At 41.5% G+C, this 288,358-nt stretch overlaps 3 protein-coding genes, 1 long non-coding RNA gene and 1 pseudogene across 4 annotated transcripts in view; all 5 read left to right on the forward strand.

Annotated features, from left to right (window-relative positions):
- Positions 1 to 1,471: 1,471 nt before the first annotated feature.
- On the forward strand, positions 1,472 to 144,367 carry Lrrk2 (leucine rich repeat kinase 2). Its single transcript, XM_052160189.1, has 51 exons — positions 1,472 to 1,873; positions 2,048 to 2,133; positions 8,050 to 8,159; positions 10,250 to 10,338; positions 13,147 to 13,281; positions 15,741 to 15,875; positions 24,823 to 24,954; positions 28,293 to 28,412; positions 28,787 to 28,929; positions 29,018 to 29,097; positions 30,717 to 30,823; positions 33,148 to 33,277; positions 36,749 to 36,873; positions 40,564 to 40,670; positions 50,974 to 51,118; positions 51,637 to 51,776; positions 53,798 to 53,926; positions 53,999 to 54,169; positions 60,852 to 61,110; positions 65,239 to 65,427; positions 67,605 to 67,723; positions 69,895 to 69,964; positions 70,404 to 70,621; positions 72,038 to 72,288; positions 72,573 to 72,721; positions 75,774 to 75,867; positions 78,091 to 78,277; positions 79,470 to 79,651; positions 81,583 to 81,812; positions 82,139 to 82,266; positions 84,108 to 84,326; positions 87,563 to 87,764; positions 89,397 to 89,485; positions 96,750 to 96,937; positions 97,817 to 97,971; positions 99,241 to 99,387; positions 104,287 to 104,478; positions 105,372 to 105,518; positions 108,843 to 108,943; positions 110,526 to 110,716; positions 116,349 to 116,509; positions 125,294 to 125,464; positions 126,745 to 126,845; positions 130,524 to 130,718; positions 131,922 to 132,115; positions 133,516 to 133,588; positions 134,634 to 134,818; positions 138,943 to 139,095; positions 140,219 to 140,431; positions 142,952 to 143,019; positions 143,730 to 144,367. Exons 1-51 carry the CDS (start codon positions 1,717 to 1,719, stop codon positions 143,849 to 143,851), a joined length of 7,584 nt encoding a protein of 2,527 aa, XP_052016149.1. The 5' UTR covers positions 1,472 to 1,716; the 3' UTR covers positions 143,852 to 144,367.
- LOC127667250 (uncharacterized) lies at positions 88,897 to 89,384 on the forward strand. The gene is made up of 3 exons (XR_007973863.1): positions 88,897 to 88,918; positions 89,180 to 89,220; positions 89,279 to 89,384. It is a non-coding gene; the product is annotated as an uncharacterized LOC127667250 (long non-coding RNA).
- Positions 144,368 to 154,176: 9,809 nt separating the features above from the next.
- Positions 154,177 to 154,690, forward strand: LOC127667370 (ras-related protein Rap-1b-like; annotated as a pseudogene).
- A 20,583-nt stretch (positions 154,691 to 175,273) lies between these two features.
- On the forward strand, positions 175,274 to 201,554 carry LOC127667371 (submandibular gland protein C-like). The gene is made up of 16 exons (XM_052160361.1): positions 175,274 to 175,325; positions 179,094 to 179,216; positions 179,631 to 179,813; positions 180,184 to 180,246; positions 182,074 to 182,229; positions 183,151 to 183,237; positions 185,326 to 185,412; positions 186,178 to 186,348; positions 187,283 to 187,369; positions 189,410 to 189,496; positions 190,267 to 190,437; positions 196,446 to 196,616; positions 199,616 to 199,738; positions 200,529 to 200,687; positions 201,140 to 201,307; positions 201,397 to 201,554. Exons 1-16 carry the CDS (start codon positions 175,274 to 175,276, stop codon positions 201,552 to 201,554), a joined length of 2,046 nt encoding a protein of 681 aa, XP_052016321.1.
- A 4,092-nt stretch (positions 201,555 to 205,646) lies between these two features.
- Muc19 (mucin 19, oligomeric) overlaps positions 205,647 to 288,358 on the forward strand; it is a 101,240-nt gene continuing 18,528 nt past the window's right edge. Inside the window, exons 1-65 of the mRNA XM_052160363.1 lie at positions 205,647 to 205,734; positions 209,813 to 209,863; positions 210,889 to 210,948; positions 211,557 to 211,785; positions 212,271 to 212,385; positions 213,171 to 213,231; positions 213,971 to 214,068; positions 217,328 to 217,541; positions 218,173 to 218,295; positions 218,712 to 218,835; positions 220,223 to 220,358; positions 222,471 to 222,563; positions 223,949 to 224,033; positions 224,136 to 224,273; positions 225,035 to 225,184; positions 227,206 to 227,300; positions 227,716 to 227,842; positions 229,038 to 229,284; positions 231,267 to 231,319; positions 232,263 to 232,363; positions 232,599 to 232,750; positions 233,734 to 233,872; positions 234,749 to 234,853; positions 234,945 to 235,139; positions 239,669 to 239,908; positions 240,183 to 240,339; positions 241,903 to 242,028; positions 242,784 to 242,925; positions 243,383 to 243,414; positions 244,049 to 244,075; positions 244,970 to 245,056; positions 246,006 to 246,035; positions 248,861 to 249,298; positions 249,356 to 249,811; positions 249,869 to 250,034; positions 250,110 to 250,894; positions 250,949 to 252,772; positions 252,866 to 253,234; positions 253,277 to 253,780; positions 253,838 to 254,827; positions 254,870 to 255,022; positions 255,116 to 255,499; positions 255,557 to 256,015; positions 256,058 to 256,687; positions 256,844 to 257,203; positions 257,273 to 258,280; positions 258,338 to 258,460; positions 258,554 to 258,922; positions 258,965 to 260,110; positions 260,150 to 261,172; positions 261,215 to 261,328; positions 261,440 to 261,829; positions 261,872 to 262,360; positions 262,403 to 262,879; positions 262,931 to 263,953; positions 263,996 to 264,394; positions 264,449 to 264,997; positions 265,040 to 265,669; positions 265,817 to 266,185; positions 266,228 to 266,857; positions 267,005 to 267,373; positions 267,416 to 267,919; positions 267,977 to 269,092; positions 269,174 to 269,578; positions 284,801 to 284,866. Coding sequence (XP_052016323.1) covers positions 205,647 to 205,734; positions 209,813 to 209,863; positions 210,889 to 210,948; positions 211,557 to 211,785; positions 212,271 to 212,385; positions 213,171 to 213,231; positions 213,971 to 214,068; positions 217,328 to 217,541; positions 218,173 to 218,295; positions 218,712 to 218,835; positions 220,223 to 220,358; positions 222,471 to 222,563; positions 223,949 to 224,033; positions 224,136 to 224,273; positions 225,035 to 225,184; positions 227,206 to 227,300; positions 227,716 to 227,842; positions 229,038 to 229,284; positions 231,267 to 231,319; positions 232,263 to 232,363; positions 232,599 to 232,750; positions 233,734 to 233,872; positions 234,749 to 234,853; positions 234,945 to 235,139; positions 239,669 to 239,908; positions 240,183 to 240,339; positions 241,903 to 242,028; positions 242,784 to 242,925; positions 243,383 to 243,414; positions 244,049 to 244,075; positions 244,970 to 245,056; positions 246,006 to 246,035; positions 248,861 to 249,298; positions 249,356 to 249,811; positions 249,869 to 250,034; positions 250,110 to 250,894; positions 250,949 to 252,772; positions 252,866 to 253,234; positions 253,277 to 253,780; positions 253,838 to 254,827; positions 254,870 to 255,022; positions 255,116 to 255,499; positions 255,557 to 256,015; positions 256,058 to 256,687; positions 256,844 to 257,203; positions 257,273 to 258,280; positions 258,338 to 258,460; positions 258,554 to 258,922; positions 258,965 to 260,110; positions 260,150 to 261,172; positions 261,215 to 261,328; positions 261,440 to 261,829; positions 261,872 to 262,360; positions 262,403 to 262,879; positions 262,931 to 263,953; positions 263,996 to 264,394; positions 264,449 to 264,997; positions 265,040 to 265,669; positions 265,817 to 266,185; positions 266,228 to 266,857; positions 267,005 to 267,373; positions 267,416 to 267,919; positions 267,977 to 269,092; positions 269,174 to 269,578; positions 284,801 to 284,866 — 22,537 coding nt within the window. The remainder of the gene's footprint in view (positions 205,735 to 209,812; positions 209,864 to 210,888; positions 210,949 to 211,556; positions 211,786 to 212,270; positions 212,386 to 213,170; positions 213,232 to 213,970; positions 214,069 to 217,327; positions 217,542 to 218,172; positions 218,296 to 218,711; positions 218,836 to 220,222; positions 220,359 to 222,470; positions 222,564 to 223,948; positions 224,034 to 224,135; positions 224,274 to 225,034; positions 225,185 to 227,205; positions 227,301 to 227,715; positions 227,843 to 229,037; positions 229,285 to 231,266; positions 231,320 to 232,262; positions 232,364 to 232,598; positions 232,751 to 233,733; positions 233,873 to 234,748; positions 234,854 to 234,944; positions 235,140 to 239,668; positions 239,909 to 240,182; positions 240,340 to 241,902; positions 242,029 to 242,783; positions 242,926 to 243,382; positions 243,415 to 244,048; positions 244,076 to 244,969; positions 245,057 to 246,005; positions 246,036 to 248,860; positions 249,299 to 249,355; positions 249,812 to 249,868; positions 250,035 to 250,109; positions 250,895 to 250,948; positions 252,773 to 252,865; positions 253,235 to 253,276; positions 253,781 to 253,837; positions 254,828 to 254,869; positions 255,023 to 255,115; positions 255,500 to 255,556; positions 256,016 to 256,057; positions 256,688 to 256,843; positions 257,204 to 257,272; positions 258,281 to 258,337; positions 258,461 to 258,553; positions 258,923 to 258,964; positions 260,111 to 260,149; positions 261,173 to 261,214; positions 261,329 to 261,439; positions 261,830 to 261,871; positions 262,361 to 262,402; positions 262,880 to 262,930; positions 263,954 to 263,995; positions 264,395 to 264,448; positions 264,998 to 265,039; positions 265,670 to 265,816; positions 266,186 to 266,227; positions 266,858 to 267,004; positions 267,374 to 267,415; positions 267,920 to 267,976; positions 269,093 to 269,173; positions 269,579 to 284,800; positions 284,867 to 288,358) is intronic.

Here is a 288,358-nt window from a genome sequence, read left to right on the forward strand (position 1 = left end):
AGAAAGAAAATATAAGGTATTTAATCCCCTGAAGTTGAATCATGTCAAGAAAGCACACAGAAGAGGTAATAGGTCTCATAAAGGTCATCAGTTGGGAGTTTTGTTTCATTATGGAAAATTGCACACAGAGAGATGCAATACCACAGGAATTTATCTCTTACCTGTCCATAATTCCCAGTTCCGAAGTTGTTATCTCCTGTCCAATTCTTCCTATTGTGACCCCGCCCTTCAATCACGGGTTACTTGGAAGCAAATCCTCACTATCTATCCTTGCAAATATAAACATTTTAGTACGTACACAAAGGTGAAAACCCTTGGCAACAAAAAGCACTCAGTACCCAGGCTGATGGAAACTTGCATTCTTATTCTGCTGAAAGTGCAGAGTGTGGACAGACCTTCAACCTGGACTTAAGTTGGCTCTTGGCTCTCAACCTGCCCCACCCCCACCCCTCCCCCGCAACCCCTCAACCTCTGGGGTTACTGCAAGCCTCCCACTTACCCATCCCAAAGTCATCGCCTCAGTAAGGAAAGAAATCCTCGTCCTTTTGGAATTGTCATCAGGATGTAAACGAACTAGAAGTCATGAACCGCTTACTTGGTCTAATTCTCCTCCTGTGTAAACAACCTCGAGGTTGGGTCATCTGAGACCATAGATCATCCAAGCCCTGACTACAGCACTGTACCAGAGACTGCTCTTCTTGACCTTAATACTTGAGCATTTTCTTTTTGGAATGCAACACCTTCTTCACAGGAATGCTTTAGCACTATGCCCTCCAAGTCTGTCCCCTGACCCCTCCTCCTCCTCCTCCTCCTCCTCCTCCTCCTCCTCCTCAACCTCTCCTCCCTCTTCCCCCTCTCCCCTCCTCTCTCCCTCTCTCTGTCCCCCTGTCCTTCCTTCCCCTTCCTTCTCCCTCTCTCTTCTCCCTCTACTTCTTCCTCCTTCACTTTTTCCTTCCCCTTGCCCCCTCCCATTCCTTCTTTCTAGGTAGGCTCATGTAGCCCAGGCTGGCCTTGAACTTGAATGAGCCAAGGATGGCCTCCGACTTCTTGGGTTTCTGTCTTCACCTCCCAAGCGCTGGAATTAGAAGCTGCTCCGGCTTTCAGAATATCCCTTTTAACTTTAGAGGTCCGGACATCAGTACTAATAACTATTTCGGACCAGGAAGGCCTTTTAAGGGCTGCTTCTTCCAACCTTTGTTTCACTGACTGTGCTGAGTTCCATCCTTCAGAGCAGAGCTGAATCAGAGCTCCCAGATCCCTGCCTGCAAACTCAAAACAGCCGAGAGGCCTTTTGGCAACCAGAGCTCCAGATACCCAGCAAGCAAACAACTCTTACTCCTAAAGCCCTTGTAGCTGGCCGATTTTGATTGTTAAACGCTGCGTTCTTTGGGGAGAAAATTACTCCTCTCCCTATAGGGGGAACTCTTAAAAGAAACCGCTTTCCTGAAAGGGGCCAACTGGGCGGTGTCCTCCTTTCCCAACGCCCCGTTGCTATTCTTAGATCGCGGGGTGACAGTGGCTTTCGCTTTTCCCCCGGCGGAGTTCCCAGCGGCTCGATGCGGCTGGGCAGGCCGGGCTGAGACTGGGCAGGGGCGGTCGCTGTCGCCGTCTGGGCGCGGCCGAGGACCGAGGGCTGGGCCTGCAGCAGAGGCGGCCGAGCAGATCGGCGGAGAGCAGGAGCCTTCCCAGCTCACCGCAGTCCTGGCCGGCCTCACCATGGCCAGTGGAGCCTGTCAGGGCTGCGACGAGGAAGAGGAGGAGGAGGCTCTGAAGAAGTTGATAGTCAGGCTGAATAATGTCCAGGAAGGCAAGCAGATCGAGACATTGCTTCAGCTACTGGAGGACATGCTGGTGTTCACCTACTCCGATCGCGGTAAAGCCTGCAACCCCTCCCTCCTCTGCAAACTTTATCCTGCACTTGTGTGTTAATCTTGGGCAGCCCACTCCTTTCCTTCAGGGAGGAAGGAGCTGAGATCCTGGGAAGATGGAGAGGATGCTGTGGGCTGTGACTTTGTTTTCATTCCCCATTTGCACCCTTCTTTTTCAGCCTCCAAGTTATTTGAAGGTAAAAGTTTCCACGTGCCTCTGTTGATTGTCCTGGACTCCTACATGAGAGTCGCCAGCGTTCAGCAGGTAAACGGGGCTTCCCTTCTGTTCCGAAGACTCTTCTATGATAGGCCTTATGTCGCGGGTCCTTGAGATTTCTTTAAGAGGGGGAAATCCCAATTGTTAGCAGAGTAGAAGCAACTTTATTAACTGACATAGTCTGGGTGGCAGTAATAGCAATATGAAAACAGTTCTCTTATTGGCAAGGTGAGCTCATTAACCTTCCAAGCTATTCTAAGAATGCTCCTTAATATACAGTGATCTTCTGATAGAGCGGTGCAGGGAATATTTACAGCAAGGGAGGGTAATTAAAAACTGTAGTAAAACAGTCAAGTAAACAGCAAACTTTTAGAGGGTCAGCTTGCTTTTATACTTTTAAATTAGAAGGCACAGTTCTAGGATTCTTCCTAAAGTGTATCCCCCCAGTATCTAAAGAAAGGATGTTTCCAGAATGCCTCCTCCTCTGCCATGTTTACATTTCTACTTTGCAGCTGTCGTCATTCGGAGTGGATGCAAAAGTATAACTTCTGGATCTGTGTCACAGGAAGTCCAGAAGTAGGCTATGTAATTAAATGTGATTTTAAAGCAGACGCAGATAAGTAAGAATGACTTTCAGTCAGAACAGAATTACTTCTGAAGGTGCTACCTTCCTTTAGAGTTTTGTGATTTGGGGAACTGAAATCAGTTTTGTCATCCAAATACCGAGACTTACTTACTTGTAAGTAATACCTACTTACTTGTAGGGAAAGAGCTGGAGGCATAGGGAGAATATTCCTTCATATCATATTCATTCTAGTGGCTAGACATCTCTCAGTCTCCAAATTCTCTCCTCCTCCTCCTCCTCCTCCTCCTCCTCCTCCTCCTCCTCCTCCTCCTCCTCCTCCTCCTCCTCTTCCTCCCAACATTCCCAACCCTCCCAGGTTCTCACAGTATAGCCCAGACTACTTGGAACTTGCCATCTTCCTGCCACTGGGTCCCCAGTGCTATAATTGCAGGTATATGCCACCATACCTGGCTCTAATTTTCTTTTACAAAAGTGCACTTTTATCTGCAGTAAATATTTTTATTTTTCCAAATGTGAAGTTTTCCTATCTGACTATCAGGTTATTATCAAACGAAAGCAAGAGGAAGATGGAGGTATGATAAAGATGCTGTTCTTTTTTAGCACTGAGAGTCTGAATTTTACCCCCCCCCACCCCCTGACTATGAATCATTTTGAAGGTGCTTTCTGCTCCCCACCTACATCATCCTTCTTGCTTCCTATTCAAACATATCTAATTCTGGCCGCCTGCACTGCCAAGACCCATACTTGGTAGACTCGCGCCTGCTTGGTACCACTGGGGAAAACTGGACCTTGATTTTCAGTCAACTGAACACAGAAGGGAGTTGTGGACCTGAGATCTCAGGGGAATCTGGAGCATATATCCATTGCTTAATTCTTTCTCCTTTCTTTTCTTCCCTATGTGCCCCATGTCTGTCTTTGCACTTTCTCCGTCTCTCTCCTCCTTCTTTCTCTGTGCTGAGAATCAAGATCCACGACTTTATATGTGCTAATGGTATTATTTTGATTACTGATCTATATCCCCAAATCCTTTAATATTCTCTTCCCTGCCTCCACCCCGACTTTCCCTGTTTCATCCCCCTTGATCATTTCTACTGCACTCTTTTTTCTTCTTCATTCTCTCTTCCTCCTCCTCCTTCTCTTCTTCTTCTTCTTCCTCCTCCTCCATTTTGTCCTTCGTTCTTCCCTCTCCATCCCCCTCTACATTTTTGGTGCTGGCAATTAAACACACGGCTTTGCATGTACCGGACATACTCTCTACCAGTAAGCTACCCAGTCAACCAAGACATTCTAGTTCTTGATTTTAGAAAATGGCCAAGTGCGGCCACACTTACCTGCAGCAGTTCAACTGCTGTTGCCACCTTCTTGTGGGGTGGTCAGCTGTAAAGTCTACTGGAAAGCAGCTCCCTTTGGTTTGATAATTTAGCAGAATAAAGTCAGAACTTTCCGTGTTTGTGTCTATTTGCAAGGGCTTTATGCATATGCACAGTTGGTTCTTACTGGAATTTCATTGCCCTTGAAGAAAGTTGACCAAAGTCTTAGTTTCATATTGATTTTGTTGGACTACTCAGTCCCTGTGGGTGCTTTGTAATAAAGCAAGAGTTCAAATATGATCGTGCCTTCAAAATCTCTATCAGTTAGTTCTGGACTTACTAAGATTTTTGTGTGAGCAAGCAGAAGTCCAATGGTTTGCTACAAAGACTGAGCAGATACAGTGACTAGATTGCCATTGGTCTTATCAAAGGGTTATAGAACCAGTTCTTTCTCTACTGAGATTTTCAACACTCTACTTGAAAGTAGTATCTTCTTTTAAATCTCTTCACATAATTGGTGTGAGTAGTATGCGTATCCTTTCTTATTTCTTGCAATCCAGTTAGCTAGAAACACCAAATGAGAATGTCTTGGTGAAGGTAAGGAGCTTGGTGAGTTTCTCTCCAGACGTATATGTTAAGGTTTCTTGTTAGAGTCATCCAACATGACATCCTGTACTCTGGATTTTTACACTTTGCTTTATCAGTACGTCTTTACAAAGGCGGATCTTGTAGGGCTGCTCTCAAGTTCGCCCTGTGCACGTCTCCTCGTGTTAGTCATGTTATTTTGCTACTCGATTTTACTTCTCCTTTTCCAGTCTTTGAAAAAGGAGAGCAAAATAAACTATAAACTAAGTGACATAAATGTTCTCCAACCCCTTGACTTTTCCACACCATTTGTGAATGCGATGCTTGGGTTTATAGCGCCATTATAGAGAATAACAGCCTTGCCTATAATAGCTGTACAGGGTTAAACTTTCTCCCTGTGAAAGGTAACTTCCTAATTGAGAGAGTAATGCTCTGGCTGCTAGGCCGGCTTTGCTGCCAGACGTTTCCCTTAGTCACTAAAGTTCCGCTCATCGATTACAGGCTTAGCAGCTCGAATGCATCTTTTATTTTTGGCAAGCAGTTATTGATGCTGTAGCTTCAGCAATCCGAGCAAAGCAGGTTTTCTCAGTGAGTCAGCCGCGCAGGTACGGACATGAGTTTAGCATCTTATAATAACGTTTCTCCACTGGAAGCTCATCAGAATGCAAAACTTTCTTTTAAATGCCTGGGGAAAAGGCTTCAGGTAGCCTTTTAAAATTGTAGGAAGAGTTGCTTTCTATGACAGTTTCGTTATTAATGTCGGTTCTGCTGACATGGAGGAGGGTATCCAACTTAAATATCAATAAAAAGTGACTGCTAGATATTTCTGTCTTCTTCTTTAAGAAAATAATTATTATTTGAGCAGAAGTAGTGGCCATAGGAGACGATTCATGCTTGATTAAAATATCCTCATAGTACGGAGACCTTAGAGTGAAGAATGCTATAAAGAGGTAAAACTGTGGAGAGATCATACAGATTTTTATCTTTGTGAGATGCCCCCTGTCTGCTCATGGAAACATGCAAATGTGTCCCAATGTCAAATGAATATAAATCTCCCACCTCGACACTGACTCTTTGCATCATTTTTCTTCAGTCCTCTCTCCAACCTCATTCCGCCTCCATCTTCTCCCCTGCACGGGGTCTCAGGCATTAGTGCCTGGCTCATCTGCAGACCACGCAGTTTGAAATGTGGCTGCATTCTCACCACTCTGCCACGTTTTCTCTCTCCTTGAGTAGTTCTGTCTCACGGTTACTCTTACTTCCAGGATTTTTATCACTTTAATACTTGTCATGAGTCTTTCACTCACCCTTTCATTAATTGTGCAGGCTACCTTGATAGCAGTTTTCTGTTTGGAGTCCTGGCCTTGTCAACTATGGTTCCTTAACCCATAGGGAGAATGGGAGGGAATTTAGATTTACAGAGGCAGTGAGAAGCATGGGTTAATCTTTGAGTTAGAATGAGAAGTTAGTATTTTCCCCTCAGAGGTAAAGAATGGTTTGTCGATGTTGAGATCATGTCTAATGGTCTGAGGTGAAGAGTTTTTTAAACGGGGGCTGAAGTGATAGCTCAGTGATTAAGAACACGTGCTGCTCTTTCAGAAGATCCTGGCTTGGTTCCCAGTGCCCATATGGTGGTTTTCATCCATATTATTTCTCTTACCAGTTCATACTTGTTAGTCTTTGTCATCTTGACACAAACTAGAGTCCCTGGGAAGAGGGAACCTTAACTGAGGAATTCCCTCCATCAAACTGGCCCGTGGACAAGTCTAGAAGGATTAGTGTTTGTGGGAGGGCCTAGTGCACTGTGAGCAGTGCCTTCCCTGGAGAAGGTTGTTATCAACCGTATGAGAAGACAAACTGAGCAAGCTTGTAGGACACATTTCTCCACAGTCTCCGGTTCAGTTCCTGCCTCCAGGCTCTTTCTTTTTTTTTAACTTTATATTTACATTTCAAATCTTATCCCCTCTCCTGGTTTCCCCTCTAGAAAGCCCCTCTCCAACCCCCTGTGCTTCTATAGGAGTGATCCCCACTCACCCACCCACTCCTGCCTCAACGCCCTAGCATTCCTCTACACTGGGACATCCAGCCTTCACAGGACCAAGGGCCTCCCCTCCCATTGATGCCAGATAAGGACATCCTCTGCTACATATGCAGCTGGAGCCATGAATTCCTCCCTCCATGTGTATTCTTTGGTTGGTGGTTTAGTCCCTGGGAGCTCTGGTTGGTTGATATTGTTGATCTTCCTATGGGGTTGCAAAACCCTTCAGCTCCTTCAGTCTTTCCCCTAACTTCTCCATTGGGTCCCGGTGCTCAGTCCGATGGTTGGCTGTGAGAATCCACATCTGTCTCTGTCAGGCTCTGGCAAAGCAATGGCTTCCCTGACGGCAGACTGTAAGCTGTAAGGTAAAGCCTTCCTTTCCTTCCTGAGTTGCCCTTTACTCTGTTTTTCACAGCCTCAGAGAAGCAAACTAAAGTAAGGGAGATCTGACATCATCTGGCCTTCAGGCATCAGGCACAAAGGCAGCATGTATACACGGATGCAGGCAGAACTTCCAAACACATAAAACCAACAAGTATTTCTTAAAAAACATGTATATAAACTGCATTGATAACTCATATATGTCATGTATATATTTGGAGAGTTTTTAGGGTACTTGTGACCATTAGAACTCACAGTTCACAGACGTTGAGGGGAATGAAAGGGGCCCTGAGGTGTTCTGCCTATTATAGCTCCTTTTCTTTCCCAGTAATGGATGTAGGTTCAGTCATAGGACATTGCTACTTACAGGTCTCTATGACCCATGGCCAGTCGTTTCCCAAGGCCACAGAAGTCTCCAGCTTCCTCCAGCTTGCCGTTCCAAGACCCCTCTCTTTCCATAATCAAAATCTTGAATTCATAGGAAAGATTATGTCAGATATTTATGCCAAAAAAGTAACACAGTATGAATATAGCCATTCATGCTTAATTATTTTAGTGCGTCATCTAAAACTGTTCTTTATTTTGTTTGATTTAGATGGGAAGGATATGTATTTTGTATTCATTCAAAAATGCCAGAGTGGTTTTGTGTTCCGCTTGAGTGTGCTTTTACAGCGATGTGTAGTCAAAGTGCACACCTCACTCTCATTTCTGAGAAAGCATTTTAGGGCTTTGTCCTGTCTTAAAGCGATTATTTAAAATGATATGATTGGCATATCTATTGGCATCCTTTTAAAATGTGGGTATAGGGCTGGTGACATGTCTCCTTTGGTAGAGTGCTCGTGCACCGCGCCCTGGATTCAATCCCACTCACTGACATCACAGAAACTGGGTGTGGAAGTATAGAATTGTAATTTCAGTATTTTACTTGTGGAGAAAGGAGAATCAGAAGGCCAAGCTCATCCTTAGCTACCAAGTTTAAGGCTAGCCTGAGGCATGTGAACATTGTCTTTTAAACGAAAATATTTAAACTTTTAAAAGCAAATATTTACCTTTCTTATTTCCAGGCGGGGTGGTCACTTCTGTGCAAATTAATAGAAGTCTGTCCAGGGACATTGCAAAGCTTAATAGGACCCCAGGATATTGGAAATGATTGGGAAGTCCTTGGTATTCACCGGTATGTATGACAGATACGTGAAGATAAGCTGCACTGGAAAATTATATGTAGTATCATTGGCCATCCAAAACCATTCTGGAAAATTCCTTCAAGGCAGATTTTTTTCCTTAAATCAATGATTTATATTTATAGAGATCTATAAACTTCATTTGTGAGCTAGAAAACTACAATTGATAGTAAAAGACCAGGTGAGATGATTTTAGTAACATAGATATACAGTTACACAAATGCCTAAGTTATAAATTTTTGAGTACCACTTAAGACAAAGCCAAACAAGCTTTTTACTACTAATAGTGGAACTGCTATAATCTTTTAAAATTGTGGCAACCAAGAAGTTAGTTCTGTAACCACTCATTTCAGAGTTCTGCTCTACCGTTTTCTTGTGTAATTTGCATGTATCTGTGTATGCTAATGTCAGTGAACTGAGACTGTGGCTTTCAGGAGGAATAGGAAAGAGGAAATTTATTCTCTCTCAGCCACTGAACCCTAGTCTAGGTGATGATTGGCCAGTCATATGGTTGCAGCTCTCAGCATAATATCTTTAATAAGACCACATTTATAGCCATAATTCGGTAAGACATTTGAACAAAAAAAATGTTTCTAAGAAAATTCTTAAAAATGAAAATAGTTTCTGGATATTTATCAAAGTATCTTCTGCCATTAGGTAATTTCATACCCAGAATTACAGTTATGAGAATACCTTACCCCCAGTGCTACTTTCCTTGAGAAAAATATGTTTTATTAAAAACTGAATTCTATGCTATTTATGATAAAAATGTGTATTTTGTACAAAGGTGGGTCTGTTCTGAAGTGAGTTATTGTAGGGCCCAGTGTCTACAAGTTTCTCTACTTCTAATATGTAGGTGTTGCTAGTTTTTTCATTTCTACCATCTCAAGAGTATGGTTTGAGGAAAAAAACCAAACCAAACCAAACAAAAAAAGCCATTTTCAAACTGGTGTTTGAAATTTCCCCCGTCAGTTCTGTAATATTTAGTGAGGATTTACTCACTGTAGACTTGTAATTAGTCATTCTGATTTTCTCAAATTTAGTGAATCCTCAATACCAGAGAGTGCTGAAAAACTCACTTCCTTGTGTTCCACAACAGTTCAAGTGTTTGGGAGTGATTATGAAACTGTTTCTACAGGAAACACGATTCAGAGTCACTCATGCATCCCCCCACCTCCATTTGTTGTCTTTATTCCTGTTCTAAGTCAGATCTGGGTCGTGACCATGGGAGAAACCCTGGCCTCTACAGCAGGCACTGGCAAAATTTGTGTAAGACATTTTCCTCTGTTGTCAAACTTTTTCCCTCCAAAGATGATAGATACCAAAGAGAGAAGCAATGAGAAGGACTCAGAATGTGCTTACTGCTTTAGTTGGCACTGGAGAGTGGAGGCACTGACTAAAATCTCATGCAATAGCCAACTTTATTCAGAGCATCAGACAGTTTTTATCCTAGCGGTTAGGCAGAGTCACATGAGTAAAGTGACAGTCGACCACAAGGATGAGCTGCATGCGGCCAAAAGAAGTTTTTCCACAGAGGCATATAAACAAATGGCAATAGCCAGCTGCGATGAATAATTTGAAGAGAACTCGCTCCTATCTGATACACTCCTATCCAATACAAAAGCACATTCCAAGACTGATTCCATGTTTTTGAAGACATTGAGGCTGCAAGACTCTTGTCCTGTTTTCTTCGAGTGTTCTCAGAAGCACTCAGAATGTCCCCTTCCACGACTCCATTCTTGGACTGTGTCCTGACAGAATGGAACAGTGAGGATTAGAGTCAGAGTAGGAAGGTGACTAGGAGGGAGGATATCAACAGTCCTTGGCTTGGCTAGGATGCCAAAGGACTTGTTTCTTGAGTATGAAAGAGACTGTGGATGGCAACAGCTCCGTCTTCTTCCAACAATACAAAGCCAAACACCTCTAGGCAGGAAATGGTCAGATTTCCCTAAGCTGTCCTCTGAGCTCCAGGGGCTTGACCTCAGGTTGGTCAGGCAAGGCAGCAAGTGCCTTCCTCACTGGGACATCTCCTTTACTTTGCTGTATACCTTTCATTGTCATGCGATTTTGTTTTTTATTCCAGGCTGATTCTTAAAATGTTAACCGTTCATCATGCCAATGTAAACCTGTCAATAGTTGGACTAAAAGCCTTAGATCTCCTACTAGATTCAGGTAGGTGATGACTGGAAATGCATCCTAACAACAGTTGTCAGGGTCAGAGTGCAAACTCAGCACCAGTGATGTCTAGAGCATCTATGTCTGCCTTTGCCATGCCTCTTGTTTCTCTCAGATCTCATCCAGCATCTTGATTCTAAGTGTTGCTTGTGTATTTCTCCACTGTACTTATTTCTGTTTCCTTCATAGTTTCTAAAAATCTGCTCCCATAATTCACATCCCTGGTAGCTTTCTCTGTACAAACCCTCAAAGTCCTTTCTGTAGTTTGTCTGTCGTAAAGCATGTAGTGTTACTTCTTGAGTGCTTGCTAGATTCATGTGTAACATCCTTTATTTGCTTCTAAAATCCCCTTTACCCTGGATAGGCATTTTCCTATCTTTCTGGGTGAGACAGACGAGCAGATTTCTGAGTGATGAGCAGAGAGGGGGGCTCAACTACCTAGTGACACAATCTGGGTCTCATCCCACACATCAGGCTCTCTGCCTAAGGTGACTTCTACCAAGAGGCTAATAGACCAAAGCAGAGATTTTTGAGATGGTGTAATAGTTACAGTCATGGCCGTGACAGACAGCTGTGGTTGTCAGTAAGACATAACCCCAAATGACTGTGAGTTTTACTCAATGAAGGGGAGGTCATTTTGAGGTCAAGAGAATTTTGTGTGCAGAGCTATGGAAGCCTGAGAAGGGATGCTGCACAGGTGGGTGGGAGACATTTATGTTCTAATCGTTCCTGAGAATGAAGACCCTCAGGAGAGAAAAGCAGCATGAAAGAGAGTAAGACCCAGGGCACAGAGGCCAGAAAGCAGGAGATTCCCAGGGAGCATTTAATTCAATTATTTAATGGCACATACTGACTAGTTTCAGCTCTCATCCTTGGGAACCTTACAGTTTTCCTTGGTTCATTTCTCTTCTGTTACCGTTGTGCACTCATTCCAGTGGCCCTTCTGCTATGGTGGAAATCCTGTTGCCCATTATCAAAGCAAGTAGCTCTAAGTGACTCTTGATCATTTGAAACATGAAAAGCTGGACTTTGATTTTATTTACTTTTTTTTTTACAGATTTAAATTTGAATCTAAATTAGGCACATTGTGGTGGCTAGGGAATGGGGCTGCCCAGGCAGATGGGCTAATGCATTTAGAGAAATGATTGAAGTTTAGTGAGAGAAGTACTATACTACAAACAGAATGGTAACTCACCCCAAAGAGATAGCAGCCCAATTCCCCTGTGGGAGTTGCAAGTGTTTGTGAGCTGTGTAAAGTTGTTTGCATGTCCTTTTATTTCTGAGACAGGGTCGCTCTTCAGAGTGCAGACTGGCCTTGAATTCTCTATGTGACCCGGACTTGTTAAAATTCAGCCACTTCATCTCGGCACCCTATACCTCAAGTGCGGGGATCACTCTACCTGACTGATCTGCATAGCTTTAATCCAGCTTGGCTCCTGTTAATTACTAGAGCACTAGACAAAGTCATTGGTGTTACTTAACCTCTCTGTTTCTCATTATTTATCTTTAAAGTGGGGTTTGAACCTGTGTTATGAGGTTCTATTGTTGATTAAATGTGTTATAATAAAGTGAATTAACCAGTGATGGACACATTTGTACTACAGAAACAATCACTATGAGGGTAGGAGTTTAGCTTAGGTAGTAGAGCTCCTACTTAAGATGTATGAGATTCTGGGTTTGGTCTCCAATATCATACAAACACACACACACACACACACACACACACACACCTGGCTAAATCTGTTTACTGTCACCATCCTTATTCCATGACAGTTACTTTTGTTGACGGAATGGGTGTTACTGGTGGAACATCTTAAGTGTGGTAAGCAAGTTCACAGAGGAATTGGAGGAAGGCTTTAAGAGGAGCAACAGATGTCACTAGCATATCTAGACTTGAGTCAGCCTTGGGCTCAGGACACTGGGCATAGTTGGTTTTCTAAAGGACCTTGTTTAGTGTACTTAGGAGTGACAGAAGGGCTTAGAAGATTCCATCAAGGGACAAGTGACAAGGGATGTCCAGAATCACAGTTTGGTTTTAGAAATACATGACAAGGAGTGAACTATCAAGAGTTGGATAGAAATTTTGAATAAGCAGAGCAATTAAGCAAATAATTTCTGCATTCTTGGAGAGGGAAGAGGCCCTGATTAGGATAAGGATTATACTCTGCATAAGAATTAAGTTATTCAGAGAGAGCTTTGGAATATTTAAGAGCTAACACTTGAACGGCCAGTCTCTTAATGAAATGAGTTGGCTCATTGGTTAGACAAAATGGAGGAGGGGGAGCTTGGAATGATGACAGCTGAGAAATTTCTCTTGGGTGATTGTCAGACCAGACGATGGTCTCATTGATGAAGAACAGGAGCAAGGGTAGGCTCAGAACCCACAGTCAGGGTAGCCACAGAATATTTAAATGGTAGTGCTCAAGAGGGAGATAGGAATTCATTTTAAGAGCATAAGATAAGAGGTCTAGATTTTATGAGTGGTGTGTGTGTGTGAATGGTGTGTGTGTGTGTGTATGTGTGTGTGTGTGTTCATGCACATGTGAGTGATATGTATATGTGTATACATGCATTTGTACAAGCATGGGTGCCTGTGTGTGTGTGTGTGTGTGTGTGTGTGTGTGAACTGACTGGTGATTTATCTCCCTTGGAGAGAATTTTATAGGAAATACATTTGGGACACCAAAGTACTCTATCAAAAATAAAAGTCTGCAAAACATTCATAACCTTCATGCAAAACTAACGTGTCATAATAGCTGCTGAAAACAACTATTCACTTATGGTACATTGTTTTCTTCAAATTAGGTAAAATCACCTTGCTGATATTGGATGAAGAATGTGATGTGTTCTTGTTGGTTTTTGATGCCATGCACAGATATTCAACCAACGATGAAGTCCAGAAACTTGGATGCAAGGCTTTACACGTGCTGTTTGAGAGAGGTATTTAAAGTTGTAAATTCTCTATTCTGAGGTCTACCTAGGAAGAATGGCTTCTACTGGGAAATGTTGTGTATAGTTGATAAGAAAAAAACTATGCTATTTACAAAGCGAGACAACGTTTGATAGTTTGGTAATGTTGTTTCCTTCTGTGCTGTGAATTTCACTCACAGGTTATAAGTCATGTGGTTGCAGTAAATTTCCTTCCATTGCATAACAGGGCATGAGTTCACTTTGCAAAGTGAATTGTATGGGTGTCAAAAAGGAAAAAGGAAGCTATGAAGCCACGTACTTAAATTGGGGTTATGATTTTGAATCTTGTCAAACTTGAAATTGTTACATGCTCTGTGCAGAGACTGGTCTGTCACACAGTGGTGTCCTTGAGAAATAAGACTGACGGCCATTTCACATCAGGCTGAGAAACTGATAACAAATTATTGCACTGGTTTGAGCTGGTTTTGTCTAGCCCCTTCACTGACTCGATGAAGAAATGGGTCAGAGGATTGAGCAAGTTGTCCAAGGTTAGCAGCTGGTTAGCACACAGTGGTTGCCCCTGGTTTGGAGACTCGGGTCTTTGATGATTATATGATCAGGCTTTGTGGGGAATGACAGGGAGGAGAGAGAGCTTCACCTCTCCCAGGCTGTCTTCTCTGTGTTAAGAAAAGGATAAAATTTGAAACCTTTTGTCTCACAGGATCTGTAACTATGTTTTTTGATTTGGATAAATTCTTACTCATGAATGAACACAATCAGTATGCTCTGGACAGTGCTGTCCTTCCAGGACAGACTGACATAGATTAGCAATTATTAAACAAGAGAATCTAATTTAAAGATCATCAATGCTTAGGGCATATTATGTATTATATAGACATAAGAAGAAAGCAATTTATGATTTTTTTCCGGAGTATCAAGTTTCCTGAGACATTTATTTCCTTAATAAAGTTAATCTTGAAAAATAATGGTTATCAAAAATTAAAAAGATATTGCAGACAAGTAATACTATATTATTAAGTATAAAGGTTCCATGGCATCTATATTAATTAAAGGAATCTAACCAGTTTCACATCTTACCTGGACATGCTGGTACACATTTGAAAACAATTAAGACTTGTTACAAAGAGCTGTATTTTCTAATATTTTCATTGGTGCCATTTTCAACCTAACAGCACGGGGTTTTAAATAGTTTTTCAAGTTCTTAATTTAAAAAAAAATGACTCCAAATGTAGCTTAACCTACTCTGAGAATAAAGCGAATGACAGTTTTTGATCTCTGTTGGAAAGCTGTGAAGACAGAGTCTTTCAAAGTCCAGCCCCTGGCCACTTGCTACAGTTAACAGCTTTTGAACTGACATGCTTAGATGACTTTCCTTTCAGTGGTCTACCCTAAGTCCCCAGCTTTTCAATATCAAAGCCACATCTGTAGCAGATGTGTAGCTTGGTCTTCATGTGGGTTCCCTGTTAGAGCGGTGTTGCCTGCCATTGGAGCCCCTTCTCCTAGCTGGACTGACTGCTTGGGCCTCAGTGGGAGAGGACACTTAGTCCTGCCCTAACTTGATGTCTCAGGGCAGGCAGGTACCCAAGGGAGGGCTGCCTCTTCTATAGGGAGAGGGGAGAAGGTAATGGGGGGAGGAACTCGTGAGGGTAGGACTGGGAGGAAAGGAAGGAGAAGGGTCATGATCAGGATGTAACATGAATTTAAAAAAAATTAATGAGAAAATAAAATAGGAGCTGGAGAGTTGGCCCTCGCTGCTCATACAGAGGATCCGCGTTCAATTCTAGTACCGCACTGTGTTTCTTACCAACACCTGTGACTCCAGTTCCAGGGGATCTGACCACCTCTTTGTCTCTCCTTGGGTTCTTTGGGCTGTGCTATAATACTGACAAGCAGGTACACATAATACACATAAATTAAACAACAATAAAATAGAAATACTAGTCATAATCAGCAGGTCAGTACTGTAGACTATTCTTCTCTAATGAGTCATCTTTATAATCAGTAGCCAAAATCATAGTAGCTCATCCCAGCAGGTAATCTTTATTATCAGTGGTGAGACTCTTAGGGCGTTCATCCCAATGGGTCATCTCTGTTATCAAAGATCAGAATCATACAATATTCCATCCAGTGCAACATCTTTAATGTGCTGGTTAGGTTGTTATAGACTCCCCCACAACTAAGTTATAAATACTTCCTTTTATCCTTAAGAATGGTTGGGCTCCTAATACTTTTTCCTTTCAAAAGATGACATAACCTGTTGAGCACAAAACTATTTTAACGTTTTAAACAAATCTAATGTTTCAAATTCCTACGTCTTTTTTTTTTTTTTGCAGAAACATTTTCATTTAATGTACAGCGCATCTGCGAATTGTTGTGCTTATGAATATATTTTGCATGAATTGAATTTTCATGTCACTTAAAAGCATTTTCCTGTTTTGTTTTGTTTTTTCTTTTCCTTCCTGGTTCAGTTTCCGAGGAACAACTGACTGAGTTTGTTGAGAACAAAGATTACGTGATACTGCTGAGCACCTTCGGCAGCTTCAGAAGGGACGAGGAGATCGTGCACCACGTACTTTGCTGCTTGCATTCCCTGGCGGTTACCTGTGAGTACCCTCTTGGCACGGTTTCCGCTTTGTGTGAGGAGACCTGCGATGCGACACTTTTCTAAACTTATTATTTTTTTTAAACTTTTTTTTTTTTATTTCTGTGGAGTCCAGTGGATGTTAGACATCTTGACTCATGGATTCACTCTGATTCATTCGGATTTGTTTGGACTACACTGTACCCATTTCCAGGATCAGTGCAGGTGAAACAGTAGCAGGAAGCATACATGCGCACCTTGCAGATTCTGAGTTCATGCTGCAATAGGAAAGACAGGATCCAAGATGGCGGCACCATAGACAGAAATCCCGTGGCCATGAGAGCAAATAGAGAGCAAGGCCAGAGCGCTTGAATGATCTTCAGTGCTGGGAACATGGTATGCAGGGACGTATGCAGTACCATTGAATACAGGGACGTGGTTAGGAGCTGGATATTGGGAACATAATGGTGCGGTGCAGCTGGGCCCCTAGCTTAAGCCTGAAATCTCACCAGCTTGGGAGGCTGCATTCAATGCCCGCCTTGAACATATCTCACAATAAATAAAATGGGATGTACAGCTTATTGGCCAAGGTGTTTGCCTTGCATGATGCCTTAAGCTCAGTCCACACTACTAAAACAATAAATCAAAACACAGAAAGATGGGGAGCAGATGATTGGCAAGCTACTCAGCAAATTTTGGTTTTGTGAATGTGTGTGGTAGGCATGTTTAATGTGTGTGTGTGTGTGTGTGCATGCATGTTTGCCAGTGTGTGTGTGTATGTGTGTGTGTGTGTGTGAATGTGTGTGTGCAGGTTTGCCAGTGTAGACTCTGTATACATGCATCTGTGCATCTGTATACATGTATCTGTGCATGTTTATGCATATGAACTAGCATGTGAGTGTGAGTGGTGCATGAATGTGTTCATTTTGTGAGTGCATGTGTATACCTGTATGTATAAATGTGAATTTGTGTGAGTTGGTACATGCATGATTGCGTGAGTATGAGTGATTACTGTGTGTACATGAATGTGTGTGTAAATGTGCATGTGTTTGTCCACAGATGCTAGTGTGTGCATATATAGGTGTCTGTGTGTGTGTGAGTGTGTGTGTGTGTGTGTGTGTGTGTGTGTGTGTGTGTGTGTTTGTGCAGAGGTATGCATATCTCCAAGAACCTGCAGGAATTTCTCTTATGGGGAAAGGCACAAGAGGGGTAAGTACACACATGCTATGAGGTTTTGAGTGACCCGAAAAGCCATACAGAAGGCTTTGCACCTTGCTTGATTCTTGGTTAACATTTATTGATTTGATATTTAGCCATGTATGTCATCAAAAAGCAGAGATCAGGATAAATAGCTTGCTGTACACACTAGCAGTGACTCCTCACAGGGTGAATTATGTTTCAGATTTTGTTGTATAAGTGCACACTATCATTTCACATTTCTTTGTGTGGCTGAGCAGGATATAAGCACACATGTAATTGTAGTGTTTTCATCTTTACATGTGTAAAGTTCTTTTGGGTTACATTAGTAATTTAGGGTGAAAAAGATAAACTGATACTTGGTATGTAAAATGAATTACAAAAACATTAATACTGCGATACAATAAGAATGTTTATACATGTTTATAATATATGTATTATGCTACATATAATACTCATACAATATACAGACAATATGACATACATGTGTGGCTTTGGTTACAACAGCCTGAGACTTCATTACAGCAAGATCAAAAAAAAAAAAAAAAAAAGCCAAATGTGCCTGGGAAACAGCTCCTCTTTAATATGATCATAAAAACACAGCATTTTATAATCTACCGGAAATCGCACAGTTGACGGGGATGAAACTCAATAATAGCCTGAAGCAGAGTGTCGTGGTGCTTTATACTTCTGAGTCATCAATGCCAGCAAGGAGGGAGGCTGCAGTCTGCCTTGTGCTTTTTCTGGGCTCTGCTCATGATTCATTTATTTTAGGCCGATCGCTTTTTGGAATCCATTGTCTTCCACCCACTTCTGACATAATCCAGTTAAAATGTGGCGATTCATAACCCAGAGGTCAAAGCAAGCAGCAGAGAACAGTGAAACAATGAGGAATTGGGAGTCTGTAACCCCAGCTCTGCTGCAAACATCTGCCAGAATCAAGAAACATTTTTGTGCTTGACAACCTTATTTAAGCATTAAAATGTGTTTTTATATAAATAGTTGGTTAGTCTTAGCTGTGCATTCAGAAATGGGAGTGTTTCCCCCCCCACCAAGTTCAGAGTCATTTCCACTCACGATTTCTTCCCTTCCTCTTTGCCTGACTCTGACTGCGTGGGGTCAGTGTCTTGCTATTTTGCCATAGCAGCCGTCTCCAGGAAGTTCAAGATTTCTGCCTCTCTTACTGGCTGTTCTTCCAGGATGGAGGAAATAGATCCAAGTATATTTTCACAGTTCTAATAATGTGTCATGTCATTTTCCTGGGGTGAAAGCATGATACTGCAAATATCATCATTAATAGCCTAACAGAGTATCCACACTTTGTTCTTCCTTCCTCTTGGGCATCATTTGATATATGAATTGTGCCTTGGGTATTCCAAGCTTCTGGGCTAATATCCACTTATCAGTGAGTGCATACCATGTGTGTTCTTTTGTGATTGGGTAACCTCACTCAGGATGATATTTTATGCTCTGGTCCTTCTTAGAAGGGGGAACAAAACACCACAGAAAGAGATACAGAGACAAAGTGTGGAGCATAGTCTGAAGGAAAGACCATCCAGAGACTATCCCACCTAAAGATCCATCCCATATACAGTTACAAAACCCAGACACTATTATTGATGCCCACAAGTGATTACTGACCTGAACCAGATATAGTTGTCACCTGGGAGGCTCTGCTAGTACATGACAAATACAGAGGGGGACACTCTCAGCCAGCCATTGAACTGAGCACAAGGTCCCCAATGGAGGAGCTAGAGAAAGGACCCAAGGAACTGAAGGGGTTTGCAGCCCCATAGGAGGAACAACAGTATGAGTCACCCAGTACTCCCAGAGCTCCCAGGGACAAAACCATCAACCAAAGAGTAGACATGGAGTTATCCATAGCTCCAGACTCATAGGCAGCAGAGGATGGCCTTGTTGGACACCAAAGGGAGGAAAGGCCCTTGGTCCTGGAAAGGCTCGATGCTGCAGTGTAGGGGAATACCAGGACAGGGAAGTAGAAGAGGGTTAATTGGGAAACAGGGGGAGGGGAGATGGCTTATGGGATTTTTCGGGGGTGGGGTGGGGAACCAGGAAAGGAGACAACATTTGAAATGAAAAAAAAGAATATATCTAATAAAAAAAGTTTTAAAAAATAGCCTAGCCTAACAGAAGGGTAGACCTCTAAGTCCATTTATTTGAAATCTTACTTGACTCTTTTTAGACTTGTACAAAGCTCTCAATATTTACATACAATATAGTTTGGTCAGATTTCCTACCCCCAATTCCTACTAGGACTCCCCCCCATTCCTACTCACTCAACTTTATATTGTTTTTCTCCCTCTTAAAAATAAATATAAAAACAAAAACCAAGAATCAAAACAAAAGAGAAAAAGACTAATAAGACCAAAAATTACTTAACAAAACAAAATAAAAAGTCCACAACAAAACAACAACAAAAACAAACAAACAAACAAAAAACCCCAAAACACGTAGAGTTTGATTTTTGTTGGCTAACTACAACTGGGAATGATGCTGGCCCTCAAGTGTTCTCCATATACCCAGTGACACTGCACTGGAGAAAACTGATTCTCTTTGCCAGATGATAGCAAATGTAGATGACTTCTTGGTTTGGGGAGGAACCTATGTCTAATTCCCCTTCTCAGTGCTGGGGCCCCGTCTGACAAGAACATGTGTAGACCTTGCACATGTTGCATTAGTCTCTGTGCGGTCAGATGTAGATCAGTTCTGTTGCATCCGAAATACACAACACCCTTTCCTTAAAATTCTCCATCACTCCTGGCTCTTACAGTCTTCCTTCCTCCTCTTCCACTTAGCTGCCTGACCCCTGATGGAAGACATTTGATGAAGACATCCCATTTCGGACCACGTGCTGGCTAATTTTAAGTCAACTTGATACAAGTTAGAGTTATCTCAAAGGAGGGAACTTCAATTGAGAAAATGATTCCATAAAATCTGGCTCTGGGACAGTTTCTTAATTAGTGATTAATGTGGAAGGGCTCAAGCTATTGTGGGTGGGGCCACCCCTGGGCTGGTGGTCCAGTGCAAACAGCATGCCTGCCTCCAGGTTCTTACCTTTCTTGAGTTCTTGTCCTGACTTCCTACAGTGATGGACTATGGTATGGAAGTGTAAGCCAAATGAATCAGTTCATCCTCAATTTGTATATAGTGTTTCATCATTGAAATAGTAACCCTGGCTAAGACAGAAGTTGGTGCCAGAATTATTGGTATTGCTGTGACAGACATGACTGTGTTGTTTTGGGAAGGATTGTGGAAGGAGTGTAGAGCTTTGGTCTAGAAAACCAGTAAGTGTTCAGAACTTGGCGAGCTGCTCTGTGGGAGTTTGGAAGATAAGAGTGTTGAGAGAAATGCAGATGATGGAAGCCTGGTGAAGTTTCAGAGGGAAGTTCGAGAGTACTTATAAGACTCTACAAGGGCCATTGCAAATTTTAAGTTAAGAATGTGTGGTTCTGATGAGCTGGGGCTGAATAATCAGCTGTGGTAACAAGCTACTAGAACCACTGAAGTAAAACCTTTGCTTGACTGGGACAATCAATGCTGGTCAGCCGGAGTTAAGAAATTAGGGGTGGGTAAGAAGAGACCAGCATCACTGAGGTAAAATCTTCTAGAAATGATTTCCTCAGAGACTTGTGTTTCAGAGGTGACAAAGGTAGTATAACTGTGGTAGTTGAACTAGGCATGTAAGTGTCACCCAGGTGACTTTGGTTCTGAAGGCATGAAGCAGTCATGAAAAGCAACTGAAGATGGCCATTGGAAAAGATGTAGCCCCAGTAGCAGTTTAAGGTCCAGCATTGAAGTGGTAATGGAAAGACATTGAGTCTTGGCACCACAAAGAAAGCCCTGGAGAAGCCATTGATGAAATGTACGAAGCCTAGTTGCAGCAGAGAACCCCAGACCATTTGAAGATATCAGTACTATGGGATGACCACCAAGAACAGCAGCAATAGTGGAGTGGAGTCGGCTGGAGCCAAGAAGATGATTTGTGTATGCCTCAGAGGGTAGAGAGAGAGACAAGTAACCCAAGGCCCTTGGAGGAGCTCAGATGATAGTGAGAGGATCCCAGACATTAGACATCGAGTTATTTACACAGTTGGAGTTTGGCTTTGCTTTTATTTGATTATCACAATGCCTTGGGTCTTCCCAGTTGAAGTAAGGAAACATTTAAGTGAATTTTTTTTTTTATTTTACACGAACTCACACTTGAGAGACTGAACTTTAAAAGAGATTTTGGATTTTTTACAAAGACTTTAGATTTTAAAAGGAACTGAAGCTTTAAGTGATTTTTATTTATTATTTATTTATTTATTTATTATATGAAAGTACACTGTAGCTGTCTTCAGACACACCAGAAGAGGGCATCAGATCTCATTACAGATGGCAGTGAGCCACCATGTGGTTGCTGGGAATTGAACTCAGGACCTCAGGAAGAGCAGTCAGTGCTCTTAACCTCTGAGCCATCTCTCCAGTCCCCGTGTTTTAGGTTTTTAAAGACAGGGAACTTTAAAATTTGAAATATTCATATTCATTTGTTATCATGGGGGATAAACAAGAAAGGAAACTTGTGGCTTAACAATGTTTGTACGTCAAGTTGACAAGGGTTCAGTTTGTGTTGGTTGGTTTTGTGTCAACTTGATACAAACAACAGTCATCTGGAAGGAGGGAACTTCCATAGAGAGAGTGACTGTAAATTTTTTAAAATTAGTGATTGATGGTGGGGGAGGGCCAAGCCTATTGTGGTTGGTGTCACCTCTAGACTGATGATCCCAGCTTGTATAAGTGAGCAGCCTGAAAAAGCCATGGGTAGCAAGCTAGGAAGCAGCACCCCTTCATGGCCTCTGCACCAGCTCCTGCTTCCAGATTCCAGCCCTTCTGGCGCTCCCATTCTGACTTCCGGCAGTGATGGACAACATTGTGAAAGTATAAGCCACACAAATCATTTCCTTCCCAACTTGCCTTTGCTCATGGTGCTTTATCATAGCAGTAGTAACCATAACAAGGACAGACTGAGTTCTCCAAAGTCTTTCACAATCCGTACATTGTTGAGTTGTAGGTCTCTTTGTTCTTTGCCTTCTACCGAAAAAAGGGCTTTCTCTGATAAGAGTTGAATGATATATTGATCTGTGGATATAGCAGTGTGTCACCAGGAGTCATTTGGTTGTTGTGTTCCTTAGCAGAGTAATAGTATTAAATTTTCCCTTAGATCCATGACCTATTTAATTTTAGAATTTTGTCCACTGTAGCAGTGTCAGTTCTATTTTATGGGGTGGGCCTTAAATCCAGTTGTTAAAATGTGACTGGTTACTCCCATAATATTTCTGCCACTCATATACTAGTATGTCTTACAGATCAGTCACTAATGTAGGTTGTAGGTTTTGTAACTGGATGATATTGGTGGATACTTTTCTACTCTGGTAGTATGCAGAGTACCTTCTAGTACCATGAACCGTAATCAGTAGGGGTGAAGCTTCTATTTAGGAACCTGTTCAACTTCTCCATGTTTGATGACATTAAGTCTTGACTCCAGCAATAGAAACTTACTACCAGGCTTTAGAGAACAACCAACAACCCTGACATGGGAGAGCCTGGGCTATGTGGAGAGAGATTTAGGCTAGCCGTGATTACATGGAGAGACATGTAGTGTAGCCTTGGGTACAAGGAGGTAGATGTTGGCCGTCCTAGTCTATGTATAGACACACTGGATAGCCTGGGCTACATGGAGCCTATGATGTTTGTGGTAAGTATGTCCCATGAGCCCCCTTTGGTTATATAGACTCAACTATTTGCAATCTATCTGTTCCTAGTACTGGAGGTTTTATTTGGTAGCCACAAGATACATAGTTGAGGAATTGTCTCACCTAACATTTGGTGACTCCACCTAGATTCTTTTCATATATGTAGATATTTTAGAAAGATTCTACAGTAGTGGGTTTCCATATGGTTTTTAAGATGTTCTTTTAATGTAAATTGTACCCCCTTATTCTCCCCTTTACCCTTCTCTTCCCCATTCAATCCTCCATTTTACTTCCTGCTTTATTACTACCTCACTCCATATTATGTTTTCCCTTGCTTGATAGATCCTCTTCTCCACACTAGACCCTTACTAGCTACCTAGCCTCTTATTGCAATTGCAGCACACATCTAAAGCTTGAACGTCATCAGCTACATAGAAAACATGCAGTTACCTCACTCAGGATGATTTATTCTAGCTCCATCCATTTGCCTTACACTTTGATAATTTGAATTTCTAAACAGCTGAAGAGTATTCCACTGTGTAAGTGTACCTACCACCTTTTCATCATCTGTTCACAAGCTGATGGATTTCTAGGGTATTTTTAGTTTCTGGTTATTATGAATACAGCAGCATGAACACGGACGAGCAAGTGTCTCTTTAGTAGGATGCAAAATCATATGGGTATATTGCCAAGAGTGGTATAGCTGGATGTTTGTGGTAGGTTTATTTTTTAGCTTTTTCAGGAACTACAGCACTGATTTCCACAGTGCCTATACATGTTTGCACTCCCACAAACAATGTGTACATTTTTCCTGTACGTGCTAGCATGAGCTTTGACTTGCTTTTATTGATCTTAGCCATTCTGACAGACGTAGAATGACATCTCAGAGTAGTTTTAATCTGCTTTTCCATGATGACTAAGGGCGTTGAACAGTTCTTTAAGTGTTTCTCTGCCATCTGTGTGTCATGGTTGGAGAACTCTCTGCTTAGCTCTCTGCCCAGTTCTGTGTCCCATCTTTAAACTGGTTTGTTTCCTAGATGATTATGGTTTTTTTTTAAGTTTTTTATGTATTTTAGATATAAATTGTGATCAATAAATATAGATATTGAATGTGATGGTGTCATTTGCCATACAGAAGCTTTTCAGTTTCCTGAGTTATTATTTATTAATTGTTGTTCTTGGTACATGTGCTACTGGTGTGCTCTTCATGAAGACCTTTCCTGTATCAAAGAGTTCAAGACTCCTTCTAATTTTTTATCTTTTACCAGATTCAAGGTGTCTTGTCTTATGTTGATTTTTTTATCCATTTTGAGTTGAGTTTTGGACAGGGTGATAAGTACAATACGGATATATTTTAATTCTTCTTTAGTCAGCCATCCAGTTTGATCTTCACTATTTGTTGAAAATGATGTGTTTTTCTCCAGTGTGCATTTGTTTGTTAAGTATCAGCTATCTGTAGTTGTGTGGACTTAGGACTGGGTCTTCAGTTTAATTTCACTGCGTCAGTTGTTATGATAATACCAGTACATGCTGGTTTTGTTACTATAGTTCTATAATGGAACTTGAAATCTGGGATGGTGGTATTGCTGAAAGTTCTTTTATTATTAAAGATTTCTAGCTCTTCTGCCTCTCTCTCTGTGTTTCCATATGAAGCTGAAGATCCTTCTTTCAATTTTTGTGAATAATTTTGTTGGAGTTTTGATGGGGATTTCATTGAATCTGTCAACTGCTTTGGGCAGGATAATTTCTACAATATTAATCCTACAGATGTGTAAAATTTTTAAATCAAGGAATCTGATGAAACTAATTTATTGTCATGCCAAAGAAAAGTTCTACATCCTGTAGTATCAGCAACTAACAATGTAGGTTGTTTATAGTTATTTGATAGAGTGTGCTGTTTGCATATGGATCTGTATCCATCACATTGCCCTGTATTTGCATGACTCATTTGAATGTACATTTGAAAGAAGAAACATTTTCCCTTTTAGATAATTATGATTATTAATTTTTTTAATTCAGGCAGCAATGTGGAGGTTCTCATGAGTGGGAACGTCAGGTGTTACAATATCGTGGTGGAAGCCATGAAAGCATTCCCCACGAGTGAAAAAATTCAAGAGGTGAGCTGCTCCTTGCTCCACAAGCTTACATTAGGTGAGTTATACTATTTCATTTCTTATCACAAGCTATCATATGCATATGTGTAGCTTCCATGTGGTCTAGGCTATGAGTAAGTAGCTTCTTGATAAAAACTGGGTATAAATACTGTGACGTAGCAAATGGTTGTAAAAGAAACACAAAAAAATAGAGAGGTGGTATTAATGAGACATCTGCATTTTATTGTCTGGAGTGATCTCTAGGAATGTTTGTTGTTGGGTGGTATTTAAACTGTGGTTGCTAACTCTGAAGTGTAGTTACACCTTATGTGAACAACATGAAGCAGAAATCAGAAAGGGATTTGCTCACCAAACTTAAGAGTTAGTATATATGACTGTACTGCTCTAGGCTAAGGTATACACTCCAAAGAATCCAAACAGTGTACTCTAGAGACCTTGTGTACCTGTATTTATAGTGATTCTGTCATAGAAGCCAGATTATCTAATCAGTGTGGGAGCCCATTAGGACATATGAAGAGTATGTGAGTTTCTGTATGGTTTTAGGTCACTTTGGTTCATTGATTTCTCTGGATAAGTATTCAATTGATTTAAATTACTATTGCTGAGATACGATATCTGAAACACCAATAGGTCATGTGCTTACACATTTTCTTCCTGCGTCTTATATCTTGGCTTTTTGTTGGTCATTTACTACTCTATACAAACTTGAGAATTAAGTTTCCCAGTTTAAAAGTCTTTTGAAGTTTATATAAGAATGAGAAAGAATTAGATGGAGCATGCTATAAAGAACTGACGTCTCTGCACTATCGTTTCCTCCCTACAGTCTATACAGGTTTTCTGCATCTTCATTATTTATTTTTAGCTGCTTTATTTTCATTATAATTGTAATTGGCATCTGTTTTGAAATTATGTCTCTGAGATGTGCCTGCATGAAGAAATGAAAATGATTTTTATCTGTTTGCCTTTCTTTCTATTTGTTTCTGACAACTCTTTTGGACAAACATGCAGATTATCTAAGTTAATGGTTTGTGCACTGTGGCTGTCTGAGCCTACTCTTCCTGCTCATTATGTCGGTGACTCCTCTGCCTGTCGACTTGTGTGACCCAGAATCATGGGCATAATGCTGAATGGAAGCAGTGTTTGGCACCATCCTTGTCCTCTTCCTGATTTTAGAGACAAAGTCTTCAAATACTCTTTCAACCAGAATAATGTGTGTCATATGATTTTTATAGTTTCGAAATCTGGCTTGTTTTTATTGAGAAACTATCTTCTGTTTCTTGCTTATTTCTACTTTTGTAATTGTCCCCTTTTAAAGAAACTAAAACCACAAATGACTATTGAATTTTATTAAATCCCAAACAATCCATGTAAAGATTTTCTCCTTGTCTTTTGATGCTATGGAATTAAATCTAGAGATTTTCAAACAATAAGCCATGATTCCAAGGTCAATTTTAAGTTGATGATTTTTAAAAAGGCTATTTCTGATAAATTTCTTAATTTTGTATCTCCTAGGTAACCTTAATTTCTTTGTTTTGACTTCATCGCTTCCTTATTAAAGCATGTCTATTTAATCACCAGTGCAGTTATTTTGTATTCTATATCTGATATCTAACATGTGAGGTCTGCGCACATTGCACATCTCGTTTTTCATTAATAACAGTCACTGAAGTTCATTTCCTTGTGTTTTGGTGAGTTTCAGTCCAGTGGAACTCAAGATCTGGCATTCCGAAGCTTTACATAGCAGATGCCTCTCTAGTGACATTTGGAGTCAGAGCACAGGAGGGACAGAGGGCTCTTTAAGAAGTGGAGGTTCAGACCTTCTCCTTTGGAGACAGTGCAGCTGCCATGTTTTCCCACAGGCTGTAAGCAGCTTCCTTTGTTCTCACATCAGAGCTCTTGTGTGACTTCCTGGAGATATCATCTGATCTCTAAGATACACACCTTGGGGATTTCTCTCTGTGAACAGAACGATGAACTACAGAGCAGAGCGAGTAACTAATGAGGCATATAACTGTCCTTTCTCCTAAAGAATCACCAGCAACATTTTATGCAAATTTAGGTTACTGTAATAGACATTAGCTTTATATCATTTTCACTTTGAGAAGGATCAGTCAGCCTTTTGGAAAAAAAAAAAACCTTATTGTTGTGATTTGGTTGTGTTTTCATGTCCACATCCCTTGTATAATTAAAAATATCAGTTAAACTTTTAGGAGAACTCCTTGGTAGATTCTGTTAAAAAGTTTCTAAATATCTGAGTTATCACTATTATTATTATTATTATTATTATTATTATTATTATACAGAACTTTAGTTAATTTCTTTCGTCTTTGGCCAATTATTTAAATGTATTAAGACTGTTAGACCTGATTATGTAATCATATCACACCTTCCTTTCCTAGATCCCAAAGTAAGTACATAGACACTTTATATACAAAAGTTTATTTGTTGACACACATAAGCTTTTGATTCGAGGCTTGATCCGGAGTGTTAGCATATTGTAGTCTTCTCCACATTGTCGTGAGGGCTGTAGCTCAATGATATGTGTCTCATCCTGGGTCATGTAACCTATGGAAGAGAAACTCTGGCTTTGAATGCAGATTTCTGCATATCTCTGTGCTCCTCAGAGGCTGTGAGGAGGAGAGGAGAGAGGAGGAGTCAGTCAATGAGTGGATACTAAGCTCTACTTAGATAGGAGTAAGAACTGTACCAGGCTGTTGCACAGTGGAGTGAGTTAGACAGGGATAGTGTACTGTGTGTATCAAGAAACCAGAAGAAAGGAGTGTGGAGTTTCCACTGCCAGAAGATCCTAAATGTGAGGAGATGCAGATAGATATTTGTTAATTTCAACATTGTATTACATCGAAACAGTAGATAGTACCCAAGAGGTGGATGCAAATTTTTGCCTTTAGTTTCAGTTGAAAATATACGTAAAATAATGTATCTTGAATTACAGTTAAAACAATAACAAAGCTACAAAGTATTTCCCGTGACATGTAGTGGTCACAAGATGGTCTGTGCCTTTATAGGGTGGGATGTTTGCAGGCTGCATTTCAAGAAGGACACAGCTGTGTATGAGGCTGACCCTGAGACCACTGTGATAACTAGGAATACTATAGTGCCATGTATAGGAGATGCTCCGTTGTTTTCGCGTGGTGATTTGAGAAGTTCTAGGTCTCACTGAACCAGCATAGTCTAATAAGACAGACAACAGTCAGAGTCAGAGTTTTAATAAGTCTTTTTGATTTAATGTACACCGCTATGTTGTAAAGATCGATTTACTTATTTAATATATACTCTCACGCCATTAGATAGATTTAGTAAGTGCATTTTAGGTTGTATGGATAAGAGTTTATGTAATGTCTCGCTTTACTTTAGGTAATTTTTTCAACATCCTGGTGTTGAATGAAGTACACGTCTTTGTAGTGAAAGCTGTCCGGCAGTATCCTGAGAACGCAGCCTTACAGATCTCGGCACTCAGCTGTTTAGCGCTTCTCAGTGAGTCCCCTTACTAACAAGGAACTCCATTTCCCCTTTTAAGTGCTGAGGGCTAAAGGGCCTCCTTCCAGCCAGGAAGATGCTCTCAGAACACCAAACGTTGGCATCCCCCCCCCCCCCCGTTCATGTGATGTATCAAGAACCAGGCAATAACTTCAGATGATCCTTCTCTAGATCATCTAAGGTGGTAAGCGGCCAGCTCCTCACGGGACAGGTGTTATGCATGTTAAAATATTAAAAATTGCTTCATGATTAGTGAAGGTAGTTAGTCAAGAACATTGGGTTGAGAGCATTCAAACCCTGCACTCAGGCTTGGCTATTCAAGCTGTTGGTGGTAATATGCATGGAAAAGACATATCTACTTTTTGTTCTAGCTGAGACTATTTTCTTAAACCAAGACTTGGAGGAAAGAAGTGAGACTCAGGAGCACAGCGATGAGGAGGACAATGAGAAACTTTTCTGGTTGGAACCCTGCTATAAAGCCCTGATGCGCCATCGAAAGAACAAACACGTGCAGGTCGGACACATAGTTACTACACTGATTTAGGATCAGGCTTTCTCCTCATTGCTTTTTGATACATTTTTCTTCTTCCTTCCTGATCTAGGAAGCCGCCTGCTGGGCCCTAAATAATCTCCTGATGTACCAGAACAGTTTGCATGAGAAGATAGGAGACGAAGATGGCCAGTAAGTATCTCTATGGGTCGTGATAGAAAACCCGATTGTGTTCAGCCAGTGCACAGAAACTCCCACCGCTAGATTTTCTTGTCGAATTTAGGCTTTTGCATTGTATGTTATTGGTGGGTCTATAATTTTGTCTAGTTTTCCCACAAGACAGGCTTTTAAGGTGTGGCCCATGCTGGAACCACAAGTCTGAGCTTCCACGCCTGATGTGGTGTAGAGTGTTTTAATCCCTACTGAGATACAGACAGCATTTCTACTGCTGGATTTTGGCATCATGAATCATTCGATTGTTTGGGAATACTGGAGAACCAGTCCCTCAGTTTTCTGGCTGGCCAGGTACAGATGCACAGTGAGTTCACTCCAGCCAGGCACATTCATGGAGCCACTGGAGACCTGGGCCACCAGCCAGCCTGTGTCAGTTAGAAACCCTCTCTGGCAGGTCCTATCCTACAGCACTATGGACCTATATTCCGGGAGGCCTATTTGCATAATGTCCCACTTCTGGAAAAGAGGGACTTTTTTTGTGAAACAGATGCTACTTAAAAAACTTCTATTTGGAGAAGATATACTGATTCTTGAAAACTAAGGTAAACCAGGAACCAAATTATTCCAAGTTAGCAACCTATCAGGAGCTTGTGTTAGGGCAGATTCAGGCTACAATTTATACATCCTAGTTCCCAGTATACACAGTCCTCAATATCCAGAGATTTCCCAGTAAATATGCTATTAAAGGGAAGGCACGTTTATTTCCTCTGTCTCTTTAGTCTGCTCTGTTTCTTTTTCACAAAGAAATGGCCTTTTCATTCCATTTTTCCTATTCCCTCCTCTTATATTTTTCTTCCTGGTGCCCCCCCCCCCTTTTTAAAGATTGTCTTCTGCATGTTTTTAGCTCATTTGTTGATGCCTTTCATCCTGCTTTGTGATTGACAACCCCTATTATCCATTTTAATTATTTCCTTTATGATTTGTGCACCTAGTATGTTAATATTTGTATGGCATTTATAAGGCTTGCAAGAATCACGGTTTGGTTGTAGCAGTCTATGACAGCTTCTTAGGTACAATTTCTTGTTGTATATTTTCATTTACTCACAGTTAAATGTAGTTCAAAATACTAAACGGAAAACTCCAGAAGCGAGCAATGCATATATTTTACTTTGTCTCTTGCTCTGAGAAGCGGGGAGAATATATCCTGTGCTGTTTGGCCTATCCCTCCCAGCCTGGATATAACTTGTCTCTGTTTTTATGTCCATCCTGTGTGATTCGCATGATAGCAACTTTGTAGCTGTCCATCTATGTTTACAAAGCCATGTGTCCTCCATAAGGGTTCCAAGCTTCTGAAGGAACAGAAGTGTTAGTGGTGGACACACTCGAATCTAACATCTGCCTATAGTGTTGCTCAGCGTAAGCTTCTATTGTGAGTGGAGGTGGCATATAGCTCAGCTTCCAGGGGGAGCTCGGCTTCCGGGGGCAGCGCGGCTTCCGGGGGCAGCGCGGCTTCCGGGGGCAGCTCGGCTTCCAGGGGCAGCTCAGCTTCCGTGGCTGCGCTTTTAGAGTTCATAGGGTGTGTGAGCAGGCGTTGGCGTGAGAGGCTGCAAACTGAGATGTGGTTGGTTTTTTGAAAGGTTCCCCGCACACCGGGAAGTGATGTTGTCTATGCTGATGCACTCTTCTTCCAAAGATGTCTTCCAAGCAGCTGCGCATGCTCTGTCCACTCTCTTGGAACAAAATGGTAAGGGGAATCATAAAAGCTATAAATTCTGAGAAATTCAGATGTGTAGATGGAGCTAGCTAAAGGGTATATGTATATAAAGGATATATATATGTATATATATATAAGGTATATGTATATAAAGGGTATATGTATATAAAGGATAGAAAATAAACAAAACTTTTAGGTATATGTACTCCAGGACTCATTTATGACACCTAAGATACATACTTGCAGAAATTGAAACATTGTATCCACTTTAAATGTATGTTGTATTTCCCCCCTTATATTAATAAATGTATTTTTATTGTCATTATTACAATTTTAATAACTGTGTAGCTTTCCAATATATATCTATAACCTATTTTAGAAACCAGTTTCTGTTGATTGACTTTTAGCTTACATACCAAGGGAACTTTTAGAGTCCTCATAGGGCCTTTTTTCCTCTTAAAAGGATTGCCAGCATTTTCCTTTACATATTTATTCATTTTCCCTTAAATAAACTTTACAGTAGTGCCACTGTTTGATGAGCTATTCACAGTCACAAAAACTGATAAAATTGTCCAGAATGAAATGTTTTATATTTATGATTTTTTGAAAATGATCTTTTATGAATAAACCCTCTTATACCTCGGAAGGTCCATTAAGCTTCAGGGTCCTGACTCAAACTGCTTCAGATTCCTGACCCCATAAACAGGAAATTTTGTCAGGAAAACTTGTCTGGCACCAGGCAGGGGGACTTGGCAGCTCTTATGGGATATTTTTAGGCAGTGGAAAAAAAAAAAAGCACAGCCAGATTTTAGTGTCAAGGCCAGGCTAGTGACGAAGACACACACACACACACACACACACACACACACGCACACACACACCCCCTGCAGGCTGCTCCTTCTATCCGGAGGCATTTTAATAAAAGGAAAGCAATTTAGGGTTGCTTTCCTTATGGCCTCTGAGGGACAATGACCTCATGAGTCAGCTTGGCATCTGTTTGGGATCAGTTCCTGCCCTCCCTTAATAAAAGGAGAGCCTAATCAAGTGTATTGCATACATGTGTGAAATTGTTAAAGAACAAAGCTAATGAGCTAACAATGAATCAGGCCCATCACACGAAGGCTTGGAATAGCCAGGCCTTGAGTGATGACAGGGCCCGTCCCAGGCCTGAGTCATCTCAGGGTACGCCATGTAGATATGGAGGTCTGTGCAGGGCTTGCACTGCAGTCATGGTTCATTGTGTACGGCTCCCCAGAGGACATGAAACCTGTTGCCAAGCAGCAGTAGCGTGCGGGGCTGTGGGTCTTAACCATTGGAAGCTGTTAGGTCCCGCAATCGGTCATTAAGATTTTGTGACTTAGGGTTGCTTTCCTTATGGCCTCTGAGAGACAATGACCTCGTGAGTCAGCTTGGCATCTGTTTGGGATCAGTTCCTGCCCTCCCTTCATGCTCCTACGCCTTTGTTCCTGGCGATCTGCTAGACGTCCTTAGATGCCCTTGCACATCCTGGCCTTCCTGCCTCCTTATTTAGCTCCACCACCAAATGCAAACAAGAATGAGCATCCACAGAAGGCGGCTACTGCAGGAGTTTGCATTCTGTGATTTGTCTTTGAATGCAGATCAGCGTCTGCTAAAATAGAGCTGATAAATGCAATACACGTCTTCTGTATACTCAGAAGTGACTTCGTGATGACTGCCCTTCCCCCATCGTGTTTCCCATTATTGAGAAATGCCACTTTTGCATAGTAGATAGTGATGGGATCCATGAGGAAAGTACGCAGCCCACTGAGATGGACAAAGTTGTTCAGAGCATCCCAGACTAGGCCATTCCATTATCCTGTTACCAGTGAGCAAAATGCCTTCACACGCCTGTGGCCCTTCTCCGGGGGCCTGCCAATGGAGGAAGGGCTTGCATCTCTGCACACAGACTGTCTTCAGTCCATGCACTGACGTCTTCCTCCTAGCTCAGTGTAAGTCTGGCCATTTTGTGAAGTTCAAAGATTAGATGTTCATTTAATTTCTATCCACTTTGTGAAGTGTGCTGTTTGCATACATTGTTCTACACAGCACAGCTTTCTTGTGGGATTTAATGTATTAATCACATTAATGCCCATGCAATTAAAAGTGTAACTAATGCCCATGCAATTAAAACTCTGTAAATAAAAAAATAAAGTGGAAACTTCAATAAAGAATTAATAAATATGAATAGCAGAGATTGTCATATATATATGTGTGTATATTTATTTGTAAGATATAGGCAGCTATTGATGATTTTAAGTAGCTAATGAAATGTTATATGTGTTCTTGTAGTTGTGAGCTTTTATTACTGTAAGTAACTTGAAAACACCTTATAGTTAATTTCAGGAAAATCCTGCTGGCAAAAGGAGTGTACCTGAATGTCTTGGAGTTGATGCAGAGGCATGCCCATGCTCCTGAGGTGGCAGAGAGTGGCTGCAAGATGCTGAATCATCTGTTTGAAGGAAGGTACTGCACATTCATGAGCATATATATATATGTATATATGTGGGGGGTTATATGTGTATATGTGCATATATATATATATATATATATATATATATATACATTTATGCATACACATACATATACACACATACATATACCAAACCATATACCTCTATGCTTACATACACACATGTATATATGTATGTATGTATGTATATGTGTGTATGTATATGCATATATGCAGGGCATGGAGCCAGATGGAATGTCACTCAAAGCCCATGTTGGAATGTGAAGCTAAACATGGCACTTGAGAATATACCTCCTGTCATCTTCCCCTGATATTCTGGGACTATTTTATCCAAGCATTTAAAAATGTGGCAGAAGCTGAAGAGGTATTGTGAAGTTTTGCTTCTGTGCTTTAAGCATTGTGTTGCCTAGTTTAGAAAGGATAAATATGTGCCAGAACTGATAATAGCTTTTCGGATCACCATATATGTGGATATACAAAACTATAAATATATGCATTTTGCAACTATTGCTTTTAAGAATTAAAGCACTATTTATTATAATGCATTGCTTATTACTATCCTTTCTTTTAAATTAAATTTGGCCCCTCTTCTTCCTCTCATTCCTTTCCCAGTGACACTTTATTCCAAAGCACTTCATGGCCAACCTTAGTGACACTGTGTGTCTGGTTTGTGGCACAAAAGAGGCCAAACATTATTATATGTGGTTGAAATGGAGAGAGGTAACCAGAGGCTTACAAAACCTGTCAAAAACTGAAATTCAGGCACGTGTGCCCTCTAGCAATATATATTTAGTATATTTTCTCAATCTATTAAGCAAAAAATGTATGGTAATGGTGGCATTGTTTGATATCAAATGGAAATCAGCCACACGGGAAACAGGTATGAGTGTTAACGATCATCTAGGGTGCAGGTGCTACAGGAGAGATGGATCTTGTGTCTTGGCTTGTTGTTGGTCACTCTTCCTAGGGAGTTCACACTCACCACCCCAGTCCCCAGCACGGCTTTAATTGGCACTTTGCCAATCTCTGGGAATCCTCCATTCCTTTCTGCTTCTCTACACAGCGTCCTCTAGTTATTCGGGGGTTTTCTGAATACTGAGCAGAGCCTGCAATAGCTCATAAGGGCTTCTGGAACAGCAACAAAAAAGGCATGTCTCCATTTAGCAACCTCAAGATCATTCAATTTCTTTTTCTCTTGAAAAATGGTCAATAAAACCTCTTTGGCAGAACCTTCCCGAACCAGGGGAATCTTCTCCACACCCAGAGTTCGGACTCTCACCCCAGGCCAGCATCTAGCCTCTACCACTGCAGTCCTTTTGTACCGTGACTGTTTGACGGACATCTGATATATGACTGACTGACCTTCCCGTATAGATTTGTCCCTCAAGTAGATTTCTCAGTTAACAGTGGTTTGGGAGTCAAGAGAGTTGGACCTTGTTTTTTGATATATTTCAGATAGAAGGGCTGTCCGCTGTGGAGGCAGAGAGCTTCAAGGCCTTTACTCGTGCCTTGTGTACGTTTAGGCACCTTACTACCATATGCAGTGGCCCCAAGTCACAGAGAACAACCTTTGAGTAGCCCCAGAAGTGCTCTGGCCCTTGATCAGCAGTCATCTCCCTCGATTTGCCAGAGGATAGAAGAATGATAAGGGTGTTCCTCCCTGCCCTCCCATGTAGCCAAGAACATTTCCAGGAAGGTAAAACTATCACTGACACAGGTCTGGCTGGGTCCTAGAGGCAGATAAAAAAGATCTTCACCACATTGCTGCTGGCTATGGGAAGTCCCAGGCACTAGCCTGAAACAGTTGCTATTTGGGGCTGTCACAGACAATATGGCTACCACTGGGTCTTTATGCATGAAGATTATGTAAAGATGTGTGTGTGTGTGTGTGTGTGTGTGTATTAAATCTAGATTATTTTCCTCTTTTTGAAGTACTTTCTTTTAAAAAATAAAATGAAATGTTTATAGTTAAAAATAAAGGTGAGCTGGTCTAGTCTGAGAGTCTTCTGGAAAGCTCTCAGTGTCTGCTGAGGTCTCTCCTTTTCAGGCCTGGGCTGCTCTGAGAGAGTCATTCAGCAGTCCTTACATCACACACAGGCTCAGGAGGGAGAAGTTTAGTGAATCTTGTCAGTTTCAGGGTTCCTGAAGCATCTGAGTAGTTTACTCCCTGAGTTTAATGAGCTTTCCTTCAGGGTGAGATGTTTCTGCCTCTTCCTAGAACATACAGAGTCTTAATGTGCATCCTCCTTCGTGGAGGTTTTGTCCCAGAGGAAGCTGAATGGTTTTATTGCTGATATGAGCTGACTATCCAATGGTTGGGCTTCAGGATTCTTCCAAAAAGAAGAAAATAGAAGGGTCAGAAAACAGCTTCAGAAGAGATGAGTTTGGGACATAACGATTAAATAAATTCATTTTCATGAAGGATTGGGATAAACTTGGTGCATTTTAACTTGTCAATAAATCTAGCTGTTAGCAATATGGTCATTATATGTGAATAATGTAAGTTGTGGGCAGCATACCTACGGACTTGTAAAGAATGGAGTTACTTGTCTTTCACACTAGCCCAGCTAATCTATCCTTAGGTAGCGAATCTCTGTCACATTTCTCCTTTTACAAATGCTGTTTTTGAAAACTCAATTTGCAATATTTAAGTTTCGGTTTTGATGGCGCTGGAACTGTGTGGGCAGGCTTCAGTTAAGAAGGGTACTGTGTGGGGCAAATAGCCACACTGCCTTCCAAAGAAGAGAGGGTCTTGTGATGGCTCAATGCCCCAGTGCAGGGGAATTAGAGGGCAGAGAGGCAGGAGTGTATGGGTGTGTGGGGGAACACCCTCATAGAAGCAGGAGGAAGGGGAATGGGATAGGGAGATTATTTGGGGGAAGGGACTGGGAAAGGGGATAACATTTGAAATGTAAATAAAGAAAATATCCAATAAAAAAAAGAGAGGTTCAGATGTCTTGGAGAAACCAAGAGTTTGATGTGAACTAATTAATTCTGTATAAAAAGTCTGGTGATGCTAATCTGGAAGACGAAACTTGATGTGAAGCAGGAGTCCTGGCATTGAGTCTTTCTAGTTAAAGGATTTTGGTATTTTCTCATCCAAACAACAAGTTTTTTATCTGGATAATGGGGATGTGAACATTTTTCTGGGCTGCTGCTGGTGATCCACATAGCGGTCAGAAGGAAGGTGCTACATTCATAGCATACATACATATCATCAAAAAGATGTCCAGGTGACTGTAGATCTAATGCTTGAGGTCAGAATTTAAAGTCTTCAAGTTTTGGTTGTGCTCAAATGCATTTTCTTGAAGTTTTGGTTGGGTTCAAATGCATTTCCTTATAGCTTTTCCTGTTAAAATACATTGATTGGCTCTGATGACCCATATTTTTTTCAGTTCAGTGTTTATACAAATAAACCAGGTTGTACTGTTCTTTTTCCAATAAACAATCAATTTCCATCTTAGTAACCCTTCTCTGGATACTATGGCTGCAGTGGTCCCTAAAATCCTCACAGTGATGATCGCCCACGGGACATCTCTGTCAGTCCAGCTGGAGGCGCTGCGAGCTATATTGCATTTTGTGGTACCAGGTGAGTCATGGAACTGATCGCACTCAGAGGCCGCCATTAAAATGGAATTTTGCATTTTCACGAAACATTGATTTCTAGGGCAAGCTTAAACAGCCAGATTCTGAGGACCGCATGCAGGTCTTTCTGCCAAACCCGAAATAAAATTCATGAGAAAGGATGACATAGATGAGTTCATAAGAATAGTTAGCACTTCATTTACATAAGAAATAAACACAGGGTAAAGAGGGACAGTGGTGGTGCACGCCTTTAATCCCAGCACTTGGGAGGCTGAGGAAGGCGGATCTCTGAGTTCGAGGCCAGCCTGGTCTACAGAGTGAGTTCCAGGACAGCCAGGGCTATACAGAGAAACACTGTCTCAAAAAAACAAAAAATAAAAAATAAACAAACAAACAAACACAGGGTAAAAAGTGGACCTTGTGTCTCTGATTCTTTGCTATTTTCCTGGCCGTCTTCAGCCGTGTCAAAGCTCGGGCTAATACAGAACACGCTCTTTCAGCCCTCCTCTGTTGCTTCGGCTCCACCCTTCTGGTCCCGCGGTTAAGTTAGCTATTTGGCAGAGCCACACGGCCCCTCCCTCACTGACTTTAATGACCTTCTCTCTGGCTTTCCCCAGCTGTCACCTTGCCTGCTCTCTCTAAGCCACCTGCCCCACTCTCTTTCAGCACGTATTATTAAAAACCTCCGGTTCTGTTCTGAACACCGCAGTGCTTTAATGGGGTGAAGGGCTCAGGGAATGAGGGCAAAGCAGGATGTCGGGAGCTCAGGAGACAGATGAAGAGCCGAGAGCACGGTGAGCAGCTCGGCTGCAGAGAAAGGTCGGCATGTCTGAGCATGCTGGTGCACCTAGTGTCTTCAGAGGAGCACATAGGTCAGGGAGTAGACATCTGTGACTCAAGGACAAGTCAGACGGCAAGAACAGCTTTCAGGTCGAAGGAACGTGAGCGCAGAGCATGATGGGAGTGAGGACAACCCGGGGAGGGTATGGGGATAAGTCTGGGAGGACAGATAGACCCCTTAATGCAATGCAGAGCGATTGTGATTTCACATGGAGAACTATTAAATTTTATTAATGGCTCGAACATGTTCTGAAAACTTAATAATGGCCTGACTGAATTTTTTGTATTGTTTCTCTTATCTTATTTACAAACATTGGAAGGACCCCTTTTAAACTTTTTAAGAAAAAAAAAAGTGTCCTTCCCGGGCTAATGGAATTATAGAATTGATGTTTCTGAAGTATTCTGGGAAGGAAACTGAAGTAGTACCATCAAAAGTAATCAAGTATTTAACATCCGTTGGCGTTTAGAACGCTATATTACTAAGGACTGGAGGACGGTTTTCAGACTATTAATTTAGATTTGATCTATTGTGTCCTTTTTGATAGAAGAAAGTGTGCCATGTGTGTTTGAGTCAGATACCCTGTTCTTTAAAATATTTTCATGTATATGAGCATTTCCCCCTTTGGATTATTTGTATCTCTACGGATGTAAAAACAAGTTTAGATTTCTGAACAGTCAATGTTTAAACTCTTATTCTTGTTTTTAATAGGTCTAAAATACATGCATATGTATACACGTACATATATATATATGTATATATATATACACACACATACGTATATGTGTGCATGCACATGTGTATGTGTGTGTTTGTGTATGTGTGTATACCATTAGGGTGTCTATAGCTTGTTACATACAACTCTGATATCAAACAATAATATGAATAACTTTTTGAATTATATAAAATATGCTTAATAATATGCATTAATAATTGGGGCCACTACCCTGTAGTGGGACCACATTTACAATTCTCATCAATGGTGAGGATATATGGGGTGATTGACTGGGGACTCAATGTAGGACAGTTGGTTAGGAGCTGATGGCCGTCTAGTAAGATGATGAAGTAGATGATCAGATGTAGTCGATGAGGCAGATGCAGAGAGAATAGATTTAAGAGATAAGCAGGGGATTGCTATTTTGTTGTTGCTCTTCTATAAAGTTCCAACTTTTTTGAAATCCGTATTTATTCCCCACAAAAGTTTACTAAGCCAACTATTTTCCATAGTGTCTAGGTGTTTTCTGTTTCAGAATTAAGAGGATTTCCATTGTGTGACAAGTGTTTTAAAAGAAGAAACGCTTACTAATTTTATTTTTTAAATCTGATACTTTGATCAGTTTGTCATTTCCCATTCATCACTGGCAACTAAGGCATAAGTTTTCTTAAAAAGTTTTTATTAATTTTTGAATTGTGTAGATTTAGTTAAATGGAAGAACAACAATTCTCACCCGACTCCCCACTTAGTTTTTTAAGGTAAAGTCTCACTATGTAGCCCAGGCTAGCCTTGAACTCACAGATCTCTACCTGCCTCTCCCTCCAGAGTCCTAGGCTTAAAGGCATGTGTCGCCATGCTCAGATTAATACATTATTTTTGTAGTCTTCAGTACTCAAAGTTTATTCCTTTTAGGTGGATGGATTCTTTTTGTTTGTTTGTTTTTGTTTTTGTTTTTGTTTTTTCTTTTCTTTTTTGGATTTGGTTTTTTCGAGACAGGGTTTCTCTATATAGCTCCGGCTGTCCTGGAATTCACTCTGTAGACCAGGCTGGCCTCGAACTCATAAATCCACCTGCCTCTGCCTCCCAGAGTGATGGGATTACAGGTGTCGCCACCACTGCCCAGCAGGTGGATGGATCCTTAAAGAGCAGCAAAAAACGCGCCAGAACCATGCCTGTTTGTTAATCTCCTTTATTAAAAAAAAATGCTTTGAATATGGACTTATTTCGTTAAAGATTCTCTGTGTATGTACATGTCCCCAAGTTTGTATAACTATACCATATGCACACGATGCGCATGGGCACATGGGCAAGCAGTTGTGAACTGCGTCGCATAGGGCCCAGGCATAAGGCTGGGTCCTCTGGAAGAACAGCAAATGCCCTTAACCTCTCAGCTGTCTCTCTAGCCCTGTACTTCCCCTTGGCAGGATTGTAAACCGACCCTGAAGCACTGTAGCTCGTTAATAGTCAGTTAGATGATTCTTGATGTTTTTTTTTTAAATGGTGAATTTAAGGCTACACTGTATGTATGCAAATAGGCATTAGTAACCACCGCATTGGTGTGTGCACATCAGTAGGCACACATCTACTCCACGCAGCAACTTCCATCCTTCTTTACCAAACTAAGATACACAGACTCAGAGATCTTTGCAGACTTCAACTGAGGCTACCTGACTCTACCCCACGTTGGTGTAATGCTGTCTCCCAAGCCACTGTCACACGGTCCCTGGAGATAGGGGGAGATGAGGTTGTGGGCCTGCCACTAAAACACTGACAGTGCACACAACCTGAAGTGTTGTTACCTGGAAAGGAAAGGATTTCCATTCTGGGAAGCAGGGATGTTCAGAAGCAGCAGGATGCCGATGGCAACTCATTGCACGAGGCCGGAAGTTTCACTACTGAGCGTGACTGCTTGGCACACATGCTTGCGGACCAGTGAGAGAAGCTTCCGGCATCTGTGCAGACACAGTCACCGGAAATGCGGCAGGGATATGAATGCTTTAAATGAGGATGGAAAGTTCCACAAGGGCGGGAACCCGGTCCAACCCAAATCATCCCAGCTTTTAGCAAGTGGCAGTGCGTTCAGCCTAAATGCATTTGACAAGAGTAAGTCTGTATTCGTCACTGTCTGTTCTTGGATTTAGGGATATCAGAAGAATCCAGGGATGACTCTCAGTGCAAACTGAACGTGCTCAGAAAACAGTGCTTCAGGACTGACATCCACAAGCTGGTTCTAGCCGCTCTGAACAGGGTATGTGCAACAAGGGTTTTCTGTCTTTATACCATATAAGACTTAATTCTGGGGGTCCTGGGCTTTGAGTTTTACTTTACTTTCTTGTTGGTTACTATCATAATTAGAAGTCATCATTAGAACTCAGGGTGATAGTAGGAACGTTGGGGTGGAAAAATATATATTCAAAGAAAAATAAGTACACAACTAACTAATGCAAGTTTCTACCTGAGTTTGCTCCAATTGGTTAATCAGTGAGCCAGGTCTGGATGTCAGGCTCGGCTTCTGTTCTCTCCCTGGTAAGCCATTGTTCTTTTATGATCCTATGGAAAAAGATTCAACTAATAGAGACACACCAGACAGAACATGGCTGTCTTCTCTGATGCCTCTGTATATTTTTATAGTTCTCCTAAGATGAATCATTAGGGTGACATCAACAGAGTTATCGATAATTATGACTAGAGATTCAGCTATTATTGGTCTAAGCAAAAACTAAAAAAAAGTATTTATTCAAGTGAGCCAAGGCTTTGGTATATAAAACAGGAGTGTTATAATTCAAGCTGAGGGTAACCTCTTTTTGGGTCATCGACCGTTGACTTACGCTGAACCTGGAGAGTTCACACATCACAGAGTTCAGGCATCTGTGCCATAGGTTTGTCTACTATCATTTCTGGGGAACAAAGTAGACTCTCAGTGTCTTGGCTTTGTCTATGTGTATGTGTCTTCGGAGCCACACCTCTTTCTTTGGTCAGGGAACCCTCAGAAATAAAAGCCGGTTTTCTGATGAGATAAATGGTTTCAGGTAAAGATTTTCTGATTTGCAAAAGCTTAGAGCAAAATATTGAAAGTTTAAATTTAAGATATGTATTTTATGCCAGGTGGTGGTGGTACCTGCCCTTAACCCAAGTACTTGCTTGGCGCAGAGGCAGGAGGATCTCTGTGAGTTTGAGGTCATTCTGGTCTATAGAGTGAGTTCCAGGACACCCAGGACTCTATAGAGAAACCCTGTCTCAGAAAACAAACAAAAATATATTTTATTTTTAAATAAAGGGTGGTCTAAGAGAGCACACACACACACACACACATGTACTTACATATAAATGGCATAAAAAGGTTTGTAGAAAGTGTAAAACTCATAGGTAGGAGAAGAGTTGAACACACAAAAATATTGATCTTCTTCAGGGAAGACTTTAAAATCAAAGCTGAGCTACATTTATATCCTTTATAAAAATTGCAGTAGTACTTACTTAAATAGGTAAGCAAATTTAAAATTTACATGAAACAGTCAATTTGCATAAATATTTGCATGAGAACTTGACATAGTCTAATTCCAATGGGATAACCAAATGTTTTATAAGACGTCAGAACACACACTGGTGTGATGTTGGCACTGGGGGACGTGCAGTCCATTCCACGTGATGCTGGCTTAGAAATTAGACACAAGGGAATTATGCAGCTGGCTCCTGATATTCCTCAACACTGAAAGAAACATGGTTCACACAGGGATTTCTGTTATCAAGCTTATGGCCAGTTATTTAAAACTGAAGCTGAATATTTTATTATTTTTGGCAAAAGTATATACCAAGATTGAATGGAAGGGCAAAAATAAATAAATTTTTCTGTATACATATGTAAATGTTATCAATTTAATCACATATATAGATTATAATCATAATGCAGGTTCAAAAAGGAAAAAAGGTATTTCCAGGAAATTTGGTAACTAGCTGCGATGTCTCTTGCCTATAATATCAGCACTTGGGAGGCTGAGGCAGGAGAATTGCTACAAATTTAAGCCAAACTTGGGTTGCAAGTGAGTTGTAGGCCAACCTGAGCTATGGAGTAAAGCAAAACAAAAACAAAACACAACAACAAGAAAGACAACAAAATGGCAATACCCATTGCAATTAAAATGGACATACCTGGTCAATGATTGCATTTTAATAATTTATGATATACATCTATTAGACATGTACATTAATATTTTAAGTAAGAATGGTCATTATTGCATTATTTGTAATAGAAAAAGATGCCAATGAGCTAAGGCTTTGCCTGGTGGTAACCCCATTACAATGGCAGGGACTTGCAACTCTGCAGATGTATGGATATTGGATTGGTATTTTGTTGGATAATAGTTTGGAGTAATGATTAATTTGTATTAGATATTTTTTCTATTTACATTTCAAATGTTATTATCCCCTTTCTGGGTTAACCCTTGGAAGCCCCCTATCCCATCCCCCCGGCTTCTATGATAGTGCTCCCCCACTCTTCCACCCACTCCCACCTCCCCACCCTGCATTCCCCTACACTGAGACTTCAAGCCTTCACAGCACCAAGGGTCTCTTCTTCCATTGATGCCCCACAAGGCCATCCTCTGCTACATATGTGGCTGGAGCCATGGGTTCCTCTATGTGTACTCTTTGGTTGGTAGTTTAGTCCCTGGGAGCTCTGAGGGATCTGGTTAGTTGATATTGTTCTTCCTATGGGGTTGAAAACCCCTTCAGCTCCTTCTGTCTTTTTTCTAGCTCCTCCATTGGGGATCCTCTGATCAGTTCAATGGTTGGCTGAAAGCATCCACCTCTGTACTTGTCAGGCACTGGCAGATCCTCTCAGGAGACAGCTCTATCGGGGTCCTTTCATCAAGCACTTCTTAGCATCCACAATAGTGTCAGAGTTTGGTGACTGTATATGGGATGGAGCCCCAGGTGAGACAGTCTCCGGATGGCCTTTCCTTCAGTCTCTGCTCCACATCTCCATATTTGCTCCCATCTCTCCAGCCCCAGTAATGATTAATTTTAACAAGGAGTTGAAGACAGGTTACATTTATGAGTTCTGGACAGAACAGTGAACAATGGAAGCGTAAGGCAGCATAAGGACATTCTATCAGGAACTCTGTCCTGCACTGTTTGCTAGCAAAGGTTCTATGGCAGTACGCAAGTGCTGGTGATGAGCAGAGCCCCCCTCCCCCGACCCCTACCCCCACCCCAGCATGGAACATGTGTATTGTAGGCAAGAATTGAACCTATTGTTCTTTAGCCTATGACATTTAAGGAGTTTTACTGCAGCTTAATTTAATCTGTGCTGTTAACTTAAGAGCCATTGATAAATGACAAACAACGGAACTATACTACTTCCAGTGAGATAATTCTGTGTAGAGGTTCAAAGGCAGCAAGGTGGCATTTTAAATGTACTGATAGGTCAAAATTACAGATTTTCCATAAGCATGTTATTCCCTGGGTGTAAGTTTCATCGTTCATTTCATGTTTACATTGTATGCATACTAAGTCTTGCTAGAATTGGTATTTTTGCTGTTCTTGTCTTCTCCCTTTTATTCCTTGATTACTGTAGACTATACACTTTGTTCTTGTTTCTTTCACTGTGCAAGACTTTCTGATCTGAATCCAACTCTATTCATTAGGCACCAGTTAACCCTTGGAGTTTAGATAGCAAGCAGATAGAGTGAACAGCTTGTCACCCAGGTGAACTCACTGTTGGCACTGTCACCCTCAGATATTAAAGTACCTTTTGACTTTTGGCTATAAAGGACGAGGGACAGGAGCAGTCACTTTTATACACTCTACTTTTTTCCTATCGTCTCTGGCGAGATAATTTAATTCTGCATTGAAAGACCAGATAGTGTTTACAGTCAGCTTTAGACCCATACTTTATAAAATTATTTAATTTTATTCCGTCAGTTCTCTTGGTTCTCACTGTTCTCCTCAAGTCTTTTGTTCTAGGTTGAATCCATCACTCATCTTTCCACAGAACTTCTCTTAAAGTTACATGCCCTAATATGTTAATGTTTTGAATCTTTTTCTTTGTAAGTTTATTGTGAACTCTTAAAATGTATGCATTTTAATTTTTTAACTTATTCATAGTCATGTGTGTCTGTGCCTATGGGCAGGGGACTTGGAGACCAGAAGAAAGTGTGAGATGCCCGTAGGGCTGGAACAAACCAAGTGAAGCCGGATGGTGCTAGAACTAAACTCTGGTCCTCTGCAAGAGCAGCGAGTGGTCTCAGTCACTGAGACATCTCTCCAGTATTTGAACTCTTAAAAAGACTAATTCGGTTGGCTGTAAAATACTGAGGGCTTCTTTTCTTTGACTGGCTGTCTGTAGGCATTGCTCTAGTGTTGAGTGTCTTAGTGGAGAAGTCTGAGACAGGCTTATTTTTTTCCTTACTTTTCTGTGAGTTGATAGTGTCTCCCGGATGCCAGAAGTATTCTTTCTCTTGAAGTCCAGCCAATCTTATTATTGAGGTGTATTTTGATGCTAGTTTTGATGCCAGCTAAATGAACAGCCAGCTTATTTTTCCTGGGAACTTTTCTTGAATCGCATTTTCATGAACATAGGTCTTCTTCCATCAGTTCAGCTTTCTTCCTAGACATTATAGAGTGTTGGATGTCTTCTGCCTTCATCTGCTATTTAAGAGAACATTGAGGCACAATCTGCTCATCAGCATGCTCTTGCCTTCTTTGGATAGGGGGCACAAATCCATATATGTATCTTTTTCTATCATGAGCAAAGATGAGATATAGGTGAGAATATGGAGAATGAGAGAACCATGCATGATCCCTTAAGGAATTGCATTCCCTTTCCTGTGGAGTCTGCTTGGCTGGCAGTGAGAAGAGCCTGGTGTAGGCTCAGCTTGAGCAGGCTGACACATTAGAGAAGCCATTCCAGTGACTTACTTGTAAGTTCTCTGAAGGGACTTAACGGTTGTAGATGGTAAGTAAGAGGGTGTTTCTAATTAATGTCTGTTGGCATCCTTCTAGTGATACATCCAAAGCTTACACTTGGATAATATTTGCTAGATTGGAACTAATAAGTTAATCTTGATTCATATTTGAACAGTAATGCAATAAGGACTGTTTTAAAGATGCAATATTAGGTAAATGAGTACAAAACTATAGTGGGCTTGTAAAATATACATAGATGATATGGATATATATATATATATGACATATCATAAGCATATTACATATTACTTCTTTTCACATTTACTTGAGTGTTTAAAACATGCTCTTATTTTTAGTTTTTTAGATACTTTAGGTTCTGTCACTTGTGATCCCACAAGAATAATTCTTTAGTTAGGGAGACAGACACAGACTTCCTGTTACAACTTATTAGTCAATTGCTAGACCTATAAAGGTTAGAGGTTAAGGGACGTCAACAGGGCAAGGACCAATAAATAAGTAAAAATTCTGTAGAGGTGAAGATATTAAACATGAGGAGATGTCTATCTAAGACAGTGAAGCTCCGGTCACCAAGTCCATGATCATCTTGGTGCAATCTCTGGAACGAACCGGGCTAGTTGAAGGAGAGTACTCACCAACACAAGTGGGGCACTGACCTCTGTGTGGGAGGTGTGTACCCATACACACACACAAATGCACTCATGCATGCACATGCACATAAATAAACCATGCAGTAAGTTAAAAAAAGGATACTAAGCACAAGGAGAGTTGCATTATGCCTGCCTTATGGTACATTCTTTAGAAGCAGAACTGAATACATGGTTTGTGAAGTTCAGCAACAAAGGAAATTAAAGTTTCCCTGGCTTGAAAAATATCAAATATTTCAAGACAGTGTCAGCAGAATGTAAAACCACATTCTTGAAGTATTTCAAGACGAAGACAGCAGAATGGAAAAACCACTGCAAGTCCACATTTTTCCTTCCTTGACCCAGTTTAAACATGATTTTACATTATCTGCTCAAAAGTGTATACCTCACTTTTTCCACTGATGCATATATATATATACATATATATATATACATATATATATATATACATATATATGCATATATATGTAGTGTGTCTACACCATAAGAGTTGTGATACTTAAATGTTGATATTTGTAAATTCATTTTTTGTTTTTACCTAATTACTTCTTATTTAGAAATTTTAATATAATATATAATTTTAAATTATTTCTTAAGATTATCATATAATTACATCACTTTCCCTTCTTTTCCTCCTTTCAGATCTTTCCGCATACCCCTCTTTGTTCTATCCCAAATTCATGGCTCCTTTTACAATTAGTTGTTATTAAATGCATATGTATACACACACACACACATATATATTCCTAAATATATATCTATATAATATATAATATATATTAGAATAGAATATATTATATATAGAATAGAATATATATAATATAATACATAATATATTAGAATAGAATATTTTATATATATAATAGTATATATATATATATATATTATATATATATATATTCCTAAATAGAGCCTACTCTGTGTGATGTTTCTTGTATGCTCTCAGGGTTGATCCTGTGGTAGTGAATGACCATTTGGTGGGCTCTTCCATGGGGAAGACCACCTCTCCAGCTCTTAGCCTTTCTCAGTTATTTGCAAAATTCTGAGAGGCAAGTGCCTGCAGCTTTTGTCCTTCCATGCGATGGCTGCTGCTGTGTGATGCAGCTGTGCTAATGCACTGACCTCACCTGCGAAGGTAACTTGCAGAAAGGACTTTGTGTAGTTTGGAGTTGCAGGAGGTGATGAAGAAGATGGGCAAAGGAATGGCTTTTGAGTCTGAGACATTCCTTTTAAGATTCATTCCTTCTTCCTTAAGAAGAAATCAAGGAGTGGGAAGGCAGCAATTAAGTCGTTAGGGAACTTTTTGTCTTTGAGTGCTTTTAATTCAGAGTCATTAAGAGAGAAGTCTGATTATATAAAATTAAAGGGTAGCGAGAATATGGAGGTAGCAGGTGTAGGAGTTCCTAATAATAAATTCAGAAGGGAAGGAAAATGGGTACTTGCTTTGCCTTAGCCCATATTTTCCTTCTGAGGAGAATTTCAGCCTGGCTCTCGCCATTAGTCTGTGTTGACTGCATGGACAGATCCTAATAGCACAGCATCATGAGGGCTGTGTCAGAGAATGGGATACTGAGATGACACCAAAAATCCTGCCACCTTCACATGGTGAAACCATGTACCTATATCTGCACATATCCCTTACCACTTTCCAGTTGATATTATTCTATTCTTTATTTGTGGTCTTCAGATGCACGGAATGTGGAATATCTACTTGGCTGCAAAATAATGTGACATTATTACTCATAGAAAGAGAATTAGATGCTAATTATGTTGACAAACAGAATTCCCAAGAAGGGGAAGATAAGAGTGTCTAGATTAAATGATATGGGACACAATGACAAACTGAGAAGCTAGAGACAGAGGACAAGGCACAGAAAAAGAAGCTAATTACATCCCCATACCCTGTGGGAAACAAAATGCTAAAATCATGGAGATCATGGAGGAGCAGATGACAGCCAAACCGAGGCTGGAGGTAGGGAGCTGTGGGCATGTAGGCTCATCAGAGCTTGTGATCTAGCTTGAAGTTATCTCAGCATTGTCCTATAGTAGTGATAGGGCAGGGGATCAGATTTGGGGAGGTAGATACTATGAAATAAGTGTTTGCATGATGTGTCTGTGTGAAATTAATTCCCAAGAAAGATGTCATGGTAATCTTTGAAAGAAATACTGCAAGTTGAATGTTACATTGTTGTAGAGGTCGGAGAGTATGGTCTAAATATATGTGTATGTGTATATATGTGTATGTGTGTGCGCGCGCGCGCGCGCGTGTGTGTGTGTGTGTGGTGTGTGTGTGTGTGTGTGTGTGTGTATGCACCAGTACCATTGAAAGAGGAAGTGTAGGGATATGGTTGTCAGTGTATGTGCTTCCCATTTCTTCTCAAACAGTAGCTTGTCCTTGAAAAAGAACTTTATTCCATCAGGATACCCATATATCCCAAATTACTAGAGGAAACCCTGATTAAAGAACAGATGTGGTAATTAGAATCTAGATCTCTAAGACATTCAAGGCCTGGGCCTGCTACACAAGCTGTGAGATTTAAGCTTATCTGCACATCTTGGAAGCTCAGCAAACCTATGACCTGACAAACTTTGGCAGGAAGAAATGACACTTGGGGTCAAGCTCACTTAGAGCTTCCTGTGGTGAGAGACAGGACTGCAAACTTGTTAAGTTTATTGATGGCTTTGCAACAAAATATCCCTGGTTTGGTTTTATTTCTTATTCTTTTTTTTTTTTAATTTTCCATTTTGGGAAATTTCTACATTTTAAAATGCCTTTTATTTGCTTTTTGTGAATTTCACAACATGCACTCAACCCCACTCATTTCCCCTGCCCTTGTACATGCCCTCCACCACTCCCCCACAACAGAGATAAAAATGCTCACTGTGGAAACTTTGTGTGTCCCACAATGTACACACCCCTCTGTCTACACTTCTTTGCTTGCAAATGTTTTTTATTTCCTTTCTGTGAGATGCCATCTGTAGTGCTCAATCTTTCTAGCCCTACTGAACTCCGTTTCTATTAGAAATGATCCATTGTGCAGAGAATAAGATACAAGTGCCAACTTCCTATCTTATGTATATCTACAGCACATTTTCTATACCAGCATGGACTGAAGAAGATGTCATTTCGCCAATCCATCTTTTACAATGCTGTTTGCATGAATTTAATTAGATTATTGTGCTGTGTGTGTATTCAGTGCAATACTTGACCCAGAACAAGCACTTGAAAGAATGTTTGCTCTTGTTACATACAATCAATTAGTAATATAGAAGGCAGAAATAAGGATAGTAATTTGTCCTTCTGCCTCGTCCTTTGTCACCAATGGCAGGCAGGAAAGCTGGCCCTACCCCTCACCTACTGCAGCCCTAGGGAAAACAGGCCCTGCACCTCACCTGGGTAGCATAGTAGAGCTTGCCCTGTATGTAAGGGTTGTGGATGAGCCAGCTCCAAGGGAGAATGTGGGAGAATTGGCCCTGCCTCCTTGTTCTCCCTTTTGGCCTCTCCACTGGCAGCTGGTGAGAGAGTTGGCTCCAATAGAGGTCATGAGAGCAGAAGAGCTATCCCTATTCCTCACCTGCTGCAGCACTCAGGAGAGCAGGCCTAGAGCATCATCTAGCAGCATAGTAGAGCTCTCCCTGTGTAGTAGGGGTGTGGATGAGCAGGCCCGAAGGGTATGAGCATGAAAGAGCTGCCCCCAACGCTGCTACTTGTCTTTCATACAGTGATTTGAGCAGGGGAGAGATGTCCCTACATCCCATGCTCATGGGCACCAATGGCAGGCAGAAGAGATATCCCCAAGGATATTAGAGCAAGAGAAGTGGCCCTGTCCCTTACCTGCTGCAGCACTAGAGAGAGCAGGCCCTGCACCTTACCTGGGCAGCACAATAGATGTGTCCCTGGATATGGGGAGTGGAGATGAGCTGGCCTAAAGATGACAGTGTGGGAGAGCTGGCCTTGCCTCTTGTCTGCGTGGTGGTGGCACAGACAAGAGAGAGACACCGTCCTTCCATTCCTTGTCCCTTGCCATCAATGGCAAGCAGGAGAGCTGGCCCCAGGGTCATGAGAATAGGAGGACTGGCCATGGTCCCTAACCTGCTACAACATTTGAAAGAGAAGGCCATGGCCTTTGCCTGGGCAGATGAGTAGAGCTGGCTCTGGTAGCAGGGATTTTTGGTGAGCTGGCCCCAAGGGAAGGAGAATGGGAGAGCCCGCAGGCTGACCAGCTCAGATATTTCTTAGGCCCAATCAAGGGCTTGGAATTAGTCCATCCCAACATCTACCCAATGGATGAACTTCAGGACTACATGAAAGGGAAAGTCCTACAGATCCAAAACTACAAGATCTCCAAGACATAGGGCAGCAACGGGATATCTAAGAGGAGTCCCTGAGGTTCCAGTATTGATAGAGTAGCAGAAGCTAGAGTCTTCATACCAGACTAACAAGTTGTTGCAATGAACATTTGCAAGCCAAGAAGTCTGTACAGAAAGGTAGACTGTGGAACACACTGTGACACACTACATCTTCTACAATGAGATTCTCTTTCTCTGTTGGTGGAAAGGTTGCAAGGGTGGGTGGCAGATGTGAGAGGAGGGAGAGATGAGTGTGATTGGGATACGTGATATGAAATTCACAAAGAACCAATAAAAAGTAAAAAAAAAAAAAAAAAAAAAAAAAAAAGATAGTAATTTGTATTTGACCACATCATTTGTTTTGAGGCTGAGTCTCGTATATTCCAGACTACCTATATGCTATCTAACTGAGGGTGATCATGAAGTTTTGGTCCTCCTGCCTCTATGGGTGTACCACATGCCTTGCTTTTTGATTCCTTAATCAAATTTAGGGATTTTCATGGTATTCAACCACTGTACTGTCTAACCTGCATCCCCAGATGTTGAATTATGCTTTACCATTCTGCAACTGGTTTTTATAGATTCAAACCTTACCCACAACAGTAAATACTCTTAAACTTCTTTTAATTTTAGTTCATTGGAAATCCTGGGATTCAGAAATGTGGATTGAAAGTAATCGCTTCTCTCGTGCATCTTCCTGATGCCATAGAGACGTTATCCATGCATGGTGCAGTTGACACAGTCCTCCACACCTTACAGATGTATCCAGATGACCAAGGTTGGTACAGATAGAGCTTGGGACCATTGCTTATTATCTTCGTCAGGGTTTCTATTCCTGCACAAACATCATGACAAGGAAGCAAGTTGGGGAGGAAAGGGTTTATTTAGTTTAAACTTCCATATTGCTGTTCATCACTAAAGGAAGTCAAGACTGGAACTCAAGCAGGCCAGGAAGCAGGAGCTGTTGCAGAGGCCATGGAGGGATGTTCCTTACTGGCTTGCTTCCCCTGACTTGCTCAGCCTACTTTCTTATAGAACCCAAGACTACCAGTCCAGGGATGGCACCACCCACAATGGGTCCACCCCTCTTGATCACTAATTGAGAAAATGCCTTACTGCTGGATCTCATGGAGGCGTTTCCTCAACTGAAGTTACTTTCTCTGTGATAACTCCAGGCTGTGTCAAATTGACACACAAAACCAGCCAGTACACTTACTAACTGGATTTTTTTGTTATTCCTTCCTTCAGTTTTGAGGTTATAAGAATTACCGTTGTTACTTTTCTCTTTTATTTTAGAAATTCAGTGTCTGGGCTTACACCTTATGGGATGCTTGATGACAAAGAAGAATTTCTGCATAGGGACAGGACACCTCCTGGCGAAAATTCTGGTTTCCACTTTGCAGCGATTTAAAGATGTTGGTGAAGTGCAGACTACAGTGAGTACACTCAAGAGAACTGGGAGCTTACACAATCTCCCACGCGTACTCTCACAACTCTCATTGTTGTCAACAAGATATTCTAGTTTATTAAAATCATTTATCATTTTGTAATATTTTAATTATAGAAGGTGCAGAAAATTGCATTGCCTCTAAAGATCCAGCGTTTCATTATTAGATCTGAAAAATCAGTATGTTTACTTGCCTTCTAGCCTTCACATAAAAGTGCTAAAGACATTCCAGTAGCTGATTTTTTGGTTTGTGCTTAGATTTTGGACAAATACAAGTTATTATTATTCTAAAGATGGTGGTCATCTGTGGTTTCTCATGAACCGATTTTGCCTGTAGGGATTTTTGTGTCTTGGTGTTTTCTTCCTAACACCAATTTGGTTTATTTCACCAAGCTTTATTGAAAGCAGACATATAATAATTGTCTTTCTGAGAACTGTAAGATGTTTTAAGGTTGATTCAGCAGGGAATAAGAAAAACAGTTTCTTGGTGTGTAGATACACATCGCTCTAGCTATTCTGGAAGCTGAGGAGGGAAAATTACTTCAGCCTAGGAGTTTGAGACTTGTAAAGTAGTGGGACTGTTATCCACTGCAAAAATTAAATGCTTCATTTCTTTTGTGAATGTTAGCCAAATGAATAGTTCAAAACTTCTGTATTGGGTTTGGATTTTTGACAATCAAGTTTGTATCTTTAATGAACCCTATGCATTTTTTTTAATTGTCAAAATTGACCGAACCAAGTTAACCAATAAAAATACCTAGGCTATAACCACTGCATAAATGTTCTCAGTAAATCACATATGCAGGTAAAGTGTTTTATTGTAAAGTACTGAAGACACTGCCTTCTTAGCTCAGAGCAGGAGTGCATTTTATAATCGGTGTTTTGGAAAGTGCTTTACTCTAAACCGATTAAAGCCATAGCAGAACTGATTAAAAGCCACCTAAGGGAAGGAAATAACTGTGTGGTCTGGGGCTTCAGTTACTATGGATTAATTTGTTGCATGTGAATTTTCAAATCTCTATGGCAGAAGCTACAGAAGCCCAACTGGGAGCTCACTAAGCCTCCCAACCTATTTCATCGGGACAGTGCAGAGCTGAAAATGCTTCCTTCAAATGTCCAGTCCCAGCTTTGCTGCCACACTCGCATGTCTAGAATTACTTGTGAGGCTTTAGGCAACATACTTCTCAGAACCTCACAAATGAAATGTTTTTTTTTTCCTCATGGAGTGTCTGTGTTTGTAGAACTCAGCATCTTAAGAGAGCAAAACCATCCATCTTGATGCATAGAAAGATGGTTCTGATGTTACTGTAGAGGTTAGGCCTATCTTTTGGGAGTTAATTCATGGTCTTCAACACTGAAGCTGCTTGTGGAAAGGACCCTTCCTTGAGGCATTGCATAGATCAAGAGGCCTGGTTAACCTTGGCAAGCTTGAGGCCCGAAGAAGAAATGTGGCTGTTTGTAGGAAACCCGACACGAGAACCCACCCTTTGCTTTGACATTGGAGCCTCAAACAGTTGCTTAAAACAGAAGCGAGATCAAGAGAACTTGCGTGGCTCTGAGGTAAAAGTGTATGGAGGAGCTAGCATTAAAAGGTGGGAGACGTGCTGGACTCCATGACTACCGTGACGTCTTGAAGGCAAGATTGGTCACTTTGGATCCAGATGCCGCCAACTGTTCTAATCCTGAGCAACATCTAGCTTTCCTCCTGCAGGTCTGGTTTCCCAAAGGAACCTTTAATGGCCAAATTTGAGAGGATTAAGTTTTTGTGGATGGTTTACCAGCTACTGTTTGTTTTCCTTGTCCTTAATAATATTTCTTAGTGCCAAAAGAGGGAGACACTTATGATTATTTCAAGGTTTACAGCTGTCAAGTTCATGTTCAAGCCTCTCTGTTTAGTTAAAAGTGCAAATGGGATCTTAAATATCATATATGTACTGTTGTATATCACATTGAGCTATTTTTGCCATAACTGATTATATCATTCACCATTATTTTTGCTTGCACTTTCAGGGATTACAGACAATCTTGTCAATACTCGAACTGTCAGTATCTTTCTCCAAGCTGCTAGTGCACTATTCATTTGATGTGGTCATATTTCATCAGATGTCTTCCAGTGTTGTGGAACAAAAGGATGAGCAGGTATGGGATTGCTGCCTGTGGGCTAAACCTTATCCCTCAGCTGCCTCTCATCCCCATTCCTGTTCTTTCTAGTTCCTCAACTTATGTTGCAAATGCTTTGCAAAAGTGGCTGTGGATGATGCGCTGAAAAGCACGATGCTAGAGAGAGCCTGCGATCAGAATAACAGCATCATGGTTGAGTGCTTGCTCCTCTTGGGAGCTGATGCCAATCAAGTGAAGGGGACAACTTCTTTAATCTATCAGGTAAATATCCCGGTCCTCACTTTTGTTTGTCTCCATTCTTCTTCTTCTCCTTCCTCTTTGACATTGTTCCCTCATTAAAAGATTTATTGAAACATGATATACCATACAATTTTCATGGTTAAAGTATGTAATTCAATCATGAAAGACTGAGACAGGAGGATCACCAGTGAGTTTGAAGTCAGCTAGAGCAATACAACGACACAGCGAGAGCCCATCTCTGAATGGAAGTACAAGGCTATGTGCTTGTGTTTGTGTAGAGTTGAATTGGTATTGCCAGAGTCAATGCTAGAACGCGTGCATCAGTGCACCGTTAAATCTCATAAGCAGCAGTCCAGTTCCCATTTCTTTCCCCCTGGACGGCTGTAAACTTCTCTCTTTGGTGCCAGGTAACCACTTGCTTTTTTTGTGTTTATGGATCCATTTATTTGAAACATTTAAAAATCATGATCTCATGGTCATGTATCTGTGACTGGCAATTTCCCATCACTTTCCATGCTATGCACACCTCCAACCTGCACCATTCTATTCTCAGATCTACTGTATCAACTTTGCATGCTAGGGTATGTGATATGACGTGCCATTGTCTGTCTTTGCTTGACTTACTCCCCTTACTTGTTGGTCTGGAGTTTCATCCGTGCTGTGATTCAGTGATGAGGTTATGGCCAATGAGACCGAGTAAACCTTCCATTTTGTAAATATGTCATCTTCCTCGGCTCATGTCGTAGTGGGCGCCTAAATGGATTGCATTTATTTATTAGAGTGAATGTTGCTGAACATGGGATTGTAAATGTTTTCCAACATTTCGTTACCTTTGCACATATATTTAGTAATGAGTTTACTGAATCATATGATAATTCTGTTAAGTTTAGGGGTTGTCTGTTTACTTGTTGATTTGTGAGTCTTACTAGGTCTGACTGGTCTGGAACTTACTATGAAGACCAGGGTAGGCTCAAATTCACAGAGATTTGCCGGCCTCTACTTCCCGATGCTGCCTTAAAAACACTCACCACCACAACACCTGGATCCTACTTTTAGGTTTTATTTTTTGACACTTCTATATGGTTTTCCACAGGGCTAAACTAACTTACATTCTCACACACAGTTGTAAGTGTTTCCTTTTTTCCACACTCTTGAGAGCAGTTTTTGCTTTTGCCTTTTTGATAACCATTCTTACCAGCTAAGGTGACTTCTCACTGTGGTTCCCATTGAACTGTTCTACTGATCGCTCATGTGAGCCCCTTTTCTCCTCTCTCCTAGGCAGCCTCTGGGGAAACGTCAGAGCCAACCGGATGCTGTGGGTGTTTCCAGTCTAATGCTTCATTTGCTTGTTTATCTTCTTGTTAGGGTGTGAGGAACTCTAAATAGTGCCTCTCGCTTTGCATCTTCACAGACTTTGCTCTCCAATTGTCCTCCACACTACATGCAGGTCTATTGTTGGAACCCATCTCTCTCATGTTTTTATTTTCTTTGCTGTTGTGTTAACTTTGTATGGGAAATAAGGCCGCTATGAACATAGTGGAGCATGTGTCTTTATTACATGTTGGAGGATCTTCTGGGTATATACCCAGGAGTGGTATAGCTGGGTCCTCAGGTAGTGCTATGTCCAATTTTCTGAGGAACTGCCAAACTGATTTTCAGAGTGGTTTTACCAGTTTGCAATCCCACCAGCAATGAAGGAGTATTCCTCTTTCTCCACATCCTCTCCAGCATTTGCTGTCCCTGAGTTTTTAATCTTGGCCATTCTGACTGGTATAAGGTGGAATCTCAGGGTTGTTTGGATTTGCATTTTCCTGATGATTAAGGATGTTGAATATTTCTTTAGGTGTTTCCTTTGTTTAGCTCTATACCCCATTTTTAATAGGGTTATTTGGTTCTCTGAAGTCTAACTTCTTGAGTTTTTTGTTTATGTTAGATATTAACCCTCTATCAGATGTAGGATTGCTAAAGATCTTTTCCCAACCTATTGGTTGCCATTTTGTCCTATTGACAGTGTCCTTTGCCTTAAAGAAGCTTTGCAATTTTATGAGATCTCATTTGTCAATTCGTGATCTTAGAACATAAGCAACTGGTGTTCTATTCACGAAAATTTCCTTTGTGCCTATGTGCTCCATGTTCTTCCCCACTTTCTCTTCTATTAGATTCAGTGTATCTGGTTTTATGTGGAGGTCCTTTATCCACTTGGACTTGAGCTTTGTACAGGGAGATAAAAATGGATCAATTTCCATCCTTCTACGTGTTGACTGACAGTTGACCGAGCACCATTTGCTGAAATGCTGTCTTTTTTTGCCCTGGATGGTTTTAGCTCCTTTGTCAAAGATCAAGTGACCATAGGTGTGTGGGTTCATTTCTGGGTCTTCAATTCTATTCCATTGATCTTTCTGCCTGTCTTTGTACCAATACCATACAGTTTTTGTCACTATTGCTATGTAGTAGAGCTTGAGGTCAGGGTTGGTGATTCCATCAGAAATTCTTTCATTGTTGAGAATAGTTTTCGCTATCCTGGGTTTTTTGTTATTCTAGATGAATTTGGAAATTGCTCTTTCTAACTCTATGAAGAATTGGGTTGAAATTTTGATGGGGATTGCATTGAATCTGTAGATTGCTTTAGGCAAGATGGACATTTTTACTATATTAACCCTGCCAATGCATGTGCATGGAAGATCTTTCCATCTTCTGAGATCTTAAAGATCCCAGATGTCCCTCAACAGAGGAATAGATACAGAAAATGTGGTACATTTACAAAATAGAGTACTACTCTGCTATTAAAAATAATGAAATTCTTAGGCAAATGGATAGAGCTAGAAAATATCATCCTGAGTGAGGTAGTCCAGTCACAAAAGAACACACATGCACTCACTGCTAAGTGGATCTTAGTCCAAAAGCTTGGCACACCCAAGATACAACTCACATGAGGCTCAAGAAGAAGGAAGACCAAAGTGTGGATACTTTGATCTTTATTGGAAAGTGGATCAAAATACCCATTGCTCACAGCCAACCAATAGAATGAATATAGGATCCCCAGTGGAATAGCTAGAGAAAGGACCCAAGGATCTGAAGAAGTTTGCAGCCCTGCAGGAGGAATAATAATATGTACCAACCAGTACCCCCAGAGCTCCCAGGGACTGAACCACCAACCAAAGAGTACACATAGAGGGACCCATGGCTCCAGCTACAAATATAGCAGAAGATGACCATTTCAGACATCAATGAGAGGAGAGACCATTGGTGCTGTGAAGGCTCTATTTTCCAGAATAGGGGAATGCAAGTCAGGAAATGGGGGGGGGGGGATCAGGAGGGGAAGGGGAGTGGAATAGGGGATTTTTAGAGGGGTAACATGGAAAGTGGATACCATTTGAAATGTAAATAAGGCAAATATCTAATTAAAAAAAAACTTTGCATGGGAAGATGCAACATATATCTATTCAGTCCAGACAGGTCATCAATGATAGATCAAAGTACAGTGCTGTCAAAGTCTGACTTGGCAAGCTAATGAGTTTAGTAGACTTTACCAAGGATATTTGAAGAGCTACATAAAGGATAGAGTATGGTCCCAAATGACTCAATCTACACAGTCTTACCCCATCATGGATGACAACCTATAGAAGCTTGTCACTGAGCAACCCCCATTTCAGTAAACCTTTTACTTTCTACCTATCCTACTATCTCCCCAGATCACTTGCAACCCGGGATGGGGCCAGAAGTGGCTGGAATCCCAGCTGAAGGTCCTGTGTCCACCTTCAATATTCTTTTACTCCATAATTATTACCAAGAAACTACCCTTTGCCTCAAGATGACAGCAAGGGGAGCCTGTCATAACCAGAGGGGAAAGGCCATATCTATGAACTCTTTGTAGAGACTGAAGAGACAGAGTTGGGTGTGTCTCTCAGCTCTTTGTAGCAGTGCTCAGAAGGTCTAGATTCTAAATGTTCTAGTCTTTCTGTTTTCATAGAGCATTAAATGAGCTATTTTACCAAAATAATGAGATGGGAGACCTAGTGGATTAATGAGCAAAACCAAAAACAAAATCTACCTTCCTGCTGAATTGAAGTGTCAGGAGATTTAGGTGATTACAGACCTGTCACATCATGAAGGGTACTCGGGTTAGCATTTGATCAGAGGCTGGTATTTGAATCTATGTATCTGGTGGACACTGTCCACTTGTAGAACCATCTGGAGTTGGAATTGTTGAATTCTGGAAGAAATGAGAAAGGGAAGGGGTGCTGAGGGTGGCAGAGGCTTTAAGGGTAGAGCAATTGTATCAGAGATAGGAGTGTCTGCATGGCACAAGTTGTGAAAGTTATATTTCGAATTGGGCTTTTCCTGATTTGTTAAAATTACAAGGAAGGAATTAGGGAGTAAAGATAGCTTTAACATCATTTTCATGAATGTTCTTAAGGTTAGTCACAATGAATGATTAAATATTTTTGGATACCCAGAAATAAAGTTTGGTAGAGATTAGTGGACCTATTTTCTACTGTGGATCAGAACATACTTGATTTTGCAATACATCTTTGTTGTGGTCAGTTGGCAAATGAACAACTCTTTAAGTTACTGTCTCAGATCTTTTTCTTCTCCCCACCACCTTGGGCCTGTAGCCACAGATTAGACCAACAAGAAGAGGGGTTTTGTGTATTGTCCTGTACATAGGTCTTTCCCAAAGTACATTCGTGGGTTAGACCTGTTTGTATATAGTCCTATCCTTGAGCATAAACAAGTAGCTAGGCAGGGTAAGGGAAACTGAAAGAGAAACAGTTTGATTGGCTAGTTCATAAGAAGTAAATTCTTTAGATAGTTGAAACACATAAGAGAATAGAAGCCAGAAGAGGTTTTCTAGGGCATTGTTGATGTCAAAAGGCAGAATTAGGCTCATCTATGGCACAACATTCTGGTACAAGAGAATAATTTCACCTTGGAGATAGTGAGCAAGTTCTATTGCATGGGGCCAGTATAAGAACAGGGCATGATTGAAGAACTACAGCCCAGGGTAGGTGATGTTTTACAGCATCCTGATTAATCATGACTTACCGAAATGAAGCCTTGGCTGCAGGGGCAAAGGAGCTCTTATGGGGAAAAATATAAGAACCCTTACCTTGCCACTTGGAGAAAGTCTGCAGGGGCAATGAGGCCTCTAGGAAAGTTCAGCAAGCAGTTATTGGACCCGGGAAATATCCTATAAGGGTCTGGGTTTGAATAGGCATCGCTTGTTCTTGGCCACCCCCACTGTGTAGCACACTGCTTTTCCTTTTCTTCCCAGCCTTTCTCCTCAGACAATGAAAGCATGTATCCAATCATCCTCTTCCTTCAAATTCCAATAAAAATATTTTTAAATACTTCCCTATACATACAAACCTGAAACAAAAATCAAGATTTACTTCTGTAGGTCCATGAGCATTTAATGTATGTTTTCATTATATTTTAGGGTTTAAATTTAAATTCCAAAATATTTTATATTGCACACTATAACAGAAGTATACACTATTCATCTTTGCCTTGTCCAGAATGTTGAATTCGTAGAATTGTTTTGTGACTCTTACTTGGGAGTCTTAGACAAGGGTTTGTTGATGGGGCACCGATAGGAACCAAGGAACATTTCCATCTAAGTCTAGCCTGTAAACTGATGAGCTTACTGGAGTTATTTATAGGAGCACAAGTAACTTAAAGACAGCTGCATTCTGGGAAAGTGCCCCCCAGCGTGGGTGATGACCCATGAAAGCTGTATCCCTGGAGCTCCCAGCCCAACACAAAGGAAAGTCCAGTAGAGAGTCTTCGCATCCCAGATATTGTCCACTGTTGGGGCCAACCTTGGGGAGGGACTTTGTACAACATGTAACTTTCTGGACTTATGACATCTCTAGGTCTTCCAAGGCTAGTCAGCTTCTTGAGTCCCATGAGCCTCCTCTGTTCCTCGAGGAGGGTATATTTCAACATGGCATCTGTGCAACAAGTGTAAGTGCAGTAGATGCTCCCAAACCTAGCCTAGGTTGACAGGAAAAGGGTTTTGTGGACCTGTTTAGAAGTCGTTCCTTGGAAGCAATTCCACTCTTCATTGTCAGGATACCAGCAGTCCGGTTCAATAGCAAACACCAAACATGAGTTAGTAGCAGTGGCACAATCTTGCAGAAACAGCAAGGCTGTGCAGACACAATTGGCACAAGTCAGTGGGAGTGGCCTGAATACCACGAAAAGTTCTTTGGAGTGATTCTCTCTACCAAGTGAAAACCAATGAAGACCAGCAACGCACTGCATGGAGTAGCAATGCAAGAGGCTCCGCTCACTGTCTGTGGGGTTCCATTTATATTCTTTCTAAACCTCACACACACTCTCAAGTGTCTGTTTTCAGCAAAACATCGAATGCCTCTCACAAGACAGCTTCCAGAAAAACATTACATGACACAACTGAGTTTTTAAAGAAACCAGAAATGTCTACTTCAAAGGATGATGAGGTCTCTCAAAGCATTGACTAGCAAGATTATTAGATTTATGCTAGAGTTATATCTGTGGCAATAATTTCATTTCCCCTTGTCTATTGGAAGAATATGTTTTGCCTCATTTCATATCATTTCAACCTAAATTTGAGGTATAAAGATTGACCATAACAAGATCTATTTTTCTGTCTAGCCAAAGAGAAGAAATTCAAGTTTTGTGTGAACTTCCCTCCCCACTCTCTCTCTTTTTAAATTAGGTATGTGAGAAAGAAAGCAGTCCTAAATTGGTGGAACTGTTACTTAATGGTGGGTGCCGTGAACAAGATGTACGGAAAGCCCTGACAGTCAGCATCCAAAAGGGCGACAGCCAAGTCATCAGCTTACTCCTGAGGAGACTGGCCCTGGACCTGGCCAACAACAGCATTTGCCTTGGAGGATTTTGCATAGGAAAAATTGACCCTTCTTGGCTTGGTCCTCTATTTCCAGATAAGTCATCAAATTTAAGGAAGCAAACAAGTAAGTATCAATAAGAATGTCTTGTGTATCTCTTGCTTCAAGTATACTCAATAGCATTGTTTTGAACCTTGGACTTGGTGCATGGTGCACAAACACTATTTCACCAATTCACAGTATATGAACTCAGTCATCATTGTATTTGCACTTTTCACAATCTTTGTAGTAGATTATAATAAGCATGGTGAAGTCAAAGTTAGTTTTGTCCACCATTGGAATAGTAATATCTATGCTACTGCTTTGCATATAACATATGATCACTGGATATTTATAAATTAGCAAGGATGAGTTGTATTATATAACAAGGACTTCACTTATCAGTGATAATTAAAACTGTTCTTCCTGAGGATGTTCTTCACTATCCTTTGATGTTCTCAATCCATGTACTTACGAATTTTTAAATCTAATATATACAATGTTTAACTTAAATTTTTTTGGTTACTTTTTTTAAATTGTGGCTTCATAGAAGGAATTGGGTAGTGTTCCTTCTGTTTCTATTTTGTGGAATAGTTGAAGAGTATTGGTGTTAGGTCTTCTTTGAAGGTCTGATAGAATTCTGCACTGAAGCCATCTGGTCCTGGGCTTTTTTTGGTTGGAAGGCTTTCTATGACCCCTTTTATTTCTTTAGGGGTTATGGGACTGTTTAGATGATCTATTTGGTCCTGATTTAATTTTGGTATTTGGTATCTGTCTAGGAAATTGTCCATTTCCTCCAGATTCTCCAGTTGTGTTGAGTATAGGCTTTTGTAGTAAGATCTGATGATTTTTTTAATTTCCTCAGTTTCTGTTGTTATATCCCCCTTTTCATTTCTAATTTTGTTAATTTGGATACTGTCTCTGTGCCCTTTGGTTAGTTTGGCTAAGGGTCTATCTATCTTGTTGATTTTCTCAAAAAACCAGCTTCTGGATTCATTGATTCTTTGTATGGTTCTCTTTGTTTCCACTTGACTGATTTCAGCCCTGAGTTTGATGATTTCCTGTTTTCTACTCCTCCTGGGTGAATTGGCTTCTTTTTGTTCCAGGGCTTTCAGGTGTGTCCTAATGTATGCACTCTCCATTTTCTTTTTGGAGGCACTCAGGGCTATGAATTTTCCTCTTAGCACTGCTTTCATTGTGTCCCAAAGATTTGGGTATGTTGTGCCTTCATTTTCATTAAATTCTAAAAAGTCTCTGATTTCTTTCTTTATTTCTTCTTTGGCCAAGGTGTCATTGAGTAGATTATTGTTCAGCCTCCATGTGTATGTGGGCCTTCTGTCTTTTTTTTTTTTTTTTTTTGCCATTGAAGACCACTCTTACTCCATAGCAATCCGATAGGAGGCATGGAATTAGTTCGATCTTTTTATATTTGTTGAGGACTGTCTTGTGACCAATTATATGGTCAATTTTGGAGAAGGTACCATGAGGTGCTGAGAAAAAGGTATATTCTTTTGTTTTAGGGTGGAATGCTCTATAAATATCAGTCAAGTCCAATTGGTCCAAAGCTTCAATTAGTTTTGTTGTGTCCCTGTTTAGTTTCTGTTTTCCCGATCGGTCCACTGAGGAGAGTGGAGTGTTGAAGTCACCCACAATAATTGTGTTGAGTGAAATGTGTGCTTTGAGCTTTAGTAAAGTTTCTTTTACGAACGAAGGTGCCCTTGCATTTGGCGCATAGATGTTCAGAATTGAAAGTTCTTCTTGGTGGATTTTTCCTTAGACCAGCAAGAAGTGCCCTTCTGTATCTCTTTTGATGACTTTAGGTTGAAAATCAATTTTATCTGATATTAGAATGGCTACTCCAGCTCATTTCCTGAGACCATTGGCTTGTAAAGTTGTCTTCCAGCCTTTTACTCTAAGGTGGGTTTTGTCTTTGACAATGAGGTGTGTTTCCTGTATGCAGCAAAATGTAGGATCTTGTTTCCTTATCCAGTCTGTTAGTCTATGTCTTTTTATTGGGGAGTTGAGTCCATTGACGTTAAGACATATTAAGGAGTAGTGATTATTACTTCCTGTCATTTTCGATGTTATTTTTATATTTGAATGGTTATCTTCTTTTGGGTTTGATGAAAGAAGGTAACTATCTTACTTTTTCCAGGGTGTCGTTTCCCTCCTTGGATTGGAGTTTTCCTCCTATTATTCTTTGTAGAGCTGGGTTTGTAGAAAGATATTGTGTAAATTTGGTTTTGTCATGGAATATCTTGGTTTCTCCATCTATTGTGATTGAGAGTTTTGCTGGGTATAGTAGTCTTGGCTGACATTTGTGTTCTCTTAGAGTCTGCATGAGATCTGCCCAGGATCTTCCACAATGTTTAACTTATATGGGAAAAGATACTCTTTTACTTATGATGTGTTCTTAGACATCCAGGATACAGATTTTTATGCATGAGGATATACATTAAAACTATCAGTAAATATTTTTAAAAGATTACGGGGAAGTGAAAAATACTCAAAACAACAACAATAACAACAAAAAACATGGGATACTCATCCAGTGAATCCTTTGCAGTAACATAGGAGAAGCAAGCAGCAAACTTAAATGTGGATGAAAATCAACCAGAGAAGTTCAGACAGGGGGATTGTGGGAGCCAGCCTGGTATAGTATGAACCTGGTTAAGAAAGGATTACAAACTTAACATTATATCAGTCTTTTGATTGTTGAAAATTCCATTGAATAGTGTCAATCACACTTAAGTGACAATAGAACACTATATTGGGAAATAGTTCTACAAATAATGCCCCTCCTCTTCCGTCCCTTTCCCTTCCCTCCTCTCCCTCCTCCCCTTCTTCCTCTTCTTCCATCTTCTCTCCCCCCCCCCCACAATCTCTGTATTCCCTTCTCTTCAGGTTGTCTCTATATAGTCCAGGCTGACATGAAACTCTCTAGGTAGAGCAGGTTAAACTTGAACTTGAGGACAAATCCACCATTGCCTTCTGAGCTCTGGGATTATAGACATGAGCTACCTTGCCCATCCTGGTTCTCTGATTTCTGACAGAATGGGGTTGTGACCCTGGATGAAGATTTAGTATTCCTTTAGTTTCTTGTGAAGATCTTACAGTAGCAAGTCTTAAGTTTAAAATGTTAATGTCACTTGGTTGGAAGATAAAATCACGATACCATTGGTTGTTTGTGTAAAGCAAAATTTTGAATTCACAACACTGAAATATTTCTCAGGCTTTATTTGACTAGCTCACATATTTTATTTATTAGGGGATCCATGAGAGTAATATTTGAAGAAGTCTTCTAGGGTATCTGTAGATCAACGGTGACTGCCAGTACATTTCTTCTTGGTATAAAATAAATTTAAAATGTAATGAAAAATTGGGAAGAGTATTGTCTTATGGTTGAAATTCATCATAAGCAACTTGAATGGGGAGGGTTTATTTTCACTGAAGCCTGTCAGAGGCAAGAGCTAATTCAGAGGCTGTGGAGGAGGCTGTTTACTGGCTTACTCTACATGCTTCCTCGTTCAACTTGCTTTTATATAGCACCTAGGACCATCAGCCTAGGGATGGCGTGACTCACAGTAGGCTGGGCCCTTCTGTATCGATCCCTAATTAAGAAAATGTCCCACAGGCTTTTCTCCAGTCCAATATCATGGAGGCAGTGTTTCAACTGAGAGTCTCTCCTTTTAGGATGGCTCTAACTTATGTCAAGTTGGCATATAAAATTAGCCAGCACAGGTGTTAAAATTCTATCACATGTGTCATTGAACAAATTTTTTTATTACATTTTTTTCTAGCAATGTCATAAGATTTCACAAGCATGGTGTTATTTAATTTTCTAGAATCCTGTTCTGAACATGTCACCTGCTTGTTCCAGGTGAACTGATTGGTCCTCAGAGAGCTTAATCAGCTTACAGGTGGTATCACAAATGTCTGTCTGGCTTTACAGTCTTAGCTCCTCCCTGAATTAAGTTAGTTTCATGACTGAAAATGGCCATTATACCCAAGACTCTATAGCTGCAGCACAAATACTAAAGTTGGAATGATACAGAGAAGATTCCACGGCAGATATACACTATTATTGTATACAGTAAAGTGATTCCGCAAGGAAAAAAATTTTTTTAAGCATCAGATATGTATAAGGTGCTTGAGAAAGGTATGTTTATGCTGGGTAATTACTGATTTCTAAGTTACCAGTTGATTTATTTGTAGACACAGGATCTGTCCTAGCTAGAAAAGTGCTCCGGTATCAGATGAGAAATGTCCTTCAAGAAGGTGTGGCTTCAGGCAGTGACGGCAACTTCTCTGAAGATGCGCTGGCGAGATTTGGTGAATGGTCCTTCATTCCAGACTCTTCTATGGACAGCGTGTTTGGCCAGAGTGATGATCTGGATAGCGAAGGTATCTATTCGAAACAGATCCACCGTGGCTCCCATCCACCCACTGGCACTGAACACTGAGAACTCACGCTAAAATCCTGCTTTAACTCATTTGGGAAAATGGGTAAAAAATGTGTTCCATCTAAAGCTCAAGATGCACTGTGCCGTGCATCGCAGTGTGAACCAGAGGGATCAGGCATGAACATGCTTATGACAAGATAACTCTCCTGCCCTGATACGATACCATTAGGTTTTTGTGGCTCTATCATTTTCTTAACCTTTATAAGTTAATGATGTCAGCCTTTCAGGGTTACAGGTAGAAAATAAGGAAATTCTAAGGAAAGGGTCTGGATCTCACTTGGAAAGTTAGTTCTTAACTTTATTATGGCTTAAACAATGTTACTATTTTATTAGCTCACTCAACAAAACTTTTGAAATTGGTAAAGCAAGATACATGATGATAGAGATTGAGTTAAGGGACTTGCTAAATTTTGCTCATTTTTTTTAGTGTACAAATTGACAGGCCTCACCATGACATTTTACTACATCTGTATCTCAGAACTTTGCCCATGCTTTGTCTGGTTCATAGTTACTTTCCCTTCTTATTTAGTTGATTTATTCACTGATTTATAGGGTCTATGTGGCACAGTGAATGTGTAGAGGTCAGAGGAGCATCTGCGTGAATCAATTCTTTCCTCTCACCATGTGGTTTCTGGGTTTTGAATGCAGGTTATCAGGCTTGGTAGCAGGCATCTTCCCTTAGCCATTTTCTCAACTCTTTTATTTAAAAATTTAGTAAAATAATTTATACTATAGAATGAGTTAAACTTAATATTGAACCAGTGGGTTTATACCAAGATTTATATTATATATTATGAAATTGATATTGTTATGTTGAATTTATAATTTACTTCAAGCATCTAGAATCAATTCTATTTTCCAAGCTAAAAAGTAGTAGAATTGAATATCTTCTTTTTGCACAAATAATTCCTCAATATTTATCTTTGAAAATTATGAAAAAATAATCTCTTTGTTCCACTTTATGTTGGAAAACTCATAATTTCTGTCATCTTCATCTCTTACTCTTAAAAGAATTATTACTAATTGTAAGTACAGCTCAATGATATATACACACTTGCCTATGCTAATCAATGATATGGGCTGGGTCAATGATAAGGCATTGCCTAGACTATGTGAATCATGAGGTCTCAGGATCAGCCCCGAATACTGCTAAAAAACAAAAATAAGTTTTAAAAAATGAATCCCCAAAATATGAAATCCAAGTGAATTATATTCAAGATTGTTGAATGCCTAACAATATAAGGTATATTTTCAATATTTTAAGCCAACTTAAAAAATCTATGAGACGGTATAGAGAAATAGAAAGGCTGTTGGCCATACTCGTCTGCTTCCTTTCTTTGCTCTCTGTGTTGTGTTTACTATAAGATGTGTGACTATTGGTTTTTATGACTTATTCTTTCTGAAACCTGGACTACTGTGAGACGGGGATCTCCTTATCACTAGTCAGCCCTCAGTGTTGACTCCGCCACAGGGGTACAATCGACATAGCTGAAGGAAGAAAACACTCTCTGAGTTTTAACTGAAATGCCAACATAGTTTACCATTTTTATTCTCAAGTTCAGAGGGAAATATGGAGTTCCTTGTGTGCATGCATGTGTGTACGTTGTATGCACAGCTATGTTTCCACAGAGGTATTAGGTATACATTAGGTATATTTAAGACTCATTGCCTTATTTCTTGGAAGCAGGATATCTCACAGAGCTTGGAACTTAGTTTTTCCACTAGGCTGGAAGCCAATGAGTCCGAACACATCCTCTTGTGTTTGCCTCCTGCCCCTTAGTGCTGGGGTTACACATGTGCCCCTTAGTGCTGGAGTTACATGTGTGCCCCTTAGTGTTGGGGTTACACGTGTGCCTCTTAGTACTGGGGTTACACGTGTGCCTCTTAGTGCTGGGGTTACACGTGTGCCTCTTAGTGCTGGGGTTACACATGTGCTCAGGACCACATAACTCATGGCTACCATTTTCCAAACTCTGGTCCTGATGTCTGTGTGAAAAGCACTCTTTACCTCCAAGTCTGTGCAGTTTCTATTAATGAAAATATTTAGACTTCTGTGGCTGACTGACATTGCGCAGATCTTCTTCACGTAATGATGGCTACTCCTCAATTTCAAAACAGGCAGCGAGAGCTCATTTCTCTTGAAGAGGAAGTCCAACTCGATTAGTGTAGGAGAAGTTTACAGAGACCCAGCCCTGCAGCGCTGCTCACCAAATGCTCAGAGGCATTCCAGTTCACTGGTGAGTTGCATGGTGTCTACGTTAAATGTTTGGTCCTGACATTCCCTTGATGACTGAACTCCCGCAAAGCTAGGTGTAATTGGCAGGGAGTTACCTGATATGCAAATGAATAGACATGAAGACATATTAATATATAACTTATCTTAGATTTGTGCACATACACTCACATACATGTACATTTTTTTAAGTGTAAAGACTTACACATTTCCAAGAGATGCTTGCTACTGAGAGCTACATTATTTTTTAGGTTGACTTTGAAAGATTAATGCGACATGTGCTTGAAGCTGGTCATAATGCCGTATTAAATGTTTAAAAATGACTTTTGTTATGGAAGAAGCCCTTAACTTTATTGGAAATATTTATTGTATATATTTAAGGCATATAATATGAAATGATTATTACAATAAAGTAAATTAACACATAATTTACTCTATCTCACATAATTTACTGCCCTGCTGGCACTGTCAAAAGTACCATAGATTCCCTTTATCTGACAAAGCCTTTTGTGTGTAATCCTCTATAAAGTTTTAAATGTACAGTGTTTTCAGATTTAATCTTTCTGACCTACGCTTGTGAGAATTCTGTTTTGGTTTAGAAGATGGCTTCTGCTTCAGTTCGTAAGTGACTCAGCTTGCCTTTCTGCTCCAGCCTCCCTGATTTCCCCACATTCTGGCAGCCTGCTTCACTCTTTATGTAATTTCCTTATTTATTTTCTTTTTTTGACAGTTGTATATATAAATATAATGAATGGTAGTAATTTTCACTCCCTACTTCCGTCTCTCAACTCCCTCTCTCCTTTTCCTGCAAAAACTCTTCTCCTTAACAACCCCCTCACACTTTAGTGTGTGTGTGTGTGTGTGTGTGTGTGTGAGAGAGAGAGAGAGAGAGAGAGAGTTTAATCAGGACTACCTGGAGCCTGGGTGGAATCATGGTCAAACCATCAGTGGCTACATCACTGAAGCAGGTCACACCCCTTCCTCCAGTCACCTTTGATTACCAGTAGTCCCCCAGGGAGAGGTGGAGCCTCAGGAGCCCTTCCATGTTGAAATATTGGCAGGTTCAGTTTTGTGCACGCCTTGTGCGGTCAACCACAGCACAGTGTTCATAAGTGCAATGACTGCATCCGACCAAGAAGGAGTCCCTTTGAAACACACTTCCCCACCCTCCTGCTCCATTGTTCTTTCTGTCCTCTGTTCCAAGATGTTCCCCGAGCCTTGGAAAGGGTGGATGTAGTTGTCCCAGGTAAAGCAGGGCACTCCATCTCTCATTCCAAATGCTTTGTTAAGTCTGATTAGTCACCACTTGCTGCAAAAAGAAGCTTCTGGGACGTTCAGCAGGTAATGGGACCTACTGCACACTTCTGCTGACAGCCATCACTGGAAGTAACAGCAAGGAGGGAAGAGACCTCTGACCTCCACACACACGTGTCTGGGCATGTGAACCATACCCAGCCGATATCACATGAAATTAATCCATAGAAAAAGAAGGTTGTCTGAAGAAAGCTGAGTTGTGTGGATATAAACATGTCTATTCTTCATTTCTGTAAGCTCAGCCTGTTGAGATACACCCCCCTAAGTGATTTGGTCAGTGTCTAATATGTATGCATTGTATTGTGCCTGGTAAATGATATACCAATTGAAAATATAATCAAACAAACAAAAAACAGGTTTTTTTTGCTTACCGTATTTTGAACTCATATGAAGATGAGTACAGCCAGTGACTGTAGGCAGATAGAATAAATTAGGTCCCAGGATTTGTATAAGGCAGTTGTGATTTCCTTAAGAAGTTGCAAATTTACTTCACTAGGTTGATGGAATTGACCTTCTGCCTTTTAATTTCTTTATACTTCAAACTTAAGGATATGGTCTGGTGACACTTCTGAAACCCCAGCACTCAGAAGGCCATGTCTGGAGGGTCCAGTTCTAGGCCAGTCTGACCCTGCTATAAGTACATAAAAGTAAGGGCAAAGGGCCAACACACAGGACATCTGAGCAGTAATGTGAAGAGCTTTCTCTTACCGTCATTTTTGAGCTTTCTGTTCTTGCCTATCTAGTTCTGCAGTCATTCCATTTCTTAATGGCTGCTACATAGAAATGTTCTCTTCTCAAAATAAAAAATAAATGATATGACAAATGATAGCAATTTTATTTAAGTCATTATTTATTTGATAGGGTCCTGTTTTTGATCATGAAGATTTACTGAGACGAAAAAGAAAAATACTGTCTTCAGATGAGTCTCTCAGTAAGTATAGGGAAATGATTTTAGTTACATAGATATTTGGGGCAGAATCTGTGGTTTCGTTTAATTTGCTTTGATTACTTTTTTTTTTTTTTTTTTTGCTGCCTATTTGAATTTACACAGCTTTCATATGTATTCACCTAAAGATCAAAGAAGCTACTAAGATTTACTTTCTATGACTGTCATAAGACTCGAATTTTTATGACTTTTCTGAAATCCAAATTATGTTTACCCAGCCCCATTCTTTATTTCATTTATAGTTCTGTTTTCACACCACTCGGTAAATACTTTTATTTGCTCTGCATTCTAACCACTAGAGGGCTCCACGGTTTGGTCTTCTTGCAGAACCTGCCTCCTGAGGTAAAGAGGGCTCAGTCCATTTTCACAGGTTCATTCAACTGTGCACTTACATTTCCATCTTTTGTTGTTTGGGGGAAAACAGGGCCCTCAAGGCTGCAGTCCCACATGAGGCAATCGGATAGCTCTTCTTCCCTGGCTTCTGAGAGAGAACATATCACGTCGTTAGACCTATCTGCCAACGAACTGAAAGATATCGATGCTCTGAGCCAGAAGTGCTGCCTCAGTAGCCACCTGGAGCATCTCACCAAACTGGAACTTCACCAGAACTCACTCACGAGCTTCCCACAGCAGCTGTGTGAGGTAAAATCTGTTTGCCTTGTAACTTCCAAGGCTCTGCGGGGCACCGCATGACCCTTGGGTAAGCACATCTGTATAAACACATTTGTAATAACCCCAGAGTACCTGGAATGTGTCTGTGGTCACATTAAGGGCAGACATTAAAGACTTCCCCTTGGAGTGGTTTTTCCCCCCAAGAGCAAGCTCAGATTTGAATTCTCTACTCCTTTCCCCTCAACTTCTGTAGTCTTCCTCACAAAGGGCGTTTGCTCTGTATTTATTGAACAGTACAGGAAGCATCCCGTGGGGGAAGGAATACTGACTCACAGTGTCCCCACTGACCCTGAGAGCAAGTAGTACTTCCAACAGGCTTATCAACCCATAGCCTCACAGCTTCCAACTTCTGTGGTAGATATTTGCTTTATAAAGTTTATTTGAACATATGTCCTATTTCTGGCACTTATTACAGTATACATATACATATGCATTACTCTTGGGTTAGGGGCATGGTAGAACACCTAATTTAAGATTATAATTATGCTTTAGCTTTGGCTGTGAAAGCTGATTTTATGGAAACCCAAGGCAAGGAAAGTTGATTGTTACAATGTTCTCTTAAAGCACAGTTCTCAAACCTGTAGGTGATGACCCCTTTAGGGGTCAAATGACCCTTTCACAGGGGCCACATATCAGATATCCCACATATCAGATATTTACATTACAATTAGTAACAGTAGCAAAATTACAGTTAGGAAGTAGCAATGAAAGTTGGGGTCACTACAACATGAACTGTATTAAAGGGTCTTAGCATTAGGAAGGTTTATACAAATAGGCTGAATACACAATAGGAGAGCAGTCTTAAGTGTTATGTGATCTCAAGGTGTGTTGCTAACTCTGGCTCTGAGCACCTGTCAAAGTTCCATTCTCCTAGAATGTAAGAGATTTTTTTTTTTATTATAGTCTATCATTACAGCTAAGTATGTCTTTTAGATTTGGGGCAACAACTACCTCATTACGTTGGCTTTCACACAGTTGTCTAGATACTGCCTTTCAGAAATTCTTACACACTTTAAAGTGAATTAGTCCACAGGGAAGCCTGCTTCTGATAGGCCTAACCACGCTTCTTGGATAGCATTGTAGTGGCCCTGATTCCGTCTTGCAATCTGCAGAAGTAATTTACATAAATAAGCTGAATTGGGGTCTCAAATGTATATTTATGAGTCTGCTTTTGACAGATGTTTATGGATTTTTTCCTGTTTTAATTTACACTATAGCAAGAATTGTTGGCCTACTAAGTATACTAAAGTTCTGGTGAGCCTTGAGCTTTCAATTAAAAACAATATTCCAGAAAGTTTCAGTTAACTAATGTTAGGATGACCAGAACTGGTGCTGGAATTATCTCTCAAATACTCAGTATGTAATATTTAATTTTTTTCTTCCTAGACTCTGAAGTGTTTGACACATTTGGATTTGCACAGTAACAAATTTGCCTCATTTCCCTCCTTCCTGTTGAAAATGCCAAGTATTACCAACCTTGATGCCTCTCGAAATGACATCGGACCAACAGTAGTTTTAGACCCTGCAGTGAAGTGTCCAAGCCTCAAACAGTTCAACCTGTCCTACAACCAGCTCTCTTCCATCCCAGACAATCTCGCCCAAGTGGTGGAGAAACTCGAGCAGCTCCTACTGGAAGGGTAAGAACAGACTCATTAAGGCAGCAAGGAAAATCACATTGCACTGAACTTGGCAGGGATGCGAAAAGATGGTGCTGTTTCTATAGCAATGAGTTTGAAGTAAGCATGACAAAGGGTGAGTGTGGTTGATAATTAAGGAAATATTGTCAGTTGGAATCCTCACAATTGATTTTAAGAGGCTTAAATATGCTTTGAGCTGTCCTTGGGGCATAAATTGATTTCATACCTTTCAATTCTACTAGAATTCACATTTTTTAATCTTCAATTTTGTGTTTTCCAACTAGAAATAAAATATCTGGGATTTGCTCTCCCTTGAGCCTGAAGGAACTGAAGATTTTAAATCTTAGTAAAAACCACATTCCAGCCCTACCTGAAGACTTTCTTAAGGCTTGTCCAAAAGTAGAGAGTTTCAGTGCCCGAGTGAATTTTCTTGGTAAGTGTTGTATGCTGATGTCATCATTACCGGGCTCTCAGGGGGGCCACACAGGTGTTTTAGGAGGGAACTTGCAGGTGGTGTTTCAGTTAGAATATTCTGAAGTTCTACAAGCCAACTTGGTGGACTGATGATGGAATGAGCCACCAAGCCAGGGAAAGGTTTGGAGAAACGAAGGTAGACATGTATTTAAGTGGAGAGGGGACCAGAGGAGTTTGATCACATTTATAAAACATTCTGGGAAAGGTAAAACTGTGGGACCAGTCAACAGTGTCAGAGTTACCATGGTCTAGGGAAGAGAAAGACACAGTGATGATGGACAGATGTGCCCTTTGTTAAACCGAAGGGATGACCTCAAACTAAACTGTTTGGCGACACTGCTATATCAATATTGGCCCCTTGTTTCAGCTGCACTAAGGCTGACTTGGTAACAGGAAAAAGGTATGTGGAAAGGCAGGGATGAGGGGACACGAGCTTGGTCCTCTTCACCCACATTGTCTACAAAACTAAAACTGTTGAAAATTTTATTTTTATGGGGCTATAGAGATGGCTCAGCAGTTAAGAGCACTGACTGCTCTTCTAGAGGTCCTGAGTTCAATTTCCAGCAACCACATGGTAGCTCACAACCATCTGTAATGGGAGCCGACAGTGTGCTTGTATTTTTTTTTAAAAAAAAATGTTTTCAAAAACATCTATAATTAAAAAAAATCTTAGCCCACTGCTACTGTCATCATCGGAAAAGAAACCACACAGTCTCATGTTTTGCAAATAATAATTGTCATGTTTTTGTTCTTTTTTTATCTCTTGAACTAAAGAGTTCTGTGGCTGCCTACCTGCACGTGCGCACATTCTCAATGCTGTGGAATAGCAGAACAGACTTTAAAATAAATTATTTAATTAAAATATAATTGAATTCTTTATTCCCCCTTTCTCCTCCCTTTAACCCCTCCCACATTCCTGTGTCTCTCGTTTATGACCTCTTGTTCTCTAGTTATATTATTGCATATATATGCAAATAAATATGTAAATGCAGCCCGCTGAGTCTGTGTAGTGTTGCTTGCATGGATATGTTTCTAGGGCTGACTGTGAGGTATAGGATAGTCAGCTAGGAAGGACTGACTCTTCCTCTCTCAACTGTTGTTAATTGCCCAGAGCTCTTCATATATAGGTAGGGCCCCATGAGAGCTCTCTCCTCTATGTTGGGATGTCAACTGGTTTTAAAAATTGTCCAGGTCCTGTTCAGGCAGCTGTGTTGTTGACATTTCATGGGTATAGCTTCTCCGCTCTATCTAGAAGACACAATCCCGCGTCAGACCTTCTGGACCTCTGGCTCTAATAGTCTTTCTGCCCCTGTGTCTGAGCTAGTCTCTGAAGCTTTAGCATAGGGGTTCTATTGTAGATGTATCGGGGGTGGGGGGGGGACTTGGGAGCCTCATGGTCAATGATTACCTGCCTTTTGACTACTGTGGCTTTCTTTGACAATCTTTGTCTGGTGCAAAGTGAATCTTCTTTGATGAGGGTTGAGAGTACACTTGTACACTTATCTGTGAGTGTGAGGATATGTATTTAGAGTGCAGTTAGAAATTATACTGGTTTAGGAAAATGGCAGTCATAAGTTCTCTAAGATCCTACGATTTCCTAATTCCCTTAATTATACATGACTATCTAGGCTTATAAAGACCAGGATTGATTTTCCTCTGTTGATCGAGCCTTAAATCCAATTAGAGAGCTTGGAGTTCCCAGCAAGATATAAGTGCCATTACTGCACATTCAGGTAGATGCTGACATCTGCTTATTGTAGTTTCTAGGCATCACTGCTAGGTAGGACTGCTGACTCCTCCCGGGATGACTGTGTTTCACCTTCTGCCGCTATGAAAACTAGTTCTCAAGGAGGCCCCTTTTGTGTCAAATCCAGCTAGAATCCTCCAAGTTATGTGTCCAAAGAACTTTGTGTCTTCAACAGCAGGATATCAATGGGAATGACCTATTCCAGTTTGGGAGTCTCTTAGACTACCCTGACCAACAACTCAAAAGGAGGTTTCCTGGAGTTAGATAGCCTACAGCTCTTGGGGAAGTTGCTATCATTCTAAAGTAGCATTACTTTATTTAAGCATATTCTCTCCCTCCTCCTCCCCTTCATGTACCCTTCTCTCCCTCCCCCTTCCCCCTTCTCTCCCCTTCCTCTCCCCTACCTCCTCCCCCCTTCCCCCTCCTCCTTTCCCCTTCTTCCTCTCCTTCCCCTTCCCCCTCCCCTCTTCCCCTTTCCTTCTCCCTCTCCTTCTCCCTTCCATCTTTCCCTTCCCCTCTCCCTTCCCCTTCTTCCTCTCCCTTCCTCCCTTCTCTCTCCCCCTCCTGTTCCCCTCCCCCCTCACCTGCCCCTGCCCCTCCCCCCTCCTCTCCCTCTCTCTTCCTTAATATTATTCAAGGTAGTAGATACAGGCCTAATTTCATTCTTCTACTTGTATCTATCTTGTTTCCAGCATCATTTATTGAAGATGCTCTTTTCACCAGTATGAATTTCTGGCATTTCCATCAAATATTAGATGGCAGTGGTGACGTTCACACACGGTTGGGTTTTCTGTTTTTTCCGTTGAGCTGCATGTCTGTTAATCTGCCAGCACAATGCAGTCATAATTACCACGGCTCTGACGTACATTTTATCTAGAATCGTAGCCCCTCCTGTATTTCCCCTCCCCCCCCCCAGGATTTCTTTGGCTTTCTGGAGTCTTATTTGGTTCCATATAAATATTAGGATTTTTTTTCTATTTCTATAAAGACTATTGCCAGGATCTTGGTTGGGATTGCATTGAATCTGTAATTGTTTTGGGTAGAATAGTCATTGTTACCATATTAATCCCGCAAACCTATGAGCATGGGTGACCTTATCTTATTATTTAAAGGCCATACTGTTGTTGTATAAAGTAAAATTGTTTTATACTGTTAGTATGAAAATGTTACCTACACAAGTGATCTGTTACTGGAAACTGTGCAAGTTTATCAGAAATCTTGTTAAGATGAGTAATGGGTCTGTTATCTTGTTTTATTTCTTCAGCCGCCATGCCTGCCTTACCTTCCTCCATAACAAGCTTAAAATTGTCTCAAAACTCTTTCACGTGCATTCCAGAAGCAATTTTCAGTCTTCCACAGTAAGTCCATTGCTATTTCACTTCAAGCTGAATGAGCCGTAGCATAGCTTTTAGAAGCAATGGTTTGAAGTGAGCATATATATTATTCATTTACAAACCCACTTCAGATTAAAAAAAAAAAACCTCAATGTTTTTTGTATATGAGAGTTTGGTTCTTTACTAGACAAAAGATACATCTCTTTAACCTTTGCAGTAACTTCTCATGCAATAAATAATTAATATAAGAATAATCTGAATAATTAATTATTTATTGCATTCTATGACCATGTAAGATGACACTGGCTGGATGTTTGCCAGATGATTGTTAATTTCTTTTGGATTTTAGCTGATCACAGGGATTTATTTGTTGCCTGAACACTAGTAACTGAAACATTTGTTTCAGTGACATTTTCTGTGAAGATTAGGAGTATAGTTCCACATCTGGACAGTGATGTGGCTGGGGTTTGGGGACTTGTTAATTTCTTCAAAGATCAAAACATCAAGCATTAATTTAGTTTCAAGTGTGTTGTCATTTTAAGAATCTTTATTCGTGCTTTACAAAAAAAATCATAGTTTGTATGTACACATATGCATTCATAGGCAATTAGCAACCATCATCTTGTCACAGAAAATGTTAGACAAGCTCATTAGTGCAAATCTAACTCTGCAAAACCCCACTCCCTGTTCTAATTGTTCCCCATGGGCCTTCTCTTTATTCTTCCTAATCATTTTACAGGATAAATTCTGCTACCATTTCCTTTTTATAATCTTACTAGAGAAACAAAACATCTCCCCAAAAGTCATAATTCATCTGTGTTGATGGGCTAAACTTCATACTTTCAGTTCTTACACAGTAGCTTCTATTAAACAAATGTGGTCTCATGTTTTAACTATATCCCCCCCCTCCCAGATCATTAAGATCATCTACTAGGAGACAATGTGACATAAAGATGACTTCTTCTTATAGAACTAACACTGTGACCCAGCTCCTGATTTTATCAACACCATCCTCAGGCACACATCTGCAGACTTTATGCTCATGTTTTAAATCTTCTCTTGTTTTACAAGTTCACACATCCAGCCAGTTTATCCAGCCAGAGTCCTGCTGCACCCAAGGAGACACTGATTTGAGAAAACCTAGTGATTCAAGTCCATTGCTGGTTAGACTAATAAATATAATATCTAAGACAGCCACATTCTTTCTTTCTAGTTTTCATGTACTTTTCTAAAGCAACTAGAACAATATATAGTACAGTTTTTTAGAAAAACACAAGCATTGCTTTGTAGACCCAAACTCTTGCTTGTTAGATAGTTGGTGTTGCTGTGTGAGTTTAGAATTCATTTATCAAGCTTCAAATACACTGAGTGGAAGGGATCAGCGTGTGTATAAAAGCCCATGTAGACTGCTGTCTGCCTTTATTCTCTCCACACATGTGTACTCACGAATATTGAGGTTGTCTGAAAACTTGGGAAACTCTGCCTTGTGAGAGCGAACAGGTTTCGCCGTCTGCTTATTCATGCTGGACCCCCGTACTTACTGAGACTAGCTGTTAGTGTGTGCTCACCTCTCTATTGACTAATTCTAGAGCAGACCCTGAAAATGAGTGAAAACCATCCATGGGCGTGGGGTGAGTGGGAACTGCACAATCTACAGAGGAAGCAAGATCTCAGTGACAATTTGCGCATTTGTTAGTCATAATTTCTCATTCCACAGGAGCATTTGAAAAGCACTAATCATTTCTTCATTTTGAGAGAGATAATTTTATGTTCCAAGGGAAATTGGACCTCAATTTTCCTTTCTTTGACAAGAAGACTTTACTGTACATATATAAATTGTAAATATGGAGTACCAAGTGAGCCTTTTATATATGAACATCATGTAATATTCAAGGGCTAATATATCTGTCACTTCAAGCAATTTTTTTCTTCTTGGTGAAAACATCCCAAATCCTGTCTTACAGTTAAAGAAATACATGGTACATGGCCATCATCTTAGTCATCCCAAGGGAATATGACCAGTTTTGTTTCTGATAATCCTTATTCACTTACGTCTATACATTAGAGGGGAAAAGGCCTTTTCCTCTAAGTACCTAATGAATGTACAGTCTGGAATCCATGCCTGTACGTAATCAATGCAACTTTAAATCATTTCTTCTTCTCACTCCGGTAAATCTCCCAGTGATGTTACTTTATGTTCTTCAAAAACTCCTACTCTGCTTTCAATGGGACATCATGTCGTTCCAGCTTGCGGTCCTTGGATATGAGCCACAACAACATTGAGTATCTACCAGGACCTGCACATTGGAAGTCTCTGAACTTACGGGAACTCATTTTTAGCAAGAATCAGATCAGCACCTTAGATTTGAGGGAAAACCCACACGTATGGTCAAGAGTAGAGAAACTGCATCTCTCTCACAATAAACTAAAAGAGGTAAGAGGACATCTTTGAGTTACCAGAAACTTGAGAACGGATTTCAGTTTGTGTTATCACAATTATTTTTAAGTCTGTTGGTATTTCTTACTTTGTAAATATGATGTGATTTTTACTCTGAGGTAAGTGGGTATAGTTAAAGCTCAACTTCCAACCAGCAAATGCCCAAATACTCTTGTTTTATATTTTTAAAGAAGTGTTAAATATAAGTGTGTGTCTTAGGGTTTTATTGCTGTGAAGAGACACCTTGACCAAGGCAACTATTAGAAAAGTGAACATTGAATTAAGGCTGGCTTACAGTTTCAGAGGCCTGGTCTGTTATCATCATTGCAGGAAACGTGGCAGTACCCAGGTGGGCATGGTGCTGGAGGAGCTGAGAGCTCAACATCTTGATCCAAAGGCAACCAGGAGGAGACTGGCTTTCACAGGCAGCCAGAGAAGGGTCTCTCTCTTCCACCCTGGGCAGAGCCTGAGAATAAGAGCCCTGAAAGCCTGCCTACACAATGACACATTTCCTCCAACAAGGCCACACCTCCTCCAGCAAGGCCACACCTCCTCCAACAAGACCACACCTCCTCCAACAAGGCCACACCTCCTCCAACAAGGCCACACCTCCTCCAACAAGACCACACCTCCTCCAACAAGGCCACACCTCCTAATGGTGCTGCTCTCTATGTCCAAGCATTTAAACCACATGAATGGACTGGGGGCCAAACCTATTCAAACTGCCACAGTGCATATATCTAGTTTTGAATGTATAATGCTGTAAAAGCATCACTGTCTGCTACCTCTGACCTCTCACAGAGCCTGACATACTCGGAGTCTCTCATCTTCACTGGATGATGCCCGTGTTTCCCTCTTTCCTGCATCCTTAGATATCTTCATTCTTCCTCTGTATAACCCCTGACCTACATACATATACACATGTATACACATTCCAATAAAATCTAAAATATAATAAAGTGATAAATGACTCAGATGGGAGTAAGTTCTTTATGTACTTTTGCTCGTTTTAAAGCATGCATGTTGTAAACTAATGGTAAGACTTTGCAGACTACTTAACTTTATGTTAAGGCTGTGCAAGATGCTGGTGGGTTCTCAGAGCCTTTCCTGTTCACTATTGTCTTGTGTCCTAGCTGTGCACACTAGTTCCCTCTCACCAACCGGTTGTATCCTTGTCTGTTTTATTAAGATTCCTCCAGAAATTGGCTGTCTTGAAAATCTGACATCCCTCGATGTCAGTTACAACTCGGAACTGAGGTCCTTTCCTAATGAAATGGGGAAGTTAAGCAAAATATGGGATCTTCCCTTGGATGGACTGCCTCTGAATTTTGACTTTAAGCACGTGGGATGCAAAGCCAAAGACATCATAAGGTCAGCTGACTTGATTCTCTTTGTTCTCTGTTAAATTCACCTTGCTTCCCCATCAGTGATTTTGATGGCCATACCGTAACACATTAAGGAAAATGAATAGACTGTTTTTAACATGTATGTTTCAAATGCGTTTCATTTAGTGAATGTGTTTATATGCAGCCGCTGCAAAGGCTTTCTTTCGCAATTCCTTGTGGTACAGGTGAGGGACTTCCTCATCACCTAGAGGTGAGGTTGGGTGTCTATCTCTAGCCTGCCTCACCCTTGATCACTAATAATAACCGTCAGGGTCTCTTTCTGAGCCTGGTTATAGCCTGGAGATGATCTATCTCTGTCTCCTGAAGCCTGGAATTGTAGGCAGATTGCCACATCAAGCCTGACTTTTGAGTGGGTCCTGGGATCCTGAACTCAGATCCTCCCAGAGACAAGCACTTACCCACCGAGTATCCCCTATCCCTAATGTTTCCTTTTGATCTTCTCATAGGGGGAACTGTCCAGATGCCTGTGACTGGTAGCAACTAGTTAATGATCCTTAACGTTCTCTTATTACACAGTTTGGTTTCTAATTTTAAAAAGAGGCCATGGTACCAACCAGGCAGCATACAGGAGCTGGTCCGAGGCCTGCGACACACATAGAGGATTGCCTGGTCTGGCCTCAGTGAGAGAAGGGGCGCCTAAGTCAGAGAGACTTGAGGGCCCAGGGAGTGGGGAGGCCTGGCGGGGTTGGGGAATCCTCTTGGAGACAGAGGAGAGAAGGAATGTGATGAGGAACTGTAGGAGGGCCAACCAGGAGGGGGATAATGACTAGCCTGTAAAAAAAAAGAAGATTAAAGATAATTTTTAAAATGCAAAAAAGAATAAATAAAAAATAAATAAAAAGAGACCACGGGTTTGAAAGAGAACAAGGAAGGGTATACGGGAAGGTTTGGAAAATGAGGGAGGAAATGATGTGATTAATATTAAAATCTTAAAAAGTAAAGATATTAAAATGTGGCAATACCTCGCACAGTTCCAAATGTATTTTTCTATATGCATTTTATTTTTAAAACTACTTGTACCTAGAAAATTTAAGTGTGTTTTTTTTCTTGAGTCACCTAGCATATTGATTTAGTTTCAGTTAATTTTACATTAAATTTATGGACAATAGCAATGTTCAAATTATTTGATAGTTTAATCGCTCATACAGTTAAAATGAACAAATAATGACCTCGCGTTCTTGTATACACAACTAATGACAATATATCTTTGTACCACAATGCCATATATAAATATCTCTTTTCTGTATTATTCTTACAATACACATACACACACATATATATGTACATATGTGCATATAACATAATCAAGGCTGTCCCATTTTAAACCTTCATTAAAACAGGCTTTAATCTATACACTTCTTTGATTCAATGCCATTGTAAAGCTTGAATTTTATAATGGTTAGCCGGGCGGTGGTGGCGTTTGCCTTTAATCCCAGCACTTGGGAGGCAGAGGCAGGCAGATTTTTGAGTTTGAGGCCAGCCTGGTCTACAGAGTGAGTTCCAGGACAGTCAGGGCTACACAGAGAAACCCTGTCTCGAAAAAACAAAAAGACTTTCCTCGTATGGTTTAAATATCCTCCCACATATACAATTGTATATGTATTTATTTATGTACCCATTGCAGTTCAATAGATATTGCAAACAGGTTTTGGGGATTTTGATTATATCTGGTTACGGGATGGCATGTCATAATTGTGAATGCTGCAAAATGTCCCTGACTGCTCTGAAATCACTAATAGACTATATGCACCGACTGCATGCCAGAGGGCATGTGTCCTGTTGGTTCTGTGACCTTTACAGTTTCTCGTGCTTACGCTGATACATTATTCTCTGTCAGACAACTTAGGCCCAGTGCATACTGCTCGGTAGGCTGCCACGCGGCTTCTCTTTACACAGGTTTCTACAGCAGCGTCTGAAAAAGGCTGTACCCTACAACCGCATGAAGCTCATGATTGTGGGAAACACAGGGAGCGGCAAGACCACACTACTGCAACAACTCATGAAAATGAAGAAACCAGAACTTGGCGTGCAGGGCGCCACCGTCGGCATCGACGTGCGAGACTGGTCCATCCAAATCCGAGGCAAAAGGAAAAAGGACCTTGTTCTAAACGTGTGGGATTTTGCAGGTGCTTAAGAAATCATCTTAACTTTCATATTGAATAGAAATTGTAAAGCCTTGAGTTTCCTGATCCAGTAGAAAAAGAACTGGTGGATCCTATACGATTATCCCAAGCCCATTAGCTACAGGTTTTTGCCCTCGTCACTGTCACCAGAATGGATCCTCAGCAGAGAGCAACGCCAGCGCCCAGCAGAGGCTTGGTTAGCAGCTACTTGTCATTCTCAAAGTTGTTTGTTGCTAGCTCTCCTCCCAAGGGCTCGCAGCACCCTCATCATTTCATAAGGAGTCCTACCCACTATGGGGAAGACTCGAACCTCTGATGTCTCCTTTTAGGTCGTGAGGAGTTCTACAGCACTCACCCACACTTTATGACCCAGAGAGCTCTCTACCTGGCTGTCTATGACCTCAGCAAGGGGCAGGCGGAGGTGGATGCCATGAAACCCTGGCTCTTCAATATCAAGGTGATCGCTTCTAATCACTCGGGGCTGGAGTGTGATCGTTGCTCACTGTCGTGTGGTATGCTTCTGGTGTTGTATAGAGGCTGAGTCTCACTAGGTATCCTGGATGCCCTGGAACTCTATGAACTATCAGGGGGGCCTCAGATTCACAGGGATCTGCCTGCCTCTAATTTTTGAGTGTTAAGTGTAAAGGCGTGTCCTCCCATACCCAGCTACATTCTCTTATTTTTTAAATGTCTTTATAAAGTGATATATCTAAAAACAAAACAAAAAAGTTCCTCCATTTGTCTTGAATGTTCTCTCCCTCCCTCCCTCTCTCCCTCCCTCTTTCCTTCCCTCCTTCCCCCACGCTCTCCCTCCCTCCTTTCTCTCCTTCTCCCTCTTCCTTACCCCCCCTTTTGTCTTTCTTTTTACATTAGAAGCATTCAGAGTTTGAGTAATGATATGGAAGGGGGAATCCCACACTGTTGCATGTCCCTAAGCTCTGAAACCCTCTTACAGTGTAGAATCCGAAAGCACATACACAGAGCTGATTTATTCATACTGTTTGGTTAAGTGGCACACCAACTTCCCCAACTTAAAATGAAATATACCAAACATACTTCGCACACGGCCAGTATATTTTCAGTGACCTTTCAGTGGGAAGCGTTCAGATCCTGCCTTTTGAACAGCTCCAGACTGTCTGTCTCCTATCTTTGGTCTCTCTGTTTTATTATTTCTTTAATGTCTACCTGCTATACTGCTGACAGCTATTCCTTTAAATATGACCTTTTGAATGGAGATTGTGGTAAGATTCCCGGGGCTTGCTGTCCGTGTTGTCTCAAGGAGCTCTTCTGGGAGTAATTTTCTCAGGAGGGTTTGCACCAGGAAGGATATCTGGGCACAGGATTTGGTAGCTCATGGGCTGTATCTGGTAATTTGGATCTTCTTTAAACACGTCTTTTCTTGACATTATTCTAGTTCACACAGAAACTTAGGCAAATATTACAGTGGCGATATGACTTGCTTCTGTGGGTTTTGTCTCCCATTCTCCAGATTGAATGACTTTAAAGTGAATTCAGGGTATAAAATTTGCAGCTAAGGAAAGAAATGGAAGCAGCTTGTACTGCTTTGGTGTAGCTTGAAGTTTACTGAAGGTTCATTTTATTTAGAAGCACAGCTGGCAAACAACTTGCTCTGAGCAAACATTAAAATAAAACGAAAACTATACTCGCATGGTTATGTAGGATTCTGCAGGTGATAAGAGTTGGACTATAAAGGACATAATACTAATTTTTCAATTGCTTTATGATTTATCTTTTTTTATTTAGGTTTAAGGGAATAACCTCAGTTACCATTTGCTGCTCTAGCAGTACACCCACCTGGAGTGGTTTTCAGATGTCAGAGATTTCTCTCACACAGTTCCAGAGGGTGGGAAGTCTAGCACCTTCGGTCTGGAATCTGTGAGGCTACGACGGAGGTGGGAAGGCAAGAGTGCATGCCCAATGGCAAAGGGACAGAGAGGGGCCCTAACTTATCAGTTACTAGGTATCGTCTCCTCTGAGGACAGTCAGTATCCTCCTTGGGCTCTGCCCTTACGAGTTAAGCCTCTCATATAGCTCCCATCTCAAGACGCTGCTGTGTCACTCACGGGATTGCATTTCAAGACATACATCTTTTGCATGAATATTCACACACTAGCATCAAGGAAAGACCGCTCTTATTATCTGTCTCTGAAGTCCTTGAGTCTGTCATTGCTGCAGCACAGAGTTTCATACGTAGCAGATTTCAGCAGAAATGGAACCAGGAAAGAATCCCCCCTCCCCGCCCCGGAAACAGGAAGTGTCTTCTTTCTGTTCCCTTAGGCACGTGCTTCTTCTTCCCCGGTGATTCTGGTGGGCACACACTTGGATGTTTCTGACGAGAAGCAGCGCAAAGCCTGCATAAGCAAAATCACGAAGGAACTCCTAAATAAGCGAGGATTCCCCACCATCCGGGACTACCACTTTGTGAATGCCACGGAGGAGTCGGATGCGCTGGCGAAGCTTCGGAAAACCATCATAAATGAGAGTCTTAATTTCAAGGTGGGAGGATGGGCGCCCCCTGCAGGCTGCTAGATGGTCAAGGTGGGAGAGTGTGTGTCTCTTACAGGCTGCTAGTTGAATAAGCCTTTCTCTGTCTTATTATGCTGCTGCTTAGAAATGTCAGAAACCTTGAAGAGAGAACAATTATCTGGAAATTGTAGGGTTTTTTTTTCATAGCTTAAAACGATGAAAGTACTTTCATTTTAAAATTATTTATTTAAGCCACACTTCATTTATAATTCATAGAAGTGGGAATAAAAATAACTAGAGGATCCTGAGAAGAAGAAGAATGTTACTAGGACACTGAGAAAGTCATCCAGAAGCCTGCACCCCCAGTTTCCTCTCCAGGGGTTCCATCCAGACGCTAAATGTGAAGGTGGTACCTGGGCCTCTGTCCTCTGCCACACCCGGTCCGATCTAGCACAAAAGTTCTCAACCTCCCTAATGCTGCGATTCTTTAACCCAGTTCCTCATGTTGTGGTGGCATACCAATCATAAAATTATTTTTTTTCATTTTCATTTTTATTTTTTTGAGACAGGATCTCTCCGTCTAGCCCTGGCTGTCCTGGAAGTCACTCTGTAGACCAGACTGGCCTTGAACCTAGAAATCTGCCTGCCTCTGCCCTTCTACCTCCCAAGTGCTGGGATTAAAGGCATGCGCCACCACTGCCCATCCATAAAATTATTTTTATTGCTACTTTGTAACTAAAATTTTGCTACCTTTATGAATTATAATGTAAATATCTGTGTTTCCCAATCATCTGAGATGGCCATATTTTGGAGGGGTCGTGTGAAAGGATCGTTTGGTAACCACCACCACCCCCCCCCCCCGCCGGAAGGATCACAACCCACAAATTGAAAACCACTGCTCCAGGCACTTCCTTTAAGAGTCCCTGTTTTGCTCGTATCTTGATCAGTCTCCGTAGTTCCTTCATAATTCTTATTCTGATGGTTTCAATATTTTTCTGTTCTAATCTTTACCTCTTAACGTTGCCAGTTGCCAAGACCACTGGTTGGTTTTCTGCAATCTTTAAATAATTACCTAATTTATATAAGCTAGGTTTCATCTTAACACTTGTGTTGTAAATTCCTGACACCCTCTTTGATAAACCACAAGTTTAGGAAAATATCAATAATCGGCTCACCAGGAAGAGTGCTCCTTTCCAGTACTCACAGGAACGAAATATATGGTTGAACTTTCTAGAAAACGCTCTGGGCACAATGATAGTTTCTCTGTTGGCTCTGGAGATGCCAAAATGCAACCAGAGCTCAGTTAGGCCTTCATATCCCATAGGAATTATTTACTGGGTGGGCCACACATATTCTCAAAACAGATTCAATTTGGATGCTGTGCACCGCAGCGCCCTGTCACCTGCAGTTCTGTCACACTCTTGAAGGTTCTGCTCCTCTCAGAAATGGACCACCTATGCATAGGTTTGTCTCTGTAGTATCTGTGTGGCTGTAATTGCACCTGGAAAATATCTTTGATAGTTGGAGCGATTTTATTAGTTTTTCCTTTTTCCGTTGTTGCTAAAGCATATATATTTAAAAGTCCATTTCAGAAGGTGAGTGTGTTTTGTAAAAGCCTGAGTTTGGTTGAAGCAAGCCTGTAAGAAAGGCTCTGGGTCGGTGGAGTGGACTATGCTGCTGTAGGGAGGTGACTTGGTCAGTACCCCAGGTTCAAACTATTCTGAGACAGCTGCGGGTTATGCCTGTCAATCAGTGAAGCCAGATTCCTTCTACGTTCATCAGTCTTTCAAACACCTCTGTACAGAAAAGCAAAACATGCTTCCTAGAATGGCAATATTATTAAAAAGGATGAGTGATACTAATGGCTTCCTTGTTTTGGCAAGCTGGTTTGAGCATGCGCTGGCTGGCTTGGGGGCGGGGGTCTTTCAGAGATAGGCGTGTGACCCCACCTTTCTGGGTCCTTGTTCTGGTTGAAGGTTGACACTTGCAACCCTTCTTCAAGGAGCAGATTTGAATCTATTAGAGAGCACCCAACCCCATCTCATTTGGCTTTTCCCTTCAACTTGACTCTCTCCCAGTCTTTCCTTGTATTTATAAACATATGCCTATGCTCTTTAGAAGGATTTTTTCCTTCCCTACATCAGCCCAGTAATGAATCTGTTACCAAGGTGGAAGGCGAAAAGTCAACAACGCAGTCGATTTGAACCACACACATCCTTTTCAATTTTCCCCAGCCCATTGCCTGAGCAGAAGCCTTCTGCTGCCTGGGACCCGCCCTTCAGTATCCCTCCCTCGCTTTTTTTTGCTTCCTGTGAGACGTTCACTTGTTTCTATAGGTCTGTTTCCTTCCTAAGGAAACAAATATGGTGAGATCAGGGAGGAGAGAGACACAGTTTTGTGTTTAGTGTCACGGAAAGACCCAATTATTAGAGTCTAAGAATTCAAGTAGAAATTCTGATGGGTGGAACTAATGTAGGCATCTTATGGCTCCAGACACGGGAAGAGGCTGCCCCCTGGTGGTGGTCAGGGGCAGTAGGCTGCTATTTTTGAGCTGCGTTTCTTTTTTTTTTCAAGATTTTTTTTTTCTCTAGATTTTTCAAGGGATGAAAGCGCTTTTAAAAAGATATCTGTTATAGGAACTATTATCTCAAGATCCTCCCTGAAAAATTTCGTTCTCAGTCTCTCATCAACTGCTGCAGTCAATGGGCTTTTTGTCAGGTTGGGATCATCAGCATTTAAATTCTTTTTCCAGAGTTAGAGGTTTTGTGAGAAAACAACTTGGTGAGGAGATTTCATGTTTCCAGTTCTAACTTTTGATATCTACAGTTCACTAGTCCAATACTTGTGGATATATTTTTATCTCAGGAAGAAATATCCCAATGCTCTCATAACAGACTAATATCTAATACCCCTGCTCCTGTTTTTTGCATATAAACTCAGTACATTATGAAATGAGATCACACATTCTGGCTTAGTTACTTGTCTTTGTTTCTGAAATAGAATTTCTGTATTACTAGATTACTATTTCCATGCTATTTTATTTGTAGATATTTTTCTTCAAATTGACTCTATGTCCATAATTTTCTTACTTTGGTTTCATCTTCTATTCATTACCATTTAGGTAGGTTTCACATCATGTTTAAATTTTATTTAAAAAAACCAAAAACACGTGCACTGTGTAAAAACTCTCACGGCTGAATTTACCATAGAACCCATCTGTAATTTAAATAGATTTGTTTTACACCTTGTCATTTGTAATTTCATAGATCCGAGATCAGCCTGTGGTTGGACAGCTAATTCCAGATTGCTACGTAGAACTGGAGAAAATCATTTTATCAGAGCGGAAAGCTGTGCCCGTCGAGTTTCCTGTAATTAACCGGAAACACTTACTGCAGCTTGTGAGAGACCATCAGCTGCAGCTGGATGAGAATGAACTTCCACACGCTGTCCATTTCCTAAACGAGTCGGGTTTGTATGTCCATTCTGGATTCTAGCTCTCAGTGCTGCAGCATGACAGGATCTCTTCAATACCTGCATCTTGAGTATAATCCATATTCAAAATTTAAGAGAACGCCAATACAATTTTTTAACAAGTCACTGATGGACTTTACCTTTTGGAAGGCCACCACATATATATGAATGCTGAATCATATACCATAGCCTTAAAAAAAAAAAGTATACTTAGAAATGTTCTAAGGATAAAGTAAGACAGAATCCTTGTGTGGGAATGAAGGAAGATCTTTGAGTTCTGGGGCCCAGATTTGCTACTATGAGACACCAGACCCACAATGCAACAATGTAACAGTGTCCTTTCAGAGTAAGCATGCTTGTGTGAAAGTTGCTTTTATATAAGAATTATCACTGCTGTGGTGTTCTGGCCTACTTTAGGCACAGAAGGTGTGGTGTAAGCTGTCTCTGTTGCTTAGTCTTTGATCACAGCGAACCATCTCAGCACATTGTACCCCCATGCCATGTCCATAGCTTGTAGAACCTGTCAGTTGATTGTAGTCCCAGAGTGAATGACCAGGAAACTGTCTTTATCCTTGTATTCTGTTGAATGGAAAATACCTCCCTGAGTCCCTTTCTCCAAGATCCTTAAATCAGATATGCTGAGATATGTGTTGGTTCTTATCTATATGGACATTAACATATCCATACTATGCATGTAGAACGGTCAAGAGAATATTGTGAATTTGCATTTATTAGTGTATACTTTTCAATGCATGCTGGTATTTCAAATATACATATGAAACAATATGAACAAATATATTAACATGTGGTATAGACTGGAAATACTTCCCTTTAGAGCTTTAGAGTTGAGGAGCTTTGGAGCTTTGGAGCAGCAAGTGCAGCGTCTCCAGGTCCTCTGTGAGGTCCTCGGTGTAACCAGGTCCTCTTTGAGGTCCTCGGTGTAGCCAGGTCCTCTGTGAGGTCCTCGGTGTAGCCAGGTCCTCCGTGAGGTCCTCGGTGTAACCAGGTCCTCCGTGAGGTCCTCGGTGTAGCCAGGTCCTCCGTGAGGTCCTCGGTGTAGCCAGGTCCTCTGTGAGGTCCTCGGTGTAGCCAGGTCCTCCGTGAGGTCCTCGGTATAGCCAGGTCCTCTGTGAGGTCCTCGGTGTAACCAGGTCCTCTGTGAGGTCCTCGGTATAGCCAGGTCCTCTGTGAGGTCCTCGGTGTAACCAGGTCCTCCGTGAGGTCCTCGGTGTAGCCAGGTCCTCTGTGAGGTCCTCGGTGTAGCCAGGTCCTCTGTGAGGTCCTCGGTGTAGCCAGGTCCTCCGTGAGGTCCTCGGTATAGCCAGGTCCTCCGTGAGGTCCTCGGTGTAACCAGGTCCTCCGTGAGGTCCTCGGTGTAGCCAGGTCCTCTGTGAGGTCCTCGGTGTAGCCAGGTCCTCTGTGAGGTCCTCGGTGTAGCCAGGTCCTCTGTGAGGTCCTCGGTGTAACCAGGTCCTTTGTGAGGTCCTCGGTGTAGCCAGGTCCTCCATGAGGTCCTCGGTGTAACCAGGTCCTCTGTGAGGTCCTCGGTGTAGCCAGGTCCTCTGTGAGGTCCTCGGTGTAGCCAGGTCCACATCCCACTTCTCACTGCTTGATGAATTTCCCCTGCAGGAGTTCTTCTGCATTTTCAAGATCCCGCATTGCAGCTAAGTGACCTGTACTTTGTGGAACCCAAGTGGCTTTGTAAAGTCATGGCCCAGGTTGGTGTTTTATATTTGGGGGGACTAGAGGCAATGACTGAAGAGCAGAGTAGGGGTTACCCGGAGCATTTAACATTTTAGTGTTTGTGATCCGAGAAGGCTGGGACTACAGTACAGATAAAGAACTATAGACCACTTGACAGGGAAGACTGCTAGAAGAGCTTCCCGGGCGGGACAGGGATCCGAAAGCTCACGAGCCTTGGTTTCCTAGTCTCGTGCAAATCTCTAAACCTCAATGGTAAGTTAGGTCGCTGGCTTCATTAACCGAACAAAAGTGTTGTGAAACTCTTTAAGGTAAATACGTTATGAATGAACTGGGTGAGTGAGGCTATGAAATCTATCTCCGGCAGGGAACCCAGGTATGGTGGTATGTGCTTGGTAGCCAGGACTTGGAGGATGGAGGCAGGAGGATCAATAGACACTCCAGGTCATCTTCAGCCATGTAGAGAGTCCCAGCCCAGCCCAGAACACATGCATCCCTGTGGTCAATATAAAATAAAATAATTTGAAGACCATAGAAGATGCTTTTTTGGGGGGCTCCAGCTATTTATACTTTTGAGAGCTATGTTGGCCATTATCTTGTTTTGTGTTCATATTTCACACAGAACATGATTTTTCCTCCCAATAATAGTACGTTAGCAATGAATTTATGTAGAACAAGTACCCCAAAAATTGTAGTGGGTCTTTTTTGTAGGATTGATGGCATATTGTCAGCCTACTTTCTAGATAGTTGCTGCACCCTCTCACCTTTGACAAGTAAAAATTTGTCTGAATATTTCAAGACAGTGCAGGGTCATACAGGGCCACCACAGCTAAGGGCCACGGGTGTTTCACTCCTCCGTGGCTCAGAAGAATGCAGGGACGATGCCTCTAGCTCTTACATCCATCGGCAATTATTTCATTTATGAACATACTTTGCTGCTTTACATGTGGCTCCCCAAGTCTCTAACATGATTATCTGTTTTCATATTGGATAGATCTCTCCCATTTAAACCATAATGCTAATTGAATTTCTTTAAGCAATCTTGAATAGTAGTGCTTAAATCTATTTAAAGATAAAAGGGAAGTTATTTTGAAGAGAGAACTCAGTTGAGGTTAAATCCTATACCCAGGCACTGGAGAGAACATTTCAGCATCAGCGTAATTGGCATTTAATTGCAATGTGCCTGTTCTAATGGTAGATGTATTCAAATCAGTTTCCACATTTCTGCCCAAATGCTACAGATGGCATGAACTGACTGTGTGTGAAACGGTGCTCTGATTTAGAGGACAGTCTCTGGATTGAGCACATCTATTCTATGTGTGAACAGTTTTCGTGTGTTTTAAGCTTTTATGTCTTCTCTTAAATAAGAACTATTTTTTTCATGTTGTTTCCCTAATTTAATGTAAGCAAAAGATAAATGGTAGCCTTATATTTAGTACTGATTTGACCTGTCTAATAATTTAAGGCATACAAGGTTTTGAATTTAAAACAATCCAAGAGGTACGACGGGAAGTAGAAAGTCTGTGTGGGTGAACGCATTATCCAGGCGAGTGTCCCATTCACCTTGTGTGTTTTGCTTGGTAAGTCCAGCGCCAAGACAGACAAATACTCTATGTAAATAAGAGAAGGCTAATGTTTCTCCCAAAGTGATAACTTTCTATTTACTTAGCACATATATATAATGTTATTAGAGGGTAGGCTTGTCCTACAGAGGAAGGAATAGGTTCACATCAGTTTTCCTTTTTAACAACAGTAAAAAGCAAAAGTAAAAAACAAATAAAACACCCCATGAAAAAAAAAGCAAAAGCAAAAACTCCATTTCAGCAGACAGAGCTCCCCCAAACCAAGCACAAACCGAAACCAAATCAAAGTAGATTCCTACCATGACCATAGTACAACTTTTGAAGATGATACGAAATAATTACTTTGAAATTTCATGGAAATTTTTATTAGCTTAAGTATAGTGCTTTGATGCCAATTTAACTGAATTGGGGATCAGGGAGATAGGGTCTCACCCTGGAGTGCAGGCTAGCCTAGAGAACTAACAATGGTTGGCCTAGAACTCACCGTGTGTCCCAGCCTGGATTTGAACCCACAGCAATAGCTATACCTTAGATTTCGATGTGCTGGGATTGTAGACATGAGTCATCATAACTGGTTTTTAAGGGACAAATAAAATCAAGACCTTAAACAATTCAAAGATGCTATGGAAGATCTAAAATTTCAGTAAAATGATATTTTTAAATTTCTTGTTAATCAAAGCAGCAGTAGCCATCACTTTTGTTTGTATTAAGACATTAAATAAAAGGAATAACACTATAAATAACCATGTTTAAAAATGAGAAAGTTTGTCTGATACTTATCTGCAAAAATATATAGGGGTGTTCACCTCCATGAGTCACTGAGGCAGGGCAGGAATTGTAATTATTATTCTGGGTGGGGGATTGTTACACCCCCTTGTTGTCTTCAAATATCTAATAGGGGTTTCTAGTCCACTTTAGATCATTTAATTCCCAAATAAAAGGCACAGAGACCTTTAGGTTTATAACAAACCTTAAAGCACCAACGCTGGGCAGAAATCAACCCTCTATGCTCTTCTGTAGGCTTCCCTGACATAATCACCATGAGCATTTGCATTTGTTGGGTTTGAACTGCTCCCGCTCTGGCAGGCCAGCCCTCATGGCTAGCGCTCATGATCTGTGCTACCCCATGGAGCTCCCCTCCCTTTCCTCCCTGCTCCTTCTTGATCCCTTCTGAGGCCCCATGCCCAGGAACCTTCCCTCTGCTTCCCTTCTCTTACACCAGCCCAGGCTGGAGGCATCTTTATTAACCAATCATGAGTAACTTGGTGGGGTAGGAGAGCAAAGTTTACACAGCAACAATTGCTGTAGGAGAGGATCTCCTCCTAGGGTCAACTGGATCTTGGAAGCCAGTATTGGCATTTGAATACATAGCAGCACCACATCAACTCCCTACAAGGAATGTCATTGTGTAGCAGGTCTAATGAACACCCATGCTGTGCCCCCCCCAAGCAATGATGCCACTAAAATCATTAAAGAATCTTCAACCAAAGTAGGGATATGTTTGCAAAACTCATTTAACTATACAATAAAGAGTGATTAAAGAGGCCTTTGTGACCAATCAGATGGCATGGTGAATTACTCTTGGTAAAATACATCAGAGATATAGCATATTATTTGCTTGAAAAGGTCTATAATTTAAGCATCTGAGTTGGTAGATAAAAGAAATTATGGCCTTTTAAAGGTGATAAAATTAAGATAATATTTCAGATTTCATCACTGTATAAAGGACCACTCCTAAACTTGGAAACTGCAAATACTAAGTGTTGCTTATTCCCACTATTTCTTTTTTTTAATTACTTCTTTTACTTTTGAAATTATGATATAATTATACAATTTCCCTAGTCCCTTTTGCCCCTCCAAACCCTTCCATATAACTCTCCTTATTCTCTTCCAAATCCATGGCCTTTAAAAAAATTATTGTTGCATGAACATGTATATCAATGCATACATACACATTTCTAGATAAACCTTGCTCAGTCTGGACAGAGTTACTTGTAGGTATGTTGTTGACCTTTTGGTATTGGATTACTAATTAGTGTGTTCTTCCTTGGGTAAGCCTGCTTCTCCCACTCTCAGCATTCCTTAGTTGCCTGTAGTTCTCTGGGCAGGGTTGAGTTCTCCTAGGCTTTGCTCTATCCACTTCAGTCTGTCTATTGATGTCCTTGTTAAGCTAATGTTTGGGCAGTCTTGCTGGTGAGACTTTATGGATATAGCTCTGATATGCTTAGAAAACACAATCTCATAGGAAACTCTATGATCCTTTGATGGTAATCTTCCCAACCTCTCTTCTGTAATGCTCCCAGAGACTTAGTTGTGAGAGTTGTTTTTTAATGTATCCATGGAGATTGGGCTTTGTGGGTCTGCGTTGTTGTTGTTTGTTTGTTTGTTTGTTTTTTTGCCTGGCCTCTGGGGTGTTGGAACACCACTCACACCACTCAGGGAGCCGAAATGACAACCTAGGAAGGGATGTTCATTGGCTAGACTTGGGACCCCCCCTAGATACCTCATTAGCATGGAGAACAGTAAGCTCTATACTACATGACCAGTTGTTACAGTCCTCTTGGTGGGATGTCCTGGTCACGTGCTCCAGGATAGGAATCTGGTTGGGAGGTAGTTCAGACTCCTGCCGTCCTTAATTATGAGTTTTACTGGGGGCTCTGAACTTTGCTACTATCTTACCAGTTCTTCTGTGTGGTGGCAGGGTCCACTGCCCCACGGGGCTTCACAAATCTGGGTTTCCATAGATGTGGTTTTTCTGTAATGGTTCCTTCTGTTGCAAAGAGTTTCCTTGATGAGGGGTGAGGATTATACTTCCTGTGGGTGTAAGGACAAATGTTTAGAATATAGTTAGGAATTATTCTGGTTTTGTACAGTGGTGGTTGCAGGTTCTCCTTTAAAAAATATGAGATCACCAGCCCTAAGTAGTTGGATAGGTTTGCAGTAGCAAGCACAGTTTCCATCTTGTTGAAGAGATCTCAAGTCCATTGGTTACTGCCACAGTGCGTGTTACTTCTTCACCCTTTAGGTCACTGTGCTATAACCTTGTTATAGTTTATAGGCATCATGGCTGGATAGGACTGTTAGTTGCGTTCCTCCTTTGGAAGAGTGCACGGTGTGTTCTGGAACCATGAAAATTAGTCCTCAGTGAGGAGGCTTTCAAGTCAGTTCAAAGTCTCTGGACCTTGGCTCTGAAGAACATGGTGTTTTCAATAACAACGACTTATCTTCTGCTTTTCTGGGGCAACTACAACAGCAGTAGTCTATAAAGTCTAAAAGGTTTGTGAGTCTCTTGGAGAAAACTGGCCAACAATTCAAAAGAAGGGTTTATCAAGCCTTGCAAGTATTTTTGAGCATTCTCAAGTCTATGTCTGTCAGGATATTGGCCTATTGTTTTCTTTTTCTTTTTAGCCATGTCTTTGTTTGGTGTTACAGTGATGCTGGTTTTGTAGAGTGGATTCAGAAGTGCTACTTTCTTCTTTTTGTTCTTTTATTTATTTATTTATTTATTTATTTATTTACTTATTTATTATAGTTTAAAAAGGACTGTCTGTAGACTTTTGAAAGTCTGGTAGGATTCTACTGTGAATACATGTGGCCCTAGACATTTTTTTTTTTAAAGCTGGAATGGTTTTTTTAATCATCCTTTTAGTCTCCACATTTGCTATGGTTCTGTTTAGGATGCTGAATTCTTCTTGGTTTAATTTTGGTGGTAATGTGGAAACTTAACTACTTCTTTTTAAGTTTTCCAGATCAGTGGAGAACATGTTTTGAAACTATTCCCTTACAATATTCTCAATTTCTTTAGTGACTGTTGTAATGTTTTCTAGTTCATTTTTGATTCTATTTATTTGGGTCCTCTTTTAATTAGTTGGACCAAGAATCTGCCAATCTTATTTTTCTTCTCAAAAGAACCAACTCTTAGATTAGGTGGTTCTTTGTATTATTTTTTCCTTTTTTCTATTTTCATTTATTTCTTCTTTGATTTCCATTATTTAATAATGTCAACTGGGTTTGAATTTGGTTTATTCTTATTTTTCAAAGGTTTTGAGTTACATCATTAAGTCATTTATTTCTGCACTTTCTGATTTTTTTTAAAAGGAAACACTTATAGCTCTAAATTTCCCTTGTAAGAATACTTCCAATATGTTTAGTGGGTGTTGTTGCATTAGTTTTTAATCTTCATTTAGTTAAAAAAATATTTTTGTTTTCTTCTTTTATCCATTTTTCTTTTAGTGATAAGTTATCTTTTTTAAAAAATGATTTATTTATTTATTTTATGCATGTGACTACACTGTAGCTGTCTTCAGACACACCAGAAGAGGGCATCAGATCCCATTACAGATGGTTGTGAGCCACCATGTGGTTGCTGGGAATTGAACTCAGGACCTCTGGAAGAGCAGTCAGTGCTCTTAACCACTGAGCCATCTCTCCAGCCCCAGTGATGAATTATCTAATCTCCATGAGTTTGTGTAGTTACTAGAGATGTGTTTGCTGTCAATTTTGAGTTTTATTGAATTATGGTAAGATAGCAGACATTATTTCAATTTTTTGACTTTGTAAATATTTGTTTTGTGTCCTAGAATGTAACCTATCTTAGAAAAGCTTTTGAGTACAGCTAATAGAGTGTTTATACTTTTGTGTTTGGGTGTGATATTCTGTAGACTTAGGTTAAGTTCATCTGTTTTATGGTATCTGTTACTTCTGGGGTTTTTCTGTTTATTTTTTGTTAAGATGACCTGTCTGTCGAAGAATTTACCTACTTTGATTGTGATGCTGTTAATATGTGTCTTTAAATCAATTTTTAAAAATAAATGCAATTTGATACACCAAGTTTTATGTATGTGTGTTTAGAATAGTAATATCTTCTTGGCTAACTATTTCCTTGATTAGAATAAAATGATTCTCTTTATTCCTCTGATTGGTTTTAGTTTGCAGTCTATTTTGTTTGAAATCAAGATAGCAATGCTTGATTGCTTCCTGGTCCTATTTGAATGGAGTATGTTGGTCCATTCCTTTATTCTACAATAGTGCCTATCTTTAGCAACAGATTGGGGGATTTTGTTTCTTGGCTCATTCAGTCAGCCTGTGTCTTTTGATTGGAGAATTGAAGCCAAAGACATTTAAAGTTGTTAACAAAATATGTGTGTTTACTGCAACAACAGGAACAGCAGCAGTAACAACAACAACAAACCTACCTTTTCCAAGATCCTTCAGCCAGTGGTAGAGCCTGAATTTGGACTTAGGTTCTCTGGAGTCACACTCATATTCTTAACTGGCACAGTAATATCCAATGCCTCAATGATGTTGAATTCCCCCAGGTGTTGTTAGAGAGCAGATTCCCAGCTTCTCTTCAGATTTACTAACTCTCATTCGACCAGCAGAAGCCTGTCACCAGGACCTCCCTTCCATTGGTAGAAGTTGCCCTTTTCATGGAAATGTCAATCTATAGGGCCAAGCAGTCAGATTAATATTTAGCTGATAATTTCTAGGAGTGAATAGGAATGTGCCCGTGATGATCCTGTAGGATAAATGCTGGGATTAGGACCAGGAAAATCCTGAAGATCTGAATTCTCCTTAGTTTTCCAAAGGCTTCTAAATCTGATATCCCACTGGGGTTCCTGGCTATCTGGCTACTGCGGGAATTTGAACGTGCCTTACTGTCCTAACTAAAGAATGATTGTGAAGTGGAATCTTTCAGATTTTGACAGTGAAAGTGGACGGCTGCCTGAAACATCCTAAGGGTATCATTTCCCGGAGAGATGTGGAAAAGTTCCTTTCAAAGAAAAAGCGATTCCCCAAGAGTTACATGATGCAGTACTTTAAACTATTAGAAAAATTCCAGATCGCGTTGCCAATAGGGGAAGAATATCTGCTGGTTCCTAGCAGGTAAGACAGACCTTAAAAATCCAGTAGTAATTGATCAGATTACACTATTTTGGTTGACAAAGTAACTTTTTTTTTCTGTAATAGATACACTAATGTTTAATTTTTAGCTTTGGCAAACTTTCTGACAAGGCATGGCACATATTTTCAAAGAAAAGTTTCAGGTGATTAATATTTAAAAAATAAATTATTTCATGCATATAATGGCTGTTTGACTTAACACTCAAATTATTTGAAAAAATTGATGGTAAAACAGTGTGTGCACATGGGCGTCCATCTTTACTTGGCAATTTAGCAGTTTTATTTTGTAAGGGAAGTTTAAGGGAGAAAGTGAGTTTCCAAGAGAGTTTACAATGAGCAGAGAGCATCATGGGGGACGACTATATTCTAATTTTGTTTATAGACAGTTCTCATACTGCTTTGGAAGTAAATGGGAAGTGCTTTAAAGCATCGAGAGTTCAAATTTCCTTAATGGACACAACCAATTTCAAATATAGATATGTAGTTGTTTCTGGGACATGTATTTTTTTTCAAGTTTCCTGTAATCCTAAGATCTGCCTTTGTACTAATTGTACTAATGCATTATTGCATATAGGATTGCTGAATTTTTTTTTATCCATCTATTCTATCTGTGCATACATTTGAATTGACGAAGCAATTTCCAAATTCTTGATGTAGAATGTTGTATGCCAAGAGATTATTATTTTTCAAAATGCAATTGTTTGGAGTAGTTACTCCCCTGGGACTGAGGCGGTGGAAAGCTCAGGCCACCAGGCACCATGCTGAGGCCGCCATGCTGAGGCCGCCAGGCTCATCCCTCCAGGCTCAGGCCGCCATGCTCAGACTGTCATGTGGGTTTGTGACTGGTTCTGTCCTTTGCAGCTTATCTGACCACAGGCCCGTGATAGAGCTCCCTCACTGTGAGAACTCTGAGATCATCATCCGGCTGTACGAAATGCCATACTTTCCCATGGGATTTTGGTCAAGATTGATTAACCGATTACTTGAAATCTCACCCTTCATGCTTTCTGGACGAGGTATGTACTTAATAAAGCTACTATTGGGACAAATTTGAAGGAAGTGTTAAGGGAGCATGGCATCTCCCAAAGTTAGCCTGTTTGGAAGCTTAGAGTGGGCAATACATGAACATGCATCAACTTTTACGAATTTTCTGGAAGAAAAGGTTTTAGTTCTTACATTAGATTTATTTGCATCAACTGTGAGTATTGTACTTCCCAAGACTTAGGAAATAGGAAGCAATAGCTTTAAAGAGTGGGGATTAGTGGGAGCCATTGGTTTATGCATTAAACATACACACACCCTCTTACACAGTCACACATATGTACACACAAACACACACATATACTCACATGTACACACTCACACACATACACACAAGTACGCACACTCAGACACATACACATAAGTACACAGCACTCATACACATACATACATGTACACATACACATTCACACACATACGTACATGCACACATACTTATATAGACACACAAATAAAAACACTCATACACGTACAAACATGTACACACACATACGCACATGTACACACAAACACACAAACTCTCTTACACATGCACTCTCACACACATATTCATACACACATGTGCACACACACACACACACACACATACACATATGTTCAAATCAACAAAGATTATTATTGAAATAGCCAACTTGTAATTAGGGGCTTTTCCTCAGTGAGTATAACAGCTCTTGGCCTTCTAAGAGAAGAACTCTGATTCCTCTCTTCTCCTGCCCAACTTTCAGGGACGTAGAGAAAGGGGAAAACTATGTTTATATGGTGCACTTTTATTTCAAAGTGAGAGGCATTTTAACACCACAGGGAAATATTAGAGAGGGATGTTGGGCAAAAGATCACACAAGTGTTACTGGTTTCTGAAAAACATCTTTTCTATTTTTGGTATCAATGAATATAAAAGTAATTGAAATGAATTTAAAAGTTCATGAATGGAGTTAATATGAGAATTGATTTTTTAAAACCTGAAAGCTTACTTATGATTATTTATATATCAGCCATGCATGTCAAACTCCATATCATGAGCTTGGACTGTGTATTAGATAGTATACGAAGCAATTATGCAGTCGAAATATTAAGGAAATATTTTATATTCATTTGAAGAAGATCTCATAATTAAGTTAAGGCATGCTCATCTCAAAACAAGTATACATGGTTGTTATTTAACGTATAGGTGGCAGGGTTTTCCCCTTTCATTAACGAAGCAGTTAGTAATCACTGGACACATGTGGATCTATTTAAACTTTCAGAGAGAGCGCTACGCCCAAACAGAATGTACTGGCGGCAAGGAATCTACTTGAATTGGTCTCCAGAAGCATATTGTCTGGTAGGCTCTGAAGTCTTAGACAATCGCCCAGAGAGTTTCTTGAAAATTACGGTTCCATCTGGAAGAAAAGGTGAGAAAATGAATTACATGTTGTTCCTCCTCCCCCTGACCCACAGACATGGAGATCACCTGCTGTCTCAGCTACTGTAGGAAAAGTCCAGGAATTCAAAACAAATCCACCTCCCCAGATCCAGTAAATTTCCAGTTTATCTTGTCCAGTTTTGTGACATTTGTAAAGCTAGTAAACGCTTTTGTTCTTGGTTTTATTTTGGAAGTTTTTAAGTGCTAAAAGTATTAAAAGGAAGTTTTAAGTATTAAACAGTTTGGGGGGGCTGGTTGGAGACAAGGTCTTACCCTGGCTAGTCCAGAACTTGCTATATAAACCAGGCTGGCCTTGAACTCCCAGAGAGAGATTCACCTGTCTTTGCCTTTTCAGTGCTAGGACTAAAGGTGGGAACCACCACACCTGGCTGATTTTTTAATTTTATTCATATCACTGCGTGTATGTGTGCAGCACGTGCCAGCCTAGTGCTGGCAGAAGCCGGAAGAGGGCATTGGATCTCCCGGAAGTGGAGTTCTGAGAGACTAGAAGGAATCTGGGTCCTGTCAGAAAAAATCATGGGTTTCATCTTGACATTTTCGTGCACATATGTCTTCTTATCCTCCTCTACCATTGTCATCTGACTCTCTTCTGCCCATCATGGCTGCCTTCCCCAAGAGTTCCCTTCTGCTTTTATATCACACATGTGCAGGTGTGTGTGTGTGTGTGTGTATGCATTTTTATTCATGTATGTGTGTATGTATATATGCATGTATGTATGCATGCATGTGTGCATGTATGTATGTATGCATGTATGTATCTAGACTCCACAAAACAGAGAAACTCAGTGGGTTTTGTTGCTATGATTTGCACCCACCATGCTGCTCTGTCCTGTTTCCTTCTCCCTCTCTTTGAACCTCTTCTTCCCCTGTGGCCCCATCTACATCCATGTATTTTCTATAAAGGATATTTGTATCTAAATATAGATTGTATGGATGAAAGAAAACTGAGGGCATTTGTCTTTCTGAATCTAGTTTATCTGGTTTAGCATATCTTAGCACTGTCTGTTTCCCAGCAAATGAGATAATTTTATTTTTCTTAAGGCTGAATAGAACTCTAATATATATGTATGTTTGTATATATGTCTGTATATATATATGTATATATATGCATGTCTGTATGTGTATATATGTGTGTCTGTCTCTGTGTGCATATATGTAAGTGTTATGCATGTATATATGTGTGTGTGCATGTATGTATGTATGAATGTGTGTGTCTCTGTATATATATATATATGTGTGTGTGTGTGTTGTATGTGTATGTGTGTATGTATGTATGAATGTATATATGTGTGTGCATGTGTGTATATGTATGTATGTATGAATATATGTGCGTGTATGTGCATCTCTGTATGTATGTATATATGTGCGTGTGTGTGTGTGTGTGTGTGTCTGTGTGTTTGTCTCTGTGTGTGTATGTGTGTCTCTGTGTGTATATATATGTGTGTATGTGTCTGTCTCTGTGTGTATATGTGTGTCTCTGTCTCTGTATGTGTGTATGTATGTATAAGTGTGTGTGTGTGTGTGTGTTAAAAATATGTGTCACATTTTCTCTATGCATCTGATAGTGGGCCTTCAGGCTAGATTCCTATCTTAGCCACCATGAACATGTTATGTGCAGTAACTGTTATGCGCAGGAGTGTTGATGGGCTCTGACAGTGGCAGGCAGTTTCCCAGCTGCTGTGTGATTGTTCCATAGTTCTATTTTCAGTATTTCTGTGGAAGCCCCATGCTGACTTCCAAGGTGGTTGCCCCAGTTTGCATTCTCACCAGCAAGCAAGAAGGCTCCTCTCTCCCACATCTCGACAGTACTGCTTTGTCACCTGTTTTTCCTGACTGTTCATCTGGACTGGGAAAAATGAAGTCCCCCGAAAGGAGTTTCAGTTAGCATTCCTCTGATGGCTAAGGATGTTGAACAAGTTTTTAAACCTTTCCTGGCCATTTCTGTTTCTTCTTTTGAGAACTGTGTACTCTATTTATTCATCCACTTATTGAATGGATTAAGAGGATTTTTGTGATCAGTAGGCTGTCTCTTACATTGCCTGATTTGTTTTTTATTTAATATGAAAAAGCTTTTAAAATTTTATGCAGTCCTACTTGTCAATGCTGGTATTATTTTGTATGCTATTAGAGTCCTTTTCAGAATGTCCTTGCCTTTGCTTATACTCTGAAGTGTTTTCCTTGTGTTTCTTCTGACAGTTTCAGGGTTTCAGATCTTGCATTAGGCTCTTTGATCCAGTTTGAATTGGATTTTGTACAGAAAACAATTTATTTTTTCTAGTTTTGTGAAAAGTTGAAAATTTTAATGTCAATAACAGTGAATTACTAGACTGCTTTGGGTAACAGTAGCTGTCATGATATTGACAGTAATGACCGATAATGAGAATGAGTTCTTTGTATCTTTTTTCCTAATGTCTTCTCCAGTCCTTTTTACATTTGTTGAGGTAGCATACATTTGCCATTTTCCGGTACATGAATATATATATATATATATATATATATATATATATATATATATATATATATATATATATTCCACCTTTCTTTATTTCTTTTCCTTTTAGCTGATCTCCTTCCTTCTTCTTCTTCTTCAATTTCTTTCTATAATGTTTCAAAGATTTTATTATGGGAGTCTTGGTTAATTTTATTCCTAGGAATCTTTTTTTTTGTTTTTCATTTTGGAAGCAATTGTGTAGTGAATTTTCCCCTAAAGTCTTTCTTATCAAGTTTATTGTTGATGCAGAATATTTACTGGTTTATGTATGTTGATTTTGAATCCACAAATTTGCTGAAATGATGAAAAGTAATGAGAATTTATGATAATTTTATGGTCCTTTAAGCATACGTTCCTAAAATCTTTCTTTCTTATATTTATCTTATCTTATTTATGTTTTTTATCATTATAGCTAAGCATTTAAGTAGTATATTGAATAGAAATGGAAAGAGTAGGCATCCTTATCTTTTCCAGATCTATTTCACTGCCTGGGCAGAGCCTCCTCTTGCATACCTTTACAACTGAATCCCAGGGCTGCATTTACTCTATAATTGTGCCCAGTGGAATTTCCTTACCTATGCCTTTTGGTTAGTCTCAGTCATCCATGGTCAACCAGTTTTTTTGTTTTGTTTTCTCTCTCTCTCTCTCTCTCTCTCTCTCTCTCTCTCTCTCTCTCTCTCTCTGTGTGTGTGTGTGTGTGTGTGTGTGTGTGTGTGTGTGACATAATTTCATAAGCAATCTGTTTCTTCTCTCAATGGAATCTGTCCACCTTGCCGTTTGAGAGTGGAGAGACATAATGAAATTCCTTCTCACTGTTGACTCCTCTACCAAAGAGTGACTATTTTAGCTGGATTTTCAACTCAGCTTGAGGCTGAGCGTTGTGCTTTGTCCTGTGGGCGAGAATGCTAGATAGACATTTCACTTGGACCATTTTGGAGCACTCCGGTAACCATTTGAGTGAAGTTTCTATTTGCCTTCCCTCTACTGACAAAAGAGCTGGCAGTAATCCTAGCTAGGTTAATTTCTTTGTACTGTTGTCTTTCTGTTTCTACACACCTCCAGCTACTTTTCTGTCAACAGGGCAGAGAAGGAGACCCAGAACCCCCTCACCCACCTACCCATCTGAAGCATCTGGACAAGTACACTTACCTTTCAGGGACCTCCATTCAGGGAAAGCCAGACTCTTGATTCCATCACAAATAAAGATTTCAGGACAAGCCAGTGGGAAACAGAATCAGATTTTCCTGAAAGGCATTTTTAACATCTTAAACACAAGGGTCAACAGAGAAAGGCGTTGGGGTAGAAATGAGGCACACTAGAGAGTCCATGTGTGGCCTCTCAGAGGGGATTTGCAATTCCATTACAATAGTCATAAAGGATGTTAGTCTTTTTTGGAGGTGTCTTCAAAGGTTGCTAAGGAACTTAAATGAGGTACAAGTAGTACCTCAGGTGTGTTTGACAGCATGACAAGCAGATAAACTAACACTCTAAAATAGAGGGAGTTAGAATATCTCTGGCTTCAACAAGGGCATTAAGTTTTGCCAGTCTCAGAGAATATCTGAAGGTGGATGGAGGTCCCATTAAACTCAAGACACTGAGGCTATCAGTCTGATTATTGCTATTCTAACATTGTTCCTTGAAAATATTTATTTCACTTTTTTCTTTTAGATGTATATGTGGTGTGTGTGTGTGTGTGTGTGTGTGTGTGTGTATGTATGTGAGTGTGAGTGTATACAACTTTTTTTGCTCATGCTTGGGTATATAAAGGCTAGAAGTCAGAATTGGGCGCCTTCTACCGCTTACCACCTACACTTGTAAAGCCTGAGCTCACATTTCAGCTAGATTAGGTTTTCCCTGGGATCTGTATGTCCCCACTCCTGTATCCTCCACGTGGTGGGATGGGGGACGTTACATGAATACACACCCATGCTTGACTTTTAATGAGTTTTGGGAATCTGAACTCAGGCCCTTGTTTTACACAACAAACAATTCACAGAGATGTTGCCCCAGCTCCTGAAACTTTTTCCATGTAAAGAACTATTTTCTCGATATAGGAAATGTTGATTGTGGTGAGATTCTTGGTTCTAACTTGACAGTCAGAATTGAACCAGATTCCAGGGTGAGCAATTCTTCTCCATCTGCATTTCTATCTTGTCTCGCCACCACAGCTCTTTTACAGATTTAGGAAGCTCTTCCTCTTTGCCTCTTTGGGGTAGAATCTGCCTTTTCTTATTCTGATTTTTCTTCTTTGTGTAAAACAGAGGTAGCAGCGAATCCACTGTCTTACCTGGATATCTCTCTCTCTCTCTCTCTCTCTCTCTCTCTCTCTCTCTCTCTCTCTCTCTCTTTCTCTCTCTCTCTGTTTGAATTATGTAGGTTGTATTCTTTTGGGCCGAGTTGTGGATCATATTGACTCACTAATGGAAGAATGGTTTCCTGGGTTGCTGGAGATTGACATTTGTGGGGAAGGAGAAACTCTGTTGAAAAAATGGGCCTTGTACAGTTTTAATGACGGTGAAGAACATCAGAAGATCTTGCTTGATGAGCTGATGAAGAAGGCTGAAGAAGGTGGGTGTTGATGCAATTCACATATTCTTTTTTTATAGCATGCTCACTATTTTTACATGATTTTAGTATATAAGGATTAGTCTTATCAATATGGTTGAACTGAATGATACCTCATTTAATTATAGTGACAGTTCAGAACAGTAAATTTTCTATTCACAAGATTTTTGTGCTCTGTTTTCTTAAAATGTTGACATCAAGATGAAATACTAGATGCAGTATATCCTAACATTATTGGTTGTTTTCCTATTACTGTAATAAAACACTGTGATCAGTAAAATTATAAATGAGTCTATTTTGGGCTCATGTTCCAGAGGGTCACGGTCCATATTGGCATTGACAGCAGGTAGCAGGCATAGCAACTAAAGCTGGAACTGCAGGTTCAGATCTAAAGTAGCAAATAGGAAGCAGAGAGTGTCCATTGGGAATGGAATATGGCTTTTGAAAATTCAAATCCTGCCTTGAGCCACACACTTCCTCAAGTAAGGTCACAGCTGGTGTTAGCAAATACTCCACCAACTGCTAGGGACCAAATAATCAAATGACTGGGACTTCTCAGGGAACATCTCTTTCAAAACACCAAAATAGTCTCATCTTTGACGTTTATGAACTCATGTTACAGAACATCTCCTTCATAGGTGGGACAGAAATGGAGACCTTGTTAGTCAGAGGCAGTCTGCTCTAAATCAGACTGGAATTCTACCACATATTGAGTGAACCAAGGAGTATGCCTTTAAAGTTCCAACTGCCTGGATATTAATATTTTATGAGTTTTCAGGTTTTTCTAGAAAATCTAGGTCTAGTAGAACAATCTCTAAAGATGTGTTTTCTTAAACTAGGACCACAAATTTTGTATACCCTTACTTTTTTTAAATAATGTTTTACATACTCCTTAGGGGACCTGTTAATAAATCCAGATCAACCAAGGCTCACTATTCCAATATCCCAGATTGCTCCAGACTTGATCTTGGCCGACCTGCCTAGAAATATTATGTTGAACAATGATGAGCTGGAATTTGAGGAAGCACCCGAGTTTCTCTTAGGTAACTATCTTTGTTATATTTGAAACAAAACCAAAACCAAGCAGGATGCAATTTTCTCCTCCTGACTTCAAGAACATTGTAATCATATCTTTATTGATCTATGCTGGTTTCATATATTTGATATAGTAATTTTCACTTGCGATGATATAGTTCAAAATCTTACCATGTTGCATGTCTGGGATTTTCTTTGTATGCACACTCATAGACTAGGCCATGATGATAGGCCTAGCAGGAAATACAGGTGTTTATGGAATCTGCCTCTAACCTTGCTCTCCTCATGAACAATGAGGTAGCAGAAGGGAAGTCTTCAGCTGACGGATATGAAATAGTCATTTGTCATCCCAAGGAGAAGAAGTGGAGGAAGAATATGTTCTCTGCAGTGAAACTCATAGGAGAATATGCAATTCTTCCCAGTAATCACAAAATGGGGAGATTAAAATGAGAAACTTTTAAATTGATAATATACTCAACTTATGGCATTTATTGTTCTGTTTTGGGTGTGCTGAATAATTTCTGGTTATTGGCTGAGCCCATGAATTCAATCAAAGGCTTTCAGCAGGGCCTGATGAAAATCACCAGATTCACACAGCATCTTTATCTGCTACCTAAATATTCTCATTGCAGTGGTATCATTATATACTCACCCTGAAGTCAGAAAGATGTTTAGAAATATGCTTTGTAAAATTAAGAAGTTGAAAAAGCTCACAATTTGTAACAGCTTCCTGAAAGGCATGGAAGTCATATGGTATGTGACAGTGTTCTACAGAATGCTCACGTGGCTCCTGCAGAATAAGAGCTCATGTTCTTGAAGAGCCTTTGGGGCCTGGAGGAACCCAGCACACTAGTTGTCCCTATTCAAAGATATGCTAAGTTTTACTCTTTACTTGACAAGTGAAAAGGCTACATATTGATGGACTAAATACATTCTGTTATATGTATACATTGTAGAATCCAGTAAGCTATCTGAAGTATGTGTAGTCTCCTATGACAATCATTTTTGGTATTTTGAGAATACTTAAAAACTTGGTCTGTTAGCAATTTTTTAACATGGAGTGTGATACTGCTAACAGTAAGGTGATGATTTCAAGTTCAAAAATCTCCCCGGAAGTCATTGGGAATACATAAAAGCATAGGGTGGATTTGATCTAAAATATTTCAAGACAATGTGATTATGGTGAATGAGGTGTCAATTATTGTGTATGAATACATAATTTATTTTTAATTTAATTACAATTAATAATTACCTAGGATGGGATAGGTTATAATAGTATTACCTCATAGGAGGAAAATGAATTAGGATATATTATTAGTTATGACCTATACTTGAATTTTCAAATTTTCAAAATCTGTGATATAACATAAGATGCTAAACGAGTCTCTTTAACCCTTTATTGTCCACAGTGATGGGGAATTTAGTTTGAATGTCTTTGAACTACGGTAATAAATACACTTATAATTGTGAAATTGCCAAATCGCCAACAGCTGGGTATAGGCAAGTAGCAGACACAGAGCATACTTTCTCTGAAGGGTCTCAAGCTGCCAGACAGGGTTGGCTACAGTATTCATCCTGTTGGCAGTGTTTTTCAGATAAGTGTAAAGGTTTCGAGCAGTTTATTGGGCATGTCCCCTAAGGCTACATTAAAGCACCTGTATTTATTTTTCATCAATTAGACAGAAAATGTTTCCGTGGCTTCTGTCCCTTCCTTGGTGTCCTAAAAGCTTGTACACATCATGTGTTTTTTATAGAAAGCTGTCTAAATAAAATCTTGCCCATGTTTGTGCCATTGTCCTTTGGGGATCATTTGAAGTCTGACTTGTCTTGTAGGCTGTTTATCTGAATCCCTTGTTTCTACCGTGTGATAATCTGTTTTATCTCTTCCCTGTCCCATGTGTGACAATTATAGAATCTCTTGAAGATGCTAAATCCTTGGAGTTGGGGTTGAACTCATTTTTTTTTAAATAAAGAAGTATCTCTTTCTAAAGCCTTTTTTACAATTAGATGTCCCTATCACATTGATACTAGAATAATTTGGGCAATGTTTTTTTATTCTTACCTCCAAGGGTTTTGTATATCCAATTTGCTTTTTTTTTAGGACAGGAATACATTTGAGATTTCTCCTCAAGAACTTTTCCTTCTTAGGAAATAGTTTAACTACTGCACAGTAAGTGTTTGATAAATACTATGGCCCAAAGAAACCATGGAAAAGATTTTATTCCAGTTTAAAACATACAGAATATCATGAAGGGAGGTCAGAGAAGGAAGCAGGAACCTGGAAGCAGGAACTGAAGCAGAAATCACAGAGGGCAGTGCTTCCTGACATCAATTATCAACCTAGAAAACACCCCACCCACCAACTTGCCTACAGATGTTTTCTCATTTGAAGTTCCCTCTTCCTAGGCAACACTAGTTCATGTCAAGTTGACAAAGAAAGCCATTTGGCACAGCAAGTATGGGATATGCTTTAATATGTATGAATAGATATAGTTTGTAAATTTGGTTTTGATATATTTCTATCAACTTTTATGTGTTATAAGAGTTGGGTACATTTCATCCTCAAAGGATTATTTTTCTAGAAAACCAGTATAGATAGGCACTTCAGTGTCTGGTTTGCTGTGAGCAGAAGAGATGTCTTGCTTTCAATTTTCTTCCCTTCCTAGTTATTGTAAATGCACAAAACAGTCTTTAAGCTTATATTTTTGTTGCTTGCTCACAGAGCGAGACAGTCTATGCACCACACTCCGATAACAGTGATTCTCAAACAGGGAAGGACGTCACAGAATCAGAAATCTCTACACCCATCCGAAACGTCGTCAGATCTACCTTGTCATTCTTCTCTCTTCTGCTTAGCATTTAAAAGAAAAAAAAACACTTCATAATGATATTGAAAACATTTCATTTTGTTTTTATCAGATGTACAGAAAGCAGACTAAAAGTTGGAGGCAAAAAGGAATAACAACAGCATGGTTTTCAGTGGGCTTGGCTTGGGGTTTGGAAAAGCACAGAGGACAGCATTTAGACAGTGGCTTCTGCGCTGGGCAAGAGTGCAACCTCCAGCCACATATGCAGAGATGGAGACAGAGGAGTGATGGTGTGTTTTCATAGATCCAGTACAGACAGAAATAGGAAGGCTGGGTACCAGCTCCATGTGCGACCTTGACTGTGGCTCGTTGATCGGAAGGGAGGGGAAGCATTGAAAGAGGCTCATTTTGTAAACAAGGCATCAGAATTTTCTAAATCTACCACAGGTACAATCGTAGTTCCTAGGATAGATTTGGTTTCTCTGCTTGGGAAGATAAAAATACTTCCTATTTTCTTCTCAAAAGGGGACGGAAGCTTTGGGTCAGTTTATCGAGCTGCCTACGAAGGAGAGGAAGTGGCCGTGAAGATTTTTAATAAGCACACATCACTCAGGCTCTTAAGACAGGTAAGAAATGCTGTGATGTCATTAACTTAAGTCATATGATACATTTTTTCTTGGAAATTTTTAGTTTACATACATCTGTCAAAATGTAAAAATTTTCAACTAAATGATGTCAGAATAAAGCACATGAGGAGGGGAGAATGAATGAAGTTTAGGAAGTCCCCCAAAAGGAATTGGAACGTTGCCCCCCCTCCTGGGATATAAAAGCAATTTAAAACTATGTGGGTCTAGAAAGAATAGAAAGAATAAGCCCCAACTAAATTACACTTTCAGAGTCAATCCAGAACACAACTGAATATGGCCTTCACACACGGAGATATCATTAAGGAGAGGATTGAGCTGCTTAGGGTGTGATCACACCTAGAGAAAGGACTTCCAAAGCCACAGGACCTTTGCTTCCTATTACAGTTGGAGATGGCTTTAGGAAGGTAGACAAAATGGGGATTTTTTTTTTTCTAATGACTGAGTATGAAGAAGCTTTCTGTCCCTAGAAGGGTGTATGGATGGGTTGGGGATAACAAGGCTGAAGTGTTAGCATAGAATGAGAGTTAGTCCAGAATGAGAGCAGTGAGCCCAATACAATAGCAAATACAGAAGAGGATGAAAGGAAGTAGATTGTAAAAGGAAATGTAAATGCAGATCATCTCAGGACGTGGACATGCATGGGAGTTTTAAAAACATTTATTTTTTTTATTTGTGTAAGTTTTTTTTTTTTATTTGTGTGTTTCTCTATGGTACACATGTGTGTGGATATCCGTGGAGCCACAACAGAGTGTAAGGATCCCTTGCAGCTAGAGTTACAGATGATTGTAGGTCATCTGACGTGATTTGGTTTTGGGGACTGAACATGTGGGTTCTAAAGAACTGTTAACAGCTGAGTCATCTCTCCAGCCTCATATTTAACTAACAAGGAGTAGGAAGGCATTAGAGCCTTCAGGCAGGGGGCACTATGTAGTCCCGTGGAACTGATCACGTGTCCTTCCCAAACTTCCTGGTTTTGAAACCAGAGACTATAGTTTACCCCTTCTGCCAGCTCAGATTGATCCAGCAGTGGCTGCTCAGAGCCCAGAGCTGAGGAAGATTAAGTTGCTAACTAGAATTTAGAGGGTAGAGCAGCATGACCTGCTAGTACGTCCACCTATGCAGGCCATTTCCATATCAACTGGTCTCGTGTAAGCGGGTCAGAAGGAAAATTAGAACTTAAAAATGTAAAAATGTAATCTTGCTGGGCAGTGGTGGTGCATGCCCTTAATCACAGCACTTGGGAGGCAGAGGCAGGCAGATTTCTGAGTTCAAGGCCAGTCTGATCTACAGAGCGAGTTCCAGGGCAGCCAGGGCTACACAGAGAAACTCTGTTTCAAACCCACCCACCCACCCCCCAAAAATATGTAATCTGAACATCAGTTCAAAATTAGCTTTTTATTGTTGAAAATGGGAAGAATTAAAAAAATAAAATAAAACCTTAATGGACAAGGGAACATTTACTTCAGTCCAGCTGCTCCAAGAAAGCTGATCACAGAGAAGGGCAGGCAAAGCAGATGATGGATCCTGGATGATCTGAGACTCATTATGTCGCCCCTTGCAGGAGTTGGTGGTACTTTGCCACCTCCACCATCCCAGCCTGATATCCTTGCTGGCAGCTGGGATTCGTCCTCGGATGTTGGTAATGGAGTTGGCCTCCAAGGGTTCCTTGGATCGCCTGCTGCAGCAGGACAAAGCCAGCCTCACCAGAACCCTCCAGCACAGGATCGCGTTGCATGTGGCCGATGGCCTGAGGTAATCAGTTAGCACTGTTCTCTATTCAATGAATGCGCGCTGTAACCCTCAGTCCACTCCAGGTTCTAAGAACACTACTCCCTCACTGCACTTTGTTAGAAGTTTCGATGGTAGCTGTAAGCTCCTTGACCCAGTTTTGTAATTGCATAATATAATAGGAAGTGAGCGCGCAGACCTTCACTGGTGGTGGTAGTAGCATTCAAACCTAGTATTCCTGCCCTTGGTCTGAACCCTAGATAGAAGATAATTGCAAAGATAATTATATCAGGCCACCAAATATCAAGGAAAGTATGAAGTAGAAAATTTTTTAATCATGAAAATCTAGTCCACACTCCTGGAGCAGATCAGGGTAGCAGATGCTGGATTCCACGTGGATATGTCGCATGATTCAGAATCACGGTCCACCCTGTAGCTGAATGCTAGGTGTCATCTTTGAGAGGCAGCAGCCCAGAGTAGAAAGGCCATCCCTCCAGACACAAGACCTTGGTAAATCACTGTTGCACACACTGAGTAATTGTAAGTTTTGCCTTTCTGACCCCTACCTGTTTCTTTGCCTGAAATCTAGGAGGGATGCTGCTGAAAGCTTGGTGCTAATCCTAAGCATCTGAATCCTTAAGGTTCTCTTCTCTGCATTCTTTTTTTTAATCTCCGTAGCCACCCTTCGGTCTTCTCGTCTTTCTCATCTCAGGTCTAATCATTAGCAAAAAATGTCTAGCTTCCCATGCCGCTTCTCTCACTGATTCTCTCCCTCGACCTTTTAGTCCCCGGTGTTTCCCATTACCCCTGCACAGCCTGCGTTTCATTCAATAGCCCGAGAAGTACACAGACAATGGATTGGTCTATCTCCTGTCTTGGATCTTCTCCACCCTTCTTACTCCCTGGTTGCTGTGCTCATCCGCATACCTTCAGGAGGTTCCTGAATTCACCTGGGTCTTATACCCACGTCCTGGCTAGCCAGCAATGCCCAACTCCTGTGTATTCTTCTGCTTGGCATTTCCTGTAGGTTTGTCCTGTTACCTAACTCTCTTTCCAGTCACCAGAACAGGGAGCCAGCCCTTAGGAGATTCATGTTGGGTGTAGGGGAGGGGGCAGAGATGAGAAAGGACAGAGACACAGGGACACAGGGACACAGGGACATGGGGATGGGAGGGAGGCAGGGGGAGGGAAGAATAATGCAGACAGGACATCACACCCTTTCTCTGAAATCCTGTGAACAGTCTCTTCATGCAGCATTGAGAAGGGGCAGTAAGAATAGTATTTATCTCTTCCAAAGTTACTGAAAGCCATGCAGATTTCGAAAGTCAACAAATGTGTAGGCATTTGTTTTTAGGCTGGAATGGCTGCCTTTGAACAGCAGGGGGAGCCTCGGAGCAGCCTTAGCTTAGTAAAGAGCCCTCTAGGGTTTTCCAAAGCCATCAAGATTATTTTCTTGATTTAACTAATCCTGGGTTCCAGATTTTCCTCAAATTTTTCATGTAATCCTGAAGTGTTCAATTGTAAATTGAAGACTTACTATTTTAATTCAACATTTAAGTTGCAAGTCTATAGCACTCAATATCCCTGGCCTCTATTTCAAGTAACAAATCCCACATTTTTATGAAGCAAATGGAAATTTAGCATGTGCTTCAGTCCTTTGCCTCATTTGCTCTTAGTCTAAAGCCAGGAAGGAATTCTAGGTCTGCTTCCACAGGAGGCTGCTATGTGTAAGTAGCTGTTAATCTTCCACTAGCGCTAAATGTAATTTTAAAACTCAATGTCTTAATAAAAAATGGTATGAAAAAACCCTCTTTAATAAAAAGAAAAATAAATATGTACATATTAAAATTGTTATTTCAAGTAATTGTTAACGTGTGACTGTAACTACAGGGGAAGAGACAAATGATAAAGTCACGTTCTTTTATGGCTTCTTAGGTAATAAGCTATTTAGAACGGACTCATAAGAAACTTGTTCATGTTATCAATCCATTCTTCGAGTTCTGCTTAAATTCAGTTCTTTCTCAGAATTTGCATATAGTTTCTAAAACTTCCTGTGATTCAGGATGCTCAAACTTAATTTATCCTCCTTGCTATCTCATCTCACAATGGGCCTGTGCTTCCTTCCGTATTCTTCTCCATTTGTCAGGATGGGATCGATGTATTCATAGAAAGTCCACTTTCCTCTCCCCACCTACAGCTAGTGTCTTCTCATGAGTTCACAGCTAGCCTAGGCTACACAGTGAAACCTTGTCTCGATATCTGTCAATTAATGTGTGTCAATTAATGTGTGTGTGTGTCTATGTATCTATGTATCTATCATCTATCTATCTATCTATCTAATCTATTTATCTATCATCTATTGGTATTACTATATCTCCATGCATCTATCAGATCTTTGACTATATTTTATTTTTTATCATTTTTATCAATTCTTTTATTTGTTATGCTATTACTTCGATCCAGTATCTATAGGGAATTATCAGAACATTTCCCCTGGAATAAAAGTCTAACTATCCTTGAGATTCCCTCGTCGTTCCAGTTATCTGAAACGTAACTCTGTGGTGGCACAGCATGGCATCTCTTTATATGTGCTGTGCCTAAGGTCCTCTCAGCTCTGCGGTGTCTCAACATGGAAGCTCTTTACGAGCGCTTTGGGTTCCTTTACAGCCTTACTCTGGCCCATGTCTCTAGTCCACATTCTAACCAGGTTGGCTTCCACATGCCTACCGTTCGTTCTTCTCACAAAGTTTTCTGGAGGATTTCATTTCTACGAGGCTTTGCACGAGCGCCATGCCTACCGTACAGCTCAGCTTTCTCATGGAGAGTGAGTGTTTCTTCCATGTATTCACATGTGCTCCTTTGGCTTTGGCCTTATGAGTCAGAAAGCCACGCTGTAGCCAGTCAGCCTAATCCAAGCTGGTTGTACACGCTTCATTTTTTTTGTGCCTCAGAGTTCTTCATCCTGAGTTCACTTGTGTTTCTTGCACACTTACCTGATGTAAGACTTTATATCAGGCTGTGAGGAAGAACAGGCAGGGATTAAAGCCTGGACAGAGCCAACAGGGCTGCCTGTACCTTTCCATCTCCTCTTCCTCAGCCTTTCACACTCACCCTCTGCCATCCTCATATACCTAATCACTGTCTTCCTAGATTAGGACCCTCTAAAAGCAGATTTACAAAGATGGCTTTGTGTCCACTAATGAAGGAGCCTCATAGATGTCTAATGCATATTTCTTAAAGGAATGAATGCATTCTATTTTTAGAGTAATATATTCAGGATTAGGTAAAGTTGACTTTAAATTATAAAGATAGGGACTTCTTAGTAATTCTTATAATAGTGATGATTAAAGACAGGTTAACTGAGTATAGTTTACATTAATGAAATCTTCGACAATACTTATTCCAGAACAATGCTTTAATTCATTTGTCTGAATTATTGCCAGTGAGAAATGATTTGTGCTTATTAAAATTTCAAAAGCTTTTTTCTTTTTCTATCACAGGGTATTAGAATTGCACTTTTAAGATTAAATTCTATAATTAAATATTGTAATTAAACAAGATAACCTTGATCTCCAAATGACATGATTGGAAACTGACCATCTTTTAGTCCTACAAAGGTATTCCGAGGGAGCCTGTGTTCCATCTGTAACAGAGAGAGGGATGTGTTATGGAGATTTGGGATGATATTTAATGACATACACTTAACTTTTTAATTCTTAATCTCTTGGCTTTTCTCAAGACAGCTAATGGCCTTTCAGTAAGCCCTCAGTAAATGTTCCTTTCAACTGCGTTACTGTTGTTAAGGTCAACTTCATTAGTGCACTTATGTTGTTGATCAGCCCAAACTGTATATCCTGAAGTGAACAGGTCCAGTGCTGTGTCCTAAGTACATCCTGGAAGAGAGAACCAGGCCAGTGATTGACAGAGTGACATGGCGCATTCACTCTGGGCCGTCCCACAGTAGAAAGTTCCAGACATGACAGCTCTCTGTTCCTAATGCCCCAGCAATGATTGGTAGGAGGTAATGAGGTAAATATTTTTTAATATAATCTTAACCAAATTCCAAGCCATAAATAAACAAAGGATTTTAACAATCCTCCTTAAGACCCAGGAAGAATTTTCCTTACAGCGAAGGTCATATGACAACTGTGAGCTTAGTGAACAGGGAAAATCAGAAATTTAAAGATATCTCAGGAGAGGTGATAATACTTATTTTAGCATTTGGGAAATTGTGTGTCCCTCCACTGTGTACTTGGCCAAGATTAAAATTGTGTTTTATATTAAGTAATTTTTATTATTTGCTCAAAATGCCCAAATCCAGATATACTTTGGCTCCATCTCACACCCGGATTTTGTACCTCCTATGACAGTTTTTGCTTTCCTGACTGTTCAGATGCTCTTCATTAACCTTAGCACATAACGAATCAGCTTTACAGTAGGCTACATCCCCAGAGTTGGAGATAATAGCTAGGTAAAAGCTTACAATTTTATCTGTTTTTGCTGAAAAGAAGAAAATATTCTTAAAAACATTTGGAAGAAAAGTAATCAGAAAAAGGTAAATAACAAAGATAAGTGATTTCATTTTAAAAACCAAAGAAACCAATTTCTATGTAATTATAAGAACGTCAAAGCAGATAAATGAAAGTTATAACAAAAATTAAGGCTATAGCAAAATTAGATTTACTCTTATTTAACCTCTTTGTCTCTATCTTTTGGGCAGGCTTGGCTGACCTTGAGCAATCTGCTGTCTTGTTTCTATTTCTGAGTACTAAGATTACAGTCATCACCAAAGCAGTTAATGTATTCCAATATTTAATTTAATTTTTAAATATCATCTTTGGTTGGTGAGGGAATGTAGAATTCACTCTTCAGAAGTTGTTGAGGTGTAAAAAGAAACTGTTCTACATTTTCTGTGTATATGTCTATGTGTGCATGACTGTGTGTACATGGCTGTGTGTACATGGCTTTGTGCTCATGGCTGTGTGCACATGGCTGTGTTCACATGGCTATGTGCACATAGTTGTGTGCACATGGCTGTGTGCTCATGGCTGTATGCACATAGTTGTGTGCACATGGCTGTGTGCTCATGGCTGTGTGCTCATGGTTGTGTGCACATGGCTGTGTGCTCATGGCTGTGTGCACATGGCTGTGTGCTCATGGCTGTGTGCTCATGGCTGTGTACTCATGGCTGTGTGCACATGGCTGTGTGCTCATGGCTGTGTGCACATGGCTGTGTGCTCATGGTTGTGTGCTCATGGCTGTGTGCACATGGCTGTGTGCATATGGCTGTGTGCTCATGGCTGTGTGCTCATGGCTGTGTGCTCATGGTTGTGTGCACATGGCTGTGTGCTCATGGCTGTGTGCTCATGGCTGTGTGCTCATGGCTGTGTGCTCATGGCTGTGTGTTAAATAAAGCTTAAGTTGCCTAGCAGGCTTGATGTTTTAGTCTTTTGGGAAGAAGCATCACCTTGCTTTATAATATTTGACCTCTATGTTTTGAAGTCTGTTTGCAGTATATATTTCAACTTCATCGGACAAAGTTAACATAGCATTTTTGATGTTTTCGCACCAAGAACATAACATATTGAAAAGAAATATGACCAAATTAATGTAGGTTGATCACCTTTTGGTAAGACTTCCCTGTGGTCTCTGGCAGGTATCTCCACTCAGCCATGATAATTTACCGTGACCTGAAGCCCCACAACGTGTTGCTTTTTACCCTGTATCCCAACGCTGCCATCATTGCGAAGATTGCTGATTACGGGATCGCACAGTACTGCTGCAGGATGGGCATAAAGACGTCAGAGGGCACCCCAGGTAGGACAGCAAGTTTATTTTCTGCAGTGGATCATCAGTGCCCTCAGATGTGGGTCTTGGAGAGTCAAAGCAGAAATAGCCTGTCACAGGGTGAGCAGGTACTTAGGGTGTGAAGAGTAATGGCCACTGCATTGACCTTTTTATCATCCTATTTTCTAGAACAGCAACACGGAAAAGAAAAAACAATTTGTAATTTTCTAAGCCAAAACCTGAGCTTATATCTTTAAAAGCTTGATTTTACACACACACACACACACACACACACACACACACACACACAATTATTATGCCTGCTGTATTTTTGGTCAGAATAAATGCTTTCCTCTTTTTATTTTTTATTTTTTTTATTTTATTATTATTATTTTTTTTTTGCCTGTAGTTGCAAGAAGGTTGTGCAACCACTGAGGCATGTCAGGGTACACATTGCTTGTGAGTGTCCCTGGGCTGCCCAATCACAATGGTCACAATCGAAATAGTTACTGTTTCTTTAACACTTGCAGTGTACCAGGCTCCATGACAGGAACATCAGAACCACATTTCCTATCTTCACACTCAGTCTGTCTGTTTTATATTGTCTCTTTTGTAAATGGGAAGGTTGAGGCGGAGTAAGTTGTTGTCTTACATTAAATACCCAAGATGGTAATTCAATTAAATCAATGAAAAACAAGGTATCTGACTTTGGCCCCTTCAACTGTCTCCTCTTCCATGACATACTGTGTTAACATGCATTTGAAAAGACTTAACTGTTCACTCTTACTGTCTAAGGTAGAAAAACAAAATAGCAGAACTATGCGTAGCAAGTATTGTTCATTGGAAGCTTGGAAAATACTCCACCTAGGAAAAATGGATGTCCACAGTGTCCTTATGTAGGAAGTTCTCATACATCGCATGTGAGGTCCCAGAGAGACCTGGGGCTGTGAACGAAAGTGAGGACATGACAGCTACGAGGTGTGGTTGAGATGAAGGGTCTTGTTGTAGATGTGTGAGAGAACTCAGTCAGAGTCTCTAGAGAACTCAGACTGCACATGACCAGCAGAAAAGACTCAGCTATGAGAGGAGAAGAGTGAGGAGCAAGAGGGGAGAAATAGGGAAGAGGAGAAAGGGTCCAAAGGAACCAAGAGAATGCATAGGAATCAAGAAGCCAAGAGACCTCATAGGCAAAATGGCTGAGTTATATTAGAATGAGAAGCTGAGGGAAGGGAAGGGAAGCCCAGGCCTTGAGTTGGAGAGGTTTATGGTAGGAGGCAGGGTTGCCAGTGCTGGGAGGAGCCATGGGTACTGAAAGAGACTTGTCCTGGATCTCTTTGGAACCTCACATCTCATATGATGCTAAGATGGACTGGTCCACTTAACTGGAGCTCACAGTTCTTCCTTTTCTTTCTCCTGTGTGGGAACCTATCACTAAAGCTTTGTCCACTTGTGTGACAGTGGTTATAACTGGGTTCTAGCATGAGCTTCTGGACTTGGGTTCTACTACCTCACCAACTGTTCAGTGATCTAGGACAGTCAACAGCCAACAGCAGCTCAACAGCTTCACAGATGGAGCCTTTTAGTTTTGCAGTCTGACTTCCTGGTTTTTATTAAAAAAAAAAAAACAGCTTAAAACTTTATTGCCACTCAATTCTGAGACAACCACAGAATCCTAAGCCCTTAAAATCCACGCTGATGACTTTCAGTGACATAAATATGGAAGAAACTCTCAACAAAAGAAATCAACCTCTTCTGTTTTCTGCTACTCTCTGCTCTCCAAGGTCATTCACATGGTGTGGGTCTATTCTTCTTGTTTCCTGAAACTTCTGTTTGTTATTACAATTACTTTTATTATAATTATTATCACTAAAGGACTTCTAATTAACCCTAAACTGTAACCTAAATTTTGAAAAAAACAACATCCATGACCACAATTGCTACCAAAACTTGATTTTTTTTCCTTCCTCAAATCAATGATCTTGTGAAGAGAAAAAAGTTCTTTCCCACAGGATTTTATCTGTGTTTTCCTCTTTGTTGAAATTTCCCTGGCACAGTATATCTTTTAATGTGAAACATTTCTATAAAAGAAATAGAAACATGTATTCATCAGACATGTCATTTTTGCAGGTGCATTTTATAGTAATTCTAAGAACAATACTTCACCCTGGGTGTTCATGTATGTGAGATAGCTATGTCTCTACTGGACAGTGAGGGGTGCAGACCTTTTCAGAGCCTGATCAATGAGTGGGGCTAATACCTAACCATTTCCAGGAGTGATTCTATAAAAGCTCCAACGTTATTTCTCATCTACAATCCAGGGAGTGAGATCTGAGGGGATGCTAAGAAAGACTACAGGTCAGACGAGATGCAAACCCAGACAGCCTATGAGCAGGAGCACCCCTAACCCAGCATGAGTTCACCCCAAGGTCAAAGAGAGAAACAGCTCACTTACTGACAGGGACAGCACTGCCATGTGACATTGTCTACTTTGGGAAGAGTAAATATGAGACAGGTGGTTCCGCCCTTAACTCCACCATTGATTTCCTGTTAAGAGTGACAATTAATTCTGTGTTCCATGACAATTGCAGGAGTGACCACTGTGAATAGTGACTGATAGCATCAAGTCTGTCAACATCTATACAAATAAAACAGTCACTGGGCAAATTAAATGTTCTCTAGCTATTCACAATTATATGGTAAGGACAAGGTTCAACTTATATGACTTTTCAAGGTCAATAGAAACTCATTGAGGATTTAAAGAAGCATTTCAACAATTTCATAGTTTAGATACCCCTAAATAGACAAATGGCATTATGTTACTATACTGGGATCATGTGACTAAAGATATTGACTCTGAAAAGGTGAAGATAAAAATGAAAATCATTTCCATAAATATTCCTTTCTTTTATTATTTTATATTTATGACTTTCTTTTTCTCTTTTTCCTTTTTTTCTTTTTTCCCCATGATTTTCTTAACTTTTCTGCCTCTCTTTCCTTCTCCCTTCTTTCCTCTACCCCTCTTTCTCCTTCTTTCCCCTCCTATCTCTCTTTACAGATTTCTTTTATTGAGAGAGGCTCTCATATCATGTAGCACAAGCTGGACTGAAACTCTGGAGCTGAGGATGACCTTGAACTGAGGCTCCTGCCCAAATCTCCAGTGCTGGGATTGCAGTTGTACCTAGTACTGGAGATCACATCCAGAGACTTATGAATGCTATGCTAACACTCTAAAAAAAAAACGATTTATATTCCCTGCTTGATTGTCATCATCAATAATTGTAAAATCTTCCAAAGTACTGAGTGGCTCTGACTAAATTGGTGCACACTTGATGAAAATGGATAGATGAGTCTAAATAGCATTCTCAAGTCTCCTCTTGATATATGATTCCATGGTTTAAAGTTATATTGGAGAATTTATAAGAAAATAAACACAAAGCATAGTGTTTAATAGCAGACAATTTAATACATGGAAGCTTGATTTAATAATTATCCGATGATGTGAGGATGAATAATAGCAACTGGGGAATATTATAAACAACAACCCAAATCTCTTTTAAATTCTAAGAATGTAAGCATAAAGATTGTTAGCAAATTATCCATGTGGGTATCTTGTGGGTTTAAGAACTCTTGACTTTGATTGTGTCTGTGGATTTAAGAAAGCACATGATACAGGAACCAGTGAGAGGGCTCAGATGCTTGTCACCACACCTGAGGCCCTGAATTGATTCCTGGAACTCATATGGTAGAAATAGAGAACTGCCTCCTGCGAGTTGTCCTCTGGCCTTCACATACATACCTTGGCATATGCCTGCATTCCCCCAACACAAATGAATAATGTAAACCCTAAAAACAAGAAGGGGTTATAGCAGGTTTTGTGCTATTTGTAAAGTCTGTTAACTGGTGACAGGCATATAGGTCAAGTGAAATGTTCTAGAAAGTATCTGCAAAATGCTATTTAAGGATTTGCAATAGAGCTACTGTGATGCTTTAAACATCATGTCATAGTATGTATAGTTTATTAGTACTGTATTTAGAGCTCCTAATTGCATCATATTTTATTAGCTCAGGGTGTTACTATGCTATTACAGTTATACAGATGTGGAAGCTAGCTTTTGTTCCCTGTGATAAAATTCCTCAGAAAATCTGTGTCAAGAAGATATGTTTTGGCTCCCAGTTGTGGGAGTATCACTGCCTCTGTTGTTTTAGGATGATGTTAAGCAAAACACATATGGGTGCATGCATGCGGTAGAGGGGATGCTTGCCCACTTTCTTGGAAGCCAGGAATCAGGGAGGGTTGGGAGAAAGAGAGGTTGGATTAGGATAACCAGCTAGTGACTGACTTTCTCTAGTCACACCCCACCTATAGATTCCACAACTTTTCATCAGTAAGTTCTATCAATGCCTTAATCCATCAGTGAGCTAGGATTCCCTCCTGATCCATTTCCTTCTAAACACTGCTGCATGGAGGAACAGGTTTTTCCACTCATGAATTTTTGAGGGGCAATTCATAGCCAAGCAATAACAATAGAAAAATATCATTGCCTTAAATAAATGCAAAATATTTTCAGAAATATATATCTATAATAAAGAATATCTAAAACTTATGGTTTTAAATATATATACACATATGTATTTGTATAAAATATCAAAGGTAATGCTTCTTAAACTTCTTCCACTCATGACCATTTCATGTTCTAGAGATATTTATGTGACCGAGGATCTATAGGCACATAAAACAGTTATACAAATCAAACATGTATTGATAATAAATAATAAACAATTAAAATTTTAAACAGTCATTTGATAAGCACATAATATTATATAACTCTTTACAGATGACATCTCACCTGCACACTAATGAGATGAATGTGTGCTTGTTTGTCTAACACAAGCAAGTTCAAAGATACTAACTTTATACATGTTGAAGAATGGAGGTGGAACATATGATGTCTTTACTTTCTTCAAATAAATCATTAAGCTTTTGAAAGAGTGAAAGCCATTGCATGTATTACCCAACAGTACAACTCATAGCGCATAGTAGTATTGAATGGCCCAGAGGTGTTTGGGGCACCAGCTCATGCTAGCATTGTGTGGCACGTACAGGGAGACATGCATGTTGTGTGTTGAGAACCAGGGCTGTAAAGTTCCACAATGCAATACAAGAGCTTCCAGAAGCACAATCTTCATTTTGCTTTTGAAAGCAATTTTGCAATCTCAGAAATCTTTTACTGACAACTGAAGATGGCTGCTTCAGTAAACTATTTGCCATCTAGACATGAAGACCTAAGCTAGATCTTGATTACACACATAATAAAGTTGGGTGTGCTTGTGCACACCTGTGATCACGGGGCTAGAAAGGTAGAGGGAGAAGGATCCCTAGGGATTTCTGGTCTCAGAAAACAAAACAAAAAACAAAATGTTAAGGACACCACACATAGACCACTGGTGTTCCTACATGCATGCATATGTATATATGTGGAACTCTTTTCTATTTTCAGACTTTCCATGGCCTTCACCTCTAGTTACACAAACTCACATGGGGTTGTGACCCACAGTTTAAGAAGTTTTGGTTACAAGGGCCGGATTTTAGTCATTAGTAAACTAGGAGCTGTCAGGTATGTATTTAGTGTCCTGGTCTTTTTAGTTCCTTATGCAATTGCAGCCTACTGAAGAGCTACTGAGCCTTCAACTCAGCATCTTAGAACTGTCCTTTGAAAGCTATGGACTCCTCCATCATGGTATCCCCCTGGTAGTATATTTTCATTATTATAAGATTCATGTATGTTACTAAACATCTGTGAGTATAAAAGTGAAGAAGGAATATATGCCATAACCATGTTGGTGTGGTCCTTTCTCCATGTCCTGTGTTTAATCTTAACATTGAAGCCTGCAGAAAGAGGAAAGAGCAGTCCAGATGCATCCCCATCTACCTTCCACACAGATCCAGTGCTCGGTACCATTCCCTCCTGCTCCTCCTCTTCCTCCTTCTCTTCTTCCTTCTCTTCCTTCTCCTCCTCTTCCTCTTTCTCCTCCTCCTCCTCCTCCTCCTCCTCCTCCTCCTCCTCCTCCTCCTCCTCCTCCTCTTTTGGAGTCAGAAGTGTTGGGATGAAGTTTCTGACAACCTGCTGCTGTCACCAAATATACTCACATGCACTTTCCTAGAAGAAAGTTAATCATATTGTAGCAACACCATTATCCGAGTCAAGAAATTTAATTTTCTGCTTACTTGCTAACTGGTCACTTGATGCTATATCCCACATTGTTCTGCATTTCACTGAAGAATTTCCTTTAAAAATGATTTTAATTTGCTGCAGAGTGCTTATTTTTGAACAATTTTCTATTTACAGTTGCATTTATTTAGATGGTGAATATTCTTTACCATTATCAACAGTCTTGACATATTCATTTTATCCTGAAAAATTGAAAGCTATTTATCTTCCTCGTGGAATAAAAGGTTGAACCTTCTCTAAAAGCATTCAAAAGCTTGGGAGCTAGGTCTATGTGCTTGCTGCAGAAGCACAGGCCTGAGACTGGATTCCCAGGACCCATGGAGAAGCAAGTGGTGGCAAGATTCATCTCTAGCCCTAGCACTGGAGAGATAACACCCGGCTGAAACAGCAAGCTGGGTGGAAGGCAATGGGCCAAAAACCAATGGAAGGGCATTAAAGGAAAATACCCAATATTGACTCACACACACACACAGAGAGAGAGAGAGAGAGAGAGAGAAGAGAGAGCGAGCAAATTTCAGGCATAATCCTGAAAGGATTTTGATTTGTCTTAATGAATAAGCTAATAAATTAATTTTTGTTAACAAAGATAAAACCCAAGATCTGTTGCACTCTGCAAGCTGGGCAAGTACTCTGTTCCTGTACTTCAACTGTTTTTGTTTTGTTTTGATTTGTTTTGTTTGTTTATTTCTTTCTTTTAAGGAAAAAACCTGTAGTTTTTAATTTCATTGGGTAAAATGGAATCCTCAGTTCTGGAACTAATGAGACCACTGAAATTTTAGAGGAGTTAGTGACTTTGAGCCTGTAAAATGACCCTCTTTGCTGCTAACAGTTACATTAAACAAAGAGAAAATTGATAAAGGCTTTTTTGTGTTTTCCTGTGAGATTTTTATATATTTGGTTGTTAGTTTGTAGCCAGGCAGGACTCCCAGTGGAAGAATAAGGATACCAACCCACCCATGGAACCTTCAAACCAGAATCTGCCCTGCCTACAAGAAGTGCAGAGGCAAAGATGGAGCAGAGACTAAGGGGATATGATTGGCCCAACTTGAGACATGGACAAGAACCAGTCCCTGACACTATTAAGGGTGCTCTGCAGACAGGAGCCTAGCATGACTGTCTAGAGAGGCTCCACCCAGCAGCTGACTGAAACAGATGCAGGAACTCATAGCCAAGCATTAGGCACAACTCAGGGAGTCTTGTGGGAGAGTTGGGGAAGGATTAAGGGACCCCAAATGTATAGGGACTCCATGGGAGTCAACAGAGTCAACTGGCATGGACCCTTGGGGGATCCTGAGGACTGAACCACCAACCAGGGAACATGCATGGGTTGGACATAGGCCCCATACACATGTGTGGTTGATGTGTGTGTGGCAGATCTACAGCTTGGTCTTCATGTGGGTGTGTCTCTGTCACCCTCCCCCACTCCTCACAACTGGAGCAGGGGGTGTCTCTGCTGTCTCTGCAGCCTGCTTGTGAGTCCTGTTCCCCTAGCCGGGCTGCCTTTTCTGCCTTCGGTGGGGGAGGGTGTGCTTAGTCCTGCAGTGACTGCAGGGTGTGTTGGTGCCCGGAGTGGGGAACCCCCTTCTCAGAGGAGAAGGGAAGGGGTTTATAGGGTAGGGGTTATATGAAGGGGGTACTGGAAGGAGAGGTGTATTGCATGTAGCTTTGATCTACCTGCCTTTGCTCCAAACAGTGGCTGTGCTCCCAGCTTCCTCCCAACTTTGCTTGAATCCACAGATAAAGGACACAGACACACAGTAGTTCTATTTCTACTTGCCTTCTTGGCACAATTGCTGGTTACTACTATCTCCCACCTGGAAAATGTATCCTTATCATTACTCTTAGCTCCATACCTTCTACCTGCCCTAACTTAGTTGGTCAGTTGAGTCTAGTCCCTGCTAAACATCTGTGACCATCTGGCTACAGGGGTAGCCACAGCCCAGTGCTCCTCCCAAGACCTCATGGTTGCCTGGTTCTCCTCTCTCCAAAGCATGGTGAACTCTGTTCTCCTTCCTTGCATCTCCCTGCCTGCCTCCAGGGACCTGAAAGTCCCACCTGTCCCTTCCACCCAGAAAATGTCCCATGGCTTTCTTTACTGACAGATCAAGAACCATTTGGAGAACAGGACCTTAGCATCAGAACCACCCCCTACAGGTGGTAAGAGGTGTCTGTAATCAGGATGTAAAATAAATAAATAAATAAATAAATAAATAAATAAATAAATAAATAAATGGAACTAAAGAAGAACCCAATAAAATAGATACATTATGCCTACAGGTGTTCTTTACTTAATAATTTATTATTCAGTATTTATTAATATTATCATCTTTTTAAGACTAAGATATCATAGTAGGAGTGTAAGGTTTTATAGTAAAGATCAAAAGATCTGTCCTTTAAGGTCAGTAGTGTTGTGGGGCCTGAAACAGGCTGCTCGGTGCTCACTGACTTGTTCCAGGTTTCTTACTACTGCGATAACATGGCCTGACTTAGACCCCATCTGTCTCCTTGACCTGTTTCTTAGCAGTTGGTCTATATGTGGGCCTTGGTGTTTGCTATATTTACTGCTATATATGTTTCCTTTAAGGGTTCCGGGCTCCTGAAGTTGCCAGAGGAAATGTCATTTATAACCAACAGGCCGATGTTTATTCCTTTGGCTTACTACTTCATGATATTTGGACAACTGGGAGTAGGATCATGGAGGGTTTGAAGTTCCCAAATGAGTTTGATGAGTTAGCCATACAAGGGAAATTGCCAGGTAAGTTCTGTTTTTATCTACAAGAGAGAGTTTTTAATATCAGCATGATCATTTGGATTTTGATGACTTTGGCTGAATGCATAGATCTTCTTAAATTTTGTGATACAATAATAAAGATCACATGAAAAAAAACCTAGTTATTTTAGGCTTAATGAAATCCTAAGTATTGGTATGTTTGATATAGCCTTGGGAGGACATCTAGGAAAGGAAGATTAGCATTAGAATCAGGCTTGTGTTTGTAGTTCTGATAACAATTACAGAATGCATCATAGCTTGGGATGTTTTCATTTGCTTTGAGCAAAGTAATTAATATTCATGAAGAAGCGTTTAATAATTTATAATATCCTTTGCTATGAATATTAATGGAAATGAGTGCTTAATGAGAGAAACTTCATTTTGAAGGGGTGTCTCATGGCTCCAAGGAATTTCATGACCTTTCATCTGTTCTTGACTATTACTTCATTTGATAATGCAGAATTATGTAGCTATTTCTAATACTTCCTTCTCCCCCAGATGTGCTTCTGAGTATGAACTTAGGGCTGCTATGGGGACTATGGCATCAAACACTCTTTGGAGACCTTTAAAGACTCTGGGAAAAGGAAATTGATTATTGTCAAACTCAATTCAGATGCCACTTAGCCATTTTCCTTATCGTTCCTGTTAGCTTTCCAGTATAAAAGCCCTGGCCTCAATTGTACACAGACTTGAAGAGTGGCATTTGTAGAGGAAATATTAAATGCACACAAACAAACTGCAGAGATGTGGCTCTAAATACTTTCTCTCTTTAAGTAATAAAGATGTTTTCATAGAAGCTGTTTATTTTATGAGCAAAAATATTTGCAAAGTCTCTGTGCAAATAGCAAATAAAATGCCTTTATTACATTCATTTGATTTTTGTATTTCTTTTTCTTTTTTTTGTATCTTTTGTATTATGGAATACATAATAAGCCAGCAGACCTTTTATTTGTCTGTTTTGGGGTTGGTGGTAGCGAGATGGTCTCATGTAGCCCAGGCTGATCGATCGTAATCCTGATATGTAGCTGAGACTAACATTGCACTTCAGCTCAACCCTAATCTCCCTCCTGACTGGTGGGATCACAAGGTTGAAACTCTTTTGGGGTGGCTCTACTGACGATGAAGTTAACAAAGCCAACTATGTCATAGCAAACTTAGAATTATGAATCAGAGTTTCCATTGCATTTTTTAACTTGTATATGTTGATAATAAGCACAGAACTTTGATTTGTTTAGTGTGCTGGAATGATCATCTTTATATTTCAGATCCAGTTAAAGAATATGGCTGTGCCCCATGGCCTATGGTTGAGAAGTTAATTACAAAGTGTTTGAAAGAAAATCCTCAAGAAAGACCCACTTCTGCCCAGGTACACTCATGCTAAAAATTTTTAATATTTTTTTTATCAAACATCATGTTCCTTTTTACATTTATAAACCTATGCCAATAATTTTCAAATATATATTCAAACACATCAATTAACATACACATATGCAGAGTTAAATGTTATAATGTTTTATATGTATTTATAGTGTTAGTTATAAAATATGATTTTTATAATCTCTGTCATTCTAACACACACTGTGACCCCAACACCCCAGGAGCCACCATCATTGATGGAGGTACATATATTCACATATTTCTTTGTGTATGTATCTGTTAATGCTGATACATACAAATACACACATGTATATCTTTTTAGGAAATGCGTTTTTATTGCTATGCCCATTTGTCTACTCAATTATCTACTTACAAATTGCATGTGAAAAAGACATTTTTCATATATGTTACTCTTTCTTGGATATCTAGAGTAAAGATTTCTTTTTGATTTTATGTGGCTCCCTTTATCAGTTCTGTTAGCACTTCTTCTAGGCTCCACCCCACAGTTACCTGGCAACAACCAGGGATGCCTGGCTTACTATAAAAGGGGCTATTTGCCTCCTCCTTGCTCTCTTTTTTTTTTTTTTTGAACAGATTTATTTATTTATTATATGTAAGTACACTGTAGCTATCTTCAGACACACCAGAAGAGGGCATCAGATCTCATTACAGATGGTTGTGAGCCACCATGTGGTTGCTGGGATTTGAACTCAGGACCTTCCGAAGAGCAGTCAGTGCTCTTAACCGCTGAGCCATCTCTCCAACTCCTCCTTGCTCTCTTACTCTCTCTGCCTCCTTTCTCTTTCTGATCCCTTTCTCCTTCTCTCTCCTATCCCCTCCTCCATCCTCTCTCCATGTGTTTCTGAATGACCTCTTCTCTTCCTCTCTTCCTCTACCTCTGTCTGTCTGTCTGTCTGTCTGTCTCTACTCCCTTCCTAATTGCCCTTTTCATGCTGTAAATAAACTCTATTCTATACTATACCCATTGTATGGCTGATACCTCAGGGGGAAGGGAAGCCTCAGCCTGGGCCCAACTAGGCACCCCTCCCACCTCACCTTACCTGGCTCTACAAAACATATCTTTGACTTTCTCTTTTGTAATAAAACACAACAGTTTCTCTTTGGGCATATTTATGAACATAATGTCATTTTAATAAGGACATGTTTAACATCTTTTGATGCTTGTTTCTTTTTAGGTCATATTTTAAGGGATTCTTTCCTGCAAGGTTATAAAAATATCTAGGTTTTTTTTGTTTTGCTTTGTTTTAATTAAAGTTTTTGCTCACTCCAGTCTCCTAGGGACTTGGCCTCTTTGTGAGGAACAAGGGATTTCCTATTCTTCCTAGAGACTCCCTTGGCTTTTCCTTTCAGTCCCTCTCCAGTTCCCTTTGTCTACACTGATTCAAGGTGCCTCTACCAGGGACCCAAAACTGCCACACTCAATGGGACTTAGGTAGGGGAGCCTATATCTTCCTTTCAGTCCTCCATTTGATATCTCCAGACTTACCCTTAGTCTTGCTTCAGCTTGCCAGAGGGACCTTTACTCCATTCTCACCTCTATGCTCCCAGGATTTGCCTCTTGCCACCAGGGTCCTTTAATTCTCCCCCACTGCCTTGCTCACTCTTTCTTTTTAGCCCAGCTCCTTTGTTTTGTTACTTCTCACAGACCTGCAGAACAGGTCTAACAAGGGAACCCATACCCAGCTTAGTGGGCTGGAAGTTGAAGACTCTATACCCACTATAGTTGGGCAACAGCAAGGAAAGGGATAGAATACCTACCAAACAATATCTACATCAAGAAATACCCCAAACATCCTAACTCTAGATGCTTAGATTCCAGCACAAAAACAAACAAACATGAACAACCAAAGCAATATGCCTCCTCCAGAGTCCAGCAATTGTGTCCTGTTAGGACCTGAGAAAAGCTGTTTAGCTGCAGTACAAGTCGAGGATTTCAAAATAGCAATTATAAATATGCACAAGAACCTTATATAAGATATGGATAACTATCTCAATGAGCAATGTGAAACTCCCAACAGTTGAATGAAACAATAAAAAATATTCAAGAAATGAACATAGAATTTAACAAAGAAATAGAATCACTAAAGAAAACCAAATAAAAAAATTGAAAGTGAAAATCTAAGGATGTCAAAATCATCAGAGTCAAGACTTACCAAAGGATTAAAAGAGGTGGAAGAGAGATTTTTTTTTTCAGGTTTTGAAGAAAAGATGAAAGAAATAGCTCTCTCAAAGAAACTCTTTAACTAGAAAAGAAACCCAGATGCAAAACATCTGGAAAATCTTGACCACTATGAAAATATCAACCTGTAAATAATAGGGATAGAGAGATAAAACCAGGTCAAAGGCATAGAAAATATTTTTAGCAAAACCACAGATGACAATTTACCCAATCTAATGAGGTACAAGAAGCATACACAACACTAAAAAGATAGGCCTGGAAAAGAAACTTCCCACAACACATAATAAAAATTATCTACTATTCAGAACAAAGAAAAGATATTCAAAGTTTCAGAGGAAAAAGAAAAAAATCATACTTGAAGTCAGATCTATTGGAATAATACCAGACTTCTCAATGAAGACTCTGAAAGTTAAAAGAGCCTGAACAATCATTCTACAATCTTTAAGATATTACAGATGCCAAATCTGGCTACTATACCCAGCAAAACTGTCAATCACAATCTCCAGAGAAAGTAAACATTTTATAGTAAAAATAAATGTAGCAATCCAGATTTACAGAAGAAAAAGTCAGCCTAAAGATAAGATTAACTACACCCAAAATGATAAATACAGTGAATGAATAATCCAGAACAGTTAGTCAAAAGTGGCAGGGGGAGCCCACACTATCACAACATAATAAGGAGTAATAAATACTGCTCTTAGCTACCTTTAAATATTAATAGCCTCAATTCCACTAATAAAAAGGCACAGACTAAGAGATTGCATTCAATGTATTTCTAAAATTCATCCAATATTTTAAGTTAGCTTGTAGCAAAGTAATATCTTCTGACATAATATCTGAAAGGAAACTTGCTATACTCTAGGCTGGTGTGAACTTTCATAGATCACAATGAAAATGGTTCTTCTGTTGTGCTGTGTTGATTTTGAATTACAGTTAATATTTGAAGATTTATTCAACTTTCAATGTCCTGATCAGAAATAGCTCAGTACAAAAACAATGACCATGTCAAACATTCCACAATTGCTTCAACCATCTGGCTCACTTATTTTATCAGAGTAAAACTTTCCACAGCACAAGTACTGTTTCTATTTGTGTTTTATGAACTCCATAGCAGCTCTGAAATTCTAAAGTGTAGGGTAGTTTTGCAAAGCTTAGACCTACAGAATTTTCCTTGGCACAACATATTTGTTCTAAGCAAGATGGAGCACTCATATTAAAAGAAGTACCATAGCACACATATAAAGAGTACATATTATGCACAGTATACAAAGAGTATATATTGTGTTTGGTTTTATATATAATTTTATCTGTAATTTGGGCTATTGTATTTAATGATCTAGATTATCAGGTCAAAGTTTAACGGAGAACCGTAGGTTTTATTTAATATACCTTTAGGACAGACACATTTGATTCATGAGGAAGAAATGTTAACTTGGATGCTGTTTCGCTATTTTCAAACTTTCTCAGGTCTTTGACATTTTGAATTCAGCTGAATTAATTTGCCTCATGAGATACATTTCAATACCTAAGAACATTACTGTTGAATGCATGGTTGCTACAAATCTCAATAGCAAGAATGCAACTCTCTGGTTGGGTTGTGGGAACACTGAAAAAGGACAGCTTTCCTTATTTGACTTAAACACGGAGAGATACAGCTATGAGGTAAATATGAATTCTCTTTAAATTAGAAATCTCTCAGAGTACTTTAAAGTAATTTAAAGCCTACATCAGCTAAAAATTACTTTGGAAAAAATTAAGAGTCAATGTAGAAATGTTTCCTTTAGAACAAGTAAGTGCCTATGGAATCAGGTCATTTTTTAACATCACAGCATATGTACATATATATATATATATACATCAATGTGTGTCTATATATGTATATATATGCATACATGTATGTGGGGGTGTGGCATATGTGTGGTATGATTGTGTATGTAACAACTATTTTATTATTATGACTCATGGAATAAGAAGCTTGGCAGGAGGAAAAGGAAGACAACAGAATAAGAATCTCAGAAAAAAGATGTGATTTATGAGGAAGATGAGCCTCAGTCTCTCAAGGGCTCTGGAGTCTAACCAGAACTGTGAACTGTTCACACACAAAAATCCAGATGTCCAAGTATGCACATACAAGTGCCAGACTATCATCAGGTGTCCATATACAAAGTGCCAGATTGTTATCAGGTGCCTGTACACAAAAGCTGATGTCCATTGAATGTTCACACAAAGGGCCAAATGGTCTTTGTGTGTTTGTCTACATAATAGGAGTCAGATGGCCATCAAAGGCTACATACTATGGGTTAGACGGTCCTCGAGTGTCTATGTGTAAGATGAGACATTCATTCTCCAATGTCAGTTGGCCATTAGCCTTAGAATTAGGGCTATGTAATCACACATTTCTGGGTCTGTTGGCAGCCAATGCTTCCAGCAGTGGAGGAATGAGCAAAAGAGTCTATATATGACTCCTACAAGATAAATCAATATATTGACAAGCAGTTACATTTATAGAGATAAAAAGTAACTTGGTATTTTGATTATTGTCTTGAAATAGTGTGCCAAAAATTATATTCAAGGTGAACGAAGACTTTCACATGATCTTGAAAGACGTAAGAATTGGTTCTGAAAAAATGAATTTCAATTTTTAATTTCAGATTCAGACATATTCTGAAACTATGTAGAAAAAATCTTTACCAGATATATCATCTATTGTTGAAAACTGAATAAAATAGGCATTGATTGTAAAAGTAAGTGCACAAAAGTAGTTATATTTAAGGATGTTGATAATAGGATATTTTCATTATATACATGATCTTGTAACTTGAAGTAAAGTCATGTCTTTTAGATTTAATATTCTTTTCTTTACAGGAAGTTACTGATAGTAGAATACTGTGTTTAGCTTTGGTGCATCTTGCTGCTGAGAAAGAAAGCTGGATTGTGTGTGGGACACAGTCTGGGGCTCTCCTGGTCATCAATGCTGAAGATGAGACAAAGAGACATACACTTGAAAAGATGACTGATTCTGTTACTTGTTTGTATTGCAATTCCTTTGCCAAGCAGAGGTATGTTTGTCAGTTAATTGAAGGAGATTATAGAAATTTCAGGTGCTTTAATCATTTGCAAAATTATTACATCAGTAAAAATTTCTTGGCTTCTGCTGCTTTCTATTGGTTTGCTCATTTTCAAGAGAATTATGAAGGATCACAGTGATATGTTTGCCTTTTCTATATGAAGATATAGCTGAGGCAGGTAAAAATGTCAACTATTTCTCATGGGCAGCTGTGGCTATGCTATTCCTTCCACTCTGGTCAGCTTGCTTTGTGTGTGTGTGTGTGTGCGTGTGTGTGTGTGTGTGTGTGTGTGTGTGTGTGTGTGTGTGTGTGTGTGTTTGATGCTGAATGTTTATTAATTTTTTCTTGAATGCAGACATCAATATAGCACCAACTTGGTGATTCAATGGGATGCATTGAAACTGTAGTTACTGAACTACTGATTTGCAAAATAATCTACATTGTTTATAAAATGTAAAGGTTGTTTTCTTTTAAGTGCTTGTGAGGTGGCTCAGCAGATAATGAGCAGAGTGCTCCCAACTCTGAAATCATGAGTTCAATCCCTGGGACCCACATGGTAGAAGGAGAGAACTGAGTGTTCCAAGTTGTCCCCTGACCTCTGTACCCATGTCATGGCTCCTGCACACCTTACATCCTCCATACTAAAATAAACTGTAATAAATTTTAAGCTGTTAATAGGTAATATAGGTTTTAAGAATCTCTTAATTCTTATCATTTATAGGAATCATATCCCAAAGACATACAAGTGGTTAGGCAATTGTATCATTCAGCTGTATATAGACCATAATCAATATATCTAAGTAGCAGAAGTTTAGGCATAAGTCATAGGTTGGAAGATGTATTATGGAAGGCAGGATAATTTCCATGAACCACTAGGATTATACTTGATATGCGTCTTTGCTTTATTCCAGTACTGGAAAAGTAATGTAAAATATGAGGCATGCACTGCATTATAAATTTTGGAGTTGAAACTATTTGGATAGTGCTGAAGAAAGCTATCATTGGGTTGAATTACAAAGGCAAAGAGGATTTTATTTGATGCTCTCATTGGAAAAAGATAGCAAGCTCAATCTCACTGAAATAAAAGTGGGAGAGCTTTAGTCACAGGGTTACAGTTGTGGAAAATATTGAAGGATATTGTGGACAATGGCAGGGTGTTCTTGTGAATCATCTGCCAAATGTCCTTGCTAATTATGCCCTACTGAAGCTAGGTCCCTATTTTTGTTCCAGGGACTGGAAAATGTATACATATCTCTCTGATTTCAGGAGGGGAGGCTGAAGGTGTGGCCAGAGAGGCACCTGTCTCAAGTTTAGTCAAAATGGGAGAATTTAAAAGTCAGTTTACTCAAAACAATATTATTTTGTAACAGTTTTGACATTTTTCCTTTCAGCAAGCAAAGTAACTTTCTTTTGGTGGGAACTGCTGATGGTAACTTAATGATATTTGAAGATAAGACCATTAAGGTAAATGTTGAACGCATCCTACATAAAAGTGTATTTTCAATGAGTTTGTTTTACACATCTCTCCCCATATGTGATTATTAGATTCCTGATAAGAAGCATCATATATTTCTCCTGTTATCTATTTATTGTTCCATACATTTAGCATATAATACAGCCTCGGAAAAATATTTGCTGCTGAGTCAATGATTTATATAATTGAACTGAAGGTAACAAGACATGAAATCCTACTTAGTATGATAGAAATGGAGATAATTCCATTTGTAGAAATCAAGAAGAATTTCTCTATAAAAGCATTCCAGGGGGGAAAAAGACACTGGAGTTTGACTTCCTGGGTAGGCATATGAGGCATAGCTCAGTAAAGAATGCAATGAACCTCAGGATGCCTTAGGTTCATTTCCCAACCTGGCTCCCCTTCCTTCTTCCTCTCCCTCCTTTCCCTCCACATGAAAACACTCCTTCAGTACTAAAGATATCATCCAACTTCCTGTAATGACTCCTTTAGTCATTGCAGTATTTATTCCTCCACCAATTCATCATGGTTTCATCTAATCAATCAGCTTCCACTTCATGGCACCAATATTTTTTTTAATCATCTAAAGCAATGGTTCTCAACCTGGTGTTCACAGCCCCTTTGGGGTCACATATCAGATATCCTATATATCTTTTATAAGACATCTATGAGAGGTCTCCCTTCTCTGAAGAGAAAGAAAGGGGAGGGGAAAGGAGAGAGGGGAAAGCTCTGATCGGGAAGTAAAATTAATTAATTAATTAATTAATTAATGGGGGAAGAAATGAAGAAAAAAGAGAGAGAAATGGAAGCAGCTCTGATGAACAGGCTGTTTTCTGAATGGTCTTTGCACAGGGAAGAGAAGAGTCTGATCATGAGGTTACAACTCGAATGTCAGTTTAACCAAGCCCTGTCTTGGTAGAAATTTTGGAAAGCATGTCTAAATTCAATGTCATTTAAAATAGAAAACATTTCTGTGAAGCAGAATGTTGCCCAGCCTCATATCGCATGCTCAGCCTGCTCTCTCACTCTCTGCAGTGCCAAGGCGCTGCCCCCCTGAAGATGCTACGCATAGGCGACGTTAGTACACCCCTGATGTGCCTGAGCGCGTCCATGAATTCATCTGAAAGACACATCACATGGGGAGGATGTGGCACTAAGATCTTCTCCTTTTCCAATGACTTCACCATTCAGAAACTCATCGAGACAAGGACCAACCAGCTGTAAGTTATTTTCATTCTATACAGCCATTTTGCCATTTACTCACATTTTTCTCTTTAGAATTATATTAGTAAACTACTCACAGACTATATTGATACTAAATATCATCTGAAACGCAATATTTGTCTCTTAAATGATGAAACAACCTTAACAGAAAATTTAACAAGTTCTAACTATCACAGTAACATTAAAATATTATTTAATTATAATGCCTACTTAACTGAAGCTATGGATTATATATTCAGTTATTTACAATTACCTTAAGTATAAATTATAGCAAAACTTTTTTTAAGGATAATTATTTCTAGATTCAATAATTGGTTATCAAAATTATGACCAAGTTAGTGATACCAGTTTCAGACAAGAATGAAAATATATATGTTTTGAATTAGTATGTTGCTCAAATTTTCAAAATCTTCTGGTTTTTAATCTGTTCTTTGATAATTTTATACATGTATAAAGGACATTCTTATTACTGTTACCACATGTTCTCAAGTCTCCCTCCCACCTAAGTAATTCCTTCTTCCCTAAGATTTCCTATTGGATATTCAACTCTGTGTGTGTGTGTGTGTGTGTGTGTGTGTGTGTGTGTGTCTATCTCTGTCTCTGTCTCTCTCCTTCTCCTCTCCCCTGACTACGTTTAACCAGGATCATCTGTGCAACCATCGGGGTTCTGAGAGGAACTGATGGTTGAGTGCTCAGTCCTAAACAGGACATTTACACCTCAGAGGTCATAGCTGAAATGTTGACCTCTGAGCAAGGCAAAGACAATGCAGTATAGTTGCAACCTCATAGCAACTCTGATTGCCTACAGTAGGCCTACCCAAGACTGGCCCCATCCCTGAAATAGCGAGGGGTCCATGGGTCTCTCGGCTCCTACCCACTGAACTATGTGTTACTGGTGAGTTCCTTGGGACATTAGTCATTATCTACAACTGAGTTCCCCTAAGTTGTCCAATAGCTTCCAGTGAATGGTTCCCATTTTAAATTGGATTTTAACTAAATCTGCCTTTTCTTTTTTTTTTCTCCTTAGTATCAGGCAGTGTAGGCTGGAGGCAAAAGCAAAAACAAGTCAGATATTAGCTTTGTTAACTCATAGGGCAATAACCTATGAGTATCTATTTCACTGTCATTCAAATCATCCCAAAGGGGTGTTTGGAAGGTTAAATAAGATTTTTGTAAGGATGTTAACATAACGCTCAGTACCTGATGAACTCTCAAGTACACAAACTGTGATGTGACAGCTACCAGCTCTTGGTCACAAATCTCTCTTTCTGGGAAATTTGCTAGTTGTGTGTCTGTCTGGATCTTTGGCGGTATTCAAGGCTAATCTTTGTCCTTCGTTCTCATAGTGACTTGACTTTCCCAATGGTTTCTCAAACCTCTCTGTTGTTACCAAGGCCAAGGCTGTCTATGGCTGTGTTAATAATAGGTGGTTTCTATCCAGGTCTCAGCATCTAGCTATACATTTTTCTCCCATCTGTCTCCACACAGGAAAGAGAACCCTTCAGAATGCAAGCCAGATAGACTTTCCTGCTGAAAGTATTCCGACGGCTCTCCCTGTTATGTTGTATCCATCATTTAGTTCAGCTCAACTGTCTGGATTCTGATTTTACTGCTGCCCCTGTGCTTTTGCTAAACTGAAATCACCTCCATTCTCAAAGTGTATATATATATATATATATATATATATATATATATATATACACACACACTTTGTATATATATATATATACAAAGTATACATATATATATGTACACACACACACACACACATCCCTGGCTTATCTGCATCCCCAGCCTTTCCATGTGCTTGCTTTCTGGCTGCATCCCCACTGAGCTCTCCTTCTGTCTGCTTTGGTCCAAATGCTGCCTCCTGGGTGGAGGCTCTCCTTCCATCCAGGGAAGTTTCCTGGCTTCTGTTTGTGCTCGCATTGCTCCAGGCCTTTCCTTCACAGCAGTTACCCTATTGCTTTTGAATGTAATATCTTAATTCCATTGCTCACAGCAATTCTCCGTGAGCTGTAATCAAAAATTGTGATGTAGCTCAGTCTGTCTCATGCTTCATGTCAATGAAATCATAACAACTAAGAAAGTCCTGGCTTCAATTTCAATGCTCTTTTCTTATTATTATTATGGTATTAGATGATTCTAAAATGTAATTAGCATTAAGGTATACTACAGTATATTACAAGTCAGTAGAGACAAGTGGTATTTTTGCTGTACTATGGATGTGTTTTCTAGTATGTGTAAGTATTTGGATAGCCTCCCTTTTTCTGTAATTTTCACTTTTTATAGAATTATATAATCCTTAAATATTTTAGAAGCAGAGATATCCATTTGATATAGAGCATTTGATGGCATCATGGGTACATATTGGTATCTTGTGTGGATGGTTACTAGAAAATAGCCATGAAGATCAGCCCCACCCAGGGGTTCATTTCCCTAGAGAGATGAAGAGTCACATCACATACGGCACGGGGAAACAGTGCCTTCTTCTAAAAGAATATTTATTGCTTCAGTCCCCTCTTCCACACACAGGGGTCAGAGCACTGAACAGGGACAGCATTCGGTGACTGGAAGATATATGTAGTACTGAAACATGTCTGCTTTCAGAGCCTATGAGACTTGTTTTGTGTTTTGACTCTGCAACATGTCAGTCATGTGGCCTGGGGTGAATTATTTACCATTTGTAAGATATTGTTTTTGCATTTCTAGGCATTTAAATTCATCTTTTTTAAATAAATTCATTTGCATTTATTATTCTAGGATAGACCATGAAGCCCTGAGAATGCTAGGTGACTTCTCTATTACTAAATTATGTCTGTAGAGATGTAATTTTATGGTTAAGGACCAAACAAGTCACCACAGGAAACTGTTGCATGGTTCTAAAGTCCTGTGTACATGTTCATGCTCATGGAAGTCTTTACAGTAGACACAGCAGACACCTCAGCAAAACCACTGAAAATAATGGCTCTCTAGCAGGAGACAATATTTCATCTTCCTTAAAGAACAGAGAGAAAAAAAATGGAGGAAAAAACTCCTCCCTATTATAAGAAATATTGATGTTTTCTCAATTTCCCTGACAGTTTTGTATAGTCCATAAAAGCCAATCACAAATTTGAAGTTTCTCACTTTTTTCCAGACGTCCATTCATCTTGCTAGTTCACTCTTTGTTGATCCATCCTTCTGTCCAGTCACTGAAACAAATGGACTAGCACAGCAAAGACACTTAGCTATGTATGATAATGCTGTACTGAATTGTGGGCATATAGGAAAGATTGGCATTTGTTTTTAGGAAGTTATATTGACAGTCTAGTGGGGGGGGCACACTAATAAGTGAGACTTTGAGACTATGAGAGAGATTCCAGCTATGCAATTAGGGGGAAAGAAACAGCTGGCCTATTCTCTCCCAGAGATCAGGGAAGAATTCCAGAGAAGCTCACATTTAGGTGAAACCTCAAAAATCAGCCTGGAGCTTACCTTGCAGACGGAGCCTACAGTCTCTAATCTGTTTGTGAGCTATATATGGTGCTTATGTGTAAGGTTAAAGGAGCAATATTTGAAAATGCTTTCTATTTTCTTCTGTTTTCAAAGAGAATAAATAATAAGTGTCTAAATCCTCAAGCTCTGTAAATGTTGTACCCATTTGAATCTATGTGGATGGTTTGGTCTTTTTCATATTTGATTGACTTACATTTACAAAGCTAGGGGTTCTTTTATGCTTGGAGACATTGCCACTGTAATTTATTTCCATGTCTTTTTAATTCTAGGTACAAATAGCTAATTCTCAGTTTTCCAAACACTCACAGCAACAAGGATTCTGTTGAAATGTCTAAAATTTTCAGACACTATATTTTTTTTAGAATTTAAGAGATAGTGCAAAATTCCATACAGAATCGGATAGACTTGAACTGTAAAATCAACCCAGAAATGAACAAGAGTTGTGCTGCTTATTCTATGGTCAACTACAGCTAAAACTGGTTAACCAAAATAGGTTAAGTAGCAAAGTCATTCAAAAGGGTTGAGGGAAAAATATGTTATAATTACAATAGTGCAACTTGCTTGATTTTGAAAATAGCGTTAACTTTCTGAATATATTTTTTCTACCTTTCTCCCCCTCTAGGTTTTCTTATTCAGCTTTCAGCGATTCTAACATCATAGCGGTGGCAGTAGACACAGCTCTCTATATTGCCAAGAAAAATAGCCCTGTGGTAGAGGTGTGGGACAAGAAAACAGAAAAGCTCTGTGAATTAATAGACTGTGTGCACTTCTTAAAGTAAGTGCACTGGTTTACCTCTGGTTTTATCCACAGAAAAAGAAATCCTGACTTCTTTTTCTTTATTCCTGTCTTCTAGGGAAATTTAAAAGAACATTTTTTTGAGATAGTTCTTTGTTAACACATCTTATATATTTTCTTATACATACATCATATTTCTATATCATCTAAATCTATCTATATTTAATCTATATATATCATCTATATCTATGTCATCTATCTATCATCTATCTATCTGAATATGAGTGACTTGTTTTTCTTTTGTAATTTTTGGATTTCACAAGAAACCATTGAAATTAATCCCTTTATATTAAAACTTGGAAATTTCATTATTTATAGTAAATATTTACAAGTTATAATATTCATTACAAAACAATGAATATCCATTTTATTTACTTGGGGATTTCTTTTTTTATTTTTTATTTATGTGTTTATTTATTTATTTTCTATATTCTTTGTTTACATTCTAAAAGCGTTCCTCTTTCCCAGTCCCCCCCCCCACCATGTCCCATAAGTCCTCTCCTCTCCATCCATTCTCCTATCTTTCCCCCTCCCTTTTCTCTGTCCTGGTACTCCCCTATAGTGCTGGATCAAGCCTTTACAGGATTAGGGATATTGCAATGGTCCTTACCATTGAGAGCTTGTACCTCAAGAGAAGGAATGTGCTTCCTGGCTTTTTGTGTTAAACAACTGAGCTCTGCAGGCTTTGATTCTACCCAGAGCATAAAGCCAGCCCTCCATTTTCCCAGGTTTTCCTTCCTGTGCAGAACCCTGAGGCTTGCATGTTTACTGAACACGTATGTGTAGGCTCTGTTCCTGTCATTAATCCCTAAACGATACAGCATGAAAGCTATTTACACAGAATTTACATTACATTAATACAATGAGTTGTTTAAAGTTGGAGGGATGATGAATGGAAGCTTCGTGGAGATTGTGCTGTTTTGAAATAAAGAATTATGATTCCTGTGATTTTGGTAATTAAAGCCGGGGAACGTGTGTTCAGAATTCTGAAACGATACCTTCATGGTTTAAAATGTTAGTAAGCTGTATATGCCTAGGTAGATCTTTCAAGCCTCTTAAGTGCCCATAGAACTGTGAATAAAGCTATTCTTTATGGTTCTAGGGAGGTGATGGTAAAAATAAACAAGGAATCGAAACATAAGCTGTCCTACTCTGGGAGGGTGAAGGCACTCTGCCTGCAGAAGAACACGGCCCTCTGGATCGGAACTGGAGGAGGCCACATCCTACTCCTGGATCTTTCCACTCGGCGAGTTATCCGCACCATTCACAATTTCTGTGATTCTGTGAGAGCCATGGCCACAGCACAATTAGGCAAGTTTCTTTCCTTTAGATAAATCCATACTTTCTATGATGAAAAAATACCATTTTTAAAAAAATCTCTTTGAGGAGAATTTCTGACACCATTTTAGTGCTTTCAATGGTCACATGATGAAGTCAACACTGGGTGAACCTCTAAGTAGGGCCGGTTAAGCCCCACCTGGGGATCCATCCCACATGCAGACACCAATTGAAGATGCCAGGAAATGCTTGCTGACAGGAGCCGGACACAGCTGTCTCCTGAGAGGCTCTGCCAAAGCCTGACCAATACTTGCAGCCAACCATCAGACTGAGCACAGGAACCCCAATGGAGGAGTTACAGAAAGGAACTGAAGGGGCCTTATCTGGCATCAACAGGAGGGGGGCCCTTGGTCCTGTGAAGGTTTGATGCCCCAGTGTAGAGGAATGCTAGGGCAGTGAGGGAGGAGTGGGTGGGTAGGTGGGGAAGCACCCTTAGGGAAGCAGGGAAAGTGGGGAATGGGACAGGAAGTTTGCAGAGGGAAAGCTGGGAAAGGGGACAACATTTGAAATGTAAACAAATAAAATATCCAATAAAACGAAAAATCGAAAAACAAAAACTAAAAAATGCACTGGAAAGGATAGATGCTCTTAGTCTTCTCAGAGAGGCAGACAACCTCAGATGAACCCAGTTTAGCTCTTAAGAGCTTTTCCCCCTAGATCTAAGGCAAAAGAGAGAATGTGTACTGTGTATATTTCACTTTTCAACAAATTAGTCAAATGAATGCTTATTTTGAGCTTATTGAAAGTTTTACACCTTGTCAGCTTCCTGCTTGGGTTTTATTCTTTAAATAAATTTATATTCTTAGAGCAATGCACAGTGGACTCCCCAGTCCATGAGCTTTGTTAACTTTTAAGTTTTATCCAGATTTTGGCTTATATTCTTGTTAGTAACTTTTTTCCACTTAAATATTAATAAATTAGGGTACTGTGTGGACGATATTTCTCACAAAGGAATTTTTCGGTATCTTCGGTTGATGAATAATTTTATTTAGAAAACAGTAACCACCCCATGTATGCAAACCTAATGACAAATTATTTCAGTAGGGTGTTGCACCCCAAAACCAGTCTTGTGAAACTTTAACGAATGGAAAGGAAAGTACCCGTCATAAGAGGAATATTTTTAGCACCAAAAGGAGTTTCCCCTACCTGGCATGGACGTTTTATCTCTGGATACCCACCTGAGATGCACGTATGAGCTAGAATTAGGTGTGTCTGGGATTTTAAACTGTCATATACATGTTAAACAACCAGGGAGGGAGATATCACAGTGGTGATATCTATCCACAGCCACCATCTACCAAATGTGTTAAATTTTCATCTTTAGTTTGTGTGCGTTTTGGGGTCTAAGTGGTTGGTTATCACTAAAGTCTCAGGCAGTACAGTGAGTTGTGAGTGATCTTAAAGTCAAGGTGAGTTGCAACATAAACTGTCTGCTAGTGTTTCAGGTACCTGTCTGTCTCCATGGCTGGGCACTTAATAGTTCTGACTCGGGAAATTGGAGTCTCTCACAGGGCTCTATCATGCCTGAAGGATTGGCACCTGCGCTCTTTTTCTTAATTAGTCATGTTAGTCTGTCTGCTTTTTGATGCAGTAGTAGCTCATGTACCTCAGAGAAGCTGGTAGTGATGAAGTCAAGACCCTTCTCTAGGTTTTTGAGTGCCATCACTGACATAACATTGGGTAGTTTTGACTTACCACCTTAATGACTCGGTCTTTATTAGAGCATAAAGTCCATGTAGATTAGGAGGGTTTGCATGTTTTCATCCACACCGTATTGTTAGGACCCAGTATATACCACACTGTCGATAGATCATTGCCAGATCAATTAGCAAGTGGCTCAAGAGAGACATGTGATATTATAGGTGCTCAGTGTCTCCGCCCACCTTGCTTTCCAGGTGCCTCATGTCCATGCCTCTATTTGACCAGTGCACTTTCCCCGAGCTTCTTCTCATTTACTGTTCCAACTCTGGGGAGGAATTAAGTGTAAATATCAAACCATTAAGTAACGAAGGCTAGAGAGTTGTCTCACTTTCTTATAAATAGCCTAGGTTTTCTTTTAAAATTTCTGATCTGTTGAAGAGGGTTTCTGTATAACTGAAGTGTGTCCTAAAGAGCAGCAGTGTCAAGCTGGGGAGATGGCTCAGTGGTTAAGGGCACTGACTGCTCTTCAGGAGGTCCTGAGTTCAATTCCCAGCAACCACATGGTGGCTCACAACTATCTGTAATGGGGATCTGATGCCGTCTTCTCCTGTGTCTGAAGATAGAATTACACTGTCCTGTGTCTGAAGACAGTGATAGTGTAATTACACACATAAAATAAATAAATCTAAAACAAAAACAAAAACTAAAACAAAAAAACAAAAACAAAAAAACATAGCAGTAGTAACTCAGGTCCAGTATATTTGTGTTTAAGATGTGGGTAGCTAAACTTTTAAAAGTTGAATTCAATGCATTATTTTAACTGAATGTTTTTTATGTTTCCTTTTGGTAAAGGAAGCCTTAAAAATGTCATGCTGGTTTTGGGGTACAAGCGGAAGAGTACAGAGGGTACCCAAGAACAAAAAGGTATCATCATGTTCTGTGCTGAAGAGAATGTGGCATGATGGGACAGCACACTGCACTGTAGACTGATGGCTTGTGTAACACATTCGACACTCAGCAATGTCTTCATAAATCTTATTGCTTGTGTGTGTGTGTGTGTGTGTGTGTGCACTAGATGTTTGGGTGTATGCATGTTACAGTGTATGTGCGAATGTCAGAACAGCATGAAAGAGTTGGCTCTATTCTTCCACGTCGTTCCCGGAGTTCAGGTCAGGCTTTGCAGGAAGTACCCTTAGCTGCTGAGTCATCTCATGAGTTCAGGTCAGGCTTTGCAGGAAGTACCCTTAGCTGCTGAGTCATCTCATGAGTTCAGGTCAGGCTTTGCAGGAAGTACCCTTAGCTGCTGAGTCATCTCATGAGTTCAGGTCAGGCTTTGCAGGAAGTACCCTTAGCTGCTGAGTCATCTCATGAGTTCAGGTCAGGCTTTGCAGGAAGTACCCTTAGCTGCTGAGTCATCTCATTGGCTCCCATCAGCAATTCAAGCAAATTCTTGAAATTTCGGAGCTTCTTAATGTCCAATTAACATTTCCAAGGGGAACTTGTTTTATAATAGCAATAGCTTAGTACATTGTTTAGGCTAAATTTATGTGTATACATTTGTTCAGAACATAATATACATAAATAAAAATGTTTCATAGTGGATTATTGAAATATAATTTCTCTTCTCCTTACAGAGATACAATCTTGTTTGTCTATTTGGGACCTCAATCTTCCACACGAAGTACAAAATTTAGAAAAACACATTGAAGTAAGAACAGAATTAGCTGATAAAATGAGGAAAACATCTGTTGAATAGCAAGACATCGGACAGTCTTAATGTTATATTGAATAAGATATCAGACATCCTGGTCATTATATTAAAAAGGACATCAGACATCCTTGTCACTATACTGAAAAGGACAACAGACATCCTCGCGGCTATATTAGAAAACGAACTCTTTTTAAAATATATTTTTAAATGTTTACATTGAAAAGAGTATGCCAATTCTTTACAAAGCTCATATGTATATGAAGGAATGTGTATGCTTTATGTTTAATTTAATATATGTAAAAATATTTATCAGCAAATATGTTTTAAAGAGCTATTTAATTTAGTACTATATTTTCTATACTCCTTAACTAATTTGAAGGGATAAGCAAAAGAGATCTACAAAGCATTTAATTTCAGTATTTATACTAAAATAAAAAAAATCATGTTTGTTTTGCTATGTATTGTGAAGATAAAGTGTATTTTAAATTGTTAAGACACAGATGTTGCTTGATTATAGACTCTGTAGAATAAAATAACATCTGGGCAACTTCCGGTGTAAAAGACTCATATCTTGTTTTCAAGTGAATTGTCATAAATGTAAACTGTCATATTTTCACTAATAAAGGTTTTTGTTAGGTCAGAAGTTATCTTGGGTACTGATGCAAACTGCAGCTAACATAATTTCATCTAAAAGACAATTCCGTTAAAATTGCCGAGAAAATGTAGCACAGTTTGTGAGCAACGGCCTTGTTTCCAAGACCCAATATTAAAGTTAGTGAAAACTGTTTATAAAAGTAGCCGAGAATAAACATGGAGGCCTCCTGTCTGAGGATGACAGTTGTCGGCTCTCTGCCGGCAGATGGCTGGGAGGAGAAAAGCCCAGACCCACCGGCCGGGTCTCTTTGGGGCTGAGCAGGATGGTGTCGGGGACCCAAGAAGAACCACACAGAGCTGAAGTCTGGTCAAAGCAGGAACTCTCTTTATTCTTTGGCGCTCTCTTTTATAAGGAGAAGGTAGGGAGGCGGGGACGAAGGGGTGGAGTTAGGTGACAAGGGCTACGGGGACCAATGAGTTTAAGTCAGTGGTAGCTAGGCAGGGGCAGTATCACTGAAGGTCGTGCTAAGTCACTCCTAAGCAGAAGTGAGTGAGATAGGTCTTGAGAAAATCAAGTCAGGCTCGAGTCTTTCTGGGGGCGGGGGTGGGGGGGGGGTGGGGGGGTGGGGGGGGGGCGGCTAACAGGGCCCAACAGACAGTCTCTCTATTTCTACTCCACCTTTAAATGTGGATGCCCTAAAATTTATATAATTAATGTAAATACAGTGTCCATGTCTTAGTGTGGTACATTTCTTTCTTTTTACTTATTATGTGCAAGATTTGGCTATCTCTTCCACCATGTGGATGCCAGAGATTGGACTCAAGCTATCAGGCTTGACCTTACTTGTTGAGCAGCTTGATGGCTGTGGCCCCAAGGGCTGTTGTTGGTTCTCAGTACTAAGATACACCTCCAGCTACTTGCTTTCTCCTTTCTACTTGATTTTGTTCTAATGTATCTACTTATATTTTCCTTAAGTTTGTGACCTTACATATATGTATACATATATACATACATACACATACACACACACACACATATACACACCTATAAAATCTTACTATTAGAATTACATAATTCTACAATTACCACCAAACCATAGAGACAGCTATATAACTTATAGGTTTCCTGAACAAGGAATTTTAGTGCAGCAGAGCAAAAATAACTGCTCATAAATTCATTTAAGTTAGGCCCATTCTGATTAGATGACTTCCTACAGGGGATATTATTATATATGTAATAACTTGGGAAACATTCCCTCTTTAGGAAAGACCCTTTGTGGTAAGGCCATTCTGACCATGGCTGATATTCATCCTTTTAAGTTAATCCCCATTAGGGGATAACAAACAGAACTGGCCAGAGCTTTGGCTGTGAATACTTCAAAATACTTTCTGTTAAATTTAATCAAATTCTTATTTTATTTTTTATTTTTATTTTATCTTGTTTGTTTGTTTGTTTGTTTGTTTGTTGAGACAGGGTTTCTCTGTGTAGCCCTGGCTGTCCTGGAACTCACTCTGTAGACCAGGCTGTCCTGGAACTCAGAAATCCACCTGCCTCTTTCTCCCAAGTGCTGGGATTAAAGGTGAACACCACCATTGCCTGGCTTAATCAAAATCTTAACCTGGAAAGAATTTCCATTTTTCATAGTGACTATACTGGCTGATTTTATGTGTTAGCTTGACTCAAGTTAGAATCTTCAGAGAGGAAGGAACCTCAGTTGAGGAAATGCCTCCAGGAGATCCAGCTGTAAGGTATTTTCTTAATTAGTGATCAATGGGAAAAGGTTCATCCTGTTGTTTGTGAGCTATCTCTGGGCTGGTGGTCCTAGATTCTTTAAGAAAACAGGCTCCCCATCAGCTCCTGCCTCTAGGTCCCTGCCCTGCTTGAATTTCTGTCCTGACTTCCTCTGGTGATAAACTATGATCTGGAAGTGTAATCCAAATAAACCCTTTCCTCCTCAACTTGCTTTCTGGTCATGGTGTTCTGTCACAGCAATCGAAACCTATCTAAAACCAATTGGTGCTAGTGTAGAGGGGTATTGCTGTGACAGACCTGACCAGGTTTTTGGTAGGATCTTGGAAGGACTTTGGAACTTTGGGCTAGAAGAGTCATTGGGTGTTAAGAGATTTATGGGATGTCCTGTAGGAGCTTGGATGGAAAGGATGTTGAGGACAGTGTAAAGGATGGAGTCTTTCCTTGTGACTTTTCAGAGGGAAGATTAAAGAGCTAGTAGGGCCATTTGCTATTTGGATTTAAGATTCTGTGGTTCTGGTCAGCTGGGGCAGAAGAAACAGCTGTGACTAAAAAGTACTAGAACTACTGAAGTGAAATCTTTATATTACTGGAACAATTGATGCTTGTTAGCTAGAGCTAAGAAATTAGCCTGGATTAAGAAAAGATGTGATTCATTGAGGTGAAACCTTCTAGGAAGTGTTTTCTGAGAGTACAGAGTAGCTGTGTTCCAGAGGCAGCCAAGGTTGTGCTAGCAGCCACACTGGGCGATGTGTAAGAGTCACCCAGGTGGTCCTGGTTCGAAGGCATGGAGGGGGTAATGGAGAACACCTGAGGTTTGGTACTGTGAGAGGTCAGGGGAGGACATTAGTGAAGGTACAGCCTTGGTGGGAATTGAAGGTCCAGGACAGAAGGGGTCATGCAAAGAAGTTGAGGCTTGGCATCATGAAGAGAACCTGTGAGGGGCTGTTGGTAAGTGTGCAGCCCAGTTGCAGCAGAAAGCCCCAGCATTTAGAGATGCCAACATCATATAATGAACAGCAAGAACAGCAGCAGCAGTGACATGGACCAAGCTGACGCCTAGAAGACAGGCTGTGTATGCTAGGAAGGCAGAACTGGAAAAGTGACCCAAGAACTTTGGAGAAGCCCAGAAGATCATGTGTAGCCGCCCGCGGCCACATGTGAACTGGAGACCTGGAAGAGAATTCTGGGGATAAACGGGAAGGCAACGAAAGAGAAATGAGTCAGGATGACGTTTGCCGATCGAGACTGATTTTTACTAATATTTAGTCAATATATATAGCCTTTAGAGAACAACCCCCCCCCCCCCCATCAAGGAGAAGACCGAGAACTCGTTGGCTCCTCTTCTCAGCAGGTTGCCTGCTGGGATAAAGGACTTCAAGTCTCACAGGTCTCTGCTGGTCTCCAGGTGAGACTGCCCTGAGGCAGCCTTGGTTGTCAAGGTGAAAACAGCTGTATTGTTCTCAGCGGAACAAAGGCCAGAGATAACACCAGCAGAAGGCTGGGGACTGGCAGCCAGGAATGTCGCAGCTGATGGGATGGGCTGAGAAGTCCAGCTCAATGCTGTGGGGGAAGGGACAATCATGAGTGAATCTCAGACACTGGATGGTTGGAGTTTGATTTTGCTTTGATTTGATAGTGACTTTGCCCTGACTTTTCTTTCTTGGACTGAGAAAGCATTTGGTTTATTTATTTATTTATTTTTTAACAGGCACCTACAGCTAAAAGACCTTGAACTTAAAAAAATAATAATAATTTGGAGTTTTAGAGAGATTGGATTTTTTTAAAAAGAAAATAAAATTGTTTGTGCTTGAATTTGTAAAGACTGTGGGATTTTTAAAGTTACTTACATTTTTAATGTGAGATCTTGAAAAAATGAAGGGTTGTGGCTTAATGGTGATGTGTTTGTGTGTCAAGTTGACAAGGGGTCAGTTGTACTGGCTGGTTTTATGTGTCAATTTGACACAAGCTAGAATAAAAAGAGAGGAAGTAGCCTCCATTGAATAAATGCTTCCAGGAAATCCGGCTTTAGGGCTTTTTCTCAATTAGTGGTCAATGGAAAAGGGCTCAGATCATTTTGGGCGGATCCTTCCCTGGGAATCTGCATTCTATAAAATAGGTCAGTGAAGCCAGGCCAGGAAGTAGTACTCCTCCACAACCTCTGCACTACCTCCTACCTCCAGGTTCTATCCCTGTTAGAATTCCTGTCCTGACTTCCTCTAATGATGGACTTGGGTCTGGATGTGGAAGCCAAATGAACCCTTTCTTCCCCAGCTTGATTTTTCTTCAGGGCGTTTTGTCACAGCAATAGAAACACTAATTAAGACACATATACTAATTTCGTTACATAATTAACAACAGAAATTCGGTCATGAGTTTATTCATCATAAGCCTGTCTTGGGATAATTTCTCCCATTGTTTTGCTGTGTGTGCAATATTTTAACCAGGTAGGTACGAAAATATGTAAAAGAAAATTGAATAATTATGTACAAACATAAAATCATGAAATAGAGACTTAATGGTGAGGGGTAGCACTCTCTCTTCTGGGACCTTGCATTCAGCTATGCATGTAGGACATGTAGGAAAAGGCAGGGGTTTTTGCGTGGGAATGTAAGGAGACACTGAAATTCCATTTTCTGTAATGTACAGAGCTGCTCAAATTCTAAAACTAGTATTTTTCAAGGGACCAATATAGGCATTAAAGAAAACTGCTAATCATTATAAAACCATTTTAAAAGACCATTAATAACTTATTTAATTTCAAGAAAATTCTATTTTCAATGTAGAAAATTAGAATTAGAAAAAAATTGAAAAACATTCACTCTGAATCTAATTTTGGCCAACACTGTACTGATTGTCTATAAACTACTTTATAGCCAAAAGTCTGAGATTGGGGAGATAAGAGTGTTTGCCTTGCAAGCAGGCACGTGGGAAGCCGTCCTGAGCTATTCGGACTATTGCTTACTCATGGCCCTAAGGTGGTGGCTGCTAAAATATAAGAACAATTAACTAGAGCCTTCTCCTTGAGCTATCGGTGTGAGAAGATTCCGAGAATACCACGAGATGTTCCTGCCCAGTGTGAGAAGATCCCGAGAATACCACAAGATGTTCCTGCCCTAACCACGGAATGTACCTGCCGGCGTTAACTCCGTTAACTCCGGGTGTCCTCTCCAGATGACCAGATGACCTCCTCGCTTGCTTCCTGCTTCGACCCCTAGGGGTGTCTCTGTCCTTCCCTCCTTTGGCTGGTGTGAAGGTTATTTCCTTCTCTGTAAGCCTTAAAACCCACTTACCTCCCCGACATTAAATGAAGCCTTGACATAACCCAGACTGACTTGTCTTTCTTAGCATGTTTGGCTTCCCTTTTCTCTCCCCCCCATTTTTGACCCTCAGGTAGTGCCCCTTCGGGACCCAGGAATAACTGGACCTGCTGGACGGGTCACAGGCAGACAGAAATTCCCTAGGAATCCCAGATCTCATGTAAAAAAATGCTGAATAGTGTCACATGCTTTTGATGCCGGCATTGCTGATGAGGGGGCAGATGGGTCCCTGGGGCTCAGTTCCCAGAATAGCCAACACAATGAGCTCTAGGCCAAGGAGCCATCCTGCCTCAGATAACAGAATTGTGACTTAACCTGAGGAATGCCACCCAAGGATGGCCTCTGGCTTTCACCCCCCCCATATATACCTACACATACATACACACATATATATACACACATACACACATACATACCTACACATACACACTTGAACACACTTATACATACACAAACATACACACTTGTACACACACACATACAAACACACATGCATAAACAAACAAACACATACACACACTTATGCACATACATACAGAAACATATACAAGTGTACATACACACATAAACTCACACACACATACACATACATACAGTCAATCAATTTTCTCCATAAAAGCTAAACTAATCCATGTTAAACACAAGTGATAAGAAAGATGGTAGCTTCTCTACATCCAATGTAAGATACAAATGTACAAATGTTCAGACAGTAAAGCAAGAGCTGGCACTAGCTTCTTATGTAGCCATCACTTTGTTAGGGGTGGAGGAGGATAATGTCAGCTCCACATTGCTGACCCCTCTAGCCTGAGTTTTTCCAGATTTTTAAGGACTTCAACTCAAGCCAGAGAAATGATTCATGCCTTCAATACAGAAATGGATTTCAGGCATCGCTGCTATCATGGTACACTTGGCAGCGTATTAATGACATTCTAGTACAGTACAGACTTAAGTATGTAGATGACAAAGGAGCACTCGGAAGATACAAGACATATCCAGGTGGGGATTTAGGCTTCCCAAGGGGCAATAAGGAAGAGTAAGATGCAACCAAGTGTGAGCACCAACTCCTTAAAAGACAGGAAGCAATAAATTGTTTAAATACTCACTATCTCTGCCCTTTTAATGACTCTCTAGTAAGTATTTTGATTTTTTTTTTTAACAAGCAAGAAAGATGAAGCAGCTCCAGAGATGCTGTGGAAGAAATTATGATCTGACAAATTAAAACCAGAAGGGATTTTAGTCCAGATCCCTTTCCTGGGAATGGGGTTTTTAGTAAGATTCCTATAAAACTGTAGGATTTGGGCTGCGATGAGAGAGTGGCCTCAAGCAGTTGTTACTTGTGCTGAAAATTCTTGCTCTACCATTAGCAAGGACTTCAATGATCAAGACATCTTTCCTGGTTACCGTATTTCCAAGATGTTCTCCGTCCTTTTCTTCTGCCTCAGCCATGCATATTGTAAGAATGAATACGAGAACAAATGCTTTGCCTGGAGACAGAAGCAACACAATAAGATTTAAAAATTTCTAACTCAGAAGGAGTGGAAAACTTGCTCTCCCTTTGTCCAGTCATTGTTTCTGTAACAACATAAGATGCAGGTACCTCAAAGATGCCACCCTTGGTTCTTCTGATCTTTCAAGGCATTAAGATTGTACTTACTCTTCAGCTTTGAAGTGTAAGCAGGAGGCTTCAGGGCTAAAGGCTTGCTGTGTGAACACAGAGTCCTGAGCAGATCTGGGAACAAAGGAGAGTTTCCTGGTTTGTTGTTCCCTTGACATTTGATGCCCCACCTTACCCAGAGAGACTCTGGGTGCCAAAGACTTGGCTTAAAGAGTGGGGAGGAAGAAAGAATATCAGCATCTGCACCTTGTGGCTTTGCTTCACTGATAATCCACTATGCCATGATACTTGAGCCAGAAAACTAAACTCTACACAGTATCCCATATAAGTTATTTCAACTGATTGTCATTGAATCGGTGCACTCTGCCCTGTAAAACACAGTGGTCCTCATTTATATAGAAGAATGTGATAAATTGGGTGATCCTGGAAAAAGCTATAAAAATCAAAGCTAGCATTCAGGCCAAGATTCCAGGGATGAACAGACAACACTCTCCACAATGAGATAGCACACACCTTTTAAAAATGTATATTGCCAAATACTGACATTTGTGACAATTCCCATTCCTTGACAACTTGATGCTAATGTATGAGAAGCGCTTGAGTAAAGATGAAAGATACAGCATTATCAGATACAATAAATCAGAAGGCTAATGAACTTGGAGAACATGTTAGAAAGGAAGAATATTTCAAATACTAAGTTTATCTTTCATGTTAACAAAAAAAGAAAAAACGTGAAAAGGAACCTAGAACTTTATGTAAACGACAAAAGATTTCACCCATCTCATTGCAAAGTGTACCCTGCAAGTTAATTCAAAGCACTTTCTATTGCTATTTATTAAACATTCATGGTAACAATCCAATATACTAAAATTACCTTCAGCTTTACCCTAAAATCAAAATAGAAAGGAAAGAAAAAAGGAAGGAAGTGGAGAGGGAGGGAGAAAAAGAAACTGAATTGGAAAAACCCTGAGCTATGTCCTGGAGTAATTATTATTCGTGGGTTCAACAAGCTGGATTAAGTCACACAATGAGCTGGTTAAGCTTTTTCCTACCTGTAGACCATCAAGAATAGTGTGTTTGGAATAAAGCATACAAACAGAGATAGAAGCCAAGTGTCGAGACTCTATTTTATACTCATTCCCTGTCTGAGTTACGGTTTTTTATAAAGGAAGACATGAAATTAGTGATGGCTTATAGTTGTGAGGTTTAGTCTATTATCGTCATGGGGGAAGGATGATGACACAGGCAGACATGACACTGGAGAGGATGTTCAGAGTTGTATATCTTGATCTGCAGGCAGCAGAAGGAGACTGCTACACTGAGAGTAGATTGAGTATCTGAACCTTAAGCCCACCTTCTAGTGAAGCACTTCCTCCCACAAAGCCACACCTACAACAAGGCCACACCCCCGTAATGGTCCCACACCCTATGAACCTATTGGAGTCATTTTTATTCAAACCACCACATTCTACTCCCTGCACCCCCCATAGACTTAGAGCCATATTGTAGTGCAAAATGCATTTACTCCAAAAGTCCCCACAGTATTGCAGTATTGCCACTGTTTAAAAGTAAAGTTCAAAGTCTCCTCTGAGACACATGGAATCTCTTAACTCTAATCTCCAGTAAGATCAAAATAAAAAAGCGAATCACATACGTCCAACACACAGTCATACAGGATATTCATTACCATTTTGGAAGGGTAGGAAGGGAGCACAGTGAGGAAATGCTGGACCAGAGCGAGACTGAAGACTGGCTAGTCAAGCTTCGATCTCTCCATCTCCATGTCTGAGGTCAAAGCTCTCTTCAGATTTCTAACCTCATTCAGCTGTATTGACTCCAACACAATTATTTCTCTTGGGCTGGTTCCACTCCCTACCAACAGCTCTCCTTTTTGGGGATCCTATGGCTCTTGCATCTCCAACACTTGGGGTCTCCAAGGCAATCCAGGCTTCACCTTTGTAGCTTCACATAATGGCCTCTCTAGGTCTCCATGCAGGGATACCCCTGACCCATGCCTGGCATCGCTGGGTTTCCTTAGTTGCAGAGGGAGAATCCATAAGCCCTTTCTTATCCTTGACTCTAAAGCCAGAAGCACATGCTGAGGCTGCTGCTTGCTGGGGCTAGAACGTGCTCCGCTCATTTAATGACATCTTTACCAGCGTTCTGTTTTCCATGGTTCCCTTCACTGATTTGGCTGTTCTGGAACTTGCTCTGTAGATCAGGCTGGCCTTGAACTCTGAAATCCACCTGTCTCTACTTTCTGAGAGCTGGGATTAAAGGCAAGTGTCACCAGCCCAGGTCTTGGTTTTGATTAAATTCCTTTTCACCAGTTGAAAGCTTTGCTGGGTGGGAACTTGCTATGCTCCTTTTATTTCATTTAATATCTGGATTTTCTTTAACTTATTTATCTCCTTGAACACAGGAATTAGTTCCATTCTACTTCCTGATACCCCTTAATCCTTGAACTGTAATATATATATTAATATATTATATACAATATAATATGTAATATATATATGCTAAACTTTCTCCTTTTCATTATAGATCTTCATAGGAGGGAACACTAACAACTGTACAACTAAATCAATACCAGGCCGCTCTGAAATTTTCTCTGCCAATGCAGCTAATGCAAAACTCTTCAATTTAGCTTCTGGCAGATTCTTCAGACAAGGGCAAAAAGCAGCTACATTCTTCACTAAAATATACAAGATCAGTCTGGAGGCTACATACTAAAATATTTTTTCTTTTGTAGAAATCACTTGGTTTTAATGGTTCAAATCATCCAGAGCACCATTGTCTTCCATGTTCCTCCTAGTATGACATACTAAATCATGCTTAAAGCAGTCTACCACTTTCCTAATGTAGAAACCCAAGATCTAAACTCCTCCAAGGAAAATCATGGTCCAGGAGTCAGGCATGAAAATCAGCTTGACCTGCAGTGGTGCTGGCTAGGGCAGTGGTGCACAGCATTAGCAAAGGCAAAATCTGGTCAAGGAATTGGTGGTAGTGACCAGAAGGGGAAGGAACACAGAGCAAGGACATTGGTGGGACCCAATGACAGCCCAAGAGGTACTAAGTGTAATAAATTTGCATTGTGCATAAATATAAGCTAGTGATTTTTGGCTTAGAAAATGTTGGGACGTTGGCTCTGACTGTACAGTTTAGTCAAGGAATTTCTGGTTGAAAAATATGATTGTACGATGGGAGATTATTATAGAAAGAATGTTGAGGTAGATGTGTACACTTGAAATCTTGGATACTGCAGGAACAGAGCAATTTACAGCAATGGGAGATTTGTACATGCAGACCGGACAAGTCTTTGCTTTGGTTTCATCCGTCATAGCACAGTGCACATTTAAAGACTGACACATCTGAGAGAACAGATTTTTTGGGTTAAAGACGCCAATGAAGTTCCAATGACTCTGGTTGGTAATAAATGTGACTTGGAAGATGAAAGGCTTGTGGGAAAGGAACAAGGTCAAAACCTAGTAAAGCACTGGAGCAACTGTGCATTCCTAGAATCCTCTTCAAAATCCAAACTAAATGTTAATGAAATCTTTTATGACCTAGTACAGTAGATTAACAGAAAAAAATCTAGTGCCTAGATAGGCACAGAGAAAATGTCATGTCAGCTGCTTTAATGTACTGGTTGCATTGTAGCTCTGAGCTATGTCTGAAGAAGCACTGTCCAGTTCAACAATGGTAACAATTCTACCAACATCTTAAATGGATTTTCCTGGGCTGGTACCCTTTAAGAGTCAAGTGAAAGCCACGCTATCAATTTGCACATTCTAATCACTTTCCATTATCATGAGAGATTTTTTTACTTATATAATAGTTCTAGAGTGTGCAGCTGGTAAAACCAGAGGCTACATCCAGTATTATTGCTAAGAGACCCATTTCATGTGCCCATACTACACTGTGCCCTTCCCCCAGCCTTGAGAGCAGGAATGCAGACCTTATTGTTTGCCACAGTCATCTAGCCCACATAGGGTGGAGTCTTCCAACCTAGGTGAGGCCTATTGTTCTTCCAGATCCACAGCTTCCTGCATGGAGCTGGCTACCCACTGAGCCAGTAAACCTGTTTTCCTGACCAGATTCTGGCATATTGGGGGATGGGTTTCAGACTTTAACATTAAACATTGGGTCTTGATCAGAACCCTTGTCTTGGCTTCACTCCTTTCCAGTCCCTCCTTCCCAACCATTTCCAGCTCTCCTTCCAGGTACCCTGTATGACCAAAGCTGCATGACAGCTACACTATACATGTATGAAATTGGTATACTGTATACTTTAACACACCCCATACTTTGTATTGGAGAGTACAATAATATAAATCCTGAAAGCGTAATAGCAGAAAGTTCAAAGAACTCCTATATAGACTATTCCAGATAACTTTGGGTCTTAGATACTCTTAGCTTATTGTATTTTTAGATAATTCAAGGTCATTACCAATGTATTATATAAATAAACAACTTGATGAACACAGCAATGTAGGTTTTTTGATTTTTCAAAAACATATGTAGACAGTGATCTTGTCTTTAAAATATGATAATCCCTTGAGTATAATGTCTTAGTTTAAAGACATTGCTTTTATATCTATTGAGAAGGAAATGTCCAGACTTTTCAAATCTCCTAATTTGTTTCCTTGGTTTTTTGCTTACATTGGGAGCAATGTTTATTGTTGTGTGTAGAGTGAAAAGTTTACAAGAAGCGTATATTTTCAAGCATATTTTTTAATGACAACAGTTTTGTAAATCATTTTCAGGCTTCTGCAGCTGTAGAGTCTCACTGTGACTCCCTTGCTTGCTAATGTAGATGTGTGTCTGCAATACCAAATAATACAGGTTTAGTATCTTCGCCGGTTAGTGGTTGTTCCCCATGTATAGCAGTTTGGCTAAGATGTTCACTGGTGGACGAGTACTGTGGATGTGAATTCGGGAAGTAATTTTAATCATGTGTAATTGGTCACAAGACGTAATTTGCAGTAGCTATTGTTTTATTTAACAATGTCTTGTTGCTTCATATGCATTAACGTTTGAGTATAAAGATTGTGTGTCCATTCAAAAGGCAACCACATTCTTTTCATTTACCAACCTGAGATGTTACGACAACATTGAGGTGGCCAAATAAAAAGCCCTAATTAAACTGGCACAATTTTCTATAAATTCACATCCATCGGTCAATAAATTTGGATTGCTGTGCAAAGGCTTGCATTGTAACTACTTGCTTCTTGAATGTGTTTTGTGTAATGTTTTAAAAGTGCTAGTGAAAAAACATGGGTTTACCTGTAAAGAGAAAATGGTCCAGCCTAACGCAGTACCCAACTCCTAGTACCAACTTCTGTCTTAATTAAGGTTTCCATGACCACAACAAGTCTTAGAAAGGAAAACATTTAATTGGGGCTGGGTTACAGTTTCAGAGGTTTAGCCCATCATCAGCATGGGGGGAAGCATGGTGGCATACAGGCAAACATGGTGATAGAAAGGTAGCTGACAGTTCTACTTCTGGATCTGCAGGCAACAGAAAGAGAAAGCCACAGTAGGCTGGGCTCGAGAATCTGAGATAGCAAAACATGAGCTCTAGGGATGCATTTCCTCCAACAGAGCTACATCACACCTACTCCAATAAGGTCACACCCACTCCAACAAGGCCCCACCCACTCCAACAAGGCCACACCTATTTCAACAAGGCCACACCTACTTCAACAAGGCCACACCTACTCCAACAAGGCCACACCTACTCCAACAAGGCCACACCTAGTCCAACAAGGCCACACCTACTCCAACAAGGCCACACCTACTCCAACAAAGCCACACCTACTCCAACAAGGCCATACCTTCTAATAGTGCTAATCCCTATGGACCTATGGGGACCATTTTGTTTTGTTTTGTTCTGTTTTTGGTTTTTGGATTTCGTTTTTTTCGAGACAGGGTTTCTCTGTATAGCCCTAACTGTCTTGGAACTCACTTGAACTCAGAAATCCACCTGCCTCTGCCTCTGCCTCTGCCTCCCAGAGTGCTGGGATTACAGGTGTGCACCATCACAGCCTGGCAGACCATTTTTATATAAACCACTGCACTCCCTATTTAACTTCTGCCTTTCAGTCTTTGTGCAACATGTCAGGAACTGCATGTATATATGGGCAAAATAACTATCCAGCAGTATAGCCAAAGGAAGTAATGATACTCTATTCAGATCTATAGAACTGAAACATCTTCATAATTGGACATTAGGATCAGGTGTGCAGCATCTGGCCACAAACTCTGCCTTGTGAGAAAGTTCTTCTCATGCCAGTTTTCTATCACCTGTTTTCTGTATAAACAGCCCCTAAATCAGTCTCTAAACAAGAACTCAACAAGAGCCCATTTCCTCGGTTAGTTTACTTAAAAAAAAAAAAATCCAATTTCATTGCCTCAATCTTTATCTTGATTCTATAAAATGTAATTTATTCTCAGGCATGTCTGACGAGGGTTGGGCTAAACCAAAGATTTCTCTTAGGCCCTGATGTCTAGAGAGAGAATATATTTCCTTGTCCAAAACGGGTTACAGGCTGGAGTCAGGATCTCGAGTTATTTTCTCAGAGGCTTTGCTATTTGGAAGAAACACAGTCTCTTTGCTAAACCAAGAACATGCTTAGTAGAGACAGCAATGGCCTGGGGCCAGGGCCTTGGGGGAACTATGGCTTCAGACCCTGAGAACCCAACTCTTCCTCTGTCACTGATATGCATATTAGTCCCACAGCTGCTTTATGCTCAGGCTGTAATGTTCTTGAGATAGTCTGTGTTCCCTTGTGCAATATTGTTCAATTAGCTTCCCACCAACTTACTCCCATTGTATGACAGTTTCCATTGACTCTGTCTCATCATGCCCCCTCCCCTCCCCGAATAATATATAAGAGGGTGTGGCAAAGAGTTCCTATATAGACTACCCCAGATAACTTTACTCAAGTAGCCCAGGCTTGCCTTGTTCATCCACAGTTTTTTGCGGTGCTGGGCATCACATATAGGACCTTATGTTTGCTAGCTAAGAAGCACTCAACTAGGTGAGCTACATCCCCAATATGTCTGCTTTATCTGAGTAGGACATATGTTCCTACAGCAGAGGGATTAAAAAGTCTTCTCCGTTTCCGCTGTTTTGCTTTGTTTTTAATTGTTGGAGGTAAACAGCAGATGAGAGAGACATCAATATTGAAGATCATTGAACGGAAATTGCTTTAGCACAAGACAATGAATTTTTCTTTATGAAAATTGCATACATCATACGTGTGATCATGACTCTTCTTTTACCTCTCCTGCCTCACCCTTCAATAAGCTTCCATTTGTTTCCTGTCCACTGTGTCTGATGAGTAGCCCCATACCCATGACACAAGGTTTTATATGCATCAAAAGCTTTGTATAAATTTCTAGAAAGTTCTTTCTTCTTGTAGTAGTAAATTATAAAAGAATTTAGATCACATTTCAATTTTCTATGCCTCTGTGCTTGAGTAAACCTGGGTGTCTTATTGATATTTAACAAACTGTTTAGCAAGAAGTATATTATGTCAAAGATAAATAACAACTGTAGCCACTTAAAATAGGATGCCTTTTTATTTATATATATATTTATTTATACATATATTTCAAAGGTAAACATACATGCTACCAGTACTGTACTTAAATTATTATGTTTTCCAGACAATTCAATCACGATTTATGTAGCTTCTCTAAATTACTTTATACACCCTGGCTTCCACAAAGATAATTACTATGAGTCAATTACAGAAAAATTATCTGCCTAGCCCACCCACTGGCTGCTGGAAGTCTATATTTTAAACCTCCCCTCCCCTACTTTGGAGGAATATTGATTTTAAATTAAAGAAAATGTTTTTTTAGGTGGTCTTAGTTTCTGTCTCGATATAAATTGGTCTAAAACGTATTACTTCAAATAACTTTATATTTTAAAGGTAATGTAAATAGAAAAATTGTATTTGTAATGCTAAGATTTTGGGGTACAATTTTACACTATGGAAGACATAAGGGAATAATATATTTTAACTAGTCATTAGAACCCTATATGTCAGAAGACACTGAGTAGGATCTGGCCTGGATCATACCCAACCTCAGGTCCTTTCCAGCTTCTACGACTGGCACTGAGGCCAAGCATACTCCCCAGATCCTCAGAACTAGCCTGTTTCCTTCTCCAAACTACTTAGGTAGCCCCCAGCCACACTGTCCTCAGCCTCTTACCTTGCATCAGAACATATATCTTACATGCTAGTTTAGCCATCTATACAGACATAGTAGCATGTAAATGGTCAATAGCCAATAGCTACCTAATCGAACATAAGGCCCGCACCACAGGAGGGAAATTCTAGTTCTGGACACCTAATCAACTACCTAGGACAAGGGGTCTCTTGGATCTTAGAGGAGAACCTACAAGTACTACTTCAGTAATCGAGTATCATTCCTATCTGTACTCTAAATATTTATCTCTACATTCACCAATTTATGTTGTTCTCAATCCTTATTTGTAACAGCTGAGGACCATTATAGAAAGCCACAACTGGGAAAAAAATAACAAACAAACAAACAAACAAACAAATAAATAAATAAAAGGCCGAAAGCAATTTATCGTGAGGTGCCCAGGCCTAGTCAATAATACTATAACACAATCTCATAACGAAACATCATGACCAAAAGCAAGTTGGGGAGGAAAGGGTTTATTCAGCTTACATTTCCACATTGCTCTTCATCACCAAAGGATGTCAGGACAAACTCGTGCAGGGCTGGAACAGGGAGGCAGGAACTGATGCAGAGACCATGAAGGGTGCTGCTTACTGGCTTGTTTCTTTTGGCTTCATCATTCTTAGAGAATCCAGGACCACTGCCCAGGGATGACACCATGCACAATGGGCTTGATCCTCCCCCATTGATCACTAATTGAGAAAATTAGTACAAGGAGCATGATGGAAGAAAGAGTGAAATGTTTTTAAGACCCAGGAAGTACATTTGTACCAGGCTGCTCTCTACATATTCCAAATTCAGGTCTGGGACTTGTGTCTTCTCTAACCTCTATGTGCAAGCATACACAAATATAAAATAAAATTAAATATTAAAAAATAATAAACTCCCTGGGAAAAATATCTTCCTAGTAAGTGTATGTTGGAGAATGAATTAATCTTTCTTCTTTTACTTTGGCATGTCAAGATTTAAAAAAAATGGTTGATGAGACTCTGGGCTTCCAAATCTCCATGCAATTCTTGAGTTATGTGAGGAAGTTAAAAAGTTAGATATGCAAATATTAAATATGTAAACTTAGAGTTAAATATGCAAATACAGATATTTACAGGTGAAATAAAGAGGAACACTTTTTTTCTCAGTCCCAAAGTGACTTTGGGGCTTTATATTTGTTAAGAGGAAAGAGTCTCAAACCTTGAAGCTCATCTGCAGAGCCAATATTCTGTTGAGTTCCCTGAGAGGTGGGCTGAGCTCCAGAACCAGGAATGAGGAGAGCAGTTGTTGTGTTAGGAAATGTTTGTGAACCCCAAAAGTCCAGCAAGAAGACTTTTTTATTGTAATATGAAATTCAATAACTTTTAAAATGTATTTGTTTTTATTGAATATTTTATGTATCTATATTCCAAATATTATCCCCTTTTCTGGTTTCCCCTCTGGACCCCCCCTCTTCTGTTCTCCCTGCCCCTGCTTCTAAGAGGATGCTACCCCTTCCACCCATCCATCCCCACTTCACCACCCTGGTATTCCTCTACACCAGAGAATAGTGCCTTCACAGGACCAAGGGAAAGAAGCCGATTTTTATGTAATTGTATTAGGGTCTTTTTATTGAAGCTTGAGCTTGGGTTCCCCATTTACCCTGACATAGCAGAGAGGTGGAGCCTTAAGTCTAGTTTTAGGCAAGCATTTATAGAGGCAAAAAAAGGGGTTATCTAGCCTGGTACACATATGATTGGGGGCCTTTAACATAATTGGCTCATGTTGGGAGCCAAACTGTAAACTTAACTAATGTTTGTTTCTTTGTTTTTGTTGTTCTTTTGGATTGGTGGTTGTTAGGAAGTGAAGTGTCAGGGACAAGCTTTGTATAGATTTGTTGGGGAATGACCTGGAAACTAGTGTTAGATACAAGTCTTGTTTCAGGTAGCCTGGAAACTGGTACTAGGTATTGGCCTGTTAAAGTAATTTGAGTTTAACCATAGCTCAGTTTCTCTGAGACTGAGTCTGAACCCAAAAGATCTAGTCTGTTTTTCTCCCCTTTCTCTGGTAACTAGAAGGTCCAATCATGGGGCTTCCTGAAGTTATTATTATATTTTAGAGGGGGTCAGGGTTGTTATCACTTGATCTTTGTGGTGTCCCAGGGTCTTGGGTAGGGACATGGGATTCTCAGCAAGTTTGGGGCTCAGAAAATACTGATTTTGCTTGTTTGTGCCAGTGATTCTCTGTGTGACACAATCTGATATCCAACTTTGTGCAAGTCAAGTTCCTCAGCCAGGTGAACAATCTTGGCACTCAGGAGAGAAATCTATATGGTTTACTTAGGGGAAGACAGCTGCCCACACTTTAATGGTGACACCTGTATACACAAGTGCCGGGTCGTGTTTTTCAATCCAATGAAGTAGTCCCTGCCATTTAATTAGAGAGTTAGACCATTTATACACAGGATTATTAAAGAAAATAATGCACTTGTTCTTTGGGTTGGTGCTTTCCTAATGTTGGATTAGTTCCTATTTATCTGTTTTTAGTGAGATTCATTTTTACCTATGTCTTTGTGAATATATGCCCCTGTCTATATTCAGCATTTATTTAGGTATCTTCTGCAATCTTGACTTAATGATCATGAATTCTTTCAGCTTGTGGTTACCTTAGAAGGCCTTTATTTATTCTTTAATTTTGAAGACGTGACTGTTGGGCATTGTGATATGGGTTGGGATTTTTTCTTCTGGTGTTTGAAATATATAACATCATGTTCTCCTGCCTTAAAACTTTATACTAATGGCCTAGCTGTTATTCTGATAGTTTTGCTTTTACAAGTGACTTGGTGCATCTCTCTTGCAGCTTTCAAATTTCTATGTTTATACCATCTTCTTGGCATTTTGACTCTAGGAAGAGATGGCATGTGTCTTGATCTCCTGTCTGTTTTGAGACTTGAGTGGTTCATACAACTGGGTGTTCTTCTAAAATCTGGAGAAGAAGTTCTGATAATATTTTACTGTCTAGATTTTTCTGTGTCTTTTTCCTTAGTGGTCCCATCTATAAGAAAATTCCCAAGTGGGCACTTTGCTCATGTACCAAAGTTTTTATCTATGACTGCTCTAATTCTCAGCTGAGTTTTTGAGTTCTGAAGGTCTGTCTTCTGCTGGCTCCTTGTGCTTGTTTGATGTTCACCTGACTTTCACTTTTACCTACAGAGCTTTTCATCATCAAGACTTCTGCTTCATGTTTTCAGAATACCCACTTTTTATTGAAGTGCTCTTAAGCATCTTGCCTATTATTTTATGTTTTATTAATTTGACTATATACATCTTGACTGAGTTCACTGCTACTTTTAAAATAATCTTTGTGTTCTTTTGGTGGTATTTCTTCTACTTTGATATCCCTGGTCCCAGTTACTATTAGGATTCTTGATTTTCAGAGAACTGGGTTGTCCGGTTTTCTTTATTTTTTTCCATATTGGGATTGTTATAATATTAGCTACAAGTTTATAGTTTCTCATTTAACTTATGGCCTTTACTGAGGTTTTTGATGTGACTGTGTTGTAACTAGACTATGGTACAGTTTCTAACAACTTGGCTAGCGGTATGTCTCAGTAGATAAGCACTTCCCTGATAGCTCTAGATACCACCGAAGTCCAGTTCCAGAACCACCCACAGAGAAGATAATTGTAGTAACCACGTGCAATATGTAAACAAGCCAAGGGGAATAAAGTAACCATTCAAGAACAGTTACCACCACAAACCTAGAAGCAGCAGAGTGTGCAAAGGCAGCAGAGAGTGATAGGAAAAGATAGTACTAAGTAAAAGTAAAAGTAAGAATAGTTTTTAAAAGTGATGTAAAAATAAGGGAAAAAATAAGAACATTAAATAAATAGGGTGCATGAGACTCTAGAGAAGAGTTAAAGGGTTAAATAGTGAGAAGGAAACTTTCAAAAAAGTGAAAGAAAGAGAAACAAAAAGGGGGAATGATCCAATAAATATAAAGCAAGGGACAAAGAAATGAGGAACAGAAAGATTAAAAATTAAACATGAAAGGAGAAGAGATGGAAGAGGACATAAAGATGTTGAAAAAGAAGTATGCATATGTAAATTTTAAGTAGGCATGGTCTTTACAAAAGCAAAAACAAAAACAGACAAAAAACAAAACTCCATTCATCCAACTCAAACAAACCAGGACCAGCCTTCCTTCAAGATGTGGGGCAGGAGCAGAGGCTCTCAGCCTAGGTAGTAAAGCTTTCTGGAAGCGGTTCAGCAGAGAAGTTAGGCTGTGTTTTGTCTATCTCTACCAAACAGCAGCGCTAGCTAGCTGTCTCTGTTCTTGTTCACCCTACAGACTTTTGATGGGTAGCTGCAGACCTGAGCACTTCTATCAGATGTTAAATCTGGGTACTTGGTGTCTTTGCTTGTGTCTGCTTAGGGTGTTGACAGAAGGTGTGAATCCATCCACATTGCACAAAGGTAGGGTGAGTGCTGTCTTCCCGCCCTATGTGTTACTCCCAGAAGAGAGTAGTTATTTCTATCTTTTCCTTTTGCTTGCCCCTCCAGGAGCTCAGACTGGCTTCCCACCAGGAGGAGCTCACAGCACTTCTGGCCCAGTTGTGCCCCCTTAGCCAGACTGGTCCTGTGAGCTGCACATATTGGATTGCTTCATGGCTTTTGTGGAAGGTTCCCAGAAACACAACTGTAAATTTTAACATTTTGACTTCCAAAGAATCAAAGGTGAAGTTCTTAACAGGGGTTTCTGACACTGCCCGTTGATTATTGTGTGGGAAGGAAAGAGAAATTCACAGTAAGGGTGTATCCTGCAGATTGCAGGTGGCCAGTCTGTCTAGTGTATAGTTCTGCACTGTGCGTGGCCTGGTGGGTTTGTTCGAGGAAGACACCTAGTTTACTGAATTTGTCTCTGCTCTACCCTCTATGGTGATGCCCACAGGTTGAATATGCTTCCCTGATCGCCTGTTCCTGTTTCTGAACATTAGAGACTTTTCTACTCTCTGTTCACAGCTAAACTTCAATGACTTCATGACTGTCATTGTCCTTCAGTGTTTGCCCTGCTCTGACAGCATCTCCTTAAAAGCCTGCTGAGCATTGGAAGCATCTAGTGTGCCATCTTGTGTCCTTTAATCTTCTATTTCTTGACTTAGTTGCATGGATATTTGCTTATGAAATAATTCTTTTGGTTACACATTTAAAAAAAATTCTTAGTCATGCACGGCTCCAAATTAAGAATAGCATATCCTAATTTACTTGTTCTGAAATAAAGTTTTCCCTATAGACGGAAAGTGGTCTCTGTGAGTTTTAGTCTCTGGCCTTTAGCCTATAAGAGGTTATAAGTCATATATTCATGGGTAAAATATGAACTTTTGAAATTCATAATGGATAATGGAATTCATAGTGAGTAATGAAATAAGCTATTGTTATGTCAGTATAGCATACCTTATTTGGTTTAAAAATACGGATTACAGTTGTGCATGCAAGATAAGTGAAAGTTTGAATGCAAAATGTTGTGAGTTGCTAAGTATGAAAAGCAGAGAGACATGCTAAGTGTAGCTCAGCAAACAGTTGAATTTTTGTAGTATTGGCTCAAACCCCTTGTAAAGCAAACAGGTGAAAATACTTCCTGGCACTTTTGAATGCTGATCCAAACCTCCAAAGGACACTGGATATGGAAGTCACCATCCTTGGTAGCCCTGTATTTTCTGTCTGTTTATTTTGGTAGAGACACTAATATACAAGACACATAGAGATGACAAAGTGCAGAAAATATCTTTATTTAGAAGAAAAGAGGACAGGTGCAGAGGGTGGGCTAGCCTTAGGAGTATAGGAGCTGAGAATGGGTTAGCCTTAGGAAGACAGATGTTGAGAATGGGCTAGCCTTAGAAGTATAGGAGCTGAGAATGGGTTAGCCTTAGGAAGATAGGTGTTGAGAATGGGCTAGCCTTAGAAGTATAGGAGCTGAGAATGGACTAATGTTAGGAGGACGGAGCAGAGAATGGTCTAGCCTTGGGAAGACAGAAGCAAAGAATGGACTAGTCTTAAGACAATCAACAAAGACAGAAAATGGGCTAGGCTTAAGATGATCAGTAACTTTAGAAAATGGCAGAGCATTTAGCAAAGGTTACTCAGAAAAAGCACTTGAGTTTGCAAACAGAGTAGGAGTGAGTTTCTGAGTGAGGTGGGTAAGGAGCCTCACCACTGGTGAAGATACTACAGAGATCTGAGGTGGTAGTGAACAGAAGTTCTGAACACACTTTGGAAGTCCATCCCTGTGTTGTCAGTCTCCCATGCGTTCTAAACATCAGCCTAAGTGAATGTTGAAATTGAATTGAAGGTATCACTAGGAAGATTATGTTGTCTATAGAGAATATCAAGTACTATTTAGGTTTCACATAATTGCATGAGTTTGATGAATAGTTTCCCAAATTTTTAATTTAATTTTTATTTCTTACAGAATAAGACTTTTCATATAATAATACATTTCTAACAATGAGAAGCTTGCCCTTCCAGATTTTAGATCATAATGTGTATGACAACAGAGAACTTCTTGTTCTACAGCCCAAGCAGATGTTTAAGATGTCCCATGTTTCCTTTTGGAACAAGCCTTATTATATAAACATACTGTCTTGCTCACACTGAAGCTTTTGTCCTCCCAACAGTTGACTTTCTCTGGAAGTACAGTGCTAAGTGTATAGACTTAAGCCACATCCTTTTGAATCACAAAACTGACATTTGCCTATTGTTCTTTTTGATGGGCATTCCTTTAAGATATGCATCACGGTTTCACATTATGAGACTATTATTTTACTGTTATTGTATTGTGAAACATTTAAAAGTCTTTAAAGATCCTTGTAGCACTGTTCTGCCTCAATTGGAAACTCTTGACCAAAATGAGTCTACAGCCTACAAAAAGTCTTTAACAATCCTACTATTTATTAGAAATTAACAGTATAGATTCATATGTAGATATCTTTTGCTTTTACAATTATCTCCATCACAAATACCTTGAAGAAGTTAAAAAAAAAATAAAACTTTGCATAATGGGAGATGTGTTAATAACAATCCAAAAGAGGACCAAAAGAGTACTGTCTCAGTGTCAGAGTGGGAGATGAAAGAACTGCTGACAAGATGACCCTGATTGAAATCTCAGATTCTGATGCACGAGTTTATCTGAATCAATACAGAGGCAGGTAGAGTTTGGGTACAAATGCCAGTAGATGAGAATATGGAGTATGGAAGCTTTTCTTCTGATAACATTTATTTTCCCAGAATAATTGAAAGTAATGTCATTAACTCTGAGGAATGACTAGAAATGTGCTGTATGCTGGTATTGAATATAAAATAGAAGAACATCAGAACAATGTGTGTAGGAGCTAGGATTATTCCATTGTATTCCATGTTCACATGTGGTGAGGAAGTTTAGTCTGATTGCATGACCTTATCCAACCATGCCCATTTGCAGGACATAGGTAGAGGAAAGGAAAGAATTTAATTAAAGCCTTGTTTGGAGCTTTTAAACACGTGAAAAACCTAAGGAAAGTGAGGGTTAAGGAAAGCTAATAATGGTGATGACTGATCACACAACAAAAGCTGGTGTTGCTGATGGTATGAGAAAAGATGTAATGTTTCTGGAGAATGTGGGGATACATGATTAGAAAGACAGGAAGCCAGACTTTGTAAGATTTAGAATATTTGAAATTGCATTTGACTTGGTCCATGATATGTTTACCACCTAGAATCCTTCCCTAGTTGACATGCCCAGTTCTTATCTTCTTTCCATTGTCCAGGCATGAGACCCTGCTCTCTGCTTTCTCTTGGTGTCACACACTCTTGGTTTGTTCTTGAGTGGAGCTGACAGGTTATGCCTCATGTCTCCTGTCAGTCCCCAGAGGTTCCCAAGAAGTTGGGATTCATTCTACCCTTCTGTGTATCTCAGCTACCTATTAAGCTCATAACAGAATAATTGCATCAGAATGATGATATAAGAATGAGATTTCTGGCATCCAGTCCCCGCTACAGCAAAGTTGTCTATTATGAAGAAAACTGCAGGATAAATGGTAGTGGTTGAGTCTTAAGCCTCAACAAGCAATATTCCCTATTAGATATGACTTTTCCTTTATTGGAAATCTCTCTTCCCCATCTTTAAAGTTTTCAGTTGTTAATTAATAAAGAAAATTATAATTGTTGTTTGGAAGCCTTATGAAGCTGTTTTCCTTCCCTTTGTGTGTATGTATGTGTGTGGTGTGTGCATATGTTTATGAATATTTCCTTGTGTGTGGATACACTAGTGTGTTTAGAGATTTAAGGCTGTTTTCTCTGAATATTCTCCATCTTATTCATCTGAATTTGTTCTTTTAGTTGAACATAACTTGCTCCAGGCATCCTCTGTCTCTACCTTTTTTTTTATTCGATATATTTTTTATTTACATTTCCAATGGTTTCCCCTTTTCTAGCCCCCCATTCCCCGAAAGTCCCATAAGCCCCCTTCTCTCCCCCGTCCTCCCACCCACCCCTTCCCACTTCCCCGTTCTGGTTTTGCCGAATACTGCTTCACTGAGTCTTTCCAGAACAAGGGGCCACTCTTCCGTTCTTCTTGTACCTCATTTGATATGTGGAGTATGTTTTGGGTATTCCAGTTTCTAGGTTAATATCCACTTATTAGTGAGTGCATACCATGATTCATCTTTTGAGTCTGGGTTACCTCACTTAGTATGATGTTCTCCAGCTCCATCCATTTGCCTAAGAATTTCATGAATTCATTGTTTCTAATGGCTGAATAGTACTCCATTGTGTAGATATACCACATTTTTTGCATCCACTCTTCTGTTGAGGGATACTTGGGTTCTTTCCAGCTTCTGGCAATTATAAATAGGGCTGCTATGAACATAGTGGAACATGTATCGTTATTACATGCTGGGGAATCTTTTGGGTATATGCCCAGGAGTGGTATAGCAGGATCTTCTGGAAGTGAGGTGCCCAGTTTTCGGAGGAACCGCCAGACTGATTTCCAGAGTGGTTGTACCAATTTGCAACCCCACCAGCAGTGGAGGAGTGTTCCTCTTTCTCCACATCCTCGCCAACACCTGCTGTCTCCTGAATTTTTAATCTTAGCCATTCTGACTGGTGTAAGGTGAAATATCAGGGTTGTTTTGATTTGCATTTCTCTAATGACTAATGAAGTTGAGCATTTTTAAAGATGTTTCTCTGCCATCCGAAGTTCTTCAGGTGAGAATCCTTTGTTTAACTCTCTACCCCCATTTTTAATAGGGTTGTTTGGTTTTCTGGAGTCTAACTTCTTGAGTTCTTTATATATATTGGATATTAGCCCTCTATCTGATGTAGGGTTGGTGAAGATCTTTTCCCAATTTGTTGGTTGCCGATTTGTCCTTTTGATGGTGTCCTTTGCCTTACAGAAACTTTGTAATTTTATGAGGTCCCATTTGTCAATTCTTGCTCTTAGAGCATACGCTATTGGTGTTCTGTTCAGAAACTTTCTCCCTGTACCGATGTCCTTAAGGGTCTTCCCCAGTTTCTTTTCTATTAGCTTCAGAGTGTCTGGCTTTATGTGGAGGTCCTTGATCCATTTGGATTTGAGCTTAGTACAAGGAGTACTAAGTACATGCATTCTTCTGCATGTTGACCTCCAGTTGAACCAGCACCATTTGTTGAAAAGGTTATCTTTTTTCCATTGGATGTTTTCAGCCCCTTTGTCGAGGATCAAGTGGCCATAGGTGTGTGGGTTCATTTCTGGATCTTCAATCCTGTTCCATTGATCTGCTTGCCTGTCACTGTACCAATACCATGTAGTTTTTAACACTATTGCTCTGTAGTATTGCTTGAGGTCAGGGATACTGATTCCCCCAGAATTTCTTTTGTTGCTGAGAATAGTTTTAGCTATCCTGGGTTTTTTGTTATTCCAGATGAATTTGAGAATTGCTCTTTCTAACTCTGTGAAGAATTGAGTTGGGATTTTGATGGGTATTGCATTGAATCTGTATATTGCTTTTGGCAAAATGGCCATTTTAACTATATTGATCCTGCCGATCCATGAGCATGGGAGGTTTTCCCATTTTTTGAGGTCTTCTTCCATTTCCTTCTTCAGAGTCTTGAAGTTCTTATCATACATATCTTTCACATGTTTGGTAAGAGTCACCCCAAGGTACTTTATACTGTTTGTGGCTATTGTGAAGGGGGTCATTTCCCTAATTTCTTTCTCAGCCTGCTTATCCTTTGAGTATAGGAAGGCCACTGATTTGCTTGAGTTGGTTTTATAACCTGCCACTTTGCTGAAGTTGTTTATCAGCTGTAGGAGTTCTCTAGTGGAGTTTTTTGGGTCACTTAGGTAGACTATCATGTCATCTGCAAATAATGATAGTTTGACTTCTTCCTTTCCAATTTGTATCCCTTTGACCTCCTTATGTTGTCGAATTGCCCAAGTTAGTACCTCAAGTACAATATTGAAAAGATAAGGAGAAAGGGGGCAGCCCTGTCTAGTCCCTGCTTTTAGTGGGGTTGCTTCAAGTTTCTCTCCATTTATTTGATGCTGGCTACTGGTTTGCTGTATATTGCTTTTACTATGTTTAGGTATGGGCTTGAATTCCTGTTATTTCCAAGACTTTAAGCATAAAAGGATGCTGAATTTTGTCAAATGCTTTTTCAGCATCCAATGAAATGACCATGTGTTTTTTTTTCTTTGAGTTTGTTTATGTAATGGATTGCATTGATGGATTTCCGCATATTGAATCAACCCTGCATCCCTGGGATAAAGCCTACTTGATCATGGTGGATGATCGTTTTGATGTGTTCTTGGATTCGGTTGGCAAGAATTTTATTGAGTATTTTTGCATTGATGTTCATAAGGAAAATTGGTCTGAAGTTCTCTTTCTGTGTTGGATCTTTGTGTGGTTTTGGTATCAGCGTAATTGTGGCTTCATAGAAGGAATTGGGTAGTGTTCCTTCTGTTTCTATTTTGTGGAATAGTTTGAAGAGTATTGGTGTTAGGTCTTCTTTGAAGGCCTGATAGAATTCTGCACTGAAACCATCTGGTCCTGTGCTTTTTTTTGTTGGAAGAATTTCTATGACTCCTTCTATTTCTTTAGGCATTATGGGACTGTTTAGATGATCTATTTGGTCCTGATTTAATTTTGGTATTTGGTATCTGTCAAGGAAATTGTCCATTTCCTCCAGATTCTCCAGTTGTGTTGAGTATAGGCTCTTGTAGTAGGATCTGATGATTTTTTGGATTTCCTCAGTTTCTGTTGTTATATCCCCCTTTTCATTTCTAAGTTTGTTAATTTGGATACTTTCTCTGTGCCCTTTGGTCAGTCTGGCTAAGGGTTTATCTATCTTGTTGACTTTCTCAAATAACCAGCTCCTGGATTCATTGATTCTTTGTACCGTTCTCTTTGTTTCCAATTGATTGATTTCAGCCCTGAGTTTGATGATTTCCTGTCTTCTACTCCTCCTGGGTGAATTGGCTTCTTTTTGTTCCAGGACTTTCAGGTGTGTCATTAAGCTGCTAGTGTATGCTCTCTCCATTTTCTTTTTGGAGGCACTCAGGGCTATGAGTTTTCCTCTTAGCACTGCTTTCATTGTGTCCCAAAGATTTGGGTATGTTGTGCCTTCATTTTCATTAAATTCTAAAAAGTATCTGATTTCTATCTTTATTTCTTCTTTGGCCAAGGTGTCATTGAATAGAATATTATTCAGCCTCCATGTGTATGTGGGCTTTCTGTTGTTTTTGTTGCTATTGAAAACCACTCTTACACCATAGAGTTCTAATAGGAGGCATGGGATTAGTTCGATCGTCTTATATTTGTTGAGGTCTGCCTTGTGTCCAATTATATGGTCGATTTTGGAGAAGGTACCATGAGGTGCTGAGAAAAAGGTATATTCTTTTGCTTTAGGGTGAAGTGTTCTATAAATATCAGTCAAATCCAATTGGTCCAAAGCTTCAATTAGTTTTACTGTGTCTCTGTTTAGTTTCTGCTTTCCCGATCGGTCCATTGAGGAGAGTGGAGTGTTGAAGTCCCCCACAATTATTGTGTTAGGTGCAATGTGTGCTTTGAGCTTTAGTAAAGTTTCTTTTACGAATGAGGGTGCCCTTGCATTTGGCGCATAGATGTTCAGAATTGAAAGTTCTTCTTGGTGGATTTTTCCTTTGACCAGCAAGAAGTGTCCTTCTGTGTCTCTTTTGATGACTTTAGGTTGAAAGTCAATTTTATCTGATATTAGAATGGCTACTCCTGCCTGTTTACTGTGACCATTGGCTTGTAAGATTGTCTTCCAGCCTTTTACTCTAAGGTAGTTTTTATCTTTAACACTGAGGTATGTCTCCTGTATGCAGCAAATTGTAGGGTCCTGTTTCCTTATCCAGTCTGTTAGTCTATGTCTTTTTATTGGGGAATTGAGACCATTGATGTTAAGAGATATTAAGGAATAGTGATTATTACTTCCTGTCATTTTTGATGGTCTTTTCATATTTTAGTGGTTATCTTCTTTTGGGTTTGAGGAAGGAAGGTAACTATCTTGCTTTTTCCAGGGTGTAGTTTCCCTCCTTGTATTGGAGTTTTCCTCCTATTATTCTTTGCAGAGCTGGGTTTGTGGAAAGATATTGTGTAAATTTGGTTTTGTCATGGAATATCTTGGTTTCTCCATCTATGGTGATTGAGAGTTTTGCTGGGTATAGTAGTCTTGGCTGACATTTGTGTTCTCTTAGAGTCTGCATGAGATCTGCCCAGGATCTTCTAGCTTTCATGGTCTCTGGTGAGAAGTCTGGTGTGATTCTGATAGGTCTTCCTTTATATGTTACTTGGCCTTTTTCTCTTACTGCCTTTAATATTCTTTCTTTGTTTAGTGCATTTGGGGTTTTGATTATTATGTGACGGGAGGTATTTCTGCTCAGGTCCAGTCTGTTTGGAGTTCTGTAGGCTTCTTGTATATTCATAGGCATCTCTCTCTTTAAGTTGGGAAAGTTTTCTTCCATAATTTTGTTGAAGATATTTGCTGGACCTTTCTGTTGTAAATCTGCACTCTCATCTATACCTATAATCCTTAGGTTTGGTCTTCTCATTGTATCCTGGATTTCCTGGATGTTCTGGGATACAAGCTTTTTGCATTTTGCATTTTCTTTGACAGTTGAGTCAATGGTTTCTATGGTATCTTCAGCATCTGAGATTCTTTCTTCCATCTCTTGTATTCTGTTGTTTATATTTGCATCTATGGCCCCTGATTTCTTCTCAAGGTTTTCTATTTCCAAAGTTGTCTCCCTTTGTGATTTCTTAGTTGTTTCTACCTCTGTTTTTAGATTCAGGATGGTTTTGCTCAGTTCCATCATTTGTTTGTTTGTGTTTTCCTGTAATTCTTTAAGCGATTTTTGTGTTTCCTCTTTCATGACTTCTGCCTGTTGACTCAAGTTCTCCTGCATTTCTTTAAGTTTTTTTGCCTTTCTTCTTTATTGGCTTCTATCTCTTGGGCCTATTCTCCTGCATTTCTTTAAGTGATTTTTGTGTTTCCATTATACGGGTTTCTAGCTTATTCATGTTCCCCTGTATTTCTTTAAGAGATTCATTTACGTCCTTTTTGTGTTCTTCTAGCAGCATCATGAACAGTGATTTTAAATCCATATCTAGTTTCTCTGGTGTGTTCACATAACCAGAACTTGCTGATGTTGGAGAGTTTGGTTCAGATGCTGCCATATTGCCTAGATTTCTGCTAGTAGCATTCCTGCGTTTGCCCTTTGCCATCTTGTTCTCTGGAGCTAGTTGGTCTTGTCTCTGGCTGGTGTTTCAACTTCCTGGCAGGCTCTAGGGCTATTTCTGCAACACTGGATGGCAGGGTTTCCCCTGTTGCAGATTGCTGATGTGCTGTCCTCCTCTTGGGTGCCCTTGCAGCCCTAGTGTGCTTTGCCCCAGATTGTGTCTGTGAACCAGATGGTGCCCGTTTGCTCCTTCAGGGAGTGCTGAGGGTGTATGCTGCAGGGACCTTTTCTGAGTGCTGATCACTCTGCTGGCCAGCGAAATTCCCAACCGGGTTGGTGCACACAAGGCTAGCCACTCTGCTCAGACCCTGAGTCTAGGCAAAAGCCTGGCAGGCCAATGTCTGAGCAAAGTTCCCCTCAGCTGTTAGTGTTAATTGGGTCTGTCAGGTGGCCAGGATGGTGGCATGCGCATGCTCCCTGAGAGTGCTGGGAGAGTCTGCTGGGCTAACAACCTCCTGGCCGGGTCGGCACACAGATGGCCCACCGAGCAGCCCAGGGCCTGGGGGCAGTCCAGGGCCTGGCTGTCTTAGACCCCAGCTATGTCAGCCTCAGGCTATGCCTGTTAGCTGGTTTTGCCTGCTAGGACTCTCTGGCTTCCTGTACGCAAAATGGCGGCGGTGCCCGCACATTAGCGTGCCGGCCCGGACAAACAACCTCTTGGCTGGGTTTGTACACCAGTGGCCCCCCCCGACCAGCCCAGGGCCTGGGTACAGGCCAACTCCCGTCGGGCTTAGACCCCCTCGATGTTGGTCTGGGGTTGTATTTGCATACCTGAGTCTGTCTGATCTCTCTGGTGTCCGAGAACCAAAATGGAGGCCAGTCTCTCATAACTGACTGGCGGGAGGCAGAGTTCTGAAGTGGGTTCTGCGTGGTGAAAGGCACCGTAAATCCGCCGCTGCTTGCAGCCTGGCTGGCCAGCGATGGCCAGTGGTCGTGGGCACAGGGTCTGCCTAGACCCTGTCAGCTTGGTTCCACTGCTGATGGCCCTTCCTCTGGACCAGCCGCTGCTGCTGTTGCTGCTGCAGCAGCCGCTGCCCTGCCTCTACCTTTTAACCCTGGAATTAGAGGCTGGAGCCACTTTGCCCAGTCAGAGCTCTCTTCTTCACCGGTATGAAGTAGGCCTTTGCTCTAGCACTGATGCATACATGTGCACACAATCACCACATTTGTGATCCAGAGGGGAACCTCAGATGGCTTTCAGCAGATGTGTTACCCTAAACAGATAGAAAAGATTTAAAGTATTTTAGTCTTTGGTGGGGTGAGGAACAGGTACATAATTGAGAGAAGGTAACAGAAATGTCAAGAAAGAGGAAGTTAATCTATGCTTTTATCACCCTACACAAATTTGGAGAAGCAGACAACAACACTAGAGCTGCATATCTGGCTCTCCAGGGTTCACATCTATTGGGTAGCATGAAAGACATCTTGATTTTCCCCCCTATGCTGTTAAGCATGAAACAGCCTTTGCCTTTAAAATAGAAAGTTCAAAGTTTCTACTTAATCTTATTTCTGTCCTAAAACATTTTTTCTCATGTCAACATTTCTATATATTTCTTCTTATGCATCTATCTGATGGTGAAGTGCACCATCATGGTGGAAAAGATGTGTAATTAAAATATAAGGAATTTTTCAATAATAAAGTTAGGGTTGTGACAAGGATACATTCCTGTATTGTAGTATGTCTATACCTAGATAATATCTACACATATATCTCTAAAGAACTAACTATTTCATATTAGTAAGCAAAGGTAAAGGGCTCTTTGTTTCAAGGTAAGTCAATGTTTAAAATACATTTAATTGTCAAAAGAAGGAAATTTTAATACATCTTAATATTTGAGTTCCTTGAAGCATTAAGGCATCTGTGATGATTGACAGGCTGCTGATCAAGGCTTGTCATCAGCATATTTGAGGTTTAATCCTCAGGCTTTTAGTTCCTGGCTTTGCTATTTGCACAGGGTGGCAAGAAGACATATTCTGTGGTTGGCATAAACTGGTCTTGGACCAAGGCAGAAGATGTCAGAGAAATTGGATACTAACATGATGTGCAGTAGATTGCCTTTGCCTTGCTGCAATGTTTACCTGGGCTGTCACCACCAGGCTTGTCACTCCAACTGCTGAGCAGAGGCAGTGTTGAGATGGCCTATAAATATGCAGGCTAGAGTTGCCACGGTGGGCCTGCGTCTCCGGCATGAACAGTCTCTACGCTTAGGTCCCAGATCATCACCATGAAGCTGATACTTCTGTACCTGGCTGTGGTGCTCTGCACCGTTTGCAAAGGTAAAGAAATTGAGCTTTTTTAATTTAGTGAATGTGTGTAAACTTAATGTCTAGTGTTCTCCACTTCTTCCTTGTGCCACAAAGTAGGATAGTATGCAGGCATACCAAGTTTCTATTACAGCAAATGTTACTTATGCATTCAGAGGTGATCTCGGAGGTGTGTGCGTGTGTGTGTGTGTGTGTGTGTGTGTGTGTGTGTGTATCTGTGTGTGTGTGTGTGTGTGTTACCCTTAAGTTTCATTGCTCATTCTCATCACAGTTTATGTGTTGGCAACCATGTTTTCAGCTTTCATTCCCATTAAGTCTAGAGTGCTAACACTGACAGTTGTTGTATTTGCAAATCACATCACTTCTAAAAGGGTCAGTCTGTCACTCAAACACAATTTCACAGGGAAAGCATTTAGGGAACTAACCAATTTCTTGGATATTTAAAAAAAAAACAGACTTAGTAAAAGCATTCTGGTTAATTTAAAGACTGAGAAAAATAAAGAAAATATAACAAGCAATAGTTTGATAGTCAACCAAAATAAAATTTATATGGTTTCACCAGTCACGACTTTACAGAAACAAGAAAAAATTTAAAAGTCCTGGATAAACAGAAAAGAATTAGTTATAACTAAAGTTATACACATATAACCATAAAACTATATACATATAAATATATATGTAACCATGTAATCTATAATAAACTATAGATCTGATGATGTGTGCATATATTTCTCATAAGTTTTTTTTTTAGTTTCTTCATTCTCACTAAAATAAAATAGATTAGGTCATTTTTATTCTCATTTGTAACTAATTCGTTACTAAGAAAATATTAGGGAAAATAAAATCAGGTAAAATTTAGATTGAGAACTTTTAGGTCAAGGCTGATATGGAAAAAAGAAGTAGTTTATTGACCAATATTAACTGGTGAGATTTGTTGGCCTCTGCATTTTCAAGACTGTGTTGCTCTGGAGTAGTGTGACTTTAGGTATAATAGGCCAATGTTTCCCCTAATCACAAGAGGGAGTTTTATTCAATAAGAAAGCTCCAAGATAATAAATTAGTATTGGAATATTAGCTATCACATATAAAGAAGGGTTTTCCATAGTAAATTTTAAGGAAGAGTTGAAGTAAAAGTATTTTATTGTCTTTAAACACACTATGCTATTTTTGTTCTTATGTTTTTAAAAAAGGAAGGACTGTTTTTCAGTACACCAAAAGGTCAGTATCTCTGAAAAATCAGTCTTTAATTTGTGAGACTACCTGCACAAGAAAACAGAAAACACCCTCTTGGGTTTGCCCTGATGCCGCCTGCCTCCTCCTTTATCCATACCCCTCACGCCCGATCCGAACTCTTCAGGACAGTTTGTTCTGGGATTTCAGTGTTTTCCTAAAGCCAAAGAAACACCTGTGGCAAAGGGACGGCAGGTGCTCTGCTTGCACTGAGCACCAACGTGAGCACACCTCTCTTTTTCTAGAGACGGTTTCTGAAGGTCTCACCAGCTTTGGAGTGGTAGCTCTTCCTTCTCGCTGCTGGAATTTAATACAGTTTCTGTACTGTGGAAGGGCAGCATCTGCTGTGCGCTCCTAAGTGCCCTTTTTACTGCTTACAGATACTCAGATAGCAATGTCACTGACCCAGGCTACTTAAGCTAGTCTGTCTGGCAGGACATGCACATCTCAGATGAGACTGTGAGGGTTTTAGCTAATAGACAAGTCAAAGAAGCAAGAATTCACATATGGGACTTATGACATCTCCATGTGCCTAAAGGGGAGCCAGGGACAAATTCTTAACTGCAAACTACATTTCTGATAGTTCATAATTGTCAGTAATTTACATGACACAGAAAGTGATAGTGCTTAAGTTTTTTTAAACAACATTTATATTGTATTAGAATCACATCTGTAAGCCATTTCTTCCTGGCCTTTGGCTGAATAAGCTTGATTGTATTTTCAGGTGTCAATCAGTAAAAATTGTATCAGAACACATGAGGGAAGTTTTCTGTTTAATTGGACTGTTTTGCTGTTTGTCTTAATATATGCCTGTCGATAGGTTGGAGAGAAGTCTGTTCACTTTGAGTCCCATGTTTTCCAGAAATAGTCCCAATTTCCAGAACTTTGGTTATATCAGATCATAAGCCTAGAATTTTTGTTGGAAAAACATAGCCAATTTGGGCTTAGAAAATTATATTTATTAGTAAAATAGAGGCTTGTGGTCTTTGGTGGATATGGATTTAGTGTTGGATGAATTAACGGAAAAGATTTCTAATTTGTCTGTTTAGAATTAAAGAACCACACTATTGTCCAAAGAAAGCAGAAATATAAATATCATGTGCTGAGGGGCCTTGTGTCTGGAAGAAAGAGATGCCATCTTTGATCTATTGTGGTCTTTGGGAAAAACATTTAAGCAGTGCTTATTTGTTTGTTTTTATTGTTTTGTCTCTCAGACTAGAAAGCTTTTGAGTTCTGTTTCTCTGTGACAGTTACAAAGCTAATGATTGGGTTTTTTATTATTCTCAAGGCGGTCTTCTTCAGGGACGAAAGGAAAGCTAAAAGAAGGGAAATTTGCAGAAGGGTAGCTACATAGATTTTTTTTTTGGATATTCAAACTATTTTTATTGGATATTTCATTTATTTACATTTCCTGATTCCCACCCACAGAAATCCCCTATCCCATCCCCTTCCCCCTGCTTCTATGAGGGTGCTCCTCTACCCACCCACCCACTCCTGCCTCCTCCCACACATCCCCCAACACTGGGGCATCAATCCTTCACAGGACCAAGGGCCTCTTCTCCCAGTGATGCCTGACATCCTCTGCTACATATATGGCTGGAGCCATGGGTCCCTCCATGTGTACTACTTGGTTGGTGGTTTAGACCCTGGGAGCTCTGGTTGGTTGATATTATTGTTCTTCCTATGGGGTTGCAAACCCCTTCAGCCCCTTCAGTCCTTTAACTCCTCCATTGGGTACCCCTTGCTCAGTTCAATGGTTGGCTGTGAGCATCCACCTGTATATATGTCAGGCTCTGGCAGAGCCTCTCAGGAGACAGCTATATCAGGCTCCTGTCAGCATACACACTTCTTGGCATCCACAATAGTGTCTGCATTTGATGACTGTATATGGGTTGGATCCCCAGGTAGGGCAGTCTCTGGATAGCCTTTCCTTTAGTCTCTGCTCCACACTTTGTCTCTGCATATGCTCCCATGAGTATTTTGTTATCCCTTCTAAGAAGGACCAAAGGACCCACTTTGGTCTTCCTTCCTGAGCTTCATGTGGTCTGTGAATTGTATCTTGGGTATTCCAAGCTTCTGGGCTAATATCCACTTATCAGTGAGTGCTTACCCTGCATCTTCTTTTGGGATTAGGTTAGCTCACTCAGGATATTTTCTAGTTTCATACATTTGCCTAAGAATTTCATAGATTCTTAACTTTGGAAATCAAAGGCCGTGAGGGAAGCAAGGGTTAATAAAATTCTGTGACTCTGAGCATTTTTTGAGATGGAGTCATTGGCCTTAGAAGATGTGGATGTTGGCCTGAACCAGTAAAACATCAGGAAGCTTGACAAAGCTCTGGAGAGGCATATCTGTCACTAGACCAAGAATGCTGGATGGAGGTTATTGATGCAAAACAAACAGCATGCATGTCCTCATTTATCTATTCAATCATTGTTTATCGATTCTCCAAACATTCAATTTTCTATATTTTTCTCTTCATTTTTATTAAAGGGGAAAAGTCAAGATGTGTTCGTCCTCTCATAACAATATTATTGTTGTTTCAAACAGCTGCAGTTCGCAGAAAGCAACTTGGCATCCATGGTGCCACAGTCACTGGATTGAGATTGTTGGCATCTGGTAAAAACATTCCGAATGCCAAGAGTTCTGGTGAGAGCCAAAATGACAATGGAGGTAACTGTAGTCATTACGTCTGGTCACTGTTGCTTTCCAATGAAGACTTAGACTTGAATTATTTAAATTAATTAACATATGAAAAAGTCTTTTTTTCAAATTCTACATAAGCAATGAATCATCAGATAGCCACTTTTAATAATATCTTATTTGTTTGTTTATTTTGTTACTTTCGATGGGAGCTGCTGGTTTGTAGCTCAAAAAGGTGAAGAAAGGTTTTGCTCTTGGCTTTGGAATTTGTAGCCGGAATTCTTTTGTTGTCAATGCTTTTACTAGAAAAATACTTAGTCAGTTAATTTGTTGTGGAGGATATGCTTTTGGTGATTTAGATACTGTTTTCTAATATTTGTGCATAAAGTATTGGAATTCAGAACTGTTTCCTTATCTTCTATGACATTTTTTTATACTCTGCAGGTAAAAGTAACTTGGAAAATGAGCTTAATTTTGGTATTGGTGGCTCTACACAAATGCAGTCTAGTTTAGAAACTTCTGGTGCACACAGTCTTCCAAGAAGTGGAACTTATCTGAATCCGAACATTCTCCTCAATGCTGCTATGTCTGCACTTAGTGAAATTAAATCTCTGTCCAGCTTAGGAGGTATTCTACCAGGTCTCAGCTCCTGGGAGTTCCCAAGGAGTTTCAAATATCTTTTTATATTATGTGGGAGTAACATTTTAATTTAATGTGAATAGGAAGATTGGGGACTTTAATTTTAGATTTCTTTATTTCTTTTATTTTGCTTTTATATTGGGAGGTAACACTTGGTACTCTATTCTTGGTAAAAGTGGAGGAAGAAGGCTGGAGTTAAAAGTTGACCTCGTTATTAACGAGTTTAGTGATGATAGGATTAATAACGCTGAAGAATAAAGTAAAAGTGCTGTAGGTGCTTCTATTCCCTTTGAATTTACATTTATTGGAGTCTTGAGGTCTGCATGTGACAATGCTTCACATGATATATTTTCTGCAGGAAGTATCCAGGCTGGTATCAAAGTAGGAGCTAAAACCAGTGGACGTGGTGGCAGTGTGTCAGGTAGGCTGCTTAAGATATGTGGGTGAACTTTGAATGGAAGAAGTGGTGAAAAACATGGATGGACAGATGGGATTTGGTGCAGAGCATTTAGTGAAAGGAATGGAAGGGCAAGAATTGACTGGACAGGAGTCTACTAGAACTGGACCTATGAGACACAGGGATGATGCTATTTCTGAGACCTCTACTAAGGTAGATCCTTCTGATGGTTTAAAATTCATTATTTTGTAACTTGCATTTTCATGTACCATCAAAGGGAAAGAATAGTTAGTACATGTTTTTCAATGGAGACAAACATAGAGGATGTTTTGGTTGCATTGTACAGACTTTGATGGAAAGTTGAGAATAATTTTGGGCTCAGAAGGAGGGATGTTGGCAGTGGATCAAGTAGTTTACCTAAGCAGTATGAACCAGTAAGGCTTAGATCCATTCAGTATTTTACAGCATTGTGTTTTGCTAAAAGTGAAACATTCCAAGTTTTATGATATGGCTATTGCTAAAAGAAGAGTAGAGACAAGGGCGAACTTGCAAATCTTGTTACATTTTGTCCTCTGAATATAGCCTGTGCTCGAAGTTCTATAGGTATCTGCATTCAGGGCAAGTGTGGGTAATAGGTATGGTCTCACCTAAGATCATTTGAAACTTAAATACTGTTGCATATGGTCTAGGGACTAAATTAATCTCTTTGATTTTCCTTGGAGAGACCACACTGATCTTCTCTTTTGAAGGAAAGGAAAGAAACAGGGATAGATCTTATAGTTTTCCTGGCAGAGGCCACTGTGTTGTTTTGGGTAAGAAGAAACAAGGACAGATTTAGTTTAGATGCTGAACTTTCTGTAAAGTTAGTGTTTTTGAGAAAAAAAGACACATTGTCTAAAAGGTGGTAGCTTATGTAGTATCATATGGTCAGGGTGATTTTTAATTTGTCAGGATACAGAGTTAAATATTTTAATCTAGGTTCTGATGAAAATAATTTTCCCTTCTATAGCTGATATCCATATAGCATGAAAAATGAAAACATTGCTAATAAATTATTTGAGAAGACTATTTCAAAGACCAAGAATCAATGCCAGTGGCTCAGGTAGTCTAGTATTAGTGTGTGGAGGTCAAATCTGAATTATGTTTCACTTGCAAACCTTTGTTATATGAGCAGTTGTGTTACTCACCTTTTGCAAAGCTTAGGTGCCTTGTCAGAGGATGACTAAAATGAAGGGCAGAGATAGGGTGAGTTGTGGATCTGGGTCAACATTCTTTTCTAACAATGATCTTAGTGAACATGCAAGAAGAATCCTCTGACAATGAAGAGCCTGGGTGTGTTTCATGTCAGATAATTCATAATCATGTGTTATGATCACCTATGCATAAAATAGTCTGTCAACAAACCTTCTACTAGTTTGACTGAACCATGAGTGGAAAAAGGGATTATGTCCGGAGCATATACAAAACAGAAATTTGGGGACAGTACCAAGGACAAGACCTGAAATCTTAGGGAACTACAATACAATAACTCTCAGTAATGAGGCTAGGGCATACACACTGTGTGCTCCTGAGGATTTGAAACAGATTCCACTCTCATTGTCTTTATCTTGGATTTTCATTTTTCATCAAAGAGAGAATTTGTTTCCCTGGTATTGCCATTAGAGAGGGTCAGAATGGATATAGTGTCTTTGTATAGAGCTTGGAGAACTGGACCAGACAATTCTAAGAGCTCGTGATAACCCATGATTTCTAGAAATCACACCATGAACAAACTTGAGCCCCACACAGTGCAGATCTGAAGACTGATGCGTATTCATCTTATCCTTATGCTTATGAATTTACCTTTACCAGGAACCACAAGTGGAAACATTCCACCAAATGAACTCTCTACAGACTCAGGAAATGGTCCACCAATCAAGGGTCAAAATGTAGCTGCTTCTGGAACACAGGAGCTGAATGCAGACAGTAGCAGTTCACCTACAGGCTCTGCAACCTCCAGTGAAGGAGGTATCCTGGCCTGCATTCCTTTGCATGGATATCCTGCCTGTAACATTTAAAATCCCTTTGGAGGAAACATGTGCTCTCATTGTGTGGTTGTGTTTGTGTTAGAGAATGAAAACAAGGTTGAAATGAAATTCAGATTTAAACTTTGAATCACTTTGGTTTAGTGTGGATTAATCAGTAATATTAAATTGAATGATCTCCATAATTCAGTTACAGTGCTTAGAGTGTTGATGTTTCTCTCCACAGACCCAAATATTTGAGGTGATGTTATTGAAATTTGACTGTCTTAGATTGTCAATCCTGAGCTTCCTCAGGGTGCATGAGTTAGATGAAGAGAGAGACAAGAGGACAGGACAGTATAGCACTGGAAGAAGGAGAGATGCCTGCAGAGGATCAGACAATCTGCCTCAGCAGTGTGAACCAGTGAGATGGACATGCAGCTAGTTTAGGTCATCATGTTTCTCTGAATGGGACAGAATTCAGAGTATTTCACTTGGTCATTGCCAAAGGAAGGGCAGAGCTAAATTTGAACTTTAAATTTCTGTTTGAAGTCCTTGCTGTGACTAATAATGAGAAAAGGACCTTGGGATCTATGATCAGTTCAGCTGTTGACAATAAGTGTAGTCTTACCTAGGACCTTTTGAATTCTAATTGTTACTGATAAGGTGTAATGGCTAAATTTACCTCATTAAGACTTCCCATGGAGAGACCACAATGTTCAGTTTGAGTGCTAAGAAGTAAAGAAGGGTGGATTTTGTTTAGATGTTCTTCTTTGTATCAAGTCAGTTTTTGTGGGAACATAGAAAATTTATGGAATTATGTATTATCACATGGTCTGGTGATGACTTTCAAGTGGTCTCAATACAAAGTATGAATATTGAACATCTGTACCATATTCTAATGAAATCCCTTTCCCTCCTACAGCTGACAAACATAGTGACCATTCAAGGAACCCTTTGATGAACATTTTGGAAAAAGTATCAGAAAGTACAAGAGACACTGTCGCCTCAGGTAGTGACTTGTCAGTGTGTGGTAGTTAAGCCTGAATTGTTCTGAGGTTCCAAACTCTTGTTTGTTGGCAGCTGAATAGTATCTTGTTGTAAATGTAGGTGTTTTGTTCGAAGGCTATTAAGAACAAGGGAAGACATCTGATATGTCATGAATCTGGGTTCAACTCTGCTGACATTGATCACAGTGCAAGTGAAAGAATATTTCTTTGGGCAATGGAGATTGTGATTGTATTTCCTGTTAGATATGTTATGGCCATTTATTTCTGATCATGTTTGCAAAATACAGTCTGTCAAAAACCTCCTGATATTCAGGCTGAAGTTTGAGTGGAAGAAGGCATTCATCTTGAGGGTTTACAAACCAGAGCTGTATGATCAGGAGAAAGGGACAGTCCTCAAGTCTTCTGGAAGTGGACAATGAGTGTCAATGCTGATACTGTAGCATCCCCCTCTCTATTAACTGGACTTTTCTGAGAATTGTCAATGGGTTCAAAATTCCTATCCTTTTCCTCCTCCTCCTCCTCCTCCTCCCTCCTCCTCCTCCTCCTCCTCCTCCTCCTCCTCCTCCTCCTCCTCCTCCTTCTCTTCCTCCTCCTCCTCTTCCTCCTCCTCCTCTTCCTCCTCCTCCTCTTCCTCTTCTTCCTTCTTTTCTTCCTCCTTTTCCTTTTCCTCTTCCTTCTCCTCTTTCTGTCCTTCCTCCTCTTCCTTCTCCTCCTCCTTCTCCTCTTTCTCTTCCTCCACTTTCTCCTCCTGTTTCTTCTCCTATTCCTCTTTGACTCCTCTTCCCTTCTCCTCTTCTCTCTTCCTCTTTTTCCTCTTCTTTTACTTCTCATTTTCTTGATTTATTTTTCTCAGATTTTCATTCCTGTAAAGTGGAAAGAGCTAGTTTTCTCCATTTTTTGCAATTAAAAAGGTGCAGAGTGGATATTTTGCTTGATTGTATCTACCAGAATGAAAGGATGCCACTTGATTCTCCAGATACTTGGCAGTCCATGATCTCTATGATTCAAGTTATGAACATACTTTTCTCCACATGGTGCAGTTTTGATGAGGATGCCTAGGCTGTCAGCCTCATGGTTATGATTTTAGCATTGTTAATTGACTCAAGAGAAAACTGTAGAATGCATCTTTCATATGAAGTCTCCACAGTCAGGAGACTCTGGGACATTCCAGGGTCAACAAGCAGCTGGATCTGGTGGCATTAACTAGATTAAAATGATCAGCAGTCAGTCTACTATCTGGATCCTCCAATTGTGGAAAGAAGAGAGTCACATACTGCCCTGCCTTCTAGTCAGTGCAAGTCCTGCTTTCAGCATGCACTTTGATTTTCAATTCGTTGAAGAAATGGTTGTTCTCATCAGCTGGTTCCGAATGTGTTAGAGGATGACAGAACAGTTGACATTACATTCAAATTTAGATTTTGAATCACATTGATTTTGTGATTATGAATTTGTAAACTTAAATTGAATGGCTCTGTTAATTCAGGTATAGCCCTCATAATGTTGAATCCTCCCTTCCTCATACCAGAGTATGTTTATTGATTTGTACTGAAACTTTTCTGTCTTAAAATATTCAGTCCTAAAATATGCAAATTGCAAACCTAAGTTGAAGAGAGTGACAAAAAATAAGTCAAATAGGATTTTAAAAAGGAGAGATCCCTGCAAGGCATCAGGCAGTCCGGCTCAGCAAGTGAATACCTGAGTTCTAAATTGAGTCAATATTTTGGAGCATTTATTTCTCTGAAAGCAAAAGATTTCAAGTTATTTCATTGGCCAGTGTTATTGGAAGGGCATATCTAAATTGGACCTTGAAATCTGTACTTGAAATTCATCCTCTGACAACAGCCTGTGCTAAAATGTTCCTATGTGTCCAGGGCATAGGTTCAAGAAAGGCAAAGCACCAAGGTAGCATGTAGCCTGATAGCTATACAGTTGTTCAAGTCAGTGATTATGAGAACAAAGAACCATGGCCGTGAAACTAATTGATTGTGTTGTGACAGGTGGCTAGGAGCAGAGTGCTCATTTGTTGAAAACAAAGAATGAATATTAAATGTTTGACCAATATTCTAATGATATAATTTTAACTTATTTAGCTGTCGAGAAGTTTGAAGACACAATAAAAAGGTTAGAGGCCATGTCCAAGAACCACGGACAGACAAGCACAAGTGCCAGTGTCTCAGGTAGTCAAGAGTCACTGTGGGGCAGTGAAAGCTGACCCTCCAAATCTTTGCTTTATTGGTAGCTGTCATGTTGTTTTGCTTGATTTTGTTTCCTTTAGTTTTGTGTCTTATCCCAGTTGTAGAGTCTGGGTGCCTTGGTAGAGGATTGGTAAAGTGGAAGACATTGTGGTGGTTGTCAATGTTCTGGGTCAAAGTCCACTGCTAACATTGATCTTAGTGAATATGCAAGAAGATTTCTCTGATAAGATGTCTCTTGTCAAATATTTTATGAGGAGAGGTTTTTTGATCACCTTTACCAAGTATACTCTGCTAACAACCTTGAAATAGACTGGCTGAACTGTGAGTGGAAGAAGGAATTCCATGCACAGCATTTAATGAAAGAAATTCTGTAACCCAGACTTGAATTCTTCTGTAATTGGACCCATGACTTTCAGTGATGAGGATAGGGCATATTCCTTGCACCAATCTGTGTTCTCCTCAGGGTTTGCAGCACATTTAAAACTTAGTCGCTTTATTTTGGATATACATTTTCTATTAAATATAGATAATTTATTTATCCAGTTTTGTCATTAGAGATGGTCAGAGTGGATATATAGTCTTTGTTTGTATAGACATTGGTGATTATGGACCATTTGATTTTAAGCATTCTTGATATCACTTGGTCTCCAATAATCACACCATGAACAAACTTGTCCGCACATAGAGCAGATCTGAAGACTATGTACATTCAAATCATCATTACGCTTGTGATTTTACCTTTCCCAGGAACCTCAAGAGGAAGCAGTAGCTTGAATGTACCTCCATCAAATATAATCCCCAAGGAATCAAACGATGAACCCAGATCCCAGGGTCAAAATGTAGCTGCTTCTGGAAAACTGGAGCTGAATGCAGACAGTAGCAGTTCACCTACAGGCTCTGCAACCTCCAGTGAAGGAGGTATCCTGGCCTGCATTCCTTTGCATGGATATCCTGCCTATAACATTTATTGTGTTTTAAAATTCCTGTGGAGGAAACATATGCTCTCATTGTGTGGTTGTGGATGTGTTAGAAAATGAAAGGAAAGTTGAAATGAAATTCAGATTTGAACTTTGAATCACTTTGGTTTAGTGTGGATTAATCAGTAATATTAAATTGAATGATCTCCATAATTCAGTTACAGTCCTTAGAGTGTTGATGTTTCTCTCCACAGACCCAAATATTTGAGGTGATGTTATTGAAATTTGACTGTCTTAGATTGTCAATCTTGAGCTTCCTCAGGGTACATGAGTTAGATGAAGAGAGAGACAAGAGGACAGGACAGTATAGCACTGGAAGAAGGAGAGATACCTGCAGAGGATCAGACAATCTGCCTCAGCAGTGTGAACCAGTGAGATGGACATGCAGCTAGTTTAGGTCATCATTTTTCCCTGAATGGGACAGAATTCAGAGTATTTCACTTGGTCATTGCCAAAGGAAGGGCAGAGCTAAATTTGAACTTTAAATTTCTGTTTGAAGTCCTTGCTGTGACAATAACTAATGAGAAAAGGACCTTGGGATCTGTGATCAGTTCAGCTGTTGACAATAAGTGTAGTCTTACCTAGGACCTTTTGAATTCTAATTGTTACTGATAAGGTGTAATGGCTAAATTTACCTCATTAAGACTTCCCATGGAGAGACCACAATGTTCAGTTTGGGTGCTAAGAAGTAAAGAAGGGTGGATTTTGTTTAGATGTTCTTCTTTGTACCAAGTCAGTTTTTGTGGGAACATAGAAAATTTGTGGAATTATGTATTATCACATGGTCTGGTGATGACTTTCAAGTGGTCTCAATACAAAGTATGAATATTGAACATCTGTACCATAGTCTAATGAAATCCCTTTCCCTCCTACAGCTGACAAACATAGTGACCATTCAAGGAACCCTTTGATCAACATTTTGGAAAAAGTATCAGAAAGTACAAGAGACACTGTCGCCTCAGGTAGTGACTTGTCAGTGTGTGGTAGTCAAGCCTGAATTGTTCTGAGGTTCCGAACTCTTGTTTGTTGGCAGCTGAATAGTATCTTGTTGTAAATGTAGGTGTTTTGTTCGAAGGCTATTAAGAACAAGGGAAGACATCTGCTATGTCATGAATCTGGGTTCAACTCTGCTGACATTGATCACAGTGCAAGTGAAAGAATATTTCTTTGGCAATGGAGATTGTGATTGTATTTCCTGTTAGATATGTTATGGCCATTTATTTCTGATCATGTTTGCATAATACAGTCTGTCAAAAACCTCCTGATATTCAGGCTGAAGTTTGAGTGGAAGAAGGCATTCATCTTGAGGGTTTACAAACCAGAGCTGTATGATCAGGAGAAAGGGACAGTCCTCAAGTCTTCTGGAAGTGGACAAAGAGTGTCAATGCTGATGCTGTGGCATCCCCTCTCTATTAACTGGACTTTTCTGAGAATTGTCAATGGGTTCAAAATTCCTATCCTTTTCCTCCTCCTCTTCCTCCTCCTCCTCCTCTTCCTCCTCCTCCTCCTCCTCCTCTTCCTCCTCCTCCTCTTCCTCCTCCTCCTCTTCCTCTTCTTCCTTCTTTTCTTCCTCCTTTTCCTTTTCCTCTTCCTTCTCCTCTTTCTGTCCTTCCTCCTCTTCCTTCTCCTCCTCCTTCTCCTCTTTCTCTTCCTCCACTTTCTCCTCCTGTTTCTTCTCCTATTCCTCTTTGACTCCTCTTCCTTCTCCTCTTCTCTCTTCCTCTTTTTCCTCCTTCTTTTACTTCTCATTTTCTTGATTTATTTTTCTCAGATTTTCATTCCTGTAAAGTGGAAAGAGCTAGTTTCTCCATTTTTGGCAATTGAAAAGGTGCAGAGTGGATATTTTGCTTGATTGTATCTACCAGAATGAAAGGATGCCACTTGATTCTCCAGATACTTGGCAGTCCATGATCTCTATGATTCAAGTTATGAACATACTTTTCTCCACATGGTGCAGTTTTGATGAGGATGCCTAGGCTGTCAGCCTCATGGTTATGATTTTAGCATTGTTAATTGACTCAAGAGAAAACTGTAGAATGCATCCATGAAGTCTCCACAGTCAGGAGACTCTGGGACATTCCAGGGTCAACAAGCAGCTGGATCTGGTGGCATTAACTAGATTAAAATGATCAGCAGTCAGTCTACTATCTGGATCCTCCAATTGTGGAAAGAAGAGAGTCACATACTGCCCTGCCTTCTAGTCAGTGCAAGTCCTGCTTTCAGCATGCACTTTGATTTTCGATTCGTTGAAGAAATGGTTGTACTCATCAGCTGGTTCTGAATGTGTTTTAGAGGATGACAGAACAGTTGACATTACATTCAAATTTAGATTTTGAATCACATTGATTTTGTGATTATGAATTTGTAAACTTAAATTGAATGGCTCTGTTAATTCAGGTATAGCCCTCATAATGTTGATCCTCCCTTCCTCATACCAGAGTATGTTTATTGATTTGTACTGAAACTTTTCTGTCTTAAAATATCAGTCCTAAAATATGCAAATTGCAAACCTAAGTTGAAGAGAGTGACAAAAAATAAGTCAAATAGGATTTTAAAAAGGAGAGATCCCTGCAAGGCATCAGGCAGTCCGGCTCAGCAAGTGAATACCTGAGTTCTAAATTGAGTCAATATTTTGGAGCATTTATTTCTCTGAAAGCAAAAGATTTCAAGTTATTTCATTGGCCAGTGTTATTGGAAGGGCATATCTAAATTGGACCTTGAAATCTGTACTTGAAATTCATCCTCTGACAACAGCCTGTGCTAAAATGTTCCTATGTGTCCAGGGCATAGGTTCAAGAAAGGCAAAGCACCAAGGAAGCATGTAGCCTGATAGCTATACAGTTGTTCAAGTCAGTGATTATGAGAACAAAGAACCATGGCCTTGAAACTAATTGATTGTGTTGTGACAGGTGGCTAGGAGCAGAGTGCTCATTTGTTGAAAACAAAGAATGAATATTAAATGTTTGACCAATATTCTAATGATATAATTTTAACTTATTTAGCTGTCGAGAAGTTTGAAGACACAATAAAAAGGTTAGAGGCCATGTCCAAGAACCACGGACAGACAAGCACAAGTGCCAGTGTCTCAGGTAGTCAAGAGTCACTGTGGGGCAGTGAAAGCTGACCCTCCAAATCTTTGCTTTATTGGTAGCTGTCATGTTGTTTTGCTTGATTTTGTTTCCTTTTGTTTTGTGTCTTATCCCAGTTGTAGAGTCTGGGTGCCTTGGTAGAGGATTGGTAAGACAAAGTGGAAGACATTGTGGTGGTTGTCAATGTTCTGGGTCAAAGTCCACTGCTAACATTGATCTTAGTGAATATGCAAGAAGATTTCTCTGATAAGATGTCTCTTGTCAAATATTTTATGAGGAGAGGTTTTTTGATCACCTTTACCAAGTATACTCTGCTAACAGCCTTGAAATAGACTGGCTGAACTGTGAGTGGAAGAAGGAATTCCATGCACAGCATTTAATGAAAGAAATTCTGTAACCCAGACTTGAATTCTTCTGTAATTGGACCCATGACTTTCAGTGATGAGGATAGGGCATATTCCTTGCACCAATCTGTGTTCTCCTCAGGGTTTGAAGCACATTTAAAACTTAGTCGCTTTATTTTGGATATACATTTTCTATTAAATATAGATAATTTATTTATCCAGTTTTGTCATTAGAGATGGTCAGAGTGGATATATAGTCTTTGTTTGTATAGACGTTGGTGATTATGGACCACTTGATTTTAAGCATTCTTGATATCACTTGGTCTCCAATAATCACACCATGAACAAACTTGTCCGCACATAGAGCAGATTTGAAGACTATGTACATTCAAATCATCATTATGCTTGTGATTTTACCTTTCCCAGGAACCTCAAGAGGAAGCAGTAGCTTGAATGTACCTCCATCAAATATAATCCCCAAGGAATCAAACGATGAACCCAGATCCCAGGGTCAAAATGTAGCTGCTTCTGGAAAACTGGAGCTGAATGCACACAGTAGCAGTTCACCTACAGGCTCTGCAACCTCCAGTGAAGGAGGTATCCTGGCCTGCATTCCTTTGCATGGATATCCTGCCTATAACATTTATTGTGTTTTAAAATTCCTGTGGAGGAAACATATGCTCTCATTGTGTGGTTGTGGATGTGTTAGAAAATGAAAGGAAAGTTGAAATGAAATTCAGATTTGAACTTTGAATCACTTTGGTTTAGTGTGGATTAATCAGTAATATTAAATTGAATGATCTCCATAATTCAGTTACAGTCCTTAGAGTGTTGATGTTTCTCTCCACAGACCCAAATATTTGAGGTGATGTTATTGAAATTTGACTGTCCTTAGATTGTCAGTCCTGAGCTTCCTCAGGGTACATGAGTTAGATGAAGAGAGAGACAAGAGGACAGGACAGTATAGCACTGGAAGAAGGAGAGATACCTGCAGAGGATCAGACAATTTGCCTCAGCAGTGTGAACCAATGAGATGGACATGCAGCTAGTTTAGGTTATCATGTTTCTCTGAATGGGACAGAATTCAGAGTATTTCACTTGGTCATTGCCAAAAGAAGGGCAGAGCTTCCTTCTCTTCTTCATCTTTCTCTTCTTTCTCCTTTTCCTTTTCCTCTTCCTTCTCCTCTTTCTGTTCTTCCTCCTCTTCCTTCTCCTCCTCCTTCTTCTCCTCTCCTTTCTCCTCATTCTTCTCCTCTTTCTCTTCCTCCTCTTTCTCCTCCTGTTTCTTCTCCTCCTATTCCTCTTTGACTCCTCTTCCTTCTCTTTCTCTCTTCCTCTTTTTCCTCCTTCTTTTACTTCTCCTTTTCTTGATTTATTTTTCTCAGATTTTCATTCCTATAAAATGGAGAGAGCTAGTTTCTCCATTTATGCAATTAAAAAGGTGCAGAGTGGATATTTTGCTTGATTGTATCTACCATAATGAAAGGATGTCGCTTGATTCTCCAGATACTTGGCAGTCCATGATCTCTATGATTCAAGTTATGAACATACTTGAACTCCACATGGTGCAGTTTTGATGAGGATACCTAGGCTGTCAGCCTCATGGTTATGATTTTAGCATTGTTAATTGACTCAAGAGAAAACTGTAGAATGCATCCAAGGAGTCTCCACAGTCAGGAGACTCTGGGACATTCCAGGGTCAACAAGCAGCTGGATCTGGTGACAATAACTAGATTAAAGTGATCGGCAGTCAATCTACTATCTGGATCCTCCAATGGTGGAAACAAGAGGGTCACATTCTGACCTGCCTTCTAGTGAGGGCACGTCCTGCTTTTAGCATGCCCTATGATTTTCATTTACTTGTTGAAGATATGGTTGTACTCATCAGCTTGTTCTGAATGTGTTAGAGAATGATAGAACAGCTGACATTACATTCAAATTTAGATTTTGAATCCCAATGGTTTGGTGATGATGAATTTGTAAACTTACATTGTTCTGTCAATTCAGGTATAGACTTCAGGATGTTGATCCTCCCTTTCTCAGACAACAGTGTGTGTATTCATCATTATCGAAACCTTACTGTCTTAAAATATCAACCCTGAAATATGTCTATGTGCAAACCTAAGTTAGAGAGTGACAAAGGAACAGGTCAAATAGGATTATAAAAAGGAGAGATTCCTGCAGGCCATCAGTCTGAGCAAGTGAACACCTGAGTTCTATATTGAGTCAATATTTTAGAGCATTCACTTTTCTAAAAGTGAAAGATTTCAAGTTATTTAATTGGCTGGTGTTATTGGAATGGCAGAGCTAAATTGGACCTTGAAATCTGTACTTGAAAGTCATCCTCTGACAATAGCCTGTGCTAACATATTCTTGGTAATCTATACTAAGATTACCAGGGTAATCAGGGCATTGGTTCAAGAAAGGCAAAGAACCAAGGTAGTATGTAGCTTGAAAGCTGTTGTTTTTGAGAACCAAGAACCATGGCTTAAAAGGCTGTAGATTATCTTGTGGCAGATGATTAGCAGCAGATTGTTTAATTTGATGAAAACAAAGAATGAATATTACATGTTTGATCAAAAATTTGATGATATCATTTAACTTCTACAGATCTCACCCCTTTTGAAGAGAAAATATTATCCTTCCTAAAAGAAATAGAGAACAGATTTGGACAGAAAATCTCTGATGCCGGTCACTCAGGTAGTCAAGTATCAGTATGTGACAATGAAAACTGATCCTCCAAACTTTTGCTTTATTGGCACCTGTCCTGTTTCATTTCATCTTGCTTTTTGTTTGTTTGTTTCTTTTTTGTTTTTTTTACTTTGCATCTTATCCAAGTTGTACAGTCTGTGGGCTGTGGTATATGATTGCTAACATGCAGGACAGTTATAGTTGGTCAAAGCAAATTGTTAACATTGATCTTAGTGAACATGGAAGATTTTGTGACAAGATAAAACCTGGATGTTTCCTGTCAAATATTTTATGAGGATAGTTTTTTCACTCACTTTTGACAAGTATAGTCTGCCAGCACCCTTCTAATAATCAGGTTGAACTATGAGTGGAAAAAGGGACTGTGTGCAGAGCATTAAATGGAAAGACTTTTGTGACCCAAACTGATGAGCAACTTGAACTCTTTTGGAACTGGACCCATGTCTTCGGTGATGATTCTAGGGCATACCCACTGCACTGTGCTGTGTCCTCCCGAGGATTTGAAACAGATTCAGAACTCATTGTCTTTGCCTTGGATTTTCAGTTTCTATCAAACTGAGAGAATTCGTTTCCCCAGTTCTGCCATTAGAGAGGGTCAGAGAGGATATAATGTTTTTGTATAGATTTTTATGACTTGGACCATGTGATTCTAAGTGCTGTTAATAACCCATCATGTGGCCAGATAGTGGTGGCGCACACCTGTAATCCCAGCACTCTGGGAGGCAGAGGCAAGCAGATTTCTGAGTTCATGGACAACCGGGTCTACAGAGTGAGTACCAGGACAGCCAGGGCTATACAGAGAAACCCTGTCTCGAAAAAACCAAATCCGAAAAAACAAAAAACAAAAAAACAAAAACAAAAACAAAAAACAAAAAACAAAAAACAAAAAAACCCATCATGTTCAGTAAACACAGAATGAACAAACCTGTCCCTACATAGTGGTTATCTTAAGACTGTTGCACAGTCAAATCATCATTATGCTTATGATATTACCTTTGCCAAGTGATTCAAGTGGAATCAGTAGGCTGAGTTTGCATCCAGCTCAAGGACTCATCACAGAGTCAAGAGATGACCTCATACCCCAGGGTCAACAAACAATTGTACCTGGTAGAAGTGACCAGAAAGTAGATAGTCAAAGTCCGTCTGCAGGGTCTAAACCACTGAGGAAGGAAACATGTGTGGCTCAGGTTTCCTGATCAGCACTCCTTTCCGTGGACATCCTGCCTATAACATTAAAATGTATTTTGTTCTCATTTCCTATGGAGGAAACACATTCTATCGTTGGAAAGTCTTGGCCCCTTTTCAGAGAACTATTAGAGTGAAAAGAATAGTTGTGATATGTCATGCATCTCTTTTGAATTATTTGCTAACATTGACATTAGTGAACATCACAGATATCTGTGGCAATGGAGATCATAGTAGTAGTGGTAGTAGTTGTTGTTCTTCTTTAGATATTTTATGATCCTACATTTTTGATCATGTTTCCATAATTCAGTTTGTCAAAAAATTCTGATAATGTGGCTGAAATATGAATGGTAAAAGGCATTTTGTGTAGAGCATTTACAGAATGGATTTTTCTGGTTAGAAGAGATATTCCTGGAGTTGTCTGGAACTTTATCCATGAGTCTTATGATGACACTATGTCATACCCTCTCTAGCTATTTGAATCCTTGTCAATAGGTTCAATCTTTCTCCTCCTTCACTTCTTCGTTCTCTTCCTCATTCTCTACCTCCTCCTTCTTATTCTTCTCAGAATTTCATTTCCTATAAAAGGTAGAAAACTAGTTTCTACAGTTTTTCCATTTAAAAAAGCATCAGAGGATGCTTTAGTTTTGTTTGGGTAGACCTTAATGAAAATTGACCATAGGGTTCCCATTGTTCTTGCTAGCCCATGATCTCCAGTAATCACATTATGAGAATGCTTTTACCCACAGAGTTCGGTTCTGTTCATATAGATGCTCATGCAGTCATCCTTACAGCTGTAACTTATGTTTGTCAAGTGACTCAAGTGAAACCATAGGTTGCTACATCAGATGGAGTGTCCACTGAGTAAGGAGATCCTGTGATATCTAGGGTAAACAATCAGCCTGATCTGGTGGGAATCACCAGATTGAAGAGATTAGGTCTCATTCCACAGGAACTGGAACCTACAATGATGGAAAAATCAGTGACTTGTGTATCTCAACCTCCATTCTATTCCATGAATGTCCTGCTTTTAGGATGTACTTTTATTTTAAATTCCCTGTTTAGGAAACACTTGTTCTCATCAACTGGGACTGTTTGTATTACAGAATGACAGAAAAGTTAAAATTCCATTCCAATTTGAATTTTCCATAACATTGATTTGGTGATGATGAATTTGTAAACATAAATTAAATGATTAACTCGCGCATAGACTTCCGAATGTTGATCCTTCCTTATTTAGATCACAGTATGTGGTTTGATCGTTTTTCAAACTTTACTGTTTTAAAATATGAATCCTGAAATAAGTTAATGCGCAAACCCAAATTGAAGAGAATGACAAAGGTACAGGTCAAATAAGATTATAAAAGGGAGAGATTCCTGCAGGCCATCAGGCCATCAGCCTAAGCAAGTGGACACCTGAGTTCTAAACTGAGTCAATATTTTAGAGCATTCATTTCTCTGAAAGTAAAAGATTCCAAGTTCTTTAATTGGTCATTGTTATTGGAAGGGCAGAGCTAAATTGGACTTTGAAATTTGTAGTTGAAATTCATCCTCTGAAATATGCTGTGCTAAAATATTCTTGGGAATCTATACTCAGGGCATAGGTTCAAAAAGGCAAAGAACCAAGGTAGTCTGGAGCTTGAAAACTGTTTTTTTTTGTTTGTTTGTTTGGTTGGTTTTGTTTTGTTTTTGTCAAGTCAGTGTTATTGGTGAGAACAAAGAACCACGGCCTTGAAGGTAGTAGATTGTGTTGTTGTGACAGGTGGTTAGGAGCAGATTGTTTATTTGTTGAATGAATAGTAAATGTCTGGTAACATTTTACCTTCTCTAGCTATCAAGCCTTCTCAAGATGGAATGAAAGTATTGTTAACGGGTTTAGCGGAAGAAGTTGGAAACACTAATGCCAGAGTTTCAGGTAGTCAAGAGTCACTGTGTGACAGTGAAAGCTGATTGTCCAGATCCCTGCTTTATTGGCAGCTGTCATGTTTTGTTTGCTTTGTTTGATTTAGTTTAGTTTGGCTTGTTTGTTTTGTTTTGTTTTTCCAGTTGTAGAGTCTAATGTTTTGGTAGAGGATTGGTAAAGTGCAGCATAGTATTGTGGTTCGTCAATGGTCTGGGTCAAAGCTCATTGCTTACCTTGATCTTAGAGAATATGGAAGAATATTTCTCTGAGAAGGTAAAACCTGGATGTTTTTTGTCAGATAGTTCATGAGGAGGTGTCTTTTGATCACCTTTGCCAAATACAGTCTGCCAACAACTCTGTAATAGTCTGGCTAACTGTGAGTGGAAGAAGGAATTCCTTGCACAGCATTTAATGAAAAGAATTTTGTGACCTGGACTGATGAGAGATTTGAATTCTTTTGGAACTGGACCCATGACTTTCAGGGATGGGGTTTAGTGCATACACCCTGGGCTGTGTCCTCCTGAGCATTTGAAAGAGATTCAAAACTCGTTGTCTTTAACTTGGAGTTTCCTTTTCTATAAATTACAGAGAATTAGTTTCTCCAGTTTTGCCATTAGAGAGGGTCAGAGTGGTTATATTGTCTTTGTTTGTATAGACCTTGATGCATTGGACCATTTGGTTTTAAGCATTCTTGACACCACATGGTCTCCAATAATCACACCATGAACAAACTTGTTCCCACATAGAGCAGATCTGAAGACCATGTACATTCAAATCATGATTATGCTTGTGATTTTACCTTTCCCAGGAACCTCAAGTGTAAGCAGTAGAATGAATGTGCCTCCATCAAGTAGACTTCCCATGGAGTCAAATGATGATCCCACAGCCCATAGTAAAGATGTAGCTGCTTCTGGAACACAGGAGCTGGATGCAAACAGTAGCAGTTCATCTACAGGCTCTGCAACCTCCAGTGAAGGAGGTATCCTGGCCTGCATTCCTTTGCGTGGATATCCTGCCTGTAACATTTATTATGCTTTAAAATTCCTGTGAAGGAAACGTGCTCTCATTGTGTGGTTGTGGATGTGTTAGAAAATGAAAGCAAAGTTGAAATGAAATTCAGATTTGAATTTTGAATCATTTTGGTTTAGTGAGGATTAATCAGTAATCTTATATTGAATAGATCTACATAATTCAGTTATAGTCCATAGAGTGTTGATGTTTCTCTCCAGAGACCCAAACATTTGAGGTGATGTTATTGAAATGTGACTGTCTTAGATTGTCAGTCCTGAGCTTCATCAGGGTGCATGAGTTAGATGAAGAGAGAGACAAGAGGACAGGACAGTATAGCACTGGAAGAAGGAGAGATGCCTGCAGAGGATCAGACAATCTGCCTCAGCAGTGTGAACCAGTGTGATGGACATGCATGCAATAGTTTAGGTCATCATTTTTCTCTGAATGGGATGGAATTCGGTGTATTTTACTTGATCCAAAGAAAGGACAGAGCTAAATTTGAAGTTGCAATTTCTGTGTGAAATTCATGCCGGGACAATATTTAACGATAAAAGGACCTTGAGATCTGTGTTCTGGTGTTGACAATAGGTGTAGTCTCACATAGGACCTTTTGGATTCTTGTTGTTACTGATATGGGGAAATGGCTCAATTTATGCCATTCAGGCTTTCCATGGCAAAAGCACAATGTTCGATTTAGGTGATAAAAAAATAAAGAAGGCTGGATCTTGTCTAATTGATGTGCTTTTTACCAAGTCAGTTTTTATGCAAATATAGAAAATTTACGGAAAAGTGTGGGTACCTTATGTATTATCACATGGTCTGGTGTTGAGTTTCAATCTGTCTCAATACAAAGTATGAATCTTAAACTTCTGTCCTATATTTTAATGAAATTCCTTTCTTTCCTACAGCTGGCACACCTAGTGAACATTCAAGCAACAATGCTTTATTGGAAGAATCGGAAAGCATAGGTAAAAAGTAGCTGACTGTTGCCAAGTGAAGTGGCAGTGTGTGGTAGTCAAAGCTGAATTGCTCTGAGGTTCCAAACTCTTGCTTGTTAGCAGCTGAATAGTAACTACTCGTAAAATCTAGGTGCTTTGTTAGAAAACTATTAAGAACAAGTGAAGACATCTGATATGTCAGGAATCTGGGTCCAACTGTGTGCTCACACTGATCATAGGGCAAGTGAAAGAATATTTCTTTGGCAATGGAGATTGTGGTTTTGTTTCCTTTCAGATATTTTATGACCATGTATTTCTCATCATGTTTGCATAATACAGTCTGTCAAAAACCTCCTGATATTCAGGCTGAACTTTGAGAGGATGAAGGCATTCATCCTGAGGCTTTACAAAACAGAAGTGTATGATCAGGAAAAAGGGACAGTCCTCAAGTCTTCTGGAAGTGGACAATGAGTGTCAATGCTGATGCTGTGGCATCCCCTGTCTATTAACTGGCCTTTTCTGAGAATTGCCAATAGGTTCAAAATTCAACCTCTTCTTCTTTAGCCTTCTCCTACCCCTCTTCCTCCTCTTTTTTCTCTTCCTCTACCTTTCCTCCTCCTCCATATTCTCCTCTTCATGCCTTTCTCCTCTTTCTCTTCCTCCTCTTTCTCTTCTTCATTCTCCTCCTCCTCTTTCCCTACCTCCTTCTTCTCTCTTTCCTGCTCTTCTTTCTCCTGCTCCCTCTCCTTCTCCTCTTACACTTTCTCCTCCTCTTTCTTAACACTCCTCCTCCTCCATCTATTTATTTCAAATTTTCATTTCCTCTGAAAGGGAGAGAACTAGTTTATTTTCACTTTTGCAATTAAAAAAGGCTAGATTAGATATTTTGCTTGATTGTATAGACCATAATGGGCCACATGATACCCATAGCACTTGATGGCCCATGATCTCCAGGAATCAAGTTATGAACATATTTTTCTCCACACAGTGCAGTTACCATGAGGTTGCCCGGGCTGTCATCCTCATGGTTATAATTTTAACTTGCTTAGTTGACTCAAGAGAAAACTGTAGGCTGCATCTTTTAGATGGAGTCTCCACAGTCAGGAGACTCTGGGACATTCCAGGTCAACAAGCATTTAGATCTGGGGGGAATAACTAGATTAAAGTGAAAAGAAATCAGTCTATCATCTGGATCCTCCAATGGTGGAAACAAGACAGTCACATCCTCACCTGCCGTCTATTTGTGCATGTCCTGCTTTTAGCATGCACTTTAATTTTAAATTCCTGTTGAAGAAACGTTTCTTCTCATCAGCTGCTTATGTATATGTTAAGGGATGACAGGACTGTTGTTACATTTAAATTTAGATTTTGAATCACACTGGTTTGGTGATGATGAATAGGTAAACTTAAATTGCTCTGTTAATTCAGGTATAGACTTCAGAAAGTTGATCCTTCCTTTCTCAGACCACAGTGCATGTATTGATCATTATTGAAACCTTACTCTCTTAAAATATCAATCCTGAAATATGTCAATGTGCAAACCCAAATTGAAGAGAACCACAAAGGAACAGGTCAAATAGGATGATAAAATAGAGAGATCCCTGCAGGCCATCAGGCCATCAGCCTGAGCAAATGAACACCTGAGTTCTAAACTGAGTCAATATTTTAGAGCATTCACTTTTCTGAAAGTGAAAGATTTCAAGTTATTTAATTGGCCAATGTAATTGGAAGGGCAGAGCTAAACTGGACCTTGAAATATGTACTTAAAATTCATCCTCTGATAATAGCCTGGGCTAAAATATTCTTGGTAATCTATACTGAGGGCATAGGTTCAAGAAAAGCAAACTCCAAGGTCGTATGTAGCTTGAAAGCTATTGTTTTTGTCAAGTTAATGTGTGTAAGAACCAAGAACCATGGCCTAAAAGGCAGTAGATTATGTTGTGGCAGGTGATTAGCAGCAGATTGTTCAATTTGTTGAAAACAAAGAATGAATATTACATCTTTGACCAATCTGATGATATCATTTTAGCTTGTATACCTGTCAACCCTCATGAAGAGGTTATAACAGATGTCCTGAAGAATTTAGCAAGTCACATTCAACAGACACACACTGATGCCCATCATTCATGTAGTCAAATATCAGAATGTGAAAGCAAAAACTGATCCTCCAAACCCTTGCTTTATTGACAGCTGTCATGTTTTGTTTGGTTTGGTTTGCCTTGTTTTGTTTTGTTTTGTTTTTCCAGTTGTAGAGTCTAATGTTTTTGTAGAGGATTGGTAAAGTGTAGCATAGTATTGTGGTTGGTTCATGGTCTGGGTCAAAGCTCATTGCTAACCTTGATCTTAGAGAACATGGAAGAATATTTCTCTGAGAAGCTAAAACCTGGATGTTTCTTGTCAGATAGTTCATGAGGAGGTGTCTTTTGATCACCTTTGCCAAATACAATTTGCCAACAACTCTGTAGTAGTTTGGCTGGACTGTGAGTGGAAGAAGGAATTCCTTGCACAGCATTTAATGAAAAGAATTTTGTGACCTGGACTGATGAGAGATTTGAAGTCTTTTGGAACTGGACCCATGACTTTCAGGGATGGGGTTTAGGGCACTGGGGATTAGGGCTCAGGGATGGGGCTTAGCTGCACTGTGCTGTGTCCTCCTGAGCATTTGAAAGAGATTCAAAACTCATTGTCTTTAACTTGGAGTTTCCTTTTCTATGAATTGCAGAGAATTAGTTTCTCCAGTTTTGCCATTAGAGAGGCTTATACTGTCTTTGTTTGTATAGACCTTTTGATTTGATGAATTGGACCATTTGATTTTAGGTATTCTTGACACCACTTGGTCTCCAATAATCACACCATGAACAAACTTGAGCCCCACACAGTGCAGATCTAAAGACTGATGCATATTCAAATTATCCTTATGCTTATGAATTTAACTTTACCAGGAACTGCAAGTGGAAACAATATTCCACCAAATGAACTCTCTACGGACTCAGGAAATGGTTCACCAATCAAGGGTCAAAATGTAGCTGCTTCTGGAACACAGGAGCTGAATGCAGACAGTAGCAGTTCACCTACCCACTCTGCCACCTCCAGTGAAGGAGGTATCCTGGCCTGCATTCCTTTGCATGGATATCCTGCCTATAACATTTATTGTGTTTTAAAATTCCTGTGAAGGAAACATATGCTCTCATTGTGTGGTTGTGGATGTGTTAGAAAGTGAAAGGAAAGTTGAAATGAAATTCAGATTTGAACTTTGAATCTCTAAGCTTTAGAGATGAATCGTCAAGTGAGAAGTGAAAAGTAAATGCTTTGTATTTGTTGTTGTTTTGTTGCTGTAGTTGTTGTTTGTAGTCATTCTGGTTAAAATGAACTCATTTGTTCCTGGTTATGGTGGTGTAGACTTTGACGGAGAAGGCTGACACAGTTATGAGAGCCCTAATTATCCTAGGATCTCTAATAATCTAGCTGTGGTCATCCTGGTCTCCACACAGTATGTATGGAGAAGAATGCATAGCCAAGGTCATCTTTGTGATTTTCATTTTGCCTTTGTCAGGTGCCTCCAATAAAGTAAGTGGGCTAAGCTCCTCAGCTGTAGTCTCTACAGATTCAGGAGACCGTGGGAATCAGGATCATAAACAAGTACCTGGGCTTACTGGACATAAGGGGGAAGGAGAATCTCTCGGGGCTGGAAGCTTGGATATTGGAAATAAGAGCGGCTCAGGTATCTTGACCTGCATTCCATTCCTAAAATGTCCCAGTAAATATTCTCCTTCATAATTGTACTTAATCATGTTTGATTTTTTCCCCTAGGAAGCCATAATTTGTCTTCTGAGTATGGAAGTAGTATAAGAAGTAAAAATTCAGCTGATAATGATCCTGTCCAAAATGAACCTACAGGCCATGTTGTTAGTGGCAGCGTTACCTGTCCTACTGGGAACACCCTATCTGGATCTCCTTCTGTGGATTAGTTATTTAGAATCATTTCTCATTTGAAAATCATGATTTTTGAAATCTACTTTTAAAGCAACAATGAAAATAATTACCATTCATATTCATAATTTCCAATCAAGCCAGTTTCTGGAATCATAATCTATTTAGTTAGTATCAGGTAGTAGCCTTTTATCTTTTGCCGGCATGTACGGAGTCAGGGCTATTGTCTGTTTCCTTATTTGTCTTCTTTCTAAAGTGATTTGGATTCTGCAGTAGTTAGTGTCATTGTGGATATGTTTGGCTTAATCTTTATATCCTGGATGTAGAGTTGATTGGCTTGGTGATTTTTGCAGATACATTTTGGAGAAGTATAACCATGTTGATCTGTTTTTGCAATAGCATAGGAATTCTACAAATTTTTAAAATAATATTTGTGACTGATTGGTCATCCACTTTGATTCCTTTATCTCTCAAGAATTAGTAAAGAATGCCTCCTCACACCAATGTGTCCCTTAGAGCTTCTGAAATGAGCATTCAGAAAAATATTCAGCATTCATTGGAACATGATATTAGGTTTAATATCTGACTACAGTGAGAAATCTAAAAATCAAGTGATAATGTCCTTTTGTAATAACGTTGACTCTATCTCAGGATTGACTCTTAATCTGCTAAAAATGGCTTTGTCATACAGTCATAAAATTGTATTTTAGTTGGTCTTCATCTTTGGGTATAAAAATTTATAGCCATTGCATATTTTAATCTAATAAAATTGAAATTATTATCCTTTGTTGCTGATTTTATTCAATTATCATTTTATGGAAGTAGTCAAGAGACTGAGTTTTGCCTTCCCTACTTGTTGAAAAGAGGTCAAATATTCAGGCTTCATTTTTTGTTGTTGCTGTTGAGACATGTGTTCTGAATTAGTATCTCTCTCTCTTTTTAAAGCAAAGTTTGTGTTTATTAAGAACAAGTTTTAATACATTTTTAATGTGGTCATCAAGGGAGAATGATTCCTGGAAAGAATATACATTTGAGAGTGAAATGATCTTAATAGAGGATGACGTTTAAGTAGGTCTGTCTATCTATCTATCTATCTATCTATCTATCATCTATCTCTGTCCATTGATTGTTCAATCTATCAATATCTCTCTATACCTGTATGATTTTTGTGCCTTTGAAATTACTGTGTTCAAAGACTTCAAAATTATGTAAAATACCTTGGAAAATGATTTTTATCTATGAATTTTTTTCTTTAGTGACATAGGTTATCTAAAGGTGCCTTGGATAGGATTACAGACTGATAAAATGGTTAGTCAAGTGCCTAAGGAATTTTCAGTAAACGTTGGGCTATAACATGGTTTATACTTGTTTATTATCTTGTTTCTGAGAGGGCCTCAATGTTCAGCAGAGGGATTGGCTTCTTTCCTTTTCACTGTCCCTTTAACTTGCCCTGTGACTCCATCCTGCCTTCATTTCTTTCAAACTTTTCTATTTTCCTTTAAGTTTTGTGACAGAAAATGAACAATTTCCTGTAGCTTTCTTAGGCTGTGTATCATTGTAGATGCTACCTATTCAGGGGTCAAAAATGTTGACATTTCTCTTCTTGGGAAGACATGACAACAAAATAAATCAATCATTAAGTTTAATCCCGGAAATAACACTCAAATCAGAAGGATTTTTTTTATCTACTATGTGTTGGCTGAGAACATATTGCTAGAAAACTATTAAAATTTCAGGAAACATCGAATAGGTTTCCTTTGAGTATGTTTATCTTGGGATGCTGAGGACACATTGCCCCAGGTGCCAGGTGTCCATAGACAGAACTCCATTACAATAATGGCAGGGATTCCATTGTGTTGTGGTGAGGTCAAGGCCACCTTGTGGGAGTGCTGAGTTCAATCAGTTTAACCTCTGAGGTTAGGAGAGAGCCCTTGGGATCTAAAGTTAGGGGACTTTTGTCTGTTAGAGGTCCTATTTATTATATAATATCTACAAACTCTTCTTGAGGAATTAAAAACTAGAAGCTAAATATCAGTAAATATATGATATTGTCCAACTATGTTGAAGAATGAGAAGACCTTCAGGATCATATGTAGTCTCCATCCAGAGATCTTTCCTTATACCCAAAACAATCCTAGCTTACAACTCTCACCAATCACCCTGGGGCAAATCTTGATCAGAGATTGCTTCCACAAAAACCACATAGTAAAAACAGGAGCCACCCACATGATTCCAGATCTCTGTATTTGGTCAGGAAAGAGAATACATTTTCTTTACTATTACAATGAACTAATTTTTGTGGCAGGGATTCATCCTAAGGGTTGGACAAAGGTTCCATACTAATCAAGTGAACGATCTACTTGCTCCAGATGAAGGGGAGCCAGTTGACAGAGCTGCCCTTTCACAGGGGGCGGGGGACCCATATGTCAGCATTTTAAATCTGAAGTTGTTCTTTTTGATCATCTGGCACAGCCTGGCATACTATTTAGAAAACTAATTTTATTGGGGCTTAGCCACAACCCCTGTTTGTAAGTGAATCTGATAAAAAAAAATGTCTCCGTGCCTGATTTGGTCATTAGTAACATTTATTGGCCATAAACATTAAAATTTGAAGCTGTTTAAAAGACAAAAGACTTTTGTTACTTATCCTACATAAGTTGCTGCTGCCAGTCATGAGCTTTATAAAGCAGACACACTCCTGGAACAGAAATATTCAAGCAGCTGAAATCTGTATCTCCAGCAGGCTTCCTCATTAGTGTCTCTCAAATATTGCTATGCCTGGTCTAAAAAACGGAAATACTTTCAAGGTAAACCTGGCTTGTCTTAATCAATTTAAAAGAAAGTAAAAGCTCAAAAGCTTAAAACCCAAACATGACTATGTACTGAGAATATAGTTAGACAGAAAAGAGCTGTTTCAGGAAAGAATTCAGTGGTTAAATAGCCGGGAATGGGGACAGAGGCTATGCCTATAATCTGAATATAAGAACAATCCCTGAAAGAAAAAACACTGAAGCAACTTAGAACTTAAAGTCAGGTTACCAGGGATGCTGACAGATTTGGAAATGGGGCTTAGCTTTGTGTTTAAGAAGTGCAGATGTCTTTTCTTCTGTTTGGAGAAAAAACTCAAGTCTTCTAGTAGTTCCCTAGTACAACCACGTTACCCTCAGAATGTCTCTGAGGCTCTGGAAGCTCAGAAGGAAAGATTTTGTTATAGGGGACACCTCCCTGAATTATTGTACTTCCTTTAGGTTAAGCTTCTGCCTACCCAGAAAGATTTATGTCCTTTCAGAGGTGTTTGAGAAAGCAAACAAACAAAAACAAAAAGAAACAAAACTAAGAAAAACAGTCAACATTCTCCCCTACCCCCACCCAGGAATATGCATGTTTGTAAGAGGTTAAGCAACATCAGTGGTCAGTGATTTATTCCCAAATCCTGACTTATTACATAGTGGACAGGCCATGACACGCAGTGGGAATAGTCTGTTTTCTTTTCTTTTTTCTTTTTTCTTTTAAAAGTATGGTTAACATTATTTATTATTATTATTATTATTATTATTATTATTACATCGAGAATTTAATTCTTTTCCGGATCACTGTTTTCTCTTTTGCAATTCTTTATTCTTTTTGTAAATTATTAATTATTTTATTTATTTACATCCCAAATGTTACCCTCCCCTCCAGTCTCCCCTCATAGAGTTCTTTTGTTATCCTGCCTCCCCTTCTCCTGGAAGAGGATGCACCCCCCCTCATTTGAATATCCCCTCCCTGGGACATCAAGCCTCTACAGAATTAGGTGCATCCTGGAACAGAGGCCAGACAAGGCTGTCCTCTGCTACATATCTGCTATGGGCCTTAGACCATCCGGCTTGTGCTCATTGGTTGGTGGTTCAGTCTCTGGTAGCTTCCAGGGGTCATAGTTGACACCGATGATCCTCCTATGATGTCACCATTCCCTACATTTCCTTCAGGTCATATCTAATAGTTTTAGTGCACTCCCTTTTCACGGTACTTGAGTCCTGCAGCTCTTTCGGAATCTAAGAATTCCCCTTGATTCCAACAGCCACTTTCAGTCCAATCAAAAAGTTGGCCCACAGGTGTTCCTTCAATTATGAGTAAGGACGGCGAATACAATGCCTATCATTTTTGCCGTGGAGAAGGCAAAAGGTTTCCTTTGTATAAATGAACCAGCGCTGATAATTGTAACTCCATTAAATATCTGTAGGTTAAGGGTTCAGTAAATCTCTAGGTTTAGGGTGTTCCCTTCAAGAGTGATTACTATGTATATTAATTTAGAAATGAGCCGCCCTGGGTTGTCTGTTACAGCAGAAATCAATTCCCCCATAGATGTTTTTTAGCAGCTATATGAAATTACACAAGGCATCTCAATGGTAGACATAAGTGACTGAGGCAGGCTTCCATAGGAAACATAGGGCAGCTGTAATCTCCCAAGATAGCTTTCCTTTCAGGTGAAGGGCTGCTCTTTTATGGAGGGGTAAAGCCCTGGGTTCCTAGAAGTCCATCCAGGGAAGTTATGTTTACGTAGCCTGCTTTTCTACAGCAATGCCAAGCATTGGCCCTTCTAAAAATTTCTTTTATTTTCCTAGGGTTTTTCTGAGGGGCCCATTTGGTTGTCTCAGGAAATGTATGAGTTCTGTTGGCATTCTGGCAGTGGTTGGGCTTGTTCTTGTGGGCTTATTTTTGTGTTTGTGACCATTTTTTCCCTGGCACTTTGCCTATGATTTATCACTGTGGCTGATACTTCAAAAGCCAAATTTAAACATTGACATAGGTGTAGTCAGGCACCTCAATGTTTGCTTTTGAACCTCTTTCCTAATGTCTAAAGAATACTGACTGATAAATTCTAGTAGAATTTGAGCTTAGAACAATTTAAAAAAGAATTTTGAAAATAGTCCATTTAAACATACACACATTTTTTATGGATTAAAAAACATGCTTCCTCCTTCAGACAAACCTTTGTATCTGATACTGTTTTTTTCTTCTTCTTTCTTTTCTTATCTGCTCATTTCTGTTTTCTATTTAACACTTTTCAAAACTGTATTTGGATACCTATATTTTCCTATCTTTCTCTTACTTGATGTTTCATTCCCGGTTTACTATCCTTTACAAAATTTCTCAGTTTAGAAAAACTCATGCTATTTTAATATAAACCCAAGAAACTATATTTAAGCATAGAAAACACTGACATTGCATCTTAAACATCTAACAGGTATAAATACAGGAAAGCACAAACTAACGGCAGTATAGACATTCCTATCTTCTCTTACTGATAAATTTGTTTATATTTTTGGTCTTAGACACTGAGTTTTACCATGTAGCCCTAACTGGCCTGCGGCTTGCTATATAGCCTCAGACTGGTCTTCAGTTCTCGCTAATCACCTTTCTTCCTGAGTGTTTGGATTATACACGTGCAATCATACTAGTCATGAAGGTTATCTTTTGTTGAAATATTTTGTCCTATTTTTTAAGGTGGGAAACAGTATTGAGAATTGAACCCAGGGTCTCAAACTTACTAGGAGAGCACTCTCTAATTAAGCTACATCCCAGCCCAGCACGTTTGTTTAACTTGTTTGTTAGATGTTTTCAAGTTCCATCGCTTAAGAAAAAATTGGATCAAGTACGTCTGTATTTACAAGCTGATTTGAAACCCAGCAAATATCGTACAAACAAAAGCAGGCCTTCACAGAATGCATACTAATCGTTAAGATAAGCCAAATCAAAAAGGCTTGAAGCTTTCTCTTTTTTATTAGATATTTTCTTTATTTATATTTCAAATGTTATTCCCTTTCCTGGTTTCTTCTCCGAAAAGCCCTATCTCATTCCTCCCCCTGCTCACTAACTTCTGCTTCCTGATCCTGCATTCCCCCTACACTGGACGTGTAGTGTGTAATCTCTCATTCCAAATCTGTGCTTCCAAGGGTATCCCTCTTAGTGAGGACAGGTAGGAAATGTTCATATAAAAGGCACAGTGCTTAAGCTGTCATTGGTAAAGCCTTAACAAAAACAGAGTCAGTCACAAGTGAAGCTAGGGATGAAGATCTTTTCTGTAGCCTGAGCCCTGGACTACTCGCCCTCTAATTCTACCTGCCCTAGAGGGTTGGAGGTGCAGAGTCAAGGACACAGACTAGCAGAGCAGGTGGGAAACCCTGTAGGAAGGTCATCTGGGCACTGCTGCAAGCTCCTTTAATACCCTCCACCCGTGCCCCTATTGGCCCAGAAGAAAGCACCTCTTCTTCTAAACAGCAGCTCCTGATAGCCTGCCATTGTCTGTGCCAGCGATCCTTTGGTCTCTCGGGCAGTCCTCAATTAAGTCCTCCTGCAGGAGATGTTTTTGTGGCTGTGATGCCCCAGGGCATTTACATAGAGGTGACCTGCCTTTCCTGTTTATGCTTTTTCTTCTGTGAAGAACTAACCAGCAAGAGAGGGAGACACTCTTACCACCAGAAATTTCTATTTTTTTTAAAGATTTACAGATGTGTGTGTGTGTGTGTGTGTGTTTGTGTCTGTGTTGCAAGTGTGACGACAACGTTTGTCAAGGCCAGAAGAGAGCATTGGATCCCAGGGAACAGGAATTACAGGTAATTGTGATGTGGCTTCTGGGAATCTTTAAAATTCCAAATAATATTTTTTTTCAGATGAATTAATGTGAAGTAGTTTTGGAGTTTTAAAAGAAGTGTTTCACCATTGATTCCAGCAGGAGTAGAATGATGAAAGAAGGAGAAATAAGCTTGGGTGGACTGGGGTGTACGGGTGGAAGGAGGGAGGAAGGGAGGGAGAGGTGAGCTTGGGTGGAGAGAGGGATGGGGAAGAGAGCATGGGTGTAGGGAGGGAGGGGGAGGTGAGCATGGGTGTAGGGAGGGGGGGTGAGCATGGGTGTAGGGAGGGGGGAAGTGAGCTTAGGTGTAGGGAGGGAGGGGGAGGTGAGCATGGGTGTAGGGAGGGAGGGGGAGGTGAGCATGGGTGTGGGGAGGGAGGGGGAGGTGAGCATGGGTGTAGGGAGGGGGGGGAGGAGGAGGGGTGGGGAACACAGGTCTGAAAAGGACAGTGCACATACAAGGATAGGTTTGTCAAAGGAGTATACCTTTAATTTTCTGCTGTGGGAAAATTATCAATTAGAGACTATTCTACCATTTACATGTTGAGGTACAGCTACTTTAATTTTCCTCCACAAGGAGACTTTTAGAAAAGAGTCTCTCTCTTTCTCTGTGTGTGTGTCTTTAGTATACTAATGTCTTCTTTTGTTGCTGATGTTTTGTTTTTCTCCCAAAGTTTAGGCTTTTTTTTTTTAAATAAAAAAATACAATCTGATTACAGTTTCCCCTGTCCCTCCTCTGAGTTCTTTTTCACTTCCCCCTTTCAACCACATTCACCATCATTCCAAGTCTCTCTTTAGCAAGCAAACAACTCCTTAAGAAGCAGCAATAAAATAAAACAAAAACAAACACATCATAATAGGACCTACTAGAACCAAAGGGACAAAGATCCAAAGAAAGCACACATGGAATGCATGGGGATGCAGAGACACACATTTGCACACACAGGAGGCCCTAAGAACACAGAACCAGAAGCCACAATACACACCCAGAGAACCTGTGAGGTTAAATATAAATATACAAATAAATAAGATGCCCTGAGTTAATGTTATTAGACAAAGAACTTCCCAGGCTGCCGCTGAGTACACTTGTGTGTGGCTCATCCGCTGCTGGGCATGAGGCCTGCTCTGAAGAGTGATTGGCTTCCCTGGTGAGACTTCCTTGGTGAAAACTAATTTTCATTTGCAAGAAGATATCAATTAGAGATAGCTTCTGAGTTAGGGATGGGAGCATGTGTCCACTTCTTTTGGCTCTGGTCCCAGATGTCTTGACACAATAGTAAAGCCACCCTTCATATACTTAGTATCTTTCACAGTTCCACTTCCCATGAGCAAGAATCCTTTGTTCAACTGACATCTCGGATTGATACCTAGATATTCCAAATGTAAATCGGCTCTTAGTGGAAACAGGTTCGGCGGAAAGTGAAGTAACCTGCTTTCATCCTTCTGTGCACAATTCTTTGGGCTTTCCTTTAACAAATTCTAAAATGATGTTTCTAGAGTAAGTTAACTTTTTATATGACATATAATTACTTTTTCTTCAGTGGAGATTGAGTTGATAATGTGTAACTTTTTGTGTATAGTGTCTCCTGATCCAAGTGTTGGGATTGCCAAGTTTGTATCTATGGTTTATCCATCAGATTTTTAAAATCATATTTTATTAAGTCTGATTCTGTGTTAAAACAGGTACAGCAAGCTCAGCTGGGCACAGTACAACTGGACCACCCAGTACTTCAGGTAATTTACTTTCAGGAGAATAATTTGTGGCTTCTGGTGTTGAATGAAAAAAAAAAGGACACATGCACGTATAAATATAAATTTGAAAGCCTCTGTTGGTTACTAACTTACTGGGACACGATAACACCACGTTACCCTGTTTACAATATTGAGCCTCTTAGCACTTCCCAAGTAAAAGATTTAGGGGACCAATGAGATACTTAAAGAAAATACATGACTAAGAGAAAAATGTTTTATGGGAATTTTAATAAAGCATTAAAGTACTTCTCCTTTATTGTATAAGGCACATTTATAAACTGTTCTAAACAAAGTAGGAATATAGATGATGCCCTTACGATCTGAGTAAAGTTAATGCCTAGTGAAGAGAGTGGCTAATGATGCACAATAACCACATCCTGAAAAGTGTTTACAATGTTTCTGAAATACCTACTTTTGTTACTGGCATCATCCTGAGTTTTAAGCCTGACCCGACTCAAACTGGCTCTCAAACCAAATTAATTTATCTATCTCAAAAGATTGTTAGAAATACAAAAATGGATTTGAAATTCTAGGTACCTGACATTCCCCTTTGATCTAGGAAAATTACATTTTCCATGGACATACATGATGATGGCGTTAATAGTATGAGATGATACATCGGCAGACTAAGCTGTGCATTGGCCTTGCTTGCTTTGTGGTTTCTGATAGAGATTTGCTTATATTTTTTTTTCAAGCAGGGGAGACAGCTCTATAATAGATATGGCAAGCTACTGATTATGTACTATCTCAGTGACTTGTCCCTAACGGATTTCAGAATGCACAGTGACTGATTTGGCCCCAGAAACAAGAGCAGATCCCAGAGATGATTACACATATGAAGTTGTCAAATCCTAGCTCTCAGGACAGTTTTACACATTCAGGATAGGGAACTGTACTAGTGGAAAACAACATTTAACTTCTCACTTAAGTAGTCCCTATCCTTGGAAGTACATTCTGAATCAATGTATGCTTAAATCTAAATATTACTTATATCTTGTGTTGAATAGAAAAAGCATCCCATGTTCCAGAAGCGACTCCCACATACTCGGAAGCAAATGAAGTTGCTGGTAAGTAAACATAACTCGGATAGGCTATTCATAGGTTTAGACCTAGCCCCGTACCTTGAACAGTTCACAAGATAACTAAAACATAAAACTAATTAAAAAAAAAAAAGAAACCCTTCACCTGTTGGACTTCTGCATGTTTCAGTGACATCACATTCACACTATTTGTTTCTAGTGCACATGAATATAGCATGTGAAGTAATCTATGTGCACATATATACACATTCATACTAAGTCTTATACTCTTCCATATGAATGGTACCACTTTTTCTCAGGATAAAAATCTCTCTACCCAAAGCAAAATGAACGAGAAAGCTTCAGCTTTCTTACCTTCCTACTGCAACTTAGACACAACATCCCTTTCCCCCCAAGGTAGAACAGATGTTTTGATTAGCGTTGTGTTTTAGCCAGAGCAAGACTTTTCAGGCATCCCCTGGGACCTGTGACTGCTTTGCTTTCAGTTTTGTAGCGGTAAGAAACAAAAACAAACAACCCACTTAGTTATTGGGCAAATTGAACCTTATTAAGATGTTTCCGTAGCAGAAGCAGCTAGAAGGTTTGCTTATGGGCACTAACAAGTGTTAATTTCCTCTCTTGACTGTTCTCTGTAGGTGAAGCCGCTTTCTGGGGCAAGGGCAAGTACAAAGCTCTGAATGGCCGCATCTTTTCCTTCGAGTCCCAGTGCGCATTCACTTTCTGCCGAGATTGTGCTGAGTCTGGAGGAGACTTCAATATTGAGATCAAAAGGCACAAGAATGGTGATATTGAAGAAATCAAAGCTCTGATCGATGATGTCGAGATCTTGGTTGTGCGTGGTAATATTATTGTCAATGAAGAAAGGTAATAACAGGGTATATTGTCTATGATTTAAAGGATAGTTTGGAGTGTGAGACAAAACCAACCAGAATGAAAAGCCGAGTTGAATAGGGAGTGGCCTACAGTCAGTCCGGTTTCAATGCTAGAACACAACCTGTGGCTCTGTTGCACAGTTATTCAGGGTGTCTACATTGAGTGTGAAAAACTTTAAGCTTCGCAAATTAAAAATCAAAGAGGCCACTGTTTTTCAGAAGTAACTATTCAGATTTCAAAGAGACAGGTTCTTTGACTGCTCTCTGGGATAAGGTGGCATTGATATTCTACTTGTAAATATTTCAAGTCATTTGATGGTAGGTTTCTAGCAATAGGACTAACCTGCTACTTGTTTATTTCTCCAAAACATGCCAAAGCTACATACATACAGTGCTTATTTCCCAGAAGTCCTTGTCACCGTTGTACCGTTTTCTTCACTAGCACACATTGGATTATTTTATTTTTATATGTTTCAGGGTACAGATACCATTCAGCAATAAGATGATTCATATTAAGGAACAAAGTGATCACTATGTTCTCAAAACCCGCAGAAGAATCTTGTCTATGAGGTGGGGCAAGGCCGACCTCTCAGTAAGTCCATCAATGATTTTCTCTGAACTTTTTTTGGCATTTGGTCTTTGGGTTTTTTTTTCTTTTTTTTTTTTTCAGTCATAAAAATGAACACGCAGGGAAAGGATAAAGTAAGATTTGTTGAGGGATCTTTACATGCTCACTGTGCTGAGCATTTCCATGCCTGGTAGTCAAAGTACCTTGACAGGCAGCCCCTGTGGAGGGCCCAGGATGGAGCTGAATGTGTGGGTCAAGGAAAGCTAGGGTTTCTATGGGGTTCCCATTGTGCGAGACACAGGGTCTCTGCACCTCTATCTGTTTCTTGTGCCTTCGCTTGGGTCCTTTTGCTTTTGTTGCTTTTGCCCTATTTAATGGTTGGTTTTTATTTTAACATCGAATTTATTATATTTTATATTATATCCCTTTAGAAGTCTGTTTGTTTTTCTAATGAGAAACAGAGAGTGTGTGATGGGAGGGGAGGTGGGGAGGAAATGGGAGGAGCAGAAAGAGGGGAAACTGTAATATATTTTGAATAGATTATGGTTGTATTATGACTATATTATGAACATATTAAAAGTCTATTTTCAATAAAAAAAAGATAAAATCTACCTGAGGGCATAATAAACAGTGGAGTCAGACTCGTTCCAAGTTCCAGTCAGAGTTTCTTTAAGAAAGGCACCCATCCCCCCAGCTGACCAGTGCACACAAGTTCACACAGGAGGAGACCCTGCCTTTGGGTTTGGTTAAAATTGTCTTTAGATACTTTTACGATTATATGACCATACCTATGTTCTTTGTTTTCAAAGCTCACTCTTTATAGCCAGTATACAACCTGTGGTCTGTGCGGCAACTTTGACAGTGTGCCAGGTGAGATCTGGAACATTATTCCTAAGCAAATCACTTTCTAAAAGAAAATTTAAAATTCTTCTCACATTTAGGTAAATTTACTAATAATTTGCACCTGTTTAAAGAATGAGACACGGTTAGAATCAGCATATATTTATCTTGCCAAGACTGTATGTCACTCACAAATAAGGCATAGACTAATGGATATCTTGAAATAATGCTCTGAATTGCAGGTGAGGATACTTGTTTTTCTAGTCAGAGCAAGCTGTCTTATTTACACACACATACACACATACATAAATACACACACGGTTCACTTATCCCCTGTACTCCTATAACCTTGTTCAGGTTAAGTTTTTAAAATCACATTCTATTCATAAAAATCTTTTTTAATTGATTCGTACTTTGGGTACTATCTAGTACTGTGTACTGTAGTAAAGAAGTTTACTACATATGATTTGGAATGATAGGACATCAAAGTCTTAGCTGAATATATAACCCACTTACTACATTTCTTCTCTTAAAAAATATTCACTTTTAAATTTGTAGCTTAAAGCCATTCAAAGCAAATACTAGCCAAGACACAGAACAAAGCTAAACAAATCTCTACCCTTTAGCCTTAAAGAGAATTCTGTCTTTACATAATTATTTATATTTTCTTTCTTTTCCTTTTTCAGGGTCTACTCATAAATTTTGTAGAGAAAATTATTTTTATTAGATATATTCTTTATTTACATTTCAAATGTTGTCCCCCTTCCAGGTGAGGATATTAATGAGCACATCGCCAGCAGTAAAATCTCCAATGACTGCCCCAGCGCCGTGAACAGGAGCAATGAAGTTTGTGAAGATGGAGTCCAGGTAGGAAATCAGGGTTTGCCTTGCAGCACTTTTAACACGACTCCCTCTGAATTTTTAAAATAAAACTTAATGTGTATTTTTAAGGCATCTAACATGATGTTGTGGGGGTATATAAAAAGAACAAGAAGATTACAGCAACCAAGGAGTACCAGTGGAGGGACCCATGGCTCCAGCTGCATATGTAGCAGAGGATGGCCTTGTAGGACATCAGTGAGAGGAGAGACCCTTGGTCCTGAGAAGGCTCTATGCTGCAGTGTAGGGGAATGCCAGGACAGGGAAGCCGGAGTGGGTGGGTTGGTGAGCAGGGGGAGGGGGAAGGGATAGAGGGTTTTCGGAGGGGAAACGAGGAAAAGAGATAACATTTGAAACATAAATAAAGAAAATATCTGAAAAAAAAAAGATTACAGCAGTGAAGAAAACTAATGTACCCATCCTACCATAAAGGCACTCACCTTTTGTACTTGTGGTAGGAAGAGCTGACCTCTGCTTGTTTAGTGTGAGCATCTGGCATGGCTGCATTACTGTGGTCATTGCAGTGTACTGGTGAGCCGAAGCTCAGCATCTGCTGCTCCTATGTACGCCTATGTGATGACTTCTGCCATGCGTCTCCCTATTTCTTCTCCTCCAGCTCCTAGCCACCACTGCCTTTCCACCCTACCTTTGGTTGCCTTTGAAGATCCTTCCTATAAATGAGATTATATAGTTTAAAAAATTTTTCATATAGCATGACATTCTGTAGGCTCATCGATTTTGTAACAGCCTGTAAGATCTTGTTCTTTGTTTGAGAGCTGAATAATGTCCTGCTACATTACAGATTGTGTGTGGTGTGTGTGTGTGTGTGTCCATTTCTCTTACTATAGCTGTTAAGGCTATTTTCCTAACTTGGCTTCTGAGAATGGTGCTGTATGAATGTGGTGAATAGATAGTTTTTTGAGGGTCAGTGCCCTGTCTTTATGTTTCTGAAATTTCTATGCTGTCTTTGGCCATGGCTATAAAAGAGTTTCTTCTTTTAATCTGAGCATACATTTATTTATTATTTTCTGACTCTATGTTGATAGTCATTCTGATGGCTTTGATTTATATTTATCTAATGATTAATGGCATTTTGCAGACTCCTAGGAATGTTTTCCCCTTTTTGGGAAATATATAGGTTAATTGTGTTTTTGTGTCATTGAGTTATATGAGCTCTTAATAAACATTTTTTAAAGTATAAAATAATTTTATTTTTTAATTGGATATTTTATTTATTTACATATCAAATGTTATTCCCTTTCCTGATTTCCCCTCTGCAAACCCCTTATCCCATCTACCTTATCCTGCTTCTATGAGGGTGCTCCCCCATCCACCTATCTACTGCCTTGAGGTCTTAGCATTCCTCTACACTGGGGTATCAAGCCTTCACAGGATCACGGGCCTCCCCTCCCATTTATGTTGGATAAGGCCCTTTCAGCTCCTTCATTCCTTTCCAACTCCTCCATTGGGGTCCTTGTGCTCAGTCTGATGGTCGGCTGAGAGCATCCAATTTGTATTGGTCAGGCTTTGGCAGAACCTCTCAGGAGGCAGCTGTATCAGGCTCCTGTCAGCAAGCACTTCTTGGCATCTTCAATAGTGTCTTAATAAACTTTGTAATCAGCCCTTTATCAGATCACATCTTGCAAATATTTTCCAAATCTCTAGGTTCCCATTTGAATTTTTGTTTCAAAATATACATTGTTTCTTTTGCTGCACATAAAAAAAAACACAAATGTACATAATAAACAAAGGCACACTTGGTGGCCTGAGTTTTCAGCATAGCATCTAAATGTTCACTCTGAGCCAGTGTTGAGCAGAGCTTCCTTTCTTTGATCTTAGGTTTTTATATTTTCAGGTGTTACAGTCATAGCTTTCACACATTCTGACTTGATTTCTGTTCCTGTGTGAGATCAGGACTCTATTTCTTTCCTCTGTGTGTGGCAATCCTGTTTTCCAAGCACCATTGTTCAAAGGCCTGTACTCTCGCATTATGCTGTCTTGGTGCTTTGTCAGAAATCGGTTGGCCAAATGAATTAAATTTAACCTAGGACCACTCTTCTGATCTGCTGCCCTATGAACTATGCTAACGCCACAGTGAGGGAGCCCATAGATTTGTTTGAATGCTCCCATCCCCTCCGACCCCACCATAGACATTCTGTCATGGCTTTCTCCCAATGTTGCTGAGCTCTCTCTTTCCAGTCCAGTCCATCTGTAGATGCCAAGGTAAGATTTTCCCCAAGGCATCATGGTATAGATCCTGTTTTAGTGTAACAACACTCATTTTCTTAGCGTGATAGTTTAGATTATCTGTTTAGTGAGTACAGTCTCTGTTCAGGCAGAACTTCTTCTTCCAAAGCATTCACAATCTGCATGTTTCTCTAACATCTGACCAGAATGTGCTGTTTGAAATGTCCCTGACATTCATGTGACCTTCATATGACCTTCATAAAAAGTTATACAGAATAATAATTCTGCCTGCATGATTAAAGACAGCCATTGAGAAATAGAAAATTTAGGAAAACAAAATTTTCATTTTCTTATTTTCACCTTATTTGGGGGGGGGGGAGTATTATCTGTCTTCCTTGGCTGAAATTAATACAAAGTACACAGTTGCAAAACAGGTCATTTTGCATTTTTTAAAAACCACTCATTGTAGCAGAAAACACCATGTGGTAGTTGAAATATGTTGAAATTTAAACGTTTTATGGTATAAAAATATATGTTTTTATTTTGTTTACTGACAGAGAACAAATGAACAAATAAATTATTTATAGAGTAAACACATATGCTTTCTACTATAAAGCAAACTGTATTTTATGGTCACCTGCTCACCTGTCTACTCATGAAATGTAAGCAGATCAACAGTTAGGGGCCAGCCTTGCTTTTGTGTAGTGTGGGTTTTCACCAGTTACCATGTCTTGGTAAGTTCCCTAGCATTACTTTGCCCCTCCCATTTCCTCCCTCCCCCAACCCCAACCCTGGATCTAAGACTCACTGCAGTAAGACAGTTGGATACTTGTAGGTGGGACAATATTTGAGACCATCACAGCAATCTGAAATGTCAGAGGTAAAACTTCCTTGTGGGACTACCCACATTTAAGATTTCAGTTAGAATTCGATGGCTTCACACTACAAGAGATACAGAATGTAATGTTACAACAAACCAAAGTATCTATCTTTTCTTCCACACTGTTCACTCTACCACCCGTCCCCATTATATTTTAATGAAATGTGCTTTGTTTTGCAGTATTGTGACAAAATTATTGGAACATACTTTGAGAAATGTACGAAAGTTTCCCCTTTATCCAGTGAGTACAAAAACGTGTGTGTTGATGAGTACTGTCGAACCGGAGGGAGCAAGCAGAGGACATGTGACACCTTCTCAGAACTGTCCCGCCTGTGTGCCTATGATGGCCCTGGTGTCTTTGAAGACTGGCGAGATGACTCTGCTGTGGTTTGTGGTAGGTGCTTCTCTTCTTAACAGTCGTAGCCTATGAACAGATGCTTTCTTAACAAATTCTCTTAGTTCAAGTATATCTCAAAACTATTTTCTTGAATGATTCTAAGGACCAGAAAGGGAGTAACCAATAAGGAAGCTTGTCTCTAACATGTTTAGGAAGAGATTAAAGGCCATTTTGTGCTATGACTTCACTTGTTGAAGAATTTTATGTTGAAGGTCTTAATTAGTAAAGTCATCAGCAAACTGGAAGGGGAGAAATGTAAACTCCGTGAACAGAACTGAATATCTTTAGTAGTGTCCTCCGAAAAGATTAGCAGATTGCAAATAAGAGCTTTGTACAAATAAAAGTACAATTTATACTTCGATGCCTGGGTTGGTCTTTATTCAACTGGAAACCAAATTTAACATGAGATGAAACTAAATGGAGTAATTTATATTCCCTCTAAATTTAAGGCTACTGAGAGAAATAATGCTTAGGAAACTGCCATAATTTAGTTCTGTGGAGTATCCAGAATGATTTGAAAAACAGAGTAATGAAACCCATTTGAAAGGACCATTGGAGAATTGTATATTTACCCCATTTGATTTCCTATAATCATTTTACAAGTGTGCATGTTTTTATATACCTTCAGCAAAGCAACAATGCCCAGGAAAGCACATCTACAAAGAATGTAGACCTTCGAATCCTCCGACATGCTCTAATGTGGCTCCATTTCAAGACAGTGAATGTGTGAGCGGCTGCATCTGTCCAGAAGGTAATTTACTTAGGAAAGCGTTCACGCCACCACAACACTGGACAGGGCACAGCAAACCGTAGCTCCAAAAGGCTATTGCAACAGGTGAATTATCCTCATCAGTCCTCTGACAACCCGTGAAGGAATGTCAGCCACGCTCTGAGCTAATTAATATACTTTTCTATGTGAATGCTGAGTGTTTCCGTACTCCACAGAGTACAAGGAACCTAGTAGATCCTGTCTCTATGAGGCAGTAACTCATGCTCAGATTTTTCATCTCCTATTGTTGTCAGTTAACATGAAAACTTATCATTTACACAGGAAATTGCCATTTCAGGGCACACTTGCTTTAGAACTAGTTCATGAGTGGCTACAGTTGTGGAAGACTTCACTGATGTTCAAATAATTTTGAAACTACATCTATATGTGTATTCTAGGTTACCTATTGGATGATATTAGAGAGAAAGGAAAGTGTGTCTTAAAGGAAAAATGTCCCTGTGAATCTAATGGGAAGGTGTATAAGCCAGGAGAAGTCCGAGAAGGCCGCTGTGGCTCCCAGTGGTATGTGGGTTCTTTTTTAATCTACATTTGATGGGTGTTAAGATAAAAGTCAGGGTTTTCATTCATGCTTAAAGTTATTAAAATTTAATTCAGCAAAAAAATGATACTTCTAGACTCATAACAGGCCATGGGTGAAAAAGATACCGGAACAAACAAACCATCATAATAATCTGTTAGTCAGTGTTTTCACATTCCTGGCATATTACGCTTACAGATTCTGGGCAATGAGTCGGTTACCCAGGAATTCTTGGAAATTTTAAAATTATAATGACTTCGAATATACTTCCACTAATTGTCACACTCTAGTATTTAGGTAACTAAACTTCTGTTTAAAGCACAAATACAGTAAGGTTAGGAGTGCCTACAAAGAATGTATAGGAATATTCAAACACTTAAAACCATACTTCAAAGTGAAGGTCTCCACCAAGGTAACATCCCCTTAAGGAACAACATGTGGGCATTGCTCATTGAAGGATTACTGGGTATTGAGAATCTGTGGGCCCTTGAGAGGTCACATAAGACACCCTCACAAAGCAGAGTATTTATGAACTCATTAGTGTTTTACTTTCTAATGTCTTTCTTGTTCTCCTTAATGTTATACTTTAACCATATTACATTTGTTTATAAATATCTATCTTTTATCTATCTATCTATCTATCTATCTATCTATCTATCTATCATCTATCTCCACTATAGGCTGAGATCTGAACATGAGGGTGAACATTGGGTTTTTTTCTTTCTTTCTGAGATTTGGTAACCTCACTCAATATTATAATACATTCTAAGTCCCTCCATGTTCTTGAAAATTTTGTGAGTATACTTTTCTTTATAGCTGAATGGTATTCTACATATGAACCAGATTGTTATAATCTGTTCATCTGTTGATGAAAAACTAGGTTGGTTCTACTACCATATATAGTGAATAGAGCTACAATGAACATGGAGAAGCAAATATCTCTACTGTAGGGAATGGAGTTCTGAGAATGCAATACATTTGTCGTATGGAAATAATATCTTTTTAAGGCTCACTCTTTCTGCTTCTGTAGGACATTGCAAAGTATAAGTTCACCCTGTAGTTTGTACCAGTTGCCTTCATGCGAATAGATAAACCTGAGATTTATGTATATTTGATTCATGAAGTTATTACTTTTAGTAAAAAGAAAAAAAGAACCTGAACTAGTTTATATTATTGTGGTATTGGACTCTATCAGATACCTTACCAGGGCTGTTGCTGGGTTAGAAATGATCTGATGGTACTTAACCTACGTGTTGGCTTCAGATGCGGTGTTCTAATGCTGTGGTGTTTGTTCAGACGCGGTGCTCTAATGCTATGGTATTTGTTTAGCATCCAGAAGAATCACCTTTGACTCACCTTTACATTTGACAGCACATGCCAAGAGGCTAAATGGTCTTGCACGGAAGCGCGATGTCCTGGGATATGTAAAGTGGAAGGGAGCTCATTTACCACTTTTGATGACAATAAATTTAGCCACCCTGGAGACTGTCACTTCTTGGCTGTCCATGTAAGTCTTTGCTTACAACATTTGTGAAAACTGAACAAATTTCTCAACTAATTTAAAGCACAATTTATGTTATGTATCTTTGGTAATTTTATACCTATTTCCCAATTCCCCCTCCTAGATTCCTACCCTGCAAACCAGCTTCAATCTTTCTTCCTTCTCCCTTTTCTCCTTCTTTTCTTCCTTATAACTGACTGAGTCCAATTATTGCTGTCATTATGCACATAGGTATGAGGTTATCCACTAAAGCATGAACAATCTTCTGGGAACTACAGCCATAAGGAAAACTGACTCCTTTCTCAACAGCTGTGGGCTTTCAATAGCTCTTCAGCTTGGAGTGGAACCTTGTGATCTCCTCCCTTGTCTAAATAGGAATGTTGATGGCTTGATGTTGCATGAGTCTTGTGTAGACAGCCATTGCTGTCTGCAAGGAAATGGCTCTGTCATGTCCAGAAGACATTAATTTGTATCAGTCTTTATAACTTCTGGATTTTACAGTTTTTCTTCCCCATCTTCTGTGATGTTCCTTGAGCATTTGGAGGGAAGGGGTCTGACATGAATATTTCATTTAAGGATAATAATTCAGTCGTTACTTTTTGTACTTTGACTAGTTCAAATCTCAGCATTAACTACTGTCTAGTACCAAAACAGGCTTCTTCAATGAGAGTTGAAAATTGCTCTGATAAGAGAGTTTGATACTATGTTTAATTATAATAGCATTAGGTTGTCCCCAAGTGTGTATAATCTCCCCCATACAGGTTCTTGGTCTTAGTTAGAGTACCAGGCATGAGGTTCCCTCCTGTGGAGTAAGCCTTAAATCTAATTAGAAAGATGTTAGTTGACTACATAACATTCATGCAATTATTACACCCATAGGCACTTCTTGTCTGGCTTATTGTATCTTGCAGGGTTCACAACTGTATACAATTCTTTATGACTCTGCTTTTCCAAAAGTTTGCATAGTTCCTTTCCACAGTGGGAAAGCTAGCTGGCAGGGAGGAAATAGCTCTTCTATTGAGTTACTGTGTAAAGCAATAAGAAGCAGGCAGCCTTTGAGTTATCAGTTATATGTTTCAGTGTCTTCTTTTGATTGCAAATTGATATATCATCTATTAATATTATATCATGTACACTCTGAAAAGTTCTTGTTGAAATAAAATGCAACAAGTCAAATGTTAATGGACTAACCTCCTAAGAGTTTTGGAAGGGTATATCACACTCTTCCGCATGCCTGTATATGCTCAAAAGTGCTTCACACAATCTGCCCTTTTATGCAGTAGAGCACCATCTTCTTTCTTCATTATCCCCCAAAATTTATGTTTAGTCGTTATTATACAATGTATCCCTGTCATATGATAACTGCTGTATTTTTGTTTAGACTCTTCTTTTTACTAAAATTGGAAGTAATCTGAATTTCTATAAAAGGACAGTTCCATTTCATAGCTCCTGTCTTGAGTGGGCCTCAGGAAAAATGAACTTGTGAAAGGTGGATTAATATGGGCAGTTCCCAAAATGTACTTTCTACTGTTGAAGATCTGCTAACCACAGTGAAGAGTCCTGTGAACCCACAATAATCTCTTGTCTTTCTTACTGTGCTCCTCTCTTTTACTCTGAGGACTAGGGATGGGGGAAGAGAAAGAGAAGCCCACTAAGTCATATAGAATGCAGGCTGCCTCCAGATCAGAGGTTCAGAGACATGCATGTCAGAGCTTTGAGTCTTATGACATTTCACATCAAACATGTAAAGCTTCCCAAGTTAAAAAGCCTCTTGTATTGCATCTGTACAGATACTTCAGCGTGTCCAGGGATCCTAAAGCCATTTCAAGTTTAGTTCCTGATACTCCCCACAAAGTACCGCACTTAATGTTGGTTGTGAGAGTGAAGATAAAAGAAAAAAATGCAGTAAAATGCCCATCAGTTGTACAAAGCATAATTTCCATATGATACCCAGACCATTTATAAAGTGCTCATCTGGTCCTGTGGGTATACTGAATGAAGCTTCTAGATTCTGGCCCGATTGTATAGAGAAACTGTGCAGATTTAATTTCATTGTGAATAAGTATCATAGTAGCATACGAAAAAATGGTTAAACAAAAAAAATAATCGTTTTTGCAGAATGATGAAATTTCTATTAGCGTGGAGATCCACCCATGCGGGAATGGTCAGACAGGATCGTGCTTAACCAATGTTATGGTTCACCTAAATTCTGTAAGTATTTGACCTTCCTAAGGTTTTCCCAGTGTAAAATCAGATCAATGGTTTCATAAGCTAACATCTGGAGAGGGCTGAGGAGTTGGTTCAGTGAATAGAGGAGCTTGATACAAATGCATGGGCATATGGGTCCAGTGTCAAGGACCCTGGACTAGCTGGGAATGACCATCTACACGCATAACCTCGGGCCTCGAGGGCAGAGGAGAAAGCATCACTGAGGCTTGCTGGCCATCTAGCCTAGAAAAGCTCAGTAAAATCCAGATTCAGCAAGAGACCCTGTCTCACTGGGCTAAGCCAAGGAGTGACTGAGTAAGAATCCTAATGTTGTGGTGTGGCTTCTGCAGGAAAGTGCACAAGCACATGCAACCCCCATACTCACACACTTGAAAATTAAAAAAATAAAAAAATAAAAAAGAAAACATGGTTTGGGGATGGGGGGGGTGATAGCTAGCTTATACTTGTTTTTTTTTTCCGAGACAGGGTTTCTCTGTATAGCCCTGGCTGTCCTCGAACTCAGAAATCAGCCTGCCTCTGCCTCCCAGGGTGCTGGGATTACAGGCGTGCGCCACCATCGCCCGGCAAGCTTATACTTGTTCTGGGCTTCATCCTGTGAGGGAAAAGGATGGTCAGCCTGGCTGCATTGTCTATAATTGCAGGACAGGTGACAGGAAGAGAGCGAAACCTAGGGGCCTGGTGATTGCCAGTCTTGACAACTTGGCAAACTCCAATTCAGTGAGAGACCGTGTCTCAAAAGAACAAGGTGTGTGGCAATTTAGGAAGATACCTAGTACAAGTCTGTGATCACACACACACACACACACACTTACACACACACACACTCACTCACACACACACACACACTCACACACACATACACACGCTCACTCACACACACACACACACACACACACACACACACACACACGCACGCACGCACAAAGAGAATTTGAAGAATAATGACTTTGCTGTGTAATTAAGTGCATGAGTAAGTTTCCAGAAAAACAATTATATTTCTAGGAGAGGTGGAAAGAGGCAAGGTTCTGAAACATATCCATGGTGAGCACAAATATGCAATTGTATGGGAATGGCAGGCTAACCATGTGTGCCCATTCCACAGTCACTGGACTTTTAAAGAATGTGCCCCAGCCTGGTTGCTGGGGCACACATGGTTATCACTTTGACTTCTTCTTCCTTGTCTGCAAATTGGAGATGAGGGACCTTTTCCAGGGTTGGCATGAGAAGCATGACACACGGCGTAAGGACGGTTTCATCAGTTACTCATAAATAAGTCCTATAGAAGTCAACATGCTTTAGTGACATGAAAATTCGGCATGTAGTACATCAGAGCTATCCTGGGCTAATGGGAGTATTTTGAATTTTAGTCTACTTCGGGTAACAGATTTGAATTCAGCCGTGATGGGAGAGTCACAAAGGATGGAATTATAATCGGAGGTTATTACTATTCAGGTAAGCTTAATAATGGTATTTTCAAACATGTGTGAGACATATTTAATCACTCAGTTTCTAAAACTGACATGCTGATTTTTTGTGGTACAAATTTTTCAATAGATGATGTGCAGATCTTCAATTCATCTTCTTTGTACAAGCAAGCAGAAATATTCTCTCACATAAAACTGCAAATACAAATGGCTCCTAAGATGCAGTTGTATGTGTCCTTGGCTCCTGACACATCCACAGACACCGTAGGTAAGTCCTGCAAACACTCCTATTTTCACGGATCCAACACCATTCATTTCATGTGGCAATGTACTATTGTAAAAACATCTCTTACGTTCTAAGAGATTGGGGCTTTTGCCGGACCTCTCAGCCAAAGTTAATAATACCCCTTGAGGTCACTTGAGATGTGTTCGCTATCCTATTGTGTGCTCGGCCTGCTTATGTAACTTGTATTTAAATAACAACCAACCTCCATTCATCACAGCGTCAATACCAAAAATTGTCAACCATTGATGTATTTAATTTTTTTTGAATTAAGTGGGTAAGGAAATGTCTCAGTGGTTTAGGACACTTGTTGCTCTTGTAGAGGACCTAGGTTCAATTCCCAGCACCCATATAGTATCCTCACAAGAGTCAATACCTCTACTTCCAGAGGATTGGATGCTTTCTCTCCTGCCTACACAACTACAAAGCATTTATGTGGTGCATTTCCATACATGCAGGTAATACACTTATGCATATAAAAAAAGAAATCTAAACATATATGAAGATTTTTATTTAGTGGAAATGTTGAAAATACATTGTATATGTCCTTGTATGGTTCTGTGTTCTGGGATTTCTGTGAAAGACCAATGAATGAAGTCTACAGTTTCATAATTTTTTCTTAATGTTTGCCAATATTGACCAAACACATTTGAAGTATTTCTAAGAGCGTTTTCAATAGAGTAGCCAAAAGGCAGAGTAGGTAGAAATACTAACCTTAGTTCTTCTGTGTCATTGATATCATGCAGGTCTTTGTGGTTCCTTCAACAATAAGGCAGAAGATGATTTCATGTCAAGTCAGAAAATTCTGGAGAGCACAGCGCAGGCATTTGCTAACTCCTGGGAGATGATGCCTTGCCCTAAGGGAAGCCCCTCTTCCTGTGTCAGCATCGAAACAGGTGAGGGCCACTAAGAGTCAAACTGCATTGTTAAAAGTTGGTACAGGCACTTGCAGACTTACGCTGATAAACATAAGGACATATCTGATCCCCTTGCCTTTAGCTAGTATTTCTTACACTGACCCAGTTTTAGAAGAAATGGCAAAGGAGTTTGGTTTGAGTGTTTATCTCAGGAAACCCATTTGTGGTTGGTAATTCATCTTTGTTGTCCTTTACGATACCCTCTCTCTTTCTTACACAATTACAGAATACTGGAATTGTGGGCAGGTTTAGAAATTGTTCAATTTATTTTCCTATCTTTATTTTAATGGTGAACATGATCATTGGTTTTCAGGGATGCATATCCAAACTACTTAGACACTTCGTTGGTAATACCAATCCCAACACATTTCTAACTTCAACCTGACACAGGCATGACTCCTGTTCCAGTCTATGAAAGGCTTTCATTAATACTATTTTTGTTTACTCCCATATAAACTTGCAGAGGGCACGATATGGCCATTGTTAACATTAATACAGACATAGACGATAGAGGGCAGTGACCCTCGATTTCCTAGGCATCACAGATGATACTACAGTCCAAACACTTGAAAGGTAGTCACACTGAGCTTCCTCCTGTGGTCATGCTAGTTATCATGAGTGTCCCATGTCACTCTTTCTTTACATAAGAAATGGGACAGAAGCAAAGCCTACAATTTGTTACTGTATTAACTAGTTCTTCTGATATATGTATATATATATATATGTATATATATATTTGCAAATACAAATGGCTCAAATACAATTATATGCAAATATATGAAAATACAATTATAACCACACACATATATATGTATATGCATATATATATAAGTGTATATATAAATATATATAAAAATATATAAATATATGTAAAAATATAATATATATTTATGTATACACATATATGTATATGTATATATGTGTGTGATTATAACTATATATGATCATATGTGTGTGTGTGTATAATTATAATTATATATAATGCTATACATGTATATATGTACATACACATATTTGAAACAAAGTCTGGAGTCTGGTCATTTTATAATATTATTTCAAGCTATTAAGGCAATCCCAAATGAAAATATCATCTACTAATTTTGAATTGGAAACCAGCTGGTAGAAGTATTTTTGTATAATTTCTATTCAGGGGAGGGGTTTAGTTGCCACATTACCTAGTTTAGGGTAGTTGCAATGAAAGAATTATGAAATTATACAAAAGAGTTAATTTCTTATAAAGAATAGAGTTAATTTATGCTCAGCAGAAAAGAGTCCAGCACTTTGTAGTAGTATATAAAATAAATATGATTTCCAGTGTATTATATTTGCGTTAATAACAGCATGAATTCAACTGAACTTGGAGATGACATTATTAATAGTAGTAGTTTCAGAAAAAAAGGATACTTTCAGAAAAAAGGATATCAGCTTATGGCCGATTTTTTAGGATATTGGTCATAGATTGCTTTCTGAGTTTCTTTTATGAGTTCAGACTCCTTTATGTTTAAAATCATTATGGGAGGCATTTGTTACCACTTCCTTTTTATGGATTTTATTATTGTGAACTTAGTATGGTGGTAAATACTTTTAAATAAACAAATATCAGTTAAATACTTTCCAAAAAAAGTGTAGTTATTGATCCCGGTGATGCTGCTTCATGTGTCATGGGTGTGACGCAGAAACGATGGCACATGAGCCTTATATGTTAATGTGTAGTACAGAGGCACTTAAGACATAGTGTACGTCACCTATGTTCATTTTTATATAGAAACTGTGCTTTGGAGAAATGTTAGATGGATTAGTAGAAGATGCCAGTTTACCTTTGAGTGGGCTCTGTTCCCACCGTTATATTAAACTTCATGACACTGAATTTGATCCATCACAGCACACGACTTTGTGAGGAAAACTCTGCATGGAGGCAGAACTGCGTGAAATGCACAGCTTCCCTTTAAGTTAAAGAAACTTAGATGTTGCTGAGGATAACTTTGTACACTTTCTTCCAGAGAAGTTTGCTGAAAGTAACTGCGAGGTTCTTCTCAGTTCAAGTGGGCCTTTTGCTGCCTGTCATCAAACTGTGAACCCTAAATTCTATCATGAGGTATGTGATAGTCTAGGACTTACAGACTTTATGAAGAAAATTTTGAAGATTTTGACAAAAGCGTGTACACTTTAAACATTTTCAAACTACCACTGTTGTCAATAGATTAAAGTATGTGCTTAAAAATAGCATTAGAGTAAAAAAAATTACCAAAGTATAAGGTAAACTAACTTCATAATATTGGAAAATAATACAAAATGGTCAAAAGCTTGAAATAGCATTCCTTTTTATTTTTCCTAAGTGGGTTAGCACTTAATTAGCCATTTTGAATATCTTAAACCATTCTAAATGTCTCAAAGTACAATTTGAACCTGGGCTCAGGAATGCACGGCTACACAGTAAGCTGCTACACTCTGGTTGCCTGTTCTTCTGAATAACGCTAGGATTTAATATATATTTCTTTCTTATTTGATAGGAATGCAAAAAATATACGTGCTCTTGTGAAAACAGTCAGGACTGCCTGTGCACAGTCTTGGGGAACTATGTGAAAGCGTGTGCTGAGAAAGGAACATACCTCATGGGCTGGAGAGACGGACTGTGCGGTGGGTAGGAGAGAGGCCGCTGCAGGCCCCTCCGCATGCTTCTCAGCTTGCTGTGTGCACCTGGGCTGGGGTGGGAGACACATGCCTTTACAAACGTGGACCTGATTCTTTCAAAACTTATTTTCTGTTTTTTTGTTTTTTGTTTTTGTTTTTTCAGAAAAAAATGGCTTATCTTGAATTTTAACATCTTGATACGTAATTTTAGTTCACATGTTTTAAATTTTAAGATGATAGGTACTTGTAGAAATATGTTTTAAAAAAACCACCTGAAATTTATATAACTTTTCATTTGTAAACTGGGAGCTTCAATATTATAGATAAAATATTTACCATATGTTTGGGAATATGACTCCATAAAGATTTACCATGAGAAAAGACTATTAACTACTATTAACTATTAACCTCTAACAAGTCAGATGTGGAGACTAGTACCCATTTTCCAGACCTTGGAAGCAGGAGGATTGCTGTGAGTTTAAGGACAGCCTGAGCTATATAGTGTGCTACAGTTCAACCTGGGCTACGTAGCAAAATCCTGTCTCACAAAATTGGAAATTCAACAAAGCCAACAGATTTGTAGAGGCCTATATCCTTTGGACATGTAGACACAGCATTTCATAGCTCATGTGCAGCAAGCAATGGGGTCTGGCACAAGGGTCTCCAGGGTCTTCTCACAGCTTAATTCTCTTCTGCCATCATCACTCTAGCAACAGGCTTTCTTCCTCATCTCGTCTAAGTCTAATGGTAATGACCTTTATAACCACAGATAACATCCCTGGACTTAGAGATTCCAATCCCGCTGTTGCCCTGGTGTAAAACTACCCTTCTCTGGCTTCAGTCCCCCTGTGAAGTGACCCATTCATTTTCCTACCACAGTACAGATCCTAGTTGTGCATGGAGACAATGTGCATCCTGCTTTTCTTTGGGCACATGCCACAGTTGCCCTTAGAACAGGAGAGCCTAAACCACACCAGAGCAGTGCGTATTGCCTAGCCCACCCATTGCTTTGTCCAAAGCACCAACTGAAAGGAAAGAATAAAAAAAAAAAAAAAAGAAGCCAGTGAGTAAATAGCTTTTTCTACACTCATACACTTCACTTATAATCCACTTGGTTCTCTATAAACATCTGTGGGAAGCAAGTTCTCTTCCTTAGTGCACACATAGTAACATAATGATTGTTCTTGTCCCTTCCCTGCAGAGGTGTCTTGTCCAAGTGGTCTTGTTTTCAACTACAAAGTGAAAACCTGCAACAGTTCTTGCCGATCACTGTCGGCACAAGACCGAAGCTGTGATATAGAAGACATTCCGGTTGACGGATGTACTTGCCCTGATGGAATGTACCAAAATAATGAAGGGAACTGTGTTCAGAAATCTGACTGTGACTGCTATGTTAATGATGAGGTCGTGCAACCTGGCAAATCTATCCTTATTGATGATAATAAATGGTATGTAGTAGATTGCATAGACACTCATGTAATCATTCTGATCACCATACTGATGCCACCCTCAGCAGAATCCATGGGTGCTTCTTATGACATTGACAAGGGAATTCAGAGAAATGGTCGCTGGGCAGTGGTGGCGCACACCTTTAATCGGATTTCTAAGTTCGAGGCCAGCCTGATCTTCAGAGTGAGTTCCAGGGCAGCCAGGGCTATATAGAGAAACACTGTCTCAAAAAACCAGAGAGAGAGAGAGAGAGAGAGAGAGAGAGAGACAGAGAGACAGAGAGAGACAGAGAGAGACAGAGAGAGAGAGACAGAGAGAGAGAGACAGAGAGAGAGAGAGAGAGAGAGAGAGAGAGGTCAGAGAAATGGTCATATATTTTTCACTTTTCACTTATTATTGAGGTTGATTGGTATTGATTGATTGATTGATGATTGGTTGATTATTCTGGGAGCTCCACTGTACCATAGTGGTCATACATGGTTTGCCCTTCTCTGGTTTAGACATCAGGAGAAATGGCAGTTTTTATTAACAGGCAATGCAAAATGATTTTACTCTCAGATAATAAACTACTTTTTTAGGATATAGCATTCTGTAAGTACTTATAAAGTGTTTATGTCTAGGGCTTGTGTACTGGCTGGTTTTGTGTATCAACTTGACACAGTCTGGGGTTTTCAGAGAAAGCAGACTCAGTTGAGGAAATGCCTCCATGAGATCCAACTGTAGGCATTTTCTCAATTAGTGATCAAGGGGGAAGGCCCATTGTGGGTAGTGCCATCCCTGGGCTAGTAGTCCTGGGTTCTATAAGAAAGCAAGCTGAGCAAGGCAGGGGAAGCAAGCTAGTAAGAAACATCCCCCCATTGCCTCTGCATCAGCTCCTGCTTCCTGACCTGCTTGAGTTCCAGTCCTGACTTCCTTCTGTGATGAACAGCAATGTGGAAGTGTGAGATGAATTAACCCTTTCCTCCCCAACTTGCTTCTTTGTCATGATGTTTGTGCAGGATTAGAAACCCTGACTAAGACAAGTTGTATTGATTGCTATAATTATGAAAGAAAGTAATCATTGCCTTGTGCACACAAACTAAGCCAAGGGTTGGCATGAAGTAGTAGCCACTGTCTGGGTCATTGGGGGATGCTTCCTAGCAGATGCTAGAATTTGAATTTTTCTAAGAACTGATTGTTTTTCCAGACAAAACTGATGTGTGGAGAATGATTTTTGTGAACAGAATGACATAGCAAATGCTTAAATATTGGGCACAGAAGCTATTGTATAAGGTTATGCTAGACACATAGACAGTGGCTTGGCTGTGACTTAGATTCTCTGTTCACAGACATCTGGTTGGGGTTCCATGATAAGCTCTCTTTCCCTTTGTAGTTGTTGTAGAGTCAAGTGATTATTATGGATTGCATGAGATCTCCATGCTATGACATCTCTCAGTATGAGTGATCCAGACAGCCATCAACTCCTGCCAGCCCTACCAAGCTGGCTAACACTTCCTTCCTTTCCTGTGACTCCTATACCTGTATCACATTCCTTGCTCTCTGACCAGGATGTCTAGGACAAAGCACACATTTGCTTGGGTCACTAGCCTTCTTAGTGAAATTACTGACAGTTGCCAAAAGGATAGAACAGCACATTCAAGGCCATTCAAGGACTGGCCCCATTCTATATCTATTACTTTCCCTCATTGAGTATCCTCCTTCCTGAATACCGAAGATTCTTGGAGGCCTTTGAGACATGACTTATTCTTTCTGCTCTCAGTTTGTCATATTCTCAACTAGGTTAGATCCTGTGACTGAACTTTCCAAGACGTTTTCTGACATCCATAGAACTTGGACATTCTTAATAAAGTGATACTATAACATTTGGCCAAGCATATACATATCCTTGTAACTGAATCACATTTATACAATTACCCTTAAATATTAAAGGATGTAAAAATGTTTAAAGGATATGAAATGTATGGTTTTGTTTTATTTCCAGTGTCTGTCAGGATGGAGTGCTTCATTGCCAAACTCCCCTTGATTTAACCCTACGTAAGTGGTTTTATTGCTGCTGTTGTTTTTGTTTGGTTTCCAACCTCTGCCCTCTTTTATTTCCCCTCTGATCCCTTCTCTCCTCACCTCTCCTCTTATCATCTGTTTGTCATCTGTCTATCTATCTATCTATCTATCTATCTATCTATCTATCTATCTATCTATCTACATATCTATCCTATCTGTCTAAATATCCACATGTCTGTCTGTCTGTCTATCTATCATCTCTCTTTTTCTTTCTCTATCTACACATCTGTTCTCTCTATCTAAATATCATCTATCCACCATCTGTCTATCTATCTATCTATCTATCTATCTATCTATCTATCTACATATCTATATTATCTATCATCTATCTGTCTATCTATTTATCATCTATCCATCTGTCTATATAACCATCTATCTATCTATCTATCATCTATCTATCTATCATTATTTATCTATCATTATCTATGATTATCTACCTACCTACCTACACATCTATCCATCTACATATCTATCCTATCTTTCTTTCTATCATCTCTCTCTCCATCTCTCTATTTCATTTCTTTTGCTCATTTCTATCACTATCTCTCACTATTTCTATCGCTATCTTGTCTCATTTCTCTGTATCTAGCTCAATAATTCTATCTCCATCTCTGTCTTCATCTCTATCTCTTAATCACTATCTCTGACTCATCTCTCTAGCTCTATTTCTATCTCTCTCCCTCCCCCCTCTCTGTACACACACACACACACACACACACACACACACACACACACACACACTTCTTGCCAAACTCTAACAAAGCACCCTGGGCTGTCCTTGAAAGGGTAACAGTACTACTTCAGTATCCCAAATGTTGGAGATAAAGGCATGTGCCAGAACTCCTACTTCTTAAAGAAAGCAGTCAAAATCAGATCAGGTGCTCTATGTTAACAACTCCTTGTTTATATCTTGCAGAAAACTGTTCCAGAGGGGCTGAATACATAGACTGCAAAGATCCCAAGGCACAGAGAAGGACCGAAAGGACATGTGCTACCCGGAACATACCTGATTTTGAGGTGGGTAACATGACATCAGAGTGGAGCCCTTTAAAACTTTAAATCTTTTAGGGTAGATAGAAGCTACAATTTATATGAATATATGAATATAATTAGATCATTTGTTGTATATGAATGATCTCCTGTACTTGTCAAATGTGGGCCCCAGGTGAACCTTAGCTATATTGATGCACTGAACTTGAAACTGATGGTGTGCCATGATGACAGAAGTGTTGATTCTCATGTTTTCTTGTAGGGTGACTTGCCTTGCAAACGTGGGTGCTACTGTCCCGTAGGAATGGTCCGTAACTCTAAAGGGATATGTATACATCCTGATGACTGTCCCTGCTCTTTTGGTGACAGAGAATATGAACAAGGAAGTGTTACTTCTGTTGGCTGCAATGAGTGGTGAGTAATAAAGAATTCACAATTTATTCGTTTTGGATATTTAAAAATGGGTAGTTTGCTGTTATTTTTTTCATGGGAACAAGGAAGTCACACATAGGGCTATTTCAAGAACAATGGCCAACTTGAGTTAGCAAAGGGTTTTATGTTTTGCAATAAAAATTTCGTGTAACATCATACCTCATGAAGACAATATAAAGAATACGCCTACCAAATGGATGGAGCTAGAGAACATCATACTAAGTGAGGTAACCCAGACTCAAAAGGTGAATCATGGTATGCACTCACTAATAAGTGGTTATTAACCTAGAAAACTGGAATACCCAAAACATAATCCACACATCAAATGAGATACAAGAAGAAAGCAGGAGTGGTCCCTGGTTCTGGAAAGACTCAGTGAAACAGTATTTGGCAAAACCAGAACGGGGAACTGGGAAGGGGTGGGAGGGAGGACAGGGGAAGAGAAGGGGGCTTACGGGACTTTCGGGGAGTGGGGGGGGGCTAGAAAAGGGGAAATCATTTGAAATGTAAATAAATTATATCAAATAAAAAAAAAGACAAAAAAAAAAGAAATTCAATTGGAAATTGAAAAAAAAAATATCTAAACTTATTTTTCAATTATATTCTAAATGTATTTGTATGCCTAGAATTGTTTCTGAGTGTTTTTATGAATAAATCTTCAATTTTATCAAAAAAAAAAAAAAAAAGAAGAGGAATCTATTCTATATTACTAACCTGCAGGAAATATCAAAATGTAAAGTTTGGCATTTGCTGGTTATGTATTGCCTTTGCAGCATTGTAAAGTTTTTTTTTAAGTTGAGGATGATACATACCCAAAAATACAATAAAGGAAAATTAATATGCAAAAAAAAAAAAGAATACGCCTACGATATTTAATCCAAAGAACATTTTATGATTCTTTACAAATCAATAAAATATATGAACCATGGCAAAATAATTATTACCCTTTCATATTCCCCTTTCAGTACTTGCATAAAAGGATCTTGGAACTGTACCCAAAATGAGTGTCAATCAACTTGCCATGTCTATGGAGAAGGACATTTTAAAACTTTTGATGGAGAAAGTTACAGCTTCGATGGGCTCTGCCAGTATACATTCCTGGAGGTACATTTTATAATAAGTTCTCCCGTCCTTCATAATCATTCTTCATATGCTCATGAATACAGGGGGGATTTTTATTTCCAAAAATTGGATTTTTTAAAAGAGGGATCTGATATGTTACTAGGAGAGAGAGTGTTTTTCAGTGTGATGCAGGCTCCAGCAACTCTGCTGACTTCTGGCCTGGCTTCCTTAGATGTATGACTGTGGGCTTGTTAAGATATCAGTGTTTAAGATTCTAAATCTATAAAACATACACAGAAGTAGCCCCTACTTGAAGCCAAATGGGAGCACACATTGTGGCCCACACTAAAAGATCCTATTATTCTAGTTGTAGCAGTAACAATGGGGACTGGAATTCCTCAAGTGCTTCCTTGCTAAGCAAATTGACATAATTTAATCTTGTTAAGCCATTGAATACTGAAATGCTCTTATAATTCAAATAGCGACAGGGAGATCTAAATGAATTAAGGAGATTATACTAATAAAAGATGGTCATAGTTAAAGAATGGATGTTTTATTGATGATTAGTTATGATTGCCTATCAATTTTTGTATAAAACACTAAAGAAAATGAATGACCTTTAGCTGTTTGTAAAATTCAAAAGCAAACCGACGATTCATGTATATGACTTAAATATGGGTACATCTATAGTAAAGTTTAGGCTTGTGTAGAAGCAATGGAATTGGTTTTGAATCAGAACAGGCTAATTAAAGCCAACTCTGCTATCTGCTTGGCCACAAATACAGTCAAGCTGATGCATTTCAGGAATTCTTTATCATAGTATATGATGTATTGCGTTTAAGAAATCATCAGGTGTGGATGTTGCAATTAAGGTCTATGTTCCTGACATTAATAAACTATTCTAATTAATTTCAACAGGATTATTGTGGCCAAGAAAATGGTACATTCCGTATTTTAACTGAGAGTGTGCCCTGCTGTGAAAATGGGCTTACATGCTCCAGAAAGGTCATCGTGGCTTTCCAGGTGTGATATGACTCCTTTGCCCTCAAATGTTCTCTCAGATTGTGACCTAATTGAAAGGGCTCTTGATAAAAATCTTCCTCTTAATTTATAGGATCAGAACATCATCTTACAAGATGGTAAAGTAACAGCAGTTCAAACTGCCGAAAGTACAGATTGTGAGCACAGTGCGAACTTGTACTCGATCCACACGGTCGGCCTGTACCTGATTGTGAAGCTTCTGAATGGGATCATCCTGATTTGGGACAAATACACAAAAGTATCTGTTATTCTGGACCCAAGCTGGCAGGTATAGACCTCTCTCACAAGCTTGGGAAACAAACATTTAAAGAGATGTCTTCATAGGTCGGTGAGGTGCAGATGGAGGACTCAGTTCTCTTTAGTTACCAAGAATACTCAAATGACCAAATCTCTTAGGAATGCAAGCACAGTCAATTGTGGTGTTCTAGTCTAATTGTTTCTGCTTTCTTGAGATTATCATGTGACAAGGCATTAAGGCAATTACACATTTTGAATTAAGAATATTTTCTTGCAGTAGATATTCTAAGAGTGAATGTATGCATGCACAGTTACTTTAAAAATCACAAATATAATTATTTTTTATTCTCAAAAACATTTATCATACCAGGTGCAATGGCACATGCCTTTAATTCCAACTCAAGAGGCAAAGCCAGGTAGTTCTCTGTGAATTGGAGGCCAGCCTGGTCTACATAGTGAGTTCCAGGACAGCCAAGGCTATGTTATAGAAAGACCTCCCTACCAAAAATTATTATGCAATGTACTAAGTCATTTTGTAATATAGAATGCCTTGAATGAAATGGGAACATGTTACACACAAATTTTGATTCTTCTAAAAAATGGAATTCAATATGATACAGTATTTATATCTATCTATCTATCTATCTATCTGTCTGTCTGTCTATCTGTCTGTCTGTCTGTCTATCTATCTATCTATCATCTATCTATCTATGAATCATTGGTCTGTCATCTACCATCTATCTATCTATCTATCTATCTATCTATCTATCTATCTATCTATTATCATCTATCTATGAATCATTTGTCTGCCATCTATCTTCTGTCTATCTATCTATCTATCCATCTATCTGTCATCTATCTATCATGTATCATTATTATTATCATTTGTTGGTCTACCTGTTTATCTATACATCTTGTATCATCATCATTGTTGTTATTTTCTATCTATCTTCTATCTACTACCTACCTATTTGATATATATCTTTTTTTTGTTTTCTTTTTTTTATTTTTTTTATTCGATATAATTTATTTACATTTCAAATGATTTCCCCTTTTCTAGCCCCCCCCCCTCCCCGAAAGTCCCGTAAGCCCCCTTCTCTTCCGCTGTCCTCCCTCCCACCCCTTCCCACTTCCCCGTTCTGGTTTTGCCGAATACTGTTTCACTGAGTCTTTCCAGAACCAGGGGCCACTCCTCCTTTCTTCTTGTACCTCATTTGATGTGTGGATTATGTTTTGGGTATTCCAGTTTTCTAGGTTAATAACCACTTATTAGTGAGTGCATGCCATGATTCACCTTTTGAGTCTGGGTTACCTCACTTAGTATGATGTTCTCTAGCTCCATCCATTTGCCTAAGAATTTCATGAATTCATTGTTTCTAATGGCTAAATAGTACTCCATTGTGTAGATATACCACATTTCTTGCATCCACTCTTCTGTTGAGGGATACCTGGGTTCTTTCCAGCATCTGGCAATTATAAATAGGGCTGCTATGAACATAGTAGAGCATGTATCCTTATTACATGGTGGGGAATCCTCTGGGTATATGCCCAGGAGTGGTATAGCAGGATCTTCTGGAAGTAAGGTGCCCAGTTTTCGGAGGAACCGCCAGACTGATTTCCAGAGTGGTTGTGCAAATTTGTAACCCCACCAGCAATGGAGGAGTGTTCCTCTTTCTCCACACCCTCTCCAACAACTGCTGTCTCCTGAATTTTTAATCTTAGCCATTCTGACTGGTGTAAGATGAAATCTTAGGGTTGTTTTGATTTGCATTTCCCTAATGACTAATGAAGTTGAGCATTTTTTAAGATGCTTCTCCGCCATCCGAAGTTCTTCAGGTGAGAATTCTTTGTTTAACTCTGTACCCCATTTTTTAATAGGGTTGTTCGGTTTTCTGGAGTCTAACTTCTTGAGTTCTTTATATATATTGGATATTAGCCCTCTATCTGATGTAAGATTGGTGAAGATCTTTTCCCAATTTGTTGGTTGCCGATCTGTCCTCTTGATGGTGTCCTTTGCCTTACAGAAACTCTGTAACCTTATGAGGTCCCATTTGTCAATTCTTGCTCTTAGAACATACGCTATTGGTGTTCTGTTCAGAAACTTTCTCATATCTTAATCTGAGTTTCTATTCCTACACAAAATACCATGACCAAGAAACAAGTTGGGGAGGAAAGGGTTTATTCAGCATACACTTACACACTGCTGTTCATCATCGAAGGAAGTCAGGACTGGAACTCAAGCAGGCCAGGAAGCAGGAGCTGATGCAGAGGCCATGGAGGGATGTTTCTTATTGGCTTGCTTCTGCTGGCTTGCTTAGCTTGCTTTCTTATAGAACCCAAGACTACCAGCTTAGGGATGGCACCACCCAGAAAGGGCCCTCCCATCTTGGTCACTAATTGGCTGGACTTCATGGGGGCATTTCCTCCTTTCTCTAGCTTCTGTCAAGTTGACACACAAAACCAGCCAATATAACATATCTATATTTTCAACTTTTTACTAGGTACAGCTGGTTCTTTTTTCACTTGTTAGTTCCCTCAAGTATTTTACAAAATAAGTCATTTTCATGGAAGTAGATAATATGTTTGCACATAGTCTCCCCTACATCCTATCCTCCTCTTCCTCTCCTTCCTATCTCTCATGAATCCCCACTGCCCTATATATCCCATCCTCCTCCTCTTCCCCTCCTTCTTACTGCTCATGAGTCCTCACTGTCCCCTACATCTCATCAAGCCTCCTCTTCCCTAACTTCCCACCATCGTTCTGTTAGAACTTACATTGACTGTATTACTTAGCTGTTGTGAGTGGTGTTTCCAATAAACATTGGAGTGAAAATAACCCTGGGTAGCTGAGTCACCAACAGACCTCCAAGCTGATTTGCATGCTGGCTGAGGTGGTCTGTCTTCTGACAGCAGAGTGCACTGTCCCCTTCCACCCACATTCTTTAGCATTTGTTATCACTTGTCATCTTGATGACTACTAATTAGTCTGGGGTAAGATGGATTCCAATATAGTTCTAATTTGCATTTCTTTGATGCCTAGTGCATTAGTTATTTTAGGTAGCTATTCAGTCTTGCCAGCATCAGTTGTTGAAGACGGTTACTGGGGGATTGAAGTCAGCCGTGTAGCTTTCTTTATGAGTCCTCCCTACTCTTTCTTTTCTGCTGCACTGCCAAGAGTGTGCAAATTGTTATTATTGGTCTGGTTCACTCTTACAACTTGAAATAATCAGATATGGTGATTCCCCCCAGCCTCAGAATTGTTTCGCTACCCAGGGTGTCCTGTGCTTCCACAATTTTTCTGTTTATTTTAAGAATGCTATTGAAACATTTATTTGTATTAATTGAATCTGCAGATTGCCTTCGGTAGGATGGCCATTTTCACAACGTTAATTCTTCCAATCCATAGGCATAGAAATTTTACGTTTTCATCCTAAAGAGAGGTTCTTTTATTTCCTTGCTTAGGTTTCTTCAATCTTTTTTATTTTCCTCAAATTTCTCTCTCAGAACTGTTGGTAGCATGCTGGCTAGATTTATGTCAACTTGACAAAACTTGACAAGCTAGGAGTCACTAGAAAGAAGGGAGCCTCAATTGAGGAAATGCCTCAGTAAGAAATATGCCTGTAAGGCATTTTCTTAAGCAGTGACTAATGGTGGAGGGCCCGCCCATTGTGGGTGGGGCCACCCTTGGGCTGTGGGTCCTGAGTTCACACTGAGCAAGCCATGAGAAGCAAGCCTGTAAGTAGCACTCCTCCATGGCCTCTGTATCAGCCCCTGCCCCCAGGCTCCTGCCTTGTTTGAGTTCCTGTCCTGACTTCCTTTGGTAATAACACTCATCTGGAATTGTAAGCAGAATAAACTCATTTTTTCCCAATTTTCTTTTAGTCATGGTGTTTCATCACAGCAATGGTAACCCTGACTAGAATGATTATTATATAAGAAGACTTCTGTTTTTTACATTAGTTTGGTATTTTGCCACAGTGCTAAATGTGTTTATCAGTTATCTGGCAGACTCTTTATGTATGGAACCATTTGTCTGCAAATTAAAGTGCCTTGACTTCTTCCTTTCCTATGTGTATCCTTTTAATTTTCTTCTCTTTCCTTTATTTCTCTAGCTAAGACCTCAAGTACAATATTAAATAAGAATGGAGAAAGTGCACACACATCTTGTTCCTGACCATATTAAAAATGCATCCAGTTTCCTCCACTTGTTGTGATAGTTGTAGGTTCATAATATATAGCATTTTTTATTTTGGGATTCATTTCTTTGATTCCTAGTCTTCTCAGGACTTTTACCCTAAAGGGATGTTGGATTTTTTTTCAAAAGCCTTTTCTCTATAGAGACAATGGTGTGAGTTGTCCTGGTGTCCATAAATTTGATGTATTATTTATAATACATTTTATTTATATTTTAATATATATGCTTAGTAATATATTATGTATAATGTATTTATTGATTTGCAAATGTGCTCTATCTCTGCATCTCTAAAATGAAATCAACTTCACCATGCAATTCATCTTGAACTGTGATTTTTTTTTTTTTTGCCCCTTTAATTAACACAGAATAAAGTGTGCGGTCTTTGCGGAAATAACAATGGTGATCTTAAGGATGACTTCACAACAAGGCACTCTTCGGTAGCTGCTGGAGCCCTGGAGTTTGCAAACAGCTGGAAGACAACTCAGGAATGTGCAGATACAGTAACTCAAAGCTTCCCTTGTGACTCGAACCCATACTGCAAAGCCTGGGCTGAGAAGAGATGTGAGATCATCACGGATAACACCTTCAGAGACTGCCACAGCAAGGTAGTGCCGCTCCGAGCATCACTGCTCACGTGGGTCCTTCTCACACTGTTCCGGGCATCCACGATCGAGTGGGTCCGGCCCACACTGCTCCGGGAGTCACTGCTCACTCACGTGGGGTCCGTCCCACACTGCTCCGGATGTCACTGCTCACTCACGTGGGGTCTGTCCCACACTGCTCTGGGTGTCACTGCTCTCGTGGATCCGTCCCACACTGCTCCGGGAGTCACTGCTCGCTGGGTCCTTCCCAGACACTCATGTGTTGTGCTCTGTCTAGGTGGACCCCACAACTTACTACAATGCATGTATTGAAGAAGCCTGTTCATGTGACATGGAGGGCAAGTACCTTGGCTTCTGCACTGCCGTGTCAATGTATGCAGAGGCGTGCAATGCAGCCGGAGTCTGCATCTCGTGGAGAAAGCCAAACCTCTGCCGTAAGTAAGCTTTGGGCTTCTAAAAGTTGTAGTCACACAGGAATGTTTTCACAAATGACTGCTCCTCCTCTCAGATTTCCTATTAGACACATGTTCTCAAGTCTAGAGAGGACTGAAAACACCCTAACATATGTGTTTGTGATGGCGACAATACCCAGCAGAAATAACATAAGGTATAACATTGTGTGTTTAGTCAGAAAACGTCGTTAGAAAATGACCTTTTGTTCATAGAGGAAATATATGGAATACTGATGGAAAAGGCACCCCGCCCCTGATGAATGATGAACCCATTCATGGGTATTCATGTGTCCTAGGCATGAACGTAATATACTACTCTTGGTTGAAATTCCCACATCTATTTCCATGATACACCACGTTATTGAAAATGAACTTGAATATGAAATGAATCTCTATGCAGAGTCACATAACCATAATAGAAATCAATCAGTCCTTTCCCCTGCAATCAAGGCATGATGGGAGATGTTTTAATTGAATTAAAAACATTGACAAGGTAAACATTGCATTCCAGTTACAAGATTTTGTGATATATCGACCTCTTTAATTACCTTATTTGAAGAATACTACATCTCAAAAGAGCTTAATCTTCTCAGAATCTTAGTGAAATAATGTATTCAGTGTAGCCCAGGCTCCTCTAGAACGCCTTATATAGCCCAGGCTGGCCTTGGTCTTGTAGCAATTCCCCTCAGAAAGTTTCTTCAGTGATTGGATTATACAAGTGAGCCTCCAGCATACCTATCAGTTTTTTCCCCTCTACAAAGGGATTGCCTAAGACCATCAGAAAAGACAGATATTTACACTCTGATTTTTAATAGTAATGAAAGTATACTTATGAAGTAGCAATGAAATAATCTTAGGGTTGAGGGTCACCACAACATGAGGAACTAACTGTATTTAAGAGTCACAGCATGAGGAAGGTTGACCCTTAACCACTGATCCAGATGATAGCTTAAAATATTTCCAAATGGGGCTTGAGAGAAGGCTCAGTGGTTAAGAGCACTGTCTGTTCTTTGGGAGGTTCTAAGTTCAAATCTCAGCAACCATGTAGTGGTTCACAACCATCTGTAATGAGATATGATGCCCTCTTCTGGTATGTAATATAGCAGAAAGTAATATGATATATTTATTATATGTAAGCTACAGCATGCTTACATATAATACATATATCTTTTTAAAAAAAGATATCTCCAAATGATCAGTAAAAGGAAGAGAGGTAACTAATCTGTCAGCAGCCCCCCACCACGTATGTGCTGTGTGTTGTGTTCTATGGCAATTTAGATAAATCCAAGGATATGTGCTGAGGTAATTGTCGCTGGTGCCATCTAGGGTCCTTGAAGAAAAAAAAAAGAGAGCGAGAAAGAGGAGAGGGGAAGGAACTGTAAGGAGTGGGGGTAGCTGGAGGAAGTGGGGCATCAATCAGGGTATAAAGTAAATAAATAAAGTAGTGGACAAAAAAATAAACATGAATCAAAGCTATTTTTGGAACTCAAAAGGTAGGAACTGCGGTACTAAGAATGAAAGTAATTTGCTGTCATTCATTCACAGCTGTGTACTGCGACTACTACAATGGCCCCGGGGAATGCAGCTGGCACTATGAACCTTGCGGTACAGTGACGGCCAAAACGTGCAAAGATCAGGTCATTGGCCAGAAGTTTTCTTCACTTTTAGAAGGTGAGGCGGGACATATTTGAAGAGGCAGGGAAATGGTGCTGCCTTTGAAGCTAAAGACTATTATTAGTTTCCCTCAATGATTCTGGGGTCTGTAATTGTACAGAGTCACTTTTATTTTAGTGACAGTCCTACAGAACCTTTTATTTGGATGCAGATGTCCTTTCTGGGGAAGAGGGTGGTGATGTGGCTCTTGCTCTCAGCCTTTGTTCTTGTCATGTGGTGTTACACACGCATGAAAACTCAGTCTCAGGACTGCAGCCCGTGAAAGAATGAAGTGTGAGCGTAGGCTGACCATCCGTGTCCCACACTTGAACAGTACTTTGTCCTTAATTGTATCTCCTACAGAGAGAGAAACAGGAGGGAAAAGTGGCATCAATTTCCTAAAGCCTCCTGGGTGACAAACCCTAGGCACTGGGACTTTTAGTGTGACAATGGTATCTTCTCTTTCTTGGAAAAATACACATTTATAAACGCCATCCATACTCAAGAAGAAAAATTAAAATTGACTATAGCTATTACATTATATAAACTTATAAGTGAGGTTGATGGTACTTGACTATAGCTATTACATTTTATAAGTGAGCTTGGTAGAGCCTCAGTCCTATTTTCCTCCCATGTCCATGAGACCGTGGGAGCGATGCCTTGCTATGTTCTACCTCTGCTCGCAGAATCATTGCAGTAACTTCAGAAATGTATGAAGAGGTAGGACAAATTTCTGTGACTGGAGATGAACTGTGGGTTATGGTTCCTTGCAGGCTGTTATGCCAAGTGTCCAGAAAACGCACCCTATCTGGACGAGAACACTATGAAATGCGTCCAGTTTTCCGAGTGTAGCTGCTTCTACAACGATGTCATACCAGCAGGGGGCGTTGTTGTGGACGACTGTGGAAGAACATGGTACTTTAAGCTTTGTGCTGCTTTCCAGTTCTGTGACTTTGTATGTAGAAAAAAAAAATCACAACCACTGAATGGTTTGCAAAAACCTTTAAATCTTATGAGAAGACAGCAGAAAAAAATCGTTATGTAGTTTAGAGGAAAGACTGTAATTCTAGAGATGTAGATCATACTTGTAGGCTTTCGATGATGAGACTGTACTAGGAAAAACATGCTTACTACGTAATGAAACTGAGGTTGGCAATTGAAAACCTAACTTCGCTGCTTGACCGTAGGTTCTGTAGACTGCAGTGAAATGCGCAGGCAGGCATAGCAGCTTGGAGGGGCACTCAAAGCGCCTGAGCTCAGCGCGCTCCACCAGAGGCGGTTAGCACTCAATTCATTGCCCAAAGTTTGAGAAAGCCCGATACCCGCATTTGGATTCAGACTCATTCTTTTCCTTTTCCAACTTAACTTTCAGCTCCTGTTATGCCGGCGAGTTGGAGTGCAGTGGTGAGTGAGGACTTTTTTTTTTCTTTTCTTCAGCTCATTTAGGAAATGCGAGATATTGGGACATGGTCTTCTTTGTAGATCATCCACAAAAGAGAAGCACACAGCCACACTTTTGACTGCCTGGGGTGTGGGGCTGTTGATAGCGAATCACTCTTCAAAGCCAGGGCTGCAAGGGCATTTCAAGTATTGTTCAGTGGTGGCTAATCCTTGTGAGTTTTTTCCTACTGTATGCATGCCGAGACATCTGTATATTTAGGGAATTTAGAGGCTGAAGAGGTATCGGTCAAGGCAGTTTAATAAAGCGATGGAGCAGAAACAACACAGAAAGTCTAAGAGTGTATTCTGGGACTCTGAGAAAAACATACATTACAGATGAGTCCTGAGCTAAGGAGGCCCAGTAATACACTGCTTATGCTACCAAGACAGGGAAAAGTCTTGGGTTCAGCCCCCAGAACCTCAATAAAGCAAGCAGAAAACTTTAAAGAGTTTCAAAAGAACTGACGAACTATCCCTACTTTGTATTAAGAACAGTAAGACATAAGAACAAGATGTGTGGCTTTTACATGATTTAAGATGTAGTGTTTTGTCAATATTTCCAATTCCTGCCAATAATGATCATCTGCATTCATTTCAGAAACTCCTACCAATTCAACACCACCAGGTAAATTTATAATTCTACTTCAGACATGAGCCTGATGTTTGTGTCAATAACCCCTTATTTATAACTTCATACAATAATATGGCAGTAAAAATATGTTGGCAAACCGGCTGATATCAATGTAAACTAAAACTGTTTTCAGAAACTTCCATAATGTCAACTTATCATATTTTGACAAATTAAGTCAGGAAAGTAATTACAGCTTGCCCTAAATATTCCATGCCTCTTAGTTAAATATCATCAACACGAGTTTGACATTTTCAGGTGATAATTCAATAAATGGTAAATGAAGTATGTGGTATCTTAATGAATAAATATTTGAAAAATTATAATCACACCTAGAGATGTTTTGAAAATGGAATTAGTTCACTCCCTAGTCTTAAATCATGTCTTTATATTACTCGGTAGAGGTGTTTAATTTATGTGCATGTAAGAATTACTTGGGTGAATTAGCTTAATTTTGAGACGTTGAGTTTACTGGCACTTAGAACACACTTATGGTTGCTACAGCACACTCCTCCCATCTGTGGCTAAGAAGGGATTTTATTTCCCATTGATTACTATTTGGAGGTCACAACTAACAATAGGTTAGGGACCTTAGACTCCAGTGATGAAATTAGATGGTCTTGTCTAAGGGCTGTTGACACTATAGACACTGGTGCCTACTTTAATGAGGCTCACTGCTCACATATCAGGTTTCTGAACCATTCATATATATATATATATTCAACTAGCTGATCCTGACAAAATAGTTTTTATTTTTCTGGACATATACTATGTAGTGCCATGTATACTAATCTATATATGACAGTGGTTTATCCCCTCTACAGATCATTTTTGTGATGTTTAATTTCAGTGGAAGGCTAGATATGTCTTGAATGAGAGTTCCTAGCAAAGATTCCTCTACTAACCTATTTTCCTACATCCCATGTTCCCACACAGTTTCTACAGCCACAACTACTCCTGTGTTAAGCACATCAGCAGGTAAATAAAAGTAAAATGTTCTATATTATTTTTAGTTTGTACACGGATGGCAGTGAGTGCACAGTCCTGCCTTCAGTCTGTCAGTCTTCCCTTACTCATTTCCTGAATGTTTATGTGAAGAAGCAGGGTTTCCATCCGGTTGAACTGAGGATGAAGAGCAGTGTCCCCATGTCATCCCTCCCCAAAAGAACACCTTGCATGTTGTTGGCTGGGAGGCAGCAACTATGCTGGCAAACTCCATTAGCAGCCCTATAATAGCTATAATAGCCAGAAGCTGGAAAGAACTCAGGTATCCCTCAGCGGAAGAATGGATACAAAGAATGTGGTATATCTACACAATGGAGTACTATTCAGCCATTAGAAACAATGAATTCATGAAATTCTTAGACAAATGGATAGAGCTGGAGAACATCATACTAAGTGAGGTAACCCAGTTTCAAAAGATCAATCATGGTATGCACTCACTAATAAGTGGATATTAACCTAGAAAACTGGAATACTCAAAACATAATCCACACATCAAATGAGGTACAAGAAGAAAGGAGGAGTGGCCCCTTGTTCTGGAAAGACTCAGTGTAGCAGTAGAGGGCAAGACCAGAACAGGGAAGTGGGAAGGGGTGGATGGGAGGACAGGGGGAAGGAAGGAGGCTTAGGGGACTTTTGGGGAGTGGGGGACTAGAAAAGGGGAAATCATTTGAAATGTAAATAAAAAATATATCGAATAAAAAAATTTTTCGCCCAGGCCCCATGGGGTTAGTTTTAAGGCATGATTAGTGGATTACAGAAATACATTGAATGCCTAAAAATCTGGCCAGTGAGCCTGACAGATGCAGCTTAATATCTTATATACATTTTTGGAGCTTATATCTAGATGAATACCATTTAAGTTTTGTCTAGCTATGCAGTTTTAATCTACATTTCTAAAACATTTGTCTTTTCTACATAGCAGTGACAACGAGGGCCAGCAGCTCCACCTCAGGTAAGTTGCTGACAGTGGGAATTTCAGACCCATCTGCCTTTCCTTCCAAGGCCTGTGCCTTTGCAATGATGGTGTGTGAGGAAATACATTCGTTTCTGTCTTTAAAAAAAAATGTTAGAAAAATTTTTTTTGGTTCAGAAAAAAATCACACACAATGTTTTCTGACTTTTGTTTGTAATTTCCAATCTTTAGAATGCTGTTCCCCAAAGCCTAGAGTAACTTATATATAATATAAACATTAGTTTGATAGTGTATTTGAACTGCTAAGGTCTAAATTCTCCCATGCAGTGTTCCTAGTTTAGCTACCACAATTATTGAGTAGACTTCAGCAACTTAGACAAATGAAAATAGGAGAAAACCTTGTGAAGAAGAAGTAGCTAACCAATCTATCACTGTGATTTTACGACTTTATATCATTTTTCTTTACACTTTTTTATCAGTGGTGAATGGTACCTCTAATAGGTTGAAATTTTAAACTGTAACTTTTTTGTATTAAAAAAAAGAAAATTGTAACTCAGCTTCTGCATTTTGGCATAGAGTTTCTGGTAATGATTGAATGAATGGATGGTCTGAATATTATTTAAGCTAATAAATCCTTAAATTCGTGTGTTTTATTTACTGAAAATAATCTTCTGACTATAGAATAAAAATATATAAACCCAAGGTGATTTCTAGATTATAAAATCATATAATATAGAATTATGAATATAATTTAAGACATTTTACAATGCTTAGTATTATTTATTTGACAATCATTAACCTTTATGTACAAATAAAATGAGTCTTGGTGAGGAAAAATAATAGCAGGTACCTGTATCAAAATCTCAGATCTGTGAGATGGCTTGACTATAAGAGGGACTTACTACCAAGCTTGAGGAGCTGAGTCTGATCCCTGGCATCCGCTTGGCGGAAGGAAAGAGCCAACTTTTACAGGTTGTCTCTGTCTGCCACCAGTGTGATGTGGCAATGTGACCCAAGAATCAGTAACAAAGTTAAAATGGCAGTAATACGATTGAAAGGACAGCTGCATAGCTAATTCTCTCCAACTTCATTTTCTGTTGGATTTGCATCAGGAACACCAAGACATAAAACATCTTAGGAAGACTGGTTCATTTCAAGACGATTTTTGGCATTTTGTTCTCATTAATTTATATCCCCAGGCCAGTTGCAATTTTAGCCAGTGCATTTTCTGCATGGTTTCATGTTAGTGCAGAATAGTCATTCCTACTCAGCATTAACTGGGCCCAGAGCAGTGAAGCACATGTCTCCTGCTCAGCTTAGCATTGTTTCGAAGATGAGCTGGCTGCTTTGAACCTAATGTTCCACTTTAGTTTATTATCTATGAAAGCTCTGAGTCTTGTAACCATTTAACTATAGTTACCGTGAGTGCTTTTTGTTCCCATAGGTATGCCAGGGTGCTAAGCAGTTGGGGTAACTACTGACACTGGTACAGAACAGCTGTGCACATTGTTGTTTAAAGGAATATAGAAAAAATTAAAATGTAAAGGTATCAAGAAGCAAAGCTAATTTGTTCTCATAAAAGTTGTACATATATACTATGTATATACATGTATATATGTATGCATATGAGTAAACTTGAATATACATGTGTATGTATACATATGTGTAAACATGTATGTACAGGTATATTAATATATATTATATATTTGAACATATGTATATTTATTTGGCTCTATATACATATGTATTAGAGTATATACATTTGGAGATATATATATGCATTCTATATTGTATTTTAAAGAGAGAATATTTGAAAAAGAACATATAGAATGTATATGTCTATATGTTATTTTATAAATATATACTTATTTATATTAATCTATTTCTGCCGGGTGGTGGTGACACACGCCTTTAATCCCAGCACTTGGGAGGCAGAGGAAGGCAGATTTCTGAGTTTGAGGCCAGCCTGGTCTACAGAGTGAGTTCCAGGACAGCCAGGGCTATACAGAGAAACCCTGTCTCGAAAAAAACCAAATCCAAAAAACTAAAAAAAATCTATTTCTATATATTGTTTCTATACAATAACATCTTTCTTTCCAAGGGCTAAAAGTATCCAAGAGAAGGATGATGTGTCATTTCCATCAAAGGATAATTTCAAGAATTAAAACTATGGCTATAGATACAGGGTTTTACTTTTCTGTTGAGCACATTTGTATTTTCTAAATATTGTATCTGAAGCATTACCTCATTTGATACAGAAAATCCATGAGATAGTATTATATATTTCTCCCTCTTTGTGCATGAGTAGCACGAAGAGGAATGCAGAAGAGTTTCAAGCAGAGAAATACAAACCAGGATTTGCTCAAACACTGCTTGTAAAGCCTCTGTGTGACAATGGAGACCTGGAGGTTGAAAACCATGAAACGATAACAAGTACCAATGTTCAAGAAGAAACGGTTTCTATTTTTAACCAAAACTTGTGCTAACATATTAAAATAATACTTTAGTTGGTTTGAATAATAAAAGTCAAATTGAAAAATTAAAATGAAACATATTTAAAAAAGAATGAAAACACAACATCACATGATAAACGGGTACATACGAGGCTCTTATTTTAAAATTACTAAAACACAAACTTTAAGACTTTACATCAATCAATGAAGTTGCTGGTAAGTAACTTGGAAAACACCAACAAAAAATGGAAAAGCATTATTTATAGGTTATAAGTCGAGAGCATAAAATGAACTATGGAAATTTACTATGAATTTATTCAAATAGATTTCACAGTTGAAAGAGTAGAGAGTTAGAAGGTATATTCTTTTAAAAAAAGGCAAAAAGGCAAAAGTGCTTTCATGTATTTTTAGGGTATGTGGAAACCTCAGTTCCTGCAGAGACCTCAGTCCATGCATCCTCCACCTCTGCAAGAGCAGGCAGCACCTCGCCGGCCCCTGCTGCAAGCTCGGCTCCTGCCTCAACCTCTGCGCCTGCCAGCCCTGCCACCACAGCCAGCCCTGCTGCCAGCTCAGCTCCTGCTGCCTCCACAGCCGAGAGGGCTGGCACCACAGCGGGCCCAGCTGCAAGCCCAGCCCCGGCTAGCTCCACAACTGGGAGAGGTGCCACCACACCAGAGACTTCTGCAGGATCCTCTGCTCCTGCTGCCACAACAGCTGCAAGAGAAGGCGCTGCAGCTGCTTCTGATGCAACCTCAGCTCCCACCTCCACAGCTGGAGGAGCAAGCAGCCCAACCACAGGCTCCAGTGCAAGCACAGGTCCCACTGTCTCCAGCTCTGTGGCACCTGCAGGTACAGTAGCACGTGCTGCGAGCTCCTCGGCTCCTGTGGCAAACACAGCTGGCACAGGTGTCCTGACTGCAGCTCCCAATGCAACCTCCGCTCCTGTCTCCACATCTGGAGCACCTGCCACCAGCTCAGCCCATGCAGCCTCCACCTCTGCAAGAGCAGGCAGCACCTCTGCGGCCCCTGCTGCAAGATCTACTCCTGCCTTGACCTCTCCCCCTGCTGGTCCTGCCACCACAGCCGGCCCTGCTGCCAGCTCAGCTCCTGCTGCATCCACAGCAGAGAGGGCTGGCACCACAGCGGGCCCAGCTGCAACCCCAGCCCCGGCTAGCTCCACAGCTGGGAGAGCTGCCACCACCCCAGTGGTATCTGCAGGATCCTCTGCTCCTGCTGCCTCCACAGCTTCAAGAAAAGTCGCTGCAGCTGCATCTAATGCAACCACAGCTCCCGTCTCCACAGCTGGAGGAGCAAGCAGCCCAACCACAGCCTCCAGTGCAAGCACAGGTCCCGCTGCCTCCAGCTCTGGAGCACCTGCCAGCACAGCAGCCCCTGCTGTGAGCTCCTCTGCTCCTGCAGCAAACACAGCTGGCACTGGTGTCCCGAGGGCAGCCCACAATGCAACCTCTGCTCCTGTCTCCACATCTGGACCTCCTGCCTCCACCTCAGCCCTTGCAGGCTCCACCTATGCAAGAGCAGGCAACACCTCTGCGGCCATTGCTGCAAGCTCGGCTCCTGCCTCCACGTCTCCCCCTGCTGGCCCTGCCACCACAGCTGGCCCTGCTGCCAGCTCAGCTCCTGCGGCCTCCACCACTGCAAGAGCAGGTAGCACCTTGGCGGCCTCTACTGCAAGCTCAGCTCCTGCCTCGACCTCTGTTCCTGCTGGCCCTGCCACCACAGCAGGCCCTGCTGCCAGCTCAGCAGCTGCGGTAACCACAGCGGAGAGAGCTGGCACCACAGCGGGCCCAGCTGCAACCCCAGCCCTGGCTAGCTCAACACCTGGGAGAGCTGACACCACACCAGCAGCTTCTGCAGGATCCTCTGCTCCTGCTGCCACAACAGCTGTAAGAGAAGGCGCTGCAGCTGCTTCTGATGCAACCTCAGCTCCCGCCTCCACAACTGGAGGAGCAGGCAGCACAACCACAGGCTCCAGTGCAAGCACAGGTCCCGCTGCCTCCAGCTCTGGGGCACCTGCCAACACAGCAGCCCCTGCTGTGAGCTCCTCAGCTCCTGCAACAAACCCAGCTGGCACTGATGTCCTGAGGGCAGCCCACAATGCAACCTCCGCTCCTGTTTCCACATCTGGACCTCCTGCCTCCAGCTCAGCCATTGCAGACTCCACCACGGCAAGACCAGGCAGCACCTCTGCGGCCCCTGCTGCAACTACGCCTCCTGCCTCGACCTCTGTTCCTACTGGCCCTGCCACCACAGCCGGGCCTGCTGGCAGCTCAGCTCCTGCTGCATCCACAACCAAGTTAGCTGGCACCACAGTGGGCCCAGCTGCAACCCCAGCCCTGGCTCTCTCCACAGCTGGGAGAGCTGCCACCACCCCAGTGGCTTCTGCCGGATCCTCTGCTCCTGCTGCCCCCACAGCTGCAAGAGAAGGTGCCGCAGCTGCCTCTAATGCAACCTCAGCTCCCGCCTCCACAGCTGGAAGAGCAAGCAGCCCAACCACAGGCTCCAGTGCAAGCACCGGTCCCACTGTCTCCAGCTCTGTTGCACCTGCAGGCACAGTAGCACCTGCTGCGAGCTCCTCGGCTCCTGCGGCGCCCATAGCTGCCACGGGTGTCCCGAGGGCAGCCCCCAATGCAACTTCTGCTCCTGTCTCCACATCTGGAGCACCTGCCACCAGCTCAGCCCATGCAGCCTCCACCTCTGCAAGAGCAGGCAGCATTTCTGCAGCCCCTGCTGCAAGCTCTACTCCAGCCTCGAATTCTGTGCCTGCTGGCCCTGCTACCACAGCCGGCCCTGCTGCCAGCTCAGCTCCTGCTGCATCCACAGCAGAGAGGGCTGGCACCACAGCGGTCCCAGCTGCAACCCCAGCCACAGCTAGCTCCACAGCTGGGGGAGCTGCCACCACTCCAGTGGCTTCTGCAGGATCCTCTGCTCCTGCTGCCACAACAGCTGCAAGAGAAGGCGCTGCAGCTGCTTCTGATGCAACCTCAGCTCCCACCTCCACAACTGGAGGAGCAGGCAGCACAACCACAGGCTCTAGTGTAAGCACAGGTCCCGCTGCCTCCAGCTCTGGGGCACCTGCCAGCACAGCAGCCCCTGCTGTGAGCTCCTCAGCTCCTGCAACAAATCCAGCTGGCACTGATGTCCTGAGGGCAGCCCACAATGCAACCTCCGCTCCTGTTTCCACATCTGGATCTCCTGCCTCCAGCTCAGCCATTGCAGGCTCCACCTCGGCAAGACCAGGCAGCACCTCTGAGGCCCCTGCTGCAACCACGCCTCCTGCCTCGACCTCTGTTCCTACTGGCCCTGCCACCACAGCCGGGCCTGCTGGCAGCTCAGCTCCTGCTGCATCCACAGCCAAGATAGCTGGCACCACAGCGGGCCCAGCTGCAACCCCAGCCCCGGCTCGTTCCACAGCTGGGAGAGCTGCCACCACCCCAGCGGCTTCTGCCGGATCCTCTGCTCCTGCTGCCCCCACAGCTGCAAGAGAAGGCGCCGCAGCTGCCTCTAGTGCAACCTCAGCTCCCGCCTCGACAGCTAGAGGAGCAAGCAGCCCAACCACAGGCTCCAGTGCAAGCACCGGTCCCACTGTCTCCAGCTCTGTGGCACCTACAGGCACAGTAGCACCTGCTGCGAGCTCCTCGGCTCCTGCGGCGCCCATAGCTGCCACGGGTGTCCCGAGGGCAGCCCCCAATGCAACTTCTGCTCCTGTCTCCACATCTGGAGCACCTGCCACCAGCTCAGCCCATGTAGCCTCCACCTCTGCAAGAGCAGGCAGCACCTCTGCGGCCCCTGCTGCAAGCTCTACTCCAGCCTCGAACTCTGTGCCTGCTGGCCCTGCTACCACAGCCGGCCCTGCTGCCAGCTCAGCTCCTGCTGCATCCACAGCAGAGAGGGCTGGCACCACAGCGGTCCCAGCTGCAACCCCAGCCACAGCTAGCTCCACAGCTGGGGGAGCTGCCACCACTCCAGTGGCTTCTGCAGGATCCTCTGCACTTGCTGCCTCCACAGCTGAAAGAGAAGTCGCTGCAGCTGCATCTAATGCAACCACAGCTCCCGCCTCCACACCTGGAGGAGCAGGCAGCACAACCACAGGATCCAGTGCAAGCACAGGTCCCGCTGCCTCCAGCTCTGGGGCACCTGCCAGCACAGCAGCCCCTGCTGTGAACTCCTCGGCTCCTGCGGCAAACACAGCTGGCACAGGTGTCCCGAGGTCAGCCCCCACTGCAACCTCCGCTCCTGTCTCCACATCTGGACCACCTGCCTCCAGCTCAGCCCTTGTGGGCTCCACCTCTGCAAGAGCAAGCAGCACCTCTGCGGCCCCTGCTGCAAGCTCGGCTCCTGCCTCGACCTCTCCCCCTGCTGGCCCTGCCACCACAGCTGGCCCTGCTGCCAGCTCAGCTCCTGCGGCCTCCACCACTGCAAGAGCAGGTAGCACCTTGGCGGCCTCTACTGCAAGCTCAGCTCCTGCCTCGACCTCTGTTTCTGCTGGCCGTGCCACCACAGCCGGCCCTGCTGCCAACTCAGTGGCTGCTGCATCCACAGCGGAGAGGGCTGGCACCACAGCGGGCACAGCTGCAACCCCAGCCCCGGCTAGCTCCACAGCTGGGAGAGCTGCCACCAGCCCAGCAGCTTCTGCAGGATCCTCTGCTCCTGCTGCCACCACAGCTGCAAGAGAAGGCGCGGCACCTGCTTCTAATGCAACCTCAGCTCCCGCCTCCACAGCTGGAGGAGCAAGCAGCCCAACCACAGGCTCCAGTGCAAGCACAGGTCCCGCTGCCTCCAGCTCTGGACCACCTGCAAGCACAGCAGCCCCTGCTGTGAGCTCTTCGGCTCCTGTGGCAAACACAGCTGGCACAGGTGTCCTCAGGGCAGCTCCCAATGCAACCTCCGCTCCTGTCTCCACATCTGGACCACCTGCCTCCAGCTCTGCCCTTGCGGGCTCCACCTCTTCGAGGGCAGGCAGCACATCTGCGGCCATTGCTGCAAGCTCGGCTCCTGCCTCCACCTCTGTGCCTGCTGGTCCTGCCACCACAGTTGGCCCTGCTGCCAGCTCAGCTCCTGCTGCATCCACAGCGGAGAGGGCTGGCACCACAGCGGGCCCAGCTGCAACCCCAGCCCCAGCTAGCTCCACAGCTGGGAGAGCTGCCACCACCCCAGCAGTTTCTGCCGGATCCTCTGCTCCTGCTGCCTCCACAGCTGCAAGAAAAGTCGCTGCAGCTGCATCTAATGCAACCACAGCTCCCGCCTCCACAGCTGGAGGAGCAAGCAGCCCAACCACAGCCTCCAGTGCAAGCACAGGTCCTGCTGCCTCCAGCTCTGGGGCACCTGCCAGCACAGCAGCCACTGCTGTGAGCTCCTCTGCTCCTGCAGCAAACACAGCTGGCACAGGTGTCCCGAGGGCAGCCCACAATGCAACCTCTGCTCCTGTCTCCACATCTGGATCTCCTGCCTCCAGCTCAGCCATTGCAGGCTCCACCTCGGCAAGACCAGGCAGCATCTCTGAGGCCCCTGCTGCAACCACGCCTCCTGCCTCGACCTCTGTTCCTGCTGGCCCTGCCACCACAGCCGGGCCTGCTGGCAGCTCAGCTCCTGCTGCATCCACAGCCAAGATAGCTGGCACCACAGCGGGCCCAGCTGCAACCCCAGCCCCGGCTCGTTCCACAGCTGGGAGAGCTGCCACCACCCCAGCGGCTTCTGCCGGATCCTCTGCTCCTGCTGCCCCCACAGCTGCAAGAGAAGGTGCCGCAGCTGCCTCTAGTGCAACCTCAGCTCCCGCCTCGACAGCTAGAGGAGCAAGCAGCCCAACCACAGGCTCCAGTGCAAGCACCGGTCCCACTGTCTCCAGCTCTGTGGCACCTACAGGCACAGTAGCACCTGCTGCGAGCTCCTCGGCTCCTGCGGCGCCCATAGCTGCCACGGGTGTCCCGAGGGCAGCCCCCAATGCAACTTCTGCTCCTGTCTCCACATCTGGAGCACCTGCCACCAGCTCAGCCCATGTAGCCTCCACCTCTGCAAGAGCAGGCAGCACCTCTGCGGCCCCTGCTGCAAGCTCTACTCCAGCCTCGAACTCTGTGCCTGCTGGCCCTGCTACCACAGCCGGCCCTGCTGCCAGCTCAGCTCCTGCTGCATCCACAGCGGAGAGGGCTGGCACCACAGCGGGCCCAGCTGCAACCCCAGCCACAGCTAGCTCCACAGCTGGGAGAGCTGCCACCACTCCAGTGGCTTCTGCAGGATCCTCTGCACTTGCTGCCTCCACAGCTGCAAGAGAAGTCGCTGCAGCTGCATCTAATGCAACCACAGCTCCCGCCTCCATATCTGGAGGAGCAGGCAGCACAACCATAGGCTCCAGTGCAAGCACAGGTCCCGCTGCCTCCAGCTCTGGGGCACCTGCCAGCACAGCAGCCCCTGCTGCGAACTCCTTGGCTCCTGCGGGAAACACAGCTGGCACAGGTGTCCCGAGGTCAGCCCCCAATGCAACCTCCGCTCCTGTCTCCACATCTGGACCACCTGCCTCCAGCTCAGCTCTTGCTGGCTCCACCTCTGCAAGAGCAAGCAGCACCTCTGTGGCCCCTGCTGCGAGCTATGCTCCTGCCTCGACCTCTCCCCCTGCTGGCCCTGCCACCACAGCTGGCCCTGCTGCCAGCTCAGCTCCTGCGCCCTCCACCACTGCAAGAGCAGGTAGCACCTTGGCGGCCTCTACTGCAAGCTCAGCTCCTGCCTCGACCTCTGTTTCTGCTGGCCGTGCCACCACAGCCGGCCCTGCTGCCAACTCAGTGGCTGCTGCATCCACAGCGGAGAGGGCTGGCACCACAGCGGGCCCAGCTGCAACCCCAGCCCCGGCTAGCTCCACAGCTGGGAGAGCTGCCACCAGCCCAGCAGCTTCTGCCGGGTCCTCTGCTCCTTCTGCCACCACAGCTGCAAGAGAAGGCGTGGCACCTGCTTCTAATGCAGCCTCAGCTCCCGCCTCCACAGCTGGAGGAGCAAGCAGCCCTACCACAGGCTCCAGTGCAAGCACAGGTCCCGCTGCCTCCAGCTCTGGGGCCACTGCCAGCACAGCAGCCCCTGCTGTGAGGTCCTCGGGTCCTGCAGCAAACACAGCTGGCACGGGTGTCCTGAGGGCAGCCCACAATGCAACTTCTGCTCCTGTCACCACATCTGGACCACCTGCTACCAGCTCAGACCTTGCAGGCTCCACCTCTGCAAGAGCAGGCAGCACCTCTGCGGCCCCTGCTGCAAGCACGGTTCCTGCCTCGACCTCTGTTCCTGCTGGTCCTGCCACCACAAACGGCCCTGCTGCAAGCTCAGCTGCTGCTGTATCCACAGCGGAGAGGGCTGGCACCACAGCGGGCCCAGGTGCAACCCCAGCCCCGGCTAGCTCCACACCTGGGAGAGCTGCTACCACACCAGAGGCTTCTGCCAGATCCTCTGCTCCTGCTGCCTCCACAGCTGCAAGAGAAGGGGCTGCAGCTGCCTTTAATTCAACCTCAGCTCCTGGCTCCACAATTGGAGGAGCAGGCAGCACAACCACAGGCTCCAGTGCAAGCACAGGTCCCGCTTCCTCCAGCTCTGGGGCACCTGCCAGCACAGCAGCCCCTGCTGTGAGCTCCTCTGCTCCTGTAGCGCCCACATCTGGCACGGGTGTCCCGAGGTTAGCCCCCAATGCAACCTCCGCTCCTGTCACCACATCTGGACCACCTGCCTCCAGCTCAGCCCATGCACCCTCCACCTCTGCAAGAGCAGGCAGCACCTCTGAAGCCTCCGCTGCAAGCCTGGCTCCTTCCTCGACCTCTGGGCCTGCCGGCCCTGCCACCACAGCCAGCCCTGCTGCCAACTCAGCTCCTGCTGCCTCCACCTCTGCAAGAGCAGGTAGCACCTCGGTAGCCTCTACTGCAAGCTCGGCTTCTGCCTCGACCTCTGTTCCTGCTGGCCCTGCCACCACAGCTGGCCCTGCTGCCAGCTCAGCTCCTGCTGCATCCACAGCCGAGACTGCTGGCACTACAGCGGGCCGAGCTGCAACCCTAGCCCTGGGAAGCTCCACAGCTGGGAGAGCTGCTACCACACCAGAGACTTCTGCCGAATCCTCTGCTTCTGCTGCCCCCACAGCTGCAAGAGAAGGCGCTGCACCTGCCTCTAATGCAACCTCAGCTCCCGCCTCCACAACTGGAGGAGCAGGTAGCACAACCACAGGCTCCAGTGCAAGCACAGGTCCTGCTGCCTCCAGTTCTGTAGCACCTGCAGGAACAGCAGCCCCTGGTGCAAGCTCCTCGGCTCCTGCAGCGCCCACAACTGGCACAGGTGTCCCGAGGGCAGCCCCCAATGCAACCTCTGCTCCTGTCTCCACATCTGGAGCACCTGCCGCCAGCGCAGCCCATGCAGCCTCCACCTCTGCAAGAGCAGGCAGCACCTCGGTGGCCCCTGCTGCAAGCTCGGCTCCTGCCTCGACCTCTGTTCCTGCTGGCCCTGCCACCACAGGCGGCCCTGCTGCCAGCTCAGCTCCTGCTGCATCCACAGCAGAGAGGCCTGGCAACACAGCAGGCCTAGCTGCAACCCCAGCCCCGGCTAGCTCCACAGCTGGGAGAGCTGCCAATACCCCAGTGGCTTCTGCAGGATCCTCTGCTCCTGCTGCCCCCACAGCTGCAAGAGAAAGCACTGCAGCTGCCTCTAATGCAACCTCAGCTCCTGCCTCCACAGCTGGAGGAGCAAGCAGCCCTACCACAGGCTCCAGTGCAAGCACAGGTCCAGTTGCTTCCAGCTCTGGGGCACCTGCCAGCACAGCAGCCCCTGCTGTGAGCTCCTCAGCTCCAGCAACAAACACAGCTGGCACTGATGTCCTAAGGGCAGCCCACAATGCAACCTCTGCTCCTGTCTCCACATCTGGACCTCCTGCCTCCAGCTCAGCCCTTGCAGGCTCCACCTCTGCAAGAGCAGGCAGCACCTCTGCGGCCCCTGCTGCAAGCACGGCTCCTGCCTCGACCTCTGTTCCTGCTGGCCCTGCCACCACAAAAGGCCCTGCTGCCAGCTCAGCTGCTGCTTTATCCACAGCGGAGAGGGCTGGCACCACAGCGGGCCCAGCTGCAACCCCAGCCCCGGCTAGCTCCACAGTTAGGAGAGCTGCTACCACACCAGAGGCTTCTGCCGAATCCTCTGCTCCTGCTGCCTCCACAGCTGCAAGAGAAGGGGCCGCAGCTGCCTCTAATGCAACCTCAGCTCCTGGCTCTACAATTGGAGGAGCAGGCAGCACAACCACAGGCTCCAGTGCAAGCACAGGTCCCGCTGCCTCCAGCTCTGGGGCACCTGCCAGCACAGCAGCCCCTGCTGTGAGCTCCTCTGCTCCTGCAGTGCCCACATCTGTCACGGGTGTCCCGAGGGCAGCCCCCAATGCAACCTCCGCTCCTGTCACAACATCTGCACCACCTGCCACCAGCTCTGCCCATGCACCCTCCACCTCTGCAAGAGCAGGCAGCACCTCTGAAGCCTCCGCTGCAAGCCTGGCTCCTGCCTCAACCTCTGTTCCTGCCGGCCCTGCCACCACAGTTGGCCCTGCTGCCAGCTCAGCTCCTCCTGCATCCACAGCCGAGACTGCTGGCACCACAGCGGGCCCAGCTGCAACCCCAGCCCCGGGAAGCTCCACAGCTGAGAGAGCTGCTACCACACCAGAGACTTCTGCCGAATCCTCTGCTTCTGCTGCCCCCACAGCTGCAAGAGAAGGCGCTACACCTGCCTCTAATGCAACCTCAGCTCCCGCCTCCACAACTGGAGGAGCAGGCAGCACAACCATAGGCTCCAGTGCAAGCACAGGTCCCGCTGCCTCCAGTTCTATACCACCTGCAGGAACAGCAGCCCCTGGTGCGAGCTCCTTGGCTCCTGCAGCGCCCACAGCTGGCACTGGTGTCCTGAGGGCAGCCCACAATTCAACCTCCGCTCCTGTTTCCACATCTGGACCTCCTGCCTCCAGCTCAGCCATTGCAGGCTCCACCTCTGCAAGAGCAGGCAGCACCTCTGTGGCCCCTGCTGCAAGCTCGGCTCCTTCCTCGACCTCTGGGACTGCCGGCACTGCCACCACAGTTGGCCCTGCTGCCAGCTCAGCTCCTGCTGCATCCACATCTGCAAGAGCAGGCAGCACCTCGGCAGCCTCTACTGCAACCTTGGCTCCTGCCTCGACCTCTGTGCTTGCCGGCCCTGCTACCACAGCCGGGCCTGCTGGCAGCTCAGCTCCTGCTGCATCCACAGCGGAGAGGGCTGGCACCACAGCGGGCCCAGCTGCAACCCCAACCCCGGCTAGCTCCACAGCTGGGAGAGCTGCCACCACTCCAGTGGCTTCTGCAGGATCCTCTGCTCCTGCTGCCTCCACAGCTGAAAGAGAAGTCGCTGCAGCTGCATCTAATGCAACCACAGCTCCCACCTCCACAGCTAGAAGAGCAGGCAGCACAACCACAGGCTCCAGTGCAAGCACAGGTCCTGCTGCCTCCAGCTCTGGGGCACCTACCAGCACAGCAGCCCCTGCTGCGAACTCCTCGGCTCCTGCGGCAAACACAGCTGGCACGGGTGTCCCGCGCGCAGCCCCCAATGCTACCTCCACTCCTGTCTCCACATCTGGACCACCTGCCTCCAGCTCAGCCCTTGCAGGCTCCACATCTGCAAGAGCAAGCAGCACCTCTGCGGCCCCTGCTGCAAGTTCGGCTCCTGCCTCAACCTCTCCCCCTGCTGGCCCTGCCACCACAGCTGGCCCTGCTGCCAGCTCTGCTCCTGCTGCCTCCACAGCCAATAGGGCTGGCACCACACTGGGCTCAGCTGCAACCCCAGGCCCGGCTAGCTCCACACCTGGGAGAGCTGCTACCACCCCAGTGGCATCTGCAGGATCCTCTGCTCCTGTTGCTTTTACAGCTGCAAGAGAAGGGGCCGCAGCTGCCTCTAACGCAACCTCAGCTCCTGGCTCCACAATTGAAGGAGCAGGCAGCACAACCACAGGCTCCAGTGCAAGCACAGGTACCGCTTCCTCCAGCTCTGGGGCAACTGCCAGCACAGCAGCCCCTGCTGTGAGCTCCTCTGCTCCTGCAGCACCCACATCTGTCACGGGTGTCCCGAGGGCAGCCGCCAATGCAACCTCCGCTCCTGTCACAACATCTGGACCACCTGCCACCAGCTCAGCCCATGCAGCCTCCACCTCTGCAAGAGCAGGCAGCACCTCTGAAGCCTCCGCTGCAAGCATGGCTCCTGCCTCAACCTCTGGACCTGCCGGCCCTGCCACCACAGCTGGCCCTGATGCCACCTCAGCTCCTGCAGCCTCCACCTCTGCAAGAGCAGGTAGCATCTCAGTAGCCTCTACTGCAAGCTCGGCTCCTGCCTCGACCTCTGTTCCTGCTGGCCCTGCCACCGCAGCCGGCCCTGCTGCCAGCTCAGCGGCTGCTGTAACCACAGCGGAGAGGGCTGGCACCACAGCGGGCCCAGCTGCAACCCCAGCCCCGGCTAGCTCCACAGCTGGGAGAGCTACCACCACCCCAGCAGCTTCTGCTGGATCCTCTGCTCCTGCTTCCACCACAGCTGCAAGAGAAGGCGCTGCACCTGCCTCTAATTCAACCTCAGCTCCCACCTCCACAGCGGGAGGAGCAAGCAGCCCAACCACAGTCTCCAGTGCAAGCACAGGTCCCGTTGCCTCCAGCTCTGGGGCACCTGCCAGCACAGCAGCCCCTGCTGCGAGCTCCTCGGCTCCTGTTGCAAACACAACTGGCACAGGTGTCCAGAGGGGAGCTCCCAATGCAACCTCCGCTCCTGTCTCCACATCTGGACCACCTTCCGCTAGCCCAGCCGATGCAGCCTCCACCTCCTCCAGAGCAGGCAGCACCTCGTCGGCCACTGCTGCAAGCACGGCTCCTGCCTCAACCTCTGTGCCTGCTGGCCCTGCCACCACAGCTGGCCCTGCTGCCAGCTCAGCACCTGCTGCATCCACAGCGGAGAGGGCTGGCACCACAGCGGGCCCAGCTGCAACCCCAGCCCAGGCTAGCTCCACAGCTGTGAGAGCTGCCAACACCCCAGTGGCTTCTGCAGAATCCTCTGCTCCTGCTGCCCCCACAGCTGCAAGAGAAGGCGCCGCAGCTGCCTCTAATGCAACCTCAGCTCCCGCCTCCACAGCTGGAGGAGCAAGCAGCCCAACCACAGGCTCCAGTGCAAGCACAGGTCCAGTTGCCTCCAGCTCTGGGGCCACTGCCAGCACAGCAGCCCCTGCTGTGAGGTCCTCGGTTCCTGCAGCAAACACAGCTGGCACGGGTGTCCTGCGGGCAGCCCACAATGCAACCTCCACTCCTGTCTCCACATTTGGACCACCTGCCACCAGCTCAGCCCTTGCAGGCTCCACCTCTGCAAGAGCAGGCAGCACCTCTGCGGCCCCTGCTGCAAGCACGGCTCCTGCCTCGACCTCTGTTCCTGCTGGCCCTGCCACCACAAACGGCCCTGCTGCAAGCTCAGCTGCTGCTGTATCCACAGCAGAGAGGGCTGGCACCACAGCGGGCCCAGCTGCAACCCCAGCCCTGGCTAGCTCCACAGCTGGGAGAGCTGCTACCACACCAGAGGCTTCTGCCGAATCCTCTGCTCCTGCTGCCTCCACAGCTGCAAGAGAAGCAGCCGCAGCTGCCTCTAATGCAACCTCAGCTCCTGGCTCAACAATTGGAGGAGCAGGCAGCACAACCACAGGCTCCAGTGCAAGCACAGGTCCCCCTTCCTCCAGCTCTGGGGCACCTGCCAGCACTGCAGCCCCTGCTGTGAGCTCCTCTGCTCCTGCAGTGCCCACATCTGGCACGGGTGTCCCGAGGTCAGCCCCCAATGCAACCTCCGCTCCTGTCACCACATCTGGACCACCTGCCTCCAGCTCAGCCCATGCACCCTCAACCTCTGCAAGAGCAGGCAGCACCTCTGAAGCCTCCGCTGCAAGCCTGGCTCCTTCCTCGACCTCTGGGCCTGCCGGCCCTGCCACCACAGCCGGCCATGCTGCCAGCTCATCTCCTGCTGCCTCAACCTCTGCAAGAGCAGGAAGCACCTCGGTGGCCCCTGCTGCAGGCTCGGCTCCAGCCTTGACCTCTACCCCTGCTGGCCCTGCCACCACAGCCGGCCCTGCTGCCAGCTCAGCTCCTTCTGCATCCACAGCGGAGAGGGCTGGCACTACACTGGGCCCAGTGTCAACCCCAGGCCCAGCCATCTCCACACCTGGGAGAGCTGCCACCACCCCAGCGGCTTCTGCAGGATCCTCTGCTCCTGCTGCCTCCACAGCTGCAAGAGAAGCGGCCGCAGCTGCCTCTAATGCAACCTCAGCTCCTGCCTCGACAGCTGGAGGAGCAGGCATCACAACCACAGGCTCCAGTGCAAGCACAGGTCCCATTACCTCCAGCTCTGGGGCACCTGCCAGCACAGCAGCCCCTGCTGCGAGCTCCTCGGCCCCTCCGGCAAACACGGCTGGCACTGGTGTCCTGAGGGCAGCCCACAATGCAACCTCTGCTCCAATGTCCACATCTGGACCACCTGCCGCCAGCTCAGCCCATGCAGTCTCTACCTCTGCAAGAGCAGGAAGCACCTCAGCGGCCCCTGCTGCAAGCACAGCTCCTGCCTCAACCTCTGTGCCTGCTGGCCCTGCCACCACAGCTGGCCCTGCTGCAAGCTCAACTGCTGCTGTATCCACAGCGGAGACGGCTGGCACCACAGCGGGCCCAGCTGCAACCCCGGCCCCGGCTAGCTCCACAGCTGGGAGAGCTGCCAACACCACAGTGGCTTCTGCAGGATCCTCTGCTCCTGCTGCCCTCACAGCTGCAAGAGAAGGCGCTGCACCTGCCTCTAATGCAACCTCAGCTCCTGCCTCCACAGCTGGAGGAGCAAGCATCACAACCACAGGCTCCAGTGCAAGCACAGGTCCAGTTGCCTCCAGCTCTGGGGCAACTGCCAGCACAGCAGCCCCTGCTGCGAGCTCCTCGGCTCCCGTGGCAAACACAGCTGGCACAGGTGTCCTGAGGGCAGCCCCCAATGCAACCTCCGCTCCTGTCTCCACTTCTGGACGTCCGGCCGCCAGCTCAGCCCATGCTGCCTCCACCTCTTCAACAGCAGGCAGCACCTCTGCGGCTCCTGCTGCAAGCACGGCTCCTGCCTCGACCTCTGTGCCTGCTGGCCATGCCACCACAGCTGGACCTGGTGCTAGCTCAGCTTCTGCTGCATCCACAGCGGAGAGGGCTGGCACCACACTGGGCCCAGTGTCAACCCCAGGCCCGGCTAGCTCCACACCTGGGAGAGCTGCCACCACCCCAGCGGCTTCTGCAGGATCCTCTGCTCCTGCTGCCTCCACAGCTGCAAGAGAAGCGGCCGCAGCTGCCTCTAATGCAACCTCAGCTCCTGCCTCGACAGCTGGAGGAGCAAACATCACAACCACAGGCTCCAGTGTAAGCACAGGTCCCATTACCTCCAGCTCTGGGGCACCTGCCAGCACAGCAGCCCCTGCTGCGAGTTCCTCGGCCCCTCCAGCAAACACGGCTGGCACTGGTGTCCTCAGGGCAGCCCACAATGCAACCTCTGCTCCAATATCCACATCTGGACCACCTGCCGCCAGCTCAGCCCATGCAGTCTCTATCTCTGCAAGAGCAGGAAGCACCTCGGCGGCCCCTGCTGCAAGCACGGCTCCTGCCTCGACCTCTGTGCCTGCTGGCCCTGCCACCACAGCTGGCCCTGCTGCAAGCTCAACTGCTGCTGTATCCACAGCGGAGACGGCTGGCACCACAGCGGGCCCAGCTGCAACCCCGGCCCCGGCTAGCTCCACAGCTGGGAGAGCTGCCACCACCTCAGCGGCTTCTGCAGGATCCTCTGCTCCTGCTGCTCCCACAGCTGCAAGAGAAGGCGCCTCAGCTGCCTCTAATGCAACCTCAGCTTCCGCCTCCACAGCTGGAGGAGCAGGCATCACAACCACAGGCTCCAGTGCAAGCACAGGTCCAGTTGCCTCCAGCTCTGGGGCAGCTGCAGGAACAGCAGCCCCTGGTGCGAGCTCCTCAGCTCCTGCAGCACCCACATCTGGCACGGGTGTCCCGAGGGCAGCCGCCAATACAACCTCTGCTCCTGTCTCCACATCTGGACCACCTGCGGCCAGCGCAGCCCATGCAGCCTCCACCTCTGGCAGAGCAGGCAGCACCTCTGCGGCCCCTTCTGCAAGCTCGGCTCCTGCCTCGACCTCTTCCCCTGCTGGCCCTGCCACCACAGCTGGCCCTGCTGCAAGCTCAACTGCTGCTGTATCCACAGCGGAGACGGCTGGCACCACAGCGGGCCCAGCTGCAACCCCAGCCCAGGCTAGCTCCACAGCTGAGAGAGCTGCCACCACCCCAGAGGCTTCTGCAGGATCCTCTGCTCCTGCTGCTCCCACAGCTGCAAGAGAAGGTGCCTCAGCTGCCTCTAATGCAACCTCAGCTCCCGCCTCGACAGCTGGAAGAGCAGGCATCACAACCACAGGCTCCAGTGCAAGCACAGGTCCCATTGCCTCCAGCTCTGGGGCACCTGCCAGCACAGCAGCTCCTGCTGCGAGCTCCTCGGCCCCTCCGGCAAACACGGCTGGCACTGGTGTCCCGAGGGCAGCCCACAATGCAACCTCTGCTCCTGTCTCCACATCTGGACCACCTGCGGCCAGCGCAGCCCATGCAGCCTCCACCTCTGGCAGAGCAGGCAGCACCTCGGCGGCCCCTGCTGCAAGCACAGCTCCTGCCTCAACCTCTGTGCCTGCTGGCCCTGCCACCACAGCTGGCCCCGCTGCAAGCTCAACTGCTGCTGTATCCACAGCGGAGAGGGCTGGCACCACAGCGGGCCCAGCTGCAACCCCGGCCCCGGCTAGCTCCACAGCTGGGAGAGCTGCCAACACCACAGCGGCTTCTGCAGGATCCTCTGCTCCTGCTGCCCCCACAGCTGCAAGAGAAGGTGCTACAGCTGCCTCTAATGCAACCTCAGCTCCCGCCTCCATAGCTGGAGGAGCAAGCAGCCCTACCACAGGCTCCAGTGCAAGCACAGGTCCAGTTGCCTCCAGCTCTGGGGCAACTGCCAGCACAGCAGCCCCTGCTGCGAGCTCCTCAGCTCCTGCAGCAAACACAGCTGGCACGGGTGTCCCGAGGGCAGCCCCCAATGCAACCTCTGCTCCTGTCTCCACATCTGGACCACCTGCCGCCAACGCAGCCCATGCAGCCTCCACCTCTGGCAGAGCAGGCAGCACCTCTGCGGCCCCTTCTGCAAGCTCGGCTCCTGCCTCGACCTCTCCCCCTGCTGGCCCTGCTGCCAGCTCAGCTCCTGCTGCATCCACAGCGGAGAGGGCTGGCACCACAGCAGGCCGAGCTGCAACCCCAGCCCAGGCTAGCTCCACAGCTGGGAGAGCTGCCACCACCCCAGCGGCTTCTGCAGGATCCTCTGCTCCTGCTGCTCCCACAGCTGCAAGAGAAGGTGCCTCAGCTGCCTCTAATGCAACCTCAGCTCCCGCCTCGACAGCTGGAGGAGCAGGCATCACAACCACAGGCTCCAGCGCAAGCACAGGTCCCATTGCCTCCAGCTCTGGGGCACCTGCCAGCACAGCAGCCCCTGCTGCAAGCTCCTCTGCTCCTGCGGTGCCCACATCTGTCACGGGTGTCCCGAGGTCAGCCCCCAATGCAACCTCCGCTCCTGTCACCACATCTGGACAACCTGCCTCCAGCTCAGCCCATGCAGCCTCCACCTCTGCAAGAGCAGGCAGCACCTCTGAAGCCTCCGCTGCAAGCCTGGCTCCTTCATCGACCTCTGGGCCTGCCGGCCCTGCCACCACAGCCGGCCCTGCTGCCAGCTCAGCTCCTGCTGCATCCACCTCTGCAAGAGCAGGAAGCACCTCGGCGGCCCCTGCTGCAAGCACGGCTCCTGCCTCAACCTCTGTTCCTGCTGGCCCTGCCACCACAGTTGGCCCTGCTGCCAGCTCAACTGCTGCTGTATCCACAGCCGAGAGGGCTGGCACCACAGCGGGCCCAGCTGCAACCCCGGCCCTGGCTAGCTCCACAGCTGGGAGAGCTGCCACCACCTCAGCGGCTTCTGCAGGATCCTCTGCTCCTGCTGCTCCCACAGCTGCAAGAGAAGGCGCCTCAGCTGCCTCTAATGCAACCTCAGCTCCCGCCTCCACAGCTGGAGGAGCAGGCATCACAACCACAGGCTCCAGTGCAAGCACAGGTCCAGTTGCCTCCAGCTCTGGGGCAGCTGCAGGAACAGCAGCCCCTGGTGCGAGCTCCTCAGCTCCTGCAGCACCCACATCTGGCACGGGTGTCCCGAGGGCAGCCCCCAATACAACCTCTGCTCCTGTCTCCACATCTGGACCACCTGCGGCCAGCGCAGCCCATGCAGCCTCCACCTCTGGCAGAGCAGGCAGCACCTCTGCGGCCCCTTCTGCAAGCTCGGCTCCTGCCTCGACCTCTCCCCCTGCTGGCCCTGCCACCACAGCTGGCCCTGCTGCCAGCTCAGCTCCTGCTGCATCCACAGCGGAGAGGGCTGGCACCACAGCGGGCCCAGCTGCAACCCCAGCCCAGGCTAGCTCCACAGCTGGGAGAGCTGCCACCACCCCAGCGGCTTCTGCAGGATCCTCTGCTCCTGCTGCTCCCACAGCTGCAAGAGAAGGTGCCTCAGCTGCCTCTAATGCAACCTCAGCTCCCGCCTCGACAGCTGGAGGAGCAGGCATCACAACCACAGGCTCCAGCGCAAGCACAGGTCCCATTGCCTCCAGCTCTGGGGCACCTGCCAGCACAGCAGCCCCTGCTGCAAGCTCCTCTGCTCCTGCGGTGCCCACATCTGTCACGGGTGTCCCGAGGTCAGCCCCCAATGCAACCTCCGCTCCTGTCACCACATCTGGACAACCTGCCTCCAGCTCAGCCCATGCAGCCTCCACCTCTGCAAGAGCAGGCAGCACCTCTGAAGCCTCCGCTGCAAGCCTGGCTCCTTCATCGACCTCTGGGCCTGCCGGCCCTGCCACCACAGCCGGCCCTGCTGCCAGCTCAGCTCCTGCTGCATCCACCTCTGCAAGAGCAGGAAGCACCTCGGCGGCCCCTGCTGCAAGCACGGCTCCTGCCTCAACCTCTGTTCCTGCTGGCCCTGCCACCACAGTTGGCCCTGCTGCCAGCTCAACTGCTGCTGTATCCACAGCCGAGAGGGCTGGCACCACAGCGGGCCCAGCTGCAACCCCGGCCCTGGCTAGCTCCACAGCTGGGAGAGCTGCCACCACCTCAGCGGCTTCTGCAGGATCCTCTGCTCCTGCTGCTCCCACAGCTGCAAGAGAAGGCGCCTCAGCTGCCTCTAATGCAACCTCAGCTCCCGCCTCCACAGCTGGAGGAGCAGGCATCACAACCACAGGCTCCAGTGCAAGCACAGGTCCAGTTGCCTCCAGCTCTGGGGCAGCTGCAGGAACAGCAGCCCCTGGTGCGAGCTCCTCAGCTCCTGCAGCACCCACATCTGGCACGGGTGTCCCGAGGGCAGCCCCCAATACAACCTCTGCTCCTGTCTCCACATCTGGACCACCTGCGGCCAGCGCAGCCCATGCAGCCTCCACCTCTGGCAGAGCAGGCAGCACCTCTGCGGCCCCTTCTGCAAGCTCGGCTCCTGCCTCGACCTCTCCCCCTGCTGGCCCTGCCACCACAGCTGGCCCTGCTGCCAGCTCAGCTCCTGCTGCATCCACAGCGGAGAGGGCTGGCACCACAGCGGGCCCAGCTGCAACCCCAGCCCAGGCTAGCTCCACAGCTGGGAGAGCTGCCACCACCCCAGCGGCTTCTGCAGGATCCTCTGCTCCTGCTGCTCCCACAGCTGCAAGAGAAGGTGCCTCAGCTGCCTCTAATGCAACCTCAGCTCCCGCCTCGACAGCTGGAGGAGCAGGCATCACAACCACAGGCTCCAGTGCAAGCACAGGTCCCATTGCCTCCAGCTCTGGGGCACCTGCCAGCACAGCAGCCCCTGCTGCAAGCTCCTCTGCTCCTGCGGTGCCCACATCTGTCACGGGTGTCCCGAGGTCAGCCCCCAATGCAACCTCCGCTCCTGTCACCACATCTGGACAACCTGCCTCCAGCTCAGCCCATGCAGCCTCCACCTCTGCAAGAGCAGGCAGCACCTCTGAAGCCTCCGCTGCAAGCCTGGCTCCTTCATTGACCTTTGGGCCTGCCGGCCCTGCCATCACAGTTGGCCCTGCTGCCAGCTCAGCTCCTGCTGCATCCACAGCCGAGAGGGCTGGCACCACTGCGGGCCCAGCTGCAACCCTGTCCCCGGCGAGCTCCACAGCTGGGAGAGCTGCCAACACCACAGTGGCTTCTGCAGGATCCTCTGCTCCTGCTGCCCCCACAGCTGCAACAGAAGGTGCTACAGCTGCCTCTAATGCAACCTCAGCTCCCGCCTCCACAGCTGGAGGAGCAAGCAGCCCAACTACAGGCTCCAGTGCAAGCACAGGTCCAGTTGCCTCCAGCTCTGGGGCAACTGCCAGCACAGCAGCCCCTGCTGTGAGCTCCTTGGCTCCTGCAGCAAACACAGCTGGCACGGGTGTCCCGAGGGCAGCCCCCAATGCAACCTCTGCTCCTGTCTCCACATCTGGACCACCTGCTGCCAGTGCAGCCCATGCAGCCTCCACCTCTGGCAGAGCAGGCAGCACCTCTGCGGCCCCTTCTGCAAGCTTGGCTCCTGCCTTGACCTCTACCCCTGCTGGCCCTGCCACCACAGCTCTCCCTGCTTCCAGCTCAGCTCCTACTGCCTCCCCCTCTGCAAGAGCAGGTAGCACCTCGGCAGCCTCTACTGCAAGTTCGGCTCCTGCCTCGACCTCTGTGCTTGCTGGCCCTGCCACCACATCCGGGCCTGCTGGCAGCTCAGCTCCTGCTGCATCCACAGTCAAGAGAGCTGGCACCACAGCAGGCCCAGCTGCAACCCCAGCCCCAGGTAGCTCCACAGCTGGTAGCCCTGCTACCACCCATGCTGCTTCTGCGGGATCCTCTGCTCCTGCTGCACCCACAGCTGCAAGAGAAGGCACCTCAGCTGCCTCTAATGCAACCTCAACTCCCACCTCCACAGCTGGAGGAGCAGGCAGCACAACCACAGGCTCCAGTACAAGCACAGGTATAGCTGCCTCCAGCTCTGGGGCAGCTGCCAGCACAGCAGTCCCTGCTGTGAGCTCCACAGCTGCTCCGGCAAACACAGCTGGCACAAGTGTCCTGAGGGCAGCCCCCAATGCAACCTATGCTCCAATCTCCACATCTGGACCACCTGCCGCTAGCTCAGCCCATGCAGCCTCCACCTCTGCAAGAGCAGGAAGCACCTCGGCGGGCCCTGCTGCAAGCTCAGCTCCTGCGTTGACCTCTGTGCCTGTCGGCCCTACCACCACAGCTGGCCCTGCTGCCAGCTCAGCTCCTGCTGCATCCACAGCGGAGAGGGCTGGCACCACAGTGGGCCCAGCTGCAACCCCAGCCCTGGCTAGCTCCACAGCTGGGAGAGCTGCCAATACCCCAGTGGCTTCTGCAGGATCCTCTGCTCCTGCTGCCTCCACAGCTGAAAGAGAAGTCGCTGCATCTGCATCTAATGCAACCACAGCTCCCGCCTCCACAGCTGGAGGAGCAGGTAGCACAACCACAGCCTCCAGTGCAAGCACAGGTCCCATTGCCTCCAGCTCTGGGGCACCTGCCAGCACAGCAGCCCCTGCTGCGAGCTCCTCGGTTCCTGTGGCGCCCACAGCTGGCACAGGTGTCACGAGGCCAGCCCCCAATTCAACCTCTGCTCCTGTCATCACATCTGGACCACCTGCCGCCAGCTCAGCCCATGCAGCCTCCACCTCTGCAAGAGCAGGCAGCACCTCAGCGGCCTCTGCTACAAGCTTGGCTCCTGCCTCGACCCATGCACCTGCAGGCCCTGCCACAACAGCTGGCCCTGCTGCCAGCTCAGCTCCTGCTACCTCTACAGTGGAGAGGGCTGGCACCACTGCGGGCCCAGCTGCAACCTCAGCCCCGGCTAGCTCCATGCCTGTCACCAATGGGCTGGGGACTGTTTCTATTTCAATCTCTCCTTTCGTGTCCACTTCCGTATATGTGGGTACTACAGCCTCAGCGATCATAGGATTTTCAAGTCCATCTTCTGAAACAGGTACTTCCCTTTTCATGTTTGTTTTTCGTTTTTTTCTAAAAGAAATATTTTAAGTCCTGCTCTATAGGTAATAATATTTGCTTCTGTCATTCTTAGATTAAGTCTTTTTTCTTCTTTTTCTCACTTTTCTTGTGTAGCTTCTTAGCCTTTTATAGTTTTCCCCCCTTGGGAATGGGTTATCCAAAGCAAAATTTAACCTTATTAATTGCATTTAAAAAAACCTTCATAATTTTTAGCTGCAAGTTCTTGGTGTATACCGATAGAAGGTAAAATTTATAGTGTGATGGACACAAGGTCCTTAAAGTGTAGGGCCATAATATCTAAAACTCTGTCTTCCAATATGCTTGCCCAAGGAGCCCTCCATTTCTTATCATCTGCATTATTCTGTTTAGTATTCAGTACAATTGTTGCCTCTTCCCTTGGATTAGCCTGTGGTAGCTTTGGGAAGAATTCAGGATTCTTAGACTTGATGATAAGGTACTGGTTTTATTTTCTGAAATTGCCTACAAGCCATGTTTTAGTGACAGCCTATGCCTTTGGAATGTGTGTATTAGTGATTAAATGGAAGATCACACAGCTGAAAATGATTGTTTCTACTCCAGGTGTGGGCCATGCATTGGACCAGGCTGTCTTTCACCTAGGACACTTTCTGAGAACCACCCTGTTCTTTCTCCTATAATATCTCCTCATTCTTATCCTCCTCCACTCTATCGGTCCTCACCTTGCCACCCTGAGTAGTCAGCCTCCCAAACATAAAACACTAAGAGTACCCAAGCCATATTCCTGTTTTATGTGGTCCTTTTCTATTCCAGTTTCTAATATGCAGAACTATACAATGACTCCTAAGAGTTTTATATTCCACGGTATTTTTTTATGCCATTGGCCCAATGAGATGTGAAAGTAGTGGGGGGATGCAAGGTGACAATGACATACTAGAATATTTAATCCCACACCTTGTATAAGAGCTGGCTTTAGTAGTCTCTAAAATATCTCACATTCAATAAAATCCAAAGAGAACACTTTTGCCCTTTACGTCGATGACTAAATCTGAAATATGTTCAGGATCTTTGCGAATAAGAGTTTGCTATGCTGTAAGCATAGATACTTTGTTATCATCAGCAGAGGTTGAAGTTCACTCAGGGCCTCATTCCATGAGTCATTTTAAGGACTTCAGGGCATCCTTTCTTTTGTACCCTATTGGTCTTGCCTTTGAAGACCAATGACTTTGTTGTCCACCCAGTCTCTCCAGCTTGCCTAGCTCACCATCTAGGAACATGAAAGCGCCTAAGGTGTGGTTCCTGGAGCATCCCGAGCATCATTTGGAAATTTCTGACAAATGCAAATGAGCTCATGTACTTAGAATAGGGTGTCAGTGAACAGACTCCCCTAGAGAGTTTATTAACAAGCAGTTCATCTTTAAGCAGCTGATCTCCACCAATGAGGGAGCTAACTGCTCTGCCACTCCATTGTATGTTCTTTGGGAAGGATAATAATAATAATAATAATAATAATAATAATAAATAGTTCTCCATTGGTAGCCAGGTCCACCCATACCTTAGACAAGTAGTCCCTTTGATGGATTTTGAGGTTCTACTGGACCTCAGCTCGTATCATCCCTTAAGCTGGAAATGCAGGAACCACAGCATCTCTGTACCCCAGCTGCACAAGCCCTGGGTCACGGAAGGTATGCTCAGCTGTGAATGAGAATCCTGCCCCATGTCCTTTAGAAGAAATTCTTAAGAGACACTTTTCCCCCTAAAATTCAGTACCAGGTTTCATTATTCCTTATATTAATTGAATTGTAACATCTTTAATAGTTGTTTTAATATATCATACTATTTCATGCTCCTCCTTCCTTGAGTGTTGCTGATACTGATGAAGGTGTTTTGGAAGCTAATTGGTTTTTTTTTTCTATATCTAATTAGGGACAACTCTGAAGTCTTCAAATGTAACCACAGCAGCAGACAAAGGCAAAGGAAATGCCAATGACAGCGTGTTGAGAGGAGGTAATCCCACATAATCAATCAATAGGAAGAGTATTTAAAAAGTCAATAAAATAATAGCATAGTTACCTAACACTTCAAAGTTCCTCTGTTAACGTCACACATGTTCCTTGTTAAGTTTGTAAACATTAATGGCTAGGGGATAACATTTTTGTGACTTCAGATATTATTAAATATACAAGAGGCAAGAGTAGCGTTAGAACTCCCCCATCTGAAGGTAAAAGCTGGAACCAAGAAAGGATAAAGATAATGAGCTTGTTCTTGAAAAATTTGACTTAAAACTGTGACTTAGAGACTTTGCAGGACAATATTTCTTAATAAGATTAATGGTTAAAAAATAGAATTTATAGAGTATCTTAATTAGGTTTACTCTTGCTGTGATGAAACACTATAACCAGGCCAAAGGTTTAGACCTCCCTTTAAGTTTCAGAGGGTTTGTCTGTAATCACCATGGCAGGGAACATGGCAGTAGGCATGTCATAGTGCTGGAGTAGTAGCAGAAACCTTACATCCTGCTCTGTAGGCGTGCAGCAGAGAAGGAGTTAGATTGGCTCTGGCTTGGGCTCTTGAATCCTAGAAGCCCAATACTCTTGACATACTTCTTTCTATAAGGACACACAGCTCATTAAAGAAAGCCACATCTCCTCTCAAGGCCACACCTCCTCCCACAAGACCATGCCTCTTTTTTTTTTATTCAATATATTTTTTTATTTACATTTCAAATTATTTCCCCTTTTCTGGCCCCCCTACTCCCCGAAAGTCCTATAAGCCCCCTTCCCTCCCCCTGTTCTCCCACCCACCCCTTCCCACTTCCCTGTTCTGGTTTTGCCTTATACTGCTACACTGAGTCTTTCCAGAACAAGGGGCCACTCCTCCATTCTTCTTGTACCTCATTTGATGTGTGGATTATGTTTTGGGTATTCCAGTTTTCTAGGTTAATATCCACTTATCAGTGAGTGCATATCATGACTGATCTTTTGAGACTGGGTTACCTCACTAGTATGATGTTCTCCAGCTCCATCCATTTGCCATTACAGGTTTGGCTTCCACATGCATATGGGCCCACATGCACAGAGCATGCACACACTCATGCACACACACCATGTATACATGCAAAAATAATCTGAAAGATTAATTATTAAATTTTCCTAAAAGTCATAAGCAATTATTCCAGACTGCACTGTACAAGAACAATATTCAAAAGCTATAGTTTTACATCACAGCAGTGAGCAAGTAAGAGCTTAAAGAGAAGAGCACAGTCGTTTACATTAGCTCGCAAAGAGTGAGATACTCAACTATAAAACAAATATATATATATCAACATGACCTCAACAGAACTACATGAGAAAAATTGCAAAGTAGAGGAAAGAAATAAAATGCAAACAAATAAATAGAAGAGTATTCCATGTACATAGAGAAGATGTTATACTGTCAGTGTTTTCTTTTCTTTTTTTTTTTTTTTTTTTGCCTTTGTCCAGTTGTTTTTTTTTATTCGATATATTTTTATTTACATTTCAAATGATTTCCCCTTTTCTGGCTTCCCACTCCCCAAAAGTCCCATAAGCCCTCTTCCCTCCCCCTATACCCCCATCCACCCCTTCCCACTTCCCTGTTCTGGTATTGCCCTATACTGCTACACTGAGTCTTTCCATAACCAGGGTCCACTCCTCTGTTCTTCTTGGACATCATTTGATGTGTGGATTATGTTTTGGGTATTCCAATTTTCTAGGCTAATATCCACTTATTAGTGAGTGCATGCCATGATTGATCTTTTGAGATTGGGTTACCTCACTTAATATCATGTTCTCCAGCTCCATCCATTTGTCTAAGAATTTCATGAATTCATTGTTTCTAATGGCTAAATAGTACTCCATTGTGTGTGTGTGTGTGTGTGTATATATATATATATATATATATATATATATATATCACATTATTTTTGTATCCATTCCTCCCTTGAGGGATACCTGGGTTCTTTCCAGCTTCTGGCTATTATAAATAGGGCTGCTATGAACATAGTGGAGCACGTATCCTTATTACATGCTGGGGAATCCTCTGGGTATGTGCCCAGGAGTGGTATAGCAGGATCCTCTGGAAGTGATGTGCCCAGCTTTCTGAGGAACCGCCAGACTGATTTCCAGAGTGCTTGTACCAATTTGCAACCCACCAGCAGTGGAGGAGTGTTTCTCTTTCTCCACATCCTTACCAGCACATACTGTCTCCTGAGTTTTTAATCTTAGCTATTCTGACTGGTGTCAGGTGAAATCTCAGGGTTGTTTTGATTTGCATTTCCCTAACGACTAATGATGTTGAGCATTTTTTAAGATGATACTCAGCCATCCGAAGTTCTTCGGGTGAAAATTCTTTGTTTAGCTCTGTAACCCATTTTTAATAGAGTTATTTGGTTTTCTGGGGTCTAACTTCTTGAGTTCTTTGTATATATTGGATATTAGCCCTCTGTTGGATGTAGGGTCGGTGAAGATCTTTTCCCAATTTGTTGGTTGCCAATTTGTCCTTTTGATGGTGTCCTTTGCCTTACAGAAACTTTGTAATTTTATGAGGTCCCATTTGTCAATTCTTGATCTTAGAGCATAAGCTATTGGTGTTCTGTTCAGGAACTTTCCCCCATACCGATGTCCTCAAGGATCTTCCCCAGTTTCTTTTCTATTAGCTTCAGAGTGTCTGGTTTTAGGTGGAGTTCTTTGATCCATTTGGAGTTGAGCTTAGTACAAGGAAATAAGGATGGATCAATTCGCATTCTTCTGCATGCTGACCTCCAGTTGAAACAGCACCATTTGTTGAAAAGGCTATCTTTATTTCCATTGGATGTTTTCAGCCCCTTTGTTGAGGATCAAGTGGCATAGGTGTGTGGGTTCATTTCTGGATCTTCAAGCCTATTCCATTGATCCGCCTACCTGTCACTGTACCAATACTATGCAGTTTTTAACAGTATTGCTATGTAGTATTGCTTGAGGTCAGGGATACTGATTCCCCCAGAATTTCTTTTGTTGTTGAGAGTAGTTTTAGCTATCCTGGGTTTTTTGTTATTCCAGATGAATTTGAGAATTGCTCCTTCTAACTCTATGAAGAACTGAGTTGGGATTTTGATGGGAATTGTGTTGAATCTGTATATTGCTTTTGGCAAAATGGCCATTTTAACTATATTAATCCTGCCAATCCATGAGCATGGGAGATTTTTCCATTTTCTGAGGTCTTCTTCCATTTCCTTCTTTAGAGACTTGAAGTTCTTGTCATACAGATCTTTCACTTGTTTGGTCAGAGTCACACCAAGGTACTTTATATTGTTTGTGGCTATTGTGAAGGGTGTCATTTCCCTAATTCCTTTCTCACCCTGCTTATTCTTTGAGTATAGGAAGGCTACTGATTTGCTTGAGTTGATTTTGTAACTAGCCACTTTGCTGAAACTGTTTTTCAACTGTAGGACTTCTCTGGTAGAATTTTTGGGTCACTTGGGCAGACTATCATATCATCTGCAAATAATGATAGTTTGACTTCTTCCTTTCCAATTTGTATCCCTTTGACCTCCTTATGTTGTCTAATTGCTCTAGCTAGTACCTCAAGTACAATATTGAAAAGATAAGGAGAGAGGGGGCAGCCTTGTCTAGTTCCTGATTTTAGTGGGATTGCTTTAAGTTTCTCTCCATTTAGTTTGATACTGGCTACTGGTTTGCTGTATATTGCTTTTACTATGTTTAGATATGGGCCTTGAATTCCTGTTCTTTCCAAGACTTTAAGCATGAAATGATGCTGAATTTTGTCAAATGCCTTTTCAGCATCCAATGAAATGACCATGTGGTTTTTTCTTCTTTGAGTTTGTTTATGTAGTGGATTGCATTGATGGATTTCCATATATTGAACCATCCCTGCATCCCTGGGATAAAGCCTACTTGATCATGGTGGATGATCGTTTTGATGTGTTCTTGGATTTGGTTGGCAAGAATTTTATTGAGTATTTTTGCATTGATGTTCATAAGGGAAATTGGACTGAAGTTCTCTTTCTTTGTTGGATCTTTGTGTGGTTTTTGTATCAGCGTAATTGTGGCTTCATAGAAGGAGTTGGGTAGTGTTCCTTCTGTTTCTATTTTGTGGAATAGTTTGAAGAGTATTGGTGTTAGGTCTTCTTTGAAGGTCTGATAGAATTCTGCACTGAAACCATCTGATCCTGTGCTTTTTTTGATTGGAAGACTTTCTATGACCCCTTCTATTTCTTTAGGGTTTATGGGACTATTTAGATGATCTATTTGATTCTGATTTAATTTTGGTATTTGGTATCTGTCTAGGAAATTGTCCATTTCCTCCAGATTCTCCAGTTGTGTTCAGTATAGGCTTTTGTAGTAGGATCTGATGATTTTTTGAATTTCCTCAGTTTCTGTTGTTATATCCCCCTTTTCATTTCTAATTTTGTTAATTTGGATACCTTCTCTGTGCCCTTTGTTCAGTCTGGCTAAGGGTTTATCTATCTTGTTGATTTTCTCAAAGAACCAGCTCCTGGATTTGTTGATTCTAGACCACACCTCCTCCAACAAGACCACACCTCCTTCAGCAAGACCACACTTCCTCCAAAAAGGTCACACCTCCTCCCACAAGACCATGCCTCCTTCAAAAAGGCCACACTTGCTAATCATTTCAAAAACAATTCTACTAATTGGGCAACAAGCATTCAAATAGATGAGCCTGTGGGGATTATTCTCATTGAAATTATCACATTCAGTAATATAGTTCATGTGAGTGAGGAATCCAGTGTTCTGTAACTGATTATACTTTTAAAGTGATATCCATGAACCCACATTTCCTAAATTCTGAAAGAGTTATTGGGGCCTTAAGCAAAAGTCAGTCCCTCGCGCCTTTTGTTCAGTAGGCTGCTGTCAGTGCTGATGAGGAGAGATGCACTAGTTTGTTCTCACCGGAGAGTGGACCCACAGTGCTTCTTACAGGAGCGATGTCCTAAGACCTAAAACAGAGCTCACACTCTCAGGGGAAAAAAAAAAGTTTTGTTTGATATAAGGTTTCTTTTAATTTTCTTCTTTTCTATTTATTTTGACCACAATTTCAACTCAGTCTATGACAGCTTTACAATATTATACTAGTCAATGGCACATGGGTTTAAAATTGCAGCAGGGTGCTATCTACTTGAGTTTTACTTGGTGATGTGCTCTTAACACATTCGGTGACGTGGAGCATGTCCCTATGACACATCCAAGAACAATAAGTGCAGTTAGATTAGATCTAAGTGGTACGAATACTTTTTTGTATCTAGGCCATTTTTAATCCTCCCCACCTTCTTTATTTTTCATTAGTAGGTGAAGGAGGTCCTACTATGCCAATGCCTAGTCAAAAAGAGGCCAGCACAGCCAGGGAACAAGGTCCTGGAACTACCAGCCCAGCAAGCTCAGGTAATTCCAAACATTCTCTCTCTGTGTTAAATGTGCCCAGCCAGAAAAACATGAATGCTGTTGTGAACATGGAGAGGTTGATCATTGAAGGTTTAATTGCATTTCCCAGAATCCCCTTAAAAGCAGCAACATATTAGAATCCAGTGCTCTTGTTAGGTTCAACAGCACTGCCAAGTCCAACAGGGGACCTGTAGGAACCAGCTCTGGAACCAGCAAGGGACATTCAACTGGGAGACCAGTCTCTGGGGTTCTAGTAGTGTTAGAGCATTAGGTAGTACAGGGCCTTCTTTAGTAGTTGAGGATGAAGGCAGCACATGAATTTTTCCATAGGATTGAGAGAACATACAAAACATATCTTTTCCGGACCTAAAGCATCAGTATTTCCTGGAACTTCTTAGGAAAATTTGTCTGAATATCGAACCACAGAGGGAAACTATATCTGAGCCTTGTGGGTTAGTGAGACATTTTGGTAATTACCTGATCAGTTTAGGGTTCGCTTCTTGTAGTCTTCCAACTTGACCACACTTCTGTTCACATCACACCAAACAGGAAGCTCCAGAGTCAGCACACTTCTGTACTCCCTCTAAGTCTTCAGAGTTTGATTGTCTAATATGAATAGAAATTCCACTGTCTAGCATGAGACCATTTCTTCAGTGTAAACCATGGACTGTTCTTTCTAGTAGTGTCAAGTACTCCATGACCTGATTTTATTTTTCTATACTTATTTTATTTTTGTTCAGAAATGTTTTTACCCCTCTCTTCTTTTGATCCTTTTTTCCATCTCTTCCATGATTCCTCTCTTTGCCTCCATGGACCCTTTTATATCATTGAGAATTGGACTTGAGAATTTTCTCAAGAAAGCTGCCAGTTCTTTAGCAAGTTTCTTGTCAGTCTTAGCAAGTTTCTTGTCAGTCTTAGCAAGTTTCTTGAGTTAGCAGTTGCAGCTTTTTTTTAATTTTTATTTTTTTATTATTTTTATTTATTTTCTTGGAATAAGTTATGTTTGCATTAAAATTACTAGGTAGAAACAAATAATATCTAGAGTGCAGCAAAATTAAGATGCTGAGTCACTTTAGTTGGATAACTAAACTCACTGAATTGTAGTATGACAATAGTTGAAGTTCTTTTTCTTAAACTGTAAACCATCAATACCAGGATGGCAGGGACCAGTCAGCCAGCTGTGTCTTCTGACTGCAGAATATGTCTCAACAAGGCTATTTAAAGCTGAGCTTTCAGAACTCTTTTTGATTGTCTAAGATGTCATAAGAAGCATTTAGCTTCTGTTTAAGAACAACCGTTTGCAAACATAACAACCTTAGGCAATAATCAGATGTCTTATTCAATGACAGAGTTTTGACATTTTACTGTGATCTTAGTTTTATGATATTTATGTACAGATTCATTTTGTGGAATTTTATTCAAAGTCTGTACAGAATGGGAATTTTCCATACTGGTGCCATTCCACAGCTCATTTGAGAAGCACAAGATACAATATAGAATCTGGGGATGAGATGACTTAAGTTCAGTTCTGGGTTGCATCTGTCATCTCACGTTCCAGGAGCAAGTCACTAAACCATGTCTGATGAATAGAAAACATTGTATTATCTGCGTTAGAAGAATTTTTAAATGGCATGAATTGCCTTGTGACTAGGACATTAAAAAATTCTACTTCTTCATCAAATGAAACAGGAACTTCTGCTGCACCTATTCCTCATGATGAAGGAGGTACTACACCCAGAGTATAGTGGTGGGTCATGGTTTGTAGAAGTCAGAAATGACTTCAGTGGACCTACTGTGGGTGTTAACAGACAAATAAAGTCTGTACCCTTAGAAGAAGGGCCCAGGAATAAAGACGTTTTAAATCTTCACAGTTGGTTCCTTAAGAACCATAGGTTATAAACTCATAACTGCAGATATAATACTATTAAAGAAGTTGATAGTAAGTGATTGGGCATAAAGAGAAACAAGAACTTGAGGATTCTAAGGAGCATAGGAAATTGTTATGACTTACTTCTGGAAAGATGGAACCTCAAAGGAAAAAGTACAAATAAATTTATGAAAGATATTTTGGAAGCAGAGAACAGCATGATGTTTTGTCCTTTAATAAAAGATCAGGGAACACATGCATTTTTCATTTAGAGAGGAACCAGAGCCCCAACTGATGAGATGACCCTGCCTGCAGTTAACTGCAGTGAGTGGATGATGCTTTCAGAGCCAGTGGCGGTACAGGAAAAAGTCTCTCATCAGAAACCCACTGGTTCTCCTGATACTTATCCAGCCATTGGAATGCAATCAGAGATATAAAGGTATCTAGCAATGTCGAGATTTTTTGTTTTCTATTTTTTTAAATGTCCTCTCCAATGGCACCACAGTGCTGTGTTGCCCTGAATGTTGCATATGTTCTCCCTACCCTATGCTGGTCAGGTCTAGCAGCAGACTTTAGGGAATGGTCACCAGACTCAGCGTCAGGACCATCACACATTCCCACATTTTCCCTGGCCTCAGAGCTCTCAGGTGAGGCATAAAGCTAAAACCTCCCTTTGAATTCAGTTCATTATGAGCTCAGTGGAGACTCAAAATTTCGTGTTTAAGTAAAATTAGCCATACCAATATCAGACACACACACACACACACACACACCACACACACCAGGATACCAGTTAAGCTTAAATTTTACCTAAATAAGGAACTTTTAAAAATTATATGTTATGTTCCATGCAACAACTGGAGTGTTGATTTGTTCTTATGTATACAGAATTCCCCTTTCCTTGGTGGCTTGTAATGTTTTCTGCTAGTTCTGGAACAAAATGCAGACTACCATTCTCCCCACCCCCACCCCGCCATATTCTGGCATATTCCATAATCTCACTTATCTTTATAGCTGAAGTAAATTCTGTTTTACTATTTACCATCGTTTTATTATCAACTCTTCTGTTGACAGACACCTAGGTTGACTCCTTCCCCTCGCTATCATCAAAACAGCCATGTTACATGGACATCCAGATGTCTCTGTAGTAGAGTATATAGCCCCTTGGGTATCTGCTGAGGAGGACTCACTTTTATATAAGGGCTACAATTAGTTGGATTTAAAGAAGAACAGATTTATTCCATTTTGAGAAGACTGTATTACCAGTGTATGACAAAGCTGATCTGTATACCTTGATTAATGTCTCAGAACATATGAAAATGCCAGTGGAGTTCTAGGGCTACCTTCAATTTCAGTGAACTCAAGGACATATATATTATAGCTGTTTGGAAAAGCTAATTGAAAGTAGTCTCTAAACATAGAACCTAGTTCAGCAAAGGTTGAAAAGAGCCTATTGGATAAATATTGAAAGAGGATGAGGTGCACACCACTTTACTAAAGGACACAGCCAAGTAGAGACAATTTACTGCATTGAAGATTCCAGTATTACCAATAGAAGCTCTCAAGTGAGAGGCCCCAACAGAATCATTTGTTAAAAACAGGTCCCACTAAATTTACCTTTGGAAAGAATACATGTAGATGCATTCATTAATGAATCTATGGATAACTTTTCTTATATCTCGGATATTGTATCTCTGTTTCAATATTCAATTAGCTGACTAAATATTTCCTTATACCAGAAATACTTTTTTTTCTAAAAGTACAGAGTACTTTAATAACAAGATCAGCTTGATCCTGAATGTGCACCTGTGCTCACAGGACAGCAGGACAGAGGCTCAAGGCACCATGGGGGTTTCGTTTTAACGAAGATGAGACATTGGTAGATACTTAAACTAGAAGATACAGGTATTTCTATGAGCCACAAAGGAGGACAAATAATCTATACATGGATAAAAGCAGTGAAGATTCTATAAACCGGGAAGGATCCTTCCAGGAAACAGGATGGAGATTTCTCATGGTAGAGGAGAGATGTGGGCAAGAATATCAAAAGAGAGACCTATGGGAAGATCCCACCAGTGCCAGAACATGTCTCTCCATCAGGCAGAACTAAGGGCCAGAAGGAAACAGGTCCCTCTTGGAAGAAAAATACTGGAGCGTATCAGAGAACAGCAGGTGGAAACGTCTGTGAAGTTGAAAGCATGAAGCGTAGAGCATGCCTAGAAAGATAACTGAGCAACCAGGGAAAACCCTGAACTTATCTAAAATAGAGGGGGCTATTTTAATAGGCAGAGGAATCCCTGTGCAGCCTGGGTATCAAAGGAAATAGTGAGGTATGTGAAGACAAGGCTGTATTAATGTAAGGTAGCAGTTAACAATTAGAAGTCAGACAAAGGAAAGGGCCCACTTGTAAAAGATTCCTTTCTCATAAGAACATAAGAGGGAGCCCTTGGTCTGAGAAACATGGGGCACACCAGAAGCTCATGTGCCACTGCATAGATCTCCTGCTGCTATACCACCACTAAAAACCAATCCAGAACAAGGGGAAATAAAACCCCAATGCCCACGCATAATTTTGTCTGGTTATTCCTGTGAATAAATTAAAATTTCAGCAATAGCAAGCATGTTCTAAAAAAATTACAGTTATGAAACATTAGCAGACACTTTAAGTAAAAAAATGAGATACAGAGATGTAACATATGAATTTAAAAACTTACAGAAAAAATATATGAATGGCAGAAATAACAAATAGCAATTTAGGATAAACAAGGAAGCAAGTTGGAGAGAATTAAAATTTATCTCAAGTGTGAGGGCCAAATGGCAAGGAATAAAGGGGTAAACTAAAGAAAAGTGATTTGGGGAAAGGGGTGGAACTGAGTGAGAAGATTCCTTCCATTCAAACATGACAGATAATTTTTAATTTAACTTTTTCATTGTCTCATACTCACATAGGTGAGACAGCTCAAGACTGTCTGAGAGCATAGGCTGGCCTCAAACTTAATATAGTTCTCTTCTCTGAGACTTCTGGTGACAAGTCTAAGCCAATAGGTTCATCTTCTCAGACACCACAAATAAAGACGAAATGGATTATGCAAGGATGCAGTTATCATGTGGAACAGATAAACATGGTCAATGTATATATTATGCAAATCTGTATGAGAAAAAATACCAGCCTACTATCTTTGTGTAAGTCAGAAGATGGCATTCTTTAAAAACAAAACCCTTAAGGGTACACACGGAAAGAACTCACCTTACAGTTGGAAGAAGTCATGATGCTAGTCATTTCTGGAAGCTAGGAAATATTTCATCTGAAACATAAAAAAGTAAATTGTCTGGGGACCAAGGAAGGGAGAGAGAGGGAGGGAAGGAAGGGAGAGAGAAAAGTGGAGGGAGAGGGAGGAGGGGAGAGAGATGGAGAAAATGTAGAGGAGGGGAAAGGACAGGAGTGGGATTAGAGGAAGGAAGAAGGAATACCAGGTTCATGTTAGATCTGCCAACAGCAAAGCAGCTTCTATGATACATCAAATGGATGGAAATACAAGCCAAGGGCTTATACGCACTTAAATATAGCTTGAACATCTGTTCTGTAGGGAGCAGCTAAAGCCACAAAATAACCAGAGGCATCAGGTATGCAGGAGCCACTTGTAATTTTACTAGAAAATGCAGGTAAGCAACGAAGAGGCACAGACGTTTTGAACCAAGGCTCTGAAACTAGAGGGGACTGGAGTGGAGGAGGAGAGTGAATGTAAACGCTGCGCATTGGGGCCAATATTTAGAAACACGTGTGACGACAATATGAAAACCGAGATGTCATTGATTTGAAAGAGGGCAAGGAGGGCTTTATGGGAATTCTTGAAGGGAGGGAGAAATGATATAATTATAACATCAAAAGTAAAAGAAAAAATATGTTGATATATAACAGGTAGAAATAAACAAGATGGACATTAGATAAACGTTGCTAGGCAACAGGAAATAAGTGGCCAAACGAATTATTAAGAGTTCATGACCAAAATAAAAGAAAGGTAGGTTTGCTAAAGATGAAAAAAATGAGCCTTCAGGGGGAAAATGATGCTTGGTAATTTCTATTAATTAAGTAAAGGCATTCTGAAGATTAGGAATCTCAGTAATAAAAGTCATATTAGTAATTGATGTAAGAGAAATAGAAACAACTGTTATCACCAAAGAGGCCAAAACTGTATTTAATTAACATTGTCACACAGACAAAGAACACCTGCTATAGGGGGTACAAATGAATTTTTCCTTAAAATCATGCAGATTCCTCAGTCATGATAAACTCAGCATCTCAGTGCAGAATCATCAGGCACGCTCCCTGACTGCAGGCAGGAAGACAAGTGCCAGGCAACGTCAGGCTTCCATTCAATGCCTTTAGAGTTAATAGTAAGCTGGGATAGGGAAGAATTAGAAGTGTGGAATTTCAAATCGAAGGCCAAATTCATGTTCCTTCAGCATGTAAATTCGAACTAGTCTGAAATGTCATTTCCCCTTTCGTGGATTGGCAGACATCCAAAAGGTTGACAGCAGCCCCGTTGACAGGTTAGGAAAGAAACAGGTGGTGTTTTGTGCCTGGCAGGTGGGTAGTCACCATGAGACACCCTGCAGAGGAGGCCTGCCAGACAAACAGAACAGAACCCCAGTCATTTACCCCGGGGCCCAGAAGCCATGCATTACTGCTTCATGGTGTGGCACCTGATGCCTGCACAGATGCCGGCTGCCCTCCTCCACCTCTCCCTTCCTTCTCTTTCCTCCATTTCTCACGCTTTTCCTTTCCTCTCCCTCCCTTCCTTGGTCCCCATGGACCCCAATTTTTTCATGTTTCTTTAACAGAAGCAGATCCATAAAGCTTGTCTTCAGATGAAGAGTACAGGAAGGGTAAAATCTATTGCAAAGGAGGGAGGAAGGGGAAACTAATGTAAAGATCTGTTTCCAGATCTGATCATTGAAAAGGCAGAAGCAGGGGGCTGGAGAGATGGCTCAGCGGTTAAGAGCACTGACTGGCTTCCAAAGGTTCTGAGTTCAAATCGCAGCAACCACATGGTGGCTCACAACCATCCTTAATGAGATCGGATGCCCTCTTCTGGTGTCTCTGAAGACAGCTACAGTGTACTTACATATAACAATAAATAAATTTTAAAAAAGAAAAAAGAAAAGGCAGAAGCAAAGACTGAACATTATCTATAACCTTATTATTATTATTATTATTATTATTATTATTATTATTATTATTATTTATTTTTTCGAGGCAGAGTTTCTCTGTGTAGTCCTGGCTGTCCTGGAACTCACTCTGTAGACCAGGCTGGCCTCAAACTCAGAATCCACCTGCCTCTGCCTCCCAAGTGCTGGGATTACAGGTGTGCGCCACCACACCCAGCTCTATAACCTTATTTTAAAAAGCAAGGTGTGTATGTTGTTTGAGGTTTGGCATTATATTCTCATGTGTGCAGATGTGCTTACAGAAGCCATGACAGGGGAAGGAGAACAGGAGCTCTGTGAGTTCTCTTACTCTCTCTGTGAGTTCCATTAAGTTGTTTGTAATGACAACCTACTCTTTCATGCCCAACCATTGTCCCACAAGCTGAAAAGAAACCCAAGAGTCTATTTACAGCCCAGGTTTTCCATGCTTCAAATAGCCTTGGAGTTTGCACTAGGAAATGGGGAATTTGCATTTTAATAAGCTAAAATAGTGACTCTTCGATATATAAAGGATTAAGGCTAAATGTTGATGATTAAAAATTATTATCACACACCATTCTGGAGCAGAGAATACAGTCAGAAATTGGATGAGAATTGGGTGAAGTTAGGAACAACTGTTGTACTTCACTTTAAACAAAAGGAAATGTGCTGTATGTGGCCAAGGCAGCCCTGGAAATGTCATGAGTAAGTACACGATTATATTACACTTGTCTTCCCTCTCTTCTTTTAGCAGGGACGACTGGAATCTCAGCCAAATCAAATGTAACAGCAGGAAGAACCACCAGTATGCCAGATAGTAAGTTTGCACTGGGATCCAGTAAAGGGCGAAATAATCACAAGCAAAGGTGTTGGAATGTTTGGAAAGGGGGGAACATAGAAAGGAGCATAAAAGAATAGTATTTGCCTTCATTTCCCAGAAATCTTAGAAGTTGATGTAATTCCAGCTTTGAGCCTTGTTCAGGTAGGACCGACAATTCTGTGGGAGTCTACTAAGGGACAAAACAACACAGGTAGAGAGAGCTTCTGCCATTGAGGTTACCAGTTCAGAACCACCAGTAGGTAGGCACAGCATACCAAGGTGTCCCAACAACGACCAACACAAAGAAAGGCCTCAGGTATTCATAGCAAATCTGAGAGTATTTTTAAAGAACCCACTAAAAGAGAATGATTGAGGTAAATTTAAAACTTATAAAATGAGTACTTTAGTTTCACTGGATTTTCCTTGTATAGCATTTGTAATATCATAGCAGTTTATGGGCAGAACCTCTTTGCTTTCCATCTGGGTTTAACTTCAGCTTTGGGTGAAACAGCAATTGAAGAATTGTTTATATTTGAAATCTATTAATATTTAAAAGACTAGCTGGTGGAAATTGGAGACCTTAGATGAAATTTTGATATAGCAAGAACTTTGCAAATAATCCAATTAGAAATTACCTAACCAACCAACCCAATTTAGAAAATATAATGTTTACTGAGAACTTGCCATTCTAAATTTTATTGGAGAAACAGGGGCCCTTTCAATGAGAAACATATAAACTATGCAAGAGGAATCATTACCTCTCCCTAAGCAGTCCTTGCATGGTATAATACTCTTTTTTTCTAGCACTGACAAAATAGATTGAAATATAAATTGATTGGTCAATGCTTTTTAGGTGATGGAGACTTTCATTGAAAAATGTAACTGGTAGACTAGTATTCACTTATCTTAATTTTTACTAGATATATCGAATAGAACTTAATTGACAGAATAAAAACATAAAAACAGTTAACATTTGAAAAAAGAATTTGTGAGATATTTAATCCATACACAAAAAGAAACAAAAATGGTAACTGTGAAAAGTGCATGAAGTATAAAAAGCACAAATATCTCATACATATTAACTTGCCTGAATCTTGCTTCTATCCTTTGAAACATTAACTGTTACTGGGAACTATTCACATTCTATGTGTCAAATAAGAGTGCTTGCTCCAAAACCTAAAGAAAAATGGAAGGGCATCTGTAGGGCTGGTTTTATAGACAGATATTGTTTAATTTGACTTTATCATGGAATGTCTTGTTTTCTTGCTCTATGGGGATTGACAGTTTTGTTTGGTATAATAGTCTGAGCTGATATCTGTAGTTCCTTAGAGTCTCCAGGACATCTGTCTAGGCCCTTCTGGCTTTTAAAGTCTTCCTTGAGAATTCAGGTATAATTCTAATACTTCTACCTTCTTTCTTTGACCAATGCATCCATTTCTTCTACTGTATCTTCAGTGTCTGACATTCTCTCTTTCATATCTTCTATTCTGTTGGTGAATCTTTCCTCTATAGCTCCTGTTCACATTCCTAAATGTTTCATTTCCAGAATTCCCTCCATTTTTATTTTCTTTATTGAATCTATTTTCATTTTCAGGTCTTGAACAGTTCTAATGATTTCCTTCAACTGTTTCTTTGTATTTTCTTGGATTTCTTTGGGGGATTTAGTAATTTCCTCTTAAAGGACTTCTGTCATGCAGTTGGTGTTGAAGTCTTTTTCTTGTGCTTCACCTTTGTTGTAATATACAGGTTTTGCTGTGGAAGGATAGCTGGGCTTTGATGACAACACAGTGCCTTTGTTGTTGATTGTGTTCTAATGCTAGCATCTAGTCATATGGGTTTGGGCTGATTATAGGTTTAGGTGCTCGTTTCTGGATTTCTCCTTTGTTGGGTAGGTGTTTTCTTCCTTAGTTTCAGTTTCCTCCCTGGATTTTCAGAGAGTATGATGGCTGACTGTTGCCTGTTTTCTTGGCCTATTCTGTTGGTATGTTCACAGTGAGTGACTGCTGGTGTTGAAGGCTATGGTGCTGGGATGAGTTGGGGGAAGGAAGGTTTGAGGAGATCTCTGTTATCCGTTGGGGTTAGGGTCAGAGAGGAAAAAGGATACCACACCATATTTCCTGCTATAGAGATGGGGATGAGATTAGCGGGTGGGGGTAGGGATGGATATCAGGAGCAACAGGACAGTGTGGATCTTCCTCAGCCTATTTGTTGTCCTTGGTGTAGCGATCCTTAGGTTAGTATGGCATGGCTACTGGGCTTGGTGTCTCAGACAAAGCAACAAGTAGAGGAAGGACGGATAGAAGGGGGATGATCTGTGGAATCCATAGGAGATAGGAGCGGGAGTGAGGGAAGGCTGTCACCATTGTTCTGCTGAAGCATGGGGATGAGACTGGGGGATTGGAACTAGGGGAACAGAAAGAGAAGAGGAGGTCTACAGGCAGGCTACTTTTCTTTGTTTCCTTTTTTCTTTTTTCTCTTTCTTTCTTTCTTTCTTTCTTTCTTTCTTTCTTTCTTTCTTTCTTTCTTTCTAGGTTTATTTATTATATGTAATACACAGTAGCTGTCTTCAGACACTCCAGAAGAGGGAGCCAGATCTTGTTACAGATGGTTGTGAGCCACCAAGTGGTTGTTGGGACTTGAACTTAGAACCTTCTGAAGAGCAGTCGGTGCTCTTAACATCTGAGCCATCTCTCCAGCCCATTTTTTCTGTTTTCAGTTCTGAGGGGAATGCCAGTCCTCTTAGTGGCTGGACTAATTTGAAATTCCCACCAACAGTGTACTAGTTTTCTTTTCAGAATATATCCTCTGCCTGCAATGCTCACCTGTTCCCATGTGTTCTCATGCTGCTAGCCAGCCATTCTGGTTGAAACAAGATATGATCTCAATGTAATTTGGGCTTGAATTTCCATGATGACAGTGAATTGAATGGGTTTTCATACATTTATTGGCCATTAATAGTTTACCTTTTTGAAAAGTATATTTATTTCATTTACCTACTTCTTGATTGGATCATTTTGGGGGTATATTACTTTTAGTACTTTAAATATTCACAAGTTTACACACACACACACACACACACACACACACACACACACATGAATCCACTGTCAGATATACAGCTGGCAGAGGCTGTCTCCCACTCTGAATTTGCTTCTTCATTTAATTGTTTTCTTTGTTGTGCATGTAATTTTTAATTACATGCAAACTTATTTACTAGTTATATTATTTACTAAGATGGTAGAGTCAAAATCCTTGTTAATGCCTTATCATAAGGCTTTCTCTTCTTTTTTCTTTTTTGTTTTTAGTGGTTTTCAAGTTTCAGGTATGCCCCCTTGGTGATCTAAAGCAGTCCAAAACCAATCCATTTTTACTGATGGTTTTATAGAACAAGAAATAAGGATTTATCTTTTATATTTGGATATCCAGAGCACTGGAATGATAGTTCAGGAGTTAAGAGCACCTGTTGCTCTATCATGTGGATGGGAATTT

Source organism: Apodemus sylvaticus, chromosome 17, assembly GCF_947179515.1.
Source record: "Apodemus sylvaticus chromosome 17, mApoSyl1.1, whole genome shotgun sequence".
Taxonomy (NCBI): Eukaryota; Metazoa; Chordata; class Mammalia; order Rodentia; family Muridae; genus Apodemus; species Apodemus sylvaticus.

What these genes read in the sequence shown, in the direction of transcription:
- LOC127667371 (XM_052160361.1), top strand. Translation starts at nt 175,274, where the DNA reads ATGAAGCTGATACTTCTGTACCTGGCTGTGGTGCTCTGCACCGTTTGC. An exon ending in ACGTGGTGGCAGTGTGTCAG is followed by an intron (nt 180,247 to 182,073) that starts GTAGGCTGCTTA and finishes TACCTTTACCAG; the next exon opens with GAACCACAAGTGGAAACATT. An exon ending in TCAAATATCAGAATGTGAAA is followed by an intron (nt 199,739 to 200,528) that starts GCAAAAACTGAT and finishes TAACTTTACCAG; the next exon opens with GAACTGCAAGTGGAAACAAT.
- Lrrk2 (XM_052160189.1), top strand. Translation starts at nt 1,717, where the DNA reads ATGGCCAGTGGAGCCTGTCAGGGCTGCGACGAGGAAGAGGAGGAGGAG. An exon ending in GACTGTGTGCACTTCTTAAA is followed by an intron (nt 139,096 to 140,218) that starts GTAAGTGCACTG and finishes TTATGGTTCTAG; the next exon opens with GGAGGTGATGGTAAAAATAA. An exon ending in GCCACAGCACAATTAGGCAA is followed by an intron (nt 140,432 to 142,951) that starts GTTTCTTTCCTT and finishes TGGTAAAGGAAG; the next exon opens with CCTTAAAAATGTCATGCTGG.